Here is a 247550-nt window from a genome sequence, read left to right as displayed (position 1 = left end):
AGTGGAGATTCTATAACACTATGATGGAGATGACACTATGGTGGAGACTCTATGACACTATGGTGGATATTCTATGACACTTTGGTGGAGATTCTATGACACTATGGTGTAGATTCTATGACACTAGTGGAGATGATACTATGCTGGAGATTTTATGACAGTATGGTGGAGATTCCATGACACTATTGTGGATATGACACTATGGTGGTAATTCTATGACACTATGGTGGAGATTCTATGACACTATAGTGGAGATTCTATGACACTGCAGTGGAGATTCTATGACACAATGGTGGAGATGACACTATGGTGGGGATTCTATGACACTATAGTGGAGATTCTATGACACTATGGTAGGGATTCTATGACACTGTGGTGGAGATTCTATGACACTACGCTGGAGATTCTATGACACTGTGGTGGAGATGACACTATGGTGTTGATTCTATGACACTATGGTGGAGATTCTATGAGTATGGTGGAGATGACACTGTGGTAGAGATTCTGGGACACTATGGTGGAGATTCTATGACACCTTGGTGGAGATTCTATGACACTATGCTGGAGATGACACTATGGTAGGGATTCTACGACACTATGGTGGAGATGACACTTTGGTGGAGATTCTATGGCACTGTGGTGGAGATTCTATGACACTATGGTGGAGATTCTGTGACACTATGGTGGAGATTCTATGACACTGTGATGGAGATTCTATGACACTATGGTGGAGATTGTATGACACTATGGTGGATATTCTGTGACACTATGGTGGAGATTCTATGAGACTATGGTGAAGATGACACTGGTGGAGATTCTATGCCAGTGTGGTGGAGATGACTCTATGGTGGAGATTCTATGACACTATGGTGGAGATGACATATGGTGGAGACTCTATGACACTATGGTGGATATTCTATGACACTATGGTGGAGATTCTATGACAGTATGGTGACGATTCTATGATACTATAGTGGAGATGACACTATGGTGGGGATTCTATTACACTATGGTGGAGATTCTATGACACTATTGTGGAGATGACACTATGGTGGTGATTCTATGACACTATGGTGGGGTTTCTATGACACTATGGTGGAGATTCTGTGACTCTATGGTGGAGATGACACTATGGTGGAGATTCTGTGTCACTATAGTGGAGATTCTATGACACTCTGGTGGAGATTCTGTCACACTATGTTGGAGATTCTATGACACTATGGTGCAGATGACACTGTGGTGGAGATTCTATGTCACTGTGGTGGAGATGACTCTATGGTGGAGATTCTATGACACTATGTTGGAGACTCTATGACACTATGGTGGATATTCTATGACACTTTGGTGGAGATTCTGACACTATGGTGAAGATTCTATGACACAGTAGTGGAGATAACACTATGGTGGGGATTCTATGACAGTATGGTGGAGATTCTATGACACTATTGTGGAGATGACACTATGGTGGTGATTCTATGACACTATGGTGGAGATTCTATGACACTGTAGTGGAGATTCTATGACACTATGGTGGGGATTCTATGACACTGTGGTGCAGATTCTATGACACTACGCTGGAGATTCTATGACACTATGGTGGAGATTTTGTGACTATGGTGGAGATTCTATGACACTATGGTGGAGATTCTGTGACACTATGGTGGAGATTCTATGATACTGTGCTGGAGATTCTATGTCACTTTGGTGGAGATGACTCTATGGTGGAGATTCTATGACACGGTGGTGGAGATGACACTACGGTGGAGACTCTATGACACTATGGTGGATATTCTATGACACTTTGGTGGAGATTTTATGACACTATGGTGAAGATTCTATGACACTGTAGTGGAGATGACACTATGGTGGGGATTCTATGACAGTATGGTGGAGATTCTATGACACTATGGTGGAGATGAAACTATGGTGGAGATTCTGTGACACTATGGTGGAGATTCTATGACACTGTGGTGGAGATGACACTATGGTGTAGATTCTATGACACTATGGTGGAGATTCTATGACACTATGGTGGAGATTCTGCGACACTATGGTGGAGATTCTATGACACTATGGTGGAGGATCTATGACATTGTAGTGGAGATTCTATGACACTATGGTGGAGATGACACTATGGTGGGGATTCTATGACACTATAGTGGAGATTCTATGACACTATGGTAGGGATTCTATGACACTGTGGTGGAGATTCTATGACACTACGCTGGAGATTCTATGACACTATGGTGGAGATTCTGTGACTCTATGGTGGAGATTCTATGACACTATGGTGGATATTCTAGGACACTATAGTGGAGATGAAACTATGGTGGAGATTCTGTGACACTATGGTGGAGATTCTATGACACTGTGGTGGAGATGACACTATGGTGTAGATTCTATGACACTATGGTGGAGATTCTATGAGTATGGTGGAGATGACACTATGGTAGAGATTCTGGGACACTATGGTGGAGAGTCTATAACACCTTGGTGGAGATTCTATGACACTATGCTGGAGATGACACTATGGTGGGGATTCTACGACACTATGGTGGAGATGACACAATGGTGGAGATTCTATGGCACTGTAGTGGAGATTCTATGACACTATGGTGGAGATTCTATGACACTATGGTGGAGATATTGTGACTCTATTGTGAAGATGACACTATGGTGGAGATTCTATGACCCTATGGTGGATATGAGTCTATGGTAGAGATTCTATGGCACTATGGTGGAGATGACATTATAGTGGAGATGACACTATGGTGGATATTCTGTGACTCTATGGTGGAGATTCTATGACTCTGTGGTGGAGGTGAGGTTTTTATCAGTGCACCATGGAAACATACTATCTGGGTGCCTCATAGCTTGGTGTGGCAACTTGACTGAACCTACAGAGAGTTGTGGACACAGCTCAGCTCATCACGGAAACCAGCCTCCCCTCTATGGACTGTCTATTCTTCTCGCTGCCTCAGTAAAGTACCCAGCATCATTCAAGACCCTACCCACCCTAGACATTCTCTCTGTTCCTCCCTCCTGTTGGGCAGAAGATACAACAGCCTGAAAGCACGTTCCCACTAGGCTCAAGGACAGCTTCTACTCTGCTTTTATAAGATTATTAAATAGATCCCTGATATGATCAGTTAGACTCTTGACCTCACAATCATTATGATTTTGTGTCTTATTGTTAACCTGCGCTGCTCTTTTTCTGTAGCTTTTACACCTTAACCTTACTGTTTAACTTTGTTCTACCTCAATGCCCTGTGTGTAATGATTTGATCTGTGTGAACAGTATACCATACAAGCTTTTCACTGTATCTCGGTGCAGATGGCAATAATAAAGCAATTCCAGTTCTCAGGTTTAAATGTGTCTGGATAGGCACTTTAATTGCTAATGCATTAAGAGGTATTGCTAATTTAATTTAATTGCTAATGCATGAAGAGGTATTGGTATTGGTTTGCTTTAGTGTCATGTGCACTGAGGTACAGTGAAAAGCTTTTGTTTTGCATGTCATTAGATAGATCATGGCACAACTATGAAGTACATTGAAGTAGTAAAAAGATAACAAAAAGAATTACACAGGAGATTCTGCAGATGCTGGAAATCCAGAGTAACACACACAAAGTGCTAGAGAAATGCAGAAGGTCAAGCAACTTCTATGGAGAGGAATAAACTGTTGACGTATCAGGTCAAGACCAGCGCCAACTGTTTATTCCTCTCCATTGATGCTACCTGGTGTGCTGAGCTCTTCCAGCACTTTGTGTGTATTATTACAGAATGAAGAATATAATATTGCAGTTACATTGTAAAGGTACTACAAATAAAGTGCAAATAAACAATATTTCCTTGACCTTTCCTATAGCCTTGGAGAGGGATAGGAGCAGACAGTATGGGAAAGTATTTCATTGTGGGAGGGAGAATTACAAGCTATTAGGCAGGAAATGGGGAGCATTGATTGGGAATAGATGTTTTCAAGGAAATGCACAACAGAAATGTGGAGGTTGTTTACAAGGAGCACTTGCTGGGGGTTCTGGATAGGTTTGTCCCATTGAGGCAGAGAAATGATGGTAGCAAGAGAGAACCATGGTTGACAAGAGATGTAGTCAAGAGGCAAAAAGAAGCTTACTCAAGGTTTAGGAAGCAAGGATCAGACAGGGCTCTAAAGAATTGCAAGGAAGCCAGGAAGGAGCTGAAGAATGGACTTTGAAGAGCTAGAAGGAAGCAAGTAGGATTAAGGAAAGCCTCAAAGCATTCCACATAGTCATAGTCATAGTCATACTTTATTGATCCCGGGGGAAATTGGTTTTTGTTACAGTTGCACCATAAATAATTAAGTAGTAATAAAACCATAGTTAAATAGTAATATGTAAATTATGCCAGTAAATTATGAAATAAGTCCAGGACCAGCCTATTGGCTCAGAGTGTCTGACCCTCCAAAGGAGGAGTTGTAAAGTTTGATGGCCACAGGCAGGAATGACTTCCTATGATGCTCTGTGCTGCATCTCGGTGGAATGAGTCTCTGGCTGAATGTACTCCTGTGCCCAACCAGTACATTATGTAGTGGATGGGAGACATTGACCAAGATGGCATGAAACTTGGACAGCATCCACTTGCACATGAAGAACAGGAGGAAGCCAGTGTGAGGGAAGGACCGATAAAAGATAGTGGAGGAAACATGTGCCTCGAGTCGGAAGAAGTAGGGGAGGAACTTGAAGGATACTTTGCTTTAGTATTCACCACTGAGAGAGACCTTGACATTTGCGAGGACAGCATAAAACAGGTTGATATGCTAGAACATGTTGATGCTAAAAATGAGTACGTACTGGAACCTTTGAAAAATATTAGGATAGATAAGTCCTCAGGGCCAAAGGATATACCCCAGGTTACTCCAGGAAGTGAGGGAAGAGATTGCTGCAACTTTGGTCATGATTTTTGTGTCTTCTTTAGCCACAGGAGTAGTATCAGATGATTGGAGGGTGGAAAATCTTACTCCTTTGTCCGAGAAAAGGAGTAAGGATAACCTTTGGAATTAGAGGCCACTGAGCCTTACTTCAGTGGTGGGCAAATTATTGTAAAGGATCCTTAGAGACAGGATTTACAAGCACTTGGAGAAGCAGAGTCTGATTAGGGATGATCAGCATGGCTTTTTAATGGGCAGATCATGCCTCATGAGCCTGATTGAATTCTTTGAGGATGTGACAAAGCACATTGTTGAAAGTAGAGCAGTGTATGTGGTTTATATGGATTTTAGTAAGGCATTTGATAAACGTCCCCATGGTAAGCTCTTTCAGAAAGTCGGGATGGAGGGGATCCAGGGAAACCAGGTTGTGTGGGCACAGAATTGGCTTGCCCATAGAAGGCAAAGGGCAGTAGTTGATGCAGAGAATTCTCTCTGGAGGTCTGTCACCAATGGTGTTCCACAGGGATCTGTTCTGATGCCCTATTCTTTGTGATTTTTATAAGTGGCTTAGGTGAGGAAGTGGAAGGGTGGGTTGGTAAGTTTGCAGATGACACGAAGGTTGGTGGAGTTATGGACAGTGTGGAGGGTTGTTGTAGGCTGCAACGAGACATTGACAGGATGCAGAGCTGGGCTGAGAATGGCAGATGGGGTTCAACACAGAAACCTGGAAGTGATTCATTTTAGGTTGAACTTGAAGACAAAGCACAAGGATAAAGGCAGGATTCCTGGCAGTTTGGAGGAACAGAGGGATCTCATGTTCCATGTTCCTCAGAGTTGCCATGTAGGTTGATAGGTTGATTAAGAAGGTGCATGGTGTGTTGGCCTTCATTAATCAGAGGACTGGATTCAAGGTAATGTTGCAGCTCCATTAATCTCCGGTTAGACCACACTTAGAATATTGTGTTCAGTTTTGGTCACCTCATTATAAGAAGGTTTTGGAAGCTTCAGAGAGAGTGCAGAGGAGATTCACCAGAATGCTGCCTGGACTAGAGATTATGCCTTATGAGAATAGGCTGAGCGAGCTAGGGCTACTCTCTTTGGAACAGAGGCGAATGAGAGGTGTACAAGATGACCAGAGGCATGGACAGAGTGGATAGCCAGATCGGGGGTGGAGGGGAGGGGAATGGCTAACATAAGGGAGCATAATTTTAAGGTAATTGGAAGAAAGTACAGGAGGGCTGTGAGGGGTAAGTTCTTTTTACACAGAGTGGTGGGTGTGTGGAATACAGGGGTATTGGTAGGAGCAGCTACATTAGGGGCATTTAAGAAACTCTTAGGTAGGCACATGGATGATAGAAGAATAGAGGGCTACGTAGGAGGGAAGGGTTAGAATAGGTTAAAAGATCAGTACAACATTGAGGGCTGAAGGGCCTGTAACGTGCTGTGGTATTCCATGTTCTAAAGATTATGCACCAAATGCAAGTAAATGACACTGGTATGATAACTACGAAGGTTGGCATGGATGTGAAGGGCTGAAGGGCCTGTCTCTGTGTTTGGAGAAGTCATAAGCACTGCCTTTAATAGCCCATGCAACAACCAGACTTGCAGAGTCGTAAGGAGAAGTGTCGGGACCAAAATACATTCAACACCAAGATTCCATATATAGATACTTTATTATTTTTATAAATATTATAGACAGAAAATAAACCTTTTTAACACAAAGATTGTATAGAAAATTGCTTCAACAAAGGTTAAAGTTTATATGTAAAGTCCAGAGAAAAGTCACTTTGGTAGGATATTGACCATTAACAGATCACACAAGCAACCCAACAAGTGGGTCAAAATATTTGAGCGGTGCATTTACAAACAAAATTGAAATTAAGTCATGCTCGTATAATACTGGGTTAGACATCTGAAAGCAATAGTGAAACTGCAATATAAAAACACATTGAAACTCAGATATACTAAACAGAGAAAGAATGATCACGTTATATAAAGTGTTATTTCAATGTAACTGTGAAACAAAATCTTTGAGAGTGCAATACAGCTAAGTTACTGCAAGAGAACAGTGGTCTTGTATTAATTTGCAGATGTGCCCTTTTTGTTCCATCGGTTTCTGAAGAAAGTAACTGCAGGCACTGATTTGCTTTGCACCAAATGACGTGTATTCCACTCGTCCCAAGTTGTTCCATTAAGAACAGGCTGCTTTTATTTTTTAAAAATTAGGATTGACATTGTCACTGTTGTGAGTGATCCCCCTCTTCTGCACCCCAGGCCTCTCCCAGCCTATGCAATAACTCCCTGGACTTTAACAAACTGAAATAGGCAAGGTTATAAACGTGCATGGCTCGGATTTCGTTCTGTGGAAGATGGTTACAGATCTCTGCTCCTTGACCTGCAATTCGCTTTTTTTAAAACCATCGCAGATAATTATTTCATATTAGTTTTGCTAGTTCAAGTCTGCCTGCTTATATTTGTTTATTCCTGAGATACTATGCATTTCAAGATCTTGTTGTTGTTGTTGTGTGTGTGTGTGTGTGTGTGTGTGTGTGTGTGTGTGTGTACGCGCCTCTTCTTTCCCAGATTTCCAGGCATCTGTCCAAGAGCCTGCCCAGAAAAGCATCCCGCCGTTGAAAGGCACAGATGGTATCATGTGAAGGCTTGTCCCAAATCAGACCACATTGCTTTACCTCGACCTCTAACAGATCCTGCACCAAGAGTGATTTGTATTGGTCCACTCAAAGACATGTGAATTATCTTTCCAGTGAGCTGTAATCAGATCAAATCACACTACACAAAGCATTTCAAATAAAAATGTCATCATCAATTATTACTACAATATTGTGAAAACCTGAAGTGACTTGTCATTTTGTCCACTGGTTTTGCAGTTGCTGGAATACACTGCAATCACAGAGAAAAGCAGCACAGAAAGGTGCTAGCCATCAACCACCCATTCACAGTAATCCCATTTCATTCTTCCCATACTCCAATCAACTTCTATATGTTAAAGGATAGTTTACAGCAGCCAATAAACCTACAGACCATACATGTCATTGGAAAATGTGGGAGGAAGCTAGAGCAGTTCAGAAGGCCTTTGACAAGATGTTCATGAGGCTCCTCAACAAGGTAAGAGCCCAGGGTAGTAGAGGAAAGATTCTGGTATGGATAGAAGATTGGCTACCTATTAGGAGGCAAGGAGAGGGAACAAAAGAACCCTTTTCTGGTTGGCTGCCAGTGACTAGTGGTGTTCTACAGGGGGGTCAGTCTTCTTTTCATGTTATATGCCACTGATTTGGATGACAGAGTTGATGGTTTTGTGGCCACGTTCACGGATGGGCAGGTAGTGTTGAGGAAGCATGGAGTTTGCTGAGGGACTGAGACAGATAAGGAGATTGGGCAGATGGAATAGAGTGTAGGGAAGTGTATGATCATGTACTTTGGTGGAAGGAATAAAGGCGTAGACTATTTTCTAAACTGGGAGAAAATTCAGAGGTGAGGGGTGAAAAGAGAGTTGGATTCCTCTTGCAAGATTCCTTAAAAGTTAACTTGCAGGTTGAGCCAGTGATAAGGAAAGCAAATTAAATGTTAGCATTCATTTTAGAAGACTACAATATACGTAAAAGCAAGGAGGTAATGCTGAGGCATTGTAGGGCATTGGTCAGACCGTATCTGAAGTACTGTGAGTAGTTCAGGGTTTCTTATCTAAGAAAAGATATGCTGGCACTCGAGAGGGCCTAGGAGATTCACAAGAATGATTCCAAGGATGAAATTGTTTATGTATGAGAAGCATTTGATGGCTCTGGGCCTAACTTTGTTGGAGTTTAGAAGAACGGGGGGGGGGGGGGGATCTCACTGAAACTTACTGAATATTGAAAGGCCTACTTAGAGTGGATGTTTCCTATAGTGAAGGAGTCTAGGACCAAAGGGCACAGCGTCAGAATACGGAGACTTCTATTTAAAACAGGGATGAGGAGGAATTCTGTGCAATTCATTGCCACAGACGGTTGTGGAGGCCAAGTCGTCGGGTATATTTAAAGAGGAGCTTGATAGCTCCTAGATTAGTCATGGGGTCAAAGGGTATTGGGGGAAGGCAGGAGAATGGGGATAATAATTGAGTCATGCTGGAATGGCAGAGCAGTCTAAATGCCCAAATTCTGCTCCTACGTCTTATGGTCAGTCGAGGGAACCCATGCAGTCACAGGGACAGTGTGCAACTCCACTGAGGGCCATGCTTGAACCTGGGTCACTGCAGCTGAGAGCCAACAGCAGTACTAATTGTGCCACTCTGTCTCCCCAATTCAGTCCCGTTAATGCTGTAAAAATCATGGGTCCTTTAAACCGTGCTGCTAGGTGCTGGCATATACCGGAACTGGGTGCCTTGCAAGATTCTCACCCACTAAGTACCACGCCATGATCAGCCAGCAAAGGTGACAGGGCAGTTAAGAAGGCAAATGGTGTGTTGCCTTCATTAGTTGGGGATTGAGTTCAAGAACTGCAAGGTAATGATGCAGTTCCATTAAACCCCAGTTCGACCACACCTGAAATATTGTGTTCATTACTGGTTCCCTCATTACATGAAGGAAGTCAAAGCTTCAGAGAGGGTGAAGAGGAGGTTTACCAGGATGCTGCCTGGATTAAAGAGCATGTTCTATGAGAATGGGTTGAACAAGCTTGGGCTTTTCTCTTTGGAGAGAAGGAGGTTGAGAGTTGATTTGATAGGGATGTACAAAACTAAAACAATTTTGAAGTTTGAGGCAAAGGTCATTCTCTGCAGGGACTAGTGGAGTTTAGTCTCTTTCTTGTTGCCTGAGGAGGGGTCTCACACCCTTTAACTGCACAGTGCCACAGGCTATTCATGTTTAAAATAATAAGAGGGATACTGGAACCACTCAGTGGTCAGACAGCATCTGTGGAGAGAGAGAGAGGCAGTGTTAGCATTTCAGTTCAAAGATCCTTCATCAGAACTGGGGAAGAGAGAAAAAAAAGGGTGTTTTAACCCAGAGGTTTAACATCCGGTGAGGGGCGGAGAGGACAGGGTCACTGTCTGGGGTGGGATACGCAAGGGAAATAAATGTTTGTAGGTTAGAACTGATCTGTCTCGAGGAGGGCAAGGAGGGTGAGGAGAGGGATGTCAATGGGTACAGAGGAGAGGAGGAAGACCACACTGGGGCAGCTAGCTGTCATCAGTAGTACTCCTTACTCCCCTATGAAAGCTTCAGGACACCGGGACTACCCAGAGACCGGGTCTCCAACCCTCCCCGTCCCTGCAATGTGCACCTTTTCCTTAAGAAGGGAGTGGGCCCGAAACGTCGAGTACTTGTTCGTTTCCATGGATGCAGCCTCTCCCACACAATTCCTCAGCCGTTTGTGTGTGTTGCAGTGAAACACCCTTGCTTTCTCACTTGTCCAGTTCCAATGAGGAGACAAAACTTTCACTCCATCTCTTTCTCCACAGATGCTACCTGAATTCTGAGCATTTCCACCATTTTCTGGTTTTATTTCAGATGTCCAGCATCTGCAGTTTTTGCTTCTCGAGTGCATTTAAAACCTACATCAGTTAACAACTTACAGTCCAGTTTCTTCATTGTCTATAAAAATCCTCATGGGATGTTACTGAGAGCAAAGTGGAGCCACAGCAGTTTGCTTGTTAGTTATGGCGTGGAAGCACAATACTGAAACAGACAATCCACTCTATACCAGCAACAGGGTTATTAGACACCTGTAAGAATAGGACTGTTATTTCCTTAAAGCACACTTCCTTGCGTAAATAGCACATTCTCAAAATTGCACACTTTTGTAAGCAAAGTCTAGCCTTAAACATGTTAATACTGGAGTAATTTCTTCCTGTGCACTGGGTTCTGGCATCAGCCTACACTCTGCGGCTGACCGTCCCAGCTGGGTTATTCACACCTTTTGTTGCTGTTGGCTGGTGGTCTTCAAGGGGTGGAAGTGGAGGCCGGCAAAAAACACCTGGTATCTGTCCTTCCACATCACGTAGCAGCCCAGCAGGCAGACGAGGGCGAGGGTTAGGTTCAGAACCATCTGCAGCAGTAGGTAGAGTTTGATGGTGCTGGTGACCGAGTCGCAGTCGGGAACATCATTGTACTGGAAAGTCCGGGCTATCTGATCCTCGGGATCCTGCTTGCAGACGCAGTGCTCCGAGTTCATCTGGCAGGTGAACTTGGTGATCTGATTATAATGGTGACCAGCAAAAGCCACAGCTGAGATGCAAAGTATCAGGCCAAGGGTGCACAGCAAGAAGTAGATCAGCTGTGGATGGAAAGCACATTCATTTAATTATCATTGTTTAATTTTCCCTTTGGGAGGGAGCTAGGGGACTGGCGGGTGGCAATCTAACAGAATCATGGACAGCCTCTGCAAAGGCTATTTTGGTGCCTTCATGTTGTCAGATTTCTGCCGTGTAGGACATAGAAAATTACAGCACAGTACAGGCCCTGCAGCCCGTGACTTTTTGCAAACCTTTAAACCCGCTCTAAAATCAATCTAGCCATCCCTTCTACATAGGCACATTGATAACAGAAAATCTGAGAGCTCTCTAAGAATTTCCTAAATGGCCCTAATGTCTCTGCCTTTACCACTACCCCCGGCAGGGCCCTACACGCACCCACCACTCTCTGTGTAAAAAAAACTCACCTCAGCCACCACCCCCCCACCCCCATTTCCTTGAGCCAACTACCTTACAATTATGTTCCCTGGTATTAGACATTTCCTCCCTGGGAAAAAGGTTCTGCTATCCACTCAATCTTATCATCTTGTACACCTCGAGCAAGTCACCTCTCAGCCTTCTCCTCTCCAAAGAGGAAAGCCCTCACCCACTCAACATACCCTCATAAGACATATAATCTAATCCAGGCAGCGTTCTGGTAAATCTCCTCTGCATGCTCTCTAACGATTCTACATCCTTCCTATAATGAAGCGACCAGAACAGAACACAATATTCCAAGTATGCTTAGTTTGGCATTTACTTCCCTTCCCTTCCGCTAATGCTGATGTGTTCTCTGCTTGAAGATATTTGCACGGTGCTGTTAGGAGGTGTGTGCGGAACTTTGATCCAGGGACAAGTGAACAAGGGTTTATGAATATCCAAGCTGTGACTTGGGAGGTGTTGATGTCAGGTTGTTCAATGGGGAAAGTGGGAAAAGTCCTATGGACTTTGGCCCTCCTAATGGTCACACCTTTGATCTGCAGACTCACAGACTAAGCCCATCGCCCCATTAATTTTCCCTAATGACCTGTTCTCCTCATATTATCGATTCCCCAGACTCCAGCACTCACCTACACACTAGGGGCAATTAACCTACCCGCCTGCACTTCTTTGGGACGTGGAAGAAAACTGGAGGGCACGGAGGAAAGTCACACAACAGCTTCAGGTGAATTTAAGGGAATGTGGGGAAAATAAAATGGGATTAGTTTTATTTAAAATGGTTGCAGACAAAGTGAGCAGAGGTGATGGCTTCCGTGCCCTATAACCCTGTGACTCATGAGCAACTATTTTCCCTGCCCCACCATCTGGGTCCTACCCTTTTCTCGCCGCTACCATCAGGAAGGAAATCCAGAAGCCTGAAGTCCCACACCACCAGGTTCAGGAATAGCTGCCTTCCTACAACCTTCAGGGTCTTCAACCAACCCGCACAACCCTAATTCTACCCCAGAATGGAACATTACAGACACCTCTACCATCGGGTGGCAGGATAGGATAGCGGTTAGCATGTTGTTTTACAGCGCCAACTGTGAGATCAGGGTTCGATCCCCGCTGCTGGTTGTAAGGAGTTTGTACATTCCCCCTGTGACCCTGTGGGTTTCCTCTGGGTGCTCCAGTTTCCTCCCACATTCCAAAGACATATGCTAGGGTTACTAAACGCAGACATGCTACTTTGATGCTGAAGGCATGGTGATACCTATTGGCTGCTCAGTGTAATCCTTGCTGATTTGATTTGATGCAAACAAATCAAAAGGAAAGGTTATACAAGTTACCATAGGAAGGAAAAGCTGGTAGTTTAGGATGTAACATAATGTAGTAGATAGAAGATAAGATACGTTAGCTGTAGCAATAAATGGGTGTTTTTCTGGTGGGCACAATGTGATGAGTAGTTTGCCACAGGGATTGGAGTTGGGGCTCAAAGTATGCACAGGTTATATAACTGTCTTGGTTGAAAGGACTGAAGGCGTGAGTTGTTAAATTTGCTGACACAAAGATAGGAAAGAAACTAAGTTGTGAAGATTTCCTCCAAGTGCTCTGGTTTCATCCCGCGTTCCAAAGACATATGAGTAGTAAGTTAATTGATCACATGAGGTGTAGTTGGGTGGCGGGGGCTCATTGGACTGGATGGGCCGGTTACCGTACTGTATCACTATATTAAATAAACAGGAGTGTTACAAGGGGACATAGCTAGTTAAATGGGTGGGCAATTGAAGTTTAATGAGGAAAAATGAGATGGGACAAATAAAACAGAAGAATTTTTATCTAACCGGTGGCAGATTGCTAAGCTCAGAGATGCAGTGGCACTGGGCGCTTCAGTGCAAGATTAGTAAAGAACTGTACATGGGTACTGCAATGGATTGAGAAAGCCAAGAGACTATTATTGCTTATTGCAAGTGGAGTGAATACAAATGCAGAGAGGTTCTGCTTCAGTTCTAGGGAAATGGTGAGGCCACATCTGGTGTATTGTATTCAGTACTGATCTCCACCTTTCAGAATAGATACAGATAGTTCCAGACTGATAACAAAAGTAGGCCGATTGTCTTACGAGGAAAGGTCAGACAGGATGAGTTTGTAGCCACTGGGATTTACAAGAGTGGCTGGTGACTTGACTGAAACGTACAAGGTTTGAGGGTTCATGACAGGTTGGATGTGCAGAGGGTGTTTCCTATTGTAGGAGCAAATAGAATTAGCAGGTTATTGTGAAAAAATAAAGGGGGAGCTATTTGAAAGAGCAAAGAGGCAAGATCTTCCCTTCTCTCTCTCCTAAATGGACAAACCTTCATGAGATTTCATTATCCCTCTCAACCCCATTCCCTTGCCTTCTACATAACCTCTGACACCCTTACTAATCAAGAACCTATCAACTTTTGCTTTAAATATAACCAATGACTTGAACTCCACAGCCATCTGTGTCAATGATTCCAACAAATTCACCACCTTCTGGCGAAAGTAATTCCCCCTCACCTCTATCTTACATGGGTGTACTTGGGCAGCAGGGTCCAACTGAGGCAAAAGGGTCTGTGACTATGCAGCAACTCTAGATGAATGAAAGAATGAATAAGATATAATATGCTTCCAAACCAGTAAATTGCTTGTTAATGTGCTGTCATCTGTTTCTTAGAAAAATACAGTGGTCATCTGGTGCAGAAAGTTGGTACAAGAGTCAGATCATTAGTTGATGAAGGCTGGAGAAATGAAGGATGGCATAGTATCATTCAGAACCTCAGGACAGCTAATGAGAAACAAATGATAAAAATTAGGCCGCCCATTTGCAAGATTTCAGAGTTATAAATGATACAAATAACCTGGTAATCTATTACATGATGTGACACTGGACTGTGCTGAGAATAGTGGTGTATAACATAGAAACACAGAAAACCTACAGCACAATACAGGCCCTTCGGCCCACAAAGTTGTGTCGAACATGTCCTTACCTTAGAAATTACTAGGCTTACCCATAGCCCTCTATTTTTCTAAGCTCCACGTACCTATCCAAAAGTCTCCTAAAAGACCCTATCGTATCTGCCTCCATCACCATTGCCGGCAGCCCATTCTTACATGGGTGTACTCACCACTCTCTGCGTAAAAAACTTACCCCTGACATCTCCTCTGTACCTACTCCCCAGCACCTTAAACCTGTGTCCTCTTGTGGCAACCATTTCAGCCCTGGGAAAAAGCCTCTGACTATCCACACTATCAATACCTCTCATAATCTTATACACCTCTATCATGTCACCTCTCATCCTCCGTCGCTCCAAGGAGAAAAGGCCGAGTTCACTCAACCTATTCTCATAAGGCATGCTCTCCAATCCAGGCAACATCCTTGTAAATCTCCTCTGCACCCTTTTTATGGTTTCCACATCCTTCCTGTAGTGAGGTGACCAGAACTGGGCATAGTACTCCAAGTGGGGTCTGACCAGGGTCCAATATAGCTGCAAAATTACCTCTCGGCTCTTAAACTCAATCCTACGATTGATGAAAGCTAATGTACCATATGCCTTCTTAACCACAGAGTCAGTGAGAACGTGGCAGAGGCAGAAAGCATTAGATTAGCTAGCCTGTTAATTACTACTTTAGTTAATTTGGAATAACATCATAGGTCATCACAGGCCTATCCTGTTATATTGTATGCTCTGTGTTCCACCCTCATTCTGAATAGGAATAATACTTGTCAGAAAATTTCTTGGACAGATGGTGGTGGATTTTTACACCTAGTTATTTTGGATTGATTAAAGATGTCAAGGTTCAGCTCCATAGAGTTATACTGCACAGAAACAGGCTGCACGTTCCTGACCTCATGAGCTTTCCGTGTAACAGTTTCTGCTGTTTCATTAAGCCACTCCGCTTTAAATGAACTCGCAGTTCTTTTGCACTTCATGTCCTTTGCTTCTTTGGAATTTGACATAGTGAATCAATAATTTCTTCAATAGAAACAGTATAATTAAGCCTGTTGTAAAGTCTGCAGTCAAATCATCGCAAACTCCACGTGGTCAGCACTGTCTGTGCCAGAAACCAGAAAAGGATATCTGTGTACGATCGTGAAGCATATTTAACATGCCAAAGAGGTAGTGGGTGCCAATCTTCTGTGCACAGTTTAAATTCCTTTGTGCGCTGTTAGCAAAAGATGTGTGCATGAGCACACGCGGACACCTTGCAGGGATCATTGAAGGGAATGGCAGACTTTTGGCATCAGAACAGTTGCCGGTGAACTCTGGCATATGAGTCAGACAATCTAATTAAGCCCATTCGCAGGGGGCGGGGCTTTCAGTGAGGGTGATCTCATGAACTTAAACTGCACTGGAGTTTCTTTGCTGCAGCTGACGCATTTTCTAATTTCCCCACCCACTCTGATGTGGCCCTCACTACATAGGCCCCTACATCACAGTCAAACTGAAGGCTGCAGCACACCCTAAGATGTATGGACCTTAAAACATCTTAAACTGGTCTGGTGGTTAATGCAACACCACACTATGGTAGAGGCAGATACACTAGGGGCATTTAAAACGTTCTTAGATAGGCACATGGATGACAGAAAAACGGAGGGCTATGGAGGAGGAAAGGAGTAGATTGATCTTAGAGCAGGTTAAGAGGTCTGAACAATGTGAGCTAAAGGTTTTGTACTGTGCTGTAATGTTCTACAGTCTATATAAACACCAAGCTACTTTCATCTTATAGATGAATGTTCTCAACCCAAAACATCTGCTGTCCATTTCCCTCCACAGATGCTGCTTGAGCCACGGGAGTTTCTCCAGCAGCCTATTTTTCACTTCAGATTTCAGTAATATGGTCAAGGGAGACAGAGGACAGCTTTGAGTCAGTGGACTGGACAACGTTCAGGGATTAGATCTTCGAGTCTGAATGAATATGCCACGTTTGTCACTGGCTTCATCTAAACCTGCATGGTTGAGTGTGTGCCTTTGAGAACATACCGGACAAACCAAAGCCAAAATCCGTGGGTGAACCAGGAGATTCGTAGTCTGCTGAGGGCTAGATCTCAGGAATTGATTGTGGACTTCAGGAAGGGGAAATTGAGGGAACACATCGAGGCATCAGCAGTGGAAAAGGTGAGTAGTTTCAAGTTCCTGCGTGTCAGCGTCTCTGAAGATTCATCACGGGTCCGACATATTGATGCAATTATAAATAAAGCATGACGGTGGCTATATTTCATTAGGACTTTGTGGATACTTGGTGTGTCGCCAAGGACTCTCGCAAATTTCTACAGATGTACTGTGGAGAGCATTCTAACTGGTTGCATCACCGTCTGCAAGAGGCCGCTGCACAGAATCAGAAAAAGATGCAGAAAGCTGTTAACTCAGCCAGGTCTATCATGGGTACTAGCCTTCCCAGCATCGAGGACAGCTTCAAAAGGCGATGCCTGAAAAAGGTGGCATTCATTATTAAGGACCCCCATTACCCTCTTCACATTGCTACCATCAAGGAGGAGGTACAGGGGCCTGAAGACACAGTCTCAACAATTTAGGAACAGCTTCTTTCCCTCCACCTTCAGATTTCTGAATGAACAATGAACTCATATACACTACATCACTATTTTCTTTTCTTCTTTTTTTCTTATTTTAAATTGTAATTTTTATTATTATGCATTGCAATGTACTGTTACTGCAAGGCAACAAGTTCTATGACATATGCCAGTGATATTAGACCTGATTTATATCAGAGAGTATTCTTTTTCAACAGCCATGTCCATATCCCTCCATTCTCTGCATACCCTGGTGTCACATCAAGTAACAGATTATCAGGTTATTTGTACAATTTATGGTTGTGAAATCTTGCAAATGAGCTACCTACTTTACCCCCTTCAAAACCGTGCTTACACTTCAAAAAACAATTTATGGGCCGTATCTCGTGTTTGATGTCCTAAGGTGCCGAAGCTTTCACCTCTATACCAACCATAGGTCGTCCAACGACCTGGCATTTCCTGATGACGTGTGGAAATAAATATAAGATGACAATATCAAATTACAAACATCACCAATAAATAAAGTATTTCTTTAGAGGTCCGTACAAGCAACTCCGCCATTCACCAAGATCGTGGCCTTGTTATCCTTTTTTTGCCTCCAAAGTAATCAGTGTGTTTTTAATTTGTTTCAAGAAAAGAGATCTAAAGATTCATGATACTGAGAAAAATAATTTCCTTTCATCTCTCTGTTAAATGTATGACCCCTTTGGCCTAGATTTCCCAGCAGGAAATGTGCTCTCCACACCCGCCCAGTCTGCATCTTCTGTGTTTCAACCAACTCACCACTCATTCTTCTAAACTCCAAATCTGGCCTATCTAGCTATTCCTCACAAGATAATCCACACTTTCTGAATAACTTCTTGGAATTACTTCCAATGTACTTACCTCCTTCCTTAAAGATAGAGATTGATATTGTACACAGCACTCCTGAAGTGGCCTTCAATAACACCCCCAGTTTTATACTCAAATCCACTCACAATAAGTGATGACATTCTGATGACCTTCGTTATTATTTGTTGCACCTGCATTCTAGCCTTTTATGATTCACATAGCGCAGTGGTCCCCAACCACTGGGCCGCGGACCGGTATTGGGCCGCCAGCATGTGCTGTGCGGAAACGATACAATTTGGCGATATGAAACGATATGAGCCAGCTGCACCTTTCCTCGTTCCCTGTCACGCACTGTTGAACTTGAACACCCCCCCCCCACCATCCGCAAGAATATCGTCAATATTAAACCGGTCCACGGTGTGCAAAAGGTTGGGGACTCCTGACATAGAGGATACTAGATCCCTCTACATCTTAGAGCTTTGCAATCCCTCGCCATTTAAATAATTTACAGCTCATTATTTTTTCCTTGCCAAAATGGACAATTCACATTTTCCCCATTATACTAGAAAATGGAACACTACAGCACAGTACACTCTTTGGCCCACCATGTTGAGCTGACCTTTAATCTACTCCAAGATCAATTCAACCCTTCCCTCCATTTTTCTTTCAACAATGTGCCTACCTCAGAGTCTCTTAAATGTCCCTAATATATCTGCCTCTACCACCACCTCTGGCAGAGTGTTTCATGCAGATACCACTTTGTAAAAAAAAAACTTACCTCTGATATTCCCCCCCAATACTTTCCTCCAATCACCTTAAAATTATGCACCCTGTTATGAGCCATCTCTACCCTGGGGAAAAGTCTCTGAATGTCCACTCTACGTCTCTTATCATCTTGTACATCTCTAACAAGTTACTTCTCATCGTCCTTTGCTCCAAAGAGAAAAGCCCTAGCTCGCTCAACTTATCTTCACAAGACCTGCTGTCTAATCCAGGCAACATCCAGGTAAAATCTCCTCTGCACCCTCTCTAAAGCTTCAACATCATTCCTATAATGAGGCCAGATCTCCAACCACTTACTTAACCTGGCTATAATTGCCTATGTTCCCTTAACAACTTACTTTCCTATCTTTCTTCGTCAATCAAGCTTTTGGAAGGTCATTCAGTCAAGTTCCTGTTTTCCTTCTGATTCTAATTTCTCTGAGTCCCATGTTACATTGTTCCTGTTTGGTTGGTGATGGGAGAGGACAATGTCCATCAAGTCTATCAACTGCAGCCAAACTCAACTTATAGAGTAGTAATGAACATAGGAACTGGCCCTTTGGCCTGCAATGTTGAGCCAAACTAATTAAGACCATAAGACATGTGAGCAGAATTAGGCCATTTGGCCTATCGAGTCAGCTCCACCATTCAATCATGGCTGATCTTTTGTTCCCCTCCTCAGCCCCATGCCCCGGCCTTCTCCCCATAACCTTTGATGTCATGTTCAAGAACCTATCAAGCTTTGCCTTAAATACACCCAAAGACCTGGCCTCCACAGCTGTGTGTGGTAATAAATTCCACAAATTCACCACCCTCTGGCTAAAGAAATTTCTCCGCATCTCTGTTTTAAATGGACACCCCTCTCTCCTGAGGCTGTGCCCTCTTGTCCTAGACTCCCCCACCATGGGAAACATCCTTTCCACATCTACTCTGTCTAGGCCTTTCAACATTTGAAAAGCTTCAATGAGATCTCCCCTCAACCTTATACATTTCAGTGAGTACAGACACTGAACTATCAAACGTTCCTCGTATGATAACCCTTTCATTCCCAGAATTATCCTTGTGAACCTCCTCTGAAACCTCTCCAATGTCAGCACATCTTTTCTTAGATGAGGAGCCCAAAACTGTTCTCAATATTCTGATCGGGATATTTCTGATCGTGTTCAAGATATCCTGAAGTGGGAGGGTGAGGAGCCAGAGGTCGTGGTACATATAGGTACCAATGACATAGGTAGGAAAAGGGAAGAGGTCCTGAAAGGAGAATATAGGGAGCTAGGAAGGGAGTTGAGAAAAAGGACCGCAAAGGTAGTAATCTCGGGATTACTGCCTGTGCCACGCGACAGTGAGAGTAGGAATGCGATGAGATGGAGGATAAATGCGTGGCTGAGGGATTGGAGCAGGAGGCAGGGATTCAAGTTTTTGGATCATTGGGACCTCTTTTGGCGCAGGCGTGACCTGTACAAAAAGGACGGGTTACACTTGAATCCTAGGGGGACCAATATCCTGACAGGGAGATTAGCGAGGGCTACTGAGGTGACTTTAAACTAGAATGGTTGGGGGGTGGGAATCAAATTAAAGGGGCTAGGCGAGAGCAGGTTAGTTCACCACAGGGGGATGGGAACCAGTGCAGAGAGAAAGAGGGGTGTAAAGTGAGGGTAGAAGCAAAAAGTAGTAAGGAGAAAAGTAAAAGTGGCAGGCTGACAAATCCAGGGCAAGCATCAAAAAGGGCCACTTTTCAACATAATTGTATAAGGGCTAAGAGAGTTGTAAAAGAGCGCCTGAAGGCTTTGTGTGTCAATGCAAGGAGCATTCGTAACAAGGTGGATGAATTGAAAGTGCAGATTGTTATTAATGATTATGATATAGTTAGGATCACAGAGACATGGCTCCAGGGTGACCAAGAATGGGAGCTCAACGTTCAGGGATATTCAATATTCAGGAGGGATAGACATGAAAGAAAAGGAGGTGGGGTGGCGTTGCTGGTTAGAGAGGAGATAAACTCAATAGAAAGGAAGGACATAAGCCGGGAAGATGTGGAATCGATATGGGTAGAGCTGCGTAACACTAAGGGGCAGAAAACGCTGGTGGGAGCTGTGTACAGGCCACCTAACAGTAGTAGTGAGGTCGGAGATGATATTAAACAGGAAATTAGAAATGCGTGCAATAAAGGAACAGCAGTTATAATGGGTGACTTCAATCTACATGTAGATTGGGTGAACCAAATTGGTAAAGGTGCTGAGGAAGAGGATTTCTTGGAATGTATGCGGGATGGTTTTTTGAACCAACATGTCAAGGAACCAACTAGAGAGCAGGCTATTCTGGACTGGGTTTTGAGCAATGAGGAAGGGTTAATTAGCAATCTTGTCGTGAGAGGCCCCTTGGGTAAGAGTGACCATAATATGGTGGAATTCTTCATTAAGATGGAGAGTGACATAGTTAATTCAGAAACAAAGGTTCTGAACTTAAAGAGGGGTAACTTTGAAGGTATGAGACGTGAATTAGCTAAGATAGACTGGCAAATGACACTTAAATGATTGACGGTGGATATGCAATGGCAAGCATTGAAGGATTGCATGGATGAACTACAACAATTGTTCATCCCAGTTTGGCAAAAGAATAAATCAAGGAAGGTAGTGCACCCGTGGCTGACAAGAGAAATTAGGGATAGTATCAATTCCAAAGAAGAAGCATACAAATTAGCCAGAAAAAGTGGCACACCTGAGGACTGGGAGAAATTCAGAGTTCAGCAGAGGAGGGCAAAGGGCTTAATTAAGAAGGGGAAAAAAGATTATGAGAGAAAACTGGCAGGGAACATAAAAACTGACTGTAAAAGCTTTTATAGATATGTAAAAAGGAAAAGACTGGTAAAGACAAATGTAGGTCCCCTACAGACAGAAACAGGTGAATTGATTATGGGGAGCAAGGACATGGCAGACCAATTGAATAATTACTTTGGTTCTGTCTTCACTAAGGAGGACATAAATAATCTTCCAGAAATAGTAGGGGACAGAGGGTCCAGTGAGATGGAGGAACTGAGCGAAATACATGTTAGTAGGGAAGTGGTGTTGGGTAAATTGAAGGGATTAAAGGCAGATAAATCCCCAGGGCCAGATGGTCTGCATCTCAGAGTGCTTAAGGAAGTAGCCCAAGAAATAGTGGATGCATTAGTGATAATTTTTCAAAACCCGTTAGATTCTGGACTAGTTCCTGAGGATTGGAGGGTGGCTAATGCAACCCCACTTTTTAAAAAAGGAGGAGGAGAGAAACCGGGGAACTATAGACCGGTTAGCCTAACGTCGGTGGTGGGGAAACTGCTGGAGTCAGTTATCAAAGATGTGATAACAGCACATTTGGAAAGCGTGAAATCATCAGACAAAGTCAGCATGGATTTGTGAAAGGAAAATTATGTCTGACAAATCTCATAGAATTTTTTGAGGATGTAACTAGTAGAGTGGATAGGGGAGAACCAGTGGATGTGGTATATTTGGATTTTCAAAAGGCTTTTGACAAGGTCCCACACAGAAGATTAGTGTGCAAACTTAAAGCACATGGTATTGGGGGTAAGGTATTGATGTGGATAGAGAATTGGTTAGCAGACAGGAAGCAAGAGTGGGAATAAATGGGACCTTTTCAGAATGGCAGGCGGTGACTAGTAGGGTACCGCAAGGCTCAGTGCTGGGACCCCAGTTGTTTACAATATATATTAATGACTTGGATGAGGGAATTAAATGCAGTATCTCCAAGTTTGCGGATGACACGAAGCTGGGCGGCAGTGTTAACTGTGAGGAGGATGCTAAGAGGATGCAAGGTGACTTGGATAGGTTGGGTGAGTGGGCAAATTCATGGCAGATGCAATTTAATGTGGATAAATGTGAAGTTATCCACTTTGGTGGTAAAAATAGGAAAACAGATTATTATCTGAATGGTGGCCGATTAGGAAAAGGGGAGGTGCAATGAGACCTGAGTGTCATTATACACCAGTCATTGAAAGTGGGCATGCAGGTACAGCAGGCGGTGAAAAAGGCGAATGGTATGCTGGCATTTATAGCGAGAGGATTCAAGTACAGGAGCAGGGAGGTACTACTGCAGTTGTACAAGGCCTTGGTGAGACCACACCTGGAGTATTGTGTGCAGTTTTGGTCCCCTAATCTGAGGAAAGACATCCTTGCCATAGAGGGAGTACAAAGAAGGTTCACCAGATTGATTCCTGGGATGGCAGGACTTTCATATGAAGAAAGACTGGATGAACTGGGCTTGTACTCGTTGGAATTTAGAAGATTGAGGGGGGATCTGATTGAAACGTATAAAATCCTAAAGGGATTGGACAGGCTAGATGCAGGAAGATTGTTCCCGATGTTGGGGAAGTCCAGAACGAGGGGTCACAGTTTGAGGATAAAGGGGAAGTCTTTTAGGACCCAGATTAGGAAAAACTTCTTCACACAGAGAGTGGTGAATCTGTGGAATTCTCTGCCACAGGAAACAGTTGAGGCCAGTTCATTGGCTATATTTAAGAGGGAGTTAGATATGGCCCTTGTGGCTACGGGGATCAGGGGGTATGGAGGGAAGGCTGGTGCAGGGTTCTGAGTTGGATAATCAGCCATGATCATAATAAATGGCGGTGCAGGCTCGAAGGGCCAAATGGCCTACTCCTGCACCTATTTTTCTATGTAATATTCAAGGTGACCTAACTAGTCCTTTCTTATCCCTCCATTCTCTGCACATCCATGTGCCTAAGAGCATTGCATTTGCTTATTGTTTTGAAGGGCTGGAAACAAATTAATAGAAAATAGAAGTGAAATATACACCCACACATACTTAATGTTGTAGGGAGGCAGACTCCAGACACTTTCCACAGCAAGTCCCACCACAAGAATGGCAAAGGCCAATTCAGAGATTGAATTTAAATTTACCTCATCACATGAACCACAATGTCCCATTTAACCCATCCTTACCATATTCTAATACAATTATTTACATTTAATTAATGACACTAATGTCATGGTGGAACTTCATACAAGAAATTTGGCCACCTTGTTTAATACATTTATGCTCAATGGTTTCAGGGAAATACATGTTGTGATAATCCGTCAGTGTGATATTAACCAGTTCTTTACAGTGTTCACAGAAATTAAATAGATAAATTGTTATGTGATAAAACAAATAATTCTATTGCCGGGATTCATTTAGTTACTCTTTATTTTCTCAGCAGTGATGTTCAATCAGCTAGCAGTGTGACTGATATCATGGAATGCTTCATTAATATTTTTAAAACTGTTCAACAGAGTTTCACAGCTGTAGAATCTATGTGTGTGATTCATGATGGTAACCTGGCAAGCATATGTTATAAAGTTAGTACCTTACTGGGAAAACTCCAATGAGAATGTGATATGGCAACTAGTTTTTATCTTATTAACCAAACACCAGTTGAGTGAAGGGGTAAGACTGAGAAATTGGTTAGTGTCGGAAGTGGGCAGCTATCACGCCCAGGTAACTTTTGTCAATGAGCCATGACCACATACTGATTAGTTGATTTGATTCCATTAACACGTCATTCATCAATTACCTTTACTATAAACTGCCGAACCGTCTGCTCATCGACTTCGTATATGATGCAGTACATATAAAGTCCAAGCAATGCAGTCAAGCAGATCTGGAAAATAAAGATTAGTATGTGAAATTTTTAGACAGTCTACTTTTTTAAGTGCAATGTTCCTTAATAAATGGCATTAAATAGTCCTTCCTGAATTAATGTTCTGTGTGTCAAATATGTACCCAGTTTCCATTCTGTAGACTGGAAAAACTTTATTTATAAAGTACTGATCTACAGCAAACTCACTTTCTACAATGTAATGAGAGTGTTATTAAATGAAATTTGATTTATGATCTTTCTGTAGAAAGTTCTGTGTTGGTTTAAGTGCATCCTTATAGCAAGATGGGTTTGTGGTAGCTTTTGAATCTGTTTGACATTCACATAGATTGGTTGTTATGACTAACAGGCAGTATCCAAAGCAATCCATCCAAAGGAAAAGCAGATGGAAGTTCCAGTGACGTACAACACGGAGGCCAGAATCATTCAAATTCAAATCTATAATCACTCTTGTAAAATGAAGATTGGTTATTGTTTTCCTTTGGATCTCTAGAATCCATTGGGATTCTAGATTTGAATTCATTGGGTTCTCTTGTGTACGTACACTGGAATTCCCTTTGTGAGGCCCCTGACAAAGAATGTTAAAAGTGAATGCAAGTGATGCCTTCCTGGCTGAAGTTATAAAATGCCAAACCCATAAACCTCCTCTTTCAAGCTTCCAAACTATTGGCAAAGAGAACTGCTTTTCAAAACTAAGAGAGCTGAGAAGGAAACATCCGCAACCATATGGAAGGAAATAGTGCAAGATGATTGTAAACAGTTTAATATTCATTCTCAGGACGTGGGCGTCACTAGTGGGAATGGTATTTATTACCCATGCTGGATGTCCTTGAGATGTTGGTAGGGACTTCGCACTCCATGCTAGCATAGGGTTTAATACAAATGGGTGTTGGCACAGACTCACCACACAGTTGTTTCGCAGCTGTTTTGTGAATCTATTTTTTCCTGTTAAACTTCAGTTTAAAGTGCATTCATGCTCTCAAAGCCTTATTGCCTTACAATCACTGACACTCGCCAACTCGGTAAGTTTGATTTTGCTGCTCAACCATTGTGATTAAAAAAAAGTTAGGAAGGAAGTTGAAGGAAGTCAGACTGCAGTGGAAGAAATTCATTATTGCTCCTGTTATAAGAAAGAAACAAAGATGAGCTTTCCTGTCACATGTACAATGGAACATACAGTGAAATGTGTCACTTGGGTCAAATCAAATCAGCGTGGACTGTGCTGGGCAGCCCGCAAGTGTTTGCATCAAATCAAATCAGCGTGGATTGTGCTGGGCAGCCTGCAAGTGTTTGCATCAAATCAAATCAGCGTGGATTGTGCTGGGCAGCCTACAAGTCTTTGCATCAAATCATATCAGCGTGGATTGTGCTGGGCAGCCTACAAGTGTTGCCATGCTTCCAGCACCACAATAGTATGCCCACAACTCACTAAACCTAACCTGTACATCTTTGGAATGTGGGAGAAAACTGGAATGCCTTGAGGAATCCCACATGGTCATGGGCAGAATGTACAAACTCCTTTCAGACAATGTCGGGAACTGAACTCCGATCATACAGCAGGCACTGTAATAGCATTACTGTAACCGTTAAGCTACCGCAAACTATTGAATGGTCCACTAGTACACATTGGATTCTTGGCCTCTCAATCTACCTCATTATGATCTTGCACCTTACTGTTTACTTGCACTGTATCTTATCTGCAGGCTTGGCACTTCATTCCACATTCTGTTATTGCTTTACCTTGTTCTACCTCATTGCAACGATCTGATCTGTCTGAACAGTATGCAAGCCAAGGTTTTTACTGGACCTTGGTACATTCAAGAATAATAAATTCTAATTTTCCCTTGAAGGACACTGGCCCTGAGAAGTGACCTGTTTAATCCAGATAAGTGTGAGGTATTGTACTTTAAGAGGTCAAATTCTGGTAGGGCATAGTGAGGACCTTAAGAACACTGATGTACAGAGAGACCTTGGGGTGCAGGTCAAAGTCCCTGAAAGTAGCAACACAGGTGGAGTGTACAGTGAGAAAGTTATTTGGTATGCTATGCCTTTGTGGACCAAGGTAATGAGTACAAGAGTTGGCCTGTTCTGGTGCAGAAGCACAAAATGTTGGGTGGACTGCAGCTGGAGTACTGAGTACAGCTCTGGTTGCCACACCGCAGGAAGGATGTGGTGACAATAGAGAGGTGCAGAAGGGGTTCATCGGGATGTTGCCTAGAGTGGAGAACTGTGTGTAGTTAGGAGACAGTGGAGAAGCTGTATCAATTCCTACTGGAGCATGGGAGGTTGAGGGGTGACCCCGTAGAACTTTACAAATTTTTGAGGGGCATAGATAGAATCGATGGGCAGAGTCCTTTACCCCAGGGCTGGAACCTAGAACTAGATGGCACTGGTTTACAGTGAAGGGTGAGATATTTAAATAAGATTAAAGGGTACATCTAGGGTTGCCAACTTTCTCACTCCCAAATAAGGGACAAAAGTAGCAGTCAAATACGGGACACTTGTGTTTACCCCGAGAAAGACTACCATGACCACAAAGCCTTGCACGGGCACCTGTGTGCTCACGCGTGACGTGCGCATACGGGTACATGCCGACTTTTTTCTACAAATTGGTTTTGGCTTAATCTTCCCGATTCTGATACACTGTACATACATTATTTCTACTTTATATAGGCTATGTATTTATCATATCATTCCTGCTTTTACTATATGTTAGTGTTATTTTAGGTTTTATGTGTTATTGTCATGATTTGGTAGGTTATTTTTTGGGTCTGAGAACGCTCAAAAATTTTTCCCATATAAATTAATGGTAATTGCTTCTGCGCTTTACGCCATTTCGGCTTACGAACGGTTTCATAGGAACGCTCTACCTTAGCAGGGGAGATACAGGACAAGGGCGGTCCTGTACGGAACAAACCAATTTAGCCCAATATACGAGATGTCCCAGCTAATACGGGACAGCTGGCAACCCTAGGTACATCTCTCACACAGAGGGTGGTAGCTGCCCAAAAAACAGTGGAAACAGATACTTCCACTAACTTTTTGGCAGGACAGCACGGTAGTGTAGCGATTACCACGTTGCTTTACAGCACCAGTGACCACCGATTACAGCTGCTGAAAGGAGTTTTTATGTTCTGAAACATGGGTATTCACCAGGTGCTCTGCTTTCTTCCCACATTCCAAAGACATACAGATTAGTGAGTTGTGAGCATGCTATATTGGGACGAGAAGGAAGGCAATAATTGTGAGCAGCCCAGCACAACCCTCACTGATTCGATTTGTCATCAAATAGTGCATTTCCATAAGACCATACGATATAGGAGCAGAATTAGGCCATTTGGCCCATCGAGTCTGCTCTGCCATTACATCACAGCTGATCCAACTTTCCTCTCAGCCCCAATCTCCTGCCTTCTCCCCACAGCCCTTCATGCCCTGACCAAGAATCTGTCAACCTCTGCCTTACACCTAAGGACTTGGCCTCCACAGCTGCCTGTGGCAAAGAATTCTACAGATTCACCACTCTCTGGCCAAAGAAATTCCTCCTCATCTCCATTCTAAAAGGACACCCCTCTTTTCTGAGGCTGTGTCCTCTAGTCTTAGACTCTCCCATCATAGAAAACACCCTCTCCACATTCACTCTATCAAGGCCTTTCACCATTTGATAGGTTTCATTGAGGTCACCCCTCACTCTTCTCAATTCTGGTGAATATAGGCCCAGAGCCATCAAACACTCTTCATATGACAAGCCATTCAATCCTGGAATCATTTTCGTGAATCTCTTTTGAACCCTCTCCAGTTTCAGCTCATCCTTTCTGAGATAAGGGGCCCAAAACTGCTCACAATACTCCAAGTGAGGCCTCACCAGTGCTTTATAAAGTCTCAACATTTCATCCCTGCTTTTTTATTCTAGTCTTCTTAAAATGCTAACATTGCATTTGCCCTCCTCGCCACAGACTCAACCTGCAAATAAACCTTTAGGGAATCTTGCACAAGGACTCCCAAGTTCCTTTACACTACTGTTTTTCTGTATTTTCTCTCCATTTAGAAAATAGTCAACCCTCTATTTCTTCTACCAAAGTGCATGACCATACACTTCCCAACACTGTATTCCATCTGCCATTTCTTTGCTCATTCTCCTAATCTCTCTGTCCTTCTGTAGCCTCTCCATTTCTTCAAAGCAAACTGCCCCTCCATCTAGCTTCATATTGTCTGCAAAGTTTGCAACAAAGCCATCAATTCCATCATCCAAATCACTGCCATATAACATAAGAAGAATTGGTCCCTACACAGATCCCTGTGGAATACCACTGGTCACCGGCAGCCAGTGAGAAAAGGCTTCCTCTATTCCCATTGTTTGCCACCTGCCAATCCACCACTCTCTTATCCATGCCAGAATCTTTCCTGTAATACCATGAGCTCGTAGCTTGTTAAGCAGCTATCACTGTATCACTGTACCTTTCGATGTACCTGTGACAAATAAAGCTAATCTTTTTGCATTTTACCATCAGTGTTAAAATTCCTCATTGTTGTAATTTTGCAAGACAGTCCCTGTCACAACACGTAAGAGCAATTACGAAGAAAGCACGACAACCTTTCTACTTCCTTAGGAGTTTGCGAAGGATTTGGCACGACAACTAAAACTTCACCAAATTTCTATAGATGTGTGATGGAAAGAATATTAGCTGGCTGCATCAAATCCTGGTATAGAAACACCAATGCCCTTGAACGGAAAATCCTATAAGAAGTAGTAGATACAGGCCAGTCCATCATGGGTAAAGGTCTCCTCATGATTGGGGACACCTACATGAAGCATTGTCGCAGGAAAGCAGCACCCATCATCAGAAACCCACCACCACCCAGATCATGATCTCTTCTCACTGCTGCCATCAGGAAGAAGATACAGCAGCCTCAGGACTCACACCACCAGGTTCAGGAACATTTATTACCCGACAACCATCAGACTCTTGAACCAAAGGGGATAACTTCACTCAACTTCACTTGCCCCATCATTGAAATGTTCCCACAACCTATGGACTCACTTTCAAAACTCTTTATCTCATGTTCTTGATATTTATTATGATTGTTTCTTCTTTTTTGTATTTGCACAGTTGTATTTTACACACTGGTTGTTATTCTTACGGTCTTTCGTTGCTTCTATGATGGATTTATTGAGTATGCCCACAAGAAAATTAATCTGAGGGTTGTATATGGTAATATGTACGTACTTTGATTTAAAAAATTACTCTAAACTTTTTGAACAATGTTTAAAATGCATTTGGATAGGTACTTGTACAGAAAAAGTATAAAGTGATATGTGCCAAAGCAGGGATTAGCACAGGTGGGCAGCGTGGTTGGTATGAACAAGGTGGACTGTACAGCCTGTTTCTGTGCTGTGTGTTTCCAAAGACATAGCCAAGCCTTTCGTGAGTTAAGAAAACAGAATATTTTGAACAATGGAAGGGAATGTCTGCATTATCATTACAGACAGTATAAAATAAATGCTCTCTTCTGTTACAGAACCAATATGCTTACAGTGAGATATTATGTTTATATTGTAACATTAACAGGCCAATTTTGCATTCCTTATTACTAAATTTAACTATTAGAGGATGATCACTAATCTTTATTATATGGATATCAAGTATAAACTATTTGTGGTTGATTCAGTAAATCACACGTGCCAAATTCTAGACCACAGATTAGATCTGTGACAAAGACGACACTTCTATGTTGCTTCAGTCATACTTTCCTTCTCAGAGACTTTGCTCCACTCCCTCATACTGATAGGATTTGGTCTCTCTGTTCCAGTGTAATATTAATCCAAGGATTTCTCAACATTGACTAATGAGAAGGCCATTAATATCCTTAACTCAGTGCAGAAGGGCATCTAAGGACAGGAGGCACTCTTGTTCGGGATTACTTTCTACCTTTTCTGCTGATCCATAATGCACTAAGATGGACTTTTCCTATTGATTTCATTATTGTGACACTAAATGGCATCATTTTACATCAAACCTACAGCACAGATATCCATCTAAAAGATCCAGGCTCCACTCAAATCTTTCCCAAGATCTCCATTGGCTTACCTGCCATTCCAGCATCTCCAGCCTATCCAGTCTTCAGAAAACTAACAGTTACAACAAAATCTACCACAACTACTCTTTTTTACAGCCAATTCCTCATCCTCACCTCCCTGGGTCAGGATGTTTCTGTGGAATTCCCAGTGGATGTGATGGTCACCATCTTATATTAAGTGGGAAGGTCACCCATGTTGACCCACCAAAACACTGTCATGATCAGAAAGACCTCTGTCAGTTCAGCTTTTTGCGAAAGATTCAACAGTTGGACATTTTTCCCTGTAAGTATAATTCTTTGTTTTTTGTTAAATATTTCATTCTGAAATCAGCTTTTTGCCATATTTGCAGTTTTTAGGTGTTTCTCAATTATACCCTTGAGTTATCCTTCCCATCACTACCGCTAAGCTAACAGGTGCAGAGTTCCCTACATCTATTCAAAATTCAAGATTGTTTAACATCATTTTCCAGCGCACAAGCATAAAGGAGAATGAAAAAACTGTTACTCCAAACCTAATGCAGCACAAAGAAAAATGTAATAAGGTAAATATATTTTTAAAAAAACACAATAAATACAGTACGTTTGTAAGTATTCCATCTACAATCCCAAAGGAGTCACTGTGTCATTGAGCTAGCCAGTACAGACATATTTAATTAAATATTAATCCACCCATGTGCTAATTTTGGTTTAGCTGAATCAATGCAAATATTGGAATTCACATTGCCCATAAAAAGATCACTAGTGTGAATTTCTACAATTCATAAACAAATGTACACAATCTGTATTCACTACTGTCCCTGTACCACAACAGACAAATTTTGCTTAGGTTTTAGAACATAGAACATAGAATAGTATAGCACATTACAGGCCCTTCGGCCCACAATGTTGTGCCGACCCTCAAACCCTGCCTCCCATATAACCCCCCACCTTAAATTCCTCCATATACCTGTCCAGTAGTCTCTTAAACTTCACTAGTGTATCTGCCTCCACCACTGACTCAGGCAGTGCATTCCACGCACCAACCACTCTCTGAGTGAAAAAACTTCCTCTAATATCCCCCTTGAACTTCCCACCCCTTACCTTAAAGCCATGTCCTCTTGTATTGAGCAGTGGTGCCCTGGGGAAGAGGCGCTGGCTATCCACTCTATCTATTCTTCTTATTATCTTATACACCTCTATCATGTCTCCTCTCATCCTCCTTCTCTCCAAAGAATAAAGCCCTAACTCCCTTAATCTCTGATCATAATCCATACTCTCTAAACCAGGCAGTGTCCTAGCAAATCTCCTCTGTACCCTTTCCAATGCTTCCACATCCTTCCTATAGTGAGGTGACCAGAACTGGACACAGTACTCCAAGTGTGGCCTAACCAGAGTTTTATAGAGCTGCACCATTACATTGCGACTCTTTAACTCTATCCCTCGACTTATGAAAGCTAACACCCCATAAGCTTTCTTAACTACCCTATCTACCTGTGAGGCAACTGTCAGGGATCTGTGGACATGTACCCCCAGATCCCTCTGCTCCTCCACACTGCCAAATATCCTGCCATTTACTTTGTACTCTACCTTGGAGTTTGTCCTTCCAAAGTGTACCACCTCACACTTCTCCGGGTTGAACTCCATCTGCCACTTGTCAGCCCACTTCTGCATCCTATCAATGTCTCTCTGCAATCTTCGACAATCCCCTACACTATCTACAACACCACCAACCTTTGTGTCGTTTGCAAACTTGCCAACCCACCCTTCTACCCCCACATCCAGGTCGTTAATAAAAATCACGAAAAGTAGAGGTCCCAGAACAGATCCTTGTGGGGCACCACTAATCACAACCCTCCAATCTAAATGTACTCCCTCCATCACGACCCTCTGCCTTCTGCAGGCAAGCCAATTCTGAATTCACCTGGCCAAACTTCCCTGGATCCCATGCCTTCTGACTTTCTAAATAAGTCTACCATGTGGAACCTTGTCAAATGCCTTACTAAAGTCCATGTAGATCACATCCAATGAACTACTCTCATCTATATGCCTGGTCACCTCCTCAAAGAACTCTATCAGGCTTGTTGGACACGATCTGCCCTTCACAAAGCTATGCTGACTGTCCCTGATCAGACCATGATTCTCTAAATGCCCATAGATCCTATCTCTAAGAATCTTTTCCAACAGCTTTCCCACCACAGACGTAAGGCTCACTGGTCTATAATTACCCGGACTATCCCTACTACCTTTTTTGAACAAAGGGACAACATTTGCCTCCCTCCAGTCCTCTGGTACCATTCCCATGGACAACGAGGACATAAAGATCCTAGCCAGCCACTCAGCAATCTCTTCCCTCGCCTCGTGGAGCAGCCTGGGGAATATTCCGTCAGGCCCCGGGGACTTATCCGTCCTAATATATTTTAACAACTCCAACACCTCCTCTCCCTTAATATCAACATGCTCCAGAACATCAACCTCACTCATATTGTCCTGACCATCATCAAGTTCCCTCTCATTGGTGAATACCGAAGAGAATACTGAAGGTTTTGTATAGCTCACTTAAACTCACTGAACTGTGGTCGAACTACCCCACTTGCAATGAGGAATGACACTGAATCCACTTCATGGAAACAGTCAACTGGTGTGAGATGTACACAAATCTCTTCTGACTGCCTAATCCACTCAGATATCCTTCTACCCCTACCTTTCTCCTCCACCTAATTCCTGTTGGATATATCTAGATGAATCACCATTGCTTCCTGTCCTTACCACTCTCTGCAGAGTGAAGATTTTGTATAAAATCTCAAATAATTTATGAAGATTTGTACTCACTGGAATTCAGAAGAATGAGGGATGACCTCATTGAATGGTGTAAGGCCTTGATAGAGTGGATGTGGAGAGGATGTTTCCTATGGTGGGAGAGTCTAAGACCAGAGGATTATTTAAGGCAGCTGTTAGTCTTGCGAGACCATGGATTTGCGCCTGGAAAGTCTTCACTCTCCAGGGCGCAGGCACGTTATATGGAAGACCAGCAGTTGCCCATGCTGCAAGTCTCCCCTCTCCAACACCAATGTTGTCCAAGGGAAGGGCATTAAGACCCATACAGCTTGGCACCAGTGTCATCGCAGGGCAATGTGTGATTAATTGTCTTGCTCAAGGACACAACACGTTGCCTCGGCTGGGGCTCGAACTCACAACCTTCAGGTCACCAGTCCAATGCCTTAACCACTTGGCCACGTGCACAGACCAGAGGATACAGCCTCAGAATAGAGGTATCCTTTTAGAACAGAGATGAGGAGGAATTTCTTTGAGTGGTGAATCTGTGGAATTCTTTGCCACAGGCAGCTGTGGAGGCCAAGTCTTTATGTATATTCAAGGCAGAGGTTGATAGATTCTTGACTGGTCAGGGCATGAAGGGCTATGGGGAGAAGGCAGGAGATTGACGCTGAGAGGAAAATTAGATCCGCCATAATGAAATGGCAGAGCAAACTCGATGGGCCGAATAGCGCAATTCTGCTCCGATATCTTACAGCCTTACGGTTTAAGATTTGGTCTCAGCATTTTGACAGTGTCCGGCTTTTCCGTACTGGCAATTATAATCATAATTATTCCACTACAATGTCTCCTCACCCTTGCTTCTTTTTACTGTTCCTCTCCTTAAATTTATCAAGTCATAGTAAAGGTCTATAAAAGTTACAGAGAGAGCTTCACCGTGGGCAAGTGATATGGAACTGACAGCCACTCAGTACTCAGTACTCTGTGTGGAAAACTTAACCCTCAGGTCTCCTTTAAATTTCTCCCTCTCACCTTAATCATGTGTCTAGTTCTAGACTCTCCCGCCCTGGGAAAAAAGCTCCATCTGTCCTACCTATGCCCCTCATAATTTTGTAAATCTACATTTTCTGTTGTTGTGATGGGAGATTTTAACTTTCCTAATATTGATTGGCATCTCCTTAGTGCAAGGGGCTTAGATGGGGTGGAGTTTGTTAGGTGTGTTCAGGAAGGTTTTCTGACACAATATGGAGATAAGCCTACAGGAGGAGAGGCTGTACTTGATCTGATATTGGGAAATGAACCTGGTCAGGTGTCAGATCTCTTCATGGGAGAGCCTTTTGGAAGTAGTGACCACAAATCTATCTCCTTCACCATAGCACTGGAGAGGCATAGGAGGAGACAATTTTGGAAAACATTTAATTGGGGTAGGGGGGAATATGATGCTATTAGGCATGAACTTGGGAGCACAGATTGAGAACAGAATTTCTCAGGGAAATGCATGGCAGAAACGTGGCAAATGTTCAGGGAACGTTTACATGGAGTTCTGCATAGGTATGTTCCATTCAGGCAGGGAAAGGATGGTAGGGTAAAAAAACCATGGTATACAAAGGATGTAGAAAATCTAGGTAAGAAGAAAAGAAAAGCTTACGAAAGGTTCAAACAACTAGGTACTGTTATAGCTCTAGAAAATTACAAGGTTCCTAGGAAAGAGCTTTAAGAATGGAATCAGGAGAGCCAGATGGGGCCATGAGAAGGCCTTGGTGAGCAGGATTAAGGAAAACCCCAAGGCATTCTACAAGAATGTGAGGAGCAAGAGGATGAGCCGTGTGAGAATAGGACCAATCAGGTGCGATAGTGGAAACGTGTGCATGGAGCCGGAGGAGGTAGCAGAGGTACTTAATAAATATTTTGCTTCAGTATTCACCAGTGAAAAGGATCTTAGCAATTGTGGTGATGACATAAATCAGACTAAGTGTACAGACGTTAAGAAAGAGGATGTGCTGGAGCTTTTGAAAAGCATCAAGTTAGATAAGTCACTAGGACCAGTTAAGATATACTCCAGGCTACTGTGGGAAGCGAGGGAGGAGATTGCTGAGCCTCTGGCGATGCTCTTTGTGTCATCAATAGGGATGGGAGAAGTACCAGAGGATTGGAGGGTTGCAATGTTGTTAACCTGTTCAAGAAAGGGAGTGGAGAGAACCCAGGAAATTATAGACTAGTGAGTCTGAATTCAGTGGTGAGCAAATTGTTGGAGAAGATCCTGAGAGGCAGGAATTATGAGCATTTGGAGAGACATAATTTGATTAGGCATAGTCAGCATGGCTTTATCAAGGGCAGGTCGTGCCTTATGAGCCTGACTGAATTCTGTGAGGATGTAACAAAACACATTGATAAAGGTAGAGAAGGTGAGCAGGAGACACAAGGGCTGGTCAGTCAGCACACCTGAAGTTTGAGCCTGGAGTTCAGGGTCCCATCATTGATTTGTCCAGGAATTGATACCGAAGATCAAAGCCCAAAGGTCAATCAGAAGTCCGGAAGTCAAAGACCGGTGACCAAAGCCTGGAGACTAGATACTGGAGGCCTGACATGCAGTTGGAAGGGGCTTATTTTGCTGCTGTTGTTTTGTAGCTTGTTGTGTTCTGTGTTGCTCTGCCGAACATTGTGGGCAAACTATGTTAGTGCTGGAATGTGTGGGACACTTGCTGGCGTCCCCCAGCACACCGCTAGGTTGTGTTGGTCGTTAACGCATATGTCACACTTCACCCTATGTTTTGTCATGCGTATGATAAATAGCTCTAAATGTGAACATTGTGGGTTGTGGGCAGAACTAGAGACCCCAGGTTAGTGCAGCTGTGAGGTAACAAAGTTCAAAAAGTTCAAAGCAAATCTATTATCAAACTACATATATAACTGTGAGATTCGTTTTCTTGCAGACATGCTCAATAAATCCGAAATAGAATAATAATCACAACATCATCAATGAAAGACCGCACCAACTATGGTGTTCAACCAATTTACAAAAGACAATAAACTGTGCAAATACAAAATGAGAGAAATAATAATAATAAGCAAGCTCATAGGTTGTGGGACCATTTCAATGATGAGGCAAATGAAGTTATCTCTTTTGATTCAACAGCCTGATGGTTGAGGGGTAATAACTGTTCCTGAACCTTGTTGTGAGAGTCCTGAGGCCTGAGGCTTCTGTATCTTCTCCCAGCGAGAAGAGAGCATGTCCCAGCTAGTGGGGATCCCTGATGATGGATGCTGATTTCTTGTGATAGCGTTTCATGCAGAGGTGCTCAATGGCAGGGTGAGCTTTACCCATGATGGACTGGGCCATATGCACTACTTTTTTGTAAGATCTTCTGTTAGAGGGCATTGGTGTTTCAATACCAGGCTGTGACGCAGCCAGTCAATATACTCTCCGCTATAGAACATCTATAGAAGTTTGTCAAAGTTTTAGATGTCATGCTAAATCATCTCAAACTCCTAAGGAAGTAGAGGTACTGCTGTGTTTTCTTCATAATTGCAATTACATGCTGGGCCCAGGTCCTCCAAAATAACACAGAGAAAATTAAAGCTGCTGACCCTATCCACCTCTGATCCCCCAGTGAGGACTGGCTCATGGACCTCTGGTCTCCTCCTCCTGAAGCCAATAACCAACTCCCTCGGTCTTGCTGACATTGAGGAAGAGGTTGTTGTTGTGGTACCACTCAGCCAGATTTTCAATATCCCTCCCAAATGCTGATTTAACACCACCATTGATTCAGCCTATGACAGTGGTGTCATCAGCAAACTTGAATATGGCATTGGAACTGTGCTTAGCCGCACAGTCACAAGTGTAAATCGAGTAGAGCAGAGGGGACTAAGTACACAGCCTTGTGGTACTCCTGTGCTGATGGAGATCGTGGAGGAGATGGTATTGCCAACCTTAACTGACCAGTGTCTGCAAATGAGGAAATCTAGGATCCAGTTGTACAAGAAGGTATTGAGGCCATGGTCTTAGAGCTTATTGGTTAGTTTTGAAGGAATGATGGTATTGAATTCTGAACTATAGTTGGTAAAGAGCATCCTGATGTATGCATTTTTGCTGTTGAGATGTTCCAGGTTTGAGTGAAGAGCCAAGGGGTGGCACCTGCTGTGGACCTGTTGCTCTGGTGGACAAATTGGATTGGATCCAAGTCACTTCTCAGGCAAGAGTTAACATGTTTCATCACCAGCCTCTCAAAGCACTTCATCACTTGGATAAAAGTGCTACTGGTCAATAGTCATTGAGGCAGCTTACCATGTTCTTCTTAGGCACTGGTATAACTGAAGCCTGCTTGAAACAAGTGGGTACCCCACACTGCTGAAGCAAGAATGAACACTCCAGCCAGTTGATCAGCAACAGGATTAACTGGATCACAGACTACTCACTACTCTACTGTGTAATAGTCTAATTAGACAGAGAGAGCTCAACTATAGGCATAAATGACAATAACAAATCTGTGATTAATTGCTTTGCAAAATCAGAACAACAAACTAAATCTGTCTCCATTTGCTTTCGGTGACCAAATGTTACATCTTAACTTATGAGGAGCTCAGAGCTTTGATATTTAAAGTATTCAATTTCCCATTGACTTTGGGGTGGCACGGTGGCGTAGAGGCTTGTGTGACACTCTTACAGCATTCCGGACTTCGGAGTTCAATTCCATTGACCTCCTATGAGGAGTCTCTCTACATCCTCCCGATGGGATGCATAGGTTTTCCCTGGGTGCTCTGGTTTCCTCCCACAGTTCAAAGAAGTACAGGACAGGTTAATTGGTCATTGCAAATTGTCCTGTGATTAGATTAAGGTTAATAGGGTTTGTCAGGGGTTGCTGGGTGTTGTGGCTCAAAGGGCTAGTAGGGCCTACTTAGTGTTAAAATCACTAAAAAAAAACAATGGATATTATTACCGGAAGAGGTGTATAATGGTTACTAATATTATCACTGGCGATAAACGCTCCCGGCTAGCCAGGAGCAAGTGAATAAGACCATAAAAGGTAGGAGCAGAATTAGACCAATCAGCCTATCAAGTTTGCTTTTCCCTCATCAGCCACAGTTGCATCATTCTGTCTTTAGAATACTTCTTCTTTGGGATGTATCTATCCTGCACCTTCCAAATTGTCCCTAGAAGCTCCGGCCATTGCTGTTCTGCCATCATCCCTGCTAGTGTCCCCTTCCAATCAACTTTGGCCAGCTCCTCTCTCATACCTCTATTAATCTGTTCTCTCAACTGTAATACTGATACATCTGACTTTAGCTTCTCTCTCTAAAACTGCAGGATAAATTCTATTGTATTATGATCACCGCTTCCAAAGGGTTCCTTTACTTTAAGCTAGTCAGATCTGGTTCATTACCAAACACCCAATCCAGAGTAACATTTCCTCTCATGGGCTCAATCACAAGCTGCTCTGAATCTTCACAGAAAGTAAACTTAGAAATTGCACTAACCCATGCAAATATAGCTCCCTTCTCATTGTGAAGTCATATTTTAAATTCAAAACTCACATTCATAATGAAAACTGCACATTCAAACTTGCCACACTAATGTTGAAATGCATGGACATGTCTAATTGCAAAGGCAATCTATATTACCCCTACGCATGCAATACAGTATATTTGGTTATAAATAACTGCTGAATCAGAGTGACTTTAGCTTAATGCATGTAAAATAATTGCAGAAGCTGCACTGACATTTTGCTGGGAAAAATCACGGTTCTATGCATTTTAAGGGCAATTTGCATGTCCTTGTTCCTTTACACAGCAACAGTCAATGCAAGACATCCCTGCAGGCTCTTGCTTCTCCATTTTTCAATATCGTTTGCTTTCAAAACTTTTGGGGGAAAGGAAGCCATAATTTATTTGAAGCATGATGAGATATGGCTGCCTTTGTTTCTTTTAACTACAAAAAGCAGGTGAAAGTGCCTAAGAAAGGATGTTTGAAAAGTGGTTGAAAGTAAGGTACAGGTGTACACACTCTGAGAAACTCTCTCCTCTGGCGTGAACCATGACGCATTTCTCTTGTTCAAAGTGATGCCCACACTACCTTTGGCGTATTGATATTTTCCACCCTTCTATTTTCCACCCTTCTATATTCCACTCACAGTGCAGCCGTGTGTCTATCAAGAGATTGTCAAAAGCCACTGTGTAACAACAAACCTCACATTAGGTTTCCGAGTATTGACAAAGGACAATGAGCAGGCAGGAGGTACAGAAGCCTTAAGTCCCACATCACCAGATTTAGGAATAACTACTTTCCTGCAACTACCAAGTTTTTGCATCCAACCTGCACAACCCTAATCACTACCTCAGTAACAGAGCAATCGATCACTAAGGACCACCTCTTGAACCACAATGGACTTGTATCTGTCTCTTCTTTTTTTGCGCCAAGATCTTACTCTTTTTCTTCACTATCTTGTTTCATTTATGCACAATTATAATATAATAATATGTATTATGCATGTTGCCTGTACCTACCCGTGTCTGATGCCACTACAAGCAAGTTTTGTACCGCGCCTGTACCTCGCCGTACTTTTGCATTATGACGATAAACTCGACTTGGAAGTTACTGTAAATTTGGACAAACGCCCCTCGCTCAGTTAAGCGTGCAAGCCTGCACGGTTCAGCAATCTCGCCTAGTTAGCGACCCGTGCAAATACTGTCAGTCCCTGCGGCAAGATTGCAAAAGAAGAAAGGACTGCCCGCAGAGATTTAAAAGCCAGAATACTGTACTCACAATGATGCCGGCCCAGTAAGGAGTGTCTCTGAGCAGCAGGGAGGAGCTGATGCTCCTCATGATGAAAGCGACCACGATGATTGCAATGGCCAAAAGCAGTTGTAGGGCGGCGATGAGGAGAGGGAAGCGGCAACCGCAGCACTTGTGCGGGTCGTCCCGCCGGTCAGCTCCCTCCTTCCCCTTCTTCCCTTTCCCCTTCCCCTCCTTCTTCCCACCGCTCTCCACCTGGGCGGCGGTCGCTGCGCCGCCTCCTTCCCCGTCCTTCCCCATGGTTCGCGGCCGCGCCAAACGGTGGGTGACACGCTTCTGAGGAGAGAGGGGAGGGGTGACTGAGTCCGACGGAGGAGAGTCCGTACAAATATGGAGAACATTAAGGGGCAATCCCCACCCTGCAGTGCCACGGATAGATGATGAGGGAGGGGGGCGGCGAGGGGGTACTCGAACGTCCCACCGAAACGGTTCTCGCAAGGACGGTGCGCGCTCCTCGGGAGGGAGCCGGGGCTCACATCGCGGTTCGTAAAGAGGGCTGCAGATGATGGAGCTGGGAGCAGCAAACTACCTCCCATCTCCACCCTCAGCCCTACCGCCCACCCTTCTCACTCCTGATGCCCTCCTAATGACTTCTCTTCATACTTCTGATACCCGCCAATACCCTCCTCCCTCATCTCACACTCCCGATGCCCTCATCTTGTCTTGTCCCTCCCAGATGCCCTCCTCTCTCTCATGATGCCTTCTACTCTCCACCCTCTGTCCTAATAACAGCACAATCTGCCCATTCCTCCTCAGTCCACCCATCACCTCTGGTTTATGCCTTACTCCTTGCCTCCTCTTTACATGGCTATCCCCCTTCCACTCTAGTAGCCATGCAAGGTTTAGACCCAAAAGGTCAACCTCCCTAGAGATGCAGCTCTACTCACTGTGTTCCTCGAAAAGAATGTTTTGGGGTTCTAAATACTCACCCCCTGCCCCTCTTCGTTGTGCGGGCACTGCCGTTGTCTGAAGGTAGCTATGCTATCCCACGGTACAGGAGATTGTACCGGGCTGAGTAGCCTATTCTCCCCTCCCGCCTGGATGCTTGAGCATTTGCACCACATAAGGGGAAAAAAATCTACTCCGTATCAAACCACCTCCAAATCTTATATGTTTCAGTAATTAATGATCCAAGGGATTGAGCCGGTGTCTAATTGCCATGGAGAAACGAGAGTCTGCAGATGCTGGAATCTGGAGCAACAAACTCTGCTGGAAGAACTCGACAGATCGAGCAGCGTCTTTAGAGGGAATGGAATTGTCAGCATTTCAGGTAGAAGCCCTGCGAAAGTCTGGCTGTATTGCTGATCCCTGGTTGCCCTTGAAAAAGTGGTGGTGAGCTGCCTTCTTGAACCACTGCAGTCCGTGAAGCATGGGGTACACCTACAACATGGCTAAGAGGGGATTCTGACCCAGTGACTGTGAAGGAAGGCAATATATTTCCAGGTCAGGAGAGTAATTTCCATATGCTGTCCTGGTCCTTTATAGCTGGTAGAGGTCATGAGGTTGGAAGGTGCTGCCTTAGGAGTCTTGGTGAATTGTGGCTGCACGCCGTGTCGATGGTTATACGCAGTGCCGTTACTGTGGCGGAGATGGACTGAATGGACCTGTCAATCAGGTCGCCATGTCGTGCATGGTTAAAGTCAAATTTTTTATCGTGCACAGGTACATGTATGCACAGGCGTAATGAAAAACTTATCTGCAGCAGCACCACAGGCACATCACACCAGATACACATTCGTGTGAAAAAAACACAAATTATACATAATTTTTACAATAAAGAACACAATTAGAACAGAAAGTCCATTTTAGTTCGAAGTGATCAAAGGGCCATGGCGTTGTGAAACTAGGGTTGTGCTGGTTGGTTCAAGAATTGAATTGTTGAGGGGAAGTATGCCGCTCTTGAACCTGATGGTCTGGGACTTCGGACGTCTGTACCTCCTACTCAGTGGCAGCTGCAAGAAGGTGTTGAGCTTGTTGTGTGTTGTTGAAGCTGCACTCATCCACGTGGGTGGAGGGAGTTACATCACACTGCTAACGTGAGTTTTGCATAGTGGACAGGCTTTGGGGAGTGATAGTTGCTCACTGCATGATGCATAGCCTAAGGCCCAATCTTGGAGCCACATCATGTATATGAAAATTACTTTTCATTCTTATAAAATCCTATAAGCATGGGTTCAACCTGCTTAACTATTCCATAATGGACTTTTCATGAAGTCTGTCTCCTTCACCTTTCATGTACTACATTGAGGACAAATTGCACCCAAACAACATTGCAAAAGAAAGGATTTTGTGGGAGTTTGCTACCACTTTTCACGTAATGGCTAACCTTCAAAAAGTACTTCTAGACAACCTGTGGCCACAGGAACATAAAAATTCTGAGCCAGGTGACCATAGAAACCATAGAAAAACTACAGCACAGAAACAGGCCTTTTGGCCCTTCTTGGCTGTGCCGAACCATTTTCCGCCTAGTCCCACTGACCTGCACACGGACCATATCCCTCCATACACCTCCCATCCATGTATCTGTCCAATTTATTCTTAAGTGTTAAAATAGAAAGACCCTTTCAGTCTGATCCACCATTCAAGGTCATGGGAAATCTGACCTTTGGCCTCAGCTGCATCTTCTTGCTTTTCCCCATTGTCCTTGAACTCTCTGCGAACCAACGTTCCATCTCACACTTGAACCTGCTCCGTGACTGCACCTCCATAGTTCACCTGGGTAGAGACTTCTAAAGATTCACAAACGTCACGGGAAATAATATTCCTCATCTCTATCTTAAATGAGGTACCCTTTATTCAGAAAGTGTGCTCCTGGCTCCAGATTATCAGTCAAGGGATCAGGTTTGTCTGGCTGATCTTACTCATCAACCATTACCAAACCCAGCTATGATTGATTGAAATATGAATTTTGCAGGGTAATAGTAGGATTTTTATTAATTCCTCTGCTGTGATACACTTCTGTCTAAACTTCTTGTTTTCTCCCTGACATTCTTCTCTGAAGTCAGTATTTCAGTATATGCATGTATTCAGTAGTTTTTTTCTGCAAACACTAACAGCAACTTTCAGCATCAATATTACTGTCCATTCCTGGTCCATTGTCCTTGCAACTACTTTAATCACAAGAGACGATGCTGTCATTCAGTGAGATTGTGATGGATGTGTGAACCTAGACCATCATGTATCAATAGCTTTGGTTATCAAAAGCTAATCAATTTCTGATTTAAGATGAAGTATTAACTATAAGCACCAGAGAACATAGAACATAGAAATCTACAGCACATGAGAGGCCCTTCAGCCCACAATGTTGTGCCAACCATGTAACCTACTCTAGAAACTGCCTAGAATTTCCCAACTGCATAGCCCTCTATTTTTCTAAGCTCCATGTACCTATCTAAGAGTCTCTTAAAATACCCCATTGTATCCGGTTCTACCCCTTTTGCTGGCAGTGCATTCCATGCACCCACCACACTCTGTATGAAAAATTTACCTCTGACATCCCCTTTGTACCTACTTCCAAGCACCTTAAAACTATGCGCCCTCATTTGAACCCCGGGAAAAAGCCTCTGGCTATCCTTCCATATCCATCCATCAATGCCTCTCATCATCTCATACACCTCTATCAGGTCACCTCTCATCCTCTATCACTCCAAGGAGAAAAGGCCAAGTTCACTCAACCTGTTTTCATAAGGCATGCTCCCCAATCCAGGCAACATCCTTGTAAATCTCCTTTGCACTCTCTCCATAGCATCTACATCCTTCCGGTAATGAGGTGACCAGAACTGAACACATTACTCCAAGTGGGGTCGGACCAACATCTTATATAGCTGTAACATTAGCTCACAGCTCTTGAACTCATTTCCATGGTTGATGAATGCCAACACACCATGCATCTTCTTAACAACACAGTCAACCTGCGCAGCAGCTTTGAGTGTCCTATGGACATGAACCCCAAGATCTTGCTGGTCCTCCACATTGCCAAGAGTCTTGATATTAGATATTAGAATTGATATTAGATATTAGAATTGATATTAGATTCTGTCTTCTAATTTGACCTACTGAAATGAACCACTTCACACTTATCTGGGTTGAACTCCATCTGCCACTTCTCAGCCTAGTTCTGCATCCTATCCTATCGCACTTTGATAACCCTCAAGACTATCCATAACACCCACAACTTGTGTGTCATCAGCAAACTTACTAACCCACCCTTCAACTTTCTCATCCAGGTCATTTATAAAAATCACAAAAGAGGAGCGATCCGAGAACAGATCCCTGTGGAACACCACTGGTCACCGTCCTCCATGCAGAATACGAACCATCTACAACCACCCTTGGCCTTCTGTGGGCAAGCAATTCTGGATCCACAAAGCAAGGTCTCCTTGGATCCCATGCCTCATTACTTTATGAATGAGTCTTGCTTGGAGAACCCTATCAAATGCCTTAATGAATTCCATATACACCACATCCACAGCTCTACCTTCATCAATGTGTTCTGTTATGCCGTCAAAGAATGCAATCAGGTTTGTAAGGCATGACCTGGCCTTGTCAAAGCCATGCTGGCTATCCCTAATCAGATTATGTCTCTCTAAATGCACATAAGTCCTGCCTCTCAGGATCTTCTCCAACAACTTGCCCACCACTGAAATAAGACTCACTGGTCTATAATTTCCTAGGTTATCTGGACTCCCTTTCTTGAACAAGGGAACGACATCTGCAACCCTCCAATCCTCTGGTATTTCTCCCATCCTTATTGATGATGCAAAGATCATCGCTAGAGACTCAGCAAGCTCTTTCCACACTTCCCACCATAACCTTGGGTATATTTCTTCTCGTCACAGCGACTTATCTAACTTAATACCTTTCAAAAGCTCCAGCAGATCCTCCTTCTTAATGTCTTGCTGTTCATAGACTTCAGTTCAGCATTCAACACAATCATTCCTCAGAAACCGATTGGAAAGCTGAGCCTACTGGGCCTGAACACCTCCCTCTATAACTGGATCCTAGACTTCCTGACTCAGAGACCACAGTCAGTCCGGATCCGAAGCAGCACCTCCAACACCATCACACTGAGCACGGGGGTCCCCCAGGGCTGTGTGCTCAGTCCACTGCTGTTCACTCTGCTGACCCACGACTGTGCAGCAACACACAGCTTGAACCACATCATCAAGTTCGCCGATGACATGACCGTGGTGGGTCTTATCAGCAAGAACAACGAGTCAGCATACAGAGAGGAGGTGCAGCGGCTAACGGACTGGTGCAAAGCCAACAACTTGTCTCTGAATGTGAAAAAAACAAAAGAGATGGACTTCAGGAGGACACGAAGCGACCACTCTCCGCTTAACATCGATGACTCCTCCATAGAGATCATTAAGAGCACCAAATTTCTTGGTGTTCAGCTGGCGGAGAATTTCACCTGGTCCCTCAAAACCAGCTCCATAGCAAAGAAAGCCCAGCAGCGTCTCTACTTCCTGCGAAGGCTGAGAAAAATCCACCTCCCACCCCCCATCCTCACCACATTCTACAGAGGTTGTATTGAGAGCATCCTGAGGAGCTGCATCACAGCCTGGTTTGGAAATTGCACCATCTCGGATTGCAAGACCCTGCAGCGGATAGTGAGGTCAGCTGAGAAGATCATCGGGGTCTCTCTTCCCACCATTACAGACATTTAGACCACACGCTGCATCCGCAAAGCAAACAGCTTTATGAAGGACCTCACGCACCCCTCATACAAACTCTTCTCCCTCCTGCCATCTGGCAAAAGGCACCGAAGCATTCGGGCTCTCACGACCAGACTGTGTAACAGTTTCTTCCCCCAAGCTATCAGACTCCTCAATACCCAGAGCCTGGACTGACACCAACCTACTGCCCTCTACTGTGCCTATTGTCTTGTTTATTATTTATTGTAATGCCTGCACTGTTTTGTGCACTTTATGCAGTCCTGGGTAGGTCTGTAGTCTAGTGCAGTTTTTGTGTTGTTTTACGTAGTTCAGTGTAGTTATTGTTTCATGTAGCACCCGGGTCCTGAAAAACGTTGTTTCATTTTTACTGTGGACTGTGCCAGCAGTTATGGTCGAAATGACAATAAAAAGTGACTTGACTTGACTATATGTTCAAGCGTTTCAATCTGCTGTAAATCATCCCCACAATTACCAAGGTCTTTTTCACTGGTGAATACTGAAGCAAAGTATTCATTAAGTACCTCTGCTACCTCCTCTGGCTCTATGCACATGTTTCCACTCTCGCACCTGATTGGTCCTATTCTCACACGGTTTATCCTCTTGCTCTTCACATACTTGTAGAATGCCTTGGGGTTTCCTTAATCCTGCTCGCCAAGGCCTTCTCATGGCCTATTCCAGCTTTCCTTATTTCATTCCTGAGCTCCTTCCCAGCACCTTTGTAATTTTCTGGAGCTCTCACAGTGCCTAGTTTCTTGATCCTTTCTTACGCTTTTCTTAACTAGATTTTCTACATCCTTTGTACACCATGGTTCTTTTACCATTTTCCTGCCTCAATGGAACATACCTATGCAGAATGCTATGCAAATGTTCCCTGAACATTTGCTACATTCCCACTGTGCGTTTCCCTGAGAATATCTGCTCCCAGTTTATGTTCCCAAGTTCCTGCCTAATAGCATCATATTTTCCCCTACCCCAATTAAACATTTTCCCATATTTTCTGCTCCTACCTCTCTCCAGCACCATGGTAAAGAAGATAGAGTTGTGATCACTACCTCCAAAATGCTCTCCCACTGAGAAATCTGACACCTAACCAGGTTCATTTCCCAATACCCGATCAAGTACAGCCTCTCCTCTTGTTGGTTTATCTACATATTGCACCAGGAAACCTTCCTGAATACATTGAATAAGCTCCACCCCACCTAAAGTCCTTGCTCTAAGGAGATGCCAGTCAATATTAGGAAAGTTAAAATCACCCATTGTAACAACCCTATTATTATTGCACTGTTCCAGAATCTGCCTCCCTATCTACTCCTTGATGTCTCTGTTACTATTGAAGTGTCTATAAAAACACCCAGTAGAGTTATTGCCCCCTTCCTGTTTCTGACTTCCACCAACAAGGACTCAGTAGAAAATCCTTCCATGACTTCCTCCTTTTCTGCAACCGTGACACTATCCCTGATTAGCAATGCCACTCCCCTACCTCTTTTGACTCCCTCCTTATCCTTTTTGAAACATCTAAAGCCCAGCACACTCAGCAGTTATTCCTGTCCCTGAGTCATCCAAGTCTCTGTAAAAGCCACAACATCATAGTTCCACGTACTGATCCACGTTTTAAGTTCATCCACTTTGTATAAGATATTCCTTGCGTTAAAATAGACACATCTCAAACCATCTGGCTGATTGCTTCTTTGCTCTAACATCTGCTTATTCTTCCTCATAAACTCCCTGCAAGCTGTCACTACTTGTGTGCCAACCGCCCCATCCTCTGGCTCTTCAATTGGGTTCCCACCCCCCTGCAAATCTAGTGTAAACCCTCCCCATTAGCATTAGCAAACCTCCCTCCCAGGATATTGGTTCCCCTCCAGTTCAGATGCAATCCGTCCCACTTGTAAAAGTCACCCCTTCCCCAGAATGATCCAAGACTTGAAATGCTGCCCCCTGCACCATCTCCTCAGCCACTCATTCATCTGCCCTAGCTTCCTGTTCTGACCTTCCCCAGCTCGTGGCACCAGGAGTAATCCATAGATTACCACCTTGGAGGTTCTGCTCTTCAGCCTCCTTCCTATCTCCCTAAACTTACTGAGCAGGACATCTACCCCTCTCCTACCTATATAATTGATACCAACATGTACTACAGCCTCCGGCTGCTCACCCTCCCCTTCAAGAGCATCCTGCAACTGCTCAGAGACATCCTGGACCCTTATATTTGTTGCAATTCCTAATTTCAATTCTCAAAAGTCTGGATCAATATTTAAGCTATATCCCATAGTACTAGATATAACCAGCCAAGATCTACCTACGTTGTGGTGCCTTGAAGGTTCTCACAGTGCTTCTGGTCAAGGCTTTGTCCTATTCTGGTTCTTTCCAATATTCTGTAAGCTGTTTGGGACTTTGTAACTGCCCATGAGATTTTAATGGAATGTTTAAGGCTACTGTTCAAAAAAAAAGCTCTAATCTATCTCGAGTGAATGGCATCACATTTTTCAATGTTTAATTCAATACGTTTTAATTGTTGTCTCTTTGCCTAATACATTAGTATGTCTTTATATTTTAATGTGTTAGTTTACATTGCTTACCACTGATTTTTGTGCCATGGGCAATCTTGGATAGAAGGATTTCTATAAAGGATCAACTTTATATGTGTTGGTCAAGCGTGACTTGCAAAATAAAACAACATTCAACAATTAAAAAGAATGAAGAATTATAAAGAACTTACAGGATAAAAGATGGATATGTAATAAAACGTGCAAAAATACATAAATACCAACATGTACGTACAATGTAAACAGCTTTATAAAAAGTGGTTTAAAGTGTTTACAATGGAGTGACTGAGGTAATAGATAGAGGGAAGTGGGGGGGGGGCTAACTAGGATGGTTGATCAGATTAACTGCTTGTGGGAAGAAACTTTTAAGATACTGTGAAGTCTTTGTTTCAATAACCCTGTAGCACTTTCCAGAAGGCAGCTTTTGGAAAAGGCAGTTTGCAGGGTAGGTAGTGTCCACAGTGATTGTCCCTGTCCACTGCTTTGTCCTCGACACACACAGGTCCTGCAGTGATGGTAGACTGCAGCCAGTGACCTGTTCTGCCGACCTGAGAGTTCACGGTAGTTTTTGTATATTGTGGTGGATGCTGCACCAGACCAGACAGGCTGATGTGAGGACCCTCTGTCCCAGGATACTGACGGACTTTTACCGCTGTACCATTGAGAGCATACTCACCAACTGCATCTCAGTGTGGTATGGCAATTGTCCCGTATCGGACCGCAAAGCGCTTCAGCGTGTGGTGAAAACTGCCCAGTGGAATATCGGCACCCAATTGCCCACCATTGAGAACATCTACCATAAACGCTGCCTGGGCAGGGCGAAAAGCATTATCAAGGATGCATCTCACCCTAACCATGGACTTTTTACTCTCCTCCCCTCCAGTAGGCGCTACAGGAGCCTCCGCTCCCGCACCAGCAGGCACAGGAAGAGCTCCTTCCCTGAGGCTGTGACACTGCTGAACCTCACATCACAGCGCTAAGCAGTATTGCACCCATATTGTACTGTCTCAGTACTTTTATATTTGTGTGCTGTAGCACTTACTTTTTATTCACAGTTATTTTAACACTATTCTTTGCATTTCTGGTTAGATGCTAACTGCATTTCATTGGCTTTGTATCTGTACTCGGCACAATGACAATAAAGTTGAATCTAATCTAATCTATATAATGGCAGTGTAGAATTGCACCAGTATGTTCAGAGGAAGATGGAGTTTTACCAACTGCCTCAAAAAGTACATCATTTTGTTAATGAAGGTGATGTGGTTTGCCCACATGAGGTCCTGTGAAATAAAGATGCCCAGGAACCTTTATGCTGAAAGGATGCTAACTGTAGAGTTGTTGATGAAGAGTGGAGAGGAGCCACATTTCCCCTGAAGTCGATAAGCATTCTCCACGGTTTTGAGAGCATTCAGCTCCAAGTTGTTGTGATTGCACGATCACATCGTCTACATAATTTATACATTGTGAAAACAGTAACAGCCCCATGGTAAATCCTGGAACGAAAGTTCTAATGATATCCCAGCAATGACAGCCATCTCATTATCCTTACTCTTGTGTCTCTGCTCTCCCAGTCTTACTTCCTCACAATAAAATAGTTTCCATCAGTTACAGAAACTGGGAGTCTCGTATAAAGCATTTTATGAAATACCTTCAAGAGTATTTTTTACAAGCATCCTTAGGAATTCTTCACTCCCCTGCCTGTTACCCTGCTGCTGTTGTTGCAGCTTTCTCCCTGTCCCTGCACACACACACACACACACACACACACACACACACATAGACACACACTCACACACACACACACACACACACACACAGACACACACACACACTCACACACACAGTCACATTCACGCACTCATACACACAGACACACACACAAACACACACAAACTCACACACACACACACTCACACACACACAGTCACACTCACACACTCATACACACACACAAACACATACAAACTCACACACACACACACACACACACACACACACACACACACCTCTCCCTTGCTGCTTCCTTCCCTTTGTCAATCTGTTCCCATTTCCCACAGTTGCTGTCACACAATTAGCGCATAAACCAAAACATTATACTATAAATAAGTTAACAAGATATAATTCAAAATACATGTAGTAAAGCGCAGGACAGGTAAACAATAAACAGTAAACAGCTCTCCGTCCTAGTGACGAGACCTCGCTGGTGGCAGGGTGTTAATATCACAAATGACCTGACTTGGTCCAACCAAGCAGAGTTTACTGCCAAGAAGGCCCACCAGCGCCTTTACTTCCTGAGAAAACTAAAGAAATTTGGCCTGTCCCCTAAAACCCTCACTAATTTTTATAGATGCACCGTAGAAAGCATTCTTCTAGGGTGCATCACAACCTGGTATGGAAGTTGTCCTGTCCAAGACCAAAAGAAGCTGCAGAAGATCATGAACACTGCACAGCACATCACACAAACCAATCTTCCCTCCGTGGACTCACTTTACACCGCACGCTGTCGGAGCAGTGCTGCCAGAATAATCAAGGACACAACCCATCCAGCCAACACACTTTTCGTCTCTCTTCCCTCTGGGAGAAGGTTCAGGAGCTTGAAGACTCGTACAGCCAGATTTGGGAACAACTTCTTTCCAACTGTGGTAAGACTGCTGAACGGATCCTGACCCGGATCTAGGCCGTACCCTCCAAATATCCGGACCTGCCTCCCGGTTTTTTTGCACTAACTTACTTTCCATTTTTCTATTTTCTATTTATGAATTTATAATTTATATTTTTGAATTTACTATTTTTAACTACTTTTAATTTTTTAATATTTAATATTTGTAATCCAGGGAGTGTGAAGTGCAGAATCAAATATCGCTGTGATGATTGTACGTTCTAGTACCAATCGTTTGGCGACAATAAAGTATAAAGTACAAGTAAAGTGTTCATTACTCTCACAGCCTGAGCGAAGAAGCTGTTATCCAGCCTGACAATCCTAGTCCTGACTGTAGTGGGCCAAGGATATTGTGGGATGGGTGGTAGGGATCCTCAACAATGCTTTGGGCCCCTTCTTCTGCAATAAATGTCACAACAGTGGGGAGGGAGTCTCCGATGATCCTCTCTGCAGGTTTTGCTGTCCTCTGCAGGGTGTGGCAGCCCGATATGGAATGACCACACTCCCATATGGCATAGAAGGAGGCCATTTGGCCCAGTAAGTCTCTGTGGCTCACAAAACACACCCATTGCCCCACTACTTTTCACCGTAACCTGTTCTCCCCATGTTCCAATCGACTCCCTGCACTGACTCACCGACAGACTAAAGGCAATACACCATGGCCATTCGTCTGCCAGTCTACGCAGGGAATGTGGGCTGAAACAGGAGCATCGGAGGAAATCCATGCTGTTACCAGGGAGCCTTACAAACTCCACACAGACAGCACCAGAGGTCAGGATCGTACCCGGGTCACTGGAGCCATGAAGCAGGTTAAAGATTACATCAAACCTACAGTGAAATGTGCCGATGGAGTCAACGACCAACGCAGTCCGAGGATGTGCTGGAGTTACCCCTCAAGTGTTGCCATAGTTCCGGCGACAACATAGCATGCCCACAACTCACTAACCAAACCCTGTGCACCTCTGGAATGCAGGGAGGGAACCAGAACAGTGAGGGGAACCCATGTGGTCGTGGGGAGACATACAAACTCCTCACAATGATGCTATTCAGCCAGTGCCTCACATCCTCCACCTACAGTATGTAAAGACTTCCCGGAAGGGAAGTGATGCCTACTGGAATGGAGGGTGATCTTGATGCTTTTTGGCTGAGCTGGTACAGTAGGCCTCTGCACTGGCTTGAACCTCAGTAGTCACCGTAGTTAGACCCCTGTCGGTATCCGTGAGGCACTGCCGACACTGCATGGCCTCTCCTTCCTCACGCAGCAATACTGTGCCCTGCTGCTGTTCAACTGCAGCGGGAAGATGGTCTTCTGTCATTGGCATGCCGGAACAAGGCGGCCACTAATGACATTCAACTTGATTGCATGCCAGCTGCATTGCTGCAATGTAATGCAGCTAAATCATGCAACCACACCAGCCGTGCAGCACACTTTCTTGTGGCCAGTCCCCTTACGTTTTATTCTCTTTTCCAAAGGAGGTTTATTCTGTGGTTACAGCATCACATTATTACATTTCCACAATATTCCAAGATTCACACTATTTATCAGCAATAGTTCTAAATTATAACAAAATCATCTCTATCCAGAGCACACTTGGGACCCTGTGGTGCCTACCGTTCCCAGAAAGCCCCCTGGGCACCTAAGGATGCCATGTGCTCCTTCTCCAAGGACACATGGGCAAAGATGTAACCCGAGGAGGGACAGACAATAGGCCTTGGCAGAACACTGACTGCCTGCTGCCTAGACTCATGAAAGGCTTGCTTGTCGATAACCAGAAGCAAAATGATCACAAGATTCTCCCGACCAACCCAGCCTTCCCTCCAACAACCCTTGATCTTTCAGGGTTATGATACTGACACCGCGAAAAGGTAAAACCGATTTCTAAGTAATTATACCACTTACACACACACACACACACACACACACACACACATGCTGCAGTGATGTGGACTACAAATTACAACTGGAAATAGAAAAGGCTTGTCAGAAGGGCAGTGTTATGATAATTGTGGGGGATTTTAACATGCGAGTGGATTGGGAAAATCAGTTCGGCACTGGATCTCAAGAGAGAGAATTTGTAGAATGTCTGCGAGATGGCTTTTTAGAACAGCTTGTTGTTGAGCCCACTAGGGGATCGACTGTACTGGATTGGGTATTGTGTAATGAACCGGAGGTGATTAGAGAGATTGAGGTGAAGGAACCCTTAGGAGGCAGTGATCATAACATGATTGAGTTCACTGTGACATTTGAAAAAGAGAAGCCGAAATCTGATGTGTCGGTATTTCAGTGGAATAAAGGAAATTACAGTGGCATGAGAGAGGAACTGGCCAAAGTTGACTGGAAAGGGACACTGGCGGGAAAGATGGCACAGCAGCAGTGGCTGGAGTTTATGCGAGAAGTGATGAAGGTGCAAGACAGGTATATTCCAGAAAAGAAGAAATTTTCGAATGGAAAAAGGATGCAACCGTGGTTGACAAGAGAAGTCAAAGCCAAAGTTAAAGCAAAGGAGAGGGCATACAAGGAAGCAAAAATTAGTAGGAAGACAGAGGATTGGGAAGTTTTTAAAAGCTTACAAAAGGAAACTAAGAAGGTCATTAAGAGGAAAAAGATTAACTATGAAAGGAAGCTAGCAAATAATATCAAAGAGGATACTAAAACCTTTTTCAAGTATATAAAGAGTAAAAGACAGGTGAGAGTAGATATAGGACTGATAGAAAATGATGCTGGAGAAATTGTAATGGGAGATAAGGAGATGGCGGAGGAACTGAACGAGTATTTTGCATCAGTCTTCACTAAGGAAGATATCAGCAGTGTACCGGACACTCAAGGGTGGCAGGGAAGAGAAGTGTACGCAGTCACAATTATGACAGAGAAAGTACTTAGGAAGCTGAATAGTCTAAGGGTAGATAAATCTCCCGGACCAGATGGAATGCACCCGCGTGTTCTGAAGGAAGTAGCTGTGGAGATTGCAGAGGCATTAGCGATGATCTTTCAAAAGTCAATAGATTCTGGCATGGTTCCGGAGGACTGGAAGATTGCAAATGTCACTCCACTTTTTAAGAAGGGGGCAAGGAAGCAAAAAGGAAATTATAGACCTGTTAGCTTGACATCGGTGGTTGGGAAGTTGTTGGAGTCAATTTTCAAGGATGAGGTTACAGAGTACCTGGAGGCATATGACAAGATAGGCAGAACTCAGCATGGATTCCTTAAAGGAAAATCCGGCCTGACAAACCTATTACAATTTTTTGAGGAAATTACAAGTAGGCTAGACAAGGGAGATGCAGTGGGTGTTGTATAATTGGATTTTCAGAAGGCCTTTGACAAGGTGCCACACGTGAGGCTACTTAACAAGGTAAGAGCCCATGGAATTAGGGGAAAGTTACAAACGTGGATAGAGCATTGGCTGATTGGCAGGAAACAGAGAGTGGGAATAAAGGGATCCTATTCTGGTTGGCTGCTGGTTACCAGTGGTGTTCCACAGGGATCAGTGTTGGGGCCGCTTCTTTTTACATTGTACATCAACGATTTGGATTATGGAATAGATGGCCTTGTGGCTAAGTTTGCTGACGATACGAAGATAGGTGGAGGGGCTGGTAGTGCTGAGGAAACGGAGAGTCTACAGAGAGACTTGGATAGATTGGAAGAATGGGCAAAGAAGTGGCAAATGAAATACAATGCTGGAAAGTGTATGGTTATGCACTTTGGCAGAAGAAATAAATGGGCAGACTATTATTTAAATGGGGAGAGAATTCAAAGTTCTGAGATGCAACAGGACTTGGGAGTCCCCGTACAGGATACCCTTAAGGTTAACCTCCAGGTTGAGTCGGTAGTGAAGAAGGCGAATGCAATGTTGGCATTCATTTCTAGAGGAATAGAGTATAGGAGCAGGGATGTGATGTTGAGGCTCTATAAGGCGCTGGTGAGACCTCACTTGGAGTACTGTGGGCAGTTTTGGTCTCCTTAAGAAAGGATGTGCTGACGTTGGAGAGGGTACAGAGAAGGTTCACTAGAATGATTCCGGGAATGAGAGGGTTAACATATGAGGAACGTTTGTCTGCTCTTGGACTGTATTCCTTGGAGTTTAGAAGAATGAGGGGGGACCTCATAGAAACATTTCGAACGTTGAAAGGCACGGACAGAGTGGATGTGGCAAAGTTGTTTCCCATGATGGGGGAGTCTAGTACAAGAGGGCATGACTTAAGGATTGAAGGCGCCCATTCAGAACAGAAATGCGAAGAAATTTTTTTAGTCAGAGGGTGGTGTATCTATGGAATTTGTTGCCACGGGCAGCAGTGGAGGCCAAGTCATTGGGTGTATTTAAGGCAGAGATTGATAGGTATCTGAGTAGCCAGGGCATCAAAGGTTATGGTGAGAAGGCGTGGGGAGTGGGACTAAATGGGAGAATGAATCAGCTCATGATAAAATGGTGGAGCAGACTCAGTGAGCCGAATGGCCGACTTCTGCTCCTTTGTCTTACGGCCTGATGGTGTTATGCAGACATTCACACACACACACGTGTGCGCACGCACAGAATTCTTACTTCTGGTGGAGTTTGTCAAATAGCAGCGTGAACAAATAAAGGGACTGACAATTTAGGTGAGGCCAAATGATATGAATTCAGAACTACCATGTGATCACATGTGACAAATTATGGTAAACAAATTAATTCTGTCAGATGATTGTCATATGAATCCTCTGGGTTAATATTCATGGTCTGTGGCTCAGCCGTGGTTCCACACTGCATAAACCAACATACTCCTGAATTAACTATTTGACTGTCACATCCATTGGGGAGGGTTAATGTTTTGCACTTAATGCATGAGACAGAAATCATTGTGTATCATTGCACATATTTTGGACATGGAACAGGCACAGAGCATACCCAGTCAACGGTGGCCTGTGTCCAATCCAAGTAAGAAGCATCACTCACTACCCAAGCTGAAGGCATCAAGACACATCAACCAGCAGTCGCCCATTTAATCCCAGCCTAAACACAAGACGTTTTACAATGACCCAGTTAACCTACCAACCTGTACGTGGGAAGAAACTGGAGCACCCAGAAGAAACGCACAGGGTTCACATGGAGAACTTACAAACTCCTCACAGACAGCACCGGAATTAAACTTCGAACTCCAGCCCGTCTCAAGCTAACGTGGGCCCCCGGTGATTACACAAATCTATAAGTGAGCATGAAGAAAGTTAAACTCAAGAAAACTAACAATTAGCAACAATTTAGATCCTAATCCAACAGGGGATTAAAGTTGATCATCTGTAAAATCGTGAGACCATCAACAGAGTCAATATGGCTTTAAGAAAGAGAAAACCTGTTTGATAAATCTGCTAGGATACTTTGAGGATACAATAACCAGGGTGGATAAAAGGGACCCAGAAGATGGGTATTTGGCTTTCCAGAAAGTATTGGACAACATATCACATCTTCTTCAACTGTAGGTAATTTAATAGCCTGCCCCTGTATGTTTTCCATCTTTATGCATAAATACCAATCACGGAAGAGTTTCTTCAAGATGTGGATTTTTCTACTCTCCTTTCTACTGAGCTTGGTTGTCAGGGTGAACATTTGACTGACTGTGCTCAGATAACTCTTGTAAAGCTGGTTCTTCATATCTTCTCTGACAGAGAGAGCAAGGTCAGTGGTTTTTTAAAAACTCGTTTAAAGATCCTAAGCATTGCTCACAAGGTCAACAGCTGTCACCTTTGTGAAACATGGTCCTGGACACGGCTACTCTGTTGTTGGGTGGGTAGTTCCAAGTTTTAAGCTAGCAATAATGGATTCAGATTCAGAATTATTTATCATATGTCTATCAAAACATAGAGTGAAATGCATTCTTAACAACCAAAGATATGCCAGGGGCAGTCTGCAAGTGTCACCACTCATTCCAGCACCAGCATAGCACGCCCACAGTGTTCCACAGAAATACATAACCAGCAACAACAACAACGAAACAAAACAAAATCATCCCTCATTCCTCCCACCCACCCACCCAGTTACACACACACACACTCACACATACAGAACCATAGAACCATAGAACATTACAGCACAGAAACAGGCCTCTTGGCCCTTCTTGACTGTGCTGAACCATTTTTCTGCCTAGTCCCACTGACCTGCACCTGGACCATATCCCCCCATACACCTCTCATCCATGACCTGTCCAGGTTTTACTTAAATGTTAAAAGTGAGCCCGCATTTACCACTCCATCTGGCAGCTCATTCCACACTCCCACCACTCCCTGTGTTAAGAAGCCCCCCACTAATGCTCCCTTTAAACTTTTCCCCCCTCATCCTTAACCCATGTCCTCTGGTTCTTTTCTGCCCTAGCCTCAGTGGAAAAAGCCTGCTTGCATTCACTCTATCTATGCCCACCATAATTTTACACACCTCTATCAAATCCCCCCTCATTCTACTATCCAGGGAATAAAGTCCTAACCTATTCAACCTTTCTCTGTAACTGAGTTTCTCAAGTCCCGGCAACAACCTTGTAAACCTCCTCTGTACTCTATCAACCTTATTAATATCCTTCCCGTAATTTGTTGACCAAAACTGTACACAATTCTCCAAATTCAGCCTCACCAACGTCTTATACAACCTCACCATAACATTCCAACTCTTATACTCAATTCTTTAATTTATAAAGGCCAATGTACCAAAAGCTTTCTTTACAACCCTATCTACCTGTAACGCCACTTTTGGGGAATTTTGTATCTGTATTACCAGATCCCTCTGTTCTACTGAACTCCTCAGTGCCCTACCATTTACCTTGTATGTTCTACCTTGGTTTGTCCTCCCAAAGTGCAATACCTCACACTTGTCTGTATTAAACTCCATCTGCCATTTTTCTGCCCATTTTTCCAGCTGGTCCAAATCCCTCTGCGAGCTTTGAAAACCTTCCTCACTGTCCACTACACCTGCAACCTTTGTATCATCAGCAAATTTGCTGATCCAACTTACCACATTATCATCCAAATCATTGATATAGATGACAAATAACAATGGACCCAGCACTGATCCCTGTGGCACACCACTAGTCACAGGCCTCCACTCAGAGAAACAATCCTCCACTACCACTCTCTGGCTTCTTCCATTGATCCAATGTCTAATCCAATTTACTACCTCTCCATGTATACCTAGCGACTGAATCTTCCCAACTAACCCCCCATGCGGGACCTTGTCAAAGGCCTTACTGAAGTCCATGTAGATAACATCCACTGCCTTCCCTTCATCCACTTTCCTGGTAACCTCCTCGAAAAACTCCAATAGATTGATCAAACATGACCTACCACTCACAAAGGCATGTTGACTCTCCCTAATAAGTCCCTGTCTATCCAAATACTTGTAGATCCTATCTCTTAGTACTTCTTCCAATAATTTACCTACTACCGAGGTCAAATTACCGGCCTATAATTTCCAGGATTACCTTTAGAGTCTTCCAAGCCCAGGATAGGCCACCTCCACGCCTTGAGTACTCATCCCCAGACTCTCAATCTCAGAGGCATTGGGCCTCCAATGTTGGAGTCCACTCCAGGACACTGATCACAGGTTTGACCTTTGGCTCTAAAACTTCCAGACTCGTGGTGACCTCCGCTTAACAGGAGGCAAAGAATGGGAATAAAGGAAGCCTTATCTAGTTGGCGGCCGGAGACTAGTGGTGTCCCACAGGGGTCTGTGTTGGGACACATTGCTATATGTCAATGACTTGGATGACAGAATTGATGCCTTTGTGGCCAAGATGGTGGACAATATGAAGATAGTTGGAGGGGCAGGTAGTTTTGAAGAAGCAGAGAGGCTACAGAAGGATTTGGACAGATTAGACTGATTAGGAGAATGGGCAAAGAAGAGGCAGATGGAATGCAGTGCCATGAAGTGTACGGTCATGCACTTTGGTACAAGAAGTAAAAGTGTAGACTATTTTCTAACTGGAGAGAAAATTCAAATGTTTGAGGTGCAAAGGTACTTGGGAATCCTTGTGTAGGATTCTCCAAAGATTAATTTGCAGGCTGAGTCGGTGGTGAGGAAGGCAAATACAATGTTACCATTAATTTTGAGAGGACTAGAATATAAAAGCAATGATGTCATGTTGAGACTTTATAAAGCACTGGTGAGGTCTCATCTGGAGTATTGTGAGCAGTTTTGAGCCCTTTACCTAAGTGTAGCCCCCCTGGCAAGCCTCAGGGTCGCTCGGCTCGCTGTCGTCTAGGGGGAGCAGCCTTCGGCCCCGCCAAACTGGGTAATTAAGTTTGTGTGGATGCTGTGTGATGTACCCACCCCACCAAATAACAGACAATACACCAGATACGATTAAATGAATTACAGTTTATAGATGTTACTGGGACTATATAATTAATAGAGATAAAATATAAAAGGAAACTAAAAGGCGCCACACTTATCAAAGTTCAATCTCTTCGTGCACAAACAGTTGGAGCTCAGGACCTTCTTCTTCACCATTTGATCCCCTCTGACCACCTCGACCTGCCACCTGGGACCAACCACGGTGGTCGACCACACGAGTCTGCCTCCGTCCCCTCTCCTCGCCGAAGACCCTGGACCTTGGGCTCCTGCTCAGGGTCCGACCCCGTTAGCCAGCTCACAGCACATTGTCCATTCTCTCTCTGTCCCTCGTGCCTTCTGCCCAAAAACCCGCACATCACAATAACTTACAGACACACTAGAAAGAATAACATCTATCCCAATCGGTTCGTTCGCTCTCTTATCAATAATATAACCCAAACAACACCCAAACAAGCTGCTGGTGAGAGAACTTTCTCAGCAGTTAATGTAACAAAGAAGCCATTTTAATTATAACATAACAAAGAAGCCATTTTAATTAGCCTACGCAATAACATAAAAGAAGAAACCTCTTACACTCCCCCCCACCAAATAAAGTCATATCCTCATGACTTCTAAATAACTCGCCAACCAGTCCTGCAGACACAAAAACCCAATCCAGGTACACACAGTGACATTGCTCCCCAAACAGTGGACCTTACGCCCGTCTAACGGGCGCTACATAGGCCAACCTATCTGGGAGTTTCCTAATCCTCCGAGACCTCCGTACCCCGTCACCTAAACCCTAAAGGCTCAGACACTACTAGGGATACCTCGGGTCTGCTTGCCAACTCCTCTCTCACTCATGCCTCCACTACAACTCGGAGCCCCCTGTCCTGGGTCTGGGGCCCCACTTCTTTTCCTTCCGGGTCCTGCTGTAACTCAGACTGCCCACAGCTAGCCCTCCCCACTACACCTGACTCAGTGGGAGACGGGCCAAAAGTCTCTTCCTCAGTCACGGGGAAGTTAGCGAAAGGCAGCATGTACCACATGTGCAGCACATCATCCTTCGAATCCGTATCCTTCCTCATTCCCTCCATCGGTAGCTGCTGTTTGAGTTGCTCCAAACTGAAACATTTAGCCGAGGCTGCCTCTACAGTCTCTTCAGCCTCCTGCAGTCGAGACGTCAGCTTCTTCTTGGACTCCTCCAACTCTTGCCCCAGTCTCAGCAGTTCTGATTCACACTTCTTGGCCATCTTAATCTGGGATGCAGTTACCCCACCACTTCTTCCACCCCGACCTGAAAAGCAGCAGTTAAAGTTTGTTCAGCCTCCAGTTTTTCCTTCCTGATGACTTCTTCCAGGTCAACTTTCAGTTTTTCCACTTCAGTTAAATTGTTGATAGTCATCTTCAGGTTCCCTTCAAGCGTCTGCTTCCCTTTTCCGAGATCTGTCCTCAATTGCTTCACCTCCTCAGAAGGGTAGTCAAACTCCCCTCTCTGGGCTCTCAGTTTTCTGTTGGCCTTAGTCAGACAGCTTCCTTGGTCTTCCCCAAATTGTAAGTCTTCCAATCTTTTCTGGATCGATGTCTTGAGTTTCTGCTGATCCTTTCGAAGGTGGGTCATTGTTTCGTCTCTCTGGATTAATTCCTCAGTACATGACCGCAGTGCCTGCTCGGATTTCCATTTGATGACCTGGGTTTCCATTGCCAGGTCCACCACCGTCTGTTCCAACGCCAGGAAGTCCAACTGGTACGTTGGGTCATTTTTCTCAGATTGCAGCAAACTCTGCCAGCCAAAAACTACTCCACATTTTACACTTCACTTCGGTCGCTTTTCCCCGAACTGCCTCTTTCTCCAGACCTGGCACTCGTCCAAAGAAAGTTTTAATTCTTTAACTCTTTGTTGCCCGAGCTTCGCCACTCGCCTCGCATCACAGCCCCCCCCCCCCTCAGGTGAATCCAAGCTCTAGGCAGTCATCCACATACGCCAAAACTCCACACACCTTCACTTCCCCCATGGTCTTCTTCATGCCCCGCGGGAAGGTTGCAGGTGCTCCGGATATGCCCTTTGGCATCTTTTTCGATCGAAAGAGTCCTAGGGAACTAATAACGGCCGTCTTCTCCTCATCAGCCTCACTCATCGGGATCTGGCAACGTGCACTCGTCAGATCCAGCACATTAAACCACGTCCTAGAATCCACACACACGCTGCCTACGTCTTCCACAGCTCCAGAGTCCATGCTGACATTGGAGAGGGTTCAAAGGAGGTTCACGAAAATGATTCTGGGATTGAAAGAATTATCATATGAGGAGCGTTTAATGGCTCTGGGCCTGTACTCAATGGAACTCAGAAGAATGAGGAGGGATCTCATTGAAACCTATTCAGCGTTGAAAGGCCTGGATAGAATGAATGTGGAGAGGAAGTTTCCTATGGTGGGGGAGTCTAAGACCAAAGGACACAGACTCAGAATCGAGAGACGTTCACTTAGAACGGAGATGAGAAGGAATTTCTTAAGCCAGAGCGTGGTGAATCTGTGGAAATCGTTGCCGCAGGCAGCCGTGGAGGCCAGGTCATTGGGTAGGTTTACGGCAGAGGTTGATAGTTTCTTGACTAGTCAGGGCCATTAAGGGATACGTGGAGAAGGCAGGAGATTGGGCGAAGAGTGAAATGGATCAGCCATGATGAAATAGTGGAGCAGACTTGATGGGCCAAATGGTCTAATTCAGCTCCTAAATCTATGGTCTTATGGTCTTATGACCCTAGTGGTCTGGGCCCTCATGGCTACTTCTGGTCTCTATACTTAAAGTCTCACTTGGAAGATGGCGCTCCAACGATAAGCATCAGCTCACATGGAGTGATGACTTCCAAGTCAGGAGAGTGTACAACAGGAAGGAGAGCTTGCAGTCGTAGTCTTCCCTTGAACCTGTTTCCCTCATCATTTTAGAACTAAAGGTCATGGATTTGGGTTGTGTTATTAAAGAGCAAGTTGCTACGGTGCTTACCCACTACAGCTAGAAAGAGAAAATGGTGAAGGTTAGTGAATACTTAAGGCTTTGCAGAAGGTGCCAATCAAGTGTGTTGATTTCAAAGTTCAAAGTAAATTTATTATCAAAGTACGTATACATCACCCAGAGATTCATTTTCATGTATTCATTGTAGATACAAAGAAACACAACAGAATCAATGAAACATCACACACAAAGATGGACGAACGACCAAAGAGCAATCTGTCCTGGTTGCTGTCAAAGCTCCTAACCAATGTTGGATTACTGTTCGCCCAAACAAGTTGGGGAGTGAACTCAGCCCTGTAAATGGTGAAGAGGCTTTAGGAAATCCCAACAGACTCCCTGGCCTCTGTTCTGCTCTTGTAGAAATGCAACTGACCCTTCAGATTTAAGAAAACAGTAATCCGTCCCAGGATGTTGATGAGGGGGATTTAACATTCAATGTCAAGAACATGTGGTTGTATTCTCTCACATAATGAAAATAGCCATTAAGTGGCACTTATGTAGTATGAAATTTATATGCTGCCTTTTAGCTGAATGTTGTGCATGGGCACCTTCATTGCCTAAGGATTTGCAAACAGAACTGAAGATTGTACACCACCCACCAATGACATTTTCTCCACTTCTTCAGACATTACCAAGGGTGGAAAGTTTTATATGAAGCGTAAACCCAAGGTATTGTCCAGAAGAGCTCCAGCAGTGAAACTTCAGAGTATGAGAGTTGATTTGAACCTACTTCAAGCATCTTCCTTTTGCAAGATTTGATTCCAACCACTGATTACCATTGTTGTCAATATTATTGGGACTTCTTGATGCAAAGCTAATATAAATGCTGTCTTGATATCAGGAGCATTTCCTCTTGGATGTTGTTCTTTTCTTTGTATTTGAACCAAACTTTCAATAATGTCTGGATCCACATAATTCCCACCAAACACAATTTGGGCATCAGTAAGCAGGTCATTGGTGAGTAAGTATTGTTCCATACTAATGTTGATGACTGTTTCCATTAGCATAGAGTCATAGAATCATACAGTACAGAAACAAGCCCTTCAGCCCAACTAATCCATGCCAACCAAGATTCCTCTCTAAGCAATTAAAACATGTAACTCCTCAGAAACTTCTGATCAGCATGCAAGAAGTTTTTGTAAGAAGTGGCAATGGTTGTATAGATGCACTGATTCCAAAAGTCCAGAGTCTCCAGAACAGTTCCCACATGGAATCATAGAGTCATATAGCAAGAAAGCAGGCCATTCAGCCCAACTGGCCATGCTGACCATGACTCCCATTTAAGTTGGTCCCATTTGCCCACATTTGGCCCATACCCCTCTAAACCATTCCTATCCATGTATCAAAATCAGAATCAGTTTTATTATCACTGGCATGTGTCGTGAAATTTAATTTAGCAGCAGTTCAATGCAATATATAAAATAGAAGAAAAATAATAAATAAATAAATAAAGTATATGTATATTGAATAGATTAAAAATCGTGCAAAAACAGAAATAATATTAAAAAAGTGAGGTAGTGTCCAAGGATTCAATGTCCACTTAGGAATCAAATGGCAGAGGGGAAGAAGCTGTTCCTGAATCGCTGAGTGTGTGCCTTCAGGCTTCTGTACCTCCTACCTAATGGTAACAGTGAGAAAAGGGCATGTCCTGGGTGCTGGAGGTCCTTAATAATGGATGCTGCCTTTCTGAGACACCACTGCCTGAAGATGTCCTGGACACTTTGTAGGCTAGTACCCAAGATGGAGCCAACTAAATTTACAACCCTCTGTAGCTTCTTTCGGTCCTGTGCAGTAGCCCCTCCATACCAGGCAGTGTTGCAGCCTGTCAGAATGCTCTCCACGGTACACCTATAGAAGTTTTTGAGTGTATTTGTTGACATGCAAAATCTCTTCAAACTCCTAATAAAGTACAGTCACTGTCTTACCACCTTTATAGCTGCATCAATATGTTGGGACCAAGTTAAGTCCTCAGAGATCTTAACATCCAGGAACTTGAAACTGTCAAAGTATCTTTGAAATGTTAGTGATGTACCTGCCTCAACCTCTGTCTATTGACAGCTCATTCCACATAGAACAGAATCTTGTTTGTGATTAGAATAGAAATTTATTATCATTGCTCAAGGTTGTGGTATTATATTATTACACTGGCCACCCTCTGGGTGAAAATGTTGCATCTCAGGATTTTATTAAATCTCCTCTCTCACCTTGAACCTATGCCCTGTAGTTCTTGATTCCCTGACCCTGGGAAAAGAAGACTGTGCACACTCAGCCTATCTAAGCCCCTCAGGATTCATGTGCCTTCATAAGGTCACCCATTATTCCCCTACACTCCAATACATGAACTCCCAGCCTGATTAACCTCCCTCCATAACAAAGTCTCTTGACTCCTGGCAACATCTTCATATATCTGCTCTTCACTCTTTCCAGCCTAGTGTTGTTATAAGTAAGAATAGACTGATTAGGTGGTAATTCGCTGGGACTGAGTTTGTCCTGCTTTGTTCTTCATGTTGTTGAGGAGAGGCCAGAGTTGTGGCTATAACACAGCAGCTTGCTTGGCGAGGCAGCCTGTCCAGACTACATTCCAGTAAATTGGATCACTTGGCTGACCTTCTCCTGCCTACCTGCATAGAGGCAGAGGCTAAAGAAGAAAGCTCCAGAGATGAGGACAACAAAGAGGTGGTCCTGGGTGGCAGAGGTGTGGCTCTGGGATTGCTTCGAGTCAGTGGACTGGGCTGTGTTCAAGGACTCATTAGTGGATCCGAATGAACACACCCTGGTTGTCATGGACTTCATTAAAACCGTTGCAGACAAGTGGTGTCCCCACAAAGTCATTCACAGTTTTCCCCAATCAGAAGCCCTGGATGAACCAGGAGATCTGCAATCAGCTGACAGCCAGATCAGAGGCATTCAGGCCTGGTGATCAAGAAAGCTACAAGAGGTCCAGGTACAATCTCTAGAAAGCCACCTCACGGGTGAAGTGGCAATTGAGGAACAAAGATTGAGTCAATGAAGGATGCTCGAAAGTTGTGGCAGGGCTTGATTACTATTACCTCTTAGAAAGTTTAATCAAGTGACATTGGCGACAGTATGCCATCGCATCCAAATAAGATCAATGTCTTCTCTGGTTGCTTTGACTGTCAGGACATGGAGGAACCATCACAAACCCCCACAACCTCTGATGACGCCCAAGTTGGCGCAGACTTTCATTGATTCTATTGTGGTTATTATTCTGCTATGGATTTATTGAGTATGACTGCAAGAAAATGAATCTCAGCTTTGTATATAGTGAACTATGTGTACTTTGATAATCCATTTACTTGGAAGTTTGAGAAGTTAAAGTCTGTTACGGCATGTAGAGTAAGTGGCAGAGACCTTGGGAGTGTCAATATACAGAGGGACTATGAGGTATCAATCAAAAGGTTACTGAAAGTGGTGATAGAAGTTGATTCGATAGTGACAAAAGGCATTTGGTATGCTTGCCTTCAAAGGTCAAGGCAAAGAGTACAAGATTTGGACTGTCATTTTGCAGCTGTACAGAACATTGGTTAGGCCGCACTTGGAGCACCGTGTGCAGTTTAGGTTGCCAGACTGAGGAAGAATGTTGTAGCAATAGTCCAGAAGAGATTCACCAAGAAGTTGTTGAGAATGGAGACCTGTAGTTATATGGAGAGACTGGTCAGGCCTGGTTTATTCGCACTGTAATGCAGGAAGCTCAGAGCTGACCTTATAGGGATTTATAAAGTTATGAGGGGCATCCCTGTGACCGTGTGGGTTTCCTACCGGTTCTCCATTTTTCTCCCGCAGTCCAGCGACATACTGGTTGGTCGGTTAACTGGTCATGGTAAGTTGTCCTGTAACTAGGCTGGGGTTAAATAGTTGGGTTCCTGGGTGGCGCAGCTTGTTGGGCCAGAAAGTCCTGTTCCACGCTGTATCTCAGAATCAGGTTTAATATCACCGGCATATGCAGTGAAATTCTTTGATTTGCGGCTGCAGTTCATTGCAACATATAATAATAAAACTATAAATCACAATAAGTATATAGAAGACTGCTAAATAGCTGCTCTACCTGACTCTGCTTTGGACACTTTAAACCTGCACTGGACACTTATAACTGATTTAACTGACATGTGGCTGTTGTGTTTTACTATTTATTGTTATGTTTATTATTTAGTGTTGCGTTTGTTATGTTATGATTGCACTGCTCCTGGGAAACGCTGTCTCATTCTGCCCTGCAGAGCTGATGTACGGTTAGAATGACAACAAAGTTTTTTGAATCTTTGAATGTTGAATCTTAAAAATAAATTAATTAAGTAGTGCAAAAAGTGAGGAAAAGAAATGTTAATGGGTTAATTGTCCATTCAGAAATCCGATGGCGAAGAGAAGAAGCTGTTCCTGAAACTCTAAGTGTGTATCTTTATGCTCCTTTACCTCCTCCTTGATGGTAGCAATGAGAAGAGGGCACTGTCCTGGGTGATGGGATCCATACTCTCTAAATAACATAAATATGTGAAGAGAGAGAGTATTCACTCCCAGCCTCAGCTCCCATGTCATCGTCACTCTCCTCGAACCCCGGCCATGAGCATGGAATCCAGCAAAATCAACTCACCAAATACTGTAATGAGTCTAATCAGCAGAAGAAACACTGATCATTGACCTTTCACCCTTGTGCTTCTCCTGTCCTACCAGTGTTGTGCCGTTTTCCTCCGCCTGCTTCAGCCAAGCTGCTGGAATGGAGACGTCACACAGCTCTAAGCTCAGGTGACCTGAACTTCAGTCTGCGGTTTTCCACATCAACAGAGGCCAAATCACCATGGCAGGGTCAAGAGCACCACTGTGTGAAAGAAGAGCACTTACAGATTCGACGGGACACCGTCCAGGGCTGGGGCAACACTCACCAATAATCTTCTGGAGGGCCCACAAGGCACTGGATCCCAGTGGTATCATGGTAGCAGTCCACGCATCAATGACCAGAGTTTGCTGCAGCACCAGTGGCTCTGCTGCGGTAGGAGTTTGAGGAGATTGGGTACGAAACAAAATGTGTACAGATGTACCATGGAGAGCATTCTGACTGGTTGTGTCACTGCCTGGTATGGAGGCTCCTTTGCACAGGATAGAGAGGCTTCAGAGGGTTGTAGGTTCAATCAGCTCCATCATGGGCACAATCCTTACCATCACCAAGGACATCGTTAAAAGATGATGCCTCAAGAAGGCAGTGTCCATGATTAACATCCGAGACATGCCCTCTTCATATTACTGCCATCAGAGAGGGTTTACAGGAGCCTGAAGACCCACACTCAACATTTCAGAAACAGCTCCTTTCCTTCTGCCATCAGATTTCTGAATGGTCCATGAACGCTGTCTCACCATTCCTCGTTTGCACTATTTATTGATTTTCGTAACTTAAGATAATGTTTAGGTTTTGTGCTGTACTATACAACAAATTTCATGGCATATATCAGTGATAATACACCAGACTCCGATTCTGATTCTCGTTGTCTGCAGTCTGCCCATGCTGTAATGACAGAAGATACTCAGCCAGTAGATGTCCCGACCACTGGTTGGGTGCATGGAGCTGCTCTCCACTTTCTCTCTGGATAGCCAAGCCATATGCGAGACTTAAAGGCTGGATGCCCATGTCCCACAACTCTCCAAGCATGACGTACAATGCAGGAGACTGCAGATACTGGAATCCGGAGCTACAAACAATCTGCTAGAGGAGCTCAGCAGGTCGAGTAAAATCTGTCGGAGGAACTGATACAGGGTGTTTAACTCAAAATGTCACCAATTCGTTTCCCCCCTACAGATGCTGCTCGAGCCATTGAATTCCTCCTGCAGACTGTGGGTGACATTAGCTGTGAGCTGGGCACAGGAGTCCACCCCTCAGACTTACAACCAGAACCGGTGTATGTGCTTGAGCCTCGGAGAATGTTCAGTTCAAAGTAAATTTATTAGCAAAGTATGTATATGTCAGCGTATGCTACATTGAAATTAATTTTCTTGAAGACATTCATAATAGTTCAAAGAAATACACTGGAATCAATGAAAAAATACACTCAAAGACTGATGAACAAGCAATATGCAAAAGAAACCAAATGTACAAATACACAAAAAACCCCAAATAATAAATAAATAGATAATATTGAGCACATGAGTTGTAGAGCCCAAAGGTTATGGAATCAGCTCAATGTTGAGATTTGTGATGTTATCCACACTGGTTCAGGAGCCTGATGGTTAAAAGGTAATAACGGTTCCTGAAACTGGTGGGATAGGACCTAAGGTTCCTGTTCCTCCTTCCCTGTGGTAGTGATGAGAAGAGAGAATGGCCTGAATGGCGAAGGTCTTTGATGAGGGATGCTGCTTTTCTGTGGTAGAATCCCTCGTACATGTGCTCAATGGTAGAGAGGGCTTTTCCTGTGATGGTCTGGGCTGTATTTATTACTTTATGTAGGCTTTTCCATTCTTGGAATACAGGCCTCTCATGCTCCACCAATGGCCCATCCTCCCTCGACAGCCCATGGTGCTCCATTATCTGAGCTGGTAGCCATGAGGGTCAGACCAAGTGACTGGGGAGCCTCCTCCATATTCTATGGACAAAACTGCTGGATGGTGGAACTGAGAAGATCAGGGCAATGGCGAGGAGTGAGTCGAAATAATTGGTTGATGTTTAAATCATCTGTACCTTGTAAACCATCAGGACCTGTGGGATGAAGGAGAATTGGAGTGAAGATGCGACCATCTGCCAAGCAACGTGGTGAGCCTGTAGGAGGTATGAGCACGCCGTGAGACGGGTGTGTGAGTCACGCCAGTGACTGTGCAGGTTATTTAGATTTTAGGTTGGACTGTTGATGGATTCAGATGCTGTCTGACCTAACAAACATTTGCAGCATATCCTGTTTTGATTCTGGATTTGTAGTATCAACAGAGTGTTGACTTTTAGTTTGCTTTTGACAGTAGGGTGTGGTTAATGTATGAAACAGCTAGGGAGGATAGTTTTCTCAGACATGCATTTGCTATTGCTTGTTATTTGTCTTATGCAGTACTTATTTAACTTCTGTAAATTATTGCTGGATTACACTGTTTAATTGTTATTTTCCTTGAAGTTTAACAATTTATGCCTGCCTGTATTTTATATAACTAACAAAATACATGTAATTGTTTAGTATGTTTTCTAGTGGTGACAGCATGTATATGCAATTGTTCTATGTGCCCCCCAGTGGTTATGGTTCTGTCTCCTTCTTGAGGCCCCTGGGTATTGCATTATTTGAATAGGGGCTATCTGATTGGTTAACTCTTATCTACAAATTTGAAAGGAATGTCTCTTATCTATAGTAAGAAGGGCTGAAAACATTCGTCTGCCATCTTTCCCTTTCCTTTCTTCTTTGTTCTTAGGTTCCTGCTACTGTCCATTTCTGATTTTCTTTGTTCTATTAGCTCTTAATAAAACAATTGTGAAGCACCATGTTTTATGTTTCTTCCTTGACTCCTGAAAGAATCTTGGATCAAAAACATCAGAATTTGTCATTATAGTAATTTTTGTATCTGCTGCAGCAAAAGCAAAAATTTCTCCACATACGTCAGTGATAAGGAAACCGGTTCTGATTCTGAATACAGAGTCACAGAGCACTACAGCACTGAAACAGGCCCTTTGGCCCATCAAGTCCATGGAGAACCGTTATTCTGCCTAGTCCCATCATGGAACATAGCCCTCCAATAGTTCCATGTAATATCGGAGAAATGTATACAATATACATCCTGAAACTCTTGTTCTTCACAAACATCCACAAAAACAGAAGAGTGCCCCAAAGAATGTGTGACAGCAAAAATGTTAGAAACCCAAAGCCCTCCCACTCCACCCTCCCATGCACAAGCAGCAGCAAAGCCCCCAATAAAGATGATGATCTGCAGTACAACAAAAGCTAATTGTTCACCTGACAATTCGACATACCACAGGTGCTCTCTCTCTCCCCTCTCCTGAATAAAGTGGCAGAGAGGTGTCACTCAGCAAGAAGGAAGACGTAAACACAACAATTTGCTGATTTGCAATGATAAAGTCTGCTGCGTCGTTCCCCCCCCCCGAGTTCTCTGACTCGAGAATCAGCAAGAAACTCTCCTCCACCAATGAGACAGTGAGAGAGTATGCAATTCGCTGAGTACAGAGCCGCCAACAGCCAATCCACCATTCATGCTGTTCTGCCTTCTCCTGCGATGATTCAGTCACTGGCACCAACGTAGAATCAGCTTGCCACAGATCTGCGAAGCCTTGGAACCCCGAAAGTGTCCTCGTCTTCTAGGCCGTGTCCTTAGGATTTCGAAAAATGGCCGGTCATGAGCCCCTGGGGGCAGGCCCCATCACTGCAAAAAACCAAAGACTGAGTGTAACTCCAGGTCAGGGTCTCCAAAGGAAACCCATCTACACTGAAAAGGAAGAAGAGACATTAAAGGTAGAAATTAAGCTGTTTCTGCAGACGAGCTCGAAGGAGTGGCTGTTAAGCGTCATAACAGCTCTGCCCTCTCATCCAAATTTTTCTTAAATGTTAAATCGAACCTGCATCCACCACTTTCACACCACCTATGCATGAGGTCATTAAACGTCTTGTACTGTTTCTCGTGTCCTCTCCCTTTTCCAGGGAATGCTGTGTTCTTCCCTGCTGCCAAACACTCCTACAGGGAATTTTGGAGCAAGAGCTGGCAGCAGGGAGCCATCTCCTATGTTTGTGGACGGGGCTGTGGTTGCAACAGTGACTGTAGCAGTGAGTCCCTCCTTTTCAGAAGGTGCAGACGTGACTTCAGTCACCTCAGCTTACATGCAACTGGTGCACAGGGCTTCTGAAATTACCTCCCCTGCAGATGCTCGCATGTGATGCAGAGTACAGTTCCACGTGCACCAGAAAGTACTGGCGAGCTCCTGCACACTGCCATGTCACTGCAAACGTTACAGTACCAGATGTCCGATTAAACAAGCTGAATTTGGGAGGTTGGCGAGCCGGGTGGGGTACCGTATACTGTGAAAGGGTGAAGAGTTGATTGGGATGAACTGTACAGTTCGGGAGCTGGAAGGCTGAGGGTGGTACAGTGTGCTGGGCATGGTGCAGAAAGCTGGAGTAAATCACTGTCTGTGGAGTCAGATAGATGGACAGTGATTGGCAATCTGATGGAGGGATTCAACCCAAAACATTGACCATCTTCACAGATGCTTCCTGACCTGCTGAGTTCCTCCAGCACTTTGTTTCCTTTTTCCAGATTACAGCTTCTGCAGATTCTCCTCCCTCTGCGTTGTGTATGATGGTGAATGTGATGGGCTGTAATGTACTTGGTGGGAAAGGTGCAGAACTGGATGTGAGATTATAAGACATTGGAACAGAATTAGGCCATTTGGCCCATCGAGTCTCCTCTGCCATTCAGTCATGGCTGATCATCTTTCCACTCCTCAGCCCCATCCCTGGCCTTCACCCCGCACCCTTTGATACCGTGTCCAATCAAGAACCTGTTAATCTCTGCCTTAAATACACCTAACGACCTGGTCTTCATAGCTGCCTGTGGTAACAAATTCCACAAATTCACCACCCTCCTTCTAAAGAAATTTCTCTGCATTTCTGTTTTCAATGGGTGCCCCTCTATCCTGAGGCTGTGCCCTCTTGTCCTAGACTCCCCCACCATGGGAAACATCCTTTCCACATCTACTCTGTCTAGGCCTTTCAACATTTGAAAGCTTTCAATGAGATCTCCCCTCAGCCTTCTAAACTCCATTGAGTACAGACCCAGAGCCATCAAATGTTCCTCGTATGATAACCCTTTCATTCCTGGAATCATCCTTGTGAACTTTCTCTGAACCCTCTCCAATGCCAGCACATCTTTTCTTAGATGAGGAGCTCAAAACTGTGCACAATACTCAAGGTGAGGCCTCACCAGTGCCTTACAAAGTCTCAGCATCACATCCCTGCTCTTGTATTCTAGACCTCTTGAAATGAATGCGAACATTGCATTTGCCTTCCTCACCACCGACTCAACCTGCAAGTTAACCTTTAGGATGTTCTGCTCAAGGACTCCCAAGTCCCTTTGAATCTCAGATTTTTGGATTTTCTTCCCATTTAGAAAATAGTCTGCACATTTATTTCTACCAAAGTGCATGACTATGAATTTTCCAACATTGTATTTCATTTGCCACTTTCTTGCCTATTGTCCTAATCTGTCTAAGTCCTTCTTCATCCCACCTCAACAAGTGTTTCCTCAACACTACCTGCCCCTCCACCAATCTTCATATCATCTGCAAACTTGGCAACAAACCCAACTATTCCATCATCTAAATCATTGATATACAGCATAAAAAGAAATGGCCCCAACACCAACCCCTGTGGAACACCACTAGTCACTGGCAGCCAACCAGAAAAGGATCCTTTTATTCCCACTTGCTGCCTCCTACCAATCAGCCAATGCTCTAACCGTGTTAGTCATTTTCCAGTAATACCATGGGCTCCTAACTTGGTAAGCAGCCTCATGTGTGGCACCTTGTCAAAGGCTTTCTGAAAGTGCAAATATACAACATCTACTGCATCCCTTTTATCTATCGTACTTGTAACCTCCTCAAAGGATTCCAACAGGTTCGTCAGGCAAGATTTTCCCTTAAGGAAACCATGCTGACTTTGTCCTACCTCGTCCTGTGTCACCATCATCTCATCCTTAATAACTGACTCCAACATCTTCCCAACCACTGAGGTCAGGCTAACTGGTCTATAATTTCTTTTCTGCTGCTTTCCTCCTTTCTTAAAGAGTGGAGTGACATTTGTAATTTCCCAGTCCTCTGGAACCATGCCAGAGTCCAATGATTTTTGAAAGATCATTGCTAATGCCGCCACAATCTCTAATGCTACCTCTTTCAGAACTCTAGGATGCAGTTCATCTGGTCTGGGTGACTTATGTACCTTTAGGTCTTTCAGCTTTTCGAGCACCTTCTCCCTTGTAACAGTAACTGCACCCACTTCTCTTCCCTCACACCCTTCAACATCTGCTTGTGTCTTCCACAGTGAACACTGATACAATGTGTGATCATTATGTGTGTGTGTTTGAATGTTTGAGTTAAAAAGGAAGAAATTTGTGTATGAAAATGATGGGCCATTGTCTTTTCTTCATATTCCAGGGCACCCTTTCCTTTCAAAAATTTCTGACTTAAATATCATTGGCATTTAGAATGAGGTCTGGTTTTCAGATATTTTGTGTGATGAAATGCTTCCTAATTTCATTCCAATTATAACCCATCAGTGCAAGAGGTGACATGAGGGAATGGGACTGACTGAAATGACTTGACAGTATAGACCTGATGGATCGAATGTCCTTGTCTGTTGCAGAAGAATGTCATATATATGGCGTAAAGTACGAAAGTTTCTGCAACCTCTCATATTTTGCTCCACAAAGCCTTGGGGTCATTTGCAGCACAAGAGTTAAAATTAAAATGCTACATTGACCGCAATTCCCCATCTTACGACAGGGTTGTTTTCGACCAGTTTGCAAGTCAAAAAAAAAATGCAGCCAATTGCCAGTATATTTTAATTAAAACATTGGACAGCCAGGTTAAATCCGCGCATTTGACTCAAACAGCCTGCAGGAGATGCCAGCAGTCGGCAAATCCATCCCGCCGGCCCCTGTACTCCCGTTCGCGTTTACCAGCTGTGTAACCCGGGCAAGACCTGTGGTATTACTGGTGTCTCCCCCATTCTACTCACAGCACGCCGCTGTTCTCAAATCGCGAACACGGTCTGCACAGCTCAAGCAGACACTCCTTCATTCTTGAATCCGGACTGTTACACTTCCGCGCCCTTGAGTTTTGCATGGATGTGCACGTTAAGCTGTTTGCAATGGCCGGACACACAAATAAATCTGTTCTCCCCCCCCCCCCCACACACACACACACACACACACACACACACACACACACACCACTGTTCCCCAGATTAACTAAATATTCCCATTTCTGTCGCACTAGTTTTGCACTTTAGCTAGGTGCTGGCACTGAATCATTCCTCACAGCCGGAAAGTAATACTTGAATTTGGCAGGGCTTTCAGAGTTCACGTTTACACACCTTTCCAACGCCTGCACTAGCGGCGTGGGGAAAGGTTTTAATTGCTCCGAACGCACGTGACGGTACCACGTCGCGCATTATCACACCCACGGCGTGTCCGTGCACTGACCGGGCGACAGTGAAGCCATCGCCTACAACGGCTGCATTTTAAACCGCTGCTGCCTCGGATTAATAATCAGCTCAAATAATCTTTCACTGTTAGTCCGGGCGGTGCTCTGAAATGACGGAGAAGATGACCTCCCGTTTACTTCACGTGTTTAAAATCTACCTGCCGCCTCAGATCAGTTATTTTATTGACGACGGCGATAGTGGGGGGAAAAAACTGTTTTTAGTTTTGTTTTTGGAAACTGTACATTAGCCGGTGTCTGCATCAAGATTAAGAAATAGAATCTTTGTTGGTGCATCCTTTAAAAACTGCGTTTTAATTGTGTAAATCGGGGTAGATACGGGACGTCCCCTGAAGCACATTCTGGAATACCACCGCCAACACGGTGTGTTGGTGATTTTGCAAACGTGTCAATGACAGTTCACACAGAAATACAGCAGTAACACCGCTTCACCAACAGTATAAATTGCCCGTGACACGTTCCATGTGTGCGCGCAGAGGCAGACACTCGTCTGGGGATGTTTAATTGCCTTGAAAACGCATGCGGCGAACAGATTTAAAAAAAATAGGAGACTAGAGGACTGGTAAATTGACCTTCCATCACGTTGACAGACGTGAGTCCTGCTAGTGAGAAATGATCGAACAGCAGAGAACCGGGAACTTGGCTATTGCCCTTTTCAGCCGTGCAGAAACTGCTGGAGCCCCAAGGCCGCTCATCTCTCACCTATGCCAACCCCGTGTTACGTCAGCAATGTTAATTTATCCAAATTTATGTTTTTTAAAAAATATACTGTATGTGCGATGGAGAAGCACACACCAAACTCCAGTATGCAGTATACCTGTGAACGCAGCTATAATTTCCAGTGCGCAAAATTAGGGAAGTCCAATGGACCTGGCGAGCAATGAACTTTCTGACTTGCCAGGGTGCCAGCTCCTCCCCAAGCTGTTGGTAAAGATCAGTAACTCGGCCGGGGAAGGGCAGCGCTGCGCTGAGATACTGAAGGACTCGCTACAGCAGGGCATTTGGGGCCGAACTACACAATCCTTCACTTGGTGCTGTACATTGTGTCGAGGGAGGGGTTGACACAACGAAGGTGCTGTCTGTGCCCCTGCCTCCTCCCCTTCTCCCAATCCTCTGAACGTGGGCAGCTTTCCCGGTCGGTGTTGGGCGCCACACGTGTGTTGGGAAGTGCTCGGGGTTTTCTCGGTGCGCCTGCGCTTCGTTTGCGACATAAACTGCGTGCACGTCTGTCCGGGCAATGCAGACTAGGAAACAGCGCGGCTGACACGGAGAGAGGGGGAGTCCAGTCAACGGGACCCGAACTCAAAGCTGTGTATTCCGGATACTGTACACGCCGCTGCATTAGGGAATATATATCACGGCGAGGGTCTTATTCTAACTGCACTTTGCAATCTCCGCCCCCGGGGCACAGAATGCAGGACAGTATACCTCGCTTACCACTGTCCACTTGCTTAACAGAACGGAAGTTATTAGAAAATGCAGACTTTATTGAGTGAGTTTTTTTGTGTGCATTAAATTTACCCCCCCCGTATACATTAACCCTTTATGGTCCTGTCTCAACTTTACTATTTTACACTTGACAGTGTTGAATACCATTCGATGCTCAGGTGCAAGTCAAAACGGGGGATGAAGCGAGAAGAGAGCAAGGTAAGGCAAGCAGTTTTCACTAAGTGTTGAGACAAATGTTTGGTGGTTGCTGTTATTCCGAGTTTTTAGTAATACTGCACGTTGGAGTGTATGTTACATCGCCTGTTACAGCTCGGCACACCTTTGAATGCGGTGCACTATAACATCTGCAATCCTTCTGCCGCCTTTGTAATCGTCATCTCTGCTGTTTCCCGACTTCACGAATTTTTAGGAAACCTACAAATTACCGCATAGACTGATTGAAAAGAAAAGGCGTGATAGGATTAACGAATGCATTTCGCAGCTTAAGGATCTCCTTCCTGAACATCTGAAACTGACGGTAAGCTACCTGCTCTCTTGGGAACGAAGTATTTCGTTCTGGAAAAGTGGTGTCCAATTAACATCGGTGCTGACTGATCCCCCCCCCCCCCCCCGCTTATTTATAGAATTCAAGGCTTGACCTGTACCAGTGAAACACAATTAAAATCACGTGCGCTGTTAGTAAGTCTTTGGGCTGCACTGAAACACGTTTTAAATTGTTTTAATGACCACCCGTTAAGACAAGCGGTTCCTCTTAATTTAGTGTTACATTTTTGAACTATGTTGGGGCTTTGATTGTATTTGCATTTGACGGAGTGATTTAAAATTAAAATGCATTCCTTTCTGTCCTGGCTCCCAACTCAAGACACTCGGTCACCTGGAGAAGGCTGTAGTTTTAGAGTTAACGCTGAAACACTTGAAGGCTTTAACTACTTTGACAGAACAGCAACACCACAGGATAATTGCTTTGCAGAATGGTAAGCTTTATTTAAATCTTTCATGAGGGGGGAGCTGAGCAATGTTGGCCACTCTGTGTGTCTTTGAGGTGGTGGTGGTGAGCTCGCTGCCTCCTTTGAGTTGCAGCTCACCTGGAGAAACCGCTCCCACAGCACTGTAGGGATCCAAGTCATTGTCGTGTGTGCATGGTAACGTGATATTTAAGCATTTATGAAGCACCTTTCGCAATTCTAAGCCATTTTTTTGGTGCTCAGTAGCAACTGAGTTTTTTTTAAATTCCAGATTTGAGTTGTAGGTGTGGGACAAGCCAGCAGATAGGTGGCCAAGAAGTTTCAGCAAATAGTAATGTGGCAATGTGCAGTAATGTGAATCTGTGGAATTCATGCCTCAGGCCAACTCACTAGGCATATTAAAGTGGAGATCGATAAGTTCATTAGTAAGGGTTACAAGGAGAAGGCAGGCGAATAGGTTTGAGAAGGATAATAAGTTAGCCATGGTGGAATGCCAGAGCAGATTCAATGGGCTAAATGACCCAATTCTGCTCCTGTGTCTTGAGGGGGTTCCCAACAATTTTTATGCTATGGACCCCTGCCATTATCTGAGTGGTTCATGGCCCCAGGATGTGAACCCTGGTCTAAATCAATGCTTTTCTTAAGTTTCGGCATAATTGTTGCCCTGCGAGGAAGAACTCACCCATTCTTCTATTCAGACATAGGTTAATCAATAACAGCCCACGTGGATTTGTTGAGGAAGTGCGCTGTTGTGGGACACTTGAATTTTAACGAGGGCTTTGACATGGTCTCACATTTCTGTAAAACCCCCGGAATGCAGAGGAGTGTGACACATTGGATTATCATTAGCCTGGTGTTAGAAGGTGGAAAATTGTTTGTTAAAATGTCTGTGACAGAAAGGCTGTTTGAGAGCATAAGATGTAGGAAATAGGCTATTCAGCCCATCAAGTCTGCTCTATCGTTCCATTATGTCTAATTTATTATTACTTCTTCCAACCCTGTTCTCTTGCCTGCTCCCTGTAACCTTTGCCCTTATTAATCTAGAACCTATCAACCTCCACGTTATGTATACCCAATGATTTGGCCACTAGAGCCATCTGTGGCAATTAATTCCACAAAGTCACTGGCCTCTGGCTAAAGAAATTCCTCTTCACTGCTTTTCAAAAAAGACATCCTTCTGTCCTGAGCCTGTTCCCTCTGGTCTTAGATTCCACCCGCTGTTGGAAACATCTTCTCTGTCCAGGAAACAATCTCTGCATGTTGCTTGCAGTGCTGTTCTACAGGCAGTGCTATTGGATTCTCTCTTGTGTGATTATAATCTGTATAACCCCTTAGAACAAAGATGAGGAGGAACTTCTTTAGCTGGGGGCTGGTGAGTCTGTGGAATTCACTGCCGCAGATGGCTGTGGAGGCCAAACTGTTGGGTATATTTAAAGTGGAGTTCACTAGGTCCTTGATTAGCAAGGGTGTCATAGGCTACGGCGAGAAGGCAGGAGAATGTAGTTGAGAGCGATGTTAAATCCACTGTGATAAAATAGTGGAGCAGATCTGATGGGCTGAATAGTCTAATTCTGCTTCTATGTCTGGTGGACTTAAAAGTCAATATGACTTGCACTTAATTACCGGGTCATGCTTCAGTCTGCCGATTGCACAAAATTGGCAGGATGGCTAATAGTGAGGAAGGAAGCTGTTAACTGAAGGAAGATATAAATTAATTAGTTAATTGGCAAATGGAATTCACTCTGGAGAGGAGTAAGAATTCATCTGGGGAAAGCGGAGCAGGTCTGGAATACATATGGGGTTCTAGTGGAAGAGCTGTGTGGATGTGTGCTCACAGTTCCCTCAAGGCAGTAGGACAGGTGATGGGGTGATAGGGGCTCCTTTCTGTTTTTATTTAAAAAAAAACACCCAGGATGCAGAGGAGAATAACACATTGGATTATCGCTGACCTGGTGTGGAATGTCTCCCTTCACTAGTCAGGCCTTGAATCAGTGCAGTTATGCAAGAACCTTCTAAACCAGCAGCTGGCCTGCAGCTCCGTGTTTGCCTGTGGTTTCGGTCACCGCATTACAGGAAGGATCTGAAGCAGAGAGGATAGGGGGGGGAATTTCCAAGGAAGTTGGCAGTAAAGAACGATCTAACTATGAGGGAAAAATTGAAAAGGTAGAGGTTGCTGACTCTGGAACAGAGGCAGCTGATGAAATATTTTAATTGAGATGGTCATAGAGTGCTGCAGCATGAAAACAGGCCCTTCTGCCCATCTAGTCTGTGCTGAACTATTATTCCTTTTAGTCCCCATCAACCTGTACCTGAACCACAGGCCTCCATTCCACTCCCATTCATGAACTTAGCGAAACTTCTCTTAAATGCTGAAATCAAACCCACACTTCCTCCGGCAGCTCATTCCACACTCCTACTAAGGTGCCTAAAATTGTACAGGGCCTGGACTGACATTACCCTCTCTGGCGGGGGCAGTATCATGGGGCAAGGACAAGGATTAATTTAAGAACCTGCTTTCTGAGGGGGAAGGACAGGTTTTAAAAAAAAAAAAGGTTTTTAAAGTGTTATGGTGTGCACCTGAGTCTGTGGTATGTAATTATAAAGCTGCAGAGCAAGAGTTGGTTCCAAGTCAGGTGGATTATCTTGGGCATAAAATAACATAAGTTGCACATGCGTGGCTAAATAAACATCTAAGACATTAGAAAGTGGGGTTATGCAGGCAAGCTTGTGTTTACTGTCTGATCTGGCCCTTTGAGTGAAAGAGCTATTAAAGCAGCTTGCGTGGGCTTGGCTTCTGCAAGGGTGGATTGCTGCACAGAGATCAAGGTGCACTTTGATTGGGTGCATTTGTTTTGGAAGATAGAATTCTACAAGAGGACTGGAATATAAAAGCAAGGTTATAAAGTCTCAACAATACAAGTCATTAGTCAGGCTGCACTTGGAGTATTGTCGGCAGCTTTGGTCTCCTTATGTCAGAAATGGTGTACTGGCCTTGAGATTCACAAGAATGATCCTAGGCATGAAAGGGTTAATACATTTGACTCTGGGCCTCTGCTCGCTCGGGTTCAGAAGAATGAGGGAGGGGGATCTCATAGAAATCCTTTCAACGTTGAACAGCCGAGATGGAGGCCTCTCTACCAAGGGATTTCTTTAGCCAAGGGGTGGTGAATCTGTGGAACTCATTGCCATAGACTGCAATGGAGGCCATGTCATTGGGTGTATTTAAAGCAGGAAGCTGATTATTTAATTAGTAAGGGTGTTAAAGGTTATGGGGAGAAGGTAGGAGAATGGGGTAATTCGGCTGTTTATGGTCCATACACCTACCATCCTGTTTTTTTTTGGGGGGGGGGGAACCCTTCCTTTAACATCCCTGCTCCATAATTTTCCGCAATCACTTTAAAATTACACCTCCTCGTCTTGACCATTTCAGTCCTAGGAAGCAGTCTCAGTCTATCCACTCGATCTTTGACTCTGTTAAGTCACCTCTCATCTTCCTTTGCTCCTGCAAGAAAAGCTCCAGCTTGCTCAACCTACCATTATATGACAGGCTCGCTAATCCAAACAGCATCCCGGTAAACCTCCTCTCCAACCTCTCTAAAGCTTTGTTTTTAGATTATGAGAACACTCAGTCCTCTTTTATTGTCATTTAGAAATGCACACATGCATTAAGAAATGATACAATGTTTCTCCAGAGTGATATCACAGAAAACAGGACAAACCAAAGACTGACACTGACAGAACCACATAATTATAACATATAGTTACAACAGTGCAAAGCAATACCATAATTTGATGAAGAACAAACCATGGGCACGGTAAATAAAGTCTGAAATTCCCCGAGTCGATCAACTCCCGAGTCCCCGATAGCAGGCGGCAAAAGGGAGAAACTCCCTGCCATAAATCTCCAGGCACCGTCAACTTGCCGATGCCTTGGAAGCAGCCGACCAGAGCGGACACTGAGTCCATCCATGTGAAAACTTCGAGCTTTCCAATACAGCCTCCCGAGCGCCATCCTCTGCCGAGCGCCTTCGACCTCACTCCGGCCGCTGAAACACGCAAAGCCGAGGATTTCGGGGCCTTCTGCTCCGGAGATTCCAGTTACCACACAGTGGCAGCGGCAGCAAAGCGGGCATTTCAGAAGTTTTCCAGATGTTCCTCCGTACTCTCACGTCCGTCTTCATCAAATCAGAGTTGTGCACGGTCCCCTACTTGACAGCAGACATCACCACCGAAGTGGCCGCGCGCACTGCCGTCGCGGCGCCATCTTCTCTTCCTCCACGTAGCTTCCACATAGTTCTGGTGATGCGGCAACCAGAACCGAGCCAATCATTCCGAGTGTGGTCTAACCAAACTTTTATAGAGCTGCAACATTACCTCATGTTTCTTCAACTCAGTTCCCCAACCAATGGAGGCCAACATACCATACGCCGCCTTTTCCCACCCTATCAACTTGCGTGGCAGTGTTCAGGGATCTGTGAATGCTCCTCCACGCTGTTGAGAATCCTGCCATTAACCCTGTAAGCTTGTAACATTTTCGGACTCCAGTCTCTTTGTGTGCTGAAGAGCTCACTGGAATTTATTGTAAAGTTCAATCACCACCTCCTCCTATTTGTGTTGTGGACCACAAGATCTCTCTGTTCCTCCACTCAGCCAAGAGCCCCGCCATTAACACTGCTTTGTTTTTGTTGTTTTGAAGGGGACACTACGCTGAAGGTACCCAAGAGGTCGGACCTGGATGCGTTCTACTCTGGGTTCCAAACCTGTGCCCAGGAGGTTTTGCAGCACCTGTCTGGCTGTGAGGGCGGGTCGTCCCGGGATCAGCTCCTCAGCCACCTGCACCGAGCAGCCACGCAGCCCGCGCCCAGCGGAGGGGAATGGTCTGCTGGCTGTGGGGGGGCTGGTGACGGAGCGAGAGAGTGTGGGCGCGGCGGGGAGAACTGCGTGCCGGTGATTCGGAGGGCAGCGGAGCGCCACCAGCGCAGCAGTGACACGGATACTGACAGCGGCTACGGCGGCGAAGGCGAGCAGGCCGAGGGGTGGGGGGAGCAGGGGCTTGGCCCGCCAGCTGGAACTCGCCACGGCGACCTCGCTGTCCAGATTAAACCGGAGCCTGCGGACCCCCCAGCAAAGAGGGTGAAAGTGACCGGCCCTGAGTTCGGCTGTGACCTTGCTCTTTGCCCAGTGGGGACTAGCGGGATGCCCAACCTGGGCCAGCAGTCCCCGTTCTGCCTGCCTCTTTATTTCATCGCCCCCTCTGCGGCTGTTCCCTACTTGACCCTCCTGGACAAGGGCAGCTTGGAGAAGTGTTGGTATCCGGCCCCCTTCCCACTCTTCTATCCCGGCGTTCCAGCGGTGGTTCCGGAGGCACAGCTGGGCCAGTTCCTGTCTCTGGAGCCAGCTGCCACAGTGGGGTTCTGCCCGACCAGATCCCAGGCAGGACTGGCGATCGGAGTGGAGAGGGATTTGAGTAGGTCCCTGGAGCTGCTCCGGTCACCAGCCGGTACATCCTAAAGGTGGTCACATAAACCCTCTTCCTTGCCCCACGTCTTCTCTTTCTTCCTTCCCCTGCCCCCCACCCCACACACACACTCAAAATGTTGTGCTGGGCAGCATAGGCCCTGTCCTCTGAATTGTCTGTGGAGCTGAAGAGAAGTCTTGAGCTCTAAAATTACTCACCCTGAAACAAGAGTTTTGAAACTAAATTGATCTTCTGATTTCCAAATGTCTTCCAGTGATCCATCTTCTAAAAGCTTGGAACTTCTCAGGACAGGAATTGGTGTATTTAGAATGCTACAGCACAGGCCAGGTCTTTTGGCCCACAATATTGTGCTGACTCTTTAATCTACGTCCAAGTCAATCTAACCCGCCCTTCCTTCCTACACAGCTGTCCGTTTTCTATCATCCATGTGCCTATCTAAGAGTTTCTCAAATGCCCTAATGTAGCTGCCTCTACCACCAAACCTGGCAGCATGTTTTACGCACCTACCACTCTGTCAAATAAAAAACTTTATCTCTTGACATTTCCCCCGATATTTTCTTCAATCTCCTTAAAATAATGCCTTCAGGCATTAGTCATTTCCACACCTGGGGTAAAAAGTCAATGGCTGTCCACTCAGTCTATGCCTCTTATCATGTATACCTCTATCAAATTTCCTTTCATCTTCCATTGCTCCAAAGAGAAAAGCCCTACCTCACCTGCCATTTTCTCATAAGACACGCTTTCCAATCCTGGTAATTCTTCTCCGTACCCTCTCAGAAGCTTCCACGTCCTTCCTGTAATGAGGTGACCAGAGCTGAATGCGATATTCCATGAGTGGTCTAACCAGGGTTTTGTAGAGCAGGAACATTCTCTCTCAACTCTTCAACTCCCCTGACAAATGGAAGTCAACACACCATATGCCTTCTTAACCACCCTGACAACTTTGAGGGATCTATGGAAATGGATCTAAGAATCCACTATTCCTCCACACTGCGAAGAATCCTGCTGTTAACTCTGTATGCTCATAATGCTTTTGGACTCCAGACTCTGTATGCTGAAGGGCTCACTATCATTCGTTGCAGAGTTCAACCACTCCCCTCTGATATTTATGTTGATGACCAGACACAGGTTGTGGAAAAATGCCTACTTTTGTTCACCCTTTCTTCCCCTTTTTTTTTTCCTTCTGTCTGGAATTTCATGAATTAATTAACCAGAATGAGTAGTGAATGAGTGACAGCTTCAAAGAAATAATTAAAGCTGCCCTAAATAAAAGGTTTGCATTGACAGTAGATGCAAGCTGTAAATCCCCTGTCCCAGTGAGTCAAATGTGAATTTAAGAATAATAAATTATCTTTCCCTCCGAGTCACAACAGAAGAGATATCGTAGTCATAGAGCATCCAGTCTGTGCTGAGAGATTATTCTGCCTAGAGCCATTGACCTGTACACCATAGTCCTCCATACCTCTGCCATCCATGCAGTTATCCAAATTTCTCTTGAAAGTTGAAATCAAACCCACATCCACCACTTCGGTGATCCTGGAATGCTTTTGAATTACTTAGTAACTCTTGTGCTCTTGGTGCGAGTAAATTCTGGGCTTAATTCCTTTTCCTCCGTCTTCACTCCTGCCTTCCACGGCCTCATCATCCCTGAACCCTGTCCCCAAGCCCTGCCAGACAATTGTTACCCAAACTGAGGAGACGGCAGCCTCAGTGAAGCCTATTTTTAGTTGTTGCCAAGGCAGCGGGGTTGGTGATTCTGTGAAGTGTTATGTAACAGCTGAGGCTCGTTCCTTCTTGAGCGTGAGCCAGATCTTGTATTCATCCTGGTTACATTACTGCTGCTAAATGCCTGGTGTGCTGAGGTCTAAAATATAGTGGAAATGTATATATCTGAAGTGGCTCTTGTGTACTGTAAATAGTTGGGGAACAATCATGAATCTTGTCTGAAGCTATTTTTGTAGGGGAATTACACGTGATAACCACTGAATATTTTGTCTTGAACAAAACAAATTTTAAGAAGAATTGTTGAATAATGTTTGCACTTTTTGTTGATGCTTATGCAGTCTTAAATTATTAAAATAAATACTGTCAGCATTTAAAACCATTAGTTATAAGTATAGGTTTTGGATATTCATTGTAAAGAAAAATTATAGAAATCCTTTTTTAACAAGCAAACAAACATGGATACATTTAAAAATAATATCCCAGTGTAAAAGCAAAAAGTTTTCTTTTATATTGTACTTATGAAATGCAATAGAAAAACTAAAGTGGGATTACTCCATTGTTTATTGAACTACACCCAATGTGTAAACTCAGGGTTGTGTCACAATTACTGTCTCTGGGCCAATATAAACATGTGGCACTAATTGTAGCGAGACGTCCAATCAGTGAGTCAAAGCTGAACTCGCCAGGTGCGTGACTAGTGATGGCTGTACGACAGGTTGCACACTGGAGATGGTTCAAATGAAACATTTTGGAGTTAACCTGCAATGAGTTTTGAAAAATCCTAAACTGCACGAATGTCAGCTTTTTTTTCTGTATTTGTATTGGCTTGCTATGAACTTTAAAAAGAAATCCGACTTGGAGTCATGGAGCACTACAGCAGGTAAACAGGCTGAACTGTTGTTACTCTGCAGAGTCCCATTGACCTCCATGTGGGCCATAGCCCTCCATACCCTTCCCATTCATGTACTTAAACTTCTGAATGCCAGAATCAAATTTGCTTCCACTGGCAACTCTCACCACATGCTGAGTGAACTCTTTTTTTTCTATCTCTTCCCCCACCTTTACCTTAAATAGTTTTTCATCCTTGACCTATGGCCTCTAGTACTCGTCTCACCCAACCTCCATGGAAAAAGCCTGCTTGCATTTACCCTACCAACACCACTCAAATTTTGTATGCCTCTAACAAACTTTCCCTCATTTGCCTAAGCTCCAAGCGTGGAACCTATTCAACCTTTCCATATAACTCAAGTCCTCAAGTCCTGGCAACATCCTTGTAAATTTCCTTTGCCATTTCAATCTTATTGGTATCTTTCACGTGGCCAAGTGGTTAAGGCGTTCGTCTAGTCATTTGAAGATCGCTAGTTTGAGCCTCAGCTGTGGCAGTGTGTTTGTGTCCTTGAGCAAGGCACTTAATCACACATTGCTCTAGTCTGTGCGAGGAGTGGCGCCCCACACAGACTTCCAATCTGCACCTTGTAAGGCATGAAAATACCTGACGCAGGCCTGTCATGGGCTGAGTCGATGTTCCCTCCCTCCCTCCCCCTCCCCTCCTTCCTGTAGAAAGGATGCAAAAGCTTCTCATACAACCATTTGGCATTCCTTTAGGAACATTGAACTTGGCTTGAAATGGTGGGAAGCCAAGTTCCTGTTCAAGTGGTTGCCTCACTACAGGAAGGATGTGGAAGCCATAGAAAGAGTGCAGAGGAGATTTACAAGGATGTTGCCTGGATTGGGGAGCATGCCTTATGAGAATAGGTTGAGTGAACTCAGCCTTTTCTCCTTGGAACAACAGAAGATGAGAGGTGACCTAATAGAGGTATATAAGATGATGAGAGGCATTGATCGTGTGGATAGACAGAGGGTTTTTCCCAGGGCTGAAATGGCTAGCATGAGAGGGCACAGTTTTAAGGTGCTTGGAAGCGGGTACAGAGGAGATGTCGGGTAAGTTTCTAACGCAGAGAGTGGTGAGTGCGTGGAATGGGCTGCCGGTGACAGTGATGGAGGCGGAAGCGATAGGGTCTTTTGAGAGACTCCGGGATAGGTACATAGAGCTCAGAAAAATAGAGGGCTATGGGTAATTTCTAAGGTAAGGACATGTTCGACACAGCTTGTGGGCCGAAGGGCCTGTATTGTGCTGTAGGTTTTCCATGTGTCTATAACATAAGCAGAGTTAACAAAAGTAGGAGAGGGAGTCGTGATGGAGCTTGCTCTATCATTCTATATCAGCTAATCTTCCAACTTCCCACTGGATCTATTTAATCCTATCGTGCCAGAAGTTGAATGAACTCTGAACTTGGTCAACTCATCTGCTGCCCTTTTGGAAAGGGAAATTACAAGGATGAAGAGAATGTGCCTTTTACTGGGGAGCTAGGTAGAAAGCTGAAAAGCAGGATCTCCAGGGTAGCAATCTCTGGATTGATGCCATGTTCCAGTGAGGGCAGGAATAGGATGATTTGGCAAATGAAAGCATGGCTGAGGAGCTGGTGCAGGGGTAGAGTTTTCGATTTCTAGGTCACGGGGAAGGTCTGACCTGTACAAAAGGAACGTGTTACACCAGAAGCCAAGGGGACCACTATCCTTGCAGACAGGTTTGCTGGAGCTGTTGGAGAGGGGTGATTTAAACTAATTTGGCAGAGGGATGGGATTGGAGTGATAGGCCTGTTTGTTTACGAGCACATGTAGTGTGTAGTTGAGACCATCTGCAAGCGCAGTCAGATGGTGGGACAAAATTGTAATCAGTGGAATGTGATGCAGTGTAAAAGGGTGACAAATACAGGGCTGGAGGTGTTATTTGAATGCATGCCGTATATGGAATAAGGTAGGTGACCTTGTAGCACAGATTGGCAGTTGTGACATTGTGGGCATCACTGAGTTGTGGCTGAAATAAGATTATAGTTGGGATTTAACGTCCAAGGATACACATTGTGTCAACAGGGTGTGGAGTGGCTCTGTTTGTAAAAGCTGACATCAAATCCTTAGGAAGAGGTGACGTAGGAACAGAATAAGTAGGATTCTTGTGGGTAGAGTTAGATACGACAAAGGTAGAAACTCCGTGAATGTTATACAGGCCTGTGAACAGTAGTCAGGATGTGAGCTGCAAATTGCAGCAGGAGATGGAAAAGGCAAATCGGAAGGGAAACGTTACGGTGGTCATGGGGAATTCTGGTATGCAAATTGGGTAAATCAGGTTGGTGCTGAATCCCAGGAGAGAATTTGTAGAATGCTTATGAGATGGTTTTTTACAGCAGCTTGTGGTTGGTCCCACTAGGGGTTTAGCTATTCTGGATTGGGTATTGTGTAATGAACCAGATTTGATTAGGGAGTTACTCTCGCCCCCACTTTTATTCTTTATTTATATATCTTAATACAGATAATTATTAGTGGTGAATCTGGAATTTGTTGCCTCAGGCAGCTGTGGAGGCCAGGACAGTGGGAGTATTTAAGGCAGAGGTTGCTGGGATCTTGAGACGGGGAGTGAAGGGTAATGAGGAGAAGGCAGAATGGGGTTGAGTGGGGACTGTATCAGCCATGATGAAATGGTGGAACAGACTCGATGGGCTGAATGGCCTAATTCCACTACCATGTTTGATGATTTTAAGGAGCTAGATTTTACGAGTCCTACTTTAGGTCCTTGTGCTGTGAATGAGAGGATATACAGCCCATCTAATCTATGCTGACCTGTTAAATTTCAAAACTTGTAATTGGTTTGACAGGGAATTCAGGCAAAGTTTCCTGTCTGGGTTTGCCTCAGAAGTGTAAACATGAGTTGAATCCAAAAGACAAATTCCAGGGCTAATCGAAAATCAAGCTGTGCCCATAATTACCATGACTGGCTGTTAATTGGATTTCTGCACACAAATTCCAATCAATTAGATGGTTGGATGTTGCAACACTAGTCAGAAATGCTTGGAACATGGATCAACACTTGGAAGCATAATGTTACTGCAGACATGGAATGTAGTGGGACAGAGCTGGCAGTTCCCACTTATCAGATGTCACTTCATCCAAATATATTTACCTTGGCTGGCCCTCTAAACTATTGAAATCAGAACCCGTCACTTTGTGCTCCTTCCCCCTCAATCCCACCCCCCACTGACCACCAGCTCCATTTTATTCTCGATTCTGCCCTCTTTCTTTCCAGTCCTGACGAAGGGCGTCGGCCACAATGTCAACTGCTCATCTCCCTTCATAAATGCTGCCTGGCCTGCTGAATTCAAGTGGCATTTTGTGTGTGTTCCTACAGCTTTCTATCATCTACAGTCTAGTTAGCCTCTGTGTAACCCCTTTCCATCACTACTTTTCAAAGAAAAAGATTAGCTTTATTTGTCACGTGTACGTGACAACACACGGTGAGATGCATTGTTTGTGTCAGACCCACGAGGTCAGGGGGATACTGTACAAGCTCATTACAGACAGCAGCAGGAATCAAACCCTAATCTTACACCTGGCACTGTGAAAGTGAGCATCACGTTAACGGTTATGATACAGTACCACCTGACCTTTCACCCTTTAGGTTCACAGCTACGGTTTCTCCACGGACGCTTCCACTCCCTGCCTGCTTTCATTTCCTAAGATAAGGTTGAGAACTGCCCCGGCTCGAGTGCGACTCCATAGATATTGTCTCCAAAAACTTCCGGAACATAGAAAACCTACAGCACAATACAGGCCCTTCGGCCCACAAAGCTGTGCCGAGCATGTCCTTACCTTAGAACTACCTATGATTACCCATAGCCCTCTATTTTTCTAAGCTCCACGTATCCATCCAGGAGTCTCTTAAAAGACCCTATCGTTTCTGCCTCCACCACCGTCACCGGCCACACGCTCACCATTCTCTGTGTAAAAACAGCGAAGAAGGAGAAAAAGAAGGAGGAGGGGAAGAAGAAGGAGGAGGAGAAGAAGGAGAAGAAGAAACCCTTGACTTCTCCTCTGTACCTGCTTCCAAGCACCTTAAAACTGTGCTCTCTCGTGCTAGCCAGTTCAGCCCTGGGAAAAAGCCTCTGACTATCCACACGATCAAAGCCTCTCATCATCTTGTACACCTCTATCAGGTCACCTCTCATCCTCTGTCACTCCAAGGAGAAAAGGCCGAGTTCACTCAACCTATTTTCATAAGGCATGCTCCCCAATCCAGGCAACATCCTTGTAAATCTCCTCTGCACTCTTTCTATGGTTTCCACGTCCTTCCTGTAGTGAGGTGACCAGAACTGAGCGCAGTACTCCAAGTGGGGTCTGACCAGGGTCCTATATAGCTGCAACATTACCTCTCCGCTCTTAATCTCAATCCCACGGTTGATGAAGGCTAATACTCAATATGCCTTCTTAACCACAGAGTCAACCTGTGCAGCTGCTTTGAGTGTCTTATGGACTCAGACCTCAAAATCCCTCTGATCTTCCACACTGCCAAGAGTCTTACTGTTAATGCTATATTCTGCCATCATATTTGACCTACCAAAATGAACCACTTCACACTTATCTGGGTTGAACTCCATCTGCCACTTCTCAGCCCAGTCTTGCATCCTAACAATGCCCTACTGTAACCTCTGACAGCCCTCCACACTATCCACAGCACCCCCAACCTTTGTATTATCAGCAAATTTACTAACAAATCCCTCCACTTCTTCATCCAGGTCATTTATAAAAATCACGAAGAGAAAGGGTCCTAGAACAGATCCCTGAGGCACTCCACTGGTCACTGATCTCTATGCAGAATATGACCCATCTACAACCACTCTTTGCCTTCTGTGAGCAAGCCAGTTCTGGATCCACAAAGCAATGTCCCCTTGGATCCCATACCTCCTTACTTTCTCAATAAGCCTTGCATGGGGTACCTTATCAAATGCCTTGCTGAAATCCATATACACTACATCTACTGCTCTTCCTTCATCAATGTGTTTAGTCACATCCTCAAAAAATTCAATCAGGCTCGTAAGGCATGACCTGCCTCTGACAAAGCTATGCTGACTACTCCTAATCATATTATGCCTCTCCAAATGTTCATAAATCCTGCCTCTCAGGATTTCTCAGACACATTTAACAGATTTCATGCCATCTATGTGTCTTGCAGTAAAGCAATACTAGTCAATACTGAGAGAGCCAAGATGCCTCAAGAGAGTGGCATCCATCAATAAGGATGCACACCAGCCAGGACATGCCCTCTTCTCAATTCTGCCACCGGGGAGAAGGTACGGGAGCCTGAACATCAACACTCAGTGATTTAGGAACAGCTTCTTCCCCTCTGCCATCACATTTCTGAATGGTTCATGAAGACTACCTTGTTATTTTTTTTTGCACTGAATTTCACAACATATATGACAGTGGAAATAAACGATTCTGATTCCCCCACGACTGTAACCCAATTGCTCTTATATCTGTCTGTAATTTGCATATATCTTGATATCTTCAGGGTATCACCTATGTCATATTGATAGTCTCTAATTCCCACTGACTGTTGGGAGGCCTATGATATCAAGGTGATCACCGCACCTATACAGCCTCCCTACAGGATACTGTGTCCTCTTTAACTGTTCTCTCTAATCAGTCATGGAGCACATTCCACCCACGCCCCAGTTCTGCATCCTTTCTCTTCTGTGGCCCCTGGAGCTTCTCTGCGTGGAAGCCAGTGACCAGTGGTGTACCATTGTTGTTGTCTTCCACATCAACCATCTGGAAGATAATATGGTTAATCAGGTCAGCACATCTGTGGATGACACCAGGACTGGGGGCACAGTGAAGGCTATCAAAGCTTGCAGTCAGATCTGCATGAGCTGGAAAATGCCAGATGGAATTTCAGTCTTAGGCATGTACAGTATATATATTTGGGGTGCCTAAGACTTTTGCAAAGTACTGTAGTAATTTTAGGTATTGCTGCCGCACAAACAAGTACATTTCATGATATATGTAGTGATGATAAACATGATTCCAATATGGGTCTATTGTGGACTGAGAGTAGGAAGGGGTCTGAATCATGTTGGGAAAAGGGGAAGGGAGAGGGGAGGGAGCACCAGAGAGATATTCTGTAATGAACAATAAACCAATTGTTTGGTATCAAATGACCCTGCCAGGTGTCTCAGGGCTGGGTGTGTCTGCACTCGTATCATCCCCCGCCTGGCACTCTTTCTCTATTGCATATCCCACACCCTCTCACAGGGCTCCACCCTTGCATTTCCCAACAACATTTACTCCCACCATATAGAGGACATTTGCACAGTACTGTACGCGTGATGAATAAATTAATCTGTATCTGACTGTCCTTTACATCCATCAATGCTTCCTCCAGCATTCTCTGTGTCCAAGTTCGTCCTATTTGCTTGCATTTAGAATCATAGTCATTGAACACTAGAGCACAGAAACAGACCCTTTGGGCCATCTAGTTGCTTCTAGGGAGGGAGGGAATGTCGACTCAGACCTTGAGAGGCCTGCGTGGGGCATTTTCATGCCTTACAAGGTGCAGATTGGAAGTCTGTGTGGGGCGCCACTCCTCGCACAGACACTAGAGCAATGTGTGGTTAAGTGCCTTGCTCAAGGACACAAACACGTCTTTGAAGGTCGCTAGTTCGCTGAGGCTCGAACTAGCGACCTTCAGATCACTAGAGGAATGCCTTAACCACTTGGCCATGTGCCCAACCCTTCTACCTGCACCCCAATCATATCTCTCCAGACCCCTCCCATCCAAGCTTCTCTGAAAGGTTACACTGATATATTGAGATTTATTTTCTTGCAGGCATTTAGAGGAAAATAACGAAGTGCAATAGAATGTATGAAAAACTATGCATAAATAAAGTAACACATGAGTTGTGGAGTCTTTGAAAGTGAGTCTGTAGGTTGTGGAATCAGTTTAGAGTTGAGATGAGTGAAGTGATCCATTTCAGACTGTGTCCTTTGTTTTGGAATCTTCCTGCTGTAGTTACTGACTATCCATTGCAATTTGTCACTGCTTAACCTTCTGAGCTCGTAAGGGGCACAGTCTCAGCATTTCCTAACTAAACACAGTGGCGCAGTTGGTGAGGCACTGTCTCACAGCTCCAGTAAGCTGAGTTCGATCCTGACCTCTGGTGCTGCCTGTCTGGGGTTTGCATGTTCTCTCTGTGAGCGCGTGGGTTTCATAGAGCACTACACCATAAAAACAGGCCTTTCCTCACACCTCCCAAAGTTGTGCAGGTTGGTAGGTCAAATTATTCCTAGTGTGCAGATGAGTGATAGAATCGACCTGGAGAGTAAAAAAAAGAGGGATTAATATTAGATTAACCTAGAATTGGAGGTTGGTGGACAGCACAGTCTCGAAGGGCTGAAGGGCCTGTTTTCATGCTGTTATTTCTCTTTGTGTGGACTCTCTTTATAAAGTCAAGGATTCTATGTACACTTTAACAAAATCCACAGCAGGTCCTGCCACTTATCCTAGTAATAGAAAGATCAAGGGAAGAAACTGTTGCATGCACCAGAGTCGTAGGAAGAATTATTGGACAGACTTTAAACTAACAGTCGGATTGATGAAATTTACTCTGTTGCTGACGTATTCAACATTGCGAGAACGTGAGCTCTCACTGCCATCTACTGCCAGAGTTGGGTATGTCAAGCTGACACTGTGGGACTGTGAGTACAGGGGACCAGACAGGATGTCATCAAGCTGACTGAGGGGGTGAGGGTATTCTATAGATTATTCCATTTTATATTCAATGTGCACGAAACAGAAAAACAGCACCAGTGACCCACACTCAGTCCTGACCTTGGGTGCTGACCTTTAGTTTACATGTTGCAAGTTCAAGTTTATTTTCATCTGTCTGTACATACAACCAAATGAAACAACGTTCCTCCAGAACACGGTGCACCCACAATACATATATCACGCACAACACATAAAGCAAAATATTGTTGCAAATAAGTAAACAAAATACATATATGGAATTCAAAGTACACGTTGCGTGCAGCACAGGTAAACAGTAAACAGCTTGCTGTCCTGTTGAGAACTCGGTGATGAAAAGGTATTCATTAGTCTCACAGCCTGAGGGAAGAAGCTGTTACCCAGTCTGACAGTCCTAGTCCTGATGCTCCTGTACCTCCCTCTTTACGATAATGGGTCAAAGGGATTGTGGAGTGGGTGGGAGGGACCCTCAGTGATGCCTCGGGCTCTTCTCCTACAACAGTACTGGAAAATGTCACAAATAAGGAGGAGGGGGACCCCAGTGATCCTCTCGGCAGATCTTACTACCTTCTGAGGGCCGTGCAGTGCGATGCGCAGCAGCTCCCCTACCACACAATGGGGCAGCCAGGCAGGACACTCACGATAGTTCTCCCGCAGGTCGAGCGAGCTCGGACTTTTCCTTCTGCAGCGAAAGAGGCTGAGAGGGGACTTGATAGAGATGTACAAGATGACAAGAAGCATAGCTCAAGTGGACAGCCAGGGACTTCTCCCAGTGTGGAAATGGCTAATATGAGGGGGCATAAGGTGATGGAAAGGAAGGATAGGAGGGATGTCGGAGTGCTGGGTGTGTGGGATGCTCTGCCAGGGGTGTTGCTAGAGGCATTCAAGAGAATTTTAGGCACATGGTGAAAGAAACATGGACTCCTATGTGGGTTAGATTGACCTTGGAGTAGGTTGAAAGTTGACGCAACATCGTGAACTGAAGGGCCTGTCCTGTGACATAATGTTCTAAATTCTATGTTCTCCCTGTGACCACATCCGAAAGACATGTAGGTTGCTACATTAATCGGCTGCTGTAAATTCCGAAGTTCCAAACCTGCTGAAAGACGGAATTTCTTCTCATTTCGTAAGAGTATAAAATTATGTACAGATCCTTCAGCCTACCATGTTGTGCCGACGTTTCAATCTACTCCAAGATTAATCTAACAAATCCACCCCCACCCCCCACCCCCCCACAAAGGCGTCCATTTGTCCTTCATCCATGTGCATAAGAGACTCATAAATTTCCCTGATGTATCTGCCTCTACCACCACCCCGGCAACGTGTTACCACTCTACGTGTAAAAAGATGTACCTCTGACATCCTCCTATACCTTCCTTCAAACACCTTTAGATTATGCTCCCTCTTATTAGCCCCTTCCACCATGTCTCCGGTTATCAGGGAAGAATGACTATGCTTTATGTAGTACCTCTAATTGCAGGTGAGTGCCAGAGCCTGGGGGAAGTTGAGGAGAATGTGGGATCTTGAGGTCCAAGTCCATAGCTGGCTGAAAGTGGCTGCACAGGTTGATAGGATGGTATTTGGTTTACAAACAGAGACAGTGTGTAGTGAGACTGCTGGCAAGGCGAGGCTGATGATCAGGCAAATCGCAGTTAATGGGATGAGTTTTAATGTAAAAGGGAGACAAAATCAAAAAATGGTGATGAATACAGGACTGATGGTGTTGTCAGTACCTCCAGTTGAACTCTGTCTTTTTGTACGCTTTCCCCCTAGCCGTGTCTGTGGGTTTTGTATTGCCATGTGCTCCTGTCCCCGCTCCTGCTCTGCTCTGGCCCCTGTATTACTGAACACTCTGTCTCTCACCTGTTTCTCATTATTACCTGTATTGCTGCCACCTGTGTCCCATTGTGCTCCACCTATCATCTGCCTCTCTGTCTATTGCTCAGTGTATTCCAGTCCTGTGTTTTCACCTGACTGTGCCAGTGAGCCTTTCCAGCATTTGTATCTGTCTGAATATCGACTCTACCTGTTTCCTGATTCTGGTTTTTGGATTTCTCTGGACGTTTTGATCTCTGCCTGAACTTTGATGCTGACCTTGTTTGCACCTCGGGATTTGTTACTCAATTAATATCACTGTGCACACGGTACTGGGTCTGCGATTGGATCCCTGCTGATATTTGAATGCATGCAGTATATGGAAAAGGTAGAGTTACAAAATATAAGTGGACTAAGATGTTAACTGTCCTGTGCTATCACCAGTGGGATCATCAGTTGATCTGCCACCTGTCTTCAGGAGTTTCGGCCCGCTTATGATCAAGACTCCCTCGAGGTGGTGGGCCAGCAGTGCTAAAGCACCACCTCCCACTGGTGAGCTTAAAAACTTGGCATCTATCAGAACATATATCAGAGTTGTTGGTCACTTCCATCCAACAGATAGTCTACTCTTCAGGTGTCTATGCAACTACTGAAGGGTTTGCAAGATATGTATACACTGTCTGACTATCTGCCCCTCTGGACATACTTGGCCCACACCCATGCTGATCCTGTCTCTGCTGCCTCAGCTACAGCCCTGCTGGTTGACTTGATCTCCCTTCTAGTGAAGCCAAGGTCATGCAGCCACTTCTGGAGAGTGAACGCAATAAACCCACGGCAGCCTACTTCGAATGGATAGCATGAGATCTTCCACCCTCTGTCTCTGCACTCTGATCTTAATTCTGCATACTTGGTTAACTTGCGCTCATGGGCTTCATCGATGTTGTCTTCCCAGGGGACTGTGAGTTCACCAATAACCACTTCTGCTGCTGTCAGACCATACGATTATATCTGGACGCAATGTTGTGAAAGCTATTTGCTCCGGGAAACTGCCTTTCCCATCCAGGTCAGCCTTGACACACCAATCATTGGCTGAAGAAAGTGGGCTTGATCGTGAGCCTGCGCTGTACACCCTTGACTTGGAGCCTTCTTTCACAAATGATATGCGATGTTCTGTGCAGCATGGGGCATGAGATAAGTTGTGCTGCAGTACTCTCTGCTCAACCGCTTCTGTTACAACTTTGAGAACGTTGTTATGTCTCCAAGTGTACATGCCGCTGGAAAGATTGACTCTGCGTGCACTCAAGATATGTTGTTCCCTTCTCGCCACAAGCAGCACACCTGTCTGTCTTATCTTCATACCAGGTGCTGAGGTTGGCAGGTGTTGGGAGCAGATCGTACGCTGCTCTGCATAAAAAAGAAATGTGGAGCGGTTCCATCTGCCACAGAACATTCCAAGATAGATGTCGTTGTTCAACACTTCCCCACCAGGTCCAAGCCCCTTGTTTGGCCAGGCCAGCTGTTTCAGCTAACCTCTTCTCCTCTTCTCCTCTTCTACCTCTCGTACTTCTTGTGTTACAAGCTCACGGCTCTCCTTACCTGTAGAAGATGACCACTACTTGTGGGTTGTCCATCCAAGTCCCTGGCAGCCTAGCTGGATAGCCCCAACCGTCTCCTTATGCTTCAATCTGGACTCTGCCTCATCAACTGCTACACAGGCTGACCACTTCCTGCCCGATCTCACATCTGGCTGGGTGTTCTTGATGACAGGGTCTTTTGAGTCTCGAAGCATCAAGAATGATCTTACCTTGGCTACCTTGACCTCCTCAACAAGGGATTACACTGGGATGGTAAGCTTTGTCTGGCTGCTGTGGATTGCAACATTGGTGAGGCTGCTCGGTACTCCAAGCCACTTCTTCACATACTTGTTGATCTTCTGTTCCATTGCCTCAACGTGGAACATTGCCACTTCATAGGCAGTTATTGGCCACATTATCCGTGGCATCAGTCTGTACTGCAAGCACCACAACTTCAACTTGCCAGGCAAGCCACACTTGTCAACAGACATCAGACCTCTGCTGATCTGTTCTCCTGTCTCTTGAATCCTCTTGGTGTCTCTCAGCTCCTCTGTGTACCATCGCCTGAGGCTCTTAACTGGTTGGTCCTGAATGGATGGAATCTCCTCTCCACAAAGGGTGAAATGAAAGTCAACCAGCTTTCCTCTCCTAAGAACAAGGCTCCTTGACTTCTTGGTCTTGAACTTCATTCTTCCCCAATCCATTAGCTCCTCGAGTCTAGGTAGTACATTTTCCACTGCCTCCGTGCTGGGACCCAAAAGGGTAAGGTCATCCATGAACGCTCATATTGGTGGTAACTCCTCTCCGCCATCAAGTGCAACACCTGGTCCCACTGATTCTGCAGCCCTCACAATAACCTCCATGGCTAACACAAAAAGGATGGGTGAAATTGCACATCCCTTTGGGATTCCAACATCCAAGCTCTGCCACCTAGTTGTAAACTGCTGAGTGGAAAACCTCATCTGGAAATCGTTGTAGTACTGCATAACAAAGTTCCTCACCTTAGCAGGAATCCATAGGAATTCCATCACAAACTCAATCAGGACATGGGGAACAGAACCATACGCATTTGCCAGATCAAGTCAAGCTTCAGCCAGATTTCTTCTCAACCTTTTTGACTCCTGGATGGTATGCCATATCATACTAGAATGTTCAAGGCATCCTGGGAAGCCTGGTATTCCTGCCTTCTGCACAGATGTATTTACTAATCTATTTTCAATCACAAATGAAGATATTCTTTCTGCCAGAATGCCAAACATAATCTTCCCCTCTACATTCAGGAGTGAAATTGGTCGGAAATGATTCAATGTAGAAGAATTCTCTTCCTTTGGGATGTCTATTCCTCCAGCCTCACTCCATGGCAAAGGGAGAACACCTTGTCTCCACACCACCATTAACAATCTCCACAAGTATTTCCTCAGCTCCTCACATTTCTTGAACACCTTATATGGCACTCCATTAGGTCCTGGCACTGAGGCTGACCTTGCCTTTCTGATGAACTGTTCGACTTCTGCCAGTTTGGGTTCTGACAGATCGAACTTCACTCCTGGCTTGGTAGGCTTCACAAGTCCTGAAATGTCAAGCAAAGGAGCCTCCTGCTGTTCGTTAGAGTAAGTGCTTGCCAGGTGATCCTCAAGTTCTTCTTGAGAGATGTTAAGCTGCCCGCTCTTACTTTGTTCAAACAGTTTCTTTGTGAACTAGTGAGGGTTCTCAAAGAATGACTTTCTTGCCTTCTCTCTCTTCTTTCTCTTTTTATGTTGTGACTCTGCACGACGGAGTGATGCTAACTTTATTCGAAAATGCTCTTGGAGATCAGCAAGCCCTGGCTTGTCACCCTCACTTGCTACCTTCCACCTCTGTCTCAATGATCTAAGCTCTCTCCTCAACCTCCGCATCTCCTTCTGGCGCCTGCTTGGTTGCTGTGTAGGCTTTGTTTTCTTTAACTCAACCAAACCAAACCTGTACTTTCCAACATCGTAAATCATATCGCCCATCACTTCCAACTTTCTCTTCGATGTTTCCCCTGAGCGTGTTCTCCAACATCATACTGATATCCTCATCAAACACACGCCAAGCCTTCTCATCTGCCATTGCTGGCCACTTGACCTTCCTCTTCTTCTCACCACCGCCATCATGCGAAGAATCTACCTGGGTACTGTGGTCTGAAACCTGACCTGGGTTATCTCTCGTCTGACCTGGAGTATGATGACACTCTCCAGAGTGAATCGCTGTGGCTTGCGAATCAGTGGTTGAAAAGACCACATCTGTGCTTGGTGAAGAAATCTCATCTTCATCCACTGGGATGGAATAGCACTTCAACTTTGCTTGGTGGACTCGTAAACCTTTATAGATGAACTTGTAGCATGGTTACAGTTTGGCATATATGACATGGGCATCACTGAATCATGGCTGAAAGAAGATTATAGCTGGGAGTTTAAAGTCCAAGAGTACGTATTGTATCAAAAGGACAAGCAGGAAGGCAGAGGGGGTGGCGTTGCTCTGTTGGTAGAAAATGAAATCAAATCATTAGAAAGAGGTAACATAGGGTCAGAATATGTTAAATTGTTGTGAATAGAGCTAAGAAACTGCAAAGTGAAAAGATCTGATGGGAGTTATATACAGGCTCAGAAGTGGAGAGAATGAGCAGTTTCAAGTTCCTGGGGGTGTCAAGATCTCTGAGGACTTAACCAATTCCCAACATATCAATGTAGTGATAAAGAAGACAAGACAACAACTATACTTCATTAGGAGTTTGAAGAAATTTGGTATGTCAATAAATACGCTCAAAAACTTTTATAGATGTACAGTGGAGAGCATTCTGACAGGCTGCATCACTGCCTGGATTTGGGGGTGGGTGTGGCTACTGCACAGGACTGAAAGAAGCTGCAGAGGGTTGTAAATTTAATCAGCTCCATCTTGGGTACTCGCCTACAAAGTACCCAGGACATCTTCAAGGAGCGGTGTCTCAGAAAGGCAGCGTCCATTATTAAGGACCTCCAGCACCCAGGGCATGCCCTTTTCTCACTGTTACCATCAGGTCGGAGGTACAAAAGCCTGAAGACACACACCCAGTGATTCAGGAACAGCTTCTTCCCCTCTCTCATCCGATTCCTAAATGGACATTGAACCCATGAACACTACCTCACTTTTTTAATATATATTATTTCTATTTTTTGCATGATTTTTAATCTTTTCAATATATGTATACTGCAATTTATTTATTTTTCTCTTCTATATTATGTATTGCATTGAACTGCTGCTGCTAAGTTAACAAATTTCACGTCACATGCCAGTGATAATAAACCAGATTCTGATTCTGATTCTGACCCCCAAACAGTAGCAAAGATGTGGTTTACAAATTACAATGGGAGATATAAAATGCATGTCAAAAGGGCAATGTTACCATAGTCATGGGGGATTTCAGTATGCAGGTAAATTGGGAAAACAGGATTGGTGCTGAATCCCTGGAGGGGGAATTTGTAGAGCACATATGAGATGGCTTTTTAGAGCAGCTTGTGGTTGAACCCACCAGGGGATCAGCTATTCTAGATTGGGTGTTGTGCAATAAACCAGAATTGATTAGAGAGCTTAAAGTAGAGGAACTCTTAGGAAAGCAGTGATCATAGTATGATAAAATTCACACTGCAATTTGAGAAGGAGATGCTGAAGTCAAATCTATCAGTATTACAGTGGAGTAAAGGGAATTACAGAGGCATGAGAGAGGATGGCTAAAATTGATTAGAAGGAAGCACTACTAGTTTGACAGGAGATCAGCAATGGCTGGAGTTTCTGGGAGCAATTTGAAGGCAGAGGACAGATACATCCCAAGGAAGAAGTATTTTAAAGGCAGGATAAAGCACTGTGGCTAACAAGAGAAGTCAAAGCCAACATAAAAGCCAAGGAGAGGGCATATAGTAAAGCAAAAATTAGTGGGAAGTTAGAGGATGAGAAAGCTTTTAAAAACCAATAGAAGGCAATTAAGAAAGTCATAAAGCACGAAAAGGTGGAATACCAAGGTAAGTTAGCCAATAATGTTAAAGAGGATACCAAAAGTTTCTTCAGATATAAAAAGTGTAAAAGAGAGGCAAGAGTAGATATCGGACTGCTGGAAAATGATGCTGGAGAGGTAGTAATGGAGGACAAGGAAATGGCAGATGAACTGAATATGAATGTTGCATCAGTCTTCACTGTGGAAGACGCTAGCAGTATGTTGGAGTTTGAGAGTGTCAAGGGGCAGAAGTGAGTGCAGTTGCCATTACTAGGGAGAAGGTGTTTGGGAAATTGAAAGGTCAGAAGGTAGGTAAGTCACCTGGACTAGATGGTCTACACCCCAGGATTCTGAAAGAGGTGGCTGCAGAGATTGTGGAGGCATTAGTAATGACCTTTCAAGAATCAGCGGATTCTGGCATGGTTCTGGAGGACTGGAAAATTGCAAATGTCACTCCACACTTCAAGAAGGGAAAGAGGCAGAAGAAAGGAAGCTATAGTCCAGTATCAGTGGTTGGGAAAATGTTGGAGTGGATTGTTAAGGCTGTGGTTTCAGGGTACTTTGGAGGCACATGATAGTCAGCATGGTTACCTCAAGGGAAAATCTAGCCTGACAAATCTGTTGGAATTCTTGGAAGAAATAACAAGCAAGATGGACAAAGGAGAATTAATGGATGTTGTGTACTGGGATTTTTAAAAGAACTGTGACAAGGTGCCACACATGAGGCTGCTTAACAAGTGAGGAGCTCGTGGTATTACAGGAAAGATTCTAGCATGGATAAAGCAGTGACTTATTGACAGCAGGTAAAGAGTGAGAATAAAGGGAGCCTTTTCTGACTGGCTGCCCGTGACTAGTGGTGCTCCCCAGGGGTCTGTGTTGGGACCGATTCTTTTTACATTATATGTCAATGATTTGGATGACGGAATTGATGGCTTTGTAGCCAATTTTGCAGATGATATGAAAATGGGTGGAGGGGTATGTAGTGTTGAGGAAGCAGGGCAGCTACAGAAGGACAGAGAGAGATCAGGAGAATGGGCAAAGAAATGGCAGTTGGAATACAGTGTTGGGAAGTGTATGGTCATGTACTTTGGTAGAAGAAATTAAAGTGTAGACTATTTTCTAAATGGTGAGAAAATTCAAAAATCGGAGGTACAAAGGGACGTGGAAGTCCTCGTGCAGGATTCCCTAAAGGTTCATTTGCAAGTTGAGTCTGTGGTGAGGAAGACAAATGTGATGTTAGCATTCATTTCGAGAGGAGTAGAATATAAAGGTAAGGATGTAATGTTGAGGCTAAGGCCTCACTTAGAGGATTTTGAGCAGTTTTGGGCCCCTTATCTAAGAAAGGATGTGCTGATATTGAAAGGGTTCAAAGGAGATTCATGAAAATGATTCCCAGGATTGAAAGGCTTATCATATGAGGAGCGTTTGATGGTCCTGGGCCTCTACTCACTGGAATTCAGAAGGATGAGGGGGACTCTCATTGAAACCTATCGAATGTTGAAAGGCCTGGATAGAGTGGATGTGGAGAGGATGTCTCCCTTGGTGGGGGAGTCGAAGACCAGAGGGCACAGACTCAGAATAGAGGGATGTCCATTTAGAGTGGAGATGAGGGGGAATTGTGCTGACCCTGTGGACTTCATTACTGCATGTGGCTGTGGAGGTCCAGTCATTGGGTATATTTACGGCAGAGATTGATAGATTCTTGATCAGTCGGGGCATGAAGGGATACGGGGAGAAGGCTTGAGATTGGGGCTGAGAGGGAAATGGATCAGCCATGATGAAATGGCAGAGCAGATTTGAAGGGCCAAACGGCCTAATTCTGCTCCTTTATCTTACGGTCCTATGGTAATGAAAGCATGTGACATGCTTTTTTTATTAGCTGAGGCACTATGTTCAAGAGTCAGGAAGTTATGTTTCAGTTTTATAAAGTTCTGGTTAGGCTGCATCTGTAGTATTGCATTCATTTCTGGTCGCTCCATTATAGGAAGGATGTCGAGGTTTTGGAGAGGGTGCAGAAGAGGTTTACTAGGATGCTGTCAGGATTAGAAGGCATGTGCTATAACGATAGGTTGGACAAACTTGGATTGTATACTCTGGAGCAGTGGAGGCTGAGGGTGAAACCTGGTAGAAGGTTATGAGGGGCATAGACAGTGTCTTTTTCCCAGGGTTCAACTATCTCATCTTAGAGAGCATGCATCTAAGTTGAGAGGCGTAGGTTCAAGGGAGGTGCACCTTAAATGGTGAGAAATGTTAGACAATAAGGCATAGTTTAGAATCAGATCATTCGGCCCATCGAGTCTGCTCCACCATTCCATCAAGGCTGATTTATTATCCTTCTCAACCCCATTCTCCTGCCTCCTCCCCATAATCTTTGATGCCCTGACTAACAAAGGACCTATCTTTAAGTATACTCAATGATTTGGCCTCCACAGCCATTTGTGGCAATGAATTCCACTTTGTGGCTAAAGAAATTCCTTCTTATCTCTGTTCTAAACGGACATACCCTATTCTGAGGCTGTGCCCTCTGGTGCTAGAATCACCCACTACAGGAAAAAATCCTCTTCACGTCCACTCTGTCTAGGCTATTCAATAGGTTTCAATGATTGTTCTAAACTCAATCGTGTGCAGGCCCAGAGTGATCAAACAATCCCCACGTGCTAACCCTTTCATTCTGTGAAGCTCCTCTAGATCCTCTCCAATGCCAGCACATCTTTGCATACATAAGAGGTCCAAAACTGATCCCTATGTTCCAAGTACGGTCTGACCAATGCATTACATCCTTGCTCTTATATTCTAGTCCTCTTGAAATGAATGTTAACATCGCATTTACCTTCCTTAACACCAACACAACCTGTAAGTTAACCTTTAGGGAATCTTACACAAGGACTCCCAAGTCCCTTTGCATCTCTGATTTTTGAATTTTTTCTCCATTTAGATAATAGTCTATGCCTTTATTCCTTCCACCAGAGTGCATGACCGTACACTTCCCGACACTATATTCCATCAGCTGCATCTTTGCCCATTCTCCTGATCCATCCAAGTTCCTCTGCAGGCACTGCTACTTCCATAACACGATCTGCCCTCCATCTATCTTTGTACTGCCAATCAGTCATTCTTCTATCCACGCTAGTACCTTTCCTGTAATACCATGGGCTCTTATTTTGTTAAACAGCCTTATGTGCAGCACCTTGTCAAAGGCTTCTGAAAATCCAAGTCTATCAATTCTCCTTTGTCTATCCTGCTTGTTATTTCCTCAAAGGTTTCCAACAGATTTGTCAGGCAAGATTTCCCCTTAAAGAAACTATGCTGTCCTTGGCCTACTTCATCATGAGCCTGCAAGTCCCCTAAACATTATCCGTAATAATGGACTCCAACATCTTCCCAGCCACTGAAGTCAGGTCAACTGGCCTATAGCTTCCTTTCTTCAGCTTCCCTTCCTTCTTGAAGAGTGGAGTGACATTTCCAATTTTCTAGTCTTCTGGAACTATCCCAGAATCTAAAGATTCTTGAAGGATCATTACTAATACCTTGGAGAGTAGTCTATCTGGTCCAGGTGACTTATCTACTTTCAGACCTTTCAGCTTCCCAAGCACTTTCTCCTTAGTGACAGCAACTGCACTCACTTCTGCCCCCGACTCTCTCAAATTTCTGCATAGTGCTGGTGTCTTCCACAGTGAAGACCAACGCAAAGTACTTATTAAGTTCATACAGCATCTCTTTACCCCCTACTACTACCTCTCCCGTGTCATTTTCCAGTAGTCTGATATCCACTGTTACGTTTCTTTTACACTTTATATATCTGAAAAAGCTTCTGGCATCCTCTTTGATATTTTTGGCTAGCTTACCTTCATACTTAATCTTTTCTCACTTTATGTTTTTTTAGTTGCCTTTTATTGGTTTTTACAAGCTTTTCAATCCTCTAACTTCCCACTAATTTTTGCTATATTATATGACCTCATTTGTATTTAGGCTGTCTCTGACTTCCCTTGTCACCCACAGTTGCTTCATCCTCTATTTAGAAAACTTCTTCATCTTCAGGATGTGTCTATCCCGCACTTTCTGAATTGTCCCCAGAAACTCCAGCCATTGCTGTCCTGCTGTCATCCCTGCTGTTGTTGATGTCCGAAGTGACCTAGGAGTCAATCTAAGGTCACTGGAAGGTGATCAAGCAGTTAGGAAAGAAGTAGCATGTTAGCTTTTACTCTGAGAATTCCTGCGTAGTGGTAACAAACTGTTACTGTGACGATGGGTCTCACTGTCTCAGTAAAGCACATCTGGAATATTGTATACAATTTGGTCTCCTTATCTAAACAAAAAGGACGTACTCATAGAGGACACACACAAATGATTCACTGGACTGGTCCCAAGGATGGCGGGGGTGCTATTTGAGGAAGGATGGAGCAGATGAGCCCTGAATTGTCCCACATTTAGATGAATTAGAGGAGATCTTAATGCTTAAGGATTTAACAGTTGACCAAAACTGCAGACAACACACTAAGTACAACCAAAAGAGGTGAAATGACTCCCCAAACCTTCTGTTCCCTAACCTATGAAGGCATGTGCCTTCTTTGTCTACCTGCGCCATCCCTTTCAGAGATGAAGGCCCGACCGCTTGGTCTCTGTTCATCCACATTCTTTTTCACCCTTACTGTTTATGGTGTAGAACCTACCCCTACTCAACCTCCCAAAATGCATCACTTCACTCCTGTGGGAAATAGGTGCCATCTTGAATGCAGTTTTCATTATCAGCTGTTGTAGAAAAAAAGATCTTCATTTTTATCACTTGTGTTTATTCTTAGAAAGGGCAGCATTTATTGTCTATCCCTGAATGGCCTTTAGTTAATCGGGGGAGGGGCCTGGGCCAACGTGGATGTCGAAGCTTTAGAGAGGGTGCAGAGGAGTTTTACCAGGATGCTGTTTTTATTAGAGAGCATGTCCTATGAGGAAAGTCTGAGCAGGCTAGGGCTTCTTTCCTTTGGAGTGAAGGAGGACGACTTGTTAGAAGTGTGCAAGGTAATAAAAGGCATCGATTGAGTGGATAGCCAGAGATTAATGCCCACAATGGAACTGGCTAACACGAGGGGGCATAATTTTAAGGCGATTCATGGAAAGTATAGGGTGGGAGGGGACGTCAGAGATAGCTTCTTTAAACAGAGTTGTGAGTGTGTAGAACACACTGCCAGGGGTGGTAGTAAAGGCAGTTAGATACGTTTGGGACGTTGAGGAAACTCTTATGGATGATAGAAAAATGGAGGGCTATGTAGGAGGAGGAGAGAAGAGTTAGATTGATCATTGAGTAGGGTAAAAGATCAGTGCGACAAGGTGGCTCAAAGAGCCTGGACCATGCTGTGAGATCAAACTTTGTCAGATTGGGCAATACTTTCACGTAACCCAGTCTCAACAATTTATAACTTGGCCGAGTACTTCACTGTTGGGAGTTGTGTTTATTTGATTAACAGAAGTTCTAGCTACTCTGACATACAGATGCCTAAACACCCAACAGTATTATTTCAAAGAACAGGAGTTTAAGTCTAATGCAATGCAGCAGTTAATTTGGACACTGTGAGCTCACAGTTTGGGTCTGTATTTGGAGTTTAGAAGTTTGAGAAGGTGACCTTATTCAAACGTATCAGGGGACATGATAGATAGATATTGAGATGTTTTCACCGGTGGGTGAGTTGTGAATGAAAGTATATGGATACAATGGTCATTTAAAACTGAGCTATGCAGAATTTTTCTTTACAGAAAGTAGCAAAAGGCCCACCTATTGCTTGTTGACTCCAGCCTCACACTCTCACTTTAATATTCTGACTACCACTCCTCTCTATTCTCAGTTCCAACGCAGGGTCTTGACCCAAAACACCAATTAATTCTCCGCCTCCACAGATGCTGCTTGACCCCTTGAGTTCTTCCAGCGGTCCAATTTTGATCTACAAATATCAAGATCACTAGAAGTGTGAGCTGGAGGTAAACATTTGAAAGATCGAGGAGTTGAGGATAATGTGGAACTGTCACAGAGAAGTTGAGGCCTGGTATTGATCGTATTGATTGGTGGGGCAACTGGGGGACAATTCCTGTTCCTCTCCTTGCCAAGATGTGGTCTGCATCGAGGTTGCAGCTCAGGGTTAGGTTTTTTTTTGGCTCATAGAGATGGAATGGGGGTCAGAAATGGGGGTCAGGGGCAGGTTAAAGTTCAGAGACAGGGGTGCGGGGGAATTAGAGGACGGGCTGGAGTCGAAGCCTCTGCTCTGCATATGAAGGCCGATGTCAAAGTGGCAGACTAGCATGGACAAGGGACCTCTAGGTATGCGAGTCAGCAAGACCAGAGTTCGTGGCCTAGTGTTTGGGATCCTGTCATCAGCCAGTCCTGAGCTTGAGCCCTGGAATTCCGGTCCTGGGTAGGTACTGAAGATCAAAGCCCAAGGGTCAATGGCAAGTCCAGATCAACGCCCAAAGGTTGATCAGGTGTCCAGAAGTGGAGGAGAGATGGTGGGAGCCCCAAGTCTGTGAATCTCTGCAATTCCACTGGGGAAGTCAAGTGAATGAGCCTCCTGGAGACTGAGGCTGAAGACGGCCTGTCCTGTGTGGAAGGAATGGGGCTTGCTGGATGCTGTCTGGCCTGCTGCGTTCACCAGCATTTTTTATGTGTGTTGCTTTGCAGTTGTTGCTTTGTCACTTGGCATGTTCTGATTTGTTATGTTCTGTGATGTTTGGCCAAGAATTGTGGGCATGCTACATTGGCCAACACTTACAGACTGCCCCCGACATGTCCTTGGGTGTGTTGGCTGATAATGCGGGTGACTCATTTCACTGTACATGTGATAACTAAATCTGAATCTGGTGTAAACTGAATTAAATCTGTTGCAATTGCTGGGTGAGAGAGAGAGACCGGTCAGTGTAGCAGAGAGGAAAACCTGAAACAGTGCTGTTGGATGTTTGGCATCACAGGGCGACTCAGTTGTAACAGTGATAAGTAACGCTGCCTCACATCTTGGGTTACCTGTGTTTGGTCCCAACCTCTGGCACTGTCTGTGCAGAGTCTGCACATTCTTGCTGAGTTTCTCCGCGTCCCTCCCATCCCGATGAGATGCTGGTCAGTCTGCCGCTGTTAGGTTTCCCCCAGCATGTGAGTGGTAGCTAGACTGATTTGAGGTCGGGTGAGACGGAAGAGATAAAATGGGATTAATGTAGATAGGTACTTAGTGGCTGGCAGGGATTCCGTGGGCCCTGTTTCTGTCCCGTACAACTCTGGAATGTGTGGCGACACCTGCGGGCAGGTTTTGAGATGGCGGGAACCTCACTACCCATCTCTGCGACCTCTGCCAGTGACATGCCAAGCAAGGCCACTTCAGATACCAGTTTGGGGCCACACACAGACCAAAGCAGGTGCCATCTTTCCTTTCCCAAAGCAAACCTCTATGCGTATCCAACTGATGCTGGCTTCTTAGTACCTGCATTTATAGATAGACAATAAATTCAAACTCTCAAACTCCCATGGTGGGTTTTAAATCCTGGATTACTTGTTCAACGATATAAACAAAAGCAGAAACAAAACCCTTCAGGTTTCAAACCTTTATGTGATGGACACCAATGGTCCCTTTTACACACTGGAGACTTCATATTCAGATTCATTTATTTATCACATGTAAGTTGAAACATACAGCAAAGTGTGTCATATGTTCACACCCAAGGATGTGCTGGGGGCAGCCCGCAAGTATTGCCACACACTCGAGAATGCCCACCATGCAGCAGCAGCAGCAGCAGCAACAACAAACAAAAACGGACAAACACGCACCCTTCTCACCTTCACACCAGCAACACACTCAGATGTACCTCCTCCGGGACTCCAGCCTCCCGTCCTTGACTCTAGGCTCTCAGACCTGTGGATTCGCTGACTTTCTTCTTTGACATCTGGTATCACTAATCTCTGGACTTTGACCTCTGGGTAATGGCTCCTTGACTCACTCATCACCGGACTTTGACCTCCAGGCCTCAGACTCCAGGCTAACTGACCTCTGGGTTTTGACCCCAAGACTCGCTGATCATGGGCCTCCAGGGATTGCGGGCATCCAAACTGGGTGCTGCATCCTGAACAGTGACCCCTGGCTCCTTCTCCCACACACCCACCCTACATTCATTACCCCTGACCTCTCACTTCCCCACCCCGCCCCTACACCCTAACCTGACTCCAACAGTTCCCAAAAACTATCCCTGCTAACTTAAAAAACTAACTCTGAGCCACAAACCCAAAAGATATCGCAGCTTACACTTGTGCAGATCTGCATGCTTCACCATTACTTAAAAACAAACCACACAACCCACTCTGTTCTTGGTGGTGGGGGTGCATTTTAGGCACAACACGTGGAGTTAAGGTGCTGCAGGCATTCAGTGGAAGACTAAAGAGACAAGCCATGTTACAATTCTTTCAATGGACATGTTTATTCTACTCTGCATTATGGTTCAGAACAGTGTTGTTTAAAATTCACAATGCTACAACTTTAAAGCTTGAAGTAAGTAAAGAACAAGTGATAAAATCAATTTTGCTTTATAGTACGTTCCTTTGCACCAAATAATACTGAAATATTAATACTTTGCATTCAACTTAGTGGTAATTACATGCATGGCATTGAAACTATATAGCACATGAGTCTCTGAATAACACAGAGCATCAGGACTTAATAAATAGGATTTACAGAGTGATTGTTCAGATTGGTATCTTCTTCCCATACACTTAAACACGTGTTCACACCGTGCATGTGTAAAATTGGCACTTGGTATAATATAAAAGTAATGCTATTAAACTGAATCTTATATTAATTTTACATACCCATATACACTGGTAAAGCCAAAAAATAAGATCTAAATATTTTATTTACTATATACATAATCAGAATCGGGCAAGCTCCCCACTGCCTTAGCCAGAACAATGATTTCCCAAATCTGACAGCCACTTCTATTTTGCATTCGCGGAAATATACAAAACATACGTGTGCCCTGAACACCACTCGCACTCTCCTCATCTCTCTGAAAGCCCGATTCTTCTCCCCGCCCCCCTCGCCCGGTTATTGAAACCCGCTGGGCTCTGAATAAGCAATGACAACCAAGTTGGTAATTCACTCTTTATTAACTAATTGCACCGCCGGCTCTGTCTGCTGTCTCGCGGTGGCTGGCTCTTTCTGTGCATCTGCTGAAAGTACGGAATAGTAGTAGCAAAGCAGGGTTCAGTCCTCGCTGACAAGCCAAAAACAGTGCAATGCAAAATTCAATGTCTGAAAATTATCGTATTATTTGACATTTTGGAAAGGGGCCTTAGAGTTGCCTGGTGTTTGATTTAAAGAGAACTCTACCCCGTGAAGTGGATTTTCACCGTGATTTTCACTGGATAAAAAGCAGCTTCACACAACAGATTATGTGCATCCCAGACAACACACACCTCCTCTTCCCATTGTTGTGACCCATGGACATTGCTTTGAAAAAATAATCTAATTTTGAAAATACTGACAAAAATTTCTTACCATCATTACTGGGCCTTTTTGCTTTGTGGGCAGGGAAGAGTAGGATTAACCTCTGAATAAAATTAAACAATGTTTTTAAAAGTGAACAAATGCCATCACAAGTCTCCAAAATAACTTCTGCCTACATTCCACAACTGGAATCCCCAGGCAAGTTTGTCTTGAGTGGAACAAACATTCTGCAGTGGCACAGCAACACTGGCTAGCTCCGCAAAGGAATCTATCCTCATTTACCCATCTGTCCTGAGCATCTGTGACTGGCTGGGTTACAGGGCTCCAACTCAATGTAAGGCACAGAGTCAACAAATTTAACAAAACTACTGGGTGCCAGAGAGTAACCAGCAACTTCCGAAACTCTCCTAGTGGCTTCATTGACGGGAGTGATATCATTATACGTAGATGCCTTCCGGGTTAAAGCCCGAAATCAGCGGATTCTGCAGAGTCCTTAAATTGCTGGGCAGCTGCCGTGCTGAGGTAGGCCACTTCAGGGAACCTGTGGTAGTCAAAGAACCTGCAGGAGGGGAGAAACAACTCATTAAAAAACAAAATTAATTCATCTTACTGCTGACAATTTAATAACATGAACGTCCATTTTTCAACCAGGCAGACCTTTACAAAAACACAGTTTGGTGTCCCAGTGATGTGCATTTTTCTGGAACCTAACTAATCTGACTTGTTCATCACCGGATCAGTGCCACTAGCAATTCCATGAGGAATGTGAACTAGGAGAGCTCCTTTAGTCCTCAGGTCCCACACCACCAGGCTCAGGAACAGTTATTACCCTACAACCATCAGGCTCCTGAACCAGCGTGGATAACTTCACTCACCCCAACTCTCGACCGATTCCACAACCTATGGACTCATCTTCAAGGAATACACAACTCAATTCTCAGTATTGTTTATTTTATTTGTACTGTTTGTCTTCCTTTGCACATTGGTTGTTTGTCAGTCTTTATGTGTAGTTTTTCACTGATTCCATTGTATTATTCGGTTCAACTGTGGATGCCTGCTACAGTGAATGAATCTCAGGGTAGTATGCGGTGATTGTCTGTGAAATCTGATGATGACAGGGAACCAGTGCAGGAGAGTTTTGTTTAAAGTGAAAAAAGCCGTTGCTCTGTGGCAGTTCCACTCTCTTAACTTTGGACGCCTGGGTCCAGTCACAACTGGGGTCTTCCTTGGTTCTAGTAGATGACCATAACTTCTTCTGCATCTCGTCATGCCCTTTGCTCTCCACAAGGTGTTGCACCGGATCTCACCGTTGATCTCATCGGCCCATTCTGTAATTATTTGGTCCTTTGTCCAGCACATTGATGCAATCACAAAGAAGGCATGCCAGCATCTTTACTTAGATGATTGAGGTTGTTCAGCTTGTCATCAAACACTAACAAACTTTGAGAGGTACTGTTGAAAGTATCCTAACTGGCTGCATTACAGTCTGGCAATTCCAACACAGACGAATGCAAGGGGCTGCAGAGAGTGATGGACACAGCCCTCTCCACTGACAGCATCTACCATACCATACTGACTCTGCCATAGTTGGATGCATCAGCAAGGGAGATGAGGCTGAGTACAGGGCTACGGTACGAAACTTTGTCACATGGTGTGAGCAGAATTATCTGCAGCTGAATGTGAAAAAGACTAAGGAGCTGGTGGTAGACCTGAGGAGGGCTAAGGCACCGGTGACCCCTGTTTCCATCCAGGGGGTCAGTGTAGACATGGTGGAGGATTACAAATACCTGGGGATACGAATTAACAATAAACTGGACTGGTCAAAGAACACTGAGGCTGTCTACAAGAAGGGTCAGAGCCGTCTCTATTTCCTGAGGAGACTGAGGTCCTTTAACATCTGCCGGACGATGCTGAGGATGTTCTACGAGTCTGTGGTGGCCAGTGCTATCATGTTTGCTGTTGTGTGCTGGGGCAGCAGGCTGAGGGTAGCAGACACCAACAGAATCAACAAACTCATTCGTAAGGCCAGTGATGTTGTGGGGATGGAACTGGACTGTCTCACGGTGGTGTCTGAAAAGAGGATGCTGTCTAAGTTGCATGCCATCTTGGACAATGTCTCCCATCCACTACATAATGTACTGGTTGGGCACAGGAGTACATTCAGCCAGAGACTCATTCCACCGAGATGCAGCACAGAGCGTCATAGGAAGTCATTCCTGCCTGTGGCCATCAAACTTTACAACTCCTCCCTTGGAGGGTCAGACACTCTGAGCCTATAGGCTGGTCCTAGACTTATTTCATAATTTACTGGCATAATTTACATATTACTATTTAACTATTTATGGTTCTATTACTACTTATTATTTAAGATGCAATTGTAATGAAAACCAATTTCCCCCGGGATCAATAAAGTATGACTATGACTACAAGAGGCACATCCCCGAGAAGGTGGCATCCCTTATCAAGGACCCCCACCGTCTGGGTCATGTCCTCTTCTCCTTGCTGCCATTGCGCAGGAGGTACAAAAGCCTGAAATCCCACACCACCAGGTTCTGGAACAGCTACTTTCCTACGACCGTCAGCTTCTTGAACCCGACCTGCACAATCCTAACACTACCTCAGCAATGGAACCTCTTGCACTACTGCGGGCTTGCCTCTGATTGTGTTTTTCTGCACTCAATTTCTGCACAATTATTCTCTTCACTGTTCTGAATCACGATGCCCGTGACGCTGCCGCAAGCTTTTCATTGTACCTGCACAATAAACACAACTTGTTTAATTTCTGTGTCTCTTGCACAGGTACACCACGATCCCTCTAACTCCAACAACAACATTCTCTGAAAAATATTACGGCTTCCAAATCTTAATACCAAAGTGCAATAGATGAGCAACTTCCCTGTGTGTTATTTAACGTTTTCCACACCCCTATGCAGAATCTTTGAATTCTTTAGAGGCTACAGGGGAGATTTACCAGGATGCTGCCTAGATTAGAGAGCATCTATTATGAGGATAGGTTGGGCAAGGAAGGGCTTTGATCTCCAGAGTGAAGGAGGATGAGAAGTGACTTGATAGAAGTGTACAAGATGATAAGTGACACAGATAGAGTAGATAGCCAGAGACCTTTTCCTAGGGCAGCAATGGCTAATATAATGAGGCATAATTTTAAGGTGATTGGAGGGAAGTATGGGGGGGATGTCAGAGGTAAGATTTTTGTTTTTTGTTTATTTTTACACGGAGTGGTGGGTGCGTGCAATGCCCTGCCAGGTAGAGGCAGATGCATTAGGGCCAGTTAACAGACTCTTAGATAGGCACATGAATGAAAGAAAAACAGAGAGTTATGTGTGAGGGAAGGGTTAAATTGATCTTAGAGTAGATTAAGAGGTCAGCACGACACTGTGGGTCCAATGGTCTGTACTGTGCTGTTGTGTCTACATTCTGTGTGCTCATTGCTCACGTTCCCACCCCGCCTCGTACAACCAGCAAATTATTAAACCATGTCTAGTCTACTATTGGTCTAAACACATCCTTTATTATTAATGTTAGGTCTCTCTTTTTCCATTTTTAACCATTCTTTTTTAATGGAAAGTACTCCATACTATTTCTCATCTTTGATCATAATGCAATAACACAAGTTATAGAGTCATGGAGTTATACAGGATGGAATGCGACCATTCGGCCCAACTTACTCATGCTGACTGAGATGTCTATCTGAGCCAGTCCCATTTGCCTATGCCTGCATCCATCCTGTCCATGTACCACTTCCCTGTCATGAACATTAAGTCAAAACCATGAGCGAGATGAGGATGCGTTGAGTGTCATTTGTTACAAATTCATTATGCATCCTCATAACACTATTCATTTTAACTTTTTACCATTCTTCCTCTTTTTTTATTAATGTTAAACACCTCTATTTGCATTTTTAACTGTTCTTTGTACTTGGCAACTATCTGGGATCATTTCTCAAACTTGCTCATGATTCAACTGCAGGCTCGGAGAGTCGTACAGCAGGTCTGACTGTGACAATTGCAAGCTGAGAGAGTCGTACAGCAGGTCTGACTGTGACAATTGCAAGCTGAGAGAGTCGTACAGCAGGTCTGACTGACAATTGCAGGCTGGGAGAGTCGTACAGCAGGTCTGACTGTGACAATTGCAGGCTGAGAGAGTCGTACAGCAGGTCTGACTGACAATTGCAGGCTGGGAGAGTCGTACAGCAGGTCTGACTGTGACAATTGCAGGCTGAGAGAGTCGTACAGCAGGTCTGACTGACAATTGCAGGCTGGGAGAGTCGTACAGCAGGTCTGACTGTGACAATTGCAGGCTGAGAGAGTCGTACAGCAGGTCTGACTGACAATTGCAGGCTGAGAGAGTCGTACAGCAGGTCTGACTGACAATTGCAGGCTGAGAGAGTCATACAGCAGGTCTGACTGACAATTGCAGGCTCGGAGAGTCATATAGCAGGTCTGACTGACAATTGCAGGCTCGGAGAGTCATATAGCAGGTCTGACTGACAATTGCAGGCTGAGAGAGTCGTACAGCAGGTCTGACTGTGACAATTGCAGGCTGAGAGAGTCGTACAGCAGGTCTGACTGACAATTGCAGGCTCGGAGAGTCATATAGCAGGTCTGACTGACAATTGCAAGCCGAGAGAGTCGTACAGGTCTGACTGACAATTGCAGGCTCAGAGTCGTACAGCAGGTCTGACTGTGACAATTGCAGACAGAGAGTCATACAGCAGGTCTGACTGTGACAATTGCAGGCTCAGAGTCATACAGCAGGTCTGACTGACAATTGCAGGCTGAGAGAGTCGTACAGCAGGTCTGACTGACAATTGCAGGCTCAGAGTCGTACAGCAGGTCTGACTGTGACAATTGCAGACAGAGAGTCGTACAGCAGGTCTGACTGTGACAATTGCAGGCTGAGAGAGTCATACAGCAGGTCTGACTGACAATTGCAGGCTGAGAGAGTCGTACAGCAGGTCTGACTGTGACAATTGCAGGCTGAGAGAGTCGTACAGCAGGTCTGACTGACAATTGCAGGCTCAGAGTCGTACAGCAGGTCTGACTGTGACAATTGCAGACAGAGAGTCATACAGCAGGTCTGACTGTGACAATTGCAGGCTCAGAGTCATACAGCAGGTCTGACTGACAATTGCAGGCTGAGAGAGTCGTACAGCAGGTCTGACTGACAATTGCAGGCTGAGAGAGTCATACAGCAGGTCTGACTGACAATTGCAGGCTGAGAGAGTCGTACAGCAGGTCTGACTGACAATTGCAAGCCGAGAGAGTCATACAGGTCTGACTGACAATTGCAGGCTCAGAGTCGTACAGCAGGTCTGACTGTGACAATTGCAGACAGAGAGTCATACAGCAGGTCTGACTGACAATTGCAAGCCGAGAGAGTCATACAGGTCTGACTGACAATTGCAGGCTCAGAGTCGTACAGCAGGTCTGACTGTGACAATTGCAGACAGAGAGTCGTACAGCAGGTCTGACTGTGACAATTGCAGGCTCAGAGTCATACAGCAGGTCTGACTGACAATTGCAGGCTGAGAGAGTCGTACAGCAGGTCTGACTGTGCTCATCCCAATTGCCTGCATTTGGCCCATCTGCCTCTACACCTTTGCTATCCATGTACCTGTATTAATGTCTTTTAAACAATGTAAGTGTACCCAGCTCTACCACTTCTTCTGGCAGCTTGCTCCATATATTCACGTATTAGGCTCCCTTATCCCAACAAAAAAAACCATCCACCTCATCCACATCCTCTTAATTTTATAAAAAGTCCCATCACATCCAGTCCCTCCTTGTTACTCAAGACCTCTGGTTCCAGCGGCTTCCTCATGAATCTTTTTTTGCGCCCTCTCCAGTTTAATGACATCCTCCCTTCAGCTGGGTGATAGGGCTGAGCGCAAGTGTACTTTCACCAACAACTTGTACAGTTGTAACACAAGGTCCCAACTCTAGTATTCAGTGCCTGACTGATAAAGGTCAGCATGGAAACACCTGCTTCACCACTCTGTCCATGACTGTCCCACCTTCAGAGAAGTACTTACTTGTGCCCCTAGGGTCTCTTGCTCTGTAGCTCTCTCCACGCCCTACCATTCACTGGGCCAGGAGGAAGAAAAGCTTGTAGTGTAGATAAAACAACAATCTTAGTGAACCATAACTACTTTCACTTCCAAATATTTCTTCCGTCCTCTCCCATTCTGCTTTATCCTTTTCCAAAATCCACTCCTTTAAAGCTATAACCTTTCCTTCACTTGAACCCTGCCTCCTCCACTTCAAACCAGTTCAAGGAACAACCTTCAGCACTAATCACGCAAAAATCCCCATGTCCTCAGTGTAAACCATCTCAATGGTGTTTCAGAAGTTACTTAAAGCTGAAAACAGAACCAGTATGCAGAAGCCAGTCTTGGGGATTATGGAACGGTATGACAAGTTATTACTAATAACTAACTTGTCACACCCATAGTGTAGGATAGTGGCGCAATGGATAAAGTATCTGATTATGGATCAGAAGATTGCACTTTCAACTACCACCTGGCTCGGGGTATGGAGGACTGTGGGTGAAGGCGGAATGACAATTTGGCACAGACTTGATGGGCTAAAGGGCCTGTTTCTATGCAGTAGGTCTCTATGACTGGCTGTGGTGCCACAACAACAACCTGTCACTCAGTATCAGCAAGACCAAGGCGCTGATTGTTGACTTCAGGAGGAAATCAGAGGTCTATGAGCCAGTTCTCATCGGGGATCAGAGGTGAAGAGGGTCAGCAATGTTAAATTTCTTGGTGTTATCATTTCGGGGGATCTGTCCTAGGCCCAGCGCACGAGTACAATTATGAAGAAAGCACGGCAGCACCTCCACTTCCTTAGGAGTTTGCAAAGATTCAGCATGACAGTTAAAAACTTGGCAAATGGCTATAAATGTGCAGCAGAGGGTGTACTGACGAGCTACATCACAGCCTGGTATGGAAACACCAGTACCCTTGAATGGAAAATCCCAGTGGACACTTCCCAAGTTCATCACGATGAAGTCCTTCCCACCATTGAGCACATCTTCATGGAGCCTTGTCATAGGACAGCAGCACCCATCATCAGAGACCCCACCACCCAGGTCGTGCTCTTTGTCACTGCTGCCATCAGAAGGTGCAGGAGCCTCAGGACTCACGAACAGTCAGGCCCCTGAACCAGGAGGGGATAACTTCACTCCTCCCATCACTGAACTGCTCCCACAACCTATGGACTCACTTTGAAGGACTCTTCATTTTGCGTTCTTCATATTTATTGTTTATTTATTATTACTTCTTTGTTTTATTGTTGTATTTGCACAGAGTGTTATCCTTTTCAAACCGGTTGTCTGTCTGGCAGTCTTTCATTGATTCTATTACGATTATTGGATTTAATGAGTATGCCTGTAAGTAAATGAATCTCGTGGTTGTATATGGTGACATATATGTACTTTGATAATAAGGTTACTTCTAGCTTTTGAATTAAGTAAATCAGATAGAAAAATTCAGGGTTAAAAAAAATTTGTTCGTATCCAGAGACTGGTGAGATTTGGAAACCAATCAACACACGAGTGGCTGGGTTGAAAAGGTGCATTTCAGTATTAGCTAGATGAGGCAGATACACCTCAAGCAACAAACAAGACAAGTATGAAGAAATTGTTGAAAATCAGGAGCAGGAGGCTGCCAGAAGGTACTTTACATAGATATCGAAAGAGATGCTCTATGAGATCCCATTCCAATTCCGACATGTCAGTCCATGCCTTCCTCTCATGTCCTGTCTGGGTAGCCTCCAAACCTGACCTCTGCTCACCTGCTTACGTCTTCGCCCTGGGTCCACTCCTCCTTCCCTTTCTGCTACGGTCCGCTCTCTTCTCCCAACAGATTCCTTCTCCAACCCTTGACCTTTTCCACCCACCTTGCTTCACCTATCACCTTCTTGCTAGCCTCTTTCCACAACCCCGCCCCCCCCATCTCCCCACCTCCCACCCTTTTATTCTGGTGTCTTCTCCCTATCTTTCCAGTGCAGGAGAAAGGTCCCAGCCCAAAACGTCGACTGTTTATTCACTTCCATCGATGCTGCCCGACCTGCTGAGTTCCTCCAGCATTTTCTGAGTGTTGCTATAAGAAACAAACTGTTTCCACAGCAACAGTGTTACAAGATTAAATGTAAGAGATTAAGGGCATGGATGATGATTTTACTTTAAGAACTAGCAGCCATACGACACCGAGCATTCATTGTGATATGTCTGATCTGGTTTGGCACCATTTTCCAGAACTATCCTCTACTGTAAAATCCACGCGTCTCTGTTCTGAATGAATTCAATCTCTGAGTCTCCACAACCCTCTGGGGAAAGCAGTACCAACAATTCGACAGGGAATTGACACTGCATTGAGAAATAGCTCATCTCACTCCATGAAGGTTGACATATTGTGAGAAGATAGCTCCTATTCCTAGATTCCTCAGCCAGCGGTGATAGCCCCCTGGCATCCAGATTATTATATCCCCTCTCAGTGAGGAATGCAGCCCCATGTCCAGTCAATCTGCTCAGTTGCAAAACTGAACAGCCCTTTATTCGTCTGCCAAAGACAGGTAGGATTTCCCAGTGACCATCCATCTTAATTCTACTTCCCATTCCCATTCTGACATGTTGGTCCATAGCCTCCTCTACTGCCGCGATGAGGCCTATAACCTGATGGCAGCAACCACCAGTAAGTTCCCTTCCTAATTTTTATCAATGCACCATAGAAAGCATCCTACTGGATGCATCATGACTTGCTATGGCAACTGGTCTGCCTGTGACCACAAGAGAGTTGTGAACACAGCTCAGCACATCATGAAAATCCAGCCACTCCTCCATAGACCCTGGCAATATTTCTCAATGCCTCATTAAAGCAGCCAACACAATCAAAGACCCACCCATCCCAGACATTTTCTCTTCTCCCCTCCTAACAGGCAGAAGATAAAAAGCCTGAAAGCACGTTCCACAAGGTTCAAGGACAGCTTCTACCTGGCTGCATTAAGATGACTGCATGGTTCCCTAGTCAATAAGATGGGCTCTTGACCTCAGGATCTACGTTGTTTAACCTTGTTCTAGCTCAATGCTCTGTGTAATTGTTGGCCTTGAAATATGGAAAAAAATACTGAAATCGAATGAATCAAGGACAGTGGAAACAGACAAACTAATCACCTTTGTTCCACCATGTCTCATGGCCTTTGTTCTTGCCATGAGGGAGGAGATGGAGGCTGCCATTTGATGAAGAGACTGTGTTCTCCATTTTGTGAGCCAGTCGCTTGGCTTTGGACTTGGAGGCAATTCGATGTGACAGAACCAAGGCGAGGTGAGGCGATGGGCTCAATGCCCAGTGCGTGGAGGGGCGTGCAAGGTTGGGTGCAGGCCGAATCGAGGCGGCAAAGTCCAGCGAAGAACCCGCTGATCAGATAGGGATTGAAAAGTTCAAGGTGTCAGGGTGAGGAAGAGGCCGGTTCGAACTGCTGCTCCACGGTGTTTATTTGGCTCTGCGCTGAACTATGGGTTCTCTTTACAGACTTCAGTTCAGAAACACTATTTGCCTGTGGTTACTGTTTGCATGACGGTTTTTGTTAATTGCACATTGGGTGTTTGACGGTCTTTTTTTTTTAAATCGGTTATTTTATTTTTTTTATGGGCTTGATGTGGTTTTTATTCTCTGCATATTGGGTGTTAGACAGTCTTTTTTATATGCATACATGGGGTGTGTTTTTGGGTTGCTTTGTTTTGTGGCTGCCTGTTAGGAAACTAATCTCAAGGTTGTACATACGAATGCATATTTTGATAATAAATGTACTTTGAACTTTTTGAACTTTGGCTTGATCAGTGTTTTTAAAGTAGACACAATGATGCCTCAGGTAATCTGCTGAACTGGGGATCATTACCAAATAAGAAGTTATTTGTGAGGTGTTCATTGGTTAGATATATCATGTAGGCTTGTGAATGTTGGGGTTTGAGTCTGGTCTGTGTGGTTCAAGCTGGTGGCCGATTGAGAACAAAAAGCCATAAATTACTGATGGTCACTTGCTGGGAAGAGGGCAATAAAAGGATGCTGGCCTGGAGAAGAGCCAATAAAAAGGTGTTAAGGTCAGACACATGACTTCCAGCCAATGACACTGGAATGCAAAATTTGAATTGGTAAGAAATGAATGCAAAAGTGGACACTTCGATTGCACTATCAGCAATACCTCCGGAGGATCACCATTGCAAGGAAGATGCCCCAGGCCAGGGGCTTGGAGAAGAAAGGATCAATCATCTGGCCAATGGATATCCCCTACTTCAGTGTTATAAATGGGAAAAGTTGTCTGAGTGACTATTGGTACAGAGAGAAGAGAAGAATTCATGTTCTAAGTTGTTGGCCCAGAGTCAACATCGTTACGTGGTTGTTTGTGTAGAGAGAATAAAGGGTGAGCTTCAACCAATTCAAAGCTGTGTAATGAGTTTCCTATAGTTCCATTGACCAACGGAACTATAGGAAACTCGGTCAGCAGTAATGACTCGATTAGTATGAACAGTATGCCCTGTCTCAGTAAATATGACAATAATAAATCAATACCAATTCCTTTAAACTCTCTAAGGTCCCTGTTCCTTTAAACTAACTGTTCACTGGAACATTCATTATACTACACTGTGTAGCATCTTAAAAAGTGTATTAAACCTGTTTGTTTATGAATAGGAATAACACCCAATGATCTCTGCTGATCCATTTTGCTTTCATTTATGTTTTTCTCATGAATGTTGTCTATCTGATGCTGAGTGCCTGTGATGCTGCTGCAGGTCTTTAGTTGCAGCAGTGCGTAGGTGTATTTTTGTGCATGTGACAATGAACTCAACTTTGACTGCTGATCTAAAGGATAAGCAGGGCCAGGGTCACTGGCTGGGCTGGGCATTAGAACAGAGGGGATGGAGACAGGCTCATCCTGACCTTTCTCTTGGGCTGCAGACAGCTCTTCCTCCGTCGGCTCAGCGGGAAGCACTGTGACCTTGGTTCCTGTCTGCTGGATGAACTGTTGGAGGTTGACTTGCCTCAGCTCCTTTGTCAGCTGCTCCAGCTCCAGCTCCTTCTCCTGTTGGGACAGACACATTTTAACAACTCTAAAATGTGCATGGAAAAAAAAAATCAGGCAAACATGATCCATTGATCAACTTGTAATTGGCACAATAGCTATCCATTAGATCAATCCTTTACAATGCCAGCTGTAAGATTCTCGACTCTGTCTGTAAGGAGTTTGAATATTTTCCCTATCACTGCATGGATTTCCTCTGGTTGCTCTGGTTTCCTCCCAAATTGCAAACATCTACAGATTAGAGTTGGTGAGTTGGCGGCATGTTATGTTGGTGCCAGAAGCATAGCAACATTTGTGGGCTGCCCCAGCTAAATCTCACTGATTTGATTTAACACAGATGACACATTTCACTGTATGTTTCGATATACCTATGACAAATGAAGCTAAACTATCTTTAACCAAACTATAAGGTGGCAGTAATCAAAAGGGCCGATTCCAAGTTGCTATTTGACGAATTACTCATCTCTGTCCCTTTATTCTGAAACTGATTCTTCAGCAAGAGGGATCACCCTCTGTCAATCCCTGTAAGAATGTCGTAAATTCCAAAACAGCTCCTGTTCATCAAAATACTAAGGAATAAGGCACTGATTTACTCAACCTCTGCTCAAAGGTAAACCCACATCCCTGGAACCAGGCTCGCGAGTCCTTTTTCTAAGGCAAGGTAACCAAAACCATGCCAAGTTCCACCATAGGATCACAGTCAAGTATGAATGCCCACAGTGAGCAGAATTAGCCCCTCAGGGTTCCAGTGACCCGGGTACGATCCCAACCTCCGGTGCTGTCTGTGTGGAGTTCACATGCTCTCCCGTGACTGAGAAGGTTTCATCACACGTTCTGATTGTAGGTTAACTGGCCACTGAGTTGCCCCCATGTGCAGATAAGTTGTAGAATCTGGGGGGAGCTGATGGGAACACGGCAGACAATAAAAATTTAAGAATACTGGAAGTGGGTTGGCGTTGACTCAGTGGACCGGTGACCTGATTCTGTGGCGAATGAGTCAGCTTGCTCTCTGCATTAGGTGTAAGCTCACTGACAATAAAAACCTCTCACTTCTAACTTAACCACAGGAATGAAGGCAAGATGCAGTTACAGTCGAGGATCAACTCTATTCACCACATACACTTACAGGTACAGTGGATTCTGGTTAATTGGGACACATCGGGACCCAGTACATTATGCCCCATTTAAGCAGCTGCTCCAATTAGCCAAAGTTTCATAGAAAGAGTTAAAAATGTATATAAAAAGACAAACTACTGTTTAACTGAGTAACAAATTATGTTTTGAAATGAAACATAGAACAAATTGGAACAGTACCAATACTATTACAGTACTATAAAACTCTATATTGAAATCATCCAGTGTACGCTGCTGTGTTCTTTTAACTGACTGTAAATGAACAAAAACAACAGGAATTCTGCAGATGCTAGAAATTCAAGCAACACACATAAAGGTTGCTGGTGAACGCAGCAGGCCAGGCAGCAGCTCTAGGAAGAGGTGCAGTCGATGTTTCAGGCCGAGACCCTTCGTCAGGACTAACTGAAGGAAGAGTGAGTAAGGGATTTGAAAGTTGGAGGGGGAGGGGGAGATCCAAAATGATAGGAGAAGACAGGAGGGGGAGGGATGGAGCCAAGAGCTGGACAGGTGATTGGCAAAAGGGATAAGAGAAGATCATGGGACAGGAGATCCGGGAAGAAAGACGGGGGGGGGGGGGACCCAGAGGATGGGCAAGAAGTATATTCAGAGGGACAGAGGGAGAAAAAGGAGAGTGAGAGAAAGAATGTGTGTATAAAAATAAGTAACAGATGGGGTACGAGGGGGAAGTGGGGCATTAGCGGAAGTAAATGAACAAAATCACCGCGGACACTAGTGCGGATAATAGACTGCCTTCATACAATGTTTTCGATGATTGCATCCTCCGAATCTTTGTTTTCATTGCAGCGTTCAAGATGATTGTCAATACCTTCAAATTCCTTGTAGTTCTGAACATATTTTGAAGTAGTGTAATTGTTTCACCGTCACTCCTGGCCATTTCTGGCATCTCCAAGCCTGAATGCTTAAAACTGCAGTAAGCAGAACAGTTCTGAATGGTCTTACCATGTATCTCTCTCCAACTATCAGTGACAAAAACCACTGCTCTCTGAGCACAAGCACGCACAACTAACGTTATTTAAAAACTTTGCTCTGAGCGTGGTGTCATGTCTACTGGTCACACAAGCACATGCATCTGATGGTAGTTAGAAACCATCCCCAGTTAAATGGCATAGTGTCACAAATAAATCTCCACCATTTTCTCAATTGGTTTTTGTTTTTCAACAGTTGTCCCAAATAAGTGGCTGTTCTGATTAACTGATGGCCCAATTAACTGGACTCCACTGCATTAGGAATTTGCTGTGGTGTGTTGGCCAAGGCGTGACACAAGGCAAAATACAACATTCAACAATTTTATATAAAACAAAGAATGATCTATAACGAAGCTAAAAAAGTTAGAGGTTAAAGGACAGATATGGAATAAAATGTCGGTGAATATCATTAGCATGTGTTTACCACATAAACAGCATTATAAAACGTGACTGTTAAGTTTTCCCCCCTGCGGTTTCACGGACTGCCATTTTCCAGCCCTTTGCAATTTTCCCCCTCCTCAATACTCCCCATAGTGACGTGATTTACACTCGGGAGATCCTGCCAAATGAACCCGGGAGATCAGCACTAGGTAAATGCAATCCTTTTCTGAAGGTCAGTGGTGAGAAGGAATAGTTTGCCTCTGACTGCAAATTCTAAACCAACATTCTCCTCCAAATCAATCTGCTTCTGCACTTGCTGACCACATTAATACAAATTCATGCCAACTTCCTCAAAAGGTGTTGCATTTTATTTCATAGTCATACTTTATTGATCCCGGGAGAAATTGGTTTTCGTTACAGTTGCACCATAAATAATAAATAGTAATAGAACCATAAATAGTTATTTAGTAATATGTAAATTATGCCAGTATATTATGAAATAAGTCCAGGACCAGCCTATTGGCTCAGGGTGTCTGACCCTCCAAGGGAGGAGTTGTAAAGTTTGATGGCCACAGGCAGGAATGACTTCCTATGACGCTCTGTGCTGCATCTCGGTGGAATGAGTCTCTGGCTGAATGTACTCCTGTGCCCAACCAGTACATTATGTAGTGGATGGGAGACATTGTCCAAGATGGCATGCAACTTAGACAGCATCCTCTTTTCAGACACCACCGTCAGAGAGTCCAGTTCCATCCCCACAACATCACTGACCTTTCCAATAAGTTTGTTGATTCTGTTGGTGTCTGCCACCCTCAGCCTGCTGCCCCAGCACACAACAGCAAACATGATCGCACTGGCCACCACAGACTCGTAGGACATCCTCAGCATCGTCCATCAGATGTTAAAGGACCTCAGTCTCCTCAGGAAATAGAGATGGCTTTGACCCTTCTTGTAGACAGCCTCAGTGTTCTTTGACCAGTCCAGTTTATTGTCAATACGTATCCCCAGGTATTTGTAATCCTCCACCATGTCCACACTGACCCCCTGGATGGAAACAGGGGTCACCGGTACCTTAGCTCTCCTCAGGTCTACCACCGGCTCCTTAGTCTTTTTCACATTAAGCTGCAGATAATTCTGCTCACACCATGTGACAAAGTTTCCTACTGTAGCCCTGTACTCGACCTCATCCTCATTTATAATGAAGATCAAGATTATACATATACACATATCTCTGGGGTGACTAAGACTTTTGCACAGTATGGTAGTAATTTTATGTATTGCACTGGACTGCTGTTGCAGTAAAAAAAAAACACAGTTCATGACATACATGAGCGATGATAAACCTGATTCTGATACGGGTCTCTATTGTAGACTGAGAGTGGGAAGGGGGCAGGGAGAGGGGAATCATGGTTGGGAAAAGGGGAAGGGAGAGGGGAGGGAACGGGAAACACCAGAGAGACATTCTGTAATGATCGATAAACCAAGTGGTCTGGAATCAAATGACCTTGCCTGGTGTCTCAGGACTGGGTGTGTTTACACCCACGCTACCATTGCCCCAGCATTCCCTCTCAGCCACGTCCCACGGCGCTCCACCCTCACCATTCCCAACATCCTTTACTCCCGCCAGATTTACAAACTTAATCTGTGCTCCACATTGACAAATATATTACTGTGCGAAAGTACTAGGCATCCTAGCTATATAAGACCTTTGCATGGCACTGCATACTCACCTTTAAAAGGTGGAGCCTTAAGGCAGCAGCTGTCAATAAGGACCCTCAGCACCTGGGACAAACCTCTTCTCAGTACTTTCATTGCAGAGGAGGTACAGAAGCCTGAAGACCCACATTTGATGATTCAGGAAATGCCTCTCCCCCTCTCCTACCAGATTCCATCAGATCCCATCAGATTTGCGAATGGTCACTGAACCCATGGACACCACCCCGCTATTCCTTTTCCTTACACTATTTTCTAATTTACAGTAATTTTATCTTTGCACTGTCCTGCTGCCACAACATCACAGATTTCACATCATATACTGTAGGTCTGGGACAATGAACCTGATTCTGATGGATTTTAACTTGTGGACGTCAGTTTAAGGTTCACTGTACATTACTGGGAAGAGAGTGACGGAGGAGAAACAACAGATAATGGAGATAATGACAGGATTAACTCATCCAGAGGTGAGAGTTACAAGAGGGGGGCCCAGGTACAGTACATGTAAATACAACGCATCTTTGTACTCACTTTATGTTAAGGTGGAAATCAAATTATAGAGGTGAATTAACAGAATCAGGTTTATTATCGCAGACATATTATCAAATTTGTTGTTTTGAGCAGCAGTGCTGAGCAAGACAAAAATTGTTCTAAGCTACAAAAATAAATAGATATTGCCAAAGAGGATTACTGAGGTTGTGTTCATTGGCCGTTCAGTGTGGCTCTCCAGCCTGCTGCATTCTTCCTCAATGAGGAGAGGGCATGTCCCAGATGATGAGGGGCTTTAGTGATGGATGCTGCCTTCCGAGGAGCCACATTTTGAAGATGCCCTTGATGGCAGTGCAGGTTGTGCTGGCTGAAACTACAATCCTTTGCAGCCTGTTTCGACCCTACACATTGGAAGCCCCCCCCCCCCAGTGAAAATGATTAAAGTGTGGCCTTAACAGCTCCTATTAGTGATACCTTGACTGGGTATCTAATTCTACTGAATAGTTGTACTGAATCTTGGGTTATGCGACCAATGTACATCTTTTTCAAGAGCAGATTGACTCCAATCTCATCACATGTAGGGAAAACACCATCAAAGCTCGATAGGTGATGCAGAGAGGCCTTTCACGCAAAACTCTCCTCAATTTGAACCACATCAACTATTCCACATCCAACTTCCCCTACACCCCCCCCCCATATACTTATCCAGTTTCTCCTCAACTACTCACTATTAGCCCAAACCAGTCTACCAGCCAAATGTAGTGAATCTACGGGCCACTCCCAGGTTACAGCTCCCGTGAACTGCTCATAGCCCAAAATGTGACCAAGAATCAAGTTCCCAGACAGCAGCAGAAGTGTACAACCCCACATAGCCAGTAAATTAGGTCTTACACCACCAGGTCAAAGGGAGGAACTGTTATTACCTTACAAGCATCAGACTTCTGAACCAGTGTGAATAACCTCACTCACCTCAACAGATTCCACAACTTATGCACTCATTTCCAAGGATTCTACAAATCATGTATTATTTATTAATTATCAGCATGACCATCGGGCTCTTGAACCAAAGCAAATAACTTCACTCGCCCCATTATTGAAATATCTGCACAACCTGTGCACTCACTTTCAAGGACTCCATCTCGTGTTCTCAATGTTTATTATTATTATTTCAATCTTTTCGTATTTGCAGTTTGTTGTCATTTGCACCTGGTTGAATGCCATAGTTACTGTGGTCTTCCATTGATTCCGTTCTGGTTATTATTCGATAGATTTATCGAGTATGCCCACAGGAAAATGAATGTCAGGGTTATATATGGTGACACACATGAGCTTTGATAATAAGTTTACTTTGAACTTGCCTTCATTTGAACATTCGCTGTTTGCCAGTCTTTTTTATTTGTTGCTTTTCATAAATCCTAAAGTATTTCTTGACTTTCCTGTAAATGCTTGCAAGAAAATTAATCCCAAGGCAGTATACGGTGACATACACTCAGTGGCCACTTTATTAGGCATACCTGCTCAATAATACAAATATCTAATCAGCCAATCATGGGGCAGCAACTCAACGCATCAAAGCATGCAGACATGGTCCCGAGGTTCAGTTCAGACCAAACATCAGAATGGGGTAGAAATGTGACCTAAATGACTCTGACCATAGAATGGTGGTTGGTACCAGTCAGGTTGGTTTGAATATCTCAAACTGCTGGCTTCCTGGAAGTTTCACACACAACAGTCTCTCGAGTTTACAGAGAATGGTGTGAAAAACAAAAGAAAAACAATCAGTGAGCAGAAATTTTGAGGGTGAAAATGCTTTGTTAATGAGAGAGGTCAGAGGAGAATGGCCAGACCGGTTCAAGCTGACAGTAACTCAAATAACCACACGTTACAACAGTGCTGTGCAAAAGAGCATCTCTAAATGCACAACACGTCAAACCTTGATGTAGACGGGCTACAGCAACAGAAGACCACGCCGGGTTCCACTCCTGTGCCTAATAACATGGCCACTGAGCATATACATACTTTAATAGTAAACTTATTCTGACTTTGACTTTAAATTCATCCCACCAGCCTCCCAAATGCTTGGTTAAATGTGCAGGCTCCAGGTCTAGCATTCGTAAGCTGGGGAGGAGCTGTACCTTCAGAGACAGAGTACTATGGAGATTTGACCCAATACACTGATGTACCAGACACCAGTGCAGGTTGGTGCCCTCAGTAAAGGATGCTCTACAGTCAGCCCACTCTGCTATTTCTGAGCACTGGGATCAAACGGCCGAGAGGGGTTAGGGCTTTGCTGACTGAGGAAGTGATAGGTCAGTACTTGAGAGCAATACTGTCAGAGAAAAGGGTTCTCCATGTAGAGCCATGACAATGGCAGACCACGGACATGTCAGGGAGCTCAGAAGATTCAAGCAGGCTCTGCCATTTGCCCTGGAACTGGCCCTGAGGGCAAACGAGGCGTCCTGTGAGGAAGGTAAACAAACCGAGCTACAGGGTGATAATGGGAGAAGAGGACGATGATATCTGCACAACTGGTTTGAGCCTCTGTGTGTTGGGCAGGAAGAGGAGGGACCACTGACCGATGGGCAGATGATGTCCCCAGAAGGGAGGTGACAGCAATACTGTTTGGTGTGGACAATACAGAGGATATTTCCCAGAAGCAATGTGTTTATTGCGCTACACACATCAAAGTTGCTGGTGAACGCAGCAGGCCAGGCAGCATCTGTAGGAAGAGGTGCAGTCGACGTTTCAGGCCGAGACCCTTCGTCAGGACTAACTGAAGGAAGAGTGAGTAAGGGATTTGAAAGTTACTCACTCTTCCTTCAGTTAGTCCTGACGAAGGGTCTCGGCCTGAAACGTCGACTGTACCTCTTCCTAGAGATGCTGCCTGGCCTGCTGCGTTCACCAGCAACTTTGATGTGTGTTGCTTGAATTTCCAGCATCTGCAGAATTCCTGTTGTTTTTGTTTATTGCGCTGACAGCTTGGCAAGGATTGTGCCTACTTTGCTGTGAGTCAGTGACTGGACCAGGGCAGAAGCCATCCATCACAGGAACACCTGCAGAAGTGATCACAAGGCTGAGACACGAACCTGCAAAGTTACAAACTGGCCAGGTTAACACACCAGGGTAAGATGTCCCAGAGCAGCACTACCTCAAGAAGGCAACACCCACCAAAGATCACCACCATCTGGGCCACGCCACCTTCTCACAGCTCCCATTTGGCAGGAGGTACAGAAGCCTGAGGTCCAGAACTTGCACTAACCTAATCACTTAGCAGCAGCGTGCCCACTGCGCACGATAGGGATGGCAAGGTAGCACAGAGTGGCACAGTAACACAATACCTGGTGGATCACCTTACAGCGCCCGCTTGCACTGAGCGGTGTTCGATTCCCGCTGCTGTCTGTCAGGAGTTTGTACGTTCTCTCCATGACCCTGTGGGTTTCCTCTGGGTGCTCCGGTTTCCTCCCACAGTCCAAAGACACACAGTTAGGGCTAGTGAGTTGCGGGCATGCAATGTTGGCACCTGCGGGCTGCACCAGCACAATCCTTGCCGATTTGATTTGACACAAGCAACGCATTTCACCGTATGTTTTAATATACATGTGACAAATAAAACTAATAAAGTTAATCAATGGACTTTGCTTATTTTTATTACCGTGTGCTCTTTCTTGTAAAAATGTGCATCATTTATGTTTTTCCTTATGAATGCTCCATGTAGCTGTGATGCTGCTCTATGTCCTTGTGCATATGATAATCATTGGACTTTAACTTTCTATTGCAACACACACACACAAAATGCTGGAGGAACTCAGCAGGCCAGGCTGTGTCCGTGGAAAAGAGTAAACAGTCGACGTTTCGAGCCCAGACCCTTCATCGGGATGGGGAAAAAGTAAACTTTCTATTAGGAGCTTCCTATGTCTAAAGCATCAGCAAGGCTGGGATTTAATATTTACAGAGCAGTCCCTAGCAGCCAGAAGTGTCTACGATGTGTACGGTCAGTACAAGGAGGGCTGTTCACTGGAGTTTGCAGTCGATAGCTGTGCTGCCAGTAGGATTCATGGAGCTAGCGGAAGACACAAAGGTTAGCTTTATTGGCCACATACAGTGAAATGCATCATTATGTGTCAGGTCAAATCATGAAAGGTTGTGCTGGGGGCAGCCCGCAAATGTCGCCACGCTTCCAGCGGCAATACAGCGTGCCCACAGCTCATTAACCCTTTGGAATCTGGAAGGAGAACAGAGCACTGGAGAAAACCCATAACCGTCACGGGGGAATGTTCAATCTCCTTACAGACAGCAGCGGGGAGACAAACCCTGATCTAACAGAGGGCTGCATTAAAAGGTTCGGCTACCCACCATGCGAACTGTCTGCCCTGGCTGTGGTTACCTCAGACAGGTCTGGCACAGGCTGCACTGCTGCAGAAGGTGAGACCCTGCGAATTCCGAGGACCATCTCCAATTCTAGCTTACAGAAGTGTTCGGCAGACTGTGTGTCAAGCAGCGATGCATTAAGCAAAGACAGCTTTACTATCTGAAGTTTAAACACTTCAACAGAGATGCCACAGTAGGCAGGAGCCTGCTGATAACAGTCTGACACAACATAACCAGCTGAGACACGGGGGAAAAGTAGTAGGAGAACTGGAGACAACCAAAGAGAGAGAATGGCGACGACTGAGTGATTTCAAAGGGGAAGAGGAAAGTTTCCAGGTCTGTAGGATGTCTGAGTCATAGTACAGCACAGAAACAGGCCCTCCAGCCCATCTAAAAGTTTCACATTATCTTAAAAGTTTCTTCCCCAGGCATTTAGTCTGATTAACCATCCTATTTCATTTCCTCTATCTATTACCCCCATTGCTGGCTGCACTGTAAACACTTTAAACCACTTTTTATAATGCTGTTTACAGTGCGAATACATGCCGGTTTTTACAGTATGTATTTATGCAAATTTTACTGCTTATCTAAATTTATGTTTTTTTTTATAATAATTCTTTTTATCACTGTTCAATGTTGATTTTTTTATTGCACGTTGTGCCCTGACCACCACACCACAGAAAATTGCCAATACCTGTAAATGTACTTGGTGAATACAGTTGATCCTTGATCTACTCCAGGCTGTCCTGGGTCTTCTGCTGAGTCCCACTGACCTGAACCTGGACCATGTCCCTCATATGCCTCCCATCCACGTACCTCGTCAAACATCTCTCAAAATGTTACAACTGAACCTGCATCTAGCACTTCCACTGGCAGCTCATTCCACACCCAGACTCACCCCCTAAGTGAAGACGTTTCCCCTCAGCTATTTCACCCCGAACTTATGAACTCTAGTTCTAGTCTCACTCAGCCCAAGGAGAAGCCAGAGCAGGATTTGGGATGCGAGACAAGAAGGAAAGCAGAGCTCAAAGACAGGAGAGCCTCGAGAAGCAACTGAATTGTTGTGTCCGAGTTCATCCTCCCCAATAACACACCAAATCAAATACTCTTGAAACACTGCACACACCCTGCACTCCCAACACTCTCAGTAAGGTTCCTGCCGCACTCCTTATGAGATTTCAGGGGGACTATCTCCCTTATTGAAAACTAATGTTCTCTGATGTTTCTGCTAAAGTTTGTTTTGCCCTTCTGGAGAATCTAGGTTCTATTCAACCAAAGTTACCACAAACTCTGTAATTGTTACACTTCATTCTGTATTGTTATTGACTTACCTCAATGTACTATGTGTATTTGTATGACCAATATGTAATACAAGTTTTTCCACTGTATCTCGGTACATGTGACAAACTAACTCCAATACCAACAGAATTCGATTTACAAACAGACTAGTACAGATTCTGCCCACTGAGTCGAGATAACGTTATGATAACCATTAAACTGAGGCCAGGAACCACATGGTATTGGTACCAGGGTTACAACCCTATATTCAAGCGTTCAGATCCCACCAAAACTGACTTGCTCTGAATGACATAAAGAACACAGAACACTACAGCACAGTACAGGCCCCTTCAGCCCATGATGATGCTGAACCTTTAACATACTCTAGGATTTATCTAACCCTTCCCTCTTACATAGCCCTCCATTTTTCTATCATCCACGTGCCCAAGTTTCTTAAATGCCCCTAACGTACCTGCCTCTACCCTTGTTCAATGCACCCGTCACTCAGTGTAAAAAAACTTAACCCTGACATTTCCCTATACTTTTTTCTAATCACCTTACAATGATGCCCTCATATATTAGCCATTTCCACCGTGGGGAAAAGTCCCTAGCTGTCCACTCAAAGTTCATTGCCTATCTCTGATCACTTTTTAACAGTACCTCTCTTACTAAACTAGTGTTAATGGAGATTAATTTTTAGTGATAAGAATTAACTTTATTTGTCACACGTACATAGAAAATGTGTCACTTGTGTTAAATCAAGTCAGTGAGGATTGCAGAGGGCAGCCTGCAAGTGTCACCACACCAACAGACAGGAGCATGCCCACAACTTACTAACCCTAACCCGTCTTTGTGGGACATGGAGAAATCCCACACAGTTATGGGAGAATCCTTACCGACAGCAGCGGGTACCGAAACCCGATCTTACAGCCGGTCACGTACATTGCAAACAGTCTGACCCACAAATACACAGCTCACTGCTCGTCTTACGACTGATGAATGCACGAGGGCCGTCATGCCTTGCTGGGCCATTACAGAGCACGGCTGCAAGCCTGTGGCTCTGGACCGTGTGTAAGCTGAGACTGGGGAAGTTAACACCCTTTGGACATCAGCAACCCAACTGAGACCTTATGACAATCCAGCAAATGCATCATCGCCACAGGTCACAAGGTGCTGGCAGCAGGTAGTGTTGCTCCTCTGAAGCTCCAGAGCGGCGAGTTCAATCCTGGCCTCGCATACTGTCTGGGTGGAGTTTGCACGTACTCTCTGCAATACTGTGGAATCCCCTTCAGGTGCTCCTGTTTCCCCCCACATCCCAAAGTCTCAGGGACTGGCCACTGCAAATTAACCCTCGATGGAAGTAAGTGGCAAAACAGAATCAAATGGAAGAGGCAAAACAGAATCAGTCCTCCTCCTGTGCCAGTTCTCCATAACCCTCAACTTCCCAATCTGATGCTTACCTACTCCTTCCTTATAGATCCCCTGTTATCTGACCTCCACAATCCTCCAGGTTAGAGAAGACAAATATTATTACACATGCAATATACAAAATACTTAAGGAACTCAGGAAGTCTGTGGAGCATCTGTAGAGGGGAAACAGACAGTTGTCACTTTATCAGGAAGGTCTTGAGCCAAATAATTTCTGTCCATTTCCCTCCATAGATGCTGCCTGACCTGCTGAGTTTCTCCAGCATTTTGTGCGTTGCTCCAGATTTCCAGCAGCCTCAGTTTCATGTTCACCATTATACGTTACAGCTATTTACTTCGTTAAATGAAATCACTTCCCTGCTCTCGTGGGACTTGAATAGGGGAATCAGGGCTGCAAGTCCAGACCTCTGCATTCCTAGCCCAGTGAGAGGGTCAGTATGGTACCCATTTTTGAGGCATACACGATGACAACGGGAATAGGGTGAAACTATTCCTTCTGCCGATTAGGGGATTGAGAACAAACAGCCTTAAAGCTGAGGTAAACCATTCCCAGGCAATGTTAGGGAAACACTTTTACTCTCCCCATGGCCACGTGGGTTTCCTCCTGGTGCTCTGGTTTCCTCCTACAGTCCAAAGACATACCAGTTGGTAGGTTAACTGGTCATTGTAAATTGTCCCGTGGTTAGGCTCGGATTAAATTGGGGATTGCTGGGTAGTGTGGCTCAAAGACCCAGAAGAGCCTACTCAGCACTGTATTGCAATAATCATAATATTTTTAAAAATTTATTGGGATACAGTGTGGAACTTCCAGCCCTTCGAGTTGCATCGCCCAGCAATGCCCGATTTAATGGCAGCCTAATTGCGGGACAATTTACAATGAGTAATTGACCTACCAAGTGGTAGGTCTTTGGACTGTGAGAAGAAACCGAAGCACCCAGAGGAAACACAAGCGGTCACAGACAGAACATACGGACTCCTTACAGACAGTGATGGGAATTGAACCCGGATCGCTGGTACCGTAAGTCGTTGTGCTAACCACTATGCTGCCGTGCACTCCTTCACACAAAGAACAATGGGAACCGGGAACAGCCAGTGAGATGCATCCTGCAGGTAAGTGCTGGAGGTTCTACTGTGTAAAAGGATTTAGGCACCAGCTCATCCAAAACAAGAAAATCCCAATCTTCCTGACAGATGCAAACTGGTATTTGTCACGGCTGGTAGAATCCTGCAGAAATGCATTAGCTCTTACTCAAAGTAATCTGCTCACAGTTCAGACTGGGCTTGGTATCAGAGAGTCCAATTCAAGCCGATGTAAAACAGTCAAATTCAAAAGAAAATTGTATTAATCACCATATTTAATGTTCTTGCTTTCATACTTAAAAAACAAATTTCCAACTATTGCCAATAGCTTCCCTCCTTTTGAAAGGTCTCGAACGTCAGGAGCACTTAGTCATAGTCCAAGGACTTTGACAGCTGTGCCAGATGGCAAAGGGGGTGAGGCTCTGCTGTTAAAGGTTTGTCTGGGGGCTTTGTGGTGGGGTGTATTCTGCCTCACTTCTCCCTACCCACATGACCTGATGACATCACCCAAGCCCTGGCGAAGTTCTCCACCCACATACAATGAAGAAGGAAAACAACCAAAAAGTACACCCCAATGGGCAGGGGTACAATCTTAACAATGAGTGGGGTGGGGGGACACAAACTGTACATGATTTATTCCCGGCTGGGCAAACAGCCGTCCCACTAAAAACTCAATACTGGTGCCAGAAATTGGTGGTGCATTCAAATATCAAAGGGTACAGGTACTGTAGTTCCTCCGTCAGATTTCTGAGTGGACAATGAACCCACGGACACTAGCTCACTATTTTTGCTCACCTTTTTGAGCAACTTAGTATTTTTTAAAATATATTTTTCTTATTGTAATTTAGAGTATATTTTATGTATTGTTGCTGCACAACAAATTTCACAGTGTATGTCAATGATAGTAAACCTGATTCTGATTCAGTGATAATGCACGTTTCTATAGTATGGATGATGGCTTAGGGAACGTGACTTGAATTATGCTGACTGCATTGATTATAGTAAAATTGCAAACCTGTTAAAAACAGTGCTTCAAAGACAACTGCAGACTGTTCTTCCGTAACACAACATTCTAGAAGGCAAATTTGTTTCAGAAACAAACTATCACGTTATTGCAGAACCTCCTGTGTTACCCAGCCAGTTAAAAGGAGTTAAAACAATGACCTACTGGACCTGTGGAGTGGACACTAAGGTGACCAGCCTCCACTTACAGTCTCCAGACTGGCATTCTATCTGGGCTTCTACTGGAACGTTAAACCCAAACCACTGCAGATGCTGAAAATCTGAAATCAAAACAAAGTACTGGGAAAGACTCAGCAGGTGAGGCAGCATCTGCGGAAAGAGGAGCAGTTAAAGGTTCGGGCTGAAGACTCTTGTGAAGAAGGGTGCAACAGCAACTCTATTTGTCCTGCCACAAATGCTGCCCGATCTGCTAAGTTTATCCAACTTGAACTTCATTTAAAACCCTGACTGGTTCATACTATCTGTCAGGGAGGGAATCTTGTCAATCCCAAGTGCCCCGACACAAGCAGACTGTGTTGTGAAGTGAACGCATTGTTATTGGAGAGAGGAAGGATCAATAAATGCACAAAAGCATGTTACAAAGAAGAATCATGCACCTCGCATCTCCTGCTTGGATTCCCCTGGAAAGTACACCAGACTGTGGTTGTACTGCCTTGTCCCACACCCCTCCATCTCCTTACCGTATGGCCAGCAGGGAGCTACGGTAGAACCTGTTAATCGGAACCCATGTTTTAAGGAAACGCATCCTTTTTTCACAGTGGTGCCAGCATCCCAGGTTCAATGCTGACCTTTGCTGCTGTCTTCGTGGAGTTTACTTCTCCTTCCCCACGACCGTGTGGGCAGCTCCAGTCTCCTCCCACATCCAAATGAGACGCGGACTGGCTGCTATACATTGTCCCTGGTGCGCAGGCACACGGTCGGATCTGGCTCAGTGGACGGGGATGTGGGGAGAATGGGTCAAATGCAAGGATGTCACTTTAAAACTGAAATGAGAAGGAATTTCTTGAGCCAAAGGGTGGTGAATCGGTGGAATACATTGCCACAGACAGCTGTGGAGGCCAGGTCACTGGCAATATTTAAAAGTGGAGGTTGACAGATTCCTGATTAATAAGGACATTAAAGGTTACAGAGAGAAGGTAGGAGAATGGGGTTGAGGGGGATAATAAATCAGCCATGATGGAATGGGAAAGCAGCCTAGATGGGCCGAATGGCCCGACTCGGCTTCTCTGTCTTGTGGGTCACGGGCAAGGTTAAGGGTGGGATTGCTCTGAGAGCTGGAATGGTCTACGTCACAAGGAAACACGGACGTAACTCCTTCATTTGTGACACCAACACATTACAAGTGCAGTTTGTACGATCTTTGGCTGTTACCTGAAGCTTTTTATTGGCTTGACCCAACGTCCTTTCCACAGCTCGCAGACTGTTCTGCAGCCTCGTGCTGTGCTGGCACTTCAGCTCGACGTCCTTTCTGATTTTCACCAGATTCCCCTTCACCTCCTCCTCATTGACCTGTGACCCGCAGAGCTCCTGTTGCACGTTCTCGGCTTCAATGCCCCGTTCGATCCTCTGGATCCTCTCCGTGCAGTCCTTCAGCTTCTCCTCGCTGTCCTTGATCCGGAGACTCACCTCCTCCAGCTGCTCCTTCAGCTGCTTCTCGTTCTCCCGCTCGATCTGCCACTCGTTCTCCCAGAACTCCTCCTCCTCAATCTCTACCTCGTTCTTCTTAATTCTCTGTTCCAGCCGCAGGATTTCCTCCTCCACTCGGAGGCCCACCTTTCCCTCCCAGTACTTCATTTCGGCCTGGTTGGACTCCAGCTGCCTCTGCAGCGTGTGGAGCTTCTCCCGCTGCAGATGAACTACCTTCCTCAGCTCCTCGGCAGACACCCTGCTGGCCAGAGCCTGGTGCCTCACCTCCAAGTTCGCACACTTCCCAAAAACATCGATGAACCCCTTTGGGCCAGCACTGAAAGTCAGGGACTTCCTTTTGGGCTCCTTCCTCCGTAACGACCTGTCATTCTGGGGCCTTAGCTTAGCCAAGGGAGGCAGGCTCTGCCGGTATAAAGTTCTCTCGGGCGCGCGGCCCATGCTATCTGAGGTGGGCCGCTCGCTCAGGGAAGGGCCCGTGCGCCGCAGGATTAGCTGCACGTCACTGGCATACTGTCCCCACTTGTTCAGGGCAGCCAGCGGGTTCTCGTGGGGTGCCAGGTGGCGCTCTGTCTCTCTCCACTTCTCAATGAGGGTGTATCGGCCGGTCCTTCCTGCAAAAATACAATGGGAAGGAAAACTTAAGTCAATTTTGTAAATTCCAACGACATTTTTGCAGCTTAAAGGATCCCAAAACCACACGTCACAGAATGCCAGATGAAAGTATTCTAAATGGTTGCAATTCAACGCGCAGGAACACAAGATGCTTTGGACTGTACTGGACTGACTCAATCCAATACATCGCTGACACATCCCACCCCACTATGTACAGGAGAGGCTGCCCCAAGAAGGCAAAAATCAATCATCAAAGATCTCTACCATCCAGACCATGGCATCTTCTCACAGCTACAGTCAGGCAGCGGGTACAGAAGCCCGAAGTCCAACTTCATCAGTTTCAGAACAACTACTTCTCTTCAGTCAGTTGACTTTCACAACCCAAATCACTACAGCTTACAACCCTATGACCACTGCGCACTACAGTGAACTTCTGTTTTAACTGTGCAACACACACCCAAAATGCTGAAAGAACTTAGCAGATCAGGCAACATCTACGGAAGGGCATTTTCCTCCATACATGTTGCCTGACCTGAGTTCACCAACATCTTGTATGTCGCCCCAGATTGCTGCAGAATCTCGTGTGTCTCTGCTCTTGTAAAATGTGTGTACAGTTCACGTTTAATTTGCTTCTCTGGTGAAAGTGTGACTCTGATGTTACGTGTCGGTGACGTTGCTGTAAGACTTTCATTGCATCTGTGCGTGCACGTGACAATAAACTGGACTTGGTCCCATCGTGTCCACACTGGCTGAGCTAACCCCCCACTACCCAGCCCTGGCTGTGTTGCTCACTTGCTCCAGACTGCCAGAGGCTGTATGTGCCTAAAACCCCAACCACACCTACCAATTATCCTCAATCTACACCCCCTGGCTGTTGCGGGAAACCGGGCTTCCCTCTTCAACCTGTCGCATTCACTGTCAGGGGAGCCATATCCAGGGTATAAATGCCAGGAAATGTGTGGCAGCACCACAGTTCATTACAAACATAAGACCATAAGACACAGGAGTAGAATTAGGCCAATCAGTCTGCTTTACCATTCAATCATGACTAATCCTTCTTTCCCCCTCCTCAGCCCCACTTCCCAGCCTTCTCCCCGTAACCTTAGATGTCCTGTCCAATCACAAACCTATCAAACTCTGCCTTAAGTACACCCAATGACGTGGCCTCCACAGCTGCCTGTGGTTAGCAAATTCCACAAATTCACCACCTCTAGACATGACAAATCTAGATTAACACACTTAACATTACATAAACTTGCACAACATTTATTATTTTATTGGTTAGAGATACAGCATGGAACAGGCCCTCTGGCCCCATGAGCCTAAACACAGGACAATATAGAATGAGCAGAGGGGGAAATCGGAGCCCCCGGCGGAAATCCATGCCGTTAATGAAGAGAACATACAAACTCCTTCCAGATGGCGGCAGAATTGAATGCCAACCTCTGGAGGGCTGTGAGCTGTAATAGAGTTGTGCTAACCATTTTACCACCATGAGGTCCTACGTAACAGAATTAGCCCACAGGAAGTTTGCAAGGATGTTGCTGGGACTCGAGGACTTGAGTTACAGGGAAAGGCTAAACAGGTTCGGACTTGATTCCCTGGAGAACAAGAGAACGAGTGGAGATTTGACAGAGGAATACAAAACGATGAGTGGTATAGACAGGGTAAATGCAAACAGGCATTTTCCCCTGAGGTTAGGTGAAACAAACTAGAGGTCGTGGGTTACCTCTACGAGAGTCAGTCATAGAGCAGTATAGCACAGAAACAGGCCCCTCGGCCCATCTAGTCGGTACTGAGTTATCACCCTGCCTAGTCCCAGGTCCCGCACCTGGGCCATCGCCCTCTGTACTCTCCCCATCCATGTACTTATCCAATCTTCTCCTAAGTGTTGAGATCGAACCCACGTGCACCACTTCTGGCAGCTTGTTCCACACTCTCTGAGTGAAGAAGTTCACCTTCACATTCTCTTGAACATTTCACATTATGAGTCCTCTGAAAGGCTTTCGGTGTTAAACCTGGTGCCAGTAGTCTCCCTCGCGAATCACAGAACTCTGTAAATCAGCAGCCTCTCGTATGGACAGTTGCAATTTCCTGATTTCACACCCGAGCGAGTTGAAACGTGAAATGTTTAAGAGGATGTGAGGGTGAACTTCTTCACTCAGAGGGTGAGAGTCATGAGAGTGTGGAACAAGCTGCCAGCAGAGGTGGTGAACGTGGGTTCAATCTCAACACTTCGAAGTTGTTTCGATAAGTACATGGATGGGAAGAGACTGTGTATGTGCATGCGATGGTTGGGTGGGAGGGAGGAATGGGGCTTGTGTCACTATTGTTGCTTTTCCACTTGGCATGTTCTGTTTTGTGTTCTATTGTTCTGCCAAGCATTGTGGGCACGCTAAGTTGGCACTGAGTGCCTGGCCACACTTGCAGGCTGCTCCCAGCACACCCTTGGGTGTGTTGGCTGTTAACACAAGCGACACATTTCACTTTGTGTTTGCAATGTGCACATGATAAAGATATCCAAATCCAAGTCTGAAATCTGAAATGTCACATTCCGATGATCTTCACTTCCCCAGCTCGCTCAGAAGTGAAATCAGGAAATTGCAACTGTCCGTACCAGTGGCAGCTGATTTACAGAGTTCTGTCATTCGTGAGGAAAACTACTGGCACCAGGTTTAACACCAAAAGCCTTTCAGAGGACTTATAACATTGAGCAGTTAATGTTTAGACAATTGTTTCCTGAATCAATCATTATTAATAAGTATGTGTCAGCCTGTTTTGTGCCTAACCCTGATTCACTATTATTATTCTCACAGTTTGGAGACTTCGGCAGGCTAGGTGAAAGAGTGAAATGGTTATGTTTCAAAGCTGGGCACCTTCATCAGAACTGCAATAGAGAGAAACGTGTTAATCTAGGTAGCACAGAAAAAAGGGGAAGGCGTTGGCTGGAGCAGAGGGTGTACAAATGAGGTATTTAAGTGTCAGTTAATGCCAGATGAAGTCATCTCAACTCTCCTCCCCATTTCCACACTGGCCTGTCTGCCCTCTGCCTTCTCTGCTGCCAGAGTGAAACCAGACACAAACCCCAGGACTGGAAAAGTCAAATTTGAAGGCAGGATAAAGGGTTCATTTCACAATTCTTAGCAGTGTAGAGGAACACAGGGATCTTGGGGTCCAGGTCCACAGGCCCTCAAAGTTGCTAGAGTGGTCAAGAAGGCATATGGCATGTGGGTCTTCGGAGGATTGAGCTCAAGAGCCACAAAGTAATGTTGGAGCTCGATAAAACTCTGATTAGACCACACTTGGAGTATTGTGTTCAGTTATGCTCACCTCATTATAGGGGATGTGGAAGCTTTAGATAGGGTGCAGAGGAGATATAACAGGATGCTGCTTGGATTAGAGAGCATGGTTTATGAGGTTAGATTGGGTGAGCTAGGGCTTTATTCTTTGGAGCAAAAAAGGATGAGATATGACTTGACAGACAAGTACACAGTGATAAGAGGCACAGACCAAGAGGATAGCCAGAGACTTTTCCCCCAAGACTAATGCGAGGGGTCATAATTTTAAGGCGATTGGAGGAAAGTGTAGGGATAATGTCAGAGGTAAGTCGTTTTGTTTCAACACAAGTAGTGGTGGGTTCTTGGAACACACTGGCACTATGGTGTTAGAGGCACTGGTGACATTCAAGAGCCCAGAGGAGGCGCACGAGGATGATTCTGGCAATGAAGGGGTTAACATAAGAGAAGTGCTTGGCAGCTTTGGGCCTGTACTCACTGTAATTTAAAAGTATATGGGGGATCTCATTGAAACTTACTGAATGTTGAAAGGTCTAGATAGGGTGGATGTGGAGAGGACGTTTCCTATGGTAGGCATATCCAGAACGAGAGGGCACAACCTCAAAATTGAGGGCTGACCTTTTAGGACAGAGGTAAGGAGGAGTTTTTTTAGCCAGTGAGTAGTGAATCTGTGGAATGCTCTGCCACAGACTGCGGTGGAGGCCAAGTCCACGGGTATACTTAAAGTAGAAGTTGAGTGTTTCCTGATTGGTCAGGGTATCAAAGGATATGATAAAGGCAGGTGTATGGGGTTGGTGGGATCCGGGATCAGCCATGATGGAATGGTGAAGACTCGATGGGCTGAATGGCCTCATTCTGCTCCTTTGTCTTATGGTCTTCTCCCCATATCTCTTCATGCCCTGACCAATTAACCTCTGCCTTAAATATACATAAAGACTTGGCCTCCACAGCTGCCTGTAGCAAAGAATTCCATAGATTCACCACTCTCTAGCTAAAGAAATTCCTCCTCATCTCCAGTCAAATAGGACAACCCTCTATTTTGAGGCTGTCCTCAGAATTCATTACGATTCATTATTATATATAATTAATTATCATTATATGTGAAAATATGTGAATCATATATGTCATAATGCTACCACGTGATACCTGTGCGCCTGACTTAAAGAATGGAGTTTGACTCACATTTCAGACTCCCTTGTTTTTATTTTGATCAGTTTTTCGTTATAGAGTTACAAAACAGAACATAGCTAAATCTTAAAATTCTGCCAAGTTCAATCTATAAAAAATAAATCGAACTAAACATCTTTGGCTTTAGGTGTGTAGGTGGAGTAGCTCACAGAACAATGCTGGGATGGTTTTGTGGTGTCTGTGTACACAGAATGTAATACAGGATGCTGTTGTAATGTAATGTACTGCTTACAGCTGACACTTAGTAGATACGACAGCCTAAAGAGCTTTCTGAAGAAACATCACTAGAGAGATTTTAACAGAATATTCCAGCATCAGCGGACATGTAACTGCAAACCACGATGATCCTGAAACACGATAGTGGGCAAAATACCTTTCCGAACATAAGCCTTTTCACTTTTCCTTGTGCTCACTCTTATTGATTGGTCCTTTCTGGCTCCTGATGACCAGCTCACGGTTTGTTCACTGGATTGTGCTGTAATCCACTCTCTGTGATTTGAGCCTACCACCTCACGTAAATAGGACATGCATATCTGGGTGTGGCCAGTGTGGGCCAGCTAGTAAACCTGACTGGAATTCCTCATGGTAAATTAGGATACTGCACTGAACAGGAACTTCCAGTAAGGTATATTCCTAACATCCAGTATACTTGAAGGTTAATAGAATATATTGACCCAATACTATGAATGTAGAGGAAGCCATGTGCCATTTTGCAATTCTTGTATGTACTTTTTAAAGAGTAAAGTTTTATTTTAAGTAAGTAAGTTTTAACAGAGCAAAATACAGTGATCAATGCTCTCCAAACTAAACAACAAAGAATATAAACACTAGAGATTCTGGAAATCCAGAACAACACACACAAAACACTGGAGAAACTCAGCAGCTACTGAGTGGAATAAACAGCCAACGTTTCAGGCCAAGACCCTTCATCGCAACTGGAAAGGAAGGAGGAAGCAACCTGAATAAAGTGGTGGGGGAAGGGTAATTAGAACAAGCAGTCAGGGGATAGGTGAAACCAAGTGAGTGGGGAGGGGAGGGAGAATAATGTAAGAAAATGGGAGATGATTGGTGGAAGATCTAAAGGGTTGAAGAAGATGGTATCTGATAGGACAGGACAGTGGACCATGAAAGTAAGGGGAGGGAGAAGGAATTAGTACTAAAATTATAAAAACATTTCCAAAAGGATTTTACTTGTAAAGCAAACACTGCAGATGGTGGAGTGTCCTGACGAAGGGTCATAAACAGGAAGAGTTAACTATTCCTCTCCACAGACGGTGCCTGATTTTCCAGCATTCCCTGGTTTTAATTTCTCTTTCGAATCGCTCCACTGGTTCTGAGTGTTTAGTGGTTAGTAAAGGAATGACAGACTCCGGAAGGTTCAAACTCTTCCGAATTTAGTGTTTACATGTTTACTGAGAGAGCCCTGGCAGTCAAGATGCTCAGTAACCCAAATACTACTCTGACTGAAACACAGAATCCAGTGCAATACCTTCACTCCACTTGAAAAAAAAACACACTGGCCAGAGTAATTGGAAATTTTGGAATTCCTTTCCTATTGCGATGGATGGGAGGTTCCCTAGTGCAGTTCAAGAGAGTGGCTTTCCACTTCAGAGACCCAACAGCTTCAAGTTCCAAGGAGTGAACATTGCCAATAGCCTGTCCTGGTCGAAACGTGTGGATGCCATGGCCAATAACGCTCGGCAACATCTCTACTTGCTCGGGCGAAAGAAATTTGGTATGTCCCCTTTGACCCTCTCCAATATTTATTGATGCATCCTATCCAGAGGCATCATGACTTGGTATGGCAAATGCTCTGCCCGTGACCACAAGCAATTGCAGAGAGCTATGGACACAGTTCAGCTCAGCACAGAAATCAGCCCCTTCTTCATGGACTCCAATTCTACTGGCTGCTTTACTGAGGCAGCGAGTATGGACAATGACCCTACCCACCCGGACATTCTCTCTTCTCCCCTCTCCCACCTGGCAGAAGAGACAAAAGCCTGAGAGCATAGGCTCGAGGACAGCTTCTACCTCACTGCGCGGTTCCCTAGTACAATAATATGGACTCTTGACCTCCCAATCAACCTCATTATGATCCTGTACCCTTATTGTCTACCTGCACGGCACTTTATTCTGCTACACTTTACACATCTGTAATTGTTTTACTTCGTTCTACCCTAATTCACTGTGTAATGATTGGATCTGTATAAACTGTATGCAAGACAAGCTTTTGACTGTATCTCAGTGCCTGTGACAATAATAAACCAACTCCAATGTCAATTCCAATAGAGACCATTTGAAGATGAGCCTCAGTATATTTCAACAGTTCCCTTTCACCGAGGGCCTTCTGTGGCTTCCAGAGCCTAGATTTACAATTCGAACCCTCACTTGCCCTACCTCTGCAATCCCAAGGCTCCCGGGTCCCTGCGAGTGGCTCCACTTAACCAAGTCCAATGGGCAGAGCAGAGAGAGACGGAGGGAAGCATCAGAGAGCTGGCAGACTTACCCATGTTCAATTTAACATAGAACACTTCAACCCACGTGTTGCGCTGATCCTGTAACCTGCTCCAAGATCAATCTAACCCTTCCTGCTACACAACTCTCCATTTCTCTATCACCCACGTGTCTATTTATCTGTCTGGCAGTGCATTCCACACACCCAACACTCTGTGAAAGGAACCTACTTTGGACATCCCACCTTAAAATTATCCCCCCCCGCCCCCGATTTAGCCATTTCTGCCCTGGGAAAACGTCTCTGCCTATCTACTTGATCTATGCCTCTCATCACTTTGTACACCTTTTGTCATGCCACCCCTCGTCCTCCTTCACTCCAGAGAGAAAAACAAGGCGCCTCACAGGTGCAAGCAATGAGCTGAGAGTGAGAGTCAGCGCATGGGATCATGGTAGCCTTGTAACCATGGAAAGATGGTTGAAGGAAGGGCAGAACTGGCAGTTAATGGTTTCAAGGGTTCAAAGGTACATTTAATGTCAGAGAAATGTATATAATATACATCCTGAAATGCTTTTTCGCAACCATCCACGAAAACAGAGGAGTGCCCCCAAAGAATGAACAACAGTTAAATGTTGGAACCCCAAAGTCCCCCCTAGCTCCCCTCCCTCCTGCGCGTAAGTGGCAGCAAGCCTCCTCCCCCCACCGGCAAAAAAAAGCATCGGCACCCCCCAGCGAGCACTCAAGCATGCAGCAAAGCAACAGCAAAGACACAGACTTGCAGTACCCCAAAGACTACTCGTTCACCCGGTATTTGACATACCACAGGCTCACTCTTTCCCTAATGTCTCTGTTTCATAGTGAGGGGGGAGACAATGCTCAAGGGTATGGGAGTTTCAGGACAGACAAAGTCATGTACAAAGGGGTGGGGGTGGGGTAGGGGAAGATTGGACTGTTGATCAAAGAGTATTACTGTAATACTGAGGGAAGAAATCCTGGAGGGATCAGCAAATGAGCTATAATGGGGTAGAAATGAGAAAGGACTGATCACATTGGTGGGGTTACACATTAAGGCCCTTAGCAGCCAGTGGGAATTAGGGGAATCGTTAAGTATGCAAATCAGAGTGTGGTGCAAAATGCAGACCGGGACTGCCCTAGCGCAAGGGTCTTTGTGGGCTATGCTCCCTCGAAGTGCAGTCAAAGAGGGAGTTTTACGGTAGTAGTGAAGATGTCTACTATCCAAGGGACTGTACTCAACCTTATCTTGGGGACTGATGTTGCTGAAGTGTCTGTGCAGAAACCCACTGGAAACAGTGACCATAGTTCACTGGGTTTCAAGGTGTTCATGGAGAAAAAAAAAAGTTAAGTCTTAAAGGTAAGGTGTTAAACTTGAGGAGGGCTGATTTCAACAGTGCAGGATATGGCAGGACCTGGCGAAAATACATGGGGAGCAAATGCTAGAGGTGTTTAAAGGCAAGATGGTAAACTCTCAGGGTCAACATACCCCTGTAAAGCTAAGAAGCAAAGAGGGCAGGATTAGGCATCCTTGGTTAACAAAGGAAATTAGGATAAATCCCCAGGGTTCAATTCAGAATGCTATGGCAAGAGAGGGGAAGTTGCTGAGGCTCTGATGCAGAATTGTGCCAGTAGCCTGGCAAACAGCTGATGTTGTTCCCTCATGGTGCCCAGGCTTGGAACAGCTCACCTGACCTGCAGAGAAATTTAGAGAGGGAGAGGAGAGGCCCAGTCATTGTGCCTCACGTGGGTACCAACGCCAAAAGGTTGAACAGCAAAAGAGGCTCTGTTGAGGAAATTTGAGCAGCTAGGGACTAAATTAAAAAGCAGAACCACAAAGGTGATGGTTTCTGCATTGCTACCGAAACCAGGTGCAAACTGGCACAGGGTTAATAAGATCAGAGAGTGAAATGTGTGGTGCAAAGATTAGTGTGGGAGGAGTGGGTTGGACACCGGCACCAGTATCAGGGAAGGAGGGAGCCATTTCAATGGGATGGGATCCATCTGAACCCCTGCTGGGACCAGGGTCCTGGCAAATCGCACTACTAGGGCGGCAGACAGGGCTTTATACTAAAGAGTGTGGTGGGGGGGGGTTCAATAGATTGGAAAAGTGTGGATAAAGTAGAAGGGAAGGGGGAGCATAGGAGAGGTTAATGAACTCTCCAATTCTTATCCATCTTAATCCAAACTTCATGCAACAAGCAGACAAATTTGAGAAGAGGGGTGGTGAATGCAGTACTGGAGGCATTATATTTAGTCATAGAGCACTACTGTATTGAAACAGGCCCTTCGGCCTATCTAGTCCATGTCAAAATGTTTCTCTGCCTAGTCCTGGACCAACAGCCCTCCATACGCTCTTCAGCCATGTACTTATCCAAACTTCTCTTAAATGTTGTAATCAAACCCGCATGCACCACCTCCGCTGGCAGCTCATTCCACACTCCCATCACCCTCTGAGTGAAGCTCCCCTCCCTCAAGTTCCCCTTAAACGTTCCACTTTTCACCCTCATGACCTCTAGTTCTAGTCTCACCCAACCTCAGCACAAAAGGCCTGCTTGCTGTTTACCATACCTATACCCTTGAATGCATGCAGAACAGGAAACAGGGTAGATGAGCTTGTAGCACAGTTAGATATGAGCAGGTATGATGTTGTGGGCGTCACTGAATCACACTGAAATAAGAGCACAGCTGGGAACATAACATCCAAGGATACACATTGTATCTGAAGAACAGGCGGGTAGACAGAGGGGGTTGGGTGGCTCTGTTGAGAAAAAAATAAACCAAGTCCTTAGCAAGATGTGACATAGGATTGGAAGCTGTAGAATCCTTGTGGATAGAGTTAAGAAAGTGTAAGGGTAAAAAGACCCTTGTGGGAGTTACATCCAGGCCTCAGAATAGTAGCCCGGAGAGGAAAAGGCATGTCAAAAGAAGAATGTTATGATAGTCACAGGGGATTCAATATGCAGGTAGACTTCAAAAATATGGTTGGCACAGAATTCCAAAAGAAGGAATTTGTAGAATGCTTGGATTATGGTTTTTTAGAGCAACTTGTGGTTGAACCCACAATGGAAAAGGCAGTTCTGGATTTGGGGCTGTACAATGATCTAGATTTGATTAGGGAGTTTAATGTAAAGGGACCATTTGGAGAAAGTGATCACAATATGATAGAGTCACCTTGCCGTTTGAGAAGGGGAAGTTAAAATCAGATGCACTAGTATTACAGCTGAGTAAAGGCAACTACAGAGGCACGAGAGAGGAGTTGGCCAAAGTTGGTTGGAGGGGGCCGCTAACAGGGATGACAAAGACCAGCAATGGCTGGAGTTTCTGGGAGTTTGCAATACTCAGGATCACTTCATCCTGAAGAAGCATTATTCTAAAGGGAGGATGAGGCAGGCGTGGCTGACGAGAGAAGTCAAAGACAGCATAAAAGCTAAAGCAAGGGCATACAATATTGCAAACATTAGCATGAAGCTACTGGATTAGGAAGCTTTTAACCAAGAGAAGTAAAAGAAAAGGCAGTAGGAGAAAAGATGAAAGATGAAGGTGAACAAGCTAATAATGGAACACTAGAAATTTACAGAGTAAAAGAGAAACAAGGGTAGACATTTGACAAAATGAAAGTGATGATAGAGAGGTCGAAATGGAGAACAAAGAAATGGCATGATTTCATAAACACTTGTAAGGTCACACCTCAGCCTCATACATCCCAGAGGACAGGGTCCCAGGCTACATTTAAATAGATAAAATAGGCGTTCGTTAGTCTCGTGAGAACATGGATTTGCACTTTGGAAGGTTTCCAGGCAAGGTTGTATGGAACACCGGTAGTAGCCCATGCTGCAAGTCTTCCCTCTCCACGTTATCCAAGGGAAGGGCACTAGGGTCGATACAGCTTAGCACCGGTGTCGTCGCAGAGCAATGCGTGGTTAAGTGCCTTGCTCAAGGACACAACACACTGCATTAGCTGAGGCTCGAACTAGCGACCTTCAGATCACTAGACCAACGCCTTAACCACTTGGCCATGGCCAACGTTGAGTATACATTCAGTATGAACTCAAACACACAACAGAAAGACAGGCTGCACCATCCGTCACTTGGCCTGTCCTGGGCAGTCTCGGACTGGCAGGTTTGAGTGGTCCAACCCACAGACCCTGCAGTCAAGCTCTTCCTCACTGACAAGGTGGAGCAGAACCAGCTGACCCTGGGAGTGGATCTACACAGACAACAGTAACTAAGCCAGACTTCAGGTGATGACACTGGGGGGGGGGGGGGGGGTTCTGCACTGGGCTTGTACAGGATAGCCACCACTAAAACCCAGTGAACAGCCAGTCCTGATCTGTCCCAGCCACAGAGCTGGGAATGAAAGCATGGGTGTGATTCAACAGCTGACGGTGTTTCTCATTTTGGAAAAATAAAATCGCAGAAACGTGAAAGAAAACTGAGTCCAAGTCAAGAGTGTACACCCCAGCTCCCACAGTTAAACCCTCCATGGATTAACAAGCAGCTTACCGATAGCCTGAGCGAGGGCAATGACGACTTCCTGGCAGGTTGTGGCCTCGGTGACACCACAGACAATGCGCTGGACTCCATCGACCCACACCTTCAGTTCCATCATCCACCATCAGCTCATCTTCAGCCCAGACAGCCTGGATCCTGCAGCGCGGTGATCAGTGGCTGCAACACACCACATCCAAGGTTAGGCACTGATTACAGCCAAAACTCCAACTGCTCATGTACGACTTGAGTGTTAATTCAGAATCAGAACAAGGCTCATTATCACTGACGTGCACTCAATGGCCAATTTATTAGTTACACCCTACATCTAATAAAGTGATTACTGAGTGTAAGTTTGTGATCTGCTGTTGTAGCTGATCTACTTTAAGGTATGAGGTATTGCACATTCAGAGATGTTTTTCTGCACAACAGTCTTGTAAAGCAGTTATTTCAGTTACTGTCACCTTCCTGTCACTTGAACCAGTCTGGCCATTCTCCTCTGACCTCTCTCATTAACAAGATGTTTTCATCCACAGAACTACAGCACAATTGATTTTTTTTTTTGCTTTTCACACCATTCTTTGTAAACCTTAGAGAATGATAAGCATGAAAATCCCAGGAGGTCAACAGTTCCTGAGATATTCAAACTATCCTGACAATCATTGCACAGTTAAAGTCACTTCGCATTTCTTCCCCACTCTGATATTTGATCTGAACAACAACTGAACCTCTTGACCATGTCTGCATGCTTTTATGCGTTGAGTTGCTGCCACCTGATTGGCTGATTAGATATTTGCGTTAACGAGCAGGTGTAACATGTACCTAATAAAATAGCTACTGAGTGTATATCATGAAATTTGTTGCTTTGCAGTAGTACATTAAAAAAATTATTACAAGTAAGAGGAAAGGTTGAATTAGCTAAGTATTTTCTCTTTAGAATGAAGGAGGATGAGAGGTGCCTTGATAGAGGTATACAAGATGGTAAGAGACTTAGATAGAGTGGATAGGCTGAAACCTTTTCTCAGGGCACAAAGAGTGGGTACAATTTTAAGGTGATTGCAGGAAAAGTATAGGGAAGATGTTAAAAGTATTTTTTTCTTTACATAGAGAGTGCTGGGTGCATAGAACACCCTGCCGAGGTGGTGGTAGAAACAGATACACAAGAGACACTTATTAAACTCTTAAGACAGGCACATGGGTGATAGAAAAGTGGAGGATTATGTTGGAGGGAAAGGTTAGATCAATCTTATAGTAAGTTATAAAGTTGGCACACCATCATGGGTCGAAGGGCCTGTAATGTTCTACAAGTTACAATAACAAATATATAAAAATCAAGTTAATAGTACAAAAAGAGGGCAAAATGGTGAGGCAGTCTTCATGGACCATTCAGAAATCTGAGGCAAAAGGGAAGCAGCTGTAACTAAAACTTTGAGTGTGCATCCATTCCATTACCATGATACCTTGTTAACATTTACCGTAGGAACATACACAAAACGCTGGAGGAGCTGATGAAGGGTCTCGGCCCAAAACGCTGACTGTTTACTCTTTTCCATGGATGCTGCCTGACCTGCTGAGTTCTTCCAGCATTATATGCGTGTCGCTTAGATTTCCAGCATCTGCAGATTTCCTCATGTTTGTAATATTTACAGAACCCAGCCCTTCAAAGGAACCCCAAGTTGAAAGAGCATGAGCATTTTGTTGTTCCACATACCCTTGCCACCATCCAGGGGCCAATACTCCAGCTTCCAGATGAATTTCTTCCAGTCTAGTGCCTGCATTCAGTGTTCACAATGTGGAGAAAACAAGTGGAGGGGAATGGACAGTTGATAATTTGGGTCACGGCACTTCTTTAGGACTCATTCCACGGATACTGTCTGACTTGATGGATGTTCCCCAAACTCCTCATAATTGTTTCAACATCTGGGCCCTGGACGGACCACAAAGATATTGACACTAGGAACTGACCACCCTTTCCTCTGCTGACCCCCCCAATGACGACTGGTGTGCGATCCTGTGACTTGCCCTTCCTAGGTCCATAATCTTACTGATGAGTGTGAAGTTGTTTCAACACCACTCAACCAGCTGATCTATCTCACTGACCGCACCCTGCCACTTGATCATCTGACAAGAACTGGAACCTATATTTGCAGCTCAAGCCCATAACTGATGCATCTGCCCCTCACTAACAACCCCCACTCACCAGCTATTAGCAGCTGTTGTTGGTCTGCTACGCCCCCGACACCAATGGAATCCACCGACAACACACCGACGTCGCTGAACAATAACCCTCCTACACAATCTTCAACGCCGCATGTTATTAAAAGCAGGGGCTGACCCCACTGGGAGTCAAACTGATCACAAGGCCCTGGAGGCTGGACAGTAGAACAACGGAACAGCACTGCAGTTGTTACAGCTGGGGCAGGTGCCTGACTGACTTTGTGAGACCCGGAACAGCATACTACGTTACCCGGGGTTAAGGTGACCTGCTGGTTACTGAGCTGGTAATCCTCAACTAATGATCCTGAGAATTAATCCCTTTCATGGATTTCCATCACGGGTAAAGCCCTCCCCATCACTGAGCACATCTCAGTGTCACAGGGAAGCAGCATCTATCATCAGGGACCCCCACCACCCAGGACATGCTCTCTTCTCAATGCTGCCATCAGGAGGAAAGGACAAGAGACTCGTAACTCACACCACCAGGTTCAGGAACAGTTATTACCCCTCAACCATCAGGCTCTTGAACCAAAGGGGCTAACTTCACTCACCCCGTCATTGAAATGTTCCCACAACCAATGGACTCAATTTCAAGGATTCTCCATCTCATGTTCTTGATATTTATTGCTTATTGATTTATTATTATTATTATTTTTTTTGTATTTGCACTGTTTGTTGTCTTTTGCACACCGGTTAAACACCCAGGTTGCTGTGGTCTTTCATTGATTCTGTTATGGTTATTATCCTGTAGATTTATTGAGTACACCTGCAAGACAAGTCCAGTACAACTGCAGTCCTTTAGGAAAGAGGTCGACTCTCAACTACTTCAGGACTGCAGTGGGAAGGTCAACGGAAACTAAGTGAGTCTGTATTCTCATGTATTCCACCCTCCACGAGTACTTTCAAGCAGGGGATCACCCCTGATTCAGCGAGCACAGAATTCTGTGCTGGGACAAGAACCGGGGCCAGCCTGGTGACACTGCGTCACAGTACTGTGTTTACAAAGAGTGTGGGTGGCAGGTAACAGACAGTGTTGAAGAATCCATAGCTTACGAGTCAGGTCCGAGCTCTGGAGTTTAGCCACATTCAGTCAGGAACAGGGAAAACAACCAAAGGCAAAGCAGAGTCTCTGAGAACATCCTTGCTGACAGTGATGATGGGATCCAGTAATGGTGCATTGCCTTTTGAAGACATCCCTGACAGTGGGTAGGGTTATGCCTGTGATGGAACTGGCCGAGTCTACAGCCTTCTGCAGGCATGGACTAAAGGACAGGATCACAGTGGGAGCGATTGCCCTTGACAACGAGGCAGCACTAGACCAAGTGTGGCTTTGAGGAACCCTGGTCATCTCCAGGGCCAATAGGATTTGGTGCAGTCCGCCGGGACGGACAAAGGAATGGTGGTTGGAGGCAGTGGACAACATTCAACATTGGGCTAACAGGCTGGATGATAACTTCAGCAAACCAGGAGACCTGGAGAGTGCAGGTATGTAGTCCTTCAAAACTGGCGACGCAGGCAGACAGGATGGTGATGGCAGAGTTTGGCACGCTGGCCCTCATCAGTCAGAATATTGAGCAAATGAGCTGGGACAGCATGTTATACCAGTTCAAACCTCATCTGGAGTACCATGTGCAGCTTTGGGAAGGATAAAACTGAATTTGAGAGACTGCAAAAAGACTTTTTACCAAGACTAGAGGGCTTGAGTTATAAGAGGAGGCAGGGAAGTCAGGGACTTTTCCCCCTGGAGCACAGAAGGCTTAAAGGTGACTGCAGAGGTTTATAAAACCACTAGGGGCAGCAAAGAGGTTAATAGCCACAGTCCTTTCCCCAGGGTAGGGGGGAGTCCAAATATATAGAGGACATATGCTTAAGGTAGGGAGGAAAAGATTTCAAAGGAGCTGAGGTGCAACTTTTAGATACAGGGGGCAGTGGCGTGCATACGGAATGAGCTGCACAAGGAAGCAGTAGAGGTGGATACAACCACATCCCAGAGACAGTTATGCAGATAGAAAAGGTTTCAAGTGACATGGGCCAAATGCAGGCAGATGGGATTAGCGTAGTCAGGCAGTTTGGTCGGCACAGACAAGTTGGGTGTTCTGTTGCCTGTTTCTGTTCTGCAATAGCTCAGTGGTCGTGGGCCACAATTCTCTCAAGGAATATATTTTGATTCTGGACACTCAGTAGTGCACCATGGCTGAAACCCACACCCTAAATACTCTGGGGGTCACTATTACACAGAACCCTAACCAGTCACAGAGACACTGTGGCTTGAAGATCAAGTCAGCTACAACTGCCTCACCTGCTGGCGGCCCGAAAGCCTGTCGACAGTTCAGGCCTCGAGTCAGTGGTGTGCTAAGGTGGCGTGCGACTCCAACAACATTCAGAAGCTTGGGCCCTGTACAGGGACTGAGCTGCCAGTTTGATGGGCACCCCACCACACCGTGGGCTCACTGTGACGGCAGTGTGTGCCAACCATAAACCGCACTATGGCTATGTACCACGACAGATTCAGACTCGTTTATCACCTGTCCACTGAAGCTTGTGGAGAAATGCCTTGTTTGCATTAGCAGCTCACACACCCCAAGATCGACTGGGGGCTGCCCACAAACGTCACCACACTTTCTGGCACCAACACAGCGCGACTACAATGCTTGGCAGAACAACACAGAACACAACAAGCAACAAAACAAGCCCCTTTCATCTCTCCCACCCACACACAGGGACAGTCCTCCAGCTGTAGGTCAGGCCTCCAGGATTCAACTATTGGGCTATGACTTCCGGTCAACTTTCGGGCTTCTATCTTCAGTATTGTTTCCCGGACTAGCCAATGACAGGACCCCAAGTCTCAAACTCCAAGCACGCTGACCAGTCAGCCCTCACGCCTCCCACTGTGATCACGCACTGACCTTTACAGCCCGGCAACAATGGATGTCCTTCGTCCCCAAGTCTACGTCGCCATCCTCCAAGCACGCAGCGGCGACCTGGACTCCAGATATGGGGGGCAGCACCCCCCAAACCCACCGGCTCTCTCAGCAAGAGCGAGGAGCCACCAACCCGGCCCCTTTGCTTCTGCTCCAAGTTACGTCCCGATGGCACCTACCGTACCCCACTGGACACAACACCACGGTGCCCATCATGTAGTGTCAGGCTCCGTTGTAACGTGGCATCGTGCCCGCCATTCTGCAAGCAGCACTGATTGAAAACGTCTCCGTTACCAAATCCAGCCAAACAACTAAGAAATCCACTACCGGTCCTTCAATGGCAACTTACAATGTTTTATTTTTTAAATTAGGAAAAGACAACAAATGTAGGACATGCTGGAATTTAAATTCCTCCCAGAGGAATGCCAGGAACTTTGCCTTTTCAAATTAAAAACACTGGTGGCAGACCAGACAAAGGGCAGTGGCTGCTCCATCGTCACAGGGAACCAGTAAGTCAATTTCAGCTGTCACTCACTGCTTTAATAACAGGCCTCGTCCATCAACGCAGCCCCGTGTGCTCACCTCCAGCGTACAGGGCCTGATATAACACACACTAACTTCAGGGTGTATCCGTCGGGAATGATGTGGAGGAACTGGGGGATGCTGCAAGTTTTGATCTGACTAAATTTACGCAACCAAGTTGCTAGTAAAACCGAGCTGATAAAGTAGATGGTTACTGATGGTGGAGGAGATGGACTGTATGAATTGAGTGATATGTGCAAGATTAGTGCCATGAAGTATTCCCCTCAGTGAAGTTACAGAACAGTACAGCACAGAAACAGGTCCTTTGATATCTATAAAGAAGAAAATGCCAAAAATAAACTAGATCTCTTCTGCCTACACAAATGCCCCCACTCCCCACACTCATGTGTCTATGCAACAACCTCCTAAACACCAATTTACAGAGTCATAGTGAAAAGTTTAGACCCAAAACATCGACTGTCCACTTACCTCGATAGATGCTGCCTGATTCTCGGAGTTCCTGTCTCTGTGTGTGCCCTTAAAGGGCACTATACCTGCTTCCACCGCCACACCAGCAGCTTGTCCCAGGAACCCACCACATTTCGCATAAAATCCCTTCCCTTGAATCACCCCCGCTCCCACCTGCTTGAATTTATTTTCTAAAGGAATGACAACACTACCTGAACTGGAATGGAGGGCAAGAAACCAAAAGGGAGCCAGGAATTTTTCCAAACTGAAAGTGAATTAAAATTCATCCACTTTGGTCTCACCTTAGCTTTAAAAATGACTGGCACAAATTTAAGAAAACTAATTCAGTGTATTTACTATCAAAGGTACCGATCTGCCAGAGCTGAGCCTCATACAAATCCTCAAGTATTGACACTTATCCACAGGTATGAGCAGTGTTGGGTTTGAAGCACTTATGGAGTGATATGTTTCTTGTTGTTCCAAAGACCAGAAAATCAAGTAACTTTAAAACCACGGAGACACAATGAAGACGTCAGGAATGGAGGAGCTGGGGGGGGGGGGGGCGGGTGGTGAGGAATTCCTTCTTTCAACTCAATCCCATCACAAGCCAGAGAACATAACACCAGCATCGTTTACCCAAATCGTCTCATTGCCACTAGAACCCAAACAAATTTCACAACAGCTCAGTGTTGGCAACATAATACTGGACACATTGTCTGCCTACAGTTCAGAGGAAAGCCAGGCAACTTACAGACATTAGACCAACTGGATGCTACAACCCAGCAAGTTTGTGTAGAGAATGCAATAAGAGCCTACAAGGGGTTGAGTCGAACCATCGACTGGAAAGGCATGTCACTTTTGACAGCAAATCGTGCACTGTTTCATACTCGTCCCACCGCACTACTCTGTATTGGAAAAGATGACAAGGAGGCTTAAGACAAATCAGAAACACAGAAATTCTGCAATTACTGGAAATCTTGAGCAACACACACTAAGTGCTGGAGTAATTCAACGTTCAAAATAAATTTATTATCAATGTATATAAATATCACCATATAGAACCACGAGATTTGTTTTCTTGCCGGCATACACAGTAAGTCCAAGAAACACAATAGAATCAATGAAGGACCACACCCAGCAGGACAGACAAAAAACAATGTGCAAAAGACAACCAGCTGTGCGAATACAAAATAAATAGGCAATAAATATCGAGAACATGAGGTAAAGAATCTTGAAAGGGAGTCCATTGGTTGCAGGAACATTTCAATGACGGTGGTCAGTGAAGTTATCCTCACTGGTTGAAGAGCCTGGTGGCTGAGGGGTAATAACTGTTCCTCAACATGGTGGTGTGGGTCCTGAGGCTCCTGCACCTTCTTCCTGGCGGCAGCAGTGAGAAGAGAGCATGGCCTGGGTGGAGGGGTAGGTACCTAATGAGGGATGCTGCTTTCCTGTGACAGCGCTCCGTATAGATATGCTCAAGGACTTTACCCGTGATGGACTGGGCTAGCCATACCAGGCTCTGACACAACCTGTCAGTATACTCTCCACTACATATCTATAGAAGTTTGGTTAAAGTTTTAGATGGCATGCCGAATCTCAGCAGGTCAGGCAGCATTTTTGGAGTTTTAAACAATCGACATTTCAAGCGGAGACCCTTAAGATAATATCTCCTTCTGACAGCTTCCTGTTCCTAGGACGGATTGCAATTGTCAGCTGGATTTGAGATACTTGTTATCTACAGATGGGCATGGAGCACCCATAGATAAAAGGTGGGAGGGATGAGAGCGCTTTAAACCCCAGTATCCACATGACCAGCGGACACTACTACGGGTAACAGCATCGGAAAATCGCATCGCTCTCTAACGCGGAGGCCACGAGTCGAACTATTTTGCTGGCTCCCACATCTACAATACAATTGCAATTACACACTGCCTTAAAATGCAAAGCCTGTGCCAGGATGATCGTCCACCAAACACTTTCAGAGTGAGGAGGAAATCTGGATTCAGTTAACAAAAACACGACAGTGTAAATCTATCTCCTTTCCGAGCTACCCGTTGAACGCAAAGGGCAGTTGCTGGACCTTTCATCAGCATAATCTGCTGCCCGCACTTCAATAAAACCAAATAAATTCAAAAGTTTTGCTCCTGCCTTTTGATGTGAGTGATCTCGGGCTCGTCTGCCGGTAAATGAAATTTTACAGCGTTGATTCCTTACCCAGCAGGAACTCGCCGCGTCCCTGCAACTCCAACTGACTGGCAGCGGAGAGGCTACGGATAATTCAGCTTGCAGTTAAACATTCCATTGTCTGCATTCTCAGTGCTGGCTGCCGAACTCGATCTCCACATCCCTCAGGGCCCTCCGTCCTTCGGGTCACACTGAACTCCAAACATCAGGCGAGGAGAGGAGTCTTTCTGAGTGGTCATTGAAAACTACGGGGGAAAAACTTGCACAGCTCGGTAGGGACAAACCCACCAGTTGCATCATTCCGTGACTCCTTTCCTCCCTGCCCCCCACACTTTGCCATCCGGAATTTTCAAAGAAAACAGCAGAGCGGGAGTTAGAAACTTCGTAATGAAGCACAGGGCCAGGTTGTTGAACCTTCTCTCCGGCAGGGCTTAGAAGAGCTGACATCAGCTGGTTTATGCAAACTGATCCTATTCACATGTTTATGGTGACACGATTGGAAACTGATGGCTTCAGCCGAGCTCCCATCCAAATAAAACTAGTTTCCTGCCCCTTAACAAAACTGACAGTGTTTAAAAGTTCTGTTTTCGTCAATCTAGATTTCACTGAACTCGCATTCGCAAGTAAAAGGCAAAAAGGATTCAAATTTTCCCCGCACTTATTGTTAGGATTCCTGCACATTCAAGAAAAAAAATGATAGGTTAAGATGTTAAAGCAAAAGAAAAAGTTCTGATCTTTCCTCCTTGGGGGGTGGAGTTAGGGGAGTAGGAGAAGACGAACTAAACAATGCACAAAGACTTCTAGATTCAAGAGCAAGACTGACCAGTCTGTGACATGTAAATGTTTACGCTTTGAGACAGTACTATACATCTTAAGAGAGGCCCTCACGGGGGATATTCAGCCATGGCACACTCCTAAAACAGCCTGCTCCCAAACCCAGTTGAACTGTTGCCATATTAGCCGTCTCTGTAAATCTATTACCATAGGAGGCAAGCCGCTGATAACGAAAATCTCACATCCAACTATTTTTAAAGAAAGAAATGCAAGCAATAGTCGTGGCCCGTTATTTAAAGGGACAGTCCACACAGCCGCGTTGCGTCCCGACCCCACATACTGTACAAACTGGCCCTGGCAGAACGTGTACCCCTCAGCTGTAGCACCCACTGCTTAAAATTATCAAATCCAAGAGCCGATGATTCAGTAGCTGGGGTCAGCTACAGTTAAGGGTCACAGGAAGACGCGGGTTAATGCTGGAATCTGAGGACCTAATGATTTGTAGACATTGCTGAAAAACCACATGAGAAATAAAGTCCTCAACAATTTCACTTAACTACTGGTAAAGAGGGGATGGGGAAGAGACCAGAAAGCAGGAGGTCATTGTACCCACAGTTAGTGATCCTAATCACACTGATAATTCCCTTAGAATTTCAACACCTACAGCAACTGGAGCAGTCACAGACTGACATCAATTATCTTTTTACTGAAGAACTGTTCAGGGTTTGGGACTGGAGCAGCTGGGCCAGTTCATTCACAACGGACCAAAGGGCCTCCATTTGTTCTGCTGGCAAAGTGACATTTGCACTTACTGGAGTTCCACTACACCTCCAAATTGCCACCACTGATACATACTGTATGCTTTCTGCTCACTGTACCTAGGTGAGCTCATTCAAGCAAGTATAGACAATGCACTCCCATACCCTTACAATTTATTTTTCAAGTATATAATCTTGATTTTTAAAAAAATCAAGATGTTAACACTTTAAACCATGTGAATACATGATAATATTTATGTACCTATGCACATTTATTCCGTAGCCATACTTTACTTACAGCATGCCTTGCCATGTATATATACACAGACTTCACCTTGTGAGCATGTCCTTTTGTAAAACAAAGCTTCCACGCCATCTTAAAAGTTTCTTCCCCCGGCAGTTAATTTGATCGACCATTCTAGTTAGTCCCACTCTATTACCTCAGTCACTGTACTGCACTGTAAACACTTTAAACCATGTGAATACATGATAATATTTATGTACCTATGCACATTTATTCCGTAGCCATACTTTAACCTTTGACTATCTCAAGGCCCCTTGGGAAGTTATACATTGCAGGGAGTCTATTAAAACTCACCCTCCCCACATGTTACATGCCCTCTCCTCATTACTACCATCAGAGAGGAGGTACAGGAGCCTGAAGACCCACACTCAACATTCTAGGGGCTTCTTCCCCTCTACCATCAGATTTCTAAGCAGTCCACGGACACTACCTCACTATTCCTCTTTATTCCTATTGATCCTTATAACTTAAAGTAGTTTTTGTGCCTTGCACTGTACTGCTGTCACAAAACAACACATTTCACAACGTCAGTGATAGTAACCGTGAACCTAATTTAGATATTTGTAACTGCAGGACGTTGGTATGTTACTACAATGTACATTATTATTCTGTACTTCATTATTAGTTAAGTTCGCACATTGCTAAGTTGTGTTTTTAATCGTTGGGCTGTAACAAAAGAATTTCCCACTTGGGATCAACGAAGTATTATTATTATATTCTTTAAGCCCTTTGACAGCGTATGTGGTAATTCACAATCTAATCACCATTGTGTGGGCTGAAGCACAGTGTGTTAAAGATGTGTGGTAGAAGATATCCCAAAGCTGATGCGTATGAGTGATACGATGACTCGAGTGATGTCATGCAGACTAGTATCAAACTCTGTACGGAAGACAGTGAGCTACAGTTTAGTGAGTAATTATCAGTTGCAGAGCTGGGAAGGAAGGATAGCAAAAGGAAATTCCCTCTTAACAAATCAATTGCACACAAACAGCTCTTAACCATGATGATCTTTACACAGGCATTAAAGTCTCAGGTTACAGAAATTCTCTTCTACAGAATTCACAAAAAATTGATATCTGGAATAAAACTTGCTTTTGTAGAGTATGTGCGGGGACAAAAGAGCAAGCAATTACATTTTTATGGTATTATAACATAATATTTAAAATACCATGCCAGAAAAGACAAATTAATTACTAAAAAACTTATTTTTCTTGACACATGCACATGGCTTCACATTACCAAAAAAAAACCACAAAATGGCCCATATTTTAGGAGTTCAGCACACCTCCCCTCACCAATAACACAGGGTCACCTGTAACATGTGGATTAAACACCAAGGGATGAGGCACAGCTGGAAGAAGGATTAAAATTTGTTTATTTTAAAGTTCAGTAATTGGATGACCTCTGTCATATACACTCAAATCAAATTCATCCCCCCCCCACCTACCCTCCCCACCCCCAAAACTTAGAGGGTAGGAGGTGTTTGTCCAGTTGTTGCTAAGGAGGTGGGTGAATACCGTATTTCAGGTCACCAGTGAAAAGGAACTGCAGACAATCCCCCGGCTACACCAACGTTCCATCCCTGAGAACTCTCCTTCAGCTAATGTTCTTGTACGTCACTACAGATCTGTGAGTACAAAGTGAATGGAATGGCAACAGAGACTTGAGTGCAAGTTGGAAGGCAGACAGCTGGGTTTTGGTTTAACTCAAATCCTAGAGCAGTACTGTATTTTATACTAGAGCTAGCTATGAAAACATCCCTGGGCGTGTATAATCACTGTCAATTGTTCCTTAATGCATTCATTATTGTTGATGCCGCACCCAGGTCTCACCACATATGAAGCGCCAGCAGCATTATACTGTTCACTTTTTAAACTTGGGTCATAAATACACATTATTATTTATGGTAATATTACTTTATGTGTTGTGTCAGAGTTGGTGTACTGTGCTGTGCACCTTAGTCCAGGGGAATATTGTTTCATTTGGCGGTATACATGTATACAGCTGAAATGCCAATAAGATTGAACTTGATGCGGTCGATTTCATTTGATTGATTCACTGATTACTTGATTGATACAGTACGGCCCTTCCAACCCAATGAGCCCAAACTGCCCAGTTAGATCCATGTAACCTAAAAACCCGGATAGCTTTGGAATGTGGGCGGAAAGTCAGGAGTTGTGGGGAGGGTAGGAGAACCCACCTGGTCTTGGGGAGAACATATAAACTGCTTAAAGATGGTGTTGGGAGTTGAACCTCGGTCTCAGGTCCTGTGAGAGCGTTACACTAATTGTTACGCAACTCTGCCATTCCAATTTCTACAAGCTCACACAATGATTCACCTACAAAACCAGGTTTCACCAAATTTAAATAGGATTTGGGACTGGAATTGGAATAAAATTTCCCCATATTCTTTGTACTACAGTATATAATTACCCCCATTACATTGATCTACACACAATTCCTGTAACTAACTTTCCTATCTTGAAATTTATGGAAGAATTTCCAAGTCAAGTCTCTGCAGGTCAGGTCATTTGCAGCCTAGGGAGCTCCTGTGCTCTAGCACAGCCACAACTCTTCTTATATAGAACCCTTAATGCTGCAGAACGTCCCAAAGTCCTTTGAATAATCAGACAGATCTGGATACTGAGCCACATCAAGATGGCTAAATGCTCGGTTAAAAGTAGTGGCTCTTTCGAGACTGGCGGACAGCAAAACAGCCTATCTAATCTCTCCTACTAACTAATCCCCTCCATTCCAGGGACATCTCTCCTGCACTCTTGCTAGCAACAATCTCACACTTAGCATCAGTCATATATAGGCAGAAAGAGAATGTTTAATGTTATTTATAGTATATTTTATGTATTGCACTGTGATGCGGCCACATATTAACAAATTTCACAACATACATGTAGTAATAAACACACATAAAATTTGCTGGTGAACGCAGCAGGCCAGGCAGCATCTCTAGGAAGAGGCACAGTCGACGTTTCGGGCCGAGACCCTTCGTCAGGACTAACTGAAGGAAGAGTGAGTAAGGGATTTGAAAGTTGGAGGGGGAGGGGGAGATCCAAAATGATGGGAGAAGACAGGAGGGGGAGGGATGGAGCCAAGAGCTGGACAGGTGATTGGCAAAAGGGGATACGAGAGGATCATGGGACAGGAGGCCCGGGGAGAAAGAAAAGGTGGGGAGGAGGGTGCAGAGGATGAGCAAGGGGCATAGTGAGAATCATCTGTCCAGCTCTTGGCTCCATCCCTCCCCCTCCTGTCTTCTCCTATCATTTCAGATCTCCCCCCCTCCCCCTCCCACTTTCAAATCTCTTACTAGCTCTTCCTTCAGTTAGTCCTGACGAAGGGTCTCGGCCCAAAACGTCGACTGTACCTCTTCCTACAGATGCTGCCTGGCCTGCTGCGTTCACCAGCAACTTTGATGTGTGTTGCTTGAAATTGCAGCATCTGCAGATTCCCTCATGTTTGATGTAGTAATAAAGCCGATTGCCATGATGGTAAAGAGGCATAAAGAACCAATGAACATCCCCCACAGCAACGGCCACTTCACTCTACTCGCTCTATTACTGGCAGCTGTTCCCACATCCCATTTGTCCTTCCCTTCAGCATAGTCTATTGGAGGATTGCGGTACTATGCCTATCCCATTCACCCAATCCTAAAAGGCAAGAGATTTACTTGGCCCTTTATGATCGATAGTCTATAAGGGAGACAAATGAGTCCTGTTGGACTTGAGGATAAAGTTGCCCAGAAGGTTCTTCAGAAGTCAAGAATAAAGTGTAAATCTTGTGGTTACAGCCATTTTATTAGATGTTCATAACAAAGAAATACTGTAACAATAAAGCAGAGCAGCAGGTAACGAACCCTCACAGTAACCAACTCACTCTAACAGAGGACCCGCCGGCTGCTCCTTGACACTGAAAACTGGCCGAGACTGGACATACAGTGCAAGGGAATCTCCTCTGATAAGAATAGGACAATTCTGATTTATGCTGCCCTGATACCTCAGGCTCACAGACAGAATCTACAAAAGTACAGAAGCAGGTATACTACAAATGACTGAAAATCCACTGGATATTTATTTATTGAGATACAGTGCGGAATTCGCCCTTCTGGCCCTTTGAGCTGTGCGACCCATCAAATCCAGATTTAACTCCAGCCTAACCACGGGACAATTTACAATGACCAATCAGCCTGCCAGCTGTCTTTGGACTGTGGGAGGAGACTGGAGCAGCAGGAGACGGGGAGAATGTACAAACTCCTCACAGCCAGTGGCAGGAATTGCTGGTACTACAAAGCGTGGTGCTAACCACTGCACTTCTGAGCCACCCCAACATACAGACAAGCAGGTGATTATACAAACAGACCAGGAAACAAAGTTAAACTACAAGTAACTACTCCGACTCTAATGCAACAGTCTTGATGCAGGGTCTTGACACAGAACAACTGCAGTTCCTTCCTGCACATCCAACACAGGTGCTGTTCAACTCAGCGAGCTCCCCCAGCAGTTTGCCAGTTCCTTCAGAAGCGAGCAGCTGGAGAATCCTGTGCCTGTAGTCAAACGATGCTCCAATCAATCTCAATGTTGGGGTTACAAAGATAAACCTCGACTACTCACCTCAAGCACCAAGGAGACACTAAACATGGCGCCTCTGTAAAATCCTCCAAGTCATCGGGAGCTTGAGCACCCCAAAATCAGTGCCTTCGCCAGGCCAACGTCAAGTCTCAAGTTATGTTCCATTAGCTCTAGAGAGGAAAGAGTTGGGGAGGGGAGGCAGCAAAGCCCTCCTCACCACTGAGCACATTTACATGGAGCACTGAAGCAGCATCCATCCCCACATCCAGCCCAAGCTCTCCTCTCACTACCACCATCGGGCAGCAGGTACAGGTGCCTTAGGTCCCCACACCACCAGGTTCAGGAACAGTTACTACACTACAACCATCAGGCTGCCGAACCGGTGTGGATAACTTGACTCACATCTCCGAACTGATTCCACAACCTATAGATTCAATAGCTTATATTCTCAGTATTACTTATTTACTGTTTATTTGCACAATTTGTCTTCTTTTGCACATTAGTTGTTTGTCATCTGTTTTTATACAGTTTTTCATAAATTCAACTGTACTTCATTTTCCTGTAACTGTCTGCAAGAAAATGAATTTGCAGGTAGCACAGGGTGACATATATACTTAGATAATAAAATGTTGTCTTTGAAATCTCTTTCATGCTTGACGCTGGGTTTTTGAAGAGGCTGTCTACTTAGAACTCAGTCACGGCAAGAGATTACCCGGCGGACAGAGGAAACCTTTCCACGATCTTCTCAAAACCTCCTTGAAAAGGATAATACAACATCTTCACCAAATCCCAGTCCGAAAGCACTTCAAGTGGTGAAGCAGTGTTTCGGAATCCACAGAAAACAGAGCCCCTCTGCTGGTTTCACGTAGGGCAGTTACGAGCCAGTTTTGGGCTTAGGGACAGGGCGGTGTCTAAGCCTCTGCTCTGCGTTCAAAGCCCAGCAACGTCGGATGTTGGGCCAGCAAACCAGTGAGGACAAGGGCTGGTGGCCCACCTTAGACCCCATCAACTCCTCATCTCTTTTGCATTTTACAATCCAATCTCTGTGACCAAATTTTAAGTCCTAATTTGTTTCATAAACCCTCTAGTGACACACGGGGGCTTTCCAGCTATACAAATGTTAATGCCACTGTTGGTCTGGCATCATTCACCATGACCAAAGCAGTAGATCAGTCAGCTCCTTGTGCTTGCCCTGAACATTAATAACGAGTTCAGGTGAAGGACGTTGACCCGAAAAGTCGACCGTCCATTTTCCCCATAGATGGTGCCCGATATACTGAGCTCCTGCAGGATACTGTGCGCTGCTCCAGACTCCAGTGTCCAGTGTCCACAGTCTCTCGGGTCTTGAACAGATCCAACCTCAACCTTAACTTCACATTCCACTCAGAATATGAATCAACTTCATTACCACTGACAAATATCGTGAAATTTGTTGCTTAGTGGCAGCAGTACAATATTATACTTAAAATATACTATAAAAGACAGTAAGTAATAAATAAATTAACTAAGTAGTGCAAAAAGAGAACAAAAGCAGTCAGGTAGTATTCATGGGTTCATTGACCATTCAAAAATCGTATGGCAGAGGGGAAGAAACTAACCTTATCCCCTTTCGCTTAATTCAGTTAATTGGGACACATCTCAACCAGTACATTTTGGCCCAGTTAAGCAATTTCATGGAAATAGTTAAAAAAGGTATAAAAAAAAAGACAAAGCTACCATTTAACAGAGTAACAAATTATGTATTGAAATGAAATACAGAACAAATTGGAACACTACCAATACTATAAGACTCTATTAGAACCTAACAGGTGTCGACAAAGGAATTCATCCCGTGTACGCAGCCGTGTTCCTTCGATTGTCTGTAAATGAACAAAATCAGCGCAGACTCCTAGTGCAGATAATGGACTGCTTTCATATAATGCTTTCAACAACTGCATCTTCACTTTCATTGAAACATTCAAAATGATTGTCAATACCTTCAAATTCCTTGTAGTTCTTAAAATGCTGAAGTAGTGTAGTTTTCACTCCTGGCCATTTCTGACATCTCCAAGCCTGAATGCTTGAAACTGCAGTGAGCAAAACAGTTCTGAATTGCCTTACTGCTCATTTCCTGCCAACTATCAGTGACAAAAATCACTGCTTTTTGAACACAAAGCTGTGCAATTGACGCTATTTAAAAACTGTTCACTCTGAGCATGATGTATTGTCTAACAGTTACACAAATGACACGAGTTAGAAACTGCTTGGTAAGTCTCCTGTTCCAATTGAGCTAGGTAGTGTCCCAAATAAATGAAGGGAATCCTGGCTACTTTCTTGATTAGTTTTTGTTCTTTAGGAGTTGCCCCAAATAAGCAGCTGCCCCGATTAACTGATGGCCCAATTAACCAGAATCCATTGTATTTCACCTCACTTTGAGAAAGCCTCAAAATCTGACAACCAACTCTCAGAGAAAAGTGTCTGCTTTAAAAGGCACATCCTTTAACTTTACAGATACAAAAAAGGGCCTCTACTTGCAGATTCCACCACAAAGGAAATACACATAGATCATAAGACCATAAGACACAGGAGCAGAATTATGCCATTCAGTCCATCAAGTCTGCTCTGCTATTCGATCATGGCTGATTTATTAACCCTCTCAACCTCATTCTCCTGCCTTCTCCCTGTAACCTTTGATGACTTTACCAATCAAAAGCCTATCTACCTCTACTTTAAATACACGCAATGACTTGGCCTCCACAGTCGTCTATGGGATGAATTCCACAGATTCACTATTAGAAGGCATTGCTGAAACATGAGATGATTATTCTGTATCTACCTTAGCCAAGGAAAGTGTTGCTGCTGAAGTCTCAGCATAGATGGAGTTAAAATTGATAAGGATGAGGTGCTAGAAAAATGGACTATGCTTAAATATGAAAAGAAATCACATGGTCAGGTCAGGTGTTTCAATCACCCCCACCCACCTCGCACTCAGAAACCATCCCCTGGTGCTCAGCAGTACACAGCTGAGAACAGGAAGAAGCTCGTGCATGGATCAAGGTTAAAGATCAGCTTTCCAATCATCATATCGTGCTTTCTGATGAGGGAGAACTAGAAGCAGGATTGACTTATTTCTATTTTATTTTATATATTTTTGTGGTTTTGCCCAGTTCTGCAAATCTCCGAGACTATGGGAGACTCGCACAACACACTACTGTTGAGCAAAGTCAGTGATGCCTGAATATTTGAGCCAAGGAAGTCCGCTTTATAATGATCTGGTTCGGTTCACGATTAACTCCATGAAAATGGGCAAAAATGAAACACAGGGAATATGAACAATGAGAGGAAAAATTAATGAGAAAAGCAGTACATTTACCTCTGGAACGTCCTGATGAAAGATCTCAGCCCAAAACATCGATTGCTTATTCCTCTCCACAGACGCTTCCTGACCTGCACAGTTTCTCCAGTATTGTGTGTGTCTTATACTTTCCTCTGGTACAGTCCACCTGCGTTGTGACCCTTAGCCCACACACCAAGGGCCAACAGGAAGTCTATGTTGGGGTTTAGAGTATCAACACTCAATGCTAGTTAAAGATTAAACCTCACCTTTTTAAAACTCCCGCAGCAGGATGTGAGTGTTGATAATCACTTAGCCCAACAGAATACACACTGTGAAGCAAGGAGACACACCAGAAGCCAGTGTAGGTCCGTGAGCAACAGGGTTATGGTGAATGGTAATTGGTTTATTACTATCACATGTACAGAGATGCAGTGAAACGCTTTTGCTTGCATGCCATCCTTCCAAACATAGGTTCCTTAAGGTTGTTACAGCTGAGGGAGATAGTGGGGATGAGCTCCCACTACCTATTAAATGCTCCCAATGGTGTGTGTCTCAACTAGCCTCTGACAACCCAGTCCAGCTCCTGGCCTTCATGTGTGGTTTAGCTACCAAGCCTGTCGGAACAGTTTCTACTGACAGGAGATGGGGCAAGGGTGGATTACTGGCAACTTAAAACAAGTCACTTCAGACTGTTGGGGCTTGTCAGCCGTGGCTAGCAGCTTATCTGGGAGAAGGAAGACACTGATCTGAAATCTCTGCTGCCTCATGGCTGTACTCACTCATGGAGAAAGTTTTGGGAGTAAACCCAGAGGAAAATTCCGGAGCTGGAGTTGCTAAAGCCCATGTTGAGCTCGACGCTGACTAGCAACTCTTGATGCCAAACTTTATCGGTCTCTGCCGTTCCTTTGGATTCATCAGCTGCGTGGGGAGGGGGTCCTGCTACACGGGCAACAGCTTGCTCTCCATATCGTGCTGCCCTGGCTTGCGTATCGCAAACAGCTAGGACACAACGTCCATGGTCGACTCTAACCAACGGAGGGCTTCATCCAATCATATATTCAAAGGGAAAATAACAGAAAGCAGAATCTGCTGCTGAAGTTACAGAGAAAGTGAGACGATAAGGAGCAAAGGCCACAATGAGGTAGATTGAGAAATCAAAAGGTCATTTCGATCCTCCAAGAGGTCCATTCAAAAGCCTTATAACAGCAGGATAGAAGCTGTTCCTGAACCTGGTGGTATGCATTTTCAATGGGACATGGTATGTCAGGGGAAGCAACATGAACGGTCCCCGATGACTAGCAGAGGCTCCTCCTGAGAGATCAGAGCCCAACAACTAAATGGTATTATCCTCATAAATGCACTAACAAAGGTTACAGTCCGTTTTTAAATTAATGAAAGTATAAATGGCTCACTACTTTCTGATTGGCATCTACAGTCTCATCCCAACATGCCCCATATTCGATGTTTATAAAAACCAGCACAAGCACGATGCAAGTTTTCAAACGCGGGCCACCAGTCTCCAACAAAAGGAAATCCAAAGCGCCAGCGTCGCCAGCAATGGGAACAGGAGAAACTGAATGGAGATTGGTGACCGACAAGGAGTAGCTGCTATTACACAGGAACAACAATCCCTGACAAGCTCTTCACAAAGGAAACCAAACCAGGATGCAGGAAGTCACGTACGAGGTCTGGCAAAATTGAAAATGCTTTCAAGTGAAGTAATTACAGACAGACGTGAGGGCCTACTGCCAATAACAAGGGCTACAAAACCTCTCTACTGTGTGCTTGAAGCATCACAGGTACAGGCATTGGACTCAATAGTAACTGTAAATTGAAAGCACACTATCCATTTACTCACCTTTAAATAAACTCTTCAGACTGTCAGGCCCTTTCTATGGAATTCTGAAAGATTCTCTGCCATTTGAATATCAGGTCAATGATTTCCAAATGCCAGACTCCGCTCTTCAACAGCACTACACCATCATTCTCCTCCTGCTCAAGTCTGTTATAACCTTCTTTAAAGAAAATATTAAAACCTCAAACGTTTCCTTGCTTCCTTCTGTGCAGATTCTAGGGTGTAGCCCATCTGGTCCAGATGTTTTCACAGACATTTAGCTCCTCGTATTTCTTCTAACTTTCTTCCTCTGCCAAAATGACCAGCTCTAAAATTTGTGCATTGTCTTCCTCTATTTCCCCTTCTCAGACTTCAACTGACATCAGTTGGTGGGTTGAGGGGGTGGGGGGGGAGTGGTTTGTAAATAAAGAAAAGATGGCAAGGAAGAAGGGAAAGCACAAACCAGAATCCAGCTCAAATTTGGAGAAACCAGATTTTTGGAATGTATCCTTTAAAACTCGCACTTAATGAGACTGAGCTCTGAATCAAGGCCGACAATTAAGCCCTTTTGTGTTTGCAAAGCCTTCACCACAACGGACCCTCGGATTAGCAGAAAGCAGTAAATACCAGTTAATTAACTAGGTATGAACTTAAGTTCTGAAACACAAGGGTAAATGTTGCATCTGGAATTCACATTTTGAAAAGTTCCGTAAACATTTCCTCTCTCAGAACTACAAACTGATTGAAACATTTAGAAACCTCCCAATGAACTAATCTCGTACTAAACAATTCCAGACACAAGATTTCACAGCATCAGGCCCAAGCTCCCCCGGCATTAACTGGACGGCAAGATTAATGAGTAAGGAAGACAAAGCCAACTCTAATCAGCCTCCTTTAAAGAGAGAGGCAGTTCAGCAGAAAGTTGTGCAATGATTCTGGCTGGTCTGGTATAGCCAGAGAGCAGGGAAGTTCAAATCCCTTCACAGTTTGTGAATGGGATATCTTGCTGAAAGACTGGAATAGGCCATTCTGCCCCTCAAACCTGCTCTACCATTCAATATGTCCATAGCTCATCGTCTAAATTCAGTAATGCAAAATAACATGAGAATCTCAGGAGGTCAGGCAAGATCCCTGCTTAGATGTGGGCAGTTAGCGTTTTGGGTTGAGACTTTTGATTTGGTCCACCTTTCTCCCCACATCCCTTGATCTCTCCAGCCCCAAGAACAATATCCAGCTTCTTCCTGAAGACATTAAATGAGTTGGCTCCAACAGCTTGCTGTGACACAGAGTTCTATAAGCTCAACATTCTCTGGAAGAAAACAATTTTCCTCATTTCTTAACTGGTTTGCCTTTCAGCCTGAGACTGTGACCTCTGGCCAGGACTCCTGGCACAATTTTGATGCACCTGAAATTTGGAAATAAACTGGCAAAAAGGTGGCCATGGAGAAGACTTTTCTTTAAAAAGAAAGCCCATCGGTTCCATGATATCCTTTGGGGAAGGAAGGACTAATCTTTGCCGGGTTTGTACCAGTCCAACACCAGCAATAATTGACTCTTAGACACCCTTTGAAGGTATGCAGTTGGCCACAACATTATAGCCAACTCACATTTCCTATTCCTTGTTTCTGCGACAATGAAGGAAGACATTCATCTCCAAGGGCACATACTGTCTTGAAGGCCAAACCCTGTTGCAGATAACAGAGCTGGGAGTGCAAGGGAGGGGGGAGAGATCACCCAGCACCATCCCCCTCCATCCTTACCTACCATCCAGATCGTGAAGTCATGGTGGCATCACAGCATCCCAGGTTCAATCCTTACCTCAGGTGTTGCATGCATGGAGTCTGCATCTTCTCCCTGTGACCACGTGGGTTTCCCCCACTGGTCTGGTTTCTTCTCAGCTCTCTAAGACATGTAGGCTGGCAGTGCGTGAAGTGCTCCTGGTGTGTGGGTGAACCGTGGAGTGGGACGAGGGAGAAAATATATCCCAGGGTAGTATATGGCAACATATACACACCCTGATGATAAATTTACTTCAGCTTTGACATGACGGGGCAAAGGTCCTGTTTCTGGGTGATAATCACCAACATCTTCCTTCAGCACACTCTAACTCTAATCCTGCCAGGATTATGAAAAATAAAGCATCAGTCTAATCATGAAGAAAAAGATTTAGGAAGCTTTCAAGTTTTGGCATTGACACCTCTAATAAAGGTCTGAAACACAATTATTCATAAAATAGGTCACCACAGTTTGCATGCTCTGCATCAGTCACTTGAGAGGGTTAATGCCCTGTAATCCTGCTGCTGATTGGACCCTGGGTTTAGTAAGCTGATTTAACTGTCTAGTTCAGTAATCCCTTCACAAGCCAGCGGAAGAAAATGTAATCGGGGAGTTCAATGTCCAGACGACCATCATCATGCTGGTTTCTGGCACCAAGGTTAGTCAGTCATCACAAAACCCTTCAACATAGAGGTGGCACCACACACGTCAAGTGCCTGGGGCTTCCTGGGTCTGGACAGCTGTACGAGTGCGAGGGGCTGTCCAACTTCCAACTGCACAGGACAGACAGAACATCATCAGCTTCCCTGAGCGCAGCGCAGACACAACGGGTAACGGATTGACTGAAGTGTCCAGTCACCCGAAGACTGACAGCCCTGGCCAAGTGAAGAAGAAGAAGAAAGCCCTTTCCTCCAAGTGGAGTCATGGGGACGCCGTTGTGACGGCGTTTTTTTTTAGCAGGCTTTCTTATTTTTTATGAGACCGAGTTGCTAGCTCGACGCTCAACCCAGCACGGATGGAAAATGTGCAAGGGAGCCAGCTGGATTCAAACTCAGGAGCCTTCGCTCCGAAGTCTGGCGCTGATGCCATTACGCCATCAGCCGGCATCCCTGGCCAAGTGATTAAGGCAAATCAGTGTGAGGTTGCATGGGCGAGGCCTACAACTGGACACACATTTATATTAATTTGTTAGTCAGCACCTGCCCCAGCCTCTCCCTGAATGAGGGTACTCCATCCTATCTCCTGACACTGTGGGAGAACAGTCACAGAGCACAGAAACAGGCCCTTTGGTCCATCTAGAACAGGTCCATTTTCAAAGTAAAGCTCTCTTGCTTTACTAGAGGGACACCACTTGTGTTTTCTCTCTGCTACTTGTTGTTTTTAATGAAACACCTAACATTTAGAAGGAAAGGAGGAAGGCAAGACTTACACAGTGAATGATAAGGCACCGAGGAACAGGGGAATCTGGGAACACACAACTATAATTCCTTGTAAGTGGCATCACATATACTTAGAAGAGGTCCTAAAGAAATCTTTTAGCACATTGGCCTTCATAAATCAAAGTATTGAGAACAGGAGTTGGGATGTTGTATTAAAGTTGCAAAAGATATTGTTGAAGCTTCATTTGGAGTATCGTGTGCAGTTCTAGTCACCTGCTTACAAGTTAGTTATCAATAAGATTGAAAGAATACAGAGAAAATGTAGAAGGATGAGTTATAACAAAAGGTTGAATAAGTTAGGATTTGCGTGTAGGAGAATGAGGGGAGATTTGATACAGGTGTTCAGACAGTGGAAAAACCTGTTTTTGTTTACCCTGAGGTTGGGTGAGACTATGACCAGAGATCATAACCCCTTGAGTCAAGGGTAAAAGGTGAAATGTTTAAGGTGAACCTGAGGGTGAATTCTTCACTCAGAACGTGGTGAGAGTTGCCAGCGGAAGTGACGGATGCAGGTTTGCTTTTAAACTTTGAGAGAGGTTTTGATAAGTACAAGGATCGGAGAGGTGTGGGGGCCCATGGTCCAGGTGAGGGTCAATGGGAACAGGCAGAATAACAATTCAGCATGGACCAGATGGGCCATGGGCCTGTCTCTGAGTGGTCATGCTCTATGATCTATGATATCGGTTCTCATGACATTGCAGAACTCCCTTTCTTGAGACGAAAAATGTGAAACCCAGCAGCCCACACGCACACCGCAAGCTGCCAGCAATCACACTGTGATAGGTGCCTCGGATCATCGGCCTAACACTGGCCAGGAAGCTTGCAGGCGCTCTGAAGCAGTGAGAAATACAACGAATAGCTTTATCTATCACAGGTACATGAAAAAATTACAGTGAAATGCGTCATTTGTGCCAAGGCACATCAGTGAGGACCGTACTGGATTGCCTGAAAATGTCACCAAGCTTCTGGTACCAACATAGCATGACCACAACTCACTAACGCTAACCCGTACACCTTTGGTACGTGGGAGGAAACCCAAGCACCCAGGGGAACGCACCCAGGAGAACGCACAAACACCTTACAGACAGCAGTGGGAATTGAACCCAGTGACTGATCGCTGTAAAGCAATGTACTAGTCACTTAGACAGCGCTGCCCACTGCTGGAGCATGCTTGGCATCACTCAAACCCACCCGAAGGGGACAGTGGAGACCTCTACCTGATCCCACATCCACAAGACAGTGCTTCTTGTCATGCAGCAATCCCTCTGTGCCCCTCTAGCCTTGGCAATAGAGTCAAGCGCACAGGTCAAGATCTCAAACCGGCTCTCAAGTGTAATCTTAAGCTTAATAGGTTTCCATGCTGTACAAGTCAATCTAAGAAAGGAGGCCCTGGCACTAGAGAGAGTCTTGAAGTTCACCAGAATGATTCTGACATGAAAGGGTTAACATACGAGGAGCATTTGACTCTAGGCCTGTACTCACTGGAATTTAGAAAAATGGTGGGGGGAGATCTCATTGAAACCTATCGCATATAGAAAGGCCTGGGTAGGAAAGACCTAGAGAGGGTACTTCCGAGAGCGGGGAGTCCCAGGGCCAGAGGGCACTGACTCAGAACAGAAGGACGTCCCTTTACAACAGAGATGAGGAGGAATTTCTTTAGCCAGGGGGTGGTGAATTGGTGGAAGTCATCGTCACAGACAGCTGTAGAGGCCAAGTCACTGGGGATATTTAAAGCAGAGGTCAATTCGCAAGGGTGTCAAAGCTTATGGAGTGGAAAGAGAAAATAAATCAGCCATAATTGAAAGGCAGAACAGACTCGATGGGCCAAATGGCCTAATTCTGCTCCTATGTCTTATACTCTTACAGTCTAATGAACCAGACTTTACCACTCAACAAGTCTATGTCGATCAGCAAACACCACTTGTCCCAGCCTACCCTGGTCCCATTTCATTCCCCCCCCCCCCCCCGCCGACTGTACCAGCCACTGACAACCCCAGGGGTGATTTACAGCATCCAATTAACCTACTGACCTATGTATCAATGGAATGCGGGGCAGAAAACAGAGCACCCAGGGGAATCTCACGCAGTCCTGGCGAGAATGTGCAACATCTACACCGATCGTGCTGGAGGTTAGGACTGAACCTGGGTCGCTGGACGTGCGAGGCAGCAGCACTGGCCTAGTACTGACAGGAAACCCTCCTCAGGAATTGTCCAGGCACATAAACAGATCCAGGTTACAAGTAAAACTTCTCGAGCATTTATAACAGAATAAAACACCATGACTGATCAGGAACACTAAACGTTATGGTACAGCTTTATAAAGTATTGGAGTATCTGCATTTCTGATCACCACACGATAGGAAGGATGCAATTCTACTGGAGAGGGTACGAGGCAGAGTTATCAGGATGCTGCCTGGATTGCAGTATTTCAGTTCAAAGGAGAGTTTTCCTTGGACGCTTTCAAGAAAGAGATGGATAGAGCTCTTAAAGATAGCGGAATCAAAGGTTTATGGGGATAAGGCAGGAACTGGATACTGATTGTGGATGATCAGCCATGATTACAGTGAATGGCGGTGCTGGTTCGAAGGGTCGAATGGCCTACTCCTGCACCTATTGTCTATTGTCTACCGTCTATTGACTGAAGTGGGTTAAATATAGGCAAAATTATGAAGGGTCCAGGTGGTGTGGCAAAGGTACGTCGCTACCAAGGAGGTGTAAGGTGCTCCTCCCCTCTACTTGCCTGCAGGTCACCCTTGGAAAACGTGTCGCACCCACTTAGCCCCCACCCCCCACCCCCCCAACCTCGATCAGGGCCACATGAGGTCATGGGAGCAGGTCGCATGGGCAGCCGGTACATATCACAGGTCCTGGTTACGCGACCACCGACGCCAGGCAGGCAACTGCTGGGGTCACTGCTCAGAAGGAAAAGCATTTCAGTAGCAAAATCTGCCACGAACAAGGCCATGATCACGCACATCATACCACATGGTACATAATGGCGATGATGATAAACAGGGTATTTGCTGGGAAGCTTTTCTCTATTGCAGAGAGGCCCAACAGCAGAAGTCACAGGTATAGGGGGACCGAGGAAGAACTCCCCTCACACTGAGAGTGGCTGGAACCTCACACTCTCAGATTCAGATTTATCAATCACACGTACGTGGAAACACACAGTGAAATGCCTCATTTGCATTAACAACCATCACACTGAAGGATGTGCTGGGGGCAGCCCTCGCGTGTGGTCACATATTCTGGCACCAACATAGCATGCCCACAAAGTGGAGGTGGTGGAGACAGATACACTCAAAATTCAAGCACCTTCTGTACAGACATTTAAAAATCACTAGATCGGCGAAAGGCAAAGGACTAAGGGTTAGCAAATATGATGCTAACCTGCTTCAGTGCTGCAATAACGCTGTGACAATAGATCCCTCAGTGTTAACGATCCATTCACACAAGGCTCGATCTATACCTCCAGCCTGAATCACGAACGAAGCACCCCCTGATTTTTGTTTGCCTAACAGACAGACTCTCTGCCACACGGTCTCCTCCCTCCCCCGAGCAGCAAACACCATTAGAAATTCAGATAATTTCACTATTCACTGCCTCGCTGAAAGACCCTGCATGACCACCACAGTACAACCTAAACAGTCACATACACAATGTCGTTACGATGCCTCACAAGCAAATAAACAGCCCCTGACATTACTGTAACCCATTTTGGGCTGCTGCCATCAGGAAGAAGGCAGAGGAGCCTCAGGTCCCACGCCACCAGGTTCACGAACAGATATTACCCCTCAACCATAAGGCCCCTGAACAAAGTGAGAACATCACCCACCCCATCACTAAACTGTTCCTACGACCCAAGGACTCTTTATGTTCTGGATATTTATTGTTTATTTATTTATTATTCCTTTTTTTTGTATTTGCACAGTTTACTGTCTTTTGCACATTGGTCCATTCTGTTGGCTGTGGGCTTCTATCGATTCTATTGTGTTTCTTGTATTTACTGTGAATGCCCGCAAGAAAATGAATCCCAGGATTGTATATGGTGATATATATGTACTTGGATAATACATTTACTTTGAACTTCTTTGATTTTGCATGTGAGGAATTATTGATGCAAACGATCCCCATTTAATGGAAATAGGTGCAGCCACTAATGGAGCTGATATTTAACTGACTGCAATCACTCTGAACCTTGTGCATTGAGACACTTGGCTGAAAGGCTAGTGACTGCAAGCAAGTAAACTGTCAATACACGTGTCCTGATGTTTGTTCCCATATTCCTAAAGACATACTGTACGGACTAGCGTTAGTGAGTTGTGGCCTCGCTATGTTAATGCCAGAAGGAGCTGCAATAGGATAGGTGGAAGAGGTAAAGGGCTGAAGGAGGGGGGTGGGGAAGGAGGGGGGCTGGGGAAGGAGGGGGTGGGGAAGGAGGGGGTGGGGAAGGAGGGGGTGGGGAGAAAGACTAACCAGAATGGGGTAAAAAAAAATCAAAATAGCAAAAAAAAAAGTGGTGGAGGATGGAAATTAGAGAAATCACCATTTACAAAATCAGATGGAATATGAGGTATGTTCCCCCACAGTGGCCCTTCCAGGTGAGGCAGACATTTACATGCACTCTCTCTGTCCCTAGTCATTGTGTTCAGAGCTCCCAATATGGCCTTCACTACATCGGTCAGAATGGCCACTGATCGTGCAACCACTTTGCAGATCGGCAAAGTCTGTGGCATCCAGAGCTCCCAAGTGCCGGTCATTTTAATTCTCCTCCCCATTCCCACATCGACTTGTCGGCTCTAGGCCTCCCCTCGCCCCCAGACAACTCCCACACTGACCAGTTTGCCCTCAGCCTCCACCACCTCCCCATTCCCACACCAAACAGTCTGCCCTCGTCCTTCCCCCACCCCATTCCCCCACCGATCAGTCTGTCCCTCGGCCTTCCCTGCACCCACCCCCCAATTCCCACACCAATCAGTCTGTCCTGGGGCTCCCACCCCCCTCCCCCACCATTCCCACACTGATCAGTCTGTCTCGGCCTCTTCCCCCCCATTCCTACACTGATCAGTCTGTCCTCCGCCTCTCTCCCCATTCCCACACCGATCAGCCTGTCCTCCGCCTTCTCCCCCCATTCCCACACCGATCAGCCTGTCCTCGGCCTTCTCCCCCCCATTCCTACACCCATCAGTCTGTCCTCGGCCTCTTCCCCCCAACTCCCACACCGATCAGCCTGTCCTCGGCCTTCTCCCCCCATTCCTACACCAATCAGCCTGTCTCTGCCTTCTCCTCCATTCTCACACCGATCAGTCTGTCCTGGGGCTCCCTCCGCCCTCCCCCCACCACTCCCACACTGATCAGCCTGTCCTCGGCCTCTTCTCCCATCCCACACCGATCAGTCTGTCCTCCGCCTTCTCCTCCCATTCTCACACCGATCAGTCTGTCCTCCGCCTTCTCTCCCCATTCCCACACCGATCAGTCTGTCCTCGGCCTCTTCCCCCCCCCACTCCCACACCGATCAGCCTGTCCTCGGCCTTCCCCCCACATTCTGACCAGCCTGTCCTCTCCCCCCCCCACAGTCTGTCCTCAGCCTCTCCCCCCACCCCCATTCCCACACCCATCAGTCTGTCCTCGGCCTCTTCCCCCCCACTCCCACACCGACCAGCCTGTCCTCTTCCCCCCCCCCACAGTCTGTCCTCAGCCTCTCCCCCCCACCCCCATTCCCACACCCATCAGTCTGTCCTCGGCCTCTTCCCCCCCACTCCCACACTGACCAGCCTGTCCTCTCCCCCCCCCCCACAGTCTGTCCTCAGCCTCTCCCCCCACCCCCATTCCCCACACCCATCAGTCTGTCCTCGCCTCTTCCCCCCCACTCCCACACCGACCAGCCTGTCCTCTTCCCCCCCCCCACAGTCTGTCCTCAGCCTCTCCCCCCCACCCCCATTCCACACCCATCAGTCTGTCCTCGGCCTCTTCCCCCCACTCCCACACTGACCAGCCTGTCCTCTCCCCCCCCCCCACAGTCTGTCCTCAGCCTCTCCCCCCCCACCCCCATTCCCACACCCATCAGTCTGTCCTCGGCCTCTTCCCCCCACTCCCACACCGACCAGCCTGTCCTCTTCCCCCCCCCCCACAGTCTGTCCTCAGCCTCTCCCCCCCACCCCCCATTCCCACACCCATCAGTCTGTCCTCGGCCTCTCCCCCCCACTCCACACTGACCAGCCTGTCCTCTCCCCCCCCCCCACAGTCTGTCCTCAGCCTCTCCCCCCCACCCCCATTCCCACACCCATCAGTCTGTCCTCGGCCTCTTCCCCCCCACTCCCACACCGACCAGCCTGTCCTCTTCCCCCCCCCCCACAGTCTGTCCTCAGCCTCTCCCCCCCACACCCCCATTCCCACACCCATCAGTCTGTCCTCGGCCTCTTCCCCCCCCACTCCCACACCGACCAGCCTGTCCTCTCCCCCCCCCCCACAGTCTGTCCTCAGCCTCTCCCCCCACCCCCCATTCCCACACCAATCAGTCTATCCTGGGGCTCCCACCCCCCCCCCCCACCATTCCCACACCGATCAGTCTGTCCTCGGCCTCTTCTTCCCCCCACCCCCCCATTCACACACCAATCAGTCTGTCCTCGGCCTCTTCTTCCCCCCACCCCCCCATTCACACACCAATCAGTCTATCCTGGGGCACCCCCCTCCCCCCCCCCACCATTCCACACCGATCAGCCTGTCCTCGGCCTCTCCCCCCCCTCCCCCCCACAGTCTGTCCTCGGCCTCTCCCCCCACCCCCCACTCCCACACCGATCAGCCTGTCCCCGGCCTCTTCCATTATCATGGGGTGGCTAAACACAAAACTAAAGGAACAGCACCTCATATTCCAACTGGGGAGTGTCCAAGCCGGTGTTGTGAACAGGAAAATCACCAATTTCTGTCAACTGCTCCCCAATCTCTCTTCTTTGTGTCTTCTCCTGATCTACTCAGTTTCTTCCAAACCACCCCAGCCCCCATCACCCTCTGTATTTCTCCTCCTCCAACGCATCCATCTGCCATCACCCACACACAGCTTCCACTGGTCCACTCATCCCTACTCTTCCCACCTCAGCCCACCCCACCGCCCTCGATGCTCCACCTTCCTTTCCTATCAGACTCCATCATCTATAGCCCTTGTTGCCTCCACCCACTGCCTCGCAAACTCTCTCAGTGCTCCCACTCACCCCTCCACACCTGAGGAAGAGGCGAGTTGAAGGATTGTAGCTAGAGCTGGCATTCCACCCATCACCTGCCAGCCGTCACTCCACCCTTTCCCTTCATCTCTTTACACGTGCTCCCTCCCCTCTATCGTTCCGTCCAAGCGAAGGGTCTCAACTTGAAGCAGTAACGGTCCCATTTCCCTCCACCAATGCCGCCTGACACGCTGAGTTTTTTCAGCATTTTGTATTTTGCTCCAGATTCCAGTATCTTCGGTCCTATGTTTCCCTGCTACCCTGTCAACTGGCTGAGGTCCACCTTGGCAGCAGGTGGGTTGCTGGACCATGGGGTAGAATAAAGGGCTCACTGGGCAGTAGAGTCTGCATCAAACAAATTATTTTCACCAGCACTGGATTGGGAGCGAGGGACTAACCGTACAAAGAATCGGCTGTGTGGAGCCGATTCTGTTTGTGTACAAGGTGTCCAAACATCACAGTCCTATGCCAATCTGAAATCTGCCCAATTACCACTTACACCTGGCTGCCTTTGGGAGGCCTGGATCACATTCTTCCAAGAGATCATTCCCAGCCATTCATGATGATTATAGATTTCGGATTTCGATTTACTTATCACATATGCATCAAAACGTGCAGTGAAATGCATCAATTACTTTAACCAACACTCCCAAGGATGTGGTGGAGCAGCCTGCAAGCATCACCACACATTCTGGTGCCAAGATGGTGCCCACCATGCTTGGCAGAACAATACAGCACACAACAAAACAGAGGGCAAAGCGACAAAGCAACAACAGCAAAACAAATCTGTTCCTCTTAACAAGCCAAGAAAACCAATGGCAATTAGGGATGGGCAATAAATGCTGGTCTTTACAGTGGTGCCCAAATCCATAGAAATTAATTCAAAGCGCTGAAAGTGTCCAATATATTAAATCAGTTTGATATAATGTCCAAAAACACAAATTATACCATAGTTGCTGGAGAACTCAATTCTGGAAACAGTTACTACAGTAATTGACTTCAGAAGACCCAACCCCTCCGGTGAAGGTAACCAGCTTACCTCAGCCATAGGGCATCAGTCTCGCAAATTTGCTTTTAAGTGTCTCCCAGTTTATGTCAGGCTGGGAGGAGCCAATATGTCAAGCTCTGGCCAGCAGCACCAACACTCCAACAACAAAATGTTAAAATATGGGCAGCACTGTTACTTTTTTGGCAACGTGGGATTCTAGACAAAGACCCACTTGCAATAAATCTTGGTGCAAGGTTGGGTTGTGTGAACTACCAGCAGCATTTTACCTCAGATGATGTGGAGTGTACAAAGGCCTTTTCAGCAACTGCTTTGTTAGCATCTGTGTGACAAGTGCATCATGTACAAGGCCCTCTGCATCCACTTGACTTGTGGGGCCCTCGTATGCGATGCCAAGAAATCCAGTAGTCCAAAGTTTCTGTCTATGATCCAAACGTCCTTTAGGAACAACAACAGGCAACTTTTAACCCCATGTTCCTTGACTTAGATTATTCAGGCATTTATAGCTAATTACAAACAAACTTTTTGTAACTACCTTCTAAATAAATCAAGTCTTTGCAAGGCCCCAGACAAGTTTACAGCCAGTGGTCTTTGGTTGGGCGTCAATCCAAGGCCACTCAGATGTGCCTTATCTAACTCACCAGAAGGGTGCCTGCTCTGCCAAGGTCTCCTTCAAGAGCTTCGATGCAGTTAATGCATAAAGCACCAATCAGTCAACTGTCCTGCATTAGTTATCAGTTCTGCCAGGGCATTACCTCAATCCTCGGCAGGCATCTGAACATCAGAAGATGCTCAGAACCCAGCAATGGCCTACTTTAATGCCAATCTTATGGGCACCTCAACATAAAAGACTTTTTTTAAAATATAAAGACTAGCTTTATTTGTCATATGTACATTAAAATGTTGATCTGTGTCAAATAAAATCAGTGAGGATTGGGCTGGGCAGCCCACAAGTGTTGCCATGCTTCCAGCTCCAACATAACCTGCCCATAACTCACTAACATCTTTGGAATATTGAGGAAACCGGAAAAATCCTAAATGGTCATGGGAGAATGTACAAACTTCGTACAGCAGAGGAAATTGAACCCCGATCTTACAACCGGTGCGCCAAACACTACGCTAGCATGCCACCCTGCAAGAACAGGCTCCCACAGGTGAGCCACACGGTGGCGTAGTGGTTAGCACAATGCTCTGCAGTACTGGCAACCTGGGTTCAATTCCCGCTGCTGCCCGTAAGGAGTTTGTACGTTCTCCCTGTGACCGTCTTGGGTTTCCTCCCACAGTTCAAAGACATACTGGCTGGTAGGTTAATTGGTCATTAAAAATGGAATTTTGGGCAGTGTGACTCAAAGGGCTGGAACTGCCTATTCTACACGGTATCTCAATAAGTATATATTATTAAATGCAAATTGACATATGTAGAAGTGAACAGATGTACAAACGGCAGAATTAGCTTCCTCACTCATTAATGATTATTGTTTCTCATGCACTTTTGTTGCTACCCATTACAACACTGTGGGGATATGGTGGTTACATATTGAATTTCGCGTATTTTGACGTACAGACAAAAACTGACTAAGGGATGTCTGTAGGAAATGACCCCTTTTCTTCCCCAAGATTGACTCTACATTAATTAACCAGACACACAGCGCTACGGAGCACCTTTTCCACCGTGTCCCAGAGTTTGGGAGAACCAATCCAACTGGTAATCAAAATGCACAACACTGCAGACGCTGGAAATCCAAAACCAAGTGTTCAAAACACTTGACAGCTCAGGCAGAGATGGGGACAGAAAGGTTATATGTTTCAGTTTATTGGAACTGGCTGCTTTGTATACGAACTGTAATGGTTGGTTTGTATGATGTCGAGAGCTATATCGTGCCAAGTTGGACGACAAGATGCTGTTTCAGGTAGCTTTGGACTTTGTATAAAAAGCAGATGCCCAGGGGTAGGGGTGAGAGTGAGGACGATGGAAAGCTAAAATTCCCCCACACACCGACAACCATCTTGAGCACATCTCCCCCCATCCCAATTCCTGCAAGGGCTCCACTTGATGTTCCCAGTTTCTCCAGCTCTTGTCACACCTGTTGTGACAGTGACACCTCCCAGAACAGATGCCTTGATCATGGCTGATAGAGCTCAACCGCATTTCTTACCTTCCTGCTCACACCGCCTCTCCTCTCGCCTCCGATAAAGGACAGGGTCAGCCCCAACCTCGTCTTCGACCAGCCTCCACATTCAACATTATCCTCAGTGCACCTTCTCTGTAGCTTAACACAGTATTCTGCATTCTATATTTCTCTTCCCTATCTCCATATATTTATACATGACATTCCATTTCTCTTCTATGTATTACTTCCAGTCAAGAGAGCGTCGAGCTGCCATCTCCATTGAGATTGGGGTTTTTTTTAAAAGTTCATTGGCATGGTTTTAGGAACTAAGAGGTGTCAGGTCAAGATTTAGGGACAGTAATGTGTAGTAGTTAGAGGTCAGAGTAGGGTTTAGAGACATGGATGAAAAGGATTTAGAAGTCAGGCCTCCACTTCAGGTTGGAAGTCCAGAGATGTTGACAGGTGACAAAGTGCATCCGTAGTCTAGGCCTGTGCTCCACATTCGAAGGCCAGCAACGTAGACAAAGGACATCCATGAATGTTGGGCTGCCCCAGGATTGGATCGAGGTTAGTCAGTTCGCCCAGGGGTCACGGTCCTGTCATCAGCTGGTCCGGGGTGCAACGCTGAAGTCGAAATCTAATGGCTGAAGTATGGAGACTGTAGGGCCTGAGGCCTGTTCCTGGAGTTGACGGTATCTGTGGAAGGTTGGGAGGGAGGGAGGGAGAGAGGAAGGAAGGAAAGGGACTTGTTTTTGCTGTTATTTGTTGTGTTGTTTTGTTGTGCTCTTTGGTGTTCTGCCAAGCACTGTGGGTGTGCAATGTTGGCACCGGATTGTGTGGTGACACTTGTGGGCTGCCCCCACCACATTTTAAATTGGGTTGGCTGTTAACGCAAATGTCACACTTCACTGTATGTACGCCTCAAAGGACATGTAATTAATAAATAAATAAATCCAAATCTGACAGAAACAAAGTTGTTCCACTGTATCTCAGTACACAAGGTGTTAGATACATGGATTATGAACAAAGGAAAAAGATGTCTGGGGTCGCTTAGTAATTTAGTGTAATGGTGTTTATTAGATGTATCAAAAATTAAACACAAAAATTACCAAAACTAGTGAAAAGAAAATTGCTAATATTTACAAAAGGGTATCTACAAGAAAACACAATAATAGCTTCCTGCTTTATCCAGTGTGAGCTCCTAGCAGCCTAAAGAAATCGAATATTCCACTGTGCCTGGCGGGGAAGGCACCACAAGGCACCAGCTCAGCTTAGGACCTATTACAAGAATAGGCAGGAGGAGAAGATGGCAGCCATCCGGTGAAAAATGATATCGTATCTGTTAAATAGGGGCCGTGGACAATTCTGATTTGATGGAGATGGGTGTGAAAGCACAGAGGAACATCTGGAGAAATTTCTGAAAAGCCCGTTCGCTGCTGTCATTACTGTGTGGTCGGGAATCTTTCAAAGGGTAGGCCTCAAAATTCCTGGCCTTGCCTGCTTTTGGCGACTGAGAAGGAGGTCGAATCGCTCGGTACTCAGTGTTAGACAGCTGATCAGAGCTCGAAGTTTTCGGATGACTCAGAGTCGGATTGTGGTCGGCATGGCAGGGAGAGTTTTTCTTCCTTCTCCCATCTGTATGAGATGTGGGACATTTGAGAAACTTTGAACTTTACTGTGCTCATGGACTTCTTCATCAAGTTATGGTATTGTTGCACTGTTGTAACTATGTTATAATTATGTGGTTTTGTCAGTTTTTTCAGTCCTGGTTTGTCCTGTGTTTTGTGATATCACACCGGAGGAAATAATGTATCATTTCTTAATGCATGCATTACTAAATGACAATAAAAGAGGACTACGTGTCTTCATAATCGTATCGTACCGGAGAAGGCGATGAGTGCATAGACTCAGTGTAATGACAGCAGAATGGGGTGTCTGTGTGTGTGAGTGTGTTTAGCGAGTGCTCTCCATCACATTAAACAATACTGCAAACCAGCTTCCAATTCCTCCAAAACGATGTCCTACTTAACACCTTCACCCACTGCTCTCCTTTCAGGGACCGGAAACACAAGGGTCCACACATACTGGAGCAACACAAGATGCTGGAAAAACTCAGCAGGCCAGACAGCAACTGTGGAGGGAATTAGACAGTTGATGTAGTCGTAAAATTATGGAGGAAAGGGGAGGGGGAGGGGGAGATCTGAAATGATAGGGGAAGACAGGAGGGGAGGGGGAGATCTGAAATGATAGGGGAAGACAGGAGGGGAGGGATGGAGCCAAGAGCTGGACAGGTGATTGGCAAAAGGGATATGAGAGGATCATGGGACAGGAGGCCCAGGGAGAAAGAAAAGGGGAAGGGGGGGAAACCAGAGGATGGGCAAGGGGTATAGTGACACTTCACCTGTGAGTCGGCTGGGGTGATATACTGCGTCCGGTGCTCCCAATGCAGCCTTCTGTATATTGGCGAGACCCGACGCAGACTGGGAGACCGCTTTGCTGAACACCTACGCTTTGTCCGCCAGAGAAAACAGGATCTCCCAGTGGCCACACATTTTAATTCCACGACCCATTCCCATTCTGATATGTCTATCCACGGCCTCCTCTACTGTAAAGATGAAGCCAGACTCAGGTAGGAGGAACAACATCTTATATTCCGTCTGGGTAGCCTCCAACCTGATGGCATGAACATTGACTTCTCAAACTTCCACTAATGCCCCACCTCCCCCTCGTACCCCATCCGTTATTTATTTATATACACACTTTCTTTTTCTCTCTTTTTTCTCCCTCTGTCCCCCTCACTATACCCCTTGCCCATCCTCTGGGTCTCCCCCCTCCCCCTTTTCTCTCTCCCCAGACCTCCTGTCCCATGATCCTCTCATACCCCTTTTGCCAATCACCTGTCCAGCTCTTGCCTCCATCCCTCCCCCTCCTGTCTTCTCCTATCATTTTGGATCTCCCCCTCCCCCTTTCAAATCTCTTACTAACTCTTCTTTCAGTTAGTCCTGACGAAGGGTCTCGGCCCGAAACGTCAACTGTACCTCTTCCTAGAGATGCTGCCTGGCCTGCTGCGTTCACCAGCAACTTTGATGTGTGTTGCTTGAAATTCCAGCATGTGCAGAATTCCTCTTGTTTGCGTTTCTCAATTTTTAGGACAGTTTCTTCCCCTCCACCATCAGATTTCTGAGTGGACAATGAACCCGTGAGCACCACCTCATTATTTTTGAATTGCTTATCTTTTTATTTATTGTAATTTATCATTTGTTTTTTATGTATTGCACTGTCCTGCTGCTGTAAAACAAACTTCACAACTTGTTATTGACAATAAACCTGATTCTGATTCTGTTTCTACTGGTATTAGTTCTGGAGCCTGCGATGTTATTGACCTAGCTGAGACGTGGCTGAGTGAAACGCAGGACTGGCAGCTCAGTGTTGTAGGATGCAGATGCCACAGCCGTGATAGATGTATAGGTAAGCAAGGAGGGAACGGTGCCTTTTTAATAAGGGAGAACGTCCCCATCCCGGTGCTTAGAGAAAACATTCTTGGGGGATGACCCAGCTACACGTGCGCAGCTGCATTATAAAATTCCCCACCCACCCACTCCAATAATCAGTGGGAACTTGGGGAACACTTGGAGAGAGAATTTGTTCATAGCAGAAAGAATAATAGGGTTGTATTAGTGGTGGATTTAATTTCACCGGTACTAACCGGGCCACCCAAAGTGTAAAGGCCTGGATGGGGTAGAATTTGTGAGAAGTTTCCCAAGTCAATATACAGAGGGCCCTGCTTGGGAGGGTGTAATAGTGGATCAGCTCTTCGGGTCAGTAACTGAACTGGCAGTCAGGGAGCACTTTGGCTCCAGCGTCTGTAACTCCATTAGCTTTAACACAGTGATGCAAAAGGGTAGGGCAAGACTGCAGGTTAGAGTCCGGGCTTGGAGAAGGACAAACTTTGAAAGAATGAGGCAGCATCCAGTAGTGATTAATGGGAAGAGAATACATGAAGGGAAAGGAACAACGGCAAGTGGGAGGCCTTTAAGAGTCCAGGAGCAACATGGTCCTGTTAGGATGAAGGGTAACCTGTCAACTTTAGGGAACCTTGGGGTGGAGCTTAGGGGGGATGGTGGTGCCTAATGGCAACTCCTCTGCTTGCATCTTCGGAAACAGATCTATTTCTATCTTTAATATCTCTATTTTTTCCTTTCAGGGTTCTTTTGAAGACCCTGACTTGGAGTTACACGCAAGCTTAGGTTCTCTGCAGGGATGGGACCCGTTCTTGGGGTTCCACGACTGGCTGTCATTCGACATGCCAAGGGTTTGGCCTAAGGGTCTCAATCGTGTTCGGAAGCCTAATTTCTCAGGGCTCTAGAGACGGGTGGCTTGAGGGTCGGTGTCACGGCAGGAGACTCGTGGATCGTGGGGAGGCCAGAAAATCTTTTGCTGTGGGCCTGAAGACCCGAGGTCTTTGCAATCTTCGGGCACAGAGCTCAAAAAAAAGCGACTTTTAACCAGCAGGTTGTTATGTCTCCCGCTCGCTGTGAAAATTGGGGGACACCTCCCTCTCTCTTGCCAGGGAGAGAGAGAACCTGTGGGTTGTCGAATTTGGATGAAATACCAAACTTCTGGGTTAACTGCAAGTTCTGTGTCTTTGCTATCGCTTAGCACACGCTTGGGCTCGGTGATGGTACCGACGCACGCTTATTTTTGCCCGGGGGGAAGGGGGAATCACTGCTCACTGCTGCTTACACGTGGGAGGGGGGAGCAGGGGGGGGGGACTTCGGTGTTCTCATGTTTAACTGTTGTTCATTCTTTGGGGCACTTCTCTGTTTTCGTGGATGTCTTGTGAAGAAAAAGCATTTCAGGATGTATATTGTATATATTTCTCTGACATTAAACTTGACCTTTGAACCTTTGATGAAAGATATCGTGGCACTGGTCAACAGAAGCAGAGTAGGTTCCCTAAGAGATCAGGCCCCTTCCCCCATCTCTTGAGCCACCTATGCCTGATTTTCTCCTCGGAGTTTACTGAGAAGGAAGTCACAGTTAATTCAAGACATGAAGGAAACACATGTAGATGTTCTGGAGAACATTCATATTTACCGGGGAGGAGGTCTCTGAACACTTACAGTGCATGAAGATGGACACATCCCCAAGACTTGACCAAGCCAATCCTAGAGAAGGAATTGCAGAGTCCCTTGAAGAGATACTTGATTCAATGAAGTTTCCTAAAACTGTAAGATGACTAATATGGCTCCATTTTTTGTAAGAACAGAGCAAGGACCCACCAGGGAACTACAGGCTGGTCAGCCTGACATCATTACTGAGGAAATTTCTGGAGGGAATTCTGAAGGACAGGATCTACCAGCATTCGCATAGAATCTGATTGGGCGAAGCTGGCATCGTTTTGTCTGTGGAAAATTGTTTTGAATCACCTTTTGGAGTTTTTGAAGAGGTTACCAAACAGGTAGATGAGGGTGGGCAGTGGATTTTGTCTTCTTAGACTTTAACAAAGCTGTAAACAAGGTCCCACATGGTAGGCTTGTCTGGAAGGTTAGGTACTATGAAATCCAGGGTGACCTAGTTAGGTGGATTCAACACTTGCTTAGAGGAAGGTAGCAGAGGGAGGAGGCTGAAGGTTGAAGATCAGAGTGGAGACCAGTGATTAGTGGTGTGCTGCAGGGGTTGGTATTGGGGCACTTGTTATTTATTATTCATACAAATTATCTGAATGCAAATGCACAAGACGATCAGTAAATTTGCAAATGACATGAAATTGAAAGGTTTTTGTTGATAATGAAGGTAGTTATAGATTCCAAAGGGATCCTGGTTAATTAGGGAAATGGGCCGACTGGAAAATAGATTTCAATACAGGAAAGTGTGAAATGATGCATCTTGGCTAGTCAAACCAGAGCAAGGCTTGTACTCTGAATGGCAGGGCACCAGGGAAGGTCATGGAAAAGGGGGATTTAGGAGTAGAAGAGCATAGTTCATTGAAAGCAGCATCGGTGGTGAAAAAGACATTTAGCAAATTGGCCTTCTTCAGCCAGGGTACTAGGCATTGTTGCGGTTGTACAAGTCATTGATAAGACCACATTGCAGCACTGTGTACAGTATGGTCACCCTGTTTTAGGAAAGGCAGGACTAAACTGGAAAGAAGGCGGAAAAGATGTGAGGACGTTGCCAGGACTAGTGCGTCTGAATTATAGAGAGAGGGTGACCAGGTCAGGTCTTTGTGCCTTAGAACAAGCGCTGACTTTATAAAGGTTAAAAATTCATGGGATATGTATATAAATGGATGGTAGCAGTCTTTTCCCCAGGGCCAGGGAGTCTCAAACTAGAAGACACAGATTAGAGATTAAGAGGGGAAAGATGTTAAAAGGGACTTGGCTTGAGGGGAAACTTCTCCCCCCGACACAGGGTGGTGAGTACATGGAACGAGCTACCAGAGGAAATGTTTGAGGCAAGTACAATACTATCATTTAAGAAGCATTGGATAGCACATGGAGGGACAGGGCAAAGAGGGAAATACATGAAACTGGGAGTAGCTATGTGGGCACCATGGTTGCCATAGATTCGATGGGCCAAAAGGCCTGTATCCAGGCTATATTATTCTATAACTCTAAGCCATGTTGATGAAATGTAAATAGAGTATTTGGGGAAACAGCAGTGTCCCTCCCTTGAACGTGGGGTGATAAAGCACAGCTGCAAAGAACAGCACACCAAGTACATTTCCAACAGCTTAAGAAATGATGTTTTCCAGTGGAAATGAGCCACACCCAGCAAGCAGTAACTGTCCTGTGACCCAGATGTTTCCGTGAGGGGCTTCTCACTATTTAAAAATGACTGCCCGCGGACAATTTCAATCTCAAGGTCTGGGGTCATTAACGTCCAACAAAGGGAAGATGTGTTTGCCAGTGAGTAGTTGTACAAGAGTGCACTCTCATAATGCTTATATGGTCTTCTAGAAGCTGTGACTTCAAATCAGGCCTGAACAGAAAGAATCACTGATGACATAACCCCACTTATTCAGCAGGCTGCTGTACATCTCAGCAGCAACCTGGGGCTTCCCATAAAACTGGAAAGTTTTAATTTATCAGCGAGGACGGAGGAGAAACAGCATTTATCAGACAAAGGAAATGCAAAATGTGGCAGAGTTTGGCCTCCATCCATTCACAATATGGCACTGTTGATGGGACCTACGTGACCACCTCACTCTACCGCGAGGAGGTGACACCACTGGGTCTTAGCTACAAATTCCATGCAGCCAGCCCACGAGAGTCAGAGAGCGCTGAAACCGATCCTTCAGACCATATAAGATGATAAGTGGTGTAGGTAGAGTGGACATTTTCCCAGGGCAGAAATGGCTAATAGAAGGGCGAGGTGACTGGTGAAAGCACGGGGAGGGGAGATGTCAGAAATAAGTTCTTTTACACGGAGAGTGGCGAGAGCTTGGAACACTCAGCCAGGGTGGTGGTCGAGGCAGATACATTGGGGCATTTGAGAAACTCTTAGTGGGCACATGACTGACAGAAAAATGGAGGGTTATGTTGGAGGAAAGGGTTAGGTTGATATTGGAGTAGGTTAGAAGGTTGGCAGGATTTTGTGGGACAAAGGGCTGGTACTGTGCTGCAATGTTCTATATTCTAAGTCCTTGCTGACCTGTTACAATCATCTCATTTTCTTCTCCCCACATTCCCAATACTCTCCCCCAGATTCTACCACTCACGCACACTGGGGGCGACTTACAGTGGCCAATCCACCCGTTTCCACTTCGAAGCACGGCAGGATTACAGACGTGCAGTTCCCACACTGCGGGAGTTCAGAACAAAGACTAACCAACCAGTCGGGCAGAGCTGTCACGAGCCAAGTCAACCGACAGGTAGCAGGTCTCCATCAACCTCTGCTGCAAAGATCAAAGTTGAGGCTGTTGCAGTGTTGACTCTGTATGGTAAAACACAGGGCAAGCTCCGTGCATTTTCACCCCCAACACTGAGAATGCAGTGGGAATCTGTTCACCAGTTATTAGAAGGAAGCCTGCTCTATCTTGTTCCCATCACCAGATGCAGGCTGACTCTGCGTGTGTGGTTCTGGGCTCCATTACAAGATTGAAAGAGGGCAGAGAAAATTTATAAGTATGTTGCCGGGACTCGAGGACCCAAAATACAGGGAAAGGCTGAATAACTTAGGGCTTTATTCCGCGAGCACACCTTTGCCTTCTCAGAACTCAAGAGGCCATTCAGCACATCAGCTCTATACTAGCCACTGGCAGACCATCCAACCGTTTCCCCTCTCCTTATTTCCCTGTACCAATGAAAATTCTCTCTCTCGTGCCCATTAAATTCCTCTGTGAACAACAGGAATTCTGCAGATGCCGGAAATTCAAGCAACACACATCAAAGTTGCTGGTGAACGCAGCAGGCCAGGCAGCATCTCTAGGAAGAGGTGCAGTCGATGTTTCAGGCTGAGACCCTTCGTCAGGACTAAGTGAAGGAAGTCCTGACGAAGGGTCTCGGCCTGAAACGTCGACTGCACCTCTTCCTAGAGAAATTCCTCCGTGATTCTTTTTGCCTTTCATCCACACTACTTTTTTTAAATTTAGAGATACAGCACAGTAACAGGGTCTTCTGACCGAGTGTGCCCGTAACGCCCAATTATAACCAATTAACCTACTTTTCCTATAACTCAGGCCCTCAAGTCCCAGCAACATACTTGCAAATTTTCTCTAACAACAGGAATTCTGCAGACGCTGGAAATTCAAGCAACACGCATCAAAGTTGCTGGTGAACACAGCAAGCCAGGCAGCATCTCTAGGAAGAGGTACAGTCGACATTTCAGGCCGAGACCCTTCATCAGGCCTGAAACGTCGACTGTACCTCTTCCTAGAGATGCTGCCTTGCCTGCTGCGTTCACCAGCAACTTTGATGTGTGTTGTAAATTTTCTCTGCACTCTTTCAATCCTATGGACATCTTTCCTGTAGGTCGATGACCAGAACTGTACAGAATACTCCAAATTAGGCCTCACCAATGTCTGATGCAACTTCAACGTAACATCCCAACCCCTGTACGCAATGCCTTGAGTATGATTTACGCAGTAGAAGACACTCACATGCTTTGGAAGTTGATGAATACGTAGGATACTGAAATCATAAAAGGATACTCAGTTTAATGTAAACTGTAACTGCTGGAAAACACACTTGGTTTCAGTGCATCTTCCTCCAGCATACGCTGAGTCATCAAAAATAACATTCTTTACCGATTACACTCCCCATTACAAATATTAACTCCCTGTTCCAAAGCAATGATCAAACCACTTGGGCAGTGCACAGATTTAGACAAGTAGAGCATTATGTTCAGAGTTAGTCAAATATGGTCAGCACACTGACAGTGGAGCTCTTAATCCTTGCTGGTCGTTGGGACCAAAGTTTCTTCATTAACAAGCATAAACCTCGATGGCTGACTAATAAAGCTATTTGGTGACCAGGAGACCTCCAGGGCCTCATACTCCACTTAGAACGAGGAATTTTAAAGCTTCTGGTGTACAAAAGCTGGAGGCTGGAGGCCACAGAAAACAGACCATCCTAGAGTTAGAGGACTGGTGGGTGGGAGGAACAGAGCTCATTTTTCAGCTGTTGTCTTGTTGCTTGGTACGTTCTATTTTGTTGTGTTCTGGGCTGTTCTGCTGAGCATGGTGAGCGACGCCACGTTGGCGCCAGAATGTGCGACAACATTTGCGGGCTGCCCCCAGCACATCCTTGGGTGTGTTGGTTGTGAACACAAATGACACTTTCCACTGTATATTGCTAAGCCCAAGTCAGTCTTGCACCTTATTGCCAGAAAATGGTGGGAGAAGAGCTGTGGCTCTGCAAGCAGCACTTCACAGTCTTAGAGCAAGGAAACAGGGCCTCGGGCTCACTGTAGTCTATCAATCGCCTGCATACACAGATCCAACTCCAATACCACTTTACTCTCCCCACGTTGCCGTCAAGTCCAATACTCTCCTCTACACTAGACGCACTTTAACAGCAGCCAATCAACCTATAACAATCTCCAGGAGGCAAACTGCTCAAGCACCTTCACTCCGTCTGCACAAAAGGAGGGATTTCCTGGTGACCATCTGTTTTAATTCTGTTTCCCATTCCAACATGCCAGTCCATGGCTGCCTCTCCTGCCAGGATGAGGCCACTCCCATGTTGGAAGAGTAACATCTTATATTCCCTTCTGGGTAGCCTCCAACCTGATGGCATGAATATCGATTTCTCAAACTTCCAAAAATTTCTCCCCTCCCCCTTTCTCTCTTTTCCCATTCCTTTCTGGCTCCCCTCTTACTCCTCCTCTTCTCCTTGTCCGGCCATCGTCTCCCAGTCCTCTCCTACGAGACTCCTCCTGCTTCAGCCCTACACCTCTCCCACCTAACATCTCCAGCTCCTCAGCTGCCCATCACCTCCCGCTGGTGCCTCTCCTCGTTTTCTCCCATGACTCATTCTCCGATCAGATTCCTGCTCCATTAAGTCGTTTACCTTTTCTACATAACATCTCCCAGCTTCTCACTTCATCCCCTCCCCCACCCACCCACCTTCCTCCTCACCAGGTCTCACCCATCAACTGCCAGCTTGTCTTCCTCCACCTCCCCCCCACCCCCCATTTTCTTTTCCCGGCTTCTGCCCCATTCATTTCCAATCCGGCTTGGCCCGAAACATTGACTGTTCACTCTTCTCAGAATCAGAATCAGAATCAGGTGTATTGTCACCGGCATGTGACGTGAAATTTGTTAACTTACCACCAGCAGTTCAATGCAATACAATACTTAATTTAGCAGGGAAAAAAATAATAATAATAAATAAAATAAAACATAATAAACAAGTAAATCAATTACGTATATTGAATAGATTTTTTAAAATGTGCAAAAACAGAAATACTGTATATTTTTAAAAACGTGAGGTAGTGTCCAAAGCTTCAATGTCCATTTAGGAATTGGATGGCAGAGCAATTTCTGGATCACTGAGTGTGTGCCTTCAGGCTTCTGTACCTCCTACCTGATGGTAACAGTGAGAAAAGGGCATGCCCCGGGTGCTGGAGGCCCTTAATAATGGATGCTGCCTTTCTGACACACCACTCCCTGAAGACGTCCTGGGTACTTTGTAGGCTAGTACCCAAGACGGAGCTGACTAGATTTACAACCTTCTGCAGTTTTAAATTAGATTAGATTAGATTCAACTTTATTGTCATTGTGCCGAGTACAGATACAAAGCCAATGAAATGCATTCAGCATTCTTTCGGTCCTGTGCAGTAGTCCCCTCCCCGTACCAGACAGTGATGCAGCTTGTCAGAATGATCTCCACAATACAAGCATAGAAGTTTTTGAGTGTATTTGTTGACAAAGCATAGATCCTGCCTGATCTGCTGAGTTCCTTCAGCATTTTGTATGTTGCTCTGGATTTCCAGCATTTGCAGAATCTTGTGTTCATAATTTGCTGCAAACAAATGGAACCATTCTTACCGTGGTATCATTGTTTGGGGTCCACTCCTTGTACGTGAACACTTTGCTAGATTTATATTCCTGTCAATATTCACCATTAATTCCTTACTGTCTCACCACACTCGGAATAAAACCCACAATAAGATCAGAACTCATTCATCTTGGAACACACAATTCAATGAAGACCACCCCCCCAGCCTTAATCTCAAGCAACAGTCCAGGAAGAAGGACAGTCTACATGGTGCCTGTTGCATCCGTGGCCACTTAGTTGGCAACAGAGTCAGAAGATTGTTGGTTCAAATCCCACTCCAGAAACATGAGCACTAATCCTCTGGGTGAATCTCCAACGTTATACTGCGAGACAGAGCTGAAGGGCAGGGGTGACCACTGGGTTCCTTCAAGTTTACCGTAACTTTATTGCACTGTGGTTTTCTTCACTGTAACAATCACTGCATTTCAAAAGGCACAGCCTTAGCTGTAGAGTTTAGCAGCATACTGAGGTTACAAAAGAAGCAGAGTACAGGCCCTTTGGCCCACGACATTGTGTTGCCCCCATAACCTTCCCCAAGATCAACCTAACCCTGTCCTCCTACGTAGCCCTCCATTTTTCTATTTTCCAAAGGCACTACATAAATGCAACACATTCATTTCTCTTCCCAAATAAAAAGGCTGGCAAGCTATGGATTCAACACGTGCCCAGCTCAGGCCTTGCGTGATTTTCACTTTACTAGCCTGATGGAACTAGAGGCACTGCAGCATGACTGATCCGAGTACGGAAGGTTCCAGACGAGAACTGGCAATACCAAGACCATTCACTCACTCAGATGAAGCCAAATTAAACACGATAGGCATTATGAACACCAGGGGAGTTTCTCTGGCCAGGCATGCCAAACATTTCCCGTCCTTACTCACATAGCTCAGCTGTGGTGTGCGGATGCATAGCAAAACCGACCGCTCGTCAGGCCCAGTGATTCATGAGATCCGAGGTGTCCTGAAAGCAACAGTGAGATAACATTACAAGTTACTTATCAAAACAGGCTTCACAAGCCTTACTAAAAATAGTGCAACTCATTAGAAGGGAGGGGACAGGCGAGGGAGTTCGTTTGCAAGGTTGTGTTTTTAAACCTCAGATTTGCCACATCTGCAGATCTTATTTTCCAAGTAGTGCTGAATAGCTCTGTGCACTCAAGTTGTGTCAGGTCACGTTTACTACCACGCCAACAGCTACGGCGAGGTACAGGCACGAGGAAATTCTTGCTTGCAGCAGCATTATGGGCATGTAGATTCGGACAACACACAGAACATAAGTGATACAAGACAGTGAAAATAAAACTAAAAGACAGCGCAAAAAGCAGAACCTTAGTCCAAAAAACAACACGATGAGAGACGCGAAGTAGTGCAAGAGATGGTTCACGGTTGCCGGGTTAGGGTCAGGCTTGTGCAGGTTGATTCAAGGACCTGATGGCTGTAGGAAAGTAGCTGCCCTTGAACCTGGTGGTGTGAGACTTGAAGCTTCTGTACCATTGCCTGATGGCAGCAGTCAGAAGAGGGTGTGACCTGGATGGTGGGGATCCTCACGAATTAATGTTGCCCTCTTCACACAGTGAACCGTAGAACATAGGTATCTGGGAACACATATCCATTATTCCTTGTAAATGGCATCCCCAACAGATAGTGTAAAAAGAGCTTTTGGGCCATTGGCCTTCACGAGTCTGAGTGTTGAGTGCACAGATTGAATGTTACTGTATGTTGAAGTTGTATATGACGTTGGTGAGAGTTAGTTTGGTATTGGTCACCCACCTATAGGAAAGAAATCAGTAAGATTGAAAGAGTGTAGGGGAAAACTTAGAAGGATGTTGCTGGGACTTGAGGACCCAAGTTACAGGAAAAGAAAGGTTAGAAGCTTATTCCCTGGAGCATAGGAGAATGAGGGGAGACTTAATAGAGATATGCAAAATTATATGGGGGTATAGATAGGTAAATGCCAGCAAGATTTTTTCCCACAGAGGTTAAGTGAGACTAGAATTAGAAGATGTTAGTTAAGAGTGAAAGGTGAAATATTTAAGGGCATTTTCTTCAATCAGATGGTGGTGACAGTGTGGAAGTGATGGATGAAGTTTTGATTTCAACATTTCAGAGAAGTTTGAATAAGTACATGGGTGGGAGGGTTATGGAAGGCTACGGTCCAGGTGCAGGTCAAAGGAACTGACAGAATAACAGATCGGTACAGGCGAAAAATACCAAAGGGCCTGTTTTTGTGCTGAAATGCTCTGAAACTCCAGAGGCAGCTCTCCCTGCAGATGCTGTCAGTGGCAGAAGGGGCTGTGCCGTGATACAACTAGTCAGGACACCCTCCAATCCGTGTTGAATTGTATTCAGTTTGGCCAGTCCACATAGCCCATCCCTCAGATTCCATGACTGCAACACTACAGAAACAGCAGTGCACAGAAAGGCCTCGTCCCAGGCAGGCAGCTCATGTTTTTGAATAGACTCGAGTCTGATTTATCAACACTATCTTGCCATTTAATTAGTTTCACTACTGGATTCTCATGGCAAATACCAATCCCAGGATCCATCCTATAACTAGGACATTTCTCAAACGGGAGGTCCAGTGCTCTACTTTCTATAAACTCATGATTGTGTAGCTAAGCACAGCTCCAATGTATCTGAATTCACCGAGGACACCACGGTTGTTGGACGGGTCACAAATAGCGATGGGTCAGCGTACAGCAGCAAGATAGAAGAGAGACAGGGCACCTGGTTGAGTGGTGCTGCAAAAATAAACTCTCATGCCGTGTCAGTAAAACCACCAAGAGCCAATTGTCAAGTTCAGAAAGGGGAATGAGGGTGAACGTTGTGGTGGAGAGGGTCAGCAGTTTCAAATTCCTGGGCATTAATGTAATGGGTGCCCTGTCCTGGAGATACGGAGGTTCAGTTTATCATTAAAGCCTCTAACAAGCATCTGCAGACGTACTGTTCTAAAGTATCCTGACTGGTTGAATCATGGTCTGGTACAGCAATTCCAATGTACAAGTGCACAAATTGCAGAGTAGTGGACTGGGCCCAATAAATCAGGGGCACAAAGTTTATTTATGATCGAAGTACATATACATTATACAACCTTGCGATCTGTCTCCTTACAGGCAGCCACAAAACAAAGGATCCCAAAAGAACCCATAGTTAAAGACCATCAGACACCCAATGTGCAGAGAGAAAAAAAAACACACCAATCGTGCAAACAATAAAAGTAAGCAAGTAACATTCGGAACAAAACTGGGTCCGCAGATGCAAAGCCATCAGTAGTTATCTACAGGAGAAGCAATATCCATCATTAAATTCTCCCCATCATCTGGGCCAGGCCATCTTCTTACCATCGTGCAGAAGGCAAAACTGGAAGTCCCACACCATCAGGTTCAAGAACAGCTACTTCCCTTCAATCGTTCAGTTCTTCGACCAACCAGCACAATCCTGATCACTACCTCTGTACAGCAACACCATGATCGCTTGCCACTACAATGGACTCGGCTCCTTGTCCGCTTTGTGTTTTATAAAGGTTTTCCTTGTAAATACTGTTGAAATGACGTGCTGTGCCAGCAATGTTGCAGCATCCCATTTTCAATGAAACCTGCACATGCACGATACGACAATAAGCTACTGTGGGGCAGCACGCTAGTGTAGCGGCTCGCGCAGTGCTTTACAACACCAGCTGCAAGATCCCCACCGCCACCTGCAAGGAGTTTGCGCGTTCTCCCCATGACCGTGTGGATTTCCTCTGGGTGCTCTGGTTTTTTCCCCACAGTCCAAAGACACACAGATTAGGGTTAGTGAGTTGTGAGCATTTGGTGCTTAGATTATGAGGACACGCAGTCCTCTTTTATTGTCATTTAGTAATGCATGCATTAAGAAATGATACAATATTTCTCCAGAATGATATCACAGAAACACATGACAAACCAACTTAAAAACTAACAAAAACCACATAGTTATAACATATAGTTACAACAGTGCAAAGCAATACCATAATTTAATAAAGAACAGACCATGGCACGGTAAAAGTCTCAAAGTCTCTCGGAAGTCCCATCATCTCAGGCAGACGGTGAACCTCCAGCGCCGCCAACTTGCCGATGCAGCATCCTGGAAGCATTTGACCACAGTCCAACTCCAAGTCCGTCCGAAAACTCCAAGCCTCCGACCAGCACCTCGACACCAAGCACCATCTCTGCTGAGCGCTTCGACCCCAGCCCCGGCAACAGGCAATAGGCAAACCCGAGGATTTGGGGCCTTCCGCTCCCGAGATTCTCGATCGCACAGTAGCAGCGGCAGCGAAGCGGGCATTTCAGAAGTTACTCCAGGTGTTCCTCCATGCTTCTCACGGCCGCCTCCATCAAATCCGGATTGTGCATGGCTCGCTAGTTAACACATATGATATTCATTCGGAACGGCTGTGCGTGCGTCACATCGCCATCTTCTTCTCCCTCCGTAATTCTGCTTGCACCAGAAGTGTAGCAATACTTAAGCCAGAGCAAATCAGTTATGATTGTTCTGGACAGCCCGTAATCACGCAGTTCACTATGTGTTTCGATGCACATGTGACAAATAACGCTAATCTCTCTACCTTGGTTTGGTCTAACGTTCCATCCGAAGGCAGCATCACTGATGGTGCATCGCTCTCATAGTAAACTCCGGGCTTGTCAGCCTGGGTTCTTGCTCTCAGGTTTCCTGCACAGCTTTTTGAATCTGGTACCAGAGTTCTGCAACTGAGCTACAGTAGACACACCAAGAGGTTCCCACCGAAAACGCAGCTATGGGGCAGTTCTACAAAGGGTGGCACATAGATAAAGCCGTCAGCACCTCAGCGTCATAATTCCAGGTCCCCGGCTTCCGTCCTGACCGCTGGTGCTGCGTGGAGTTTGCACAAGTGGAAAGTGGGGTTGGGGGTGGGTGTTGAAGGTGTGCTCGCTGGTGGGATCCCATTGGAGATGGTGGAAGTTACGGAGAATTACGTGCTGGGTGAGGACAAGAGGAACCCAATCCCTGTTGGGATAGTGGGTGGTTGGGGTGAGGGCAGGCATGTGTGAAATGGAAGCGATGTGGCTGAGGGCAGCGTTGATGGTGGAGGAAGGAAAGCCCCTTTCTTTGGAGGGGGAGAACATCTCATTAGTTCTGGAATGAAAAGCCTCTTCCTGAGAGTAGATGTGGCAGAGATGAGGCATTGAGAGAAGGGGATGGCATTTTACAAGTGACAAGGTGGGAAGAGATATAGTCCAGGTAGCTATGAGAATCAGTGGGTTTATATCTAGATAGATTGTCTCCAGAGATAGAGACAGAGGGATTGAGAAAGAGGAGGGAGGTGTCGGAAATGGACCAGGTAAATTTGAGGGCAGGATGGAAGTTGGAGGCAAAGTTGATGAAGTCGACGAGTTTCCCATGGGTGCAGGAAGCAGCACTATGAAGTCATCGGTGTACCGTGGGAAAAGTTGGGAGTGATACCAGTGTAGGCTTGGAACGTAGATTGTTCCACGCAGCCGACAAAAAGGCAGGCGTTGCTGGGACCCATGTGAGTGCCCATGGCTACACCTTTCATTTGAAGGAGGTGAAAGGACCCAAAGGAGAAATTATTGAGAGTGAGGACAAGGACCAGTTCTGCCAGATGGAGAAGAGTGATGGTGGAGGGCAACTGGTTAGATCTGGTGTTCAGAAAGAAGCAGAGAGCTTGGAAGCCTTCCTGATGGGGGATGGAAATGTATAGGGAATAGGCATTCATGGTGAAAATGAGACGACTAGGGCCAGGGAACTTGAAGTCATTGAAAAGGTCAAGAACGTGTGAAGTGTCAGTGATGTAGATAGGAATGGACTGAACCGAGGCGATAAAACAGAGTCTAGGTATGCAGATACATGCTTGGGGGGTGGGGGGGGGCAGGAACAAGCAGAAACAATAGTTCAACTTGGACAGACAGGTTTATGGAACCTGGGAAGGAGGTAGAAACGGGAGGTGCAGGGTAATGGGAACTATGAGGTTGGTGGCAGAGGACGAGCGATCCCAGAGTTAATAAGGTCAGTGAAGGAAGCAGTGCAGCCTGTAAATCTGTGCAAGTCCACTGGGAGATCGAAGTCCAAACTCTGCAACCCGAGTCCGCTGGAGGCTCGTGGTCTGTACTGGGGTGGAGGGATTGTGGATGTACCTGGGTGGGAGGGAAGAACAGGGCTTCTTTTTGCTGCTACCGTTCTGTTAGCTGTTGTGCTCTGCGTGGACATACTTCTATCAATGCCAGAATCGGCAGCGACACTCGCAGGCTGCCTTCAGCAGCTCTAGGGTCTGTCGGCTATTAATGCAAGTGACAGATTTCACCGTATGTTTTGAACTACATGTGATAAATAAACCTGAATCTTGAACCTTCAGAATGACTGGAGGCCAGGTGGGCTTCCAACCTCTGAGTTCAGTGGAAGGTATAGTGTGCCCCTGAATTACGGAGGGATTGCCTTCCTATAGAGCCATCCGTAAAGTTCTCCATAACATGAACCCTCAACAAAAATTGACAGAATTTGTTGTTTCTTTCACGCTGTGTTTATTTAGTTATTCCCCAACGCCTCACAAACTCTGAAAGAGTGACATTTTATTCCATATCTGTTAATGCTTGTGAATTCCGTCACTCAATCTATTATATAGCACGGGCAGGTACACACCAGCTCATTATTCACAAAGCACTATCCCCGAGTGGCTCAAGCTGGAATATCTGCCAAACCACTACCCTACTGCCTTTCTCTGCCAAACTGGAACCATTCCATTACTTCGGATGCCTGGGTTCCTTTTTAAATTAAGGCAGTTCCTTGTACTGTAGAAGCAAGTTTCAAGAAACCCTTGGCGGTTTCTTTTAATTTGCAAAAATTCCAAGCTAGTGCGGACTTCATATGCAGGCCGCTTAACAAAATGGACCCTTTAAGGTTGTCACCAGTCCCATCCCTCGTTTAAAACAGTCAGGTTTTGCCAGTGCTTCTGGTTCACAAACCCCCACCCCACCCCCCCAGGTCAACCCAAACTAAACATTAAACTCATTCCTATTTCGCAAAACTCCCAGGTCGACTCAAGCACCCCACATTGAACTCGCTCTTGATTTGCAAAACCTCCAGGTTGACACACAAGCTCTCCACACTAAACTCACTCCTGAATCACAAACCCCCAGGTTGACACAAGCTCGCTATATTAAACTCACTCCTGAATCACAAACCCCAGGTTGACACACAAGCTCTCCACACTAAACTCACTCCTGAATCACAAACCCCCAGGTTGACACAAGACCGCTATATTAAACTCACTCCTGAATCACAAACCCCCAGGTTGACACACAAGCTCTCCACACTAAACTCACTCCTGAATCACAAACCCCCAGGTTGACACAAAAGCTCTCCACACTAAACTCACTCCTGAATCACAAACCCCCAGGTTGACACAAGCCCGCTATATTAAACTCACTCCTGAATCACAAACCCCCAGGTTGACACACAAGCTCTCCACACTAAACTCACTCCTGAATCACAAACCCCCAGGTTGACACAAAAGCTCTCCACACTAAACTCACTCCTGAATCACAAACCCCCAGGTTGACACAAGCCCGCTATATTAAACTCACTCCTGAATCACAAACCCCCAGGTTGACACACAAGCTCTCCACACTAAACTCACTCCTGAATCACAAACCCCCAGGGTGACACAAGCTCGCCACACGAAACTCACTCCTGAATCACAAACCTCCAGGTTGACACAAGCTCGCTATACTAAACTCACTCCTGATTCACAAAGCCTCTAGTCTACATTGGCTGCACTCAACTCCTAACGGCTGGATTCCAGTAGGAATAGGGCAGATCTTCGAATCCAGAGTTTGCTTTATATATTAGTGCTGAAAGAACTGGCTTGGCTCGCAACAGAACGGTGCCAAGAATACTCAGGCACGCAGCTTCGCTGAAGGAATAAGGTGACAGGCATGATGCTGGCTTGTGGTTGCGCCAAGAATCATCCCCCACAACAAAGCAGAGCAGTAATTCCGATAATCCAGCCTCTGACTGCCGGGAAGTACGGCATCTGACCTGCTCAAGGTTTCTGAATCCAGAGTACAGATGGGGAACGGGGCCAGAGATGAAGCCCGGACTGTGATCTGAGTGCGACTGAGCCACGGTCGAGGTCTGAACACCAGGGTTCAGGAACATGGGCAGGTTTAGGGCCAGGGCCGAAAGTGCTCTCTTTAAACTCACCAGGTTGCCTGGAAGCTTTATTATCATCAGAGAGTAATACGCAAAATAAAATCATGCTTGGGTGTTATCAAATGTAAAATGTCAGTGTACAGTCAATGGCATGCGCCTCAACTGTGCTGATGTACAGAAAGGTCCTGGGTTCCCTGTAAGTGGCCTCACAGGTTGATAGAGCACACAGTACATGCGCCTTTATTATCTGGGCATTCACTTCAAGAGCCAGGAAGCCATCTTTCACCTCTTTAAAGTTGTGTACAAGATGATGAGAGGCATTGATCGTGTGGATAGTCGGAGGCTTTTTCCCAGGGCTGAAATGGCTAACGAAAGAGGGCACAGTTTTAAGGTGCTTAGAAGTAGGTACAGAGGAGATGTCAGGGGTAAGTTGGTTTTTTTTCAAAACACAGAGAGCAGTGAGTGCATGGAATGCACTGGCGGTGTCGGTTGTGAAGGTGGATACAATAGGGTCTTTTAAGAGACTCCCGGATAGGTACATGGAGCTTAGAAAATTTGAGAGCTATGGGTAACCCTAGGTAATTTCTAAAGTAAGTACATGTTCGGCACAGCCCATTGTGGGTCGAGGGACCTGTACTGTGCTGTAGGTTCTCTATGTTTCTAAAGCTCTGGTAGGGCCAAATCTAGAAAAGTGCATTAATTTCTGGTCACCTCACTATAGGAAGGATGTTGACGCTTTGGAGAGGGTGCAGAAGAGGTTTACCAGGAGGCTGCCTGGTTTCGAGGCCACATGCTATAAGGAGGCTGCCTGGTTTACAGGACACATGCTATAAGGAGGCTGCCTGGTTTAGAGGACACATGCTATAAGGAGGCTGCCTGGTTTACAGGACACATGCTATAAGGAGGCTGCCTGGTTTAGAGGACACATGCTGTAAGGAGGCTGCCTGGTTTAGAGGACACATGCTGTAAGGAGGCTGCCTGGTTTCAAGGACACATGCTGTAAGGAGGCTGCCTGGTTTCGAGGACACATGCTGTAAGGAGGCTGCCTGGTTTCGAGGACACATGCTATAAGGAGGCTGCCTGGTTTCGAGGACACATGCTATAAGGAGGCTGCCTGGTTTTGCGGACACATGCTATAAGGAGAGGCTGGACAAACTTGGGTTGTTTTCTCTGGAGTGGTGGAGTCTGAGAGGGAGATCTGATTAAGATTATGAGAGGCACAGATAGAACAGACAGACAACTGGTATCTTTTTCATCCAGAGTAGAAACCTCCCCTCATACTTAACATGCACCTAAGGTGAGAAGGGATAAATTCTAAGAGGATGTGTGAGGCAAGTTTTTGTTTCTAAAACCAGAGTGGTGGGTCCCTGGAACGCACTGCCCAGGATGGTAATGGAGGCAGGTACAACACAGATATTTCAGAGGCTCTTGGATGAATGTGCAGTGAAGAGGGATATGGACACTGCTTTAGGCTGAAAGGATTACTTTAGTTAAGCATTTAATCAATTCAGAATAACTTAATGGTGCTGTAGTGTTCAATCAGAGTAACATCAATTATTGTAGAAAATTCACTGGCCCAGCACCAACATCCTGATGAGTTTTAGTGTAACCTCCTCTCTGGCCTTGTTTCTCAGCTATTTCAATAACCTCTCGGGTCCTGTATTTATTTAGACCAAACTCATTCTGTGCAGCCAATCACTGGCTTTCATGTCCATTTAGATAAATACAGAAGAGAGCAGCTGCTGCAAATACAGCAAATTGAGCGCCCCACAGACGGCTCGAAGAACAGGCTACTTTGGAAGGATAGTTATGCTATGCAGTCCCAATGACAAGTTAAATGCCATCACCACTGCAGATCTCCTGCAAGTTTGTCCTGATGAAGGGTCGCAGCCCGAAACGTCGACTGTTTACTCTTCTCCATAGATGCTGCCTGGCCAGCTGAGCCCCTCCAGCATTTTGTGTGTGTTGCTTGGACTTCCAGCACCTACAGATTTTCTCTTCTTTGTTATTGGACTACCCAAGCAATGCGTCCACTTGCCTTTCGCCCAAGCAGCAGAGTCTAAAGGCTGATTTATACTTGTGAGTACCAGTTTACGCTGTAACCTACGCAAGTGGGCTACGCCGTTGTGAGCATTTATACTTGTGCGTTGGTGTGTCTGCGTCACTCTGCAATTTGCGCACGTCACGTATGCGCACACACCTGCCCGCACAAGGCTTCATAGTTATGGTAGTCTTTCTCAGGGTAAACAAATTTAAAGCAAGCGTCCTTTTTTATAAAAGCGAAATGTGTCCTCCATAATTTCGGATGTCTATAAAGCTTTATGGAAAACATTGCAGCCAGAGTTCCTTCCCTGCCCTTCAGTCGCCCAATGGGAAGCTATTGCAGTGTAGGAGGAAATGCGATGCTACCAAGCGGACCAATCACAGTTGTTGCGGTCTGTGTTGCCGCCTCGCGTACTTACATTTTGGGAGAGGTGCACGTCAGGCTACGGTGTAGGGATCCGCGTAGGCTTTGCGTAGGGTTCACGGCGACGCCGTACCTACGGCGTCGAGTTGACACACGAGTATAAATCAGCCTTTATTCTGACCACAGGCCGTTTTCAGGGGAAGCACAAGCACGCACGAGCAACTGGTACAACACTAGTCAAAGGCAGGGAGGGGGATCTGCACCTGTTAAACTCCACAGCTCCGGCTGAACGGGGTCTGGCTACCCAATGGGGTGAGAACATGTGGGGCGGCAGGGTAGATTAACACTTAGTGTGCCGGTGTCAGGGTTCAGTTCCTGACGCTGTCTGAAGGAGCTTGGTACGTTCTCCTTGTGACCGCACGAGTCTCCTCACACGTTCCAAAGACATTCAGGTTAGGAGGTTGTTGGTCACATGGGTATAATTGGGTGGCACTGGCTCATTGGGCTGGGAGGGGCTGTTACTGTGCTACATCTCTAAATAAAACAAAATATTAAACATGGAAAACATAAATATAAAGCTAACTGCACACTTGGAAAATCATAACATAATTAGGCAGAGTCAAAAAAGTTGTGGTTGACAAATCTTTCAAAGGTGGTTTTTGAAGCAAATGGTCTTGGGGTCAGAGAGAGCCATTTTATAAAACAGGCCCTTCAGCCCAAATCATCCATGCTGACCAAACTGCCTACCTGAGCTAGCTCCCTATCCCTCAAAACCTTTCCTATCCCTGCACCTGTCCAACCATCTTTCAAACGTTGCATTTGTATCCGCCTCCATCAGCCTGTTCCACGTGCCCATTGCACTCGGTGTGAAGAAACTGCCCTACACTTCCCTTTAACTAGGACCAGAAGACACAGGGGCAGAATTAGGCCATTCAGTCCATCAAGTCTGCTCTACCATTCCCTCGTGGCTGATACCGGATGCCACTCAACCCCATGTGCCTCCCTTCTCGCCATATCCTTTGATGCCTTGACCAATCAGGAAACTGTCAACTTCTGCCTTAAATATATGCACGAACTTGGACTTCAACAGAGTCTGTGGCAGAGCATTCCACAGATTCACTACTCTCTGGTTAAAATAAAATTCTTTCTTACCTCTATCCTAAAAGGCCGCCCCTCAGTTCTGAGGCTGTGCCCTCGAGTTCTGAATACCCCCACCACAGGAAACATCCTCTCCACACCCACCTTTCAACATTCGGTAGGTTTCAATGTGATCCCCCCCACCCCCGCATTCTTCTAAATTCTAGTGAGTACAGGCCCAAAGTTACCAAACGCTCCTCATATGTTAACCCCTTTGTGTAAGTGAAAAGGGGGTTAGAGTATGGGATAGGAAGGGTTAAATGGTGTATGTGACTTGGAAAATATAGCAGGGGCGGGAACTAGACAACAGAACCGGGCACGGTTAGGATGTTGCAACTGCATGCTCATTTCTTAGAATAGAGGTGCTTACTGACCTGTACCTCTGCACGTGAAGCTATTGTGACCATGATGAAATTGCTAACCACAAACCGTCACGAGCGTGGACAGGGGAAACAGGTGCTAACTGAAACCTTGTTCTCTGGATATAAATGTAACCTTGTACTCGTGCTAGGTAGAGCTGATCGTCAGACGCTGTAGAAGCATATGGTAGTTACTTCTCCTCGGATCAAGCTGAATAAAGAATTGATCGAGCGAAAACGTGGCCTCTGAGTGTTCTCTCCGACTGAATATTGAATTGAAAAGGACACCTTCATTCCCAGAATTATCCTTGTGAACTTCCTCTGGACTCTCTCCAATGATAACACATCCTTTCTGAGAGATAGGGCCCAAAACTGTTGACGGTACTCCAAGTGTGGCCTGACTAGTGTCTTATAAAGGCTCAGGATTATCTCCTTGCTTTTATATTCTATTGCCCTTGAAATAAAAGCCAACATTGCATTTGTCTTCTTTACCACAGACTCAATCTGTAAATTAAAGTTATGGGAGTCTTGCACGAGGACTCCCAAGTCCCTTTGCACCTCTGATGTTTGAACCTTCTTCCCATTTAGATAATACTCCACACTATTGTTCCTTTTACCGAAAAGCATCATACATTTCCCAACACTGTATTCTATCTGCCACTTTTTTGTCCATTCTTCCAATTTGTCTGTCCAGCTGCAATCGCATTGCTTCCTCAGAACTACCTACCCCTCCACCTATCCTGTATCATCCGCAAAACTTTGCCACAAAGCCATCAATTCCATAATCTAAATAACTGACAAACAATGTGAAAAGTAGCGGTCCCAATACTGACCCACTGAGGAACACCACTGGTCACTGGCAGCCACTCAAAAAAAAGACCCCTTTTATTCCCACTCACTGCCTCCTCCCTGTCAGCTATTCCTCTATTCATGCCAGTATCTTTCCTGTCATGAGATTTTATCTTGTTAAGCAGCATCATGTGTGGCACCTTATCTGAAAATCCAAGTAAATGATATCCACTGCTTCTCCCTTGTCCGGCCTGCTTGTTACTTCCTTGGAGAACTCTTTAAAAGATTTGTCAGGCAAGATCTCCCTTTACAGAAACCATGCTGACTTTGACTTATTTTATCATTAGTCTCCAAGTACCCCAAAATCTTATCCTTAATAATAGATCCCAACACTTTCCCAACCATTGAGGTTAGGCTAACTGGCCGTTAATTTCCTTTCTTTTGCCTTCCTCCCTTCTTAAAGAGTGGAGTGACATTTGCAATCTCCCAGTCCTCCAGGACCATGCCAGAATCAAGTGATTCTTGAAAGATCATGACCAATGTATCCATTATCTCTTCAGCAACCTCTCTCAGGACTCCGGGATGTATTCCATTTGGTTCAGGTGACTTACCAAGAACCTACCAACTTCAGCTTTAAATGCACAATATCTACAGCTGCCTTGGCAATGAATTTCACAGATTCAACACCCTCTGACTAAACAAATTCCTTCCCTAAATCTTTTGCCTCACACCTTAAATCTGTGTCCTCTAGACTCCACTGCACTGGGGGTGGGGGGAGACTGGTAATTCACCTTACCTGTTCCTCGACATTATTAGCGATCACAATTTTTGGAAATGCTACTCTGGATTTAACTCCATTTAAATGATCCAAATTTAAATTAGTTCAATACCAGCCACTAAGTATTTCCGAGATGACTTGCAAGGGGTTGCAGGAAGTGTCTCATGCTGAGGAGGAGCAGCACTACACATGGCTTTCACAAGAAACTGCCCTCTCACTGAAGGCAATTTCTGTAACAGTTCCACCTACTGCATCTACTCTCAACACCATCAACATTTACAGGGTTAACGTTAAGCAACAACTCCAGCAAGCCTTGGAAACTACTTGCACTTTTGAAGGACAGTGTTTTGTTCTAGACGTTTTGGGGAGTATTTGTCTCCAAGCATGTTCAACACGTCTTGTCCTGACACGATTCCCCATGCAACAAAATACCATGTAATGCTGCCTGCACAGTCTTTCTGCTACTTTAGGTTGCACACCGGTGTCATATTGCAGTAACTTCCTCTCCGAAGTTTGCACTGAGCACCAGACACTATTGCAGAAATAAAATGTCTGCATGGTAAATTTCTGAACCCCCACCAACTTCCCCGACTGCCACTCCCCTCAAGTCACCACTGGCTTCGAATGGCAATCCAGCTGTGAACCTGGTTAGCAGCAGGAGGTCTGGCCGTCAGCACAGACGGGCTGTGTCCAGTATCTGATTCTGGCTAGGGGCTCCAAGTCGGAATAAGGATCAGAAAAAGTGCAAACTGCAAACAGACAGGAACATGAAGGAATGGGTGAAAGTTGGTCAGAAGTCGAAAGCCAATGGCCAAAGCCTGTGGAGACTGAAGATCTGTTCTGGAATTGGAGGAGTGTGTGTGTGTGTGTGTGTGTGTGTGTGTGTGTGTGTGTGTGTGTGTGTGTGTGTGTGTGTGTGTCTCTCTATATACACACACACACACACACGTGTGTATGCATGTGCATGTGTGTAAATTGGGTATTGTTCTGCTGGGCCAAATTGCTCACAAGTTATTCAAGTGGATAGGCCCAGAATGTTAAAACTTAAATCTACTGCAGGAAGAATGAGGTGTTTGGCAGAACAGGAGAGGTGCTGAGGAAGGGCAGACAACTCACCGATCTGATTGAAAACTGGATTCCTGTTCCAATTTTTGTTGGACCCTGTATACAATGTACCCAGTTTATTCCCTGGTTTCATTCACATTTTGTTAATCACAAACAGTGAAATATTTAATCTCAGTACACTGACTGGATTACTTGAAAATGGCATTTGCAATCTCAAGGACTGAACTACATCAGTAAGTAATGATACAGGGTGCCAACTCTCCCCATAGGGCCCATTTCCAGAATTGTAATCATACTCTGCCATTGGTCCATCTTAAGTAATGCATGGAAGAAACAACAACTTCTCCTAATTCATTTTCCCAGAAAATGAAGCAATTGGACGAGTGTTGCAAACAAATTATGTGCTTAAAATAAATCCTAGCTACTTGCAGCACATGGTGACCAGGTCTGACTCAGAGACACAAGGGACTGCAAATGCCAGAATCAGCAGCAACAAGGGTTGCCCGGTCAAGATGCAGGGCTCAGACAAATTGGGTAATTCTAGAACGAGGGGAATTGCTTCAGAATAAGGGGTTTTGACCATTGCAAGTGGAAGACAGCCAATCTCTGGAGATTTTCTACCCCAGCTGTAGGGGCAGTCATTGAAGCAATTCAAGATGGGGATTGACAGGCATGAACTCCAAGTGGTACAAGAGAGAGGGAGAGTGGCGTTAGGGCCAAGCCATTACCTGACCGGATGGAGATTTAGCTCAGGATGTCAACTAGCCACGTCTGCGCTCCTGTTACGTTCCCAAAATGCAGAGAGGGTGGAAACATTGGCTGTTGAATAGCAATAGCTTCTGCAGATGCTGGAAATCCACAGTAAAACGCACAAAATGCTAGAGGAACTCAGCAGGTCAAGTAGCATCTATGGAGGAGAATAAACAGTTGATGCTCTGGGGCTGAGACCTTTCAAAGTTCAAAATAAATTTATTACCAAAGTATATATCTGTCATGCAAAACTACCCTGAGATTCATTTTCTTGCAGGCTTTCGCAGCAGAACAAAGAAACACAATGGAATCAATGAAAAACTACTCACAAAGCCTGACAAACAACCAATGTGCAAAAGGCAAACTCTGCATGTACAAAAAATAATAACTAAGTAAATAAAAATCTCATCCTGATGATCGGCTTTTGAAGAATTCTGTAAAACAGTAGATATGTCAAGGGACAGCAACCTCAAAAGGAACTGTTTGGACAATGAGAGGATTACAAAGCTAGAAATCACGGGAAACTTGCAGTGTTGAATGTTGGATTCCATAACTAGAAGTAGAAGTAAACGCACTGCCCCTTGACTAGTGCCATGGGAATCTGCACAGGCTACAACTTTCAATCCATGTTACGAAACAAAGCAGTACAAAGCCGATTGTTTAATTGACTTTTCTTCCATCCCCACCCCCTTCCCCCCAATACACATGACGGGAAACAGTGCACAACAAAAACCTTCTCCAAGCCACCACAAACTCAACAGTGGCAGGGTTCATCAAAGCTACTGGTCTCAGTTTCTCTCTGATGATCATGTGACAAACAAGCCACTCGTATTTTAATCCTGTTGCCTTCACCCCTAGAGTTAATTTGAATCTTCACACAGTTCCCTAGGAGTTTAGCAGAGAGCTAGAAAAACTGCCAAGCCAATATACAATCTTGACAAGATCCTGTTGCAGCTATGAATGCCTTTTTATTGGCTTTTAAAGGGTGCGACGATTTTATGGGCTCCTACATCACAAACAATGAAGGAGCCCACCCATAGTGCCAATATCAAACTCCAGATCTGGTCAACGAGTACAACTAGCAGGTCTACGGCCCTTCGAGTCTGTTCCGCCATTCAAGACCAAACCTCAACACCCTTTTCCTGCACTGCATCCATACTGAAACAGGAATGCAATCAAGTATAATGTTCTCTTAAGGGGTTGTCTATTGGTGGATCTTCAGGTGGTTGTCGAGGCCGGTCTAGGATCCACATACTCTGAGGTGCTTCAGATCGGGGCCAGGGTCCAGTAGCTTGGAACTCGAGACAACTGGAGATCCTTCACTACTGCGCCTTCCTCTGCCTTCACTGCCGTTGTGATGTGTCATCATCTTCCTCCAGCTCCACCACTGAGGTCTCGGTAGTCACAGAGTACTACAGCCAAGAAACAGGCTTTTCGGCCTATCTAGCCAATGCTGACCTGATTTTCTGCCTAGTCCTATCTACCTGTACCCAAACCAGATCCCTCCAAACTCCTTCCATCCAAATATCTGCTAAATGTTATAACCAAACCCACACCTACCATTTCTACTGATAGCTTGTTCTACACTCACCCCCACCCTCTAGGTTAAGTTTCCCCTCAGATTCCCCTTGATTATTTCACCTTTGACCCTAAACCCATGACCCCTAGTATCCAGCTATTCCTTCAATTCCGAAGCCAAGGTATGAGCCAATATAGACTCCATGGATGCATAGCCATTAGTACAATGTTATTACAGCTCAGGGTGTTGGGAGTTTGGTGTTCAATTCTGGCGTCATCTGTAAGGAATCTGTATATCCTACCCATGAAATGCAGGGTTTTGTCTGGGTCCTCTGGTTTCCTCTCACAGTCCAAAGGTGACTGGGCAGGTTGATTGGTCATTGTAAACTGCCCCATGATTAGGCCAAGGATAAATCTGGGGTTATAGGGATGGTGTGGCTAGAAGGGCTAGAAAGGCTTGTTCCACACTGCCTAAAATCCTATATTGTATTGACCTCCATTTTGAAAATATCCGTTCATACCAACTGTGCTGCTCCAAAGAGCGCTACAGGAGGTCATTCTTACCCTCAGCCATGAGTCAATCTGTAGCTGGGGAAGTGATGACCCCCTCCCCCTCCTGTTAGACTGTTTGAAGTAACTTATTTTTTTTAATTATTTCTTACTTCTCTTCTAATATTTGTATATCTGTGCACTTGTAATGCTACTGTGACACTGTAATTTCCTTTGGGGGTCAATTTATTCATGTAAACAGTCAATTAAAAAACAAAATTGATAATAGCCTCATCATAACCTCTCCTGACAATAGCAAAGTAATGTTGCCAGCAAGACGTGGGCAAGACCAGTCTCAGCGACTTATAACAGCATGGTCAACAAGCACAATGCCAGATCATGAAGACGAAAGCTAAATATTTAACAGATGTGACACCCGTGTCTGTGAGGTATTGGGATTCTCATTAAATGTAGCAATTTTTATTCAATAATGCAAACCATCACATCATCACACAGCTAAGCGTACCTCAGACACGCGGCTACCAAGCTGGCGCATTATTTTTAGAGACGACCATGCCTTTACACTCAGAAAGACACAAGCAAATTGCCACATTCACTGCTCAGCTCAGATCACACTCTTGCCTCCAAAGGTTGCTGGTTTAAACCTCACTTCTGGAAGATGTCATTAAGTCGGAAAAAGTGCAACAAAGGTTTACGAGCATGCTGCTCACACTTGAGAACCTGACTTAGAGAGGTTGGGCAGCCTAGAACTTTATTCCTTAGAACATGGGAGAACAAGAAGATGACCCTTATAGAGGTGTATAAAAATCACAAGGGGCACATTTAGGGAGATTCCACAGCGTTCTTTTCCTAGGTAAAGGAAACCATGCACTGGAGGGCAAAGGTTTAAGGTGAGAGGGGAAAGATTTAAAAAAGGGACCCGAGGGGCAACTTCTTTATGCAGAGGATGGTATGTGAATGAAATGAGCTGCCAAAAGCAGCTGTAAAAAAGCAACATTTAACAGTCATTTGGATAGGAGTCCAAAGACGTAGTGGTTAGCAGGTTAATTGGTCGTTGTAGATTGTCCCGTGATTAGACTGGGGCTAAATCAGGGGTTTGCTGGGCGTTACAGATCAAAGGGCCAAGAAGGTCCTGTTCTGCACTGTACCACAATACATAAATAAAAGTGTGCAAATGAACCAGCTTATGTGGGCACGAGCAAGTTGGTCAGAACAGCCGTTTCTTTTCTGCTCAATTCTGTAACTTGACAGGGAAATCCAAGATGATGTTCCAGTGGAACATGGAAGCAGGATTACTAAATAAGAACACCAGTGGATCAGTCACCCTTTCAATCTGCTCCACAAGATGACCATGGATGATGCTTCAACTCCATACCGTGCTCCTTGATGCTTTAAGTGCCTAGAAACATAACTCCTTAATATATGAATTGAGTTGGTATCTACAGGTTTACCACCCTCTGGGTGAAGAATTCTTCACTTCAGTCCCAAGTCTCTTGCCCTGTATCCTGAGATGGTGACTCCTTGTTCTAGATTCCCCAGCCAGAAGGAACCTCCTCCCTCAGTTACTGTGCTGTAGTGAGCACCACCTTTCCGACATGATGTGAAGTGGAGAGGCTCCCTTCTTCCCTCTCAGAGGAGTTCAGATGATCCTGCTACACTTGTTCAAGCTCCATGCAAACTGACCCCAGAGTCCAGACCAACCATCACCAATTATCCACTCTACGCAGCAGTCTGTGATTGCTTCTGGACTATATGGCAAGGTTCTAAAGAGAATTTCCGGTTATATTCTGTACAAATAAAGGACTCTCTTTTACATATAACATTTCACAGAATTCAGTGTCCTTAAGTAGCAAAGAACCAGAGTCCATGGAGATAATATTCACATTAAATCACATGTAAAAGAACTATGCATTTCTAACCCTAACACTGGCACTCCACAAGGTCTCACCCTCAGCCCTCTACGTTACCCCTGTATACTCATGGCGGTGTGGCCAAAGTCTGCTCTAATTCCACCTACAAGTTTGCAACGACACCACTGTGGTGGCTGTATCTCAAATAATGATGAGTTGGAGTACAGGAAGAAGATAGAGAGTCATGACAGCGACCTCCCCTCAATGTCTACCAAAACAAAAGAGCCGGTTGTTAGCTTCAGGAAGGGGGGTGATGCACATGCTCCTGTCTACGGTGAACGGCGGTGAGGTCGAGGGGATTGACAGCCTCAACTTCCTTGGAGTGAACACCACCAAAAGCCTGTCCTTGTCCAAACATGGAGATGTCATGGCCAAGAAAGGTCACACACACCTCTATCCCTTCAGGAGGCAACAGAAATTTGATCATCACGGTTGACCCTTAACAATTATTTTCAATGGACACAGCTCAGCACATTATGGAAACAGCCTCCCCTCCACAGACTCCGCCTATACTTCTTATTGTCTCAGTACAGCAGCCAGCATAATCAAAGAACACATCCACCACAGATATTCTCTGTTCTTCCCTCTTGCACTAGCAGAAGAGGCAAAAGACTGAAAGCACATCCCACCAAGCTCAGGACAGCTCCTACCCCATTGTTACAAAACTATTAAACAGTTCCCTAGTACTATAAGTTGGACCCTTGACCTCAGAATCTACCTTGTTATAAGTCACCTTATTGTTTGTCAGCACTGCACTTTCTCGGTAAAGGTTATTCTGCAATGCTTATTCTGCATTCTGATATTGTTGTACCGTGTACTACCTCAATACTCTGTGTAATGATTTTATCTGTTATGAACAGATAGGGTTGTTGTGATGGGAGATTTTAAAGTTCCTAATATTGACTGGCATCTCCTTAGAGCAAAAGGTCTAGATGGGATGGAGTTTGTTAGGTGTGTTCAGGAAAGTTTCCTGATACAATATGAAGATAAGCCAACTAGAGGAGAGCTGTACTTGATCTGGTATTGGGAAGTGAACCTGGTCAGGCGTCAGATCGACCAGTGGGAGAGTATTTTGGAGTTTGTGATCACAACTCTATTTCCTTTACCATAGCACTGGAGAGGGCAGACAATTTGGGAAAACATTTAATTGGGGTAGGGGGAAATATGATGCTATTAAGCAGAAACTCGGGAGCATAAATTGGGAGCAGGTGTTCTCAGGGAAATGCACGGCAGAAATGTGGCAAATGTTCAGGGAACATTTCCATGGCATTCTACACAGGTATGTTCCATGAAGGCAGGGAAAGGATGGTAGGTACTGTTAGAGCTCTAGAAAATTACAAGGTTGCCAGGAAGGAGCTTAAGGATGAAATTAGGAGAGCGAGAGGGGGCCATGAGAAAGCCTTGGCAAGCAGGATTAAGGAAAACCCCAAGGAATTCTACAATTATGTGAAGAGCAAGAGGATGAGCCATGTGGGAATAGAACCAATCAGGTGTGATAGTGGAAACATGTGCATGGAGTTGGAAGAGGTAGCAGAGGTACTTAATGAATACTTTGCTTCAGTATTCACCAGGGAAAAGGACCTTGGCAATTGTGGGGATGACTTACAGTGGACTAAAACGCTTGAGCATACAGACAATAAGAAAGAGGATGTGCTGGAGCTTTTGAAAAGCATTAAGTTAGGTAAGTCACCAGGACTGGATGAGACATACCCCGGGCTACTGTGGGAAGCAAGGAAGGAGATTTCTGAGCCTCTGGTGATGATCTTTGCATCAATAGGGACAGGAGAAGACCAGAAGATTGAAGGGTTGCAAATGTTGTTCCCTTGTTCAAGAAAGGGAATAGCGATAACACAGGAAATTATAGACCAGTGAGTCTTACTTCAGTGGTGGGCAAATTGTTGAAAATCCTAAGAGGCAGGATTTAGGAGCATTTGGAGAGACAGAATCTGATTAAGGATAGTCCGCATGGCTTTGGCAAGGACAGGCCGTGCCTTACGAGCCTGATTGTAACAAAACACATTAATAAAAGTATTAGTGAATACAGGTTTCAGTAAGGCATTTGATAAGATTCCCCATACAAGGCTCATTCAAAAAGTAAGGAGAAATGGGATCCAAAGAGACCTTGCTTTGTTGATCTAGAATTGGCTTGCCCACAGAAGGCAAAGGGTGGTTGCAGATGGTTTGTATTCTGCACGGAGGTCAGGGGTCAGTGGTGTTCCGCAGGGATCTATTCTGGGACTCCTCTTTGTGACTTTTATAAATGACCTGGATGAGGAAGTAGAGGGTGGGATAGTAAGTTTGCTGATGACACAAAAGTTGGAACTGTTGTGGATAGTCTGGAGGGCTGTCAAAAGTTTACAGCATGACATCAACAGGATGCAGAACTGGGCTGAGAAGTGGCAGATGGAGTTCAGCCCAGATAAAAGTATGAAGTGGTTCATTTTGGTGGGTCAAATATGAAGACAGAATATAATATTAATGGTTTCACTCTTGGCAGTGTGGAGGATCAGCGAGATCTTGGGGTTCATGTCCATAGGACACTCAAAGCTGCTGCGCAGGTTGACTGTGTTGTTAAGAAGGTGTATGGTGTGTTGGCATTCATCAACTGTGCGACTGAGTTCAAGAGCCGTGAGGTAATGTTACAGCTAGACAAGACTTCAGTTAGATCCCACTTGGAGTATTGTGTTCATTTCTGGTCACCTCACTACAGGAAGGATGTGGATACTATAGAGAGAGTGAAGAAGAGATTTACTAGGATGTTGCCTGGATTGGAGAGCGAGGTTGAGTGAACTTGGCCTTTTCTCCTTGGAGCGACAGAGGATGACAGGTGACCTGATAGAGTTGTATAAGATAATGAGAGGCATTGATCATATGGATAGTCAGAGGCTTTTTCCCAGGGCTGAAATGGCTAACATGAGGGAGCATAATTTTAAGGTGCTTGGAAGTAGGTACAAGAGGGATGTCAGGGGTAAGTTTTTCACACAGAGAGTGGCGAGTGTGTGGAGTGCACTGCCAGTAAGAGTGGTAGAGGCGGATACAATAGGGTCATTTAAGAGCTATGTGGTAGGGTGATCCTAGGCACTTTCTAGAGTAGGTTACATGTTCGGCACAACATTGTGGGCCGAAGGTCCTGTAACGTGCTGTAGATTTCAATGTTCCATGAACAGCAAGACCTCTGATCAAACCCTCATCACTATTTGCGGCACAAAATTTCTTCTCTTTTCTATCCCAAGTAGCCAAGCCTTTTTCCTGGAACTGTGCCAAGCCAGAGGAAACGTCCCCGTTACATTGTCAGGGAGGCTTGCTATTTTGTACATTACAATACAGTCAAGTCACATTTTATCAAAACACCATAAGCACAGCTATAAAAAAAAATCTAAATGACCAAAAGGTAAATGAGGAAAACTGAAATAAGATGCACATTTCCTTCAGCCTCACAGAGGAGTAAGTATCTATAGATCTACTATGGAGAGCATTCTAACTGGTTGCCATCACCACCTGGTACGGAGGGGCCACTTCACTGGAGTGGAAGAGGCGGCAGAGGATTGAAAACCCGGCCTGCTCCATCATGAGCATGAGAACAGCTGAGAGGATCATCGGCGTCTCCCTTCCATCCATCGGGGACATTTATCAGGAGCGCTGCGTTTGCAGAGCCCTTAGTATTATTAAGGATCCCAGCATCCTCTGACTTTCTACCACCAGGCAGGAGGCTCCGATGCAATAAAAACAAGAACTGCCAGGATGAGGAACAGTTTCTTCCCTCAGGCCAACAGGCTTCTGAACTCCCCGCCACATCGTAGTCAAAGTGTCACTAGTTAATCTGTTCTGTACAATATTTATTATTAGATTAGATTAGATTATGAGGACACACAGTCCTCTTTTATTGTCATTTAATGCACTTTAGTTTGTTGTTTATGTGTGATTCACCTGTAGATTTTATCCTTACATTCACAAGTTATCCAGTGCTGTGTGTACTACTGTGTGTTACAATCTGGTTCAAAGAAACGTCGTCTCATTTCCATATACACTATATACATGCATATCATTAAATGACAATGAACTTGATTTGACTAGCCTCCCCACCAGAGGATCTTCAAAAACCGGTGCCTCTAAAAGGCGGCATGCAACATTAAGGACCCCCACCACCCAGGACATGCCCTCTTCTCATTGCTGCCATCAGGAACAGGCCCAGGAGCCTGAAGACACACTCTCAACATCCTAGAGCTTCTTACACTCCACATCAGATTTCTGATCAGTCCATGAGCACATCCTCACTAGTTTTGCCCTCTCTTGCACTTTTCTTAATGCAACATACAGTAATTTGATGTATTGTACTGTACTGCTGCCACAAAACAATATATTTCACATCATATGTCAGGGATAAACCTGACTGATTCATTGAATTACAATGGCCCTGTTTACACTGTCTTTCCTTTGGGTAACAGATACTGACTGCAGGGGGAGGTCAAATATAAACAAACCGGCTGCACTGATTAGTCTGAATGAGAGAAAACAAGCCGACAGCTCAAACAACACTTCTGGGAGCAGCTGAGCGGAATGGGTCTGGCCCCGTGAGCATCAAATTCCTCAAGCTATCCTGGCTTGGTCGGAGGATTTTTGTCATAAAGATCTGAAAGGTGGGCAGAAATTATCTGCCTATAAAAAGGGCTGCCTTGTCCAAAGGTGCAGCAAACCGCAGCTATGGAGTGCCATCCTTTGCCGACAATTCATAAACGCATGGAATTCTGCAGATGCTGGACATCCAGAGTAACGCACACACGAAATGTGAGGAAATTGGCAAGTCAGGCAGCATCTATGGAGAGAAATAAATGGTCGATGTTTCGGCCGAGACCTTTCATCAGGTTAATAATCCATCCTTGGCACATTGCCACAACTTTTCTACAACCCAGCTTCTCAGCCACCAGCCCAAGATGGCAGCTCGTGTCTCCCACGATCCTCACACACTCCTCTCTAGGTTAATTCAAATTAAAAGTGACACTGCAACTTACAGTAACAACTTGGTCATTAACTGTACGGTCTGCAGACTACTAAGCAGCACTGAGAGCAACGTTCAAGGTCACTGCCTTTCAATTCCGCGCTACACGGCAACAAAGATGAGAAAAAACAAGAATTGACTGATGTGGGCACTCAACTGAGTCACTGTCATTTGGAGCCAAGTGGCACTCCATCTGTTCCAAGCAGCATGAGGCCATCCAGGCAAATACTTACCCAAAATAAGGTAGATAATCAGCATGACCGTGTAGACTGCTGTTATTGAAGTGAACACATCAACCTAGCTTATGCAGTTAAAACATATTCAAATGTACAGATGTAAATGTAAATAGATCAACATGCAAAATAATGTTCCAAGTGTCCTGGTACTGAAATTAATAAGCCTTACTTCCAATAAATATGGCAAAAAATTTATAAATAGTTTATAAATTCTAGTTGCAAATAAAGAACCTAATTATAAAAACATCTTTCTAAAGGTGCAGAATAAATTGATAAGACTGCGAAAAGCACAAAAATGTGGGATTTCTGGTGTCAATCGTAATACGGAGCTCAAAACACAAGTTAAAGTTTTCGATCTCAGCGAGGGCTATTTTTGCTCACTGTGGACAATTTTAACCAGGATACGGAGCACGCAGAGGATAGTTATAACGGCGCTGGGTGAGGTTTTGGATCACGAGGATATGGAGCATGCAGAGGATAGTTATAACAGCGCTGGGTAAGGTTTTGGATCACGAGGATATGGAGCATGCAGAGGATAGTTATAACGGCGCTGGGTGAGGGTTTGGATCGCGAGGATATGGAGCATGCAGAGGATAGTTATAACGGCGCTGGGTGAGGGTTTGGATCGCGAGGATATGGAGCATGCAGAGGATAGTTATAACAGCGCTGGGTGAGGGTTTGGATCACGAGGATATGCAGCATGCAGAGGATAGTTATAACGGCGCTGGGTGAGGGTTTGGATCACGAGGATATGGAGCATGCAGAGGATAGTTATAACGGCGCTGGGTGAGGGTTTGGATCACGAGGATATGCAGCATGCAGAGGATAGTTATAACGGCGCTGGGTGAGGGTTTGGATCGCGAGGATATGGAGCATGCAGAGGATAGTTATAACGGCGCTGGGTGAGGGTTTGGATCGCGAGGATATGCAGCATGCAGAGGATAGTTATAACGGCGCTGGGTGAGGGTTTGGATCACGAGGATATGGAGCATGCAGAGGATAGTTATAACGGCGCTGGGTGAGGGTTTGGATCGCGAGGATATGGAGCATGCAGAGGATAGTTATAACGGCGCTGGGTGAGGGTTTGGATCGCGAGGATATGGAGCATGCAGAGGATAGTTATAACGGCGCTGGGTGAGGGTTTGGATCACGAGGATATGCAGCATGCAGAGGATAGTTATAACGGCGCTGGGTGAGGGTTTGGATCACGAGGATACAGAACATGCAGAGGATAGTTATAACGGCGCTGGGTGAGGGTTTGGATCACGAGGATATGGAGCATGCAGAGGATAGTTATAACGGCGCTGGGTGAGGGTTTGGATCACGAGGATATGGAGCATGCAGAGGATAGTTATAACGGCGCTGGGTGAGGGTTTAGATCACGAGGATATGGAGCATGCAGAGGATAGTTATAACGGCGCTGGGTGAGGGTTTTGATCACGAGGATATGGAGCATGCAGAGGATAGTTATAACGGCGCTGGGTGAGGGTTTGGATCACGAGGATATGCAGCATGCAGAGGATAGTTATAACGGCGCTGGGTGAGGGTTTGGATCACGAGGATATGCAGCATGCAGAGGATAGTTATAACGGTGCTGGGTGAGGGTTTGGATCACGAGGATATGCAGCATGCAGAGGATAGTTATAACGGCGCTGGGTGAGGGTTTGGATCACGAGGATATGGAGCATGCAGAGGATAGTTATAACGGCGCTGGGTGAGGGTTTGGATCACGAGGATATGCAGCATGCAGAGGATAGTTATAACGGCGCTGGGTGAGGGTTTGGATCGCGAGGATATGGAGCATGCAGAGGATAGTTATAACGGCGCTGGGTGAGGGTTTGGATCGCGAGGATATGCAGCATGCAGAGGATAGTTATAACGGCGCTGGGTGAGGGTTTTGGATCGCGAGGATATGCAGCATGCAGAGGATAGTTATAACGGCGCTGGGTGAGGGTTTGGATCACGAGGAAACAGAACATGCAGAGGATAGTTATAACGGCGCTGGGTGAGGGTTTTGGATCACGAGGATATGGAGCATGCAGAGGATAGTTATAACGGCGCTGGGTGAGGGTTTGGATCACGAGGATACAGAACATGCAGAGGATAGTTATAACGGCGCTGGGTGAGGGTTTGGATCACGAGGATATGCAGCATGCAGAGGATAGTTATAACGGCGCTGGGTGAGGGTTTGGATCACGAGGATATGGAGCATGCAGAGGATAGTTATAACGGCGCTGGGTGAGGGTTTGGATCACGAGGATATGGAGCATGCAGAGGATAGTTATAACGGCGCTGGGTGAGGGTTTGGATCACGAGGATATGCAGCATGCAGAGGATAGTTATAACGGCGCTGGGTGAGGGTTTGGATCACGAGGATACAGAACATGCAGAGGATAGTTATAACGGCGCTGGGTGAGGGTTTGGATCACGAGGATATGGAGCATGCAGAGGATAGCTATAACGGCGCTGGCTGAGGGTTTGGATCACGAGGATATGGAGCATGCAGAGGATAGTTATAACGGCGCTGGGTGAGGGTTTGGATCGCGAGGATACAGAACATGCAGAGGATAGTTATAACGGCGCTGGGTGAGGGTTTTGGATCACGAGGATATGGAGCATGCAGAGGATAGTTATAACGGCGCTGGTTGAGGGTTTGGATCGCGAGGATATGGAGCATGCAGAGGATAGTTATAACGGCGCTGGGTGAGGGTTTGGATCACGAGGATACAGAACATGCAGAGGATAGTTATAACGGCGCTGGGTGAGGGTTTTGGATCACGAGGATATGGAGCATGCAGAGGATAGTTATAACGGCGCTGGGTGAGGGTTTGGATCACGAGGATACAGAACATGCAGAGGATAGTTATAACGGCGCTGGGTGAGGGTTTGGATCACGAGGATATGGAGCATGCAGAGGATAGTTATAACGGCGCTGGGTGAGGGTTTGGATCACGAGGATACGGAGCATGCAGAGGATAGTTATAACGGCGCTGGGTGAGGGTTTGGATCACGAGGATACAGAACATGCAGAGGATAGTTATAACGGCGCTGGGTGAGGGTTTGGATCACGAGGATATGCAGCATGCAGAGGATAGTTATAACGGCGCTGGGTGAGGGTTTGGATCACGAGGATATGGAGCATGCAGAGGATAGTTATAACGGCGCTGGGTGAGGGTTTGGATCACGAGGATATGCAGCATGCAGAGGATAGTTATAACGGCGCTGGGTGAGGGTTTGGATCACGAGGATACAGAACATGCAGAGGATAGTTATAACGGCGCTGGGTGAGGGTTTGGATCACGAGGATATGGAGCATGCAGAGGATAGTTATAACGGCGCTGGGTGAGGGTTTGGATCGCGAGGATATGGAGCATGCAGAGGATAGTTATAACGGCGCTGGGTGAGGGTTTGGATCGCGAGGATATGGAGCATGCAGAGGATAGTTATAACGGCGCTGGGTGAGGGTTTGGATCACGAGGATATGCAGCATGCAGAGGATAGTTATAACGGCGCTGGGTGAGGGTTTGGATCACGAGGATACAGAACATGCAGAGGATAGTTATAACGGCGCTGGGTGAGGGTTTGGATCACGAGGATATGGAGCATGCAGAGGATAGTTATAACGGCGCTGGGTGAGGGTTTGGATCACGAGGATATGGAGCATGCAGAGGATAGTTATAACGGCGCTGGGTGAGGGTTTAGATCACGAGGATATGGAGCATGCAGAGGATAGTTATAACGGCGCTGGGTGAGGGTTTTGATCACGAGGATATGGAGCATGCAGAGGATAGTTATAACGGCGCTGGGTGAGGGTTTGGATCACGAGGATATGCAGCATGCAGAGGATAGTTATAACGGCGCTGGGTGAGGGTTTGGATCACGAGGATATGCAGCATGCAGAGGATAGTTATAACGGTGCTGGGTGAGGGTTTGGATCACGAGGATATGCAGCATGCAGAGGATAGTTATAACGGCGCTGGGTGAGGGTTTGGATCACACACAGGGATTGAGGCAGCTCAGCTGATCACCTCAGAGCAGGAAAAAGTAGGAGAGATACAAAATCCTTTCAGAGTGGCCTGGAAGGCCGAGCAGCTACCTTGCAACTCCAGAGATTCAGATTCGATCCTGATCGCCACTGCTGTCAGCACATTTTCCCTGCAACCATGAAGGTTTCCGCCAATGTCCAAAATACATTGGTCAGTTAAGTAGCCATGGTCAATTGCCTCTCGTGGCAGGGGGCAGTGGGATAATCAGGGCATCTGCTCGGGCCACGCAAATCTGACAGGAAAGGCAGTGGGTGATGAGAGAAAGGGAAGAAGGGGTACCAGAGGGAGATGGGAAGGTGAGAAAAAGAGAAGGGGTAATAGGAGAGCCAGAACGGGAGAATGGGGAATGGAAAAAGCAAGGGGGGGGGATGGGAATTACCGGAAGTTAGAGACAGAGGAAAAAAATTGATATTCATGCCATGGAGGTTTGATACTACGCAGATGGAATGCGAGGTGTTGCTCCTCTTACCTGAGAGGTTATTGGGACGTAGGCTCTTTCTCTTCACACCATTCACCTACTCCTCCCTACGTCTCCCACGGCAACAAGAGTCAGAAGCAAGTGCCCACAATTGGTCACTATTGTTGCTGGACACTTGACGGCCAGGCACAAGACATTCGACCTCTCACCCCCTTTACTCCCCTGCCTCAGGGTATCATGGGTTACCGAGGCACGGTGATCCCAAGCAAGGGGTGGACTAGGGTAAGCGTGGCACAATGCGGAGAGGAGGGCAGGATGTCTGACATGAGATGCAACGCAACAGCTAAACAGCTCTTGCTCAACACCACCTTTATGAGAATGCACTGAAAAGCACAGCCCATTAATCTGCAACTGCACAAGATCACAACATGCAGACTGATTTGCAGCAGTGTAAAGAAAACTCGCCACCTTCGACCCCAGTATCAATGGTAGAGGAATATTGGATAACCACTGAGTAAACAGCAGCTGCATTAGTAACTATCCACATTCCAGGAGAAGCAGAAAAACACACTGGTTACACTAGTTTCTCTAGAACAACAATGACACAACAGCCGTAGTTCTTTCCCAGGTGGGATATATTTAACAGAGTACAGTTAATGATCGATTGGAAGGATGGGAGAGTCTCACTGAAACCCACCAGATACTGAAAGGCTGGGATGGAGTGGACGCAGAGATGCGGTTTCTAATAGTAGGAGAGTCGAGGATCGGAGGGCGCACCTTCAGAATAAAGAGATGCCCTCTTCGAAGAGGAATTTCTTCAAAGGGTGGTGAATCTGTGAAATGCATTGCCACAGAGGGCTGTGGAGGCCAAGTTATTGGGTGTAATGAAGGCAGAGATTAATAGGTTTTTGATTGGCAAAGCGAGTCAAGGGTTACAGAGATGTGGGAGAACGGATTTGGAAATAAATATATAGTCAGTCCTATTTATCAGCAGGGCGGAGTCAACAGGCCAAATACCCTCATTCTGATCCCGTGTCGTATGGTTGTACGCGATTACTTTGGACTGAAGACCAGGATTGGGCAACAGATCAGCACACTGCCGAAGGTGTACTCAGCCATTCTTGACACACGCATCCCAGTCCCCGACCCATTGAAAAGCAACTAGCCGCCATGTTTATGACATGGAATGGCAGTGCATCACAGCGGTAAGCCAGCTGCGGTGGTAAAGTACAGATGATCACTTCTCCCTTCAGGGATTTGCAGACAATACCCATGATGTCACCTAGTCAGTAATTAGCACATTATTAATACCAGCACCGTGTATTAAAACATGCATACTAATTAGAAGCACAAGGAGACCATTCAGCCCCTTAAGCCTGCCCTGTTATTTATTTCCTAACATTATGGGCAGGCAATCAAGTTAATATCAGCTCTCAGAGCCAACTCATGCCATCCTCCCACTTATTCCATATATTACGAAGGATCCTCACCACCCAGGACGTGCCCTCTTCTCTTTGTTACCGTCGGGGAGGAGGTACAGGAGCCGGAAACACACTAAGCATTTTAGGCTTCTTTCCCTCTGCCAGCAGGTTTCTGAGCAGACAATGAACCACAAACACTACCTTACTATTTTGCTCCCTTTTCGCACCAATTTTGATATATTTCTTAATGTAATTTAGTAATATTTTATATATTGCACTGTACTGCTGCTACAAAACAAAAAAATTTCACAACTTATGTCAACAATAATAAACCTAATTCTGATTTATCTGTAGTATAATCTCCATGTATTCATATCAACTCTTGCTTCCCCCCCCCCCCCCATCCACAAATTGAGCCACCCAAATACCAGGAACAATTTGAGTACAAGACCATAAGATAAAAGCAGAATTAGGCCATTCGGCCCTTTGAGTCTGTTCTACCATTCCATCATGGCTGATTTATTATTCCTCTCAACCACGTTCTCCTGCCTTCTCCCCATAACCTTTGTTTCCCTTGGTAATCAAGAACCTATCAACCTCTGTTTTAAATACACCCATGACTTGGCCTCCACAGTCATCTGTAGCAAAGAATTCCACAGATTCCCCAGCCGTGGCTAAAGGAAATCCTCATCTCTGTTCTAAAGTTACACCCTTCTGGTCCTACAGTCCCACACTACAGGAAAAACCCTCTCCATTGCCACTCTAACTAGGCTCTTCAATATTTGGTAGGTATCAATGAGAACCCCTCCCCACCCTCATTCTTCTAGTTGTACAAGATGTTAGTGTGGCCACATTTGGATTACTGTGGTCAGTTTTGGTCACACTACAGTTGGAAAGCTGGAAAGAGTGCAAAGGAGATTTACGAAGATCTTGCCAGGACTCAAGAGACTGAGTTACGGAGATAGTTTGAAAAGGTTAGGATTTTATTTATTGGAGGATAGAGGAATGAGGCAGGATCTTGTGGAGGTATTTTAAATCGTTAGGGGCATAGATGGGAAGAATGCACAGGCTCCATCCCTCCCCCCCCCCCCGGGTTGGGGAAAATCAAGAATTCAAGGGCATGGGTTTTAGTTGAGAGAGAAGATATTTAATAGGAACCCGAGGGGCAACTTCTTCACCCAGAGGGTGGTCAGTCTATGGAATAAGCAGCAAGAAGAAATGTTAACAACATCTGAAAGACACTTGGACAGGTACAGGGATAGGAAGATTCAGAGCAGGGTTCTGAAATTTTTTTATGCCATGGACCTGTACCATTAACCGAGGCGTCGGTGAAACCCAGGATGGGAGCCCCTGATTTCAGGGAATGTAGGGTAAACTTGAGCAAATGGGATTGGCATGGATCAGCATCTTGGCTGACATGGACTGCTTGGACCAAGGGGCCTGTTTCTAGACTGTACAACACGACTCTAACATACATTGGAAAATTAACCTCATCTTTGGGATGATGGTCACAGGGAAACTATGCAAATTCCACACAGACAGCATCAGAAGTCAGGTTCGAACCTGGATCACTGGAGATGCCCAGGCAGCAGAGCCAAAGGGACTGTATTATGCTGTACTACTTGATGTACTAGAAGAATGTCTTGCATTCCAGTAACACCTGCCACAATCTCTGCCTCCAACGTTTTACAGATAAATAACATCGGAAATGTTTTTGCGGCCACTGGGAAAACCCGCCAGCCTACCTACAACCCTGTGAGGACCATCAGCTTTATCTTGAGGGCCTTTGGCTGGAGGACAATGTTGGCCAAGGTAATGTGGACCTTTCACACTCACCTTCTTTCAAGATTCAAGATGGTTTAATGTAATTTCCTGTACGTAAGTGTAAAGGAGCACAAAGTAATTGTTACTCTGGATCCGATGCGGCAAGAAAAAAAGCACAAAACACAATAGTAATAATAATAATAATAATAATTAAAAGCACAATAAATATAAATGTACAAGATAGCCTAAGATTGTACGTCCAGAGAGTGATGCTAGGCACAGGCACAAGGCGACTGACAGGAAATGATAAAGTATTGGTGGTTGGGGGTGTGGAGGGTGGGTTAGTGGGCGGACATGTTGAGTAACCTAACTGCTGGGGGAAGTAATTGTTTTTAAGTCTGGTGGTCCTGGCACGGATGCCACTTTGCAGTGACCACGAGGCTTGGATAGTCGAATTCTGCAGCCAAAGCACATTTGGTCCATAAACTAATGCAATACAGTGAAGGGTATGCCAGAGGAGAAATGGCATGCCAAAGAAACTTCTGCAAACTCAGTCACAGAAACCGGGTGGCTTCAGCTTCCAGCGACTGGAAACCAATTCAACATGAATTGAAACTGCTTCTTGGCAGTTTCACACCACTTTTGAAAGTTCATCCAAGTATCTCTGGGAAGGAGCTTGTCTTCAAAGTTGAAAATTTAAAGTAAACTAATTATCAAAGTACGTATATTCACACCATCTACCATTTTGACATTCATTTTCCTGCAGGAATTTACAGGACAGTAAAGAAACTTGATAGAATTTATAGAAAACTGTAAAAAGAGAGAAAAACACCCAGTGCGCAGAAGAGGACAAATTGTCCTGATAATAAATTCAAAAAAAGTAAATAAATAATACTTAGACCATGAGCTGTGGTTCCTTGAATATGACTTTGTAGGTTCTGGATCAGTGCACGTTTGAGGTGTGTGAATTAATCCACAACGGTTAAGGAGTCTGATAGCTGAGGAGCAATAACTGTCCCTGAACCTGGTGATGTGGGTCCCACGGCTGCTGTACCTCCTGCATGAAGGGCTTAAGCACCTTTGGGTGGGTGGTAGGGGAGGAGCCGCACAAAGACTAGCATCCTTTCTCATACTGTTCTCCTTTCCGATGCAGTCCAAGAAATGACCGTGGCTGAGCACTGCTGGGAAGACCCACTATACAATGTAAAGCTCAGTAGAGGCTCTGCAAGGTGAAGTGCACATTAATGGTTGTTCACCTTGGGACCACCCTGCACTAACACAAGCAACGGATTGCATTTTCTTAAACTTTACAGATGACTTACCTAGAGACCGATCATTGATCCTGAGGGAGATAATGAGACTACCGCTGGAACCACTGCTTCTACCAGCTTCCAGACTCTCGGCCACCCATCAACCACACCCCTCCACAGCGTTTGGATGCCCTCCACCTCTCTTGGTTCCTCTGCACATCAGCCCTCCAAAACCCCGGTGCAAACCCACCAATTACCCCAGCACAGACATCAATCCCCAGGCCAGCAACTTGCCCAGCTCCTGTGGTGATTGCTGCACCAACATCAATCCCACCTCCACCAGCCCCAACCCCCACCTTCCTGTCGCTTGCCTTGTTTAGCCAAGATTTAAGATTCAAGTTGATTTATCACACGTGCACTGAAACAAAGTGAATTGAGTCCTTTGTGGGGCAGCCCACAAGTGTCGCCACACATTCTGGTGCAATATCGCATACCCACAACAAAACAACAGTAAACTGAGGCCCGTTCCTCCCTCCCACCCATGCATAGACACAGTCCTCTAACCCCAAGTTGTCTTCTGCCTCCAGTCTCCATAGAACTCCGATTCTGGTGCAGAAAAACGTACACTGGACCTTTGACTACCCTAGTGGACTCACACGGATTCGAAAACACAGGGTTCCGGCTAATGGGGCTTTCAATTCGTCCCCCAGGCCTCGATTCCCAGCATCAATCACAAGAACCGCCGATCACCGAACACCAGGCCTCAAACTCCGGTCTCAGTGTTTCATAAACCCAGGGGGTCTTCAGATCTCATTTCCGTGCAGTCAGGAGGACTTTGATTCTGGAACGCTCAACAACTCGCTGACCTTGAGGGAACCGTCAGCATTCTTCCAGGCTGGTCAGGCCATTCGACATCTGGCTGGACACCTGCACCCAGCCCACATCCGTCTTTCTGTCCTTCGAACACCGAGCAGAGACTTTTCTGGCCTGTCCTCTAATTCCACCACATCCTTAACCTGACTCCTAACTCCACCTCTCTGTCCCCAAAACGTCCCCACAAACCCCCCGGCAAAAAATGAGAAAAACAGAAAAAAAAATCTACAACTGAGCCACGATTTCAATGGAGGTCTCAGCTCTTGACGCTCATACGCTGATTGACAGCTGTTCCCTACCATATCACCCACCCCCAAATCCCTGGATGCAGAAACAACCCTGGGTATTTCCCACTGCGGAAAAGGTAACACTTAAGTCAAATATCCAGTGCCTCCAATCATCACAAATTCTAGTGGGCAGCCCTGTTTGCTGGCTCCTACTTGGGTGCACCAGAATCCCTCCCCTGTAATATTCCGACATGCTGTTAAGTGTGATCCCTTGATGGATTATTTGGAGTTCTTTAAAAAAATCACTGTTTGACATGCAGTCAAACAATCCTCAGCAGCAGGGGTTATACTCAGCTTGCTGACAACAAACTTGCCTCGACTGCATAGCTGCAATAAATAACTAATTCAACAGAGAGCATTTACACTCTATGTCTAAACAGGCATGACCTCATTTTAAGTTAATGGTCCATCCACAATATCAGGCTAATATATAATGTCTCTCGAGCATTTTCAATGTTATCAATAAATTTTGCAACTCGTCTTCCTCACACAATTTGGTAATACAGAAATATATGACAGCAAGGGATCAGATCAAACCCCTGTTAGATCAGTACAGCCCAGAAACAGGCCCTTTGGCCCATCTAACCAATGCTGAACTGTTAATCTGCCTGGTTCTATCGACCTGCACTCTGGACCAAACCCTCCAGACTCCTCTCATCCACGCAACTATCCAAATTCCTCTTAAATGCTGGAATCATACCCAACTCCAGCACTTCCGCTGGCAGCTCGTTCCCCACTCTCACCACCCTCCGAAGGAATCAGAATCAGGCTTAACACCACCGGCTAATGTGAAATATTTGATGTCTTGTGACAGCAGTACATTGCAATACATAACAAAAAACTATAAATTACAATAAGCAATGTATATACAAAAAGATAAGCAGGACAAAAAGAGAGAAAAATGAAAGAAAATAGCAAGGTAGGGTTCATAGGCTCATTGTCCATTCAGAAATCTGATGGTGGAGGGGAAGAAGCTTTGAAACGTTGAGTGTGCGTCTTTGTGCTCCTGTACCTCCTCCTTGGTGGTGGCAATGAGACGAAGGCACACCTGGGTGATGGGATTCCTTAACGATTCTTGACGCATCGCCTTTCTAAGCTATCCTCAATGGTGGAGAGGGGCAGGCTGACTTTACAACTTTATGCAGCCTAAACAGAACAACATTAGCTATCTTCCAATTCCCTGGCTAAGGACGTCTTAAATATTTGCCAGGGCCCTTGCAATTTCTGCACCTGCCTCCCACAAGGTCCAATGGGACACCTTGTCAGGCCCTGGAGATTTATCCACCCTAGTTTGCCTCAAGACAGCAAACACTTCCTCCTCTGTAATCTGTACAGGGTCCATGACCTCACTGCTGTTTTCTCTCACTCCTATAGACTCTGTCCATTTCCCGAGTAAATATAGATGCAAAAAAAATCTCCCCCATTCTTTTGATTCCACACATAGATGATCACTGTTATCTTCAAGAGGGCCAATTTTGTCCCTTGCTATCATTTTGCACAATAGTGTATATCTGCAGAAGCCCTTGGTTGTCTCCTTTACCATGTTTGTTAGAGCAACCTCAGGCCTTTTAGGCTTCTTAAGTTCCTTCTTAAGTGTTCTCTGGCATTTCTTATACCCCTCAAGTACCTCCACTGTTCCTTCCTGCCTATACCTGCTAGGTGCCTCCTCCTCCTTTTAACCAGGGCCTCCATATCTCTCAAAAACCAAGGTTCCCCAAATTTGTCATCCTTGCCTTTTATTCTGACAGGAACATACAAACTCTGTACACTCAATATTTCCCTTTTGAAGGTCTCCCACTTACCATGCACACTTTCGACTGAAAGCAAGCTGTCCAAAGCCACGCTTGCCAGATCCTTTCTGAAATTTTCAAAATTGACCTTCCTCCAAGATGGAATCTCAACTCAAGAACCGGACCTATCCTTTCCATAATAATAGTGAAACTAATGGCAGTATGTTCACTAGATGCAAAGTGTTCTCCTATACAAACATCTGTCACCTGCCTTATCTCATTCCCGAATAGATCTGGTATTGCACTCTCTCCAGGGGACCTCTATGTATTGATTAAGGAAACTTTGCTGCACACGTTTGACAAATTCAACTCTGTCCAGCCCATTTACAGTATGGGAATTCCAACCAATATGTTAACATATCACGGACAACAGTACAGTGGCTCGATGTGAGACACAATCTCAAGGTATCAAGCCTAAATCCCGAGGGACCGACATCAGAAAACATGATCGGGAAAGTTATCAGGTTACATTAGAGCACAGAACAGTGAGCAGAATACAGGCCTTTCAGCATATCTAAAAATTACCACTGATATCTTCCCTAAGCTTTCTTCCACTCACCTTAAAAACCATAGAAACCATAGAAACTACAGCACAGAGACAGGCCCTCTGGCTCTTCTTGGCTGTGTCGAACCATTTTCTGCCTAGTCCTGCACACGGACCATATCCCTCCATACACCTCCCATCCATGTATCTGTCCAATTTATTCTTAAATGTTAAAAAAGAACCCGCATTTACCACCTCGTCTGGCAGCTCATTCCATACTCCCACCACTCTCTGTGTGAAGAAGCCCCCCCTAATGTTCCCTTTAAACTTTTCCCCCCTCACCCTTAACCTATGTCCTCTGGTTTTTTTTCTCCCCTTGCCTCAGTGGAAAAAGCCTGCTTGCATTCACTCTATCTATACCCATCATAATTTTATATACCTCTATCAAATCTCCCCTCATTCTTCTACGCTCCAGGGAATAAAGTCCTAACCTATTCAACCTTTCTCTGTAACTGAGTTTCTCAAGTCCCAGCAACATCCTTGTAAACCTTCTCTGCACTCTTTCAACCTTATTTATACCCTTCCTGTAATTTGGTGACCAAAACTGAACACAATACTCCAGATTCAGCCTCACCAATGCCTTATACAACCTCATCATAACATTCCAGCTCTTATACTCAATACTTCGATTAATAAAGGCCAAAGTACCAAAAGCTCTCTTTACGACCCTAACTACCTGTGACGACACTTTTAGGGAATTTTGTATCTGTATTCCCAGATCCCCCTGTTCCACTGCACTCCTCAGTGCCTTACCATTAACCCTGTATGTTCTACGTTGGTTTGTCCTTCCAATGTGCAATACCTCACACTTGTCAGTATTAAGCTCCATCTGCCATTTGTCAGCCCATTTTTCCAGCTGGTCCAAGTCCCTCTGCAGGCTCTGAAAACCTTCCTCACTGTCTACTACACCTCCAATCTTTGTATCATCAGCAAACTTGCTGATCCAATTTACCACATTATCATCCAGATCATTGATATAGATGACAAATAACAATGGACCCAGCACTGATCCCTGTGGCACACCACCAGTCACAGGCCTCCACTCAGAGAAGCAATACTCTACCACCACTCTCTGGCTTCTTCCATCGAGCCAATGTCTAATCCAACTTACCACCTCTCCATGTATACCTAGCGACTGAATTTTCCTAACTAACCTCCCATGCGGGACCTTGTCAAAGGCCTTACTGAAGTCCATGTAGACAATATCCACTGCCTTCCCTTCATCCACTTTCCTGGTAACCTCCTCGAAAAACTCCAACAGATTGATCAAACATCATCCTACCATGCACAAAGCCATGTTGACTCTCCCTAATAAGCCCCTGTCTATCCAAATGCTTGTAGCTTCTGTCTCTTAGTACTCCCTCCAATAACTTAACTACTACTGACGTTAAACTCACCGGCCTATAATTTCCCGGATTACTTTTCAATCCTTTTTTAAACAACGGATCAACATGAGCCACTCTCCAATCCTCCGGCACTTCACCCGTAGACAGCGACATTTTAAATATTTCTGCCAGGGCCCCCGCAATTTCAACACTAGTCTCCTTCAAGGTCCGAGGGAACACTCTGTCAGGTCCCGGGGATTTATCCACTTTAATTTGCCTCAAGACAACAAGCACCTCCTCCTTTTCAATCTGTACAGTTTCCATGGTCTCACTACTTGATTCCCTCAATTCCATAGATTTCATGCCAGCTTCCTTAGTAAATACAGACGCAAAATACCTATTTAAGATCTCCCCCATTTCCTTTGGTTCCGCACAAAGCCGACCACTCTGATCTTCAAGAGGACCAATTTTATCCCTTACAATCCTTTTGCTCTTAATATACTTGTAAAAGCTCTTTGGATTATCCTTCATTTTGACTGCCAAGGCAACCTCATGTCTTCTTTTAGCCCTCCTGATTTCTTTCTTAAGTACTTTCTTGCACTTCTTATACTCCTCAAGCACCTGATTTACCCCGTTTCCTATACATTTCATACAACTCCCTCTTCTTCTTTATCAGAGTTGCAATATCCCTTGAGAACCAAGGTTCCTTATTCCTATTCAATTTGCCTTTAATCCTGACAGGAACATACAAACTCTGCACTCTCAAAATTTCCCCTTTGAAGGCTTCCCACCTACCAATCACATCTTTGCCAGAGAACAACCTGTCCCAATCCACGCTTTTTAGATCCTTTCTCATTTCTTCAAATTTGGCCTTCTTCCAGTTCAGAACCTCAACCCTAGGACCAGATCTATCCTTGTCCATGATCAAATTGAAACTAATGGTGTTATGATCACTGGAACCAAAGTGCTCCCCTACACAGACCTCTGTCACTTGCCCTAATTCGTTTCCTAACAGGAGATCCAATATTGAATCCCCTCTAGTTGGTCCCTCTATATATTGATTTAGAAAACTTTCCTGAGCACATTTATGTCTTCTGGTATGTCTTCTGGTATTAGCCATTGCTGCCCTGGGTAAAAGACACTGGTTGTCCACTTGGTGATTCTCCTTCACTTCAAAGGAAAACACCCTAGCTCACTCGACTTTTCCTGATAAGACATGTTCTCTGACCTAGCATGTGCACCCTCTCTAAAGCTCTTATATCCTTCCTGAAGTGAGGCAACCAGAAATGAATGCAATACTCCAAGTTTGCTGCCAAAACTCAAGTAGTTTTCCAACCTGATTTGTGACATTCAAGGATTTTTAAAAATTTGCTCGCTGAAGATTTTGGTCCAGGACCCAAGGGACCAAGAAGGGTAGCTGCTTAGTGGTGGGTTTGGAGAAGCTCACAGATGTAAGTGGACGAGGACTGCAAATTGGCTTTCTGAAGGACAATGGTGAAATTGGTGGATTTTTAACCACACTACAGCTTTGTTCAGATTCCTACTGGCACCTGGGATTGGGTACACCTCCTCTGGATTCTGCCTCTTGCAGTGGGGATGGCTTCACTTCACACAGTAGCAGGTAGCTCAGCATGGAGCCTGCTTCCACAGTACGGGTGTTGCAACACCAGTACCCACTGAACGAGGTTATGACAAATCGCAAAGAGCTCCAAAACGAGTGCAGACTTGGCTTTTCTGCAGGGACCCAGCGCACGTACATATCATACACCTCTCAATGCTACCATCGAGGAGGAGGAACAGGAGCCTGAAGACACTTCATGTTTTAGGTCCAGCCTCTTCCTCTACACCAGTTTTCTGAATGGTCAATGAACCCTGGAACATCTAGACAGCAAAGATGCACACACCAGGATGTTCTTTATTGATTACAGCTCAGCATTCAACACCATTGTCCCCTCAAACTGGTCAATGAGGTCCAAGATGTTGGACTCAAATACCTCCTTGTGCAATTGGATCCTCTATTTGTAGACCCCAGTCAGTTCAGATTGGCAACACCTCCTCCACAATCTCCATCAGCACAAGTGCACTACAAGGCTGTGTGTTTAGCTCCTTGATCCAACTGTGTGGCTACGCACTGTGTGTCATATTCCAGTTTGCTGATGACACCACTGTTGTAGGGTGAATCAAAGGTGGTGATGAATTAGCATATAAGAGGGAGATTGAAAATCTAGATGTGTAGTGTAGTAACAACAACCCTTCACTCAATGTCAGCAAGACCAAGGAGCTGGTTATTGATTTCAGGAGAAGGAAATCGGAGCTCCACGAGCCAGTCCTCGTTGGAGGAACAGAGGTGGAGAGGGTCAGCAACTTTCAATTCCTCGGTGCTATTATCTCAGAGGACCTGTCCTGGGCCCAGCACACAAGTGCAACTTAAAGAAAGCACAGCAGTGCCTCTACTTCCTTAGGCATTAGCAGAGATTTGCCATGACATCGAAAACTTTGACAAACTTCTGCGGATGTGTAGTGGAGAGTATATTGACTGACTGTATTGAATACCAATGTCCTCGAATGGAAAATACTGCAAAAAGTAGTGGATACGGCCCAGTCCATCATAGGTAAATCCCCCCCAACCATTAAGCACATAAAACACTGTTGCAGGAGAGCAGCATCCATCGTCAGGGACCCCAACTACCGAGGACATGCTCTCTTCTCACTGCTGCCGTCAGGAAGAAGTTATAAGAGTCTGAAGATTCAAACCACCAGGTTTAGAAACAGTTATTACCCCTCAACCATCAGGTTTTTGAACAAAGGGGATAACTCCACCTGCCCCATCACTGAAATATTCCCACATCCAATGGATTCACTTTCATGGATATTTCATCTCACATTCTCGATATTGTTTATTTATTATCATCATTTCTTTTTGCATTTACAGTTTGTTGTCTTCGGCACTCTGATTGAGAGTCTTAGTTTGGCGATCATTCACTGATTCCGCTATAGTCACTATTCTATAGATTTGCTGAGCATGCCCACAAAAAAATGAACCTCAGAGTTGTATGTGGTGTCATACATGTTCTCTGATAATAAAATTTACTTTCAGCTTTGTACAACATCTATTTTTGTTCACTTTTTGCACTGATTTAACTGTATATAAATGTTTATATCATAGGTATATTTAAAATTAAGTTAGCAATTAAAATTTAAAAAGATTAAAAAAGAGAGCAAAGATAAGAAGTATTGTGGTAGTGCACATGGGTTCATGGTCTGATCAGAAATCTGATTGCAGGGGTATATATCTCTCCCTTCCCTCCTCTATTTTTTCTTTGCTCTCTTTTTGGAGTATATATACATACACACACATATTGTTGTAACTTGTAGTTTTTTTATTGTGTACTGTATTGCAATGGGCTGTTGCTGCAAAGCAAGAAATTTCTCGACGTATGCCGGTGATATCAACCCCTGAATCTGCTTCTGACACATAGACGCTCACTTAACCATCAGCACACACGGGCACACTGCATTTACCAAACAGCCAGTCTAGTCCTGGCCAACTTGTATGTTCACCCTGTGACCGTGTGGGTTTCCTCTGGGTGCTCCAGTTTCCTCCCACAGTCCAAAGTCGTACAGGTTAGCGTTAGTGGGCTGTGGGGCATGTTACGTCGCTGCCGGAAGCGTAGCGCCATTTCCGGTTGCTCAGCACAATCCTCTCTGATTTGATTTGACACACCATGGTGCCATTTTGATGTACGGGTGATAGATAAAGCTAATCTCTCTATTTAACTATTCCAGAGTTGGCCTAAGAGTTTAGATTACCAGTGTGGTATCAGAACCAATTCAACCCAATCTGACCTATGCAAACGGCCCAGATGTTCCACAAATGCTTCAAGAAAGCTGCCCAGCGCAGAGGGAGACAATAGACGCCGGTGTGCCTACACTCCGCTTTGTTAAAATCCTGTGTAATCCTAGTTTGCCAATTTACCACAAATCCCGTGGACCGACAGCCAGTGTGCTGCTTTCATTATTCCTGGTCACTTTCAAAGAGGAATGAAGGACAGAAAACATCAAATGAAACCGAGCTGTAACCTGGAAACTATCCAGGTGGTCTTGGGAGTAGGTAAAGCGCTGCTCATTAGAATGCTGAATTTTTGCCAGCATGCAACAAAAACATCTGGAGGGACTCGATGCAAAAGAAAATGTATCTTTTGTTCCCCTGCCACAGTCCTTTTATTCACTCGCTTTGAAGTTAGCACCATGGGAGCTTGATTGGGGGGGTGGGGGTGGGGGGAGCAAGCGAGGGGGAAGAGGCCTAACAGCTGAGGAACATGTGTCAAAAGCAACCACAACATGAAGCTGGACAAAAGACTGAAACTGCACAAGAAAGGGAAAACATAACAACACAAAACAGAGACTCAGCTTAATCTCATGTCCCTCCAGAGTGCCTATAACAAAAGATCAAATTCACAGCGAGAGACAGACACAGACACAGAGAGAGACAGAGTTTTTCCCGTCAAGAATGAATGCATTTTTCTCTTTTGCATTGGTCTGAAGAAAAAGTATAGACCACTGGCAATAAATGTCAGAAGGACGCAAGTGTCATTTCAGCCAGCAGCTATGGCTAAGAGGTTAAGCCTTGGAGAAATCAGTGAGCTGAGTTCAATCCCAATCTCAGAAATTCCAATTTTAGACTGACACATCATGCTGCATGGTCAGCAAAGTCAGCTTTGAGCTGAGAGGTCAAATCTAAGCCCTCTCGTGTGGATCTGACTGAGAGCCGCCTGGGTCAGCACAAATTCCTCAATCTACTTCACTAAAACAGAGTTCCTGGCCATTTTCACATGCACTTCATGGGATCATACTCTACAGAATGTCTTGCAGAGTCCAGCGGTAACTACACTCCAAAAGGCAAGACTTCTCTAAACTTAAGAGAAATTTCGATGGATAGTAGGGATATGGAGGGCTACGGTCCTGGTGCAGGCCACTGGGAGTAAGCAGTTTAAATGGCTTCAGCATAGAACTAGATGGGCCAAATGGTCTGTTTCTGTGTTGTACCTTTTCATGACTCAATAACTATGCTAAATTTTGAGATGTCCTGAGAGTGCAAGAAACAAATAATACAGGTCTCTGGCTCCCCACTGTCATTTTTAAATTTTGTTTAGTAGTTGCTAATTTAAATTTACTTTTTGACAAATTTCAGATCCCCTGCTGCAAACCATGTAATTAATCCAGGGATCGGCAACTTAAAGGTCTAATTACCAAGTTCATTGGTATTTCCACTGTCACTCCACAAAGATTCAGTTTCTACTATTTTGTAATGTTGTTGGACAACTGACAACATTCCGGCTTTGCATGAGAACCCAAAAACTAAAACAGAAATGAAAGATGTTGGAAACACACAACAGGCCAGGCAGCAACTGTGGAATGAGAGAAAAAGTCAAGTTGAAGATCCACCAATCAATAAGAGCATGGCTGATCTCCGCAATCCAAAAATCTTATCCACCCTTAATTACGTTCAATGACTCCACAGCCTCTTCTTACACTATTTTAAACATACATTGCACTGAGGACAGAAATTCCTCAACTCATCTCTACACCAGCAAAACACCTTCACAGAATCTATTAAGTTTCAATAAGATTACCTCCCGCAGATCTAGAATTCAAAATGGAAAGGCCCAGCCTTTCCTCAGAGTACCTCATTCACAAGTAACCTAGTGAAGCCATTGTTACATGATCCAAAGAAAAACAAATTCCTTCCTCAAATAAGACAAAAACTGTTCTGCAGGGTTAAGCTCACCACAGTATATTATCTATATGTCTTGAGTCCTTACTATGTACCACACCCCCTTGACATTAAGACAAATATCCCATTTGCACGCTAACTTTGTGTTTCTTACATGAAGACACTCACATCCCTCCAAATATTAGTACTTATTCCTCATTATTTATGAATTTGCTTTACTACACTTCCTACCGAAGTAGATAGACCCCCACTACGTTCCATGCCCCAGTTTTTGGGCTAGTCATTCAACCCGTCACAGTGATCTCCTTGCTATTTACTTTCCCCAATGGATTACACATCATCAGAAAACTTAAATGCAAAATGGTCTCTTCACCCAAATTATTAACAGAGATTGTAAATGGTTGAAGTTGCAGCATTAATCTCAAAAGAGCCCAGCTCATTCATTAAAAATCACCCTCTGATACCCACCGCACACCTTGTGTCGGTTAACCAGGGGTGTTTGTACAAGGTAACATTACCCTCAACACCATGAGTTCTTCTGCTCTTCAATACCTTTGCACCTTACTGCATGCTTTAACACGTTCAGTTATACTGGTTACACTCTCAAAACATGCTAGGGAACTTGGTAAACCTTGTTCTCCTTTCATAAACCATTCTGACTATCTAACCACCACGATCATTTTCTAAGTTTTCTATTACTCGATAATGCTAACCAGCATTTCTACTGACTGATAAGTTGGTTTTTTTACTGTCACATGTACTGAGGACAAAGAAAAATAATTTGTTTTGCATGTCATCCATACAAATTATTTGATCACATCAGGGCATTGTGTTAGTACAAGATAAAACAAAAACAGAATGCAAAATAAAAGTTCAAAGTACATTAGTCATTAATGTGTAAATTATACAACCTTGAGATTCAGCTGTTTACAAGCAGCTACAAAAACAAGTAATCTGAAAGAACCCAATTTAAAAAGAGACAAAAACCCAATGCAGAGAGAGGGGAGGAGAAAACAAATCATGTGAACGATAAAGCAAGCATCCACCTCCAGAACAAAATTGAGTGCGTAAACCTGCAGCAGTCAGAGAAGGGCCATTGCCTCAGTCCATCATACAGCGTGGCAAATCGCCACAAAGCTCAGACGCAGGCCTGGAGCACGACACAGCCTCAACGCCAAAGACAGCGGAGTAAAATGTCACGGAGCAGAACTGGCCCAGACACCCTGCTTTTTCAGTCCATCTGGCCAGCATTTAAATTGTCCAAGCACTGGGCCATCCCCCACACCAGGATCCGGGCGCCATCGCAGTGATACGCTCTGGACTGGCCTGTTCTCGACCTTTCCAAACCAGCCTGGCACTTACACGGATCCAACCTCACTCCCGGTTTAGGTGGACAGGCTCCGAAACAACTCCGCTCCAACGTTTCCCTGCTGCAATTTCTCCAGCTCATTTTCTGACTCAGACTTTGCCTCCACCTCACTCCAGCCACTCGAACATGTCTTGACCACACTCTATCGCCATCTTGCACCCACACGCCTCAACCCTCAGATTAGCCTCTCCTTCGCTCACCTCTTCATTGCTTGCGGTGATCGTTCACCACAACTTTCCACATAAAATGTGTTTATTAATAGAGTAGGTAGTCATATTTCTTACTTTGAACACCACCAGTAAACTGTTGCCAGCTTCAGTAACGCCATCTTAAACCGTGAAGTGTTACAGTTACAGGAAAGAGCGTTAGAGGCAGACAATAAAGATGCAAAGCCTAAACAAGGTAGAATGTGAAGTCAAGCCCTCCTAATAGTCTTGTAACATTGAGACAGAAGCTGTGCTTGAGCCTGGCTTTTGGGCTTTTGTATCTTCTGCCCAGTGGGAAGAAATGAGATCGTCTGGGATGAGTGGGGCCTTTGCTGAGACCAACAGCCAGGAAGGCCGTTCTACAATGATTAGTTGAGAGCCAGGGGCATGACAAGGCATCAAAGTAGTCATGGTGATCCATGGCAATCAAGGAAGGCACCATTTGTGATGACTACTCGTTGGCCAAATCAAAGGCGATGACGAATCAGGAGGGAGATTGAAAACCTGGCCGAGCAGTGCTGCCATAACAACCACCTCTCACTCAATCTCAGCAAGGCCAAGGAGCTGGTTGCAGGAGGAGGAAGCTTAGGAGGGATAATGGCACCAAACAGCCACTCCTTTGCTTGCATCTTCAAAAACAGCTCTATTTCTACCTTTAATATCTTTATTTTTTCCTTTCAGGGCTCTTTTGAAGACCCCGACCTGGAGTTACACGCTGACTTCGGTTCTTTGCGGGAATGGGGCCCATTCTCGGGGTTCCACCACTGGCCAATATTCGACATGCCAAGGGTTTGGCCTGAGAGTCTCACTCACGTTTGGAAGTCTAAGATCTCGAGGCTCTGGGGACGGGCGGATCGAGGTCGGTGTCACGACATGAGACTCGTGGGTCGTCAGGGAGGCCGGAAAATCTTTCGCTGTGGGCCCGAAGACCCGAGATCTTTGCGATCTTCAGACACAGCACTCAGAAAAAGTGACGAAACGGACTTATAACATCGTAAACCAGCAGGTTGTTGTTATGTCTCCCACTCACTGTGAAAATGGGGGGGGGGGGGGGAAACGCCTCCCTCTCCCTTGCCAGAGAGAGAGGGAACCTGTGGTTTGTCCAATGTCAGATGAAATGCAAAGCCTTTGGGGTAACTTTGGTCTGTGTCTTTGCAATCGCTTAGCTCACACTTGTGCTCGGTAGCGGGTGTGCTTTTTGTTTTGCCGCTGGGCAGAGGGGGGATCGTTGCTCCCCGCCGCTTATGCATGGGAGGGGCGAACTGGGAGGGGACTTTGGGGTTCTCACGTTTAACTGTTCATTCTTTGGGGCACTTCTCTGTTTTCGTGGATGTTTGCGAAGAAAAAGCATTTCAGAATGTATATTGTATACATTTGCCCAACATTAAATTTGACCTTTGAAGTGGCAGAGAGGATCAGAAACATTAAATTCCTTGGTGTCATAATTTCAGAGAATCTGTCCTGGGTCCACAATGTAGGTGTCATTATAAAGAAAGCACGCAGTGTCTCTACTTTCTTAGAAGTTCGCTGAGATTCAGCATATCATCTAAAACTTTGACAAACCTCTATAGATGTGCGGTGGAGAGAATATTGACTGGTTGCAACACAATGCCCTTGAACGGAATAGCTTACAGAAAGTAGTGGACACAGCCCAGTCCATCCCAGGTAAAGCCCTCCCCACTATTGATTTGCACACCTACACGAAAGCAGCATCCATCATCAAGGACACCCACCACCCAGGACAGCTCTCTTCTCATTGCTGTCATCAGTAAGGAGGTACAGGAGCCTCAAAACCAACGCCACCAGGTTCAGGAATACTTACTACTCCTCAATCATCAGGGATAACTTCACTCACCCCATCACTAAACTGTTCCCACAACCCATGGACTCACTTTCAAGGACTCTTTCTCATGTTTTTATATTTATTATTATTTTTTCCACTACTTGTATACTGCTTTCTTTTCATTGATGCTGCCTGATCTACTGATTATTTTCAGTATTTTGTTTTTGTTTCAGAAACATCTTGCTTTGCAACATATATTTACCACTGCTGGCATGTACCTTTTAATCCCTAACAGCGTCCACTGGACCAAAGTTTATTTTTGCCACTCTTTCTACACATTTGTCCTGTATGTTTTTATATCTGATGCTAGATTTTATATATTTTGCTGACGACCGAGGCCCAAGTGATGAACCGGTCCAGACGTCGACGACGAATGTGCTGACCGGGCTGGTGTCCCGGGTCTATGAATTTCTGCGAGTCCACTAGGGTACTTGAAGGGTCACTGTCTCCCGTGTGTCCAAATCTGAATCAGCGCCCGCTGGAGGCTGTTGGCTAAAGATGGCCTGCTTTGGGGTTAGAGGACTGCCTAGGGGCACGGTTGGATCGGGAGAACAGGGCTTGATTTGCTGATGTTGTTTTGTTGCTGGTTGTGTTCTGTGTTGTTCTGCCGAGCATTGTCGGCATGTAATGTTTGGGACCGAGATGTGCACTGACACTTGTGGTTTGCCCCTAGCACACCCTCGAGTGTGCTGCTTGTTAATGCAAACGACACAGTACACTGCATGCTTTGATGTAACACCTGATAAATAAACTTGAATCTTAATATCCTTTGTTGGTTTCTAAGGCTTTCTAATATTCAGATCAACTACCTTTTTTATAATTTTAATAAGACTTTCCTACTTCATTAGCCATACTTTTCAGTAGCATTATTCCTCAGAGAATTGCACACACAGCAAAAATTATTGAAGATATTTAAATACCTACCATGCTTCCTTAAGCTTGTTATAGCTGGAGGTGGTAAGTGGGGACAAGCTCTCACTCACTACCTATTAATTGCTCCCAATGACGTGCACCTCATATAGGCTCTGTCAAACCAAGCCCAGCTCCTGGCCTTCACGTGTGGCTTAGCTATTACTGACAGAAGGGGCAAAGGCGGGTTATTGCCACCTGAAAACCAGTTACCTTGGGCAGATGGGCTCATTAGCCGTGGTTGGCAGCTCATCTAGGAGAGGGAAAATTCTGATCTCAAACCTCCACTGCCTTGTGGCTATACCCACTCATGGGGAAGGCTTCAGAAGTACGCCCCGAGGGAAAAATCTGGAGCTGGAGTCGCCAAGGCAGTCCTTCATTGAGTTCAATGCTGACTGGCAACTCCTGTGACGCTGCTGGTGCCAAACTGTATCGGTCTCTGCTGTTCCTACGGGTTCAGCAGTTGCGTGGAGTGGGGAAGCTTGCTACGTGGGCAACAGCTTGCTCTCCATATCATACTCCCCAGGCTTTCGTATCTAGACTGCTAGGGCACAATATCCATGGTCGACCCTGACCAACGGAGACCTCAGACTATTTCTGCCATTAGAATCCAATTAGATAATCTACTACATCTAATTCACCCCTTCCTAATTGCCTTAATTTGAGGTGCTAGTTTAGACTTGATCTTGTCATCCTCAAACTGAATGTGAAATTCTACAAGGACCATTCTTCTCCAGAGGATCTTTCACCATGAAGTACCTTAGTAAAGCCCATCTCATTACACATGACCTGGTCTAAATTAGCCTATCCCCTGATCTTTCTGTTGTGTCACACCTGTTACTGCTGAAAGTGAGCCCTTAGTGGGATTATCTATCAGTGATGCCAGGCCCTGACAAGATAAGCCATAAACATATGGTTCAACTGTATTAACCCTATAAAGACCAATTTTGTTGCACCATTTTCTGAATCCATTTTGTTCTACTGTCCCAAAAGAAAGTGAATGGGGGGGGGGGTAATAAAATGGGAAATGCTTGATGCAAGTATTGCTTAGCCACAGCCAGTTACCCAGCAACATCTGTACCACCAAGGTTAGAGGCTTGGAGTTGATTTGATCTTAGACTTACTAACTATGCTCATGTTTACCAAGTAACTCAAAACTAATTTTGGTGCGAATAATAGTTACACTGGTTTGATCTCCAGGGGTCTCAGCTTAACTTAACTCATCTAACCCAATTAGAATCACCACAGTAGTGTAATGGTTAGCATGGTGCAATTACAGCTCAGGGCATTGGGGTTCAGAGTTCAATCCTAGCATCCTCGGTAAGGAGTCTCTGTCCATTCTCCCTGTGGAATGCTTGATTTCCTCCAGTTTCCAACCACAGCCCAAAGATGTACCGGGTAGGTTAATTGGTTATTATAAATTGTCCCGTGATTAGGTTAGGGGTGAATCGAGGATGTTGGGGGGCTTGAAAGGGTTGGAAGGGTCTATTACATGCTGTATCTATGAGATAACAGTTCCATCAGCTTAAGGTGATTCTCTTGACATCTCCTGGATTTGAGACTTCATAAATAAATTTTAAAAGTTGACAAAATGTGATGAATGCAGCCCAGTCCATCGCAGGCAAAGCCCTCCACCACCATGGAGCGCATTTACAAGCAGCACTGCCACAAGGACGCAGCACCCATCCTCAAGGCTGTGCTGTCATCTCACTGCTACCATCGGGCAGGAGATACAGAAAACTTAAATCCCACACCAGCACGTTATCACCTTACAATCATCAGGCTCCTCAAACAGTGGGGATAGCTTCACTCACCTCAACTCTGAACTGACTCCACAACCCACTCACTCACTTTCAAGGACTCTATGCTTCAGTTTTACTGATTAACTTATTCCCCTTTTGTACATTGGCTGTTCTCCAGTCTTTGTTTACGTGTGGTTATTCACAAATTCTATTGTATTTCTTTATTTTCCTGTAAATACCTCAAGAAAATGAATCTCAAGGTATATATGGTGACATGGACTTTGATAATTTAAATTTAATTTGAACTTTGACTTATTTAGCCCAATTTCTAGTTTTCTTCACAACCTATCAAACCTTTGCACAATCCTCAATATACCAGCCAACCTTTCATTATGATAAAGTACTCATGGCCAATATTCAAGGTACAGGGGAAAGAACAAAAATGAGGCAAATTGGTTCATCTAAGTACGTCACACCCAACCCCATAGAGATATGAAACACAAATATCTGAGCATCACCTTCCTCAGAGCTCAAGTCAAAACCACAATAATCCTGTTACCCCAAAAAAACATCCAGGGTAAAATAGAAAGGTTTTGCAAGCCTAAGTATTGATGCATAAACATAAACAACAGGTTGCACAGCTGGCAGGCCTGCGGGTTCACAGCTTCAATGACCCAAGTACAATCCTGACCTCGGGCACTGTGTGGAATTTGCATGTTCTTCCTATGACCACATGGATTTCCCTCAAGGTGCTGCACTGCCTCCCATATGCTAAAGATGCACAGATTGACAGGTGAACTCGCCACTGACAATTGCTCCTAGAGGTAGAATCCGGGGGGGGGGGGGGGTGGAATTGATGGAAACATGAGGAAAACAGGAGTGGGCGAGGATAGGATTATCTGAAGAGAAAGGGTGTGTGATGGTCAGTACTGACTCAGGGGGTGGAAGGCTTTGTTGTCATGCTATATCTCCTTATGAGTCCATGGAAATGAAATTCAACTAGTGAATAAATCTGGATCATTATCATGACAAGGTCCAAAAAGGGCAGAGTCTTAAAGTTCTCTCTCATCATCTACCACACCCTCTAAACATGACACTTGTTCCAATGCCCCCCCCCCCCCAATTTAGTTCAGTGCTTCAAGTTCCAGGCCGTTAACATCTCAGATCTGTCCTAGGCCCAACACATTGATGCAGCCTCGATGAAAGCATGTCAACCAGCTACACTTCATTAGGAGTTTGAGGAGATCTGGAACGAAAGTGGACTCCAGCAAATTTCTACAGACATACTGTGGAGAGCATTCTGATGGTTGCATATCTGGGGGCTCCAATGCACAGGATGGAAAAAGATAGCAAAGGGTTGTGGACTCAGACAGCTCCATCACTGGCACAACCCCCCCACACCCCCCCACCACCAAGGACACCTTCAAAAAGCAGTGGCTCAAGAAGGTGACATCCATCATTAAAGACCCTCACAATCTTCTCATTGCTACCATCAGGGAGGAGGTACAGGAGGCTGAAGACTCAGACTCAACATTTCAGGAACAGCTTCTTCCCTCGGTCAGTAGATTTCTGAAAGGTCCTCCCCCACTCTTTTTGCACTATTTAATGTTTACAACTTTAAGTAATTTTTATGCCAACAGTAAAACGGATGGGAATTTGATTCCTGACGCTGTCTGTAAGGGATTTGTACGTTCTTTCCGTGGCCACGCAGGTTTCCTGCAGGTGCTCCGGACTTCTCCCACGTTCCAAAGACACACAGTTAGGGTTAGCAGGCTGTGAGCACGTGATGTTGGCGCAGGAAATGAAGCAACATTTGCGGGTTGTCCAGCACAATCCCCAGATTTGATTTGACACAAACAACACATTTCACTGTACGTTTCCATGCACATGTGACAAACAAAGCTAATCTATACAAGTTGTTCCTTCTTGGGCTCGCAGCTGATGAAATGGAACAGAACAGGTCTACTTTGTTTCGATCGCTAACTCCTCTCCTTGGAAAGTATAATGCTTTGCTTGTTTTCTTCAGGGGAAGATAACAGACCCTCTCTCTCTCAGCTACTGATTCACACCCTGGGTGCAATTATCACTGCATTTCCACCACTGGAGTGCCCATGACAACAGCTGCACAGGCAGTTCAACCAGTCTGTGCTTCTCGGCATTTCGAAGACACGATTATAACTTTTGTTGATCCTAACTTGGTTTCTCTTGGTAAATGATCGCACACAACTTCTATATGCACCAGACACCCCACAGATATTCTGCCAACACAGGGGACCATGGGGTAATATTTCTAGCCCTAACCCCACACCAGCCCACAAGCAGAGGGTGTTTGGAGTCTGCTGTGTGAAGAGGTGGTGAAGACTGACACTCCCACAGCATGTTACAGTTGGAGCATTGTGTGAAGATCCAGTCACCCAGCTAAAGGAAGAGAAAAGATTCAGCAGAAAGTCATTTCCATTGGAAGGCTTGAGTTATCAGGAGAGATTGGACAGTCTGCGACTTTTTTTTTCCAGAAGCAAATGAGGCTGAGGGGCAACCTTATGGAGGTATGTTAAAATTATAAGGGCCATTGATAGGGTAAATCATCAGTCTTTTCCTCAGGGTAGGGAGTCAAAAGGGAGAGAACCCAGGATTAAGGTGAGAGGAGAAATATTTAAAGGGGACCTGAGGTACAATTTCATCCACAGAGCGTGGTGAGTATATCCAACGAGTTGACAGAGGCTAGTAGAGATGAGTATAACTACAATTTCTAAAGAAGTATTTAGGCAGGTACATAGATAGACAAGGTTTAGAGGGATATGGGCCAAGCACAAACAGGAAGATGGTACAAATAGGCACTTCAGTCAGCAAGGGTGAAGGTGAAAGTGCTTGTTTCTGTGCTAGAAAACTATGAGCACTAGCTTCTCCACCATCAAGGGCATGTCCTATAGACAATGCCTGAAGAAGATGATATCCATCTTTAACTATCCTCACAATCCAGGACGTGCCCTCTTCTCATTGCTACTATCAGGGAGGAGATACAGGAGCCTGAAGATGCACCCTTCAATGTTTTGGGAACAGCTTCTTCCCCTCTGCCATCAGAATGGACCATGAAACCCACCAGCACTACCTCACTGAGTGCACTGCTTTACTATATAGCTTCGCACTGAGCTATATGTATCTTATTGCAACATACCAACTTTTTCATCTACTGCTGCCTCACCATAATGAATGATTCTGATTCAGAACAAACATTTTACGGAGCTAGATAAACGAGTCACCAAAGGGACCGAATGCTAAGATTCTAAGTGGCTGCCACGTTAACTACACTGCAAGCGGGTCAGTGGTTACTAACAGAATGCAACTATCGCCCCCCCACACACCCTGAAAATCCATGGCAATGACGGTGGGGGTGTTTATTGCGCAGCAGAGCCCGCTATTCAAGTGACAACGCGGAGCCGCCTACCGCACCAGGACACGACCGGAACTGTCAATCAAGCCCCCTTGCCAGGAGCCCTGGCCAGAGCTGTCAATTAAGACACCCCCCCCCCCACCGGACAGAGGTGTCAATCAATCCTCCCAAGTCCCCGGGCCGGAACTGCCAAATCAACCCCCTCCCCCCGAAGAAGTCAATCAAGCCCCCGTAACTCCGCGTACAGGAGCAGCTTCGCCCCGGGGCGCCGCTGCTCTCCCACCTGTTGGCCTGGAGTACGGCAGCAACGCATGGGCAGCCGTGGGGGTCGCTCAGTAAACTTGCGTCCAACTTACGGGGGCTGGTCCGAAAGACGAGCTGGTGGTTCCGGAGGGAGGGGGGGGGGCTCCGAACAGCCCTTATCGCTCTGCAGAAGGGCGCACGGCCTCAGCCCCCTTTCCCTGTCTAGCCCAGGCTGCTGCCACTTGGCGACCCAACTCTTCGCTCGGCTCCCTGCGGCAGGACTGTACTGCAAACTCGCAATCCGCCCGCCGGCCCAGCCCTCCCCGCGAGCATGCCGGGATCCCTTAAAGAGCTCTCGCACCGCACCGCACCGCACCGCACCGCCCCGCTCGGGGTCCGGACGGCTGAGGTCCCGGCAGGGATTGCTCAGCGTTTAGGGCTGGTTCTCAAACCCAGGGAGGTTCACCTACCCACGGGACAGGGAGTGTACCAAACCCTGATTTCTGGATTTCCACCCCATCCCACCCCCAACAGTGTGTGCACCCCGAAAATAGCATCTGGCCCCCGGGACAGTGAGCGCATCGCCGAGATGCGGAATCTTATCCCGGAGAGAGTGTACACTGCTGGAGATGCGTCTCCCCCGGGTCTGTGTGTGTGTGTCTCTCTCTCTCTCTCTCTCTCTCTCTCTCTTTCCACAGGGGGTTGAATCTCCCCGCCCCTCATCG

General features: G+C 45.3%; 3 protein-coding genes across 9 annotated transcripts; 1 reads left to right on the top strand and 2 right to left on the bottom strand.

Moving 5' to 3' along the window:
• Nucleotides 1–6573: 6573 nt before the first annotated feature.
• Nucleotides 6574–40316, bottom strand: sspn (sarcospan (Kras oncogene-associated gene)). Its single transcript, XM_072241386.1, has 3 exons — nucleotides 39934–40316; nucleotides 24264–24350; nucleotides 6574–11177 (listed from the first exon to the last, which is right to left on the bottom strand). Exons 1-3 carry the CDS (start codon nucleotides 40201–40203, stop codon nucleotides 10812–10814), a joined length of 723 nt encoding a protein of 240 aa, XP_072097487.1. The 5' UTR covers nucleotides 40204–40316; the 3' UTR covers nucleotides 6574–10811.
• Nucleotides 40317–75568: 35252 nt separating this feature from the next.
• bhlhe41 (basic helix-loop-helix family, member e41) lies at nucleotides 75569–84291 on the top strand. The gene is made up of 5 exons (XM_072240965.1): nucleotides 75569–75831; nucleotides 75923–75986; nucleotides 76198–76305; nucleotides 76651–76762; nucleotides 81450–84291. Exons 1-5 carry the CDS (start codon nucleotides 75752–75754, stop codon nucleotides 82262–82264), a joined length of 1179 nt encoding a protein of 392 aa, XP_072097066.1. The 5' UTR covers nucleotides 75569–75751; the 3' UTR covers nucleotides 82265–84291.
• Nucleotides 84292–108381: 24090 nt separating this feature from the next.
• Nucleotides 108382–247145, bottom strand: rassf8b (Ras association domain family member 8b). 7 transcript variants are annotated; one of them, XM_072241495.1, is made up of 7 exons: nucleotides 246939–247145; nucleotides 193932–194010; nucleotides 179705–179873; nucleotides 148132–148296; nucleotides 135790–136676; nucleotides 120397–120538; nucleotides 108382–109995 (listed from the first exon to the last, which is right to left on the bottom strand). In XM_072241495.1, the coding sequence occupies exons 4-7, from the start codon at nucleotides 148235–148237 to the stop codon at nucleotides 109874–109876; spliced, it is 1257 nt and encodes a 418-aa protein (XP_072097596.1). In that variant the 5' UTR covers nucleotides 148238–148296; nucleotides 179705–179873; nucleotides 193932–194010; nucleotides 246939–247145; the 3' UTR covers nucleotides 108382–109873. The 7 variants fall into 7 exon arrangements, with proteins under 7 accessions (XP_072097596.1, XP_072097594.1, XP_072097595.1 ...); XM_072241493.1 differs by lacking the exon at nucleotides 179705–179873; XM_072241494.1 differs by lacking the exons at nucleotides 179705–179873; nucleotides 246939–247145 and adding an exon at nucleotides 246866–246884.
• Nucleotides 247146–247550: the final 405 nt, after the last annotated feature.

This window comes from Mobula birostris, chromosome 23, assembly GCF_030028105.1.
Source record: "Mobula birostris isolate sMobBir1 chromosome 23, sMobBir1.hap1, whole genome shotgun sequence".
Taxonomy (NCBI): domain Eukaryota; kingdom Metazoa; phylum Chordata; class Chondrichthyes; order Myliobatiformes; family Myliobatidae; genus Mobula; species Mobula birostris.
The sequence above is the reverse complement of the archived record's forward strand: the minus strand, read 5'-3'. Positions and strand labels throughout refer to the sequence as shown.

Excerpts from the sequence above, each read along its gene's own strand:
- sspn (XM_072241386.1), bottom strand. The coding sequence starts at position 40,203 with ATGGGGAAGGACGGGGAAGGAGGCGGCGCAGCGACCGCCGCCCAGGTG. Across the intron at positions 24,351-39,933 it reads CTTACTGGGCCGGCATCATT|ATCTGCTTGACTGCATTGCT; the intron begins GTGAGTACAGTA and ends TTTATTTTCCAG. Across the intron at positions 11,178-24,263 it reads TTCGGCAGTTTATAGTAAAG|CTGATCTACTTCTTGCTGTG; the intron begins GTAATTGATGAA and ends TTCCATCCACAG.
- bhlhe41 (XM_072240965.1), top strand. The coding sequence starts at position 75,752 with ATGCAGGACAGTATACCTCGCTTACCACTGTCCACTTGCTTAACAGAA. Across the intron at positions 75,832-75,922 it reads GAAAATGCAGACTTTATTGA|TGTTGAATACCATTCGATGC; the intron begins GTGAGTTTTTTT and ends TACACTTGACAG. Across the intron at positions 75,987-76,197 it reads TGAAGCGAGAAGAGAGCAAG|GAAACCTACAAATTACCGCA; the intron begins GTAAGGCAAGCA and ends ACGAATTTTTAG.
- rassf8b (XM_072241495.1), bottom strand. The coding sequence starts at position 148,237 with ATGATGGAACTGAAGGTGTGGGTCGATGGAGTCCAGCGCATTGTCTGT. Across the intron at positions 136,677-148,131 it reads TGCCCTCGCTCAGGCTATCG|GAAGGACCGGCCGATACACC; the intron begins GTAAGCTGCTTG and ends GTATTTTTGCAG. Across the intron at positions 120,539-135,789 it reads AAGCCAATAAAAAGCTTCAG|GAGAAGGAGCTGGAGCTGGA; the intron begins GTAACAGCCAAA and ends CTGTCCCAACAG.